At 44.9% G+C, this 288358-nt stretch overlaps 1 long non-coding RNA gene across 1 annotated transcript; it reads left to right on the forward strand.

Moving 5' to 3' along the window:
* Nucleotides 1-49232: 49232 nt before the first annotated feature.
* Nucleotides 49233-179532, forward strand: LOC144767178 (uncharacterized). Its single transcript, XR_013598091.1, has 3 exons — nucleotides 49233-49516; nucleotides 118973-119113; nucleotides 179074-179532. It is a non-coding gene; the product is annotated as an uncharacterized LOC144767178 (long non-coding RNA).
* Nucleotides 179533-288358: the final 108826 nt, after the last annotated feature.

Consider the following 288358-nt stretch of genomic DNA (forward strand, 5'->3'; position numbering starts at 1 on the left):
TCTCTCCCTGCTTCCCTCTCTCTTTCTCTCTCTCCTACTGTGACTTCTCTCCCCCTCCTTCTCTCTGTCTCTTACTATGCCTTCTCTCACTCTTTCCATCTCTATCCCTCTGCTTCCCTCTCTCTCTCTCTCACTGTGCCTTCCCCCCCTCCCTTCCTCCCTGCTTCTCTCTCTCTCTCTCACTTACTGTGCCTTCTCTCCTGCTTCCCGCTGTCTCTCTCTTACTGTGCCTTCTCTCCCTCTTTCGCTCTCTCCCTGCTTTCCTCTCTTGCTCTTACAGTGCCTTCTCTCCCTCTCTCCTTGTGTCTATCCCTGCTTCCCTCTCTCTCTCTAACTGTACCTTCTCTACCTTGCTCCTTCTCTCTCCCCCTTCCCTCTCCCTCTCTTGCTGAGCCTCCACTCCCTCTCACTCTCTTCCTGCTTCCCTCTCTCTCTTGCTGTGCCTCGTCTCCCTCTCTCTCTCTCTCTCTTCCTGCTTCCCTCTCTCTCTCTCTCTTGCTGTGACCTCTCTCTCTCTCTCTCTCTCTCTCTCTCTCTCTCAGTAGGGATGTACAGCCTCCACCATGGGCATGTGATGGGATGTCATCTCCTGCCCCCTCTTGTTTACCTTTGATTGCCCCGTCTTTAATGTAGCATGCAAGGATTTTATACGCCTGTATTTCATCAGTGTAACTCTTTTGTTGCCATGGCAATCAGCCTCAATTTTCTTTCGTTCTGGTAATTGTGTTTTTATAGTCTCTTTCACTCCCAGAGATAAGTTACCATGGCTCTCGAGTCTGCACTTGTAACAGCTCCATTCTATAGATACATGGACGATCCTTTCCCTGCAGACAGAACCTTGGCGTCGGCCATTAGTGGGCAATTGTGTGGGATTTGGCGATGTTTTCCCAAAGGCCCCTCAGCTTGAAATTAATTCACTCTCACTTTCGCTCTCTCTGTCTTCCTCTTTCATCCCACCATCCCTTAGACAGTGGCAACAGCTGTAATAATGCATTTAAATTGTTCTTTGGCGAAGGTCGAGTCCATTCCACTTTCTCATTATTTCATGGGGCCTAATTACTTCATGCACCCATCATTCCTTCCCTTAGTAACCCAGCATTGCTCTAGCCTACGACTAGTACTGAGAATTAAGGGACACCATCGTTGTGGAACTGTCACTCGCACTGAAAGAACATAAGATAACAAAAGATCACATTACATAACAACATAACATGTCAAATATAACATGACTTCATATAAAGTGCCCTTGTAAAGGGCACATTCATCCGTGGGCATCTTAGAATGAAATAACAGATCTTTAATGCTGCCCAAATCACTGATACTCCAGAAATATACATATATATATATATAATATCATGTGAACAAGGCTCCTCGGAGCCGAAACGTTATGGCGACAGGAAAAGCACCAATAAAATGATTTGCATTGCTATTTCATGGTCCGTGCCCGTACCTTTATGCTGAGGACGATGAGCGAGGCACATTAAAGACGGAGTTATCCATATATATGTATATATATATATATTCACTGAAAAAAACACAGGTTTCAAGGACATTATAGTTAGGAATTAGCATTTTAAAACCTTAGAAATTCACTGAAAAATCCACAGGTTTCAGAGACATTATAGTTAGGAATTAGCATTTAAAAAACCTTAGATATTCACTGAAAAAATAATAGGTTTCAGGGACGTTATAGTTAGGCTCACATTTCACTTGTACAAAAGCTAAGAAATTCAGCAGTTATAGTTATCTGGAATAACTATAACTCGTGTCCCAACAATGCACTGCTGATGACGTCACATATTACATCACTCATGGCATGGTCAGTGACATCACTGATGACATCAATGATGACATCATCCAGTGATTGAGGGTTTCTCAAAAGTTTAAGAATGCTATATATACATAATCTGTCCTTGAAGGACATACTGGTCAACAGTCATTTACAAACCAGCAAGAAACTTGGTTGGAACTAAGTGGAACTTTCTACAAATGCAATAAGTGCAACGCCTGTAGTCACAGCGAAAATGTCAGATAGGTCACACTACAAAGATCTAAGAAACAATGGAAGATCCCCAGACCTAATAACTGTGGGACTGAGCTCATAGTGTATGCCATTATGTGTCCTTGTGGGAAGTGGTATATTGGATCAATATCCTTCCCAATAAAGAAGCAAAATCTCGAGCACTGGAGAGCCATGACCAATCGAGACTTTAGCTACCGCACAGCAAAATACTTCAACGAAGCCCATAGCAGTGACTGGACAAAGGGCAAATATTTTGGTCTAGACACTATCCCAAAACACCCAAGAGGAGTTAATCGAATTCAAGCCTTACGCAGACTCGAATCACGATTTATCTTGCAGGCAGGCAGCATGTTCCCCAGAGAAATGAACAATGATGAGGTACTCCATGCACACTTGTAATCCCTGATGTCCTTTCCGTACCCGACTCCATTATTTCCACCAAGTGGGACTAGATAGCTTTTAAATGTATCAATCGTTTATTTTCATTGTTTATTGCTGTACCCCGCTCGATGTATGATCAAAATTATTCGCCCCATTTTGATCTACAAATATACTTTAGAGTATGATAAGTTTTCTTTGCCACCATACATAAATGTTGTATTATACTAGTCCTTGAAATATGAGTTGATGTATAGAGTTCTAGGGAACCTGTAATATTTACTCTATGTTGTTTTTGTTTCTCCTGACAGAGCAATCACGCATAACAGAAGGAGAGTAGCCACAGTGAAACTGTCAAGAGCACCAGAGACTGTAGGACGTTCTCCCAAACTGTCATCTCTCCATTTGCACTGCAATGAGTAGAAGTAGATTGCACTCTCGACCACTATATTTACTGTGTTTGACAGTATCACTGAAGTATGGCACTGAATTAAATTTGTTCCGATATGACATCAGGAGCTAGTCACGTGTGACTAATATGCACCATGTATTGATCAAGAGATGCACCACGGGGACTATACAGGGATACTCAAGCAGTGGATCTGTTCCATCTGATCCCCTCCCTGCACATACAAGCATTAATATAAAACCATGTATGGTATTAGTAGTAAATAATAGCCCGACATGCAGTTATCTAGTTAACATATGTACTGAAGTTAATATAAGGGTACTAGACCCAAATTGACTGATAAACCCCCAAGCGATCACAACTCGAGGTGAGGAGATCGCCGCAGTGCACTGTAATACTACGTTTGGGCTATGATTTAGTTTTGAATGATTAAAATGGATTAATAATAACTAAACAATGTATTATGAGGTGGCGTGTTCAGCAAATGTAAATGTCACATTTTGTTTGTTTTAAAACTTGTACAATATTATTGAAGTCTTTTGTTTATATCCTTGCAGCATGCTGCGTCGTGCTTGTCACTATCCCTTTAGGTGTATTTGGAACTTGCACATGGTCATGTGACCAACACCCCGAGAGAGGTCGAAACAGGTCTGTTTGCCAAATAAACCAGCTGATGATCACCTCACACCAGAGTTGCTCGTTTATTCCTGCTTGCACGATATATATATTTATATATATATATTTATACATACATATATATATATATATATATTCACTGAAAAAACCATAGGTTTCACACAAGTTATAGTTACCAGGAAATTTTACTCGCATAAAACCATTGATATTCCCACGTTATAGTTAGTTGGACTCACTATAACTTGCGCGCCTGCAATGCACTGCTGATGACGTCACATATTACATCACTCATGAGATGGTCAGTGACATCACCCCTTTTGGTCATTTCCCCCTTAGTTTTTGCCACCTCTTGTTTCTCGATCCTACCGAGACACAAGATGGCGGCCGCTCCGGACTGTTTGGAATGTTGACACCCGAGAGCCAATCAGCTTTCCGCTCGCGTACTCGCGTAGCGCGCCCGGTGCGCTCCCCGATGCGCGTACCGGGGCGCGCTTATAGATATATATATTTTTTTGAACCTAAAATACTCAAAATCCTCTGGAGCACATATCTTGAGACATAGCAAAGGCACATCGGGCTACCAGTGCCTACAATTTTGCCAAGTTTGGTGGGAATCCATTCAGCCGTTCGGGCTAAAAGTGAGTCCAACCGCCCTATGGAAATTAACATGGAGAAAACACGTTTTGGGACCCCCCTTTTATCTCGGCCCCCGCTTGACGAATCCCCCCCACACTTTCAGGGAAGGAGCAGAGCAGAGTGGGCCATCTAATTTGAGAAATTCGCGAAAATTCGTCCACCAGCACCAAAGTTATTCCCAATAGAATGTTGCGGATTTCCTAAGGAAACTAGGTCCTAACTATAACTACCTACTGGCGACCGCAAGTAGGTAATATATATATATATATATATATATATATATATATATATATATTGCACTTGCCGCCCGTACTCTGGATTGTAACAAGAAAACACGGACATGGACCACAAGTTCAAATTTCTTCAGGTGCTCATTTGGATGCCGCTATATGTATATATCTCTATCTGACTCAAGAAAAATCAGTATGCTGAATCTGGAGATCAGTTTACATAATAACAATTTTACTACAGTGAGGCTGTCATTTCTTCCAGTTGGGTAGGCTTCCACCCATCTTGAGAAGACACACAATATCACCAAGATATATTTCAGCCAATTATAGACAGGCATCTGTATCCAATTGAATGGGCCGCCTGATCTCCCCAGGTGTGTTTGTGCAATATGTCTGCTTCACTGCATTTTGCTCTTGACAAGTTATGCACCTATGGCAAACCTCTTTTGTCAGCATACTGAATCTGTAATTATACCAACTCTGTTGGAAAAGCCTAACCATGGCGTTTCTTCCTAAATGTGTTTATCTATTGGTAATATTGTGTCATTGGAAACAACAACCTGTCCAATCTGCTGGCATCCAGATGTCATTTGCATTTTCCCACATCCTGCTTTTACCCAACGGCTCTGTTCTGCTTCTGGCACATTTTTCTGCACCCTCTTCAGCTCATCCCGTATATCAGTGATTTGCATCAACACGGCAAAATAACTCTCCTCCTCAGACTCACATCCAAAAACTCCATTAAATGAAAAGTCTAACAGAGCACAAGAGCTGGATACTGAGTCAGTGTATTAGTTGCCCATGGCAGCGTATCAGCTTCCTCCTTGATGTGCTAAGCACTTCACCGCAACAATTTCTCCTGGCAACTGTAGTGCATCCACTAGGTTCTTGGCATGCATTCCATTCCTGATAGGGGTTCCTGAGGATGTAAGAAAGCCTCTCTGTGATCACAACTATCCGAAATCATGGACTACACCAAACCCATAGTGGCTGCCAGTAAATATTGTGACTCTTATTTAGGCAGTTAAACTGAAGGCTCCAGTAAGAGCAATTTATTTAGCAACTTGGTCAGAGAATACTTTTTGGAGCTATGAAGTTCAAGCATAACATGTATGGCGCACACAGCATATGCTGCTCTGAGTGTGCCATCATTACTTCTCAAGCATGAGACGTCTACAAATAACACATGATCAAGGTTTATCCTTCATGTCAGGGCAGGATTTGGTGCACCAACCCGTGACATACAGTTGTGTTCATGTTCATCACAATTTTCATCATTTGCAAGCAAGAAATTTCAACACTGTACAATATTTTATTTTATTTTAGGACAACATTTTCGGAAGACAAAATCTTTGCTCATTTTTCATCAGTCTATTATGGGTCAAGCACTGAGTCTTTGTTCTGGCTAACAGCAACCCCACAGAGTATGGAACAAGGACAGTTAATGGCTATCCCATCACTATGTTCTCGCTCTTTCCAGACTAGTACTTACCGCAGCCACGGCTTTTAGGCAACCAGAAAGTCCTGCCACTACATGGTCAAGAGTGGTAGAAAAGTAGGCAACAGGTTTTTAACATCCGCCAGCCATGTGTTTGTATCAAAGTCGAGAGCACCCACCCATCTCTATCACTGCAAAATAGTGTGACCTCTTTTCTATAATCTGCCATTCCAAGTGCCTAGGTGTGACACAGTTTAGCTTTCAGCTCCAGGAATGCTTTTGAAAATTCATTGTCCTATGGAATCAGATCAGGCACATCTCTGTGTGTTAGTCTCAGTACAGGCTTTGCCACCAAGGAAAGATTTGGTACCCACTGTCTACAGCAGCCAACCATTCCCAACACATTCTGATTGCTTACCTAGTTTGTGGTGGATTTATCTACAACATAGCTTCCACTCTTTCTGGTGACACTTTTCTAGCTTCCTTCACAGTGATATGTCCCACATATTGAACTTCTATTTGACAGTACTGCAGTTTCCATGGAAACACTTGTGTCTGTTCAATGGTGTAATTTTTACATGCATTCTGCATTTCTGATAGCACAAGCAAATCATCTATATATTGAATAAGGATAACTTGATATGGCACTACCAGGGTCTCTAGATTTTTTTCAAAATCTGGTTAAAGATAGATGGACTCTCTGTATACCCCTGTGTGACACAATAACAAGCTATTGTTTTCTGCTGGAAGACAAAATAAAATAAAAAATGATTCTCTTCATGCAACGGCACTGAAAAGAAAGCCTGACATAGAAAGTTCACAGTAAAACATTCATGGAATCTGAAACAGTATGGTTGCTGGCTTTGGTCCACAGGACAACAGGGTACATTTGTCTCCAGTAAATCCTGAACCATCCTATATTTTCCATTGGGTTTCTTTAAACCCATAATTGGAGAGTTACATGGACTTTCAATTAATTCTCTCAGGATCCCTTTTTGTAGCATGTCATCTATCACTTGTTGTATTCCTGCAATAGTCTCTGGGCTCAGATGGTACAGTGGTGTTCTAGGGTAAACAGCATTTGGTTTCACCATCATTCGGACTAGTTCAACACCTTTAATTAGTCTGATGTCTTTTCCTGTATAATCCCAAACTGCGGCATTCATCGTTTTTCTCAGATCTTCAGGTACTTCATCAGCAGTTAACAAAGGAAATAGTCCTGCCTCTATTTGTTGTCTGTTCAATTTGAAATCTACATCATGTGTTTGGAATACTATACCATCCGGTGTACGATACATGGTGCAATTTACCTTGCACAATAAATCTCTCCCTAACAAGATGACAGGATTTAAATTACAAACAACAATTTGACGCTTATCTTCAAAAGATCCTAGTTTTTACTGGAACTTTTTCAGAAACTGGGTTTTAATTTTTTTGTTGTTACTCCTATAACTCGAGCTATTTTCCCCGAGAGATGTAAGTCTGTGATTTCCACTGTTCTAACAGTGGACCGGGTAGCAACAGTATCAATGAGAAATGATAAAAGGTGGTCATAAACCTCTGCATCCACATGTGAGCCACTCTGGTCTACCTCTAAGCGTGTGCCAAGTACACAATCTTCTCCCCATCTCAGGCACCTTCATTATGAATTCTCTGAATCTAAACCATTAGTTTTAAACAATGGGACTTGTTGCAAGGTATTCTGATTTGGGTTCTGGAATTGTGGCATTGCATTTTGAAATGGATTCATATTCATTTGTGTCATCTGGTTCAGATTAAATCAAGATTCCACATCTGTGCAGGTGCAATTGACATCATCAGAACCTGTCCCTGTGTTGTCATTTGCATTCCCTGACAGGGCACATTTTGCATTTGTATACCTTGTTGCATTTGCATATTTACTTATGAATTTTCAGAATTATATTGACATTGCCCTTTCCAACGCCTGATTTTATGACAGATGTTACAAGCAGTAATCTTTTTCACAGCTGCAACATCTGATCCAGATCCTGTAACCACAGGAAGGCATCTACCTCTTCCCTGTGACACAGGCATTCCTCCTTGACTTTCCTGGAAACCTGTTTGCAGCTTCACAACATCCTGCATATTTCCTCAGTTCCCTTTAAAAGAAGGTTTTTGAAAACCTTTCCGAGCCATCTTCGTCTGAGCCAACATAAACTTTTATTTTTATCCTTTTCTGCTTCATGTCCAACTCATTGCTACAATATTTAGCATATCATAGGATTTTGTTAAGTGATTTATGCCAGCAAATCACGCTTTGGGTTATGTGCAAAGTGATTTCTGGTTTGAGTCCTAATACAAGCCAGGACACAGAAATCCCTATATCCATTTCCTCGTTATACTCAATCCACTATGCTGCTGGAATACCTGCAACAATGTCTCATAATATTCATGCACAGTCTCTTTTGGCACTTGGGTAGTTCTTTCAATTTTGAGCCAATCTCTATATTTTGGAGGCATAACAACTTCTTACTTCGCCATCACTATAGGAGACAGTGATTTTGTCTCTGCCACTCTTGCTGGTTCCTCTCTAGGCCACTGCACCACAGTGCACTGCACCCAAAAATCTGCAGGCACTACAATATTGAAAAACGTATTCAAATCCATTTGTGCACACCAATGCATTGGCTTGTCTCTCAATTTTAGAAAATTATTCATAAATGCTGCCAAATCACGACTCCAAGGAAAATGGACACGTGTACCTCCTGCTATGTCTCTGAGTGGATAAGGTGTGGCTTCTCCCTCACTCCCTTCATCTTGGTTTCCTGTAATGCTGCTTCCCTCTTTTTCTTTTCATGTTTCTTGGCTCATTGGACTATTCATTTTTCAAACTCACCCCACCTGCGAATGCACATAACCAATTCTACAAAGGGCAATCATAGTCCTGTAATCCTCATGTTCTCAAAGGCTGGGTCATCTAATTGAACCCTATAGCTTCTGTGTAGCTGTGTAGATGCATATTTTTTGTAAGGTCTTTCTCATATTTCTTTTGCAGCTCTCCTCTTAATTTCCTTGCACAGGTAGATTAATTATTTCCTTTCATACTGTTCTAGGTATTTGAACTCTAGGCAACCACTTATTATTTATTCCAATTCAATTTGAGTTGTGAGATTACTTATAGGCTTTTCTTTTTCAATCTCTGATTTCTCAGATGCTCTCCACATTCTCTGCCTTACTAGATCTTGCTGTTTCCTCAAATCAAGCTGGTATATGTCATTCCTCAGCCATAACTATTTCTTCCAATGATATTGGAGTTGAAAGTACTATCTTTCCGCATGTATAAGGGCTTGCATACTTAATGGTGGCTTCCAGGCAACTATCTGTGAGTTCTGGGAAGTTGGGACAGATCCTGAAGTGGATTCTTTCAGGCAATTATTTGAGTCTCAGGTCTAGTTTCTACAAGCGGAGGAGCACTGGCTACTACCCAACTTACACAAGGAATACTAATAACAGGTACTGGTGCTACACTAGGCACCAAAGTTGTAGAACTCACAGTTGCAACAGCAACTTGTGATCAAGCTTCTAGTGGAGGGGCAATTTGCAATATCTGCAGGGGTTGTTCAATTTGGGATGCACTCGGCTGTATTGGAGCAGTCGGCACTTTAGAAATAATATTAGAGTCTGAACCACTTGGCTCTGCTGAGTCATGTGTGGTGGCACTCTCTCCCTCAACATCTAGCTAGTATTTCATCCCCTGAATCAGTATCTGACTTAACCCCTACCTTTGTACTGGAATCTTTGTCCTCTCCCCTCTTAGCAGTCTCTGAAGTAAGGACTGGATATTATCAAGTGCCTTCTATGATATCTTTCCTCCATCTATCCTGTTGTTTATCCCATTGGGCATTTGTGCAACTCTTCGCTGCCCTGCCAGTCCTCCTGTGGTATTTTTCCCTCTCCTTTTCCTGAGTCACTCTCTCCCATGCATTAAATGCTTCATACTGAAGGAGTCTAGATGGTGGCTTCATCTCATGCAATTTTCCCATCAAATGATCAAGAATTCTGGTGTTAAATATCCCATATCTAGGAAAACTCAAAGCATCCTCATTGTCAGTAATCCTTCTCCATTGGCAAAGCCAAGCACATGTATTTTTAACCCATGTTCGGTGGTCATAATGTATGCAGGCGTACCCTCAGGAGGTGCCTCTTTATTTTTGTGTAGTGGAAGAGTAACGTCCTCTCTCACCTAACTTTTAAACTCTTTAAAACATTTCATGATGACGATTTAAATCTGAAACAATAACATTTTTCAAATGTTATGATTTTCTTTCTGCATAGGTAACATATCTGGTAACCCAATTAAATTTGGGCCATTTTTTCCACAGTCTTTTGATAACAAATCCAGATTCAAGATTCCCTTTTAATGATCCAATCCCAGCACACACTGCTACGAAACCAACCAATCGTAGCATGAAAGCACACCAACTGACCAATCCCAGTGTGAAATACTTTGACGCACAGCCTCACTCCTCGCAGTGCTCACACTCCATTAGAATTTGCCTCCGTACCTACACAAGTCTTTTTCTCAACTCTTCAAGCTTTGTTTGCTTTTACTAAAGAAATAAAGTTTTGCATACGCACAACACTCTCTTCAGCATTTGTCAGTGAAATCTCGACTACTGTGAAATCACTCTAATCACTGCAGCTTCCCCCGTTTGTGCAATTAGGTTCAATTAACACTGATCAATTTAATCAATCACAACAATTTAATAATCCTATGTTACCAGTGCAGATGATGGTACCTCACCCACCACACCTCAAAACATCTGAAAACAATTTCAGTTGTTATTTTACCCCAGGAGCTTTCGACTACAAATACCTTTTTCTATCACTTGTCAGACTATTGTTCCTCACGCACTCATTCTAATCAACATTCATCCGAACCAGAGAAAAATACTCAATAATTGCTACAACACATTTGCCCAATTAAAACTCGCACTATCAAACCGCAACTGCCTTCGAGTATCGCTATGCTGTATGTTCGAGTTTTGGACATTAGATTCAGGAGTCGGGAATTTTATAATTATAGACCGGGTAGTATTTTATAGCTCCTTTCAGGGTGAAAAACCTATCATCTGGTACCAGATTTGCTAGTGCGGAAATTGCTCAAACATTTCTACTACAGTTGTCACCATAAAACTTACTTGGAGAACCTAGAAGTTCGGCGCTTTTCTTGGCCAATGAATCTTTGCCACCATTTTCGAATGGAGCATTACACATCAAATACATCAATAATTACATTTAATGTTCAGTCAATAAAGAGATTTGGTGAAGTTTTAAAAGTTTATTCTCTCATTTTAGTAGATTAGTCTGTATTTTTGTTCTTTTATTCAAATTAGTGGAAAATCGTTTACAGAACAAAATAAGAAATACAATTTGGTTGCAACAAGTAACGAGAAATAATAACAGAGTGTTCCATTCAGAGTACCATCCCCATTCTAAAGTAAAGGACCTATTCTATGCTAATAAGAAGACATAAATAGTTCTTTATAGGAAAGAGCAAGTAGATTTCAGACCAAAATTCAGATAACTATGAGGAAGAACGAACTCCCCACAGAGGGTAGTTCAGGAGGCTCAGCCAAGTTCTTCAGATGATTGCAGTAGCAACAGTCTAAAATGGTGATAAGGAAAGAATCACAACAGCAGCTATGACCAGCATAAACCAGAAATATCTCCTGAATAAGCACTAGGAAAACAAGACATCACTGTAAGCAGTAGCTTATGGCAAGTCAGGCTAGCACAGTAAAGTGCCAAGGGGCATAGCAGGGTAGGGATGCATGGAATGAGTCGAGAAATGCTAATACCTCTCTACGTAGGAGCACATACTATATAGAAAGCAGCAAAAACAGGTGAATGTCCTCATCATCATCATACAGTGGAGAGAGGTCTTCCGATGGTTTGTCGTCTTCGTCCTTTAGTTCCCATGGCAAAAGTCCATGCCAACATGGTCAGTTAGAAATGGCTACAACATATTCCAAAAGATATATCTACGAAGGTACTCATGAGAACATTTTGCAAGCCTACTCTGTTAGCTGTCTGGTGTCCCATTGTATAACAATGAGTTACTCTATTGAATGAAGCATTAAAATGTTGGTATGTCCTGGTTAGATGGATCATCAACTGTAGGCTACAGCAAACATTTTGTTTTTGTTAATACACCTGTTCATTATGCATATGTGGTAATAAACAATCTAAGTACAGTGAAGTCATATGGTGTGAGGAAAGAAGGAATACATTTTTTCAAGACAGCACATTTCACAAAAGTCAAACCCTAGGGTTCGATTATAATGTTAAATCATAATAGTGAGGATTAGTAAGTGGAGAATGATATAAATAAAAGCTTTCTGCTAAATTTAAACTGCATTTTTCATGTTTGCACGTTAAAAATGTAAAAAATGCATTTTCAGGTTAAATATTTAACGTATTTCTATATCATCATCATGTGGTGACATTTTTGTAAATATTTTCAGCTTTTGTAGTGTAATGTAATCTAGTGCTGGTGTGCATCTCACCACATAACAATGATTAGTCATGCAAATTACACTAGCTCCCAGAAGTGGGACGAGGTTCTGCGGGCAGCTGACTGTGTCATTTCACGAAGCTGCCAGCTTTGCAATGCACTGCTACCATGCAGGGCTCAGGGCGGGAAGGGGTACTGATTCATCCGTGATGGCCTCTGGGTCCAGCTACGTTTGTTTATTTAATAGCTTCACAAATGCGGCCTCCAGGTGTTGGGTCGATCCAGCATCTCAAAACAGAGACAAGACTCCAGCCTACTGCACAGGACAATTTCGAACTCGGAGTCATGGGGATCACATTCATTTGCCTCTCTTTGAAAGCCTCCCAGACCCCAAGATGTTTTTCTGCAGGAAGAATGTTTTAGACTTATTTATCAGCACCCGTCAGCCCCCTCTGGTCATATAAATAAAACACGTATGTGCACCAGCCTGGACCCGGAGGTTAGATTAAAAAGGAGCGCTGTGCTAACCTTAAAGTAAGAAAGACTCTCTAGCACACAAGACTGTGAGAAGTGACTGAGCTAGCAGGTGGTCTATCTCTCTGAGCAAATGTAAGTAGCAGAGTGGCAGCTGCACTGTCAACCTGAGGCCAATGCCATGCCTGGCAGACCTCATAGCCTCCGATAATTTAAGCACCACCCTGAGGCCCCGTGCCTGTCCTGACTCCGCCTAGCTTGGTATTAAGTGGACCTGTCCTGTTTCCCTCACTTCTTTCATGATAACCAGTGACACCGTGGGTGCAGCCACTGTAGCGCGGTGTTATTTAAATATTTAATGTATTCATGAAAAACTAGGGAAGAAAAGAAAAGCATTGTAAGAAATTGGGTTGTTAGTTGACTAAGCCTTGGTCAACCAGCAACCACAATCCTTGTCAGAATAAGGCACGAGCAAACTCCAAATTCAACTGTGCTCACCCTCTTGGTAGCTTGGCACAGAGCAGTCAGGTTTAACTTAGATGCATGTATAAAGTATTTGTTCAAATCTTCAAACAGTAAATCAGTGAAAGTACATCACAAAATGAGTCCACAACATAGATTAGGAACATAGAGTTACTTATAATAAATAAAACAAGACCAAAACAACAGAAATTCCAATGAATATAACCAGAGATATTGCATTTTTAAGTTTATAGTGAAAAATAGAGGCAAAAAGGACAGATCGCCAATTGGGGAAGGTCACAAGTTCAGGTCGACCATGTTGGAGCAGGGACTGGTTACAGGGGATCCACTTAGGCTTGCTGAACAGAGTACCTTAAATCATGGTTGCGGAGCATTGAGTGGACCTGGTTCTGAGATGCACTACACAGTCGAATTGATGCGTCGAAATCGAGATGGGCGAGGCTGTGGTGAGTGGTCCTGTTGCATCGCCGTCAAGGGTCAGGTCAATTGGGCATGTGATGCAAAGTCCGATGTCGAAAATGTGGAGAGCAGCCGGTGATGCGTTGTTTCCGAGAATTTGCGAGAGTGTGATGCAGATTTGTTGTCGAGGCTGCCAACAATGAGAGATACAACGATCTGGGCTGGATATACACTGTGCCGCTGAGGTGATGCATTGGTTCTGAGACTGCGATGGGTAATGTGGGTCTTTGCAACAGGATCAATCCAAGCAGTATTGGCGATGTGTTGGTTCTGCTCAGAGATGCGCTGCTCAGCGGAGGAGATGTGTTGGTTCTGCTCGAGATACGTCACTCAGCAGAAAAGGTGCATCAGTTCTGCTGGCAAGCAACTTATTCCCACTTCCAAGGATTCAAGGGGTGGGCTGGGGCTACTTGGCAGGGGAGACTCACAGATGGCAGAGTGTGGGGCAGGAGAATGGAAGCCTGTTATGCCCCTGAGGCCTCAGATCCAGGGGCAAGCCAACTAGCTCTTGGAGTCTTTCCCACCTAGACAAGAGGGTAGCAGGCAGTAGGCCAGCACATCAAAGCAGGAGTCAAGTAGAGTACAGCGCAGCAGAGTGGCAGTCCTTCAGCAGCATAGGAGTCCTTCTTCCTGGCAGAGTATCCACAGGTCCAGAAGTGTACTGAAGAATTGATGTCTGAGGTCCTTCTTTTATACACAGTTGTGCCTTTGAAGTGGGGCGCAGCTTCTAGAGGCATGCCTTTGAAGTGCACAGATGCCCTGCCCTGGCTCCAGACTTACTACATGGGGTATGCAGTCTGTTACACCTGGCATCTGTTGGCATGGTCTCCCCTGATCATTTTGGCTTCCCACCTCCTGTTTTCATTTTGTTTTGCTGCAATAGGAACTCAAGCTCTTTGACACAGCCACTCTGTGCCAAAGCGCCGTGCTTGTCATATACATTATGAAGATTTATGCATGCATGAATTTCTGATTTGAGTTAGCTGTAAGACCTTTGTCTAGGGGTAAGACGTATACCTAAGGGATGTAACTCAAATGCTCCTCCATGGGCCTGCATCACCGGTTGTGCCACCCACAGAGGTAGCATTTCAAATGCACTACAGGTTTATCCTGGCGGGGCCTGTGTGTGAAGGTTACTGTTACCTGGCATGGCACTTAAAAAGCTACTTGTCAAGCTTCTGCATGTCTCTTGCTACATCAGAGTACTCCCTGGGGGCAGAGTACAGTGTCTGGAAGAGGCAGGGCATGGGTGCGAGTGTACTACGTGCACTGGTGGTGTGTTATGTACAGTGGTTGGTTGTAAGGTCACATCTTACTGTTTGAGCCAATCGAACAAGGTACACAATAGGGGTGGTCGCTCTCGCTGCTACTGTTTGTGCTGGCCATCGAGCCACTGGCTGAGTCTTTGAGCAAAACACAAGACAAGTGGGGAATCCCCTGGGTGATGGCATGCATGGCTTCTCTTTATATGCAGACTAGCAGCCCGTCCCGCCGTTGTCCGGGTATGAAATAGAATGTGTGTAATGTGTGCATTTGGCAAGGGCAATTTATTTTAAAATCTCGCGGTAGACAACATTTTTTGTTTCATTAGAATAGAACGGAGAAGGCCCAGCTGCAGCCCTGGTTGATGTTAGCAGGCGCGTGTAATTGGTACAGTGATCCGCCGCCTGAGCCCGGCCACAGCCCTGGTTGATGTTAGCAGGCGCGTGTAATGTCGTTGAATGAGAGAGTTATCAGCCGCGGGTAAATCCGTTTAATGAGAGAGTTGAGTGACAGCGAGTAGGACAGGCTGCAGTAATTGTCCCCGCAGACACGCTCATTTGCTTGTTCCCCCGCTTGAGGCCCAGATGCAGGCCTGTTTGATGTTAGCAGGTGCGTGTTACCCCGCTTGAGGCCCAGCTGCAGCCCTGGTTGATGTTATCAGGTGCATGTAATTAGTGTAATGATCCGCCGCCTGAGCCCGGCTAGAGCCCTGGTTGATGGTAGCAGGCGCGTGTAATTTCGTTGAATGAGAGAGTTCAGTAACAGCGTGCAGGAGAGGCTGCAGTAACGTTACTTACCAGGCCTCCAGGTGAACGCGTTTGTCATCACGCCCCCAGCACACAGCCACAGCAGACGATCTTATGATTAATGTACGACCCACATGGCATGAAGGGCGGAACGTAGCACACGCCCCCAGCATTTCTCACGCCCCCAGTGTGCCCCTTGATGCGGCACAATTGCGTTCAAATGGTGCTTCACATGGCGCAATTGCGTTCACACGCCCCCAGCGTTTCTCACGCCCCCAGCGTGTCAGCCCCCAGCGTGCCCCTTGATGCTGCGCCGGCAACATAATTGGCGCTTGTATGTACGACTCACATGGCATGAAGGGCGGACACACGCCCCCAGTGTTTGTCACACCCCCAGCGTTTGTCACACCCCCAGCACACGCCCACAGCCCACGATGTGATGGCCGTACCACACGCCCCCAGCGTTAGTCACGCCCCCAGCCGACGCCCACAGCACAACGCAGACACGCCCACAAGGGACTACTTATCTGGCACGGTTCTTTTACCTTTTAAATGTATAGAGGAGTTGGCCTAACGGCTAAGGCGCTCGACCTCGGACCTGCGGATCTGGGTTCAAGTCTTGGTAACGACGCCAAACATCCTGTGATTCTGGGCAAATCACTTAATCTCCCCGTGCCTAACAAAAATGAATGTGTGTCCTCATGTAACGTAACTGGTGCTATGTAAAGCGCTCTGATACCTGATTCAGTTCGGGTCAAGTTCGCGCTATATAAAACTCTGCTAAAAAAATAAAATAATAATAATAATATGGTGGCTGTCTGCATAGCCTATGTCCTTCTGCTGCAACTGCCCTTTCCAACACTGTATTGGGTGTTGTGATTGGTGCTGTGGTTACTGATATTACCCGCCTCAAATGTTTGGGCTCTCTCTTTATAATATTAGTATGGATGACATGCTTATATACCTCAGAGATGTTAGTTCATCTTATGCATCGATAGAAAGAATACTGCTTGAATTTGCTAACGTTTCAGAGCTTCGCGTAAACAGGGACAAATCATGCCTGTAACCCTTCTCGGAGTCCATTTTGGACCTCCACCTGTACCACTGCGGCAAGCCAGTACACTGGCAATAATCGACATTCCTATACTTATCTACAGAGAGCCTGTGGACCTACTTGAGGGTAACCTGCTGCGAGCCATCGCTGCGATAAGGGCGCAGATTACATTCTGGGGCACTCTGCCTCTGATGGTCATGGGGCGGATTGCATTACTCAAGATGTTAGATCTCCTGTGACTTCTGTACCACTTTGTAAATGTGCCCCTGTGCCTTAAACTAACACTGTTCAAAAGCTTAGAGCTGGATGTGAGGAAGTTCATCTGGGGCGGGTCGCGCAGCAAGGTGGCACCACTAATAAAGATGTACCCTTCGGCGACCGGCAGAGGTCTTTCACTGCCCAATATAGAACAATACTATGTTGCAGAGTAGCTTCAGTGGGAGGTGAGATGGCTTGACGTGCACCACCTCGAGGATTCAGTGACTCATGACCCTAGACTTACCCACCCTTAGATGGTGGTGTTGTTCCATCCTAACAGAAAGGGCAGATCGTCTGCCCAGTTACTGGTGGAAGTGGCCCACTACTGCTTCCATCACAGTCTCTGAGTGACGCCCTATGTGACCCTGTATGCTCTGGCTCTCCCCATTCTTGGCACAACCTGAAGACACCGAGCTGTCACCAGCATGGAAATACTCCAGTAGTAGGAGGCGGGTATTCTAACGTTTGGGGACATATGTAGCGACGGACAGCTCCCACTGCTCGACACACTTGCTGAAGATTCAGGCCTACCCCGGGGTCAGTTCTTATTACATGCGGCGGTGGCACCCACGCTGCAAGCCACATGGGGTAATGTCTGGCAGGAGCCTGCCATGCATCTGACTATGTAATATCTGCATGAACTGGGCATGGGTCGTCATCTAGTCTGATGGTTTGCGGAATCATTAAGGGTGCACACAGGGCCGCAACTGGAATCCTTTCTCACCCACTGGAATACAGATCTGCTGCATCCCAGCACTTAACATGAATGGAAGGATATCCTCAAGAGCCGTACCTATAAGCCCCGCAATGATAGGTTCCGGCTCATCCAGTACTATATAGTACATAGGGCTTACTTAACCCCAGCCAAAATAAATAAATACTTTAATCACACATGCCAGCTGCCCGAGATGTGGTGAGACAAGAGGGGGCTTAATACATATGCTATGGTCCTGCACATCCATACAATCATATTGGGGGGCGGTCACCAGAAGTCTAGTACAGTGCACAGAGTGCACGCTTAACTGGTTGTGGGAGGTGTGCATCTTTGGATTATACAAGAGGTCTAGTAAACATAAAGTGACATCCCATTACATAGACTTAGGGCTTATAGTAGCCAAGCGCCTACTCACGGGGCAATGGAAATTCCCAGAACCCCAAATGACGCGATAGGTATTCGGAAGCAACCACTGATGACGGAATGGGACACAATTCTTGCGGACTTTCGTGCAATATGGCAGAATCACCCTGAAGAATCAGATAGAGCACCTGAGTAAGCGGCGAGCTAGTATATGATGGACTGGACGAAGTGCGCGAGGCGAGTTGGTACATACGTCACAGGCTCAGTGCTATGCACTGCGTGGCGGGAGCTGTGCCACCCTTGGCTAAGATTTACCCAGGCCGAACAGTACAACATATGACAAACACCTGTTGCGTAGTGAGGACTTCGGCAGAGGCATGCACCTACGGTTGGTGACACACAAGTTATTAGATAAGCAGCATGGTAATATGTTATGCGAAGTCCAGAACGAGGCACTACCATTATTATTTCAGCTCTAGCGAGGAGGGGTAAATGTGTGATTCACTCTGTTAAATCAATGTTAGGATGTAAACAGTTTAAAGTTTTAATGGGAACATACTGAGATGTACGGTCGCTCAGGTTAACTATTGATGGTAAAAATTGTATTGTGGTGTAACTATTGAACTGATGCACACCATAAAGTGAAAAACTAATAAACACATTTAAACAAAAAAAACACTACACAACCTACTACACTTAAATGTGAGTGGCTTGTCTCTGGAGCAGAACTATTTCCTTCCGGTGTTAGTGATCGGCTGCTTTCCAGTGGTGCATCAGGAATAGTATGATATGTAATGGTTGACAGGGTAGACATGTAATTGAAATGTGTAAGGACATACACTTAATGTCTGCATTAACAATGAGTAACATGTCATTGTACACAATTCTATATTATTGACTGATGTGAAACAGCTATAGTCTATTACTACTGTTGACTCATAATGAGAACTGATCTTGGATACATCAATTATCCCCACTATCTAAATTCACCCTAAATGGTTGCGATGTTTTGTTTTAAATGTTGGCCTTAATATGCAATTTGATTTAGGAAAAAATGGAAACTCAATGGACCAGAATGCATTGCAAGTGTCACAACAAAACCCCCGTGGAGTAAAACTGTAAAAAAAAAAATCACTAAACAAAAGCTAAAAATGGCATGATTTACATGTACTTAAAGTGTTTCTAATACACATGGACCTTAGACAAAAATCCCGCAAGCACCACATAGACATCAAAACTTCGCGTCTGCTCTTGTAGTGTGGTCAGGTGTGTCAATGTTACTGACACCCATTACAGCTTCTGACTGCAAAGTTGTTTTAATTAGCTAACAAAGTGGTGTTGCTGCAGGTTCTGTGCTTGGTCCACCTCTAGTACTTGCTGCATCTTGTGTTCTCTGTATGTATCAAGAACAAGGGTCACCCTACTCTCAAGGACGAGGGTATTTACTATGTATCAGGGAACAGTGGGTCCTGTGGGCTATGTGTAGAATATTTGATAATTAAAATGTTCAATAGCATATGTTCGCGGGGATATAATGTCTGAGAAAAAATCAATCATTCAATCAATTAGAAATTTGTAGAGCCCACTACTCACCCGCGAGGGTCTCAATGTGCTAAAGGGAGGAGGGAGCTGCTACTGCTCGAACAGCCGGGTCTTGAGAAGTCTCCTGAAGTTCAGCAGGTCCAGGGTCTGGCGCAGGTAGATAGGGAGGGTGTTCCATGTCTTAGCGGCGAGGTGGGAGAAGGATCTGCTGCCGGTGGTCATTCGGTGGATGCGTGGAACGGTGACGAGGGCGAGGTCAGCGGTGCGAAGCTGGCAGTTGGGGGTGTAGAAGGTGAGTCGTTTGTTGAGGTATGCTGGTCCGGCGTCATGGAGTGCTTTGTGAGTGTGGGTGAGAAGCTTGAAGGTGATCCTCTTGTTGACAGGGAGCCAGTGCAGGTCCAACAGGTGAGCAGTGCTGTGGCTGTGGCGGCGGATGTCGAGGATGAGGCGTGTGGAGGCATTCTGTATGTGTTGAAGTCTTTACTGGAGTTTAGCTGTGATTTCCGCTTAGAGGGCGTTGCCGTAGTCCAGCCTGCTTGTGACGAGGGCCTGTGCGACCGTCCTTCTGGTTCCGGTGGGGATCCATCAGTAGATCTTGCGAAGCATGGGGAGGGTGTTGAAGCAGGAGGAGGTGACGGCGTTGACTTGCTGGGTCATTGACAGTGCTGAGTCCAGGATGAACCCGAGGTTGCATGCGTGGTTGGTGGGTGTCGGCGCAGCTCCCAGCGAGGCTGGCCACCAGGAGTCGTCACAGGCGGAGGGGGTGGAGGCAAGGATGAGGGCCTCCATCTTGTCCGAGTTCAGTTTCAGGGGACTGTTCTTCATCCATTCGGCGACGGCCTTCATTCCTTCGTGGAAGCTGGTTTTGGTGGTGGCAGGGTCCTTGGTGAGGGAGAGGATCAGCTGGGTGTTGTCGGCATATGAGACGATGTTGAGGTGTGTGATCGGACGATGTTGGCGAGTGGTGTCATGTAGATGTGGAAGAGGGTAGGGCTGAAGGATGATCCTTGGGGTATGCCGCAGGTGATCTTGGTGGCTTCTGATCCGAATGGGGGAGGCGGACTTTTTGGGTTCTATTGGTGAGGAAGGAGGGGGAACATTCTTTACAACGCAACTTTTACTCCGCACTACCATTAGGACGCAGCTATTACAACGCAAGTTGTTACAATGACTTGCGCTGGAGGGCGCTGTAGGATAGGGAATAGTTTAATTTTCCATCCAACACCTTCCCTACTATCCACGGGGACTGGAGTTGGAATAGAAAATTAAACTATTCCACTATCCAGCGCCCCCCAACGCAAGTCGTTGTAACGACTTGCATTGTAAAAACTGCGTTGTAATGGCATGCGGAGTAAAAGCATGCGTTGTGATGTCATACATACGAAGGAGGAGATCCAGTCCAGGGCTTTGTTGTGGACTCCTGCGTTGTGGAGGCGTGTGCATAGAGTGTGGTGGCAGACGGTGTCAATGGCTGCCGAGAGGTCTAGGAGGATGAGAGATGCGGTTTTGCAGTTGTCCAGCAAAGTCCTGATGGAGTTGGTGGTAGCGATGAGGGCTGTTTCGGTGCTATGGTTGCTGCGGAATCTGGATTGGTATCAGTCCAGGGTGTTGGTCTCTTTGAGGAAGCGGGTCAGCTGTCTGTTGACGATCTTCTAAATGACTTTCGACGGGAACGGGGGCAGGGAGATGGGCCGGAAGTTCTTGAGGTCCTTTGGGTCTGCCTTGCGTGTCTTGAGTAGGGAGTTTATCTTGGCGTGTTTCCAGCTCTCTGGGAAGGTGGCAGTCTCGAAGGAACTATTAAAGTTCTTCCGGAGTTGGGGTGTGAGGATGGAGCTCGCTTTGTTAAAGATGTGGTGAGGGCAGGGGTCTGACGGTGGGCTGGAGTGGATGGTGTTCATGGTTTTGATGGTGTCTTCGTCGTTGACATGGTTTCAGGAGAGCAGGAGGCCGGCGTGGCTGCAAGGTGGTGGGTCTGCAGTGTCAGCGGCTGTCGGGGGTCTGAGTGTTAATGCTGTCGTGGATGTCTATGATCTTGTGGTGGAAGAAGTTGGCTAGAGAGTCGCAGAGTTCTTGTGATGGCGGGATGTCGTTAGAGCTGGAGCTGGGGTTGGTGAGTTCCTTCAAGATGTTGAAGAGCTCTTTGCTGTTGTGTGCGTTGTTGTCAATATGTTCCTTGAAAGAGGTCCTTTTGGCGGTTCGAATGAGTTGGTGATGCTGCGGCTAGCATTCTTGAGGGGTGCATGGTTGTCTGGTGTCTGTTCGTGGAGCCACTTCTTCTTGAGTCTTCAGCAGGTCTGCTTGGATGCCTGGAGGTTGGTGGTGAACCAGATGGCCCTTCTGTCAGTGCATCTGTTTGAGGGATTCTTGATCGGGCGAGGGTGTTGGCGCAGTCGTCGATCGACTGCCTGAGGTTACGGGCGGCTGTGTCAGTGTCAGTGTGGTTGGTTGGTGGGTTTCAGGTGAGAGTGGTGCTTAGCTGGTTTTCGGTGACCTTCTTGCATCTGCGGTGGGCCATTCATTGCGGGTGGTTGTGTGTGGTGTTTTTCTTGAAGGAGAAGTGGATGCAGCGGTGGTCGGTCCAGTGGAGTTCGGTGGTGTGGTTGAAGGAGACATGGTTGTTGGCGGAAAAGATAGTGTTAAGCATTTGTGTGGTGGGGTGTGTGGGTGTCGTGATGAGCTGTTGAGTCCAAGGTTGTCGATGTTGTCGAGCAGGGTGGTGGAGTTGCTGTCGTTGGCGTTCTCGATGTGGAAGTTAAGGTCTCCGAGAAGGATATAGTCTGTGGCGGCCAGGGCATGCGAGCTGACGATGTCGTTGATGGAGTCGCTGAACTGTGGCTGGGGCCCAGAGGGTCTGTAGATGGAGGGTTCCTCAGAGGGTGGTGTTGGGATTGATGTGGATCTGGAAGTGCAGGTGTTTCGCAGAGCTGAGCGTGTCTTTGGTGCTGGTCGATATTCTGAGGGTGTTCTTGTGGACGAATGCGATTCCTCCTCCCGGTTAAATGGTGTGGTCCCTGCAGGTAATCTTGTATCCATCCGGGATGGCTATGGCAACATCGGTACCGATTAAGTGATCATCCAGGTCTCCGTCAGGAAGGCGACGTCCGGGGAGGATGAGTCGAGCAGGTCCCAGATTTCGAATGAGTGCCTGTGGACGGCGGGGGTGTTGAGTAGTATGCATCTGAGATGGTTGAGGCCTGCCCTGTTGAAAGGGGCAGGTCGTGCTAGTGTACGCTGGCTGGTGAAGCTGCAGTTTGGGCAGGTGAAGGGTCTGTGGATGTGCTTCCGGTGGCCTGGAAGCAGGTAGATAAACAGCTGGTGGTGAGTGCATGGAGAATGTTGGCATCCTAGCGATGACAGGTTTTGTGGCGCTCGCTGGGGACTGGAGGTCTGGCAATGGGCGCAGTTCTGGCGCGGATGGGCACAGACTTTGGCACGCCAGTGGCACCGCCGCTAAGCGGCCGCCATAAGAAGGGGACGTGGGAGGGAGGAGAAGCTGGGAGGCTGGAGCAATTGGGCTAGCGAGGGGGGCGGGGCTGCAGGTGATGCAGCGGCGGGAGAGGAGAAGGTTGAAACACTAGGAAGGGCTACAGGTGAAAAACGGGCGGAAAACTAAATACAAAATGGGGTGCAGTAGCAGAAAAACAGACTACAACAGTGTCATACAACAGCAGTAACAGAATACAACAGTGTAATACAACAGCACAGGCAGAATACAATAAAATAGTAGTCAAGTCAAGCAGACAAAAAGGAACAGAGCAAGCAGACAGATACTTACGGCTCACCCCTGGGCCACCAGGGATGAGGCGCAGGCGGGGGAGCATGCGGGTGGAGGAGGGCCTCGAACTCGCAGCAGCAGCGAGATCAGGGAGCAGGGACACAGGCACAACAGATGGAGCTGTGCGGCGTGGGGAGTGACCTGTCTGGATCACAATCATACACACCATAAATTTCCAGAGGTGCGTTTTACTAATCCTTTACTCTTTGCATCATAAAATCAGGACGACAGTGTGCTTGGTGTCCCAAGTGAACTAATATCTAAACAAGGGACAGTTGGTGACATATACAAAAGGTTTCAGTTTGTACAAAACAACAACAGGTATGCATACTTAATGAGGTAACAGTCCTCTTACGCAATAATAAAGGCTGAAAGAGTGGTTCAGTTGTAATACAGGTCAACATCGTTTCAACCACAAAGCAAGTAAGGGGTCTCTTCAGGACTAAACAATAAGGAACACCTGGAATGAGAACAATGGACTGTCTGTGTGGATAGTGCACACCCAAAAAAAAAAAGATTTTGTGAGGCTTAAGACAAGTGTGATGAAAAAAGGGGTTACTCAAAGAGGGGTCCAGCCGGGCACCCAAAGTGAGGGGGACGAGAGGACAAACAGTCCTATCATGTATAGGTGCGATGTCCCATTCAGTGGTTGGTACACAAGGGTTGAGTCAATTATCCATCTAGTGGGGAGATATTAATCCAAGTGAAAGGTATTTCAACCGGCTGATGAAGCTAGACGGCAGGATACTGATCTATAGATCAATGATTCAGCCAAAGGAGTATCCATAAATGGGTAGAAGCCAAAATCCACACAATGCGGCTGTGAAGTCAGCCGGTCGGAGCAGCGAGACAATGCGCCCTTCTCCTTTGAAGCAATCAATGGCGAATGTGAATTGCACCTTGAAATGCATCTTGTGTTCTTGGCACAAACTTTTCCTTAGTGCACGCCCGTAGGTGTTACCATTGTTTTATTACTACTTCCACACTCCTGTTTGTCACACCAATCGCATGTATCCTCTGCTTGATGCGTACCCATGTTTGTATTTTAGTTGATTCTGGAAGAGTAGCAGATGATTCCTCAAATAATTTATCATTTTCTAGAATCCATTCATCTATTATTATTTCGAATTCCTTGTAGCTAATTTTTTTTCTCGGCTTCCTACTGCTTTTTTCCTGTGTGGCATGATGCTGTCCTCCAGTCTGCAATATAGATTATGTGTCATTAGTGCAAAACAGTGCCATTCGCAATTAGTGAATCACAGTTTTGAAACAGTGAACTATAAGGAATTACTGAGGCAAAGGCCAAACTTTGTGATCATTTAACACCAATTCAATACTATTTGGTATTAGGAAATCATAAAATCATTTATTTGAATATCATGCCGGTAGGTTTAGTCTCACCTGAGCTAAAAACATCCTACATTTGACCTCTCCTCAAAAAGAAAAACATCGACCCATCAGACTCAGCAAGCTACAGGCCCATATCAAATGGACCAGCCTTACGAAAACTTTTTTTAGAGAGCAGTGTTTATTGAAATCTCTAACTTTACCAAACATTATGGCTTATTGTCAGACCAACAGTCCATTTTCAGACCAGGCGGAGGCACAGAGTCAACCATCATATCCATCTGGGATGATCAAAAACTCACAGTGGATAAAAATGAGTAGCTGCCTTGTTAATCTGGCTTTATCAGCTGCATTTGACACTGACCACCACCACACTCTACTGCAAAGACTCCATGATCTCAGAATTTGTGAAAATGTTTTATAATGGATTGCTGCTTACCTCAAGACAGACAAAGTGTAGTCTAAATAACCCTTTTCATATTACCTCCTCATACACAATACTGTGGCATTCCTCAGGGATTCATCATATCCCCTTTATTATTCATCATCTACCTAACCCCCTTACCAAACCTGATTAAATCATGCAATCTCACCTGTTACAACTATTCATATAACACCCAGATCTTTTTGAAAATGGATAGCCTCGAAGACTCTACAATTCACAAGTCGATGACTACCTGTGTGCTAAAGCTCAATACCAACAAGATGGAGATTATGACTTTGGACAATGGCAAAAGTACCAGCCTACCTCTGTATGTCCTAAGGAACTTCAAGAACCTTCAACAACATCAAGAGAAGTTTGAAATCTAGAAGTAAATGGATCAGACCTATTTTTAATACTTCATGTTAACAAAGTCACAAAATGTGCCTTCTACACAATGAAAACATTACGTTGCATATTACCGTACCTTGCATGGCAACAGAAATTGCAAGCCATCCCCACACTCGTAATCTACAAGCTCCAAGCGTGACCTATGCAAGCAGTCTATACCTTGGCACATCTTCATACATCATGCACCAATTACTCCAGTCCTGAAATCGCTGCACTTGCTACCTAAAGCTAGAATGGCATTGTTCAAGGCACTCTTCATTATCCACAGGGCCTCACAAGGAAATGATTGAAAGAGGAAAATATGGATATTTTCTAGATAACTTGCACCACATCCTGGCAACAGAACCCAGAAAACAGTCACACCGTCAAGTGTAATCCTGAAGCGAGAATCTTCAGCTGAGAAACCTATGAATTACAAACAACTCAACCAGCAACTGCTTTCAATATGCAGATAAGTTAAGAAGAGCTGACACAAGGTTCACCATGCTATTACATAGTTATGTATGTGCATATATAACAGTTATGCCCCACATTAACACTAAAACAAATATGCTGTTGTCAGCAACAAATTATACCTTCTACCTCAAATTTGTTTGTGACATATCTATTATAAGTGTTGTCCATCACCATTACTGTACAACCAAAAACAGCCATCACAAAATCAACATGCAAGGAATAACTGAAGAGATCTATCACACATTACTGGACAGTTTGGAATACTTTAATATAGACCACTACTGCAGGTCGTAAATATCTATACTATCTGACCGCAACTTTACATCTCACAAAAAAGCACTGAGCTATGGGATGGTAATACAAATGCCCATTCCAACAGATCTCTTCACTTCTCTCTCCCTCCAACCATGCCAGCTCAGAACCACAACCATACACAAATCTTCAGACTGGACAACACAGCACAGTAACCAATTGACCAGACTATATCATATGAAATAATGTAAAGGGACCTGCAGAGCTATTCAAAGCTACCAGCATACTAAACCCATAACGCTGTACCTCTATCTCTCATACTTCATGTTCCAACACATTGCTAAGTGCTGCATCCCATAGTATGACAACCGCACCTCAGTGGCCATCACGCACAACATGCAAACACTTCCCACATAGGATCAAAACAACGACAACATCCTTCCAACCACAAACCCTACATGGTGTAGTGTAATACTCATGTAGGCAAGCACTTCAGCGCCTCACATAGGGGTAGTAAGCACTATATAAGTGCTGCAATACAATAGCTACGATACCAAAGCGTTTCATTTTAAAGGCCATGGGAACTGAGGTGATTGGCAGCAGCACTAAAAGGATGTTGAAAGCATGGTGTTTGAACTTCGTAATAAATGATAACATGTTATCTTGCCTTTCTATCTTTCTAACAAACTTGAAGGCTAATCTCTGGGTATCACATCTGCCTGGTAGCAATCCATGTGCCTGCTTTGTATTTTCTAGTTAAGCAGATGCACAACAGACAAACAGATATCATATTTTTGTTGTCAGCACGTAATTCCTTTTTGTTTTTCTTAAACTCCTAAAAGGGGAGTTTGTTTCTGAAAAGCCATAAATCAATTACCCAGATGAGCAGGGAGTTTTCTCAATGTATGTCCACAAAATTGTTAGATTTCTTTTAACTGCCTGGATCGGCCATGTCTTACATGGAGGACTTAAGCAGGAACATCAGGGCCTGTGTCCCTGCCATGAATTGTGGAAGGTGACGGCCATGCAAGGCAGTGAATATTTGGCTGGCAAAACACTGGTTCACATGTGTAAACTGGAAGAGCCTGCTCAAGTTCTTTCATCAGAAACCTGGAGGTTATGTCACCTCGAAATGAGATGGGATTCTGTGAGGTTGGTTCGACAGAATACCCACTATTTCATCGTGGAGCGCTGCTTAACTCTTAATCACACGTTTGGCATAGCATTAAAGTTGTACACTTTCACTGAGTGAAACTTTGCTGCTTGAACCAAGGAAGACAAAAAAATCACAACCGAAACGTAGTTAACTGAGGTTCAGACGGGGCCTTATGGAAGCTCAGCCAAAGCTCGCATCATGGCTCAAGGGTCTATGGGTCAGATGTGCATTGCATTTTTCCAGTTGCAAACGGCCCGATTTTCTGAATCGAGCCATTTGCGATTGGAAAAATGCTTTTTCAAATATACAAAATGCAATTCGGTAATTTGTTACTGAATCGCATTTTGCATTTGCGAATTGGTATTTGGGAGGGGTGTGTTTAGGGTGTCTCTTCCAAATACCAAATCAGTATTGTACGTATTATTGTTTTTCAACCAAATTAAGGTCACAAAGCATTAATACTTTACCACAAGTTTAAAATTAGTAGTAACCCATGCGCAAACTGGAAGGGATCCCCAAGGGACCCCTTCCTTTTGAGAAACTAAATGGACCACTACCGACTCTTAAAAAATGAAATTTCAAGGTTCAATTTAGAATTTTTAAACTCATACCATTTTCTTTGAAGGTAAATGGGCTGTGCTTTTTGTTAACAAAAAAAAAAGATTGCTTTATTAAAAAGCAATCACAAACATGGTGGTCTGCTGACCTCAGCATGTCAGTCATTCCTAATGGGTCACAAACTGCGACCTACCTCATAAATATTCACAAGGTAGGTCCATGTGCGACCCACAAGAAATCCCTAAATGAAACTCAATGAGTTTCCTACATTAGGAATACTGATTTGGTTTTCCTAATGTTTGCATGTCGGGTCCTGTATGTTTAAAAATAGTTAAAGGTCATCAGGGCAGGACTGTCTGCTGAGCAGAGTGTGCTCTATCAGGGGACCCCAAAAAATGCAGGGGGCCATGGCCTGACATCCACTTTGCCAAGGCCTTAAAATGTCTCTGATTACCAACACATAAAAAATAAAGGGAGGTGTCATGAAAGTGGCTCTGATTGAAACATAGCACATTCATTTCTTTTATCCAGCCCGAAATGTGACTGACTCAACTGATGGTTTTCTGAGGCAACCGTCTGCCTAGAATTTTCCTTGTTCCTGTGTAGCTCAGTATGCCAAACACATTTACTTGTGTTTCGTGGACATGTGTTCCTCGCATCGAAAGTCAGGGCTAAATTAAATGAACAAGTTACTGTTACCGAATTACAATCGGCAAGCCTCAGTCCTGATCAGATCTTGAGGTTTCGAAAAAAGAAATTCTCAGCACAGCTCGGGAATGTTAGCAACATGTGTACGAGCTGAAAATATCTCACACTGTGGGCGGCCAACAATAATTATCTGCTCATTATTTCAAGAACTCATAATCAATGTGTGTAAGTAAAAGCACAATGGGTGTCATAAACACATTCGCGTTACTGAGATTAAGCAACGGTAATGAGAGAGGTTGCGAGATACTTGCAGCAAGCTTGGTTGTTAATGTCACAAACCACAACACCAGAGGGCTCCGAGTGGCACTTATGGCCCTCAGTCCTGCTTTCAAAGTCACTCGAATGAGTTAGGACTCAGGGACATCTAAAGGAATTAAGGGCTAGATGTACAAAACATTTGTGCAATAGGAAACGGCCCAATTCACAAAATGCGAACCCAAAAACATATTTTGTGATCTAGGGCCAGGTATACAAAGCTTTTTCTTTGCTTGCAATGGCCTGATCCACACAATCGGTCCATTTGCGACCAGAACAAAAGCATTTTCTGATATACTAGACCCTGTTTGTGATTCAGGGCCAGATGTATCAAGAAACCCTTTTGCGATTCTCAAATAGCGATTTTTAAGGAATCACTATTTGAGAATTGCAAAATGGTATGTATGTAAAAATTCACTATTTTTTTTGCGATTTCTTAAAATTCCTTAATTGCGATTAGCAAATTGCTAATCGCAATTAAGGAATAATTTCCCATTCATTTCTATGGGCCAGGAGGCCTGTTAGATCTGGGGGTCTCTAGTTGGCAGAGGTAGGTACCACTGTCCAAATAGGGACCCTTGCTTCTAGTCAGGGCAAGGAGATAACCCTCTGAGATAACCCCTGCTCACCCTCTAGGTAGCTTGGCACGAGCAGTCTAGGCTAACCAGAGGCAATGCGTAAAGTATTTGTACCAACACTCACAGTAACACAGTGAAAACACCACAAACTGACTCCACAACAGTTTAGAAAAATAAAGGTATTTTTAATCTAAACTACACAAGACCAAAACGACAAAAAATCCGACATACACAGTTCAAGAATATGGTTTCAAAAAGAGTTCTTAAGGTTGCGTTAAAATTCTTCAAGTTGCGGTAAAATAAACCACAGATGCGTGAAAAGTTCACAGTTGCGTCACGTTTACTCACAGTACCTTTAGTTGCAACAAAGTTCCAAAAGCAGAAGCTGGTGCGGTGGAAAACAAGCGATGCGTTGCTCCTGAGAGCCTGGGGAGGCGATGCGACAGCCCCGCTGCAGCAGCGGGCGTGTTGCGACGAATCCGGTCTGTATGGGGAGGAAGGCCACTTGTATGGATTCCGGTGCGTAGGTTCCGTAGGAAGTCTGATCTCGCAAAGGCACGATGCGACGATCTCGTAGGTGCTGCGACGATCTCCGGGGCGACGATGCGCGGTCCAGCGGCGATCCTTTCTCTCGCAGCTCCTCGATGCGATGATTCTGCGATGACACTCGCAGCGACGTGATGCGGTCCGCAAGCGAGCGGTGCGGCGTTCTCACCCAGCGACGACAGGCTCTGCGACGATACTCGCAGCGATGTTCCATTCTCCCGCACCGGTCTGGTGCGTCCCGCAAACGAAGGATGCGACGTCTCTGGCAGCGGCGTCAGGCGCTGCGACGATCTTGACCTCCGTAGCGGCGGGAAACTTCTCGCACTGTCGGGGATGCGCTCCGCAAGCGAGCGATGCAACACTTTTCAGTTTCAAAAGTCACTCAAGCTTAGTTTCAAGCTTCCCAGCACAGGTCCAACCTCCAGAGGCCCCACAACTGGATCAAACACTCTAGGAGGGACAGAACTCTCTCAGCAGAGTTCAGGGAAGCTGGGGGTGAAGTCCTTTTGTTCCTGGGACTTCAAAACAGGGAGCCAGCTATTCTCAGGCCCTTGGAGATTCCTTCAAGACAGGGGACACAGCACACAGCAAAGTCCTTCCCCTCTCCTTGGCAGCAAAGCAACAGCAGGTCAGTCCAGCAGAGCAACAGCAGGACAATCTTCCTTCTTCAGAGTCAGCTTTCTCCTTGGCAGAGGTTCCTTCTTGATTTCCAGGATGATCTAATTTTCTGTTGTCAGGGGTCCTGTACTTATACCCCTAAAGTCTTTGTTCTCTTGGTGCATATGGGCCCTGAGCCCGGTCTGAACCAGTTCTGGGTGTTTCCTGAGTACTTTGTTTTGCTGGAGGCTTCTTTCCTTTCAGAGTGAGGGGCAGGGTCCTCAGCCGCCCAGCAGGGGGGTGGAGCCAGCATTGTGGAAGGCAGGCACAGCCCTATTCAGCCCAGGTGCTAACTCCTCCCACCACTCCAGTTGCAAATGCAGTCATTCAGCCTAGTGCTGACTCATCCAGCCTCCAGGGGAATTCCCCAGCCCCTGTCACTCACAAACCAGACAGTCAATACACAAACAGGCCCAGGCACACAGAAGGGTCAGACAAGAGAACAGCAACTTTCTAAAAGTGCTGTTCTCAAACACAGGATTTAAAAACAACCTTTCCTAAAAGATGTGTTATTAAATTCTGAGTTCAGGGATACTAGATACTTATGTCCTATCTTGTTCATATGGGAAGAAATGCTGTTAACCACTGTAGCCAGCATCCCCCATGTTAATCTATGGAGCAAGATAGCCTTACAATAGTGAAAAACGAAAATGGCTGTAATTCACTACCAGAACATGTTACCTGCACCAGTACATGCTCTACCTTTCCCATACACTGCACCCTGCCCAGGGGTTACCTTGGGCCTTCCATAGGGGTGGCTGATGTGCACGAAAAGGGAAAGTTTAGGCCTGGTCAGTGTGGACACTGACCAGGAGGACATGGCAGTTCTAAACTGCCCATAGGCACTGCAGTGGCAGGCCTGAGACACCATTTTAGAGCTACTCCTGTGGGTGGCACAATCAGTGCTGCAGGCCCACTAGTAGCATTTGTCATCACCAGCCCTGGCACACTCAGTGCACTTTACTAGGGACTTCATGGGGATACAAATATGCCAAACATGTATATTCAATCAGAATAACACTTTACATAGGGAGCACTTACACTCTGGCACTGATCAGCAGTGGCAGAGTGTCCAAAGCATCTAAACCAGCAAAAACGAAATCCAGCACAGCATCAAAAATACAGGAGGTAGAGGCAAAAAGATAGGGGAAACCACGCCAAAGATGCCAGGTCTACCACGTGTCCCCTCCAGCTGAAAGTGGGGAGAACTACCCACCCTCTTGGGAGTTCTCTTCACTAAGGCGGAAAAACCTGGACAGACCATCAGCATTGGCGTGTTCTGTGCCAGGGCGGTGTTCCACCGTAAAGTCCATTCCCCGTAGGCAGATGGACCACCTCAACAGCTTTGGATTCTCACCCCTCATCTACATTAACCATCTGAGGGGCCTGTGGTCGGTCTGAACACGGAAGTGAGTCCCAAACAGGTTGGGCCTCAACTTTTTCAGAGCCCAGACCACAGCAAATGCTTCTCTCTCAATCGCACTCCACCTCTGTTCCCTGGGGAGTAGTCTCCTGCTAATGAAGGCTACCGGCTGGTCTCCTCCCTCCTCAGTGATTTGTGAGAGTACTGCTCCCACACCATGCTCTGAAGCGTCTGTCTGTACTATGAACTCACTGGAAAAGTCAGGTGCCTTGAGCACCGGTGCTGTGCACATAGCAGTTTTCAGGGTTTCAAAAGCAGTTTGGCAGGCGTCAGTCCAGTCAACTCTTTTGGGCAATTTCTTGGAAGTGAGTTCTGTCAAAGGGGCGACAATGGTGCCATATCCTTTGACAAAACGTCTGTAATACCCGGTGAGTCCTAAAAAGGCTCTCACCTCCGTCTGGGTCTTGGGGGGCTCCCAAGCCAGAATGGTATCAATCTTTGCCTGTAGGGGCGCCACCTGGCCGCTCCCCACTTGGTGTCCCAAATACACCACAGATCCCTGCCCTATCTGGCACTTGCTGGCCTTGATAGTGAGGCCTGCCCTTTGCAGAGCCTTTAACACTTCGCAGAGGTGTTGCAGGTGTTCCTCCCACATGGAGCTGAACACCGCAATGTCATCCAGGTATGCGGCGCTAAATTCCTCCAGCCCGGTCAGTACCTGGTTAACCAGTCTCTGGAATGTGGCAGGGGCATTCTGCAACCCAAAGGGCAGGACACGGAACTGGAAGTGCCCCTCTGGCGTTGAAAATGCTGACCTCTCTTTGGCCCTATCAGTTAAGGCAATCTGCCAGTACCCAGAAGTCAAATCAAATGTACTGAGGTACTGGGCAGCTCCCACCCCGATCCACAAGCTCATCAGCTCTGGGGATGGGGTGTGCGTCAGTCTTCGTGACCGCATTGAGCCCACGGTAGTCCACGCAAAACTGGAGTTCTGGAGGGCCACCGGGGGTAGCAGCTTTCTTGGGCACCAAGACCACTGGGCTAGCCCAGGGGCTGCTGGAGGGCTCAATCACCCCTAGCACCAACATCTTGGAAACTTCTTCCTTGATGCTGGCCCTGACCTTGTCAGCTACCCTGTAAAACCTCTGTTTTACAGGCAGACTGTCTCCAGTGTCCACATCATGGACGCACCAGTTGGTGACTCCTGGGGTCAGGGAGAACAGGGAGGAGAACTGACCCAACACTTGGCGACAGTCACTCTGCTGTTCTGGGGTCAGGGTGGGCGAGAGGACCACACCATCCACTGACCCATCTTGCTCCTTAACTGCCAGGAGGTCAGGGAGAGGATCACTATCCTCTTCCATTCCTGCATCTGTAGCCATGAGCATGGTTACTTCAGACCTCTCAAAGTGTGGTTTGAGGCGGTTCACATGCAAGACTCTCAGGGGCTGCCTGGGAGTCCTCAGGTTAACCAGGTAGGTTACCTCACTCTTCCTTTCCACCACCTCATATGGCCCAGTCCACTTGTCTTGGAGCGCACAAGGCTCCACTGGCGCCATCACCCACACTCTCTGCCCAGGTTGAAATTCGACCAGAGTGGTATTCTGGTCATACCATCTTTTCATTTCTTCCTGGCTTGCTTCCAGGTTCGCCTGAGCAAGCTTCCTGAAGCGTTGTGTCTGATTGCGGATGGCCAGCACATAGCTGAACACATCCTGGGGGGTTTTCCCACGGGACTTTTCCCAACCCTCCTTCACCAGTGAGAGAGGTCCTCTAACAGGGTGGCCATACAGGAGTTCAAAGGGACTGAACCCTAAGGACTTCTGAGGCACCTCCCTGTAGGCAAACAACAGGCATGGTAACAAGACGTCCCACTTGCGTCTCATGGGCTCCGCTAGGCCCATAATCATACCTTTCAGGGTCCGGTTGAACCTTTCAACCAACCCATTTCCTTGAGGGTGGTAAGGAGTAGTGAACTTATAAGTTACTCCACACTCCTCCCACAGAGACTTCATGTACTTAGAGATGAAGTTGGTACCCCGGTCGGAGACCACCTCTCTGGGGAACCCCACACGGGAAAAGATCCCCATCAATGCACGGCCCACCATGGGTGCTGTGATTGTCCTGAGAGGGACTGCTTCCGGGTACCGGGTGGCATGGTCCACCAAGACCAGGATGAACCTGTTGCCTAAGGGGCCCTACAATGTCTATGCCCACCCGCTCGAAAGGGGTGCTCACTACTGGGAAGGGTTGAAGGGGTGCCTTCAACTTTGTTCCAGTCTTGCCACTGGCTTGACAGGTTTGGCAAGATCTGCAGAAGGAACCAACGTGCTTTCTCATCTGGGGCCAGTGGAAGTGGGTGACAAGCCTGTTTAGGGTCTTGTCTTGCCCCAGATGTCCTGCAAGAGGCACGTCATGAGCCAGACCCATTAGGAAGTTTCTGAAGCGCTCGGGTACCACCAGCACACGGGCTGCACCGGGCTCATCAAACTTAGGCTTGCTATATAACAAGTCATCTTCCCAGTAGATGAAGTGATCTCTGGCTGCTCCACCTGCTGCCTGATCTACAGCCTGTTGCCGCAGACCAATGAGGGAAGGGCATTCTTTCTGCGCTTGGCAGAATTCCTCCCTGGAGGGACCACCTTCTTGCTGCCAATGGGTCAGCTCAGGTAGGTCTCCCAGTTCGGCTACCTGTTCCCCTGTAGGTTCCAGGGCGTCCCCCTCAGGTTCTGCTTCCTCCTGGACCGTGGGAACGGCTGGGGCTGGTTTCCCGCGCCCTCTGCCTCTTCCTCTCCTGGCAGGTCTCTGGGCCACTGTTTCAAGCTCCAGTTCTGCTGACTCACCCTTACTGGCTGCCATAGCACGCATGGTCACGCAGATCCACCCAGGCAGACCCAACATCTCCAAGTGAGTTCTGTGTTCTACATCCTTCCATGGAGAACTCTCCAGGTCGTTGCCTAACAGACAGTCTACAGGCAAGGCATCACTGAGAACTACCTCCAAAAGACCAGAGACTCCCCCCCATTCAAAGGGAACACGCGCCAGCTTGCAGAAGCGCACTGAGCTGTCAGCTGCCACTACAGGGCGGAGTACACCAGGGATGATTTGCTCTTCAGACACCCACTGACACCTCACAGATGTCACGCTGGCTCCTGTGTCTCTCAGAGCCTCAATCTCCCTCCCATTGATGGTCACCTTCTGCCCATATTTCTTAGTGTTAGAGGGCAGCAAGGTTTCCTGGACCATCTCTTGGTCTCCTAGAGAGACAAGGGTCATGACGGCTAGCTCCCCCCAATCACTAGAAACCAAATCCCCTCCCAAAGCTACACTAGCTAAAGCTGGGGCGGGGGCACCAGTGGGTGCTTGCTTCTTCTTGGGACATTTTGTAGCAATGTGGCCCACCTCATTGCAGTGATAGCAGGTAGGTGGACCCCTGTTGTCTTTAGCGTCCCGCCTGCCCTTAGAGGGCCATGGCTGTTTAGGTTTGGGGGGTTGGGATTCCTTTCCCTGGGAACTATTTTGGGGCCCTTCTGAGAACTCCTTTTGGTTACCCTTGTCCCCCTCACTCTTCTGCTGGGGACCCTGTCCACCTTTGGCTGTGGTACCCACAATTCCTCTGTGGACCCTGGTACTGGTCCAGCGGTCCGCCTCCTTAGCAAGCTCAATGGGGTCTGTCAGCTTGCTGTCTAAAAGATGCTTATTTTACACAAAACAAGGGAACCCAAAGGTATAGCACTAGGGACCTTGGGCAGTAACGTATTACAAAAAACAGGGGTCCCTAGTAGTTCAGGGATCTTTCGCAAAAATGATAGACATACGCTCAATAGTATGTATGACCTTTGTCCAGCCGGACAGGAATTTTAATTAAAGTGATAAGCAAGAATAAAGAGGATTTCTTACACAGTGGGTGCAGCCAGCAACCCACAGGGGACAAGACAAAACAAGGGGATGGGGTTAGAACAAACAAGGCGGTCTGTATACTAGTAGTTCAGTGAACAGACAAAAATACATTTTAGAAGCATCATTGTATACAATTTATACTTTTCATTTTACATATGACGCTAAAATGTCGACGACGTTTCGATGCCTATTGTGAAATGAGTGGCATCATCTTCAGGACAGAGAATAAAAAAGCTTGTCTTGAAAATCTTTAGGCAATTTTTGGCCAGATTTAGGTCCAAACATTGTTTATTTCCAGGGGGCGGTGCCCAATATCAAGGGACATATGGTGGGGTACTCAATTATCTGAGCATTTTCCAAACCAGGGCAAGAAAGCCTCTTCATAGGAGACCGGACCAATCGTGTCTCATTCCTGGTTGGGTTGCTCGATGGCAATTCTGGGCTCGGATGGGCGATCCCCGCCCATCTGAGCCCAGAATTGCCATCGAGCAACCCAACCAGGAATGAGACACGATTGGTCCGGTCTCCTATGAAGAGGCTTTCTTGCCCTGGTTTGGAAAATGCTCAGATAATTGAGTACCCCACCATATGTCCCTTGATATTGGGCACCGCCCCCTGGAAATAAACGATGTTTGGACCTAAATCTGGCCAAAAATTGCCTAAAGATTTTCAAGACAAGCTTTTTTATTCTCTGTCCTGAAGATGATGCCACTCATTTCACAATAGGCATCGAAACGTCGTCGACATTTTAGCGTCATATGTAAAATGAAAAGTATAAATTGTATACAATGATGCTTCTAAAATGTATTTTTGTCTGTTAACTGAACTACTAGTATACAGACCGCCTTGTTCGTTCTAACCCCATCCCCTTGTTTTGTCTTGTCCCCTGTGGGTTGCTGGCTGCACCCACTGTGTAAAAAATCCTCTTTATTCTTGCTTATCACTTTAATTAAAATTCCTGTCCGGCTGGACAAAGGTCATACATACTATTGAGCGTATGTCTATCATTTTTGCGAAAGATCCCTGAACTACTAGGGACCCCTGTTTTTTGTAATAAGTCTAAAAGATGCTGGCGCAGCTCTGGAACACAAAGACTACTCAAGTGCTCCCAACTGAATAAATGCAACAACCCCTTAACATCAGTTACTTTACTGCCCTTCATCCACACTTCCAGTGCACGCGAGTACAAATTCACACACTCCATCCAAGTCTCAGACTCTCTCTTCTTGGAGTTTCTAAACTGCAGTCTGTACTGCTCTGGGGTAAGGCCATACCTGAGACATAAGGCCTCCTTCATATTGGGGAAGGTCATGGCACCTGCTAATTCTAAGGGCTCTAGAGCACTCCTCCCAGAAGCCTCAAAATGTTTCCACAGGCCTGCCCCCCAATGCTGATCAGGCACACCATTCAACTTCAATGCAATTTCATACGAAGTGAACCAGGCATAAATATCCTCACCCCTATGGTAATTCTGTACCAGGTCCTTGAGAATATACACTTTACCCCATGCACTGGCTGCGCGCTACCACCATTAGAACTGGCATCCACCTCCTTGGCTTTAAGATCCAGTTCTCTCATGCTCACCTCATGAGCCAAAAGCAATTTCTTCTCTTCTAAGGCACGGGCATTTTTGCTCTCCTCCGCCGCCTTTTCTACTTCCAATTGCTTCATTTTCATTTTCATGACTTCCAACTCATACTCTCTAACTCTCTGATTTTCTTGTAACTCTTCTGGGGAGAGGCCCCTGCTGGAATGGTTGCTGCCAGCTCCTGCACCTACTTTGCCCACTGGCAAATCTGTGACTTGAAAACTGTTTTCTACATCCACATCATCCTCTCCCTCTTGTGCCTCCCAATGGGCCTTCAAGATTTTCTGCAGCTCCTCCTTTCTGTAGGCGCTTTTTATGGGGCACTCAAACTCAAGGCAGAATTTCCTAAGTTGCTCAACTTTGTATGAATACAAATCTCCAATGGCAAACTCCATCTCTACTTCTGCCTCCTTACTGGGTGCCTTCCCATGCAAAGACATGCTGTATTGAAGAGTTACTCAAAAATAGAATCAAAAAATCAAAAACCAGGAGTATGCGGTGGCGTAGTGGTCTGCACTCACTAGTGATGTACACCAATTACTGTGGGTCAAGTACAAATACAAGTTCAAATCCCACCGCCTGACCACCAATGTTAGATCTGGGGGTCTCTAGTTGGCAGAGGTAGGTACCACTGTCCAAATAGGGACCCTTGCTTCTAGTCAGGGCAAGGAGATAACCCTCTGAGATAACCCCTGCTCACCCTCTAGGTAGCTTGGCACGAGCAGTCTAGGCTAACCAGAGGCAATGCGTAAAGTATTTGTACCAACACTCACAGTAACACAGTGAAAACACCACAAACTGACTCCACAACAGTTTAGAAAAATAAAGGTATTTTTAATCTAAACTACACAAGACCAAAACGACAAAAAATCCGACATACACAGTTCAAGAATATGATTTCAAAAAGAGTTCTTAAGGTTGCGTTAAAATTCTTCAAGTTGCGGTAAAATAAACCACAGATGCGTGAAAAGTTCACAGGTGCGTCACGTTTACTCACAGTACCTTTAGTTGCAACAAAGTTCCAAAAGCAGAAGCTGGTGCGGTGGAAAACAAGCGATGCGTTGCTCCTGAGACCCTGGGGAGGCGATGCGACAGCCCCGCTGCAGCAGCGGGCGTGTTGCGACGAATCCGGTCTGTATGGGGAGGAAGGCCACTTGTATGGATTCCGGTGCGTAGGTTCCGTAGGAAGTCTGTTCTCGCAAAGGCACGATGCGACGATCTCGTAGGTGCTGCGACGATCTCCGGGGCGACGATGCGCGGTCCAGCGGCGATCCTTTCTCTCGCAGCTCCTCGATGCGATGATTCTGCGACGACACTCGCAGCGACGTGATGCGGTCCGCAAGCAAGCGGTGTGGCGTTCTCACTCAGCGACGACAGGCTCTGCGACGATACTCGCAGCGATGTTCGATTCTCCCGCACCGGTCTGGTGCGTCCCGCAAACGAAGGATGCAACGTCTCTGGCAGTGGCGTCAGGCGCTGCGACGATCTCGACCTCCGTAGCGGCGGGCAACTTCTCGCACTGTCGGGGATGCGCTCTGCAAGCGAGCGATGCGACACTTTTCAGTTTCAAAAGTCACTCAAGCTTAGTTTCAAGCTTCCCAGCACAGGTCCAACCTCCAGAGGCCCCACAACTGGATCAAGCACTCTAGGAGGGACAGAACTCTCTCAGCAGAGTTCAGGGAAGCTGGGGGTGAAGTCCTTTTGTCCCTGGGACTTCAAAACAGGGAGCCAGCTCTTCTCAGGCCCTTGGAGATTCCTTCAAGACAGGGGACACAGCACACAGCAAAGTCCTTCCCCTCTCCTTGGCAGCAAAGCAACAGCAGGTCAGTCCAGCAGAGCAACAGCAGGACAATCTTCCTTCTTCAGAGTCAGCTTTCTCCTTGGCAGAGGTTCCTTCTTGATTTCCAGGATGATCTAATTTTCTGTTGTCAGGGGTCCTGTACTTATACCCCTAAAGTCTTTGTTCTCTTGGTGCTTGTGGGCCCTGAGCCCGGTCTGAACCAGTTCTGGGTGTTTCCTGAGTACTTTGTTTTGCTGGAGGCTTCAAAGATGCCAGGTCTAACAAGGCCCATAGGAATGAATGTGAAATTATTCTCAATTTGCGATTCACAATTTGCTAATCTCAAATTGAGAATAATTTCAAGCGTGCAAGGGTGTCTTAAGGACACCCTGCTGCACCCCTGAAATTGACATGTGTGCGCATATGGTGTACATACATGCCCTAAGGGCATGTATGAGCGTCACATGCCACCTTTACAAATTGGAAAAAGTGCATTTGTAAAAGAATTCGCAAAACTTTCTTCTTTCTTACATACCATTTAAGGAATCGCTTTTTGAGATTCCTTAAATGGTAGCGCAAAATTAAGGAATCGCAAATTTTGCTATTCCTTAATTTTGCGATGCGATTTTTTTAATACATCGCATTTCCCGTTTTTTTGTCGCAAACGCTGCTATTTTGCGATTCGCAGCGTTTGCGACAAAAAAACCGCTTGATACATCTGCCCCTTAGTGATCTATTACCGAATCGCAAAGAGTGTTTGTGATTCGGTGTTAGGAAGGGGCATGTTTAGGGCAGGCATCCTTCCCTAATACCGAATGTCAGTGGTATGCAAGAATGTTTTGTGAATGAAACGCAATAACAAAACATTTGCATTTTACCAGCAACTTAAAGTTGGTGGTAAAATGCAAATGTTGTGCGACTGCAAATGGGAAGCGGTCCCCAAGGGACCCCTCTCGCTTTGTGTATGGTAGTACAAAAAACATTTCAGAGCAGACGGTGGTCCCATGGACCACTGCCTGCCCTTAAAAAATGTACAGAAAATTTTTCATTTTTCTTTTTTAAATGCACCCATTTTGCTTTAAGGTAAATGTTTTCCTGTATTTAAAAGCAATAACGGACATGGTGGTCTGCTGACCCCAGCAGGCCACCATCCCAGTGATTTAGTGATTCCCAATGGGTCTTAAATTGAGACCTGCCTCATTAATATTCATAAGGTTGGTTGATTTGTGACCCACTAGGAATCACTAAATGAAACTCATGTAGTTTCATACATTAGGAATAGAAATAACCTATTTACAATATACAGAAAATCGCAGTTAGATAATCTCTACTTTCAATATTGATATATGTGGCCCATAGAAAGTCCAACTTGTGATTCAGTAACCTGTTACGAATGGCAATTTAGGTTTGCAATTCCATATTTGGAGAGGCGTCCTTTCCAAATACCAATGTGCAATGGTGTGTACAAATGTTTTGCAACTGAAATACGGTCGTGAAAACATTCGCACTTTACCACCAACTCAAATTTGATGGTAAACCAAGTCACAATTGGGAAGGGGGACCCAGGAGAATGGTTTAATAAATATTTTTTAGGATTAGGCAGTGGTCCCACAGATCACTGCCTACTCTTAAAAAATATTATTGCTTTATTTAAAAGCAATAACAGACATGGTGGTCTGCTGACTCCAATGGGCCGCCAACCCTGTGATGGTAGCGAATCATAGAGGGTCACAAATTGTGATCTACCTCATTAGTATTCAGATGTAAGTCTATTTGCGACCCACTACAAAATGCTAATGAAACTCTAAAGAGTTTCATGCATTACGAATAGCGATTTCCTTATTGAGATTTGCAAAAATAGTACAATTAGGAAATCAATATTCCTAACTATCGTACATGTGGCCTATATTTTTTCAATATCGTTTTCCTTTATTGTGCTTTTAATGTGGGTAATGTGTAGGAGTTTAGTACAGACATTTTACAGAACAGTTTTGTGTTTTTGTTTTTCAACATCGTGCATCTTCCATAAAAAAAGTTTCTTTTAGATCGAAACTGGACCTCACATATGAAAAATGGTAGAGGGTCACAGAGACTATTTGCAATAATATTAGTGAGCTGCTGCTATATTACACTACAGAAAATATATTACAATCCCTGAATATTAGATGGAAATACATTTAGAATATGTACCAGTGCACTGTCAATGACCTGGCCAAAGAGAGCATGAAATAGGTGTAATTGGATCATACATTCAAAGCTGTTTCAACAGAGACCCCCTAAAACAAGTTTGACCCAGGGCCCCCAAAACCCTTAAGATGTCCCTGTTGGTTATTCTGCACAGTGTGTCCCCCATATGCTGCTTCTGAGAGCCTCAGAATGAAAAGAACATAATCAAATAGAAAAAGTTATGACGTGGAAGGTAGTAAGCAAAGATAAAACAACTAGTGGCAAAGCCAATAGGTCTCACCGTTTAAGCCTACTGGCTTTGCCAACGCTGTTTGCCAATGCTGTTCAGCATTTGCAAAAAGAAAAGAATAACAGGTGCAATGACACTGCCACTGTAAATAACAGATTGTCTCATTCTATAGTCACATGTGTGACCACATAAGCGCACACCTAAAAAATGACCTTGGCATCATTCTCATTTTTTACATTGACCGATCTAAGTAGGAAGACGGTCCTTACATCCCAATGTATCAAGGTTTTTTCAGATTGCAAAGGGGTTGATTCATAGAATCAGCCCATTTAAGGCAGCAAAAAAATCATTTTGATATGTATCAAACCCAAACTCCGATTCGGTGGCACGTTACTGAATCGCAATTTTGGTTTGCAACCAAATAACTATTCAGGTTTTTGAAGGGGTGTCTCTTCAAATACCGAATTGAAATGGTATTTATTAAAGTTTTGCGGCCGAATTCCGATTGCAAAACATTAATAATTTACCAACTACCAAAGTGTAGTGGCAATGATTTCTCAAATGTGCAGAGGTCTCATCAGGACCACTTTCCATTTGGGAATGTAAAATAAAGTTTTCTTATATGAAGAAATTCACAGGTGTTTTTGTTTTCATGTGCTTGTTTTTCACTGTTTTCAAATTTCAATCTAAATAGAATTTAATTGACAATAAAAATGCATTTAGCTGGCTTTTCTATTGTGAATTATTGTGAAGATATGAATTTTATAAGAAATACCACCTTATAGTGGTTAAAAGGCCATACTGCCATTCGGGGACATCTGGTCGCGCTTTACAGAGACAAAGTCAGGCCAACTGTGATGGAGCCCTGGCCGGCTGCACTAAGTGGGAGGCCCTGGTCAAAACTTTTCCTTCACACTTAAAAACTTGCCTGGAGCTTTTTCTTCCTACCCCTGACCCGGCTGCTCACCAGGCCAAATTCCGAGAAGGTATGCCAGCTTGAGTTTCCACGATGCCCGGTCAAATCCTGGAAGTTGGAGTTCCAAAGCTTTTCAGCTGGAAGATTTAGCAGTCCAGGGCGGGTCGTGGTTGAATAGGGCCGGCTTGGCTTTCCTGGTCCAGCCAGTCAGCTTCTGGAAATGTTTCCCGAAAGTTCTTTAAACCTCAGGAGGTGCTTCCTGAAGTTCTTCTTGTGTGTTCAAAGTGTCCAAAACACAAATGTAAGCGTCCAGAATCTGCTGAATGGTACTTGGAAGGTTGGTACCACAATTCCCACAATGCACCTGGCCAAATCCTTAAATGTCCACTGGATGCACTCCAGGCTGGGGACTCTTGGTGGAGATGGTGCAGGGGAGATCTGTTAACCTGTAGCTTGCAAGGAGTCCACACTTTAATAATTTTGAATCAAGGCACATCCATAGGACAGTAGTTTCAGATAGTATGGCAGATGGAGGCAGTCACTCAGAATGCAAGGCTTGGTATTTTAGCAGAACAGTCCTTCTCCGTCTCTTAGTTTCAAGTAGCAGATCTGAGAGGCTCTGCGCCTCTTGTATATTTATTTAGTCTTCTCTGGGGTCTAGCAGGGTAGCACTCCTGTCCAATGCAGTGCAAGACAATACCATAGAGCATGACAACTTCCTCGAAAGTGTGGCATAATCTTGTCGCAGAAAGCACAATTACTCCAAAATTCATGATGGCTGAAATCTCAGCAGAGGAGCAAGAACTAGCTAAACTAACCTCCAGTGTTGCTCACTCCATAGCTCTCCTCCTCCTAACATCTGCAGATTCTTTCCTTAAGCCTGCTATCTGGCTGGGCCAGACTGGATGGGGGTATGTAGGCCTGGCATTCCCTGCCTGTCCTGTTCCTACTTTGAAGCCTCATGCTTTGCGACCCCTCACCTCTGCTCTGGCACTCCTGTGTAGCCCTTCGTCAAAGCGGCCTGGCTAATCCTGTTAACTCTGACCAATCAGGGAAGACTGCAGGAAGGCTGAACTTTGGCTTACAGACAAGAACGTCTTATAACTTCTTTCCTGTACAATTTAGGATAAGTTCAGCAATGGCAAGTCTTTAAATGATATTTATTCAATTCCTTGCAATATCTATGTGTCCATAAACTATTGCAATGATATCCTATGTGGCTAGGTTTCTACAATGGGGAAAATGAAATGTGCAATTTCTCAATCACCAGGGCATACAAAACTTCTTTTATAAAGGCCCTGCTTATAGTCACATGACCTCCACCTAGGGGAGACCTTGGAGGTCTTTAATATGTAAAAGTAGTGTGGATCCTCATCCCACAGCCCTCATAGAACCAGAGTCGATTTTGGGAGGGACTTTACTACAATGTGGGAAGTGAAATGTGCACTTTCTTTATCCCAGGCCATTTAAAACATCTTCTATAAGGACCCTGCTTACAATTACATGACCCCCCACTCATAGGACACCTAGGAGACACCCTTGGGGTAACTACTATGTAAGAATAATGTAGATTACCACTTTATAAGTGCCCCTGCCACCAAAGTCGAATTTGGGCAAAATGTATATTAAAAGCAGTGCTGCAAATGCCACGAAGGCTGCTGGCCTCTAAACTGCCATGCCCGATTATATACAGGGGACCTAAATGTAGTTTCAATCCCCTGCCCTATTATCTACTAGGGACGTATAGGGTAGGCCATGCCAATCATAGGTGTACCCTAACACATAGTGTACCCTAATGCATTTGTTTGTTTGTGTGTGTGCGGTGAACTCAGCTCGGGGAGTTTGCAGAGTTTTCCCCACTCCACGTTATGTGGAGCTCGCGGAGTTCTGAAAAGCTGCGCTCTGCGGAGCGGAGTTTCTTTCCTCACTCGTAATCATCAACATCAAGTTGGTGAGCAAGAGCAAGGAAAATCCACCTCCCATTGAGATTTTTTCTCCTCTCTGATTTCCCTCACTTGCGCTCGTCAACTTGACATTGACAAGTGCAAGTGAGGGAAATCAGAGATTTCTCAATGCGGGTGGTCGGATTTCCTAAAGGGAGTGTCAGTGTATGCTCGCGACTGCTCGCATTGAGAAACCGTCCGTTCGCGTTGCGAAAGCTGCCGCTCAAGTAGAAAATCTACTCGAGAGGCAGAAATGAAGCAGCACCCGCTTGCACTGTGCATGGTGCCATTCGCAATAATTTCACATTTTTCTAACAAACTCCACCGCTTATGGAGCTCTACGTAGCCTGGCAGAGGTTTTTTTTGTACTTCGCGGAGTTACGCGTAGCACAATTTCTTGAACTCCGCCCAGGCTTAGTTTTAACATAGCACTGGTTCTGGGCCTGACTAGCAGAGCCCAGGAGACCGTCAGCTACCACCAGTTCCTGTCAGCAATAAATGGGGGTGCACAGGATGACTTTGCAACATCTGGCCCTTCCCTCATCCACACCGTCACATCGAGGGCCAAGAGGAAATCTCTGCTGATGAGGTGAGGATTCAAAGTGGTAAGGATAAGTGCTGCTGAGCCCAACAGCTAGCAGAGCCTCAGCACGAGGCACCTGAGCTCTGCAACATCTTTGCCATGCCCCTTGTATTTATGTTATTTACCAATTACTTCTTTTTTCTCTATTTGACAATTGTTGTAGGTTTGAATTTCATTGATCAAAGTTTTACTTAGGAACTTTTTTAGGTATTATTCTTTTATGAAAGATGGTAATTAATATATGCATTTGTTTATATGCTCATTTAGAGTATATCTTAGTGCATTGTTCATTTTATGTGTTAGTACATTATTTCATGTGTATTTATTTTATGTTTATTAGTTAAAATGATGTTTAAGTTGTTGATATATTCATTATTAACATTTTTGTGGATTTGCATTTACTTTAACGTTTTCTCAATATCCAGACACTATATTGTTTTTATCTCAATATTGGTGTGGTTCCAATATTTTTGTTACAACTATTTTTGAAGTCGATATTTTTATATATTTCATAGGGTTTTTTGAAAAGTTGATGTATTGGTAATCTGCATTTTTACAATGTTTTTTAGCATTGCAATACTTTTGTAGTCGATATTGTGACATACATTTGAGTAGCAGGACTAATATTGTATAATGCACCAAATGGTAAAAAAAAATCCAGTATCTTCAGACTACTTAGAAATGGGGTTAACCTTTGGTCAACAGAACGAGGCATCTTCGGCATTCACTGCCAATTACCAGCAGAGATTCCAACAGGTTTGTGGAATTTTCCTCATCCTTTTTGTTGAAACTCAGAGACATTTTTGCCTGGTTAAACCTCACCCTAATAATAAATTATGATAGTACCTCTTAATACCTCAACTGTTGTCAAGTAACACAACATCAACTCATTAACCTTCTTACCAAGATTTTTCTCATTGCTTACTCGAGCAACATATTGGGAGTGAATAACTCCGGCCGTGCCCAGCGAGATGCATGGGCCCTTACTTCAAGGAGATATGGTCTCTCTATAAGTACTTTCATGCTCCATCCAGGCTTTGAGGAGTCTTTTCGAATAGACTGTCTACAATCCGTAGTTCAGTCCTGAGGAAGACCCGCTGTGATGTTTATTTATCATATATATTTCAAGAGGATTGAGGACATGGAGTGGGATTACGACCATTGGTTCATCACCCTTGATATAAATAGTCTCTATACCATCATAGACCAACAGCAAGGGTTAGTGGCATGTGCACACTATCTAGATACTAGACCCCTGAGATTTCAGGAACATAGCAAGATGATTCTGGAGATGATAAAGTACTGTCTCAAAAACAACATCTTCATGTTCAATGGTACTCTTTATCGTCAAACCACCGGAATCGCGGTGGGATCTTGCTTTGCTACCAGCTTTGCCAACCTGTTCATGGGAAGCTGGGAAGAGGACATTTTCTCTGACCCCGAGTACCAGAATGACCTCACTCATGTTACGATGTGGCTACGCTACATCGACTACCTGTTTATCATCTGGGTGGGTCACCAACACGAGGCCTTGTCATTCATTGACAAACTCAATGTCAATGACAGGAACATCAAACTGAGCGGCAACATAAGCGACAAAGACACAGAATACTTAGATGTCAGGTTAGAGATCAAGCACCTTCGAGTTCACACATCTCTTTACAGGAAATGCACAGCAGGTAATAGTGTGCTCCATGCCCTCAGCAGCCATCCTGAGGCTCTCAAATGGAGCATCCCCTATGAGGAGCTGCTGAGTGTGAAGAGAAATTGCAACACTGATGAGGGATACCAACTTGAGAGCGAATGGATGGTTGAACGCTTCAGGGAGAGGGGGTATCCGAATTGGGTGCTCAAAAAAGCCAAGGAGAGGGCTGACCCCATGGATAGATCTCTGACCATTGCTGACACACCTGATCCTGACACAAGTGGTGAAGGGGAAAACACTAGAATGATCATGACCTTCAGTTCAGAGTCGAGAGGCATCAAATGCATCTTAACTCAAAACTGGAACATACTCAAAACTCCAGACAGACCCAACATAATTTACAGGAGAGGCAAAAGTGTGAGGGACCAGCTAGTACACAGTGATATCACCATCTATCCTGACAGAAACATACATTGCCTGCATGGTTTCTTCCCTTGCGGGCACTGTAAAGCCTGTAAAAACAGCAAATTCCGTAATCACGTAGAATATAATGGGGTGCGGAAAGAAATAACACAATTCCTCATATGCAGCTCCACTTTTGTCATTTATGCGATTGAATGCAGCTGTAATCTCTGGTACATCGGATCTAAAACACTGATGGCCAAGAAAGAGCATTACAGAGCTCTCGTTCACAGTGACCAGAAATTCCCCGTAGCTTGACATTTTCAAGATAGACACTTTTCCATAACAACCAATCTATGCTTTCACATCTTAGAAAAGGTGAAAATGGGCCCCATGGGGGTAACAGGGTCCTTACCTGAGACAGAGGGAGTGCAAACATATCATCAACTTCCAAACCAAGACCCCTGGGGGACTCAACCAGGATGAAGAATTATCTATACACCTGAAGGAGTAATGTTTCCTCACGTTGGACGACAGGTCTTCCACATTTTGCGAAGAACTGTCCCTTTCCCTGCTCTACTCTTGGTTTGGTGTCTGCTTTTGCACTCCATGGTATAACGAACATGAATAGACGTCGGGCTTTGAACGTATGCTCCCTTGTACTGTTGACATGGTACTGAAATGCTGTTTTCTGTTCCTCTCTGATTTTCTCCCTCACAACAGTTGAACAGCTATATTGACTTTATCTGTTTACATACATATAAAACTGTGTTTTGACGAGGTGGAAACTGGTATCCACACTCTTTTTAATTTTTTATTCTGGGTTCTTTCTATTGTTGTCTCACACAGGAGGAAGGAAGGAGCCCACTCACCTGTAATCACCTGCATGGGCCGCCTACCCTTTCTACCCTCCCGGTTCCATTTGGGCACTTCAGCACTTGAGAGAGACTGTACCCTGTACGTGTGCGTTGGATCGGTTGGGAACAGAGCTCTGTCTCCATCACTGAGCACAGTAGGACCTTTGTAATGAATAGAGTGTTTGAACTGTTTGCAATTTTTCTACAGTAGTCGTGGGGCACTAGCCCAATATTTAGTCAAGCACTGGTTTCTGTTCAGGGCACCTGTCCATTTGGCTCTCAGTATTACCGGAAATATTCCTATCTGGGGTAAGACGGTCCTTGACAGCATTGCACTTTTGTTACACACTGCAAGGCACTAATCTATTCGGTAACCTGCACGTAAGCCGCCTATTGGCTACTTGTTTTACAATAGGATGTCACTGTCCACTTGGACTAGAATCCCCCGGCTATGCAGTATCATTCATATAATTAAACTTTCATTCTTACCAGTCTTGTTTTATGGCATAAACCTAGACATTGACAAAAGGTTGTTCCGAAAAAATGAAATTGTGTTCGGACAAGGACATGCGTAATACCAGCATGTGCCGGGATCTGGCACGCGTTTTGTTTTGTTACATGCTGATAGACAGGCCCATGCTCTCCCTCTATAGAGATTCGTCACATATGCATTCTAATATGTGGTTAATTTGTTTGTACTGTCACAAACACTATGCACTTTACATGTATTGGACAGGCTTGCCACTATAACATGTCTGCCATGAAATTTGATTTGTTTATGTCTGGAACTTTGACATTGATAAAGTTTTGTTCTGACATTGACATGCGCAATACCAGCTTGTGCCGGGACCAGGCACACGTATATTTTTGTTACATGCTGAGAGACGGGCCCATGCTCAATTGAGGTGTGTCACATATACACATGTGGGTTTATTGATTTATCGCATACAATATGTATTTTACATGTATCGGACTAGCTTGCCACTACAACATGTCTGCTATTAACTATACATTGGTCCTTTTTCATTCTCTGCACTGCAGACTATTACAGTCTCTCTGATTTGGTATAAGTTGCACGTGATCAAGGTTCTTCGGAATCGAAACGCGTTGTGAAATAAATGGTGGATTGGCAAACTTGACGGAGTTGTGTTTTACTGAGAGCGCACTGAAACACGCTAAACTTTGGGAATTAAAATAGCCGGTGTGCTCCGCCTGGGTGTGCGCCAATCTCCTGCGGTCCCAGACCGTCCCGAAGGAGAGCTTCTGGTGCAATATATATATATACTTGAGTCCTTCAGAAAGTATCACAAAGAAGGTGGGGCACTCAAAGATTTTCCAAGTGGATTTATTGCTCATGGGTTAACCAACAAAACAAAGGTCTCACAGGATGCGTTTCAGCTTCACGCCTTCATCAACAGGTAAGTAACCGTTTTGAAAGATATTTGTAGCATATACATGTTGCAGGGCAAATGCTAGTAGACATGGAAAAGTTTAAGGAGAGGATGTAGCCTTACATCTAGAGCGGTCAACCTTGAAGCTGAGGAACCGGGTTCAAGTCTCGGCAAGGAAGCTAAGCATCCTGTGATTCTGGGCAAATCACATAATCTCCCCGTGCCTAACAAAAAATTAATGTGTCCTCATTTAATGAAACTGGTGCTCATGTAAAGCGCTCTGATACCCGAACTCTCGGGTCTAGTTTGCGCTATATGAAATTCCTTAATAATGAAAGTTTGCATAGCACTCTCTTTCATAATCAACGATCATATTGAAATTACAAAGACGTCCCCAGTGGGCCAGGGCAGAAGTAGTCAATTGATCACAATATTGTCATGGAATTGTGCTCATTCCAACATAAAAACAGTACTTTACACTCCAGCCGGAATGGTCATAGACATGGCAGGGTTACAATCAGTGCTTAATTTGAGCAGATGCTTTCAGGTGCTCAGCACCGGCACTTCTTTCACAGGGCCGGGGCTACAATTTCTAACCCTGCAGGTGGTGGTCTCAATATTAATTGTTCAAATTCAAAATAAAAAGAATAACATACATTGCATGGTGACTGGCTGGTAAATGTTCATAGGCAGGCCGGCATACGCCTATCCAGGCAGGTTTGATTGCGTATCACCACGTTAGTGATGATGTCATCACACTGATCACAAATCCAAGAAGTCATAGACAAACTATGGCTTGCATTCTATTCCCCTAGAATGCTGCACCCTGCCACTGCCTGAGCCTAAACCTCCCATTGGATAATTGTAGCTGGGGGCTGGCTCATAATGGAGTTGAAGCAAGGAAGATGCAGGAGCGCATTTGGAACTTGGGAGTGAGGGCTCTTGAGGAAGAATAAATGAAAGTAAGTGTGGACTTTCCACTTGTTGCATAGCCAGAGTAGCATATCCGGCAGCCCTGCATTGCTGCTATCCTCAATGTGCTTGATGCGGCCATGACCCAACACAACTTTCGTGTGCCATGTCGTTACCTGTAGAATCTGTGCGCTGCACCCAAACATGGTAAATGCTGAGCGTGAGTGAGTCCAGTAGGCACCACAGCCATCCTTACCATCATCTGCAGCATTACTGCTTGGGACAATGCCTGTGCTGTAGCAGGCAGGGTCACAGTAAGCTGAGCAGTGGATGCCGATGCCGTCACCATCCCTGGACCTTCTAATTACAGACAGCACTAGCAGTGACATGGCCTGCTGGGCTCAAGCAGTCGCCTGTTCCACAATAAACCCAGTCATACCACACTGAATAATATACGCAAAAAAGCATTTTCATTTGGTGTTCATTTTGTTTTTGCACTCGGTGTAGGTAAGAAAGTAAACACGTCATCTTCGGCTCCTTTAGGAATGACAACAGGAAAACGCAGAGTTCAAAATAGCAGGGACATGTACAGGGGTCACAGGCAGCAGCAGTGTTAGAAATGAGAGACAGCAAGAGTAAAGAGGAGAAGAAACAACAAGAGAAGAGAGAGATAAAATGGAGCAAAGTAGGAGAAAAGGAGGAGAGCAAATCAGATACAAAGAGAAAGCAGCCATGATGTGAAGAAGAGAGCATTAGGAAGAGAGAAGATAGAATGAAAGGATGTGGAGGAAAGGATGTGGAGGACAGGACAGAGGAAAAAAAGCTGACAAATTATAAAATGGTGACACAGCTAATCACTGCGAGAGAGTGATAGTAAAGAGCCAAGATCGAGGGGAGAGAGAGCAGAGCGTGTATAAAAGTGAAGAGAAAAAAGGACAGGGCTAAAATGAATAGAGGGCGTATCAGAAGTACAGAGTGTGACAAAGATGATAGAAAACAAATAGAGAGGTGAGAGCATAGACTCTTAGAGCAAAGACTTGGGGGACAGACAACAGATCAAGGTTAGAAGATAGAGACTGAGGCAGTGTGAGTGTTGAAAGTGAGGCTCACCGGAGAAAGAAGTGAGCGGTGGCCTCCTTGGCAAAATTTTCAGCACCTGCACTTTTTTTTTTACAAATTAAGCAGTGATTACAATTCAATTCATTGCTACTCTTGCCCATTATGTATCATAGTAAATCAAACCCCAGTGGGCAGTGAAACTAACCTCTACCGACACAATAGAGTTGTGAGATTCATCTCCTGTCTCAACTGAAATAGAGGCAAAAAGCACAAAACTTTATATATATATATTTAATTTATGTATGTTCTGATCATTATTCCTTATCATGCACATATTCACTTTATGTAACTTATCACACCAAAGTCACTTTCCTTCTGTTTTTTGTTCTACTATTTGTGTATGTTGCAGCCATATATGAACGCAACTATTATAAATAATACATACATTTTTTTGAAATATTATTTTTTGGTATGTTTTGATCTGTGCTTCGACTATTTTGTTTGATATACGTCAACACAGCAAGGCAGGGTCATTGACTGGACCCTTTAATATGTCTTGGGATGTTTCTTACAGCCTATGTACGGGGCCCACACTCTTAATCGAAACACAGGGATGGCCCAAACCAACATAGGTGGTATGCTGTTTCATAAAAAAAAGATCACGTGGTTCAAGAGCTTGCCTCAAAGGGCAGAGCCAGCACTCTGAAGGCATTTTTACTGGGCATCCTTAGTCTGCCACTGGATTAGCAGGATGATTGTAAGGGAGGGTTCTTGTACTGGTTGTCTTCCATCCCAGGATGCCGGGCAAGGGCCATAGATAGAGCATATCAGCAGGGCCTCCGGCATGTCTTTGTGACTGCTGTTGCCAGGGATCGGGAACAGAAGTTCCACCTTCCAGGAAGCCCCAGCAGTAGGTCATTTTCAAAGCAAGATGGCTTTAAGGTACTAACTCGAACTGGCCAGATGATGTGTAATACCTGCGGGAGCTCCAACAAGCACCACATTAACTTTCAAGTTCTGAGTGCCTAACGGATGTGACAGGTCTATTTACCACTATATCACCTGTGTTCATCTGAAGGCCCTGGCTTGGGCTACAGTAGGTTATGGATTGCAAAGTTTAGACAGACAGGCACCTAACAAATTATTACTTGGACGACATATTTAGCAGGCGACTTATGGCACTTTTGGAAAATGAATTGGCCAAGGCATTTATGAACACTGTGATAGACAGAATGATGCAGAAAGGAGGGTAATACAATGTCCTTTTGAGGTCACTTGTTACAAGAACACTACCCTTTCCAAATGGCACATTAACCCAGCTTGCAATACACATTATCTTGGGGAGGGCCCGTGCCACCTAATGCTGATTGATGTTACCTGGGAGATTGAAATAGACCGCTCCCTGGGGCTTTCACAAAGGATGTATGTCCATATATAGAAATCACTGTAATCAACCATTCAGCCACCTTATGGGGGTCGATTGAGGATGCCTCCTCTCTCCAATTTGAAGCTTATGGTTCTGCACTTGGGATGGTGTTTTCTGGACTCTACGATTATGAACGTAAGATAAAATAAAGAGGGGGACGTTACAGTGCAGAGAAAACTAAAACAAAGATATGTGGTGGAACATCTGTGACATACCACTGCCCACTTTCACCCCTGTTAACTACCCTCACAGTTTGAGGTATTTAGGAGCCCATTCACAAAGACATTTCGGAGTACTTAGAAATGTACTATTGTAGTACTCAATTACTTAACTGCATTTGTGAATTGCCCACTAAAAGTTTAACTCTTTGTTAGTAAAAGTAAAATAGTGCACAAGCGTATCTATTATTACTAACTGCAAAAGAACATGTTCTGAGTATTCTTAGAGTATTCCCACAAACACAAACGTTTGTTGAATATGAATCCATCATTAGAATGTTCTTGATATCCTTTATCGTTGATTTGATCCTTTCCTTTATGGCATTTATGTGCAGCTTATGAGATATGGATATTTTATTCTGCTTTGTAAATAATGCAAATGTATGTCTTTTATCGGCTTTGAAAAAGTTCAGAGGGCGAAACAAGTGTGGGCTGTGATGAAAAAATTCATGTTTCTATCGTAATCAATAAAAAAGGGCAAAGGAGAAAATGAAACAAGAAGAAAATGAATTTACTAGGTGTTTGTTGGAGATTGTCTTCCTGTAACTTAGAGATGTGAAGTCATGGAGACGAAAGTTTCATATAGGTAGGCTCTGTGGTTGAAGAAGGAGTGGGTTCTGGATGTGGTGTGTTCGGATGCCCTTGGCAAGAAGAATGGTGTGATAACACTTATATCTACAAATTCTGGGTTATCGGTGATCTCTACTGAACATGATTCTGAGGGTCGTTGGTTCTTATCTAGATTGTCTGATGGGGTTACTGATCTTTATGTTCTGAATATTTATGCTCCAAATAATGACGATCCTTCTTTTTGGCAAATGATCATTAAATTACTTGCCCATATACCTCATAATGGCAATTTAATAGTTGGTGGTGATTTTAATTTACTTATAGATCCCGTGCTAGATAGGAACTCAGCTTTTTCCTTCTGTCCTCCTAGAGCTCACAAACAATGATTAAATATGAGCTCTTCTGCTAATCTTCAAGATATCTGGCGTCTTCATAATCCTACGGGTAGTGATTTTTCTTTCTTTTCCTCTCCTCATTCTAGTTTTTCTCGTATTGATTATCTCTTGGTTCATTCGTCTCTAGTGCAATCTTCATCTTCTCCGTCAGAACCTTCGCAACTCCTGAGGCGGAAAGCCGGGAGATAGCCACTAAATTGTTTTAAAATTGTTGTGTCACTTGAGATTTCCTACTGATTTTAAGAGTACTACTTACTTGGCCTCACTGGACTCTGTCCAAAAGAACTTCGCACAGCTGCCCTCGCGCTGTCAGCGAACGCCCAAACAAACACAGCGCCATTGCCGGCGTGCCGATAGACCACGCCCCCTTGGAGGCCACGCCCCCTCCCTCAATACAGGTATTTAACCGCTGATTACAAGCGCCGCCTGTCAGAACCTTCGCAACTCCTGAGGCGGAAAGCCGGGAGATAGCCACTAAATTGTTTTTAAATTGTTGTGTCACTTGAGATTTCCTACTGATTTTAAGAGTACTACTTACTTGGCCTCACTGGACTCTGTCCAAAAGAACTTCGCACAGCTGCCCTCGTGCTGTCAGCGAACGCCCAAACAAACACAGCGCCATTGCCGGTGTGCCGATAGGCCACGCCCCCTTGGACGCCACGCCCCCTCCCTCAATACAGGTATTTAACCGCTGATTACAAGCGCCGCCTGTCAGAACCTTCGCAACTCCTGAGGCGGAAAGCCGGGAGATAGCCACTAAATTGTTTTAAAATTGTTGTGTCACTTGAGATTTCCTACTGATTTTAAGAGTACTACTTACTTGGCCTCACTGGACTCTGTCCAAAAGAACTTCGCACAGCTGCCCTCGCGCTGTCAGCGAACGCCCAAACAAACACAGCGCCATTGCCGGCGTGCCGATGGGCCACGCCCCCTTGGAGGCCACGCCCCCTCCCTCAATACAGGTATTTAACCGCTGATTACAAGCGCCGCCTGTCAGAACCTTCGCAACTCCTGAGGCGGAAAGCCGGGAGATAGCCACTAAATTGTTTTAAAATTGTTGTGTCACTTGAGATTTCCTACTGATTTTAAGAGTACTACTTACTTGGCCTCACTGGACTCTGTCCAAAAGAACTTCGCACAGCTGCCCTCGCGCTGTCAGCGAACGCCCAAACAAACACAGCGCCATTGCCGGCGTGCCGATGGGCCACGCCCCCTTGGAGGCCACGCCCCCTCCCTCAATACAGGTATTTAACCGCTGATTACAAGCGCCACCTGTCAGAACCTTCGCAACTCCTGAGGCGGAAAGCCGGGAGATAGCCACTAAATTGTTTTAAAATTGTTGTGTCACTTGAGATTTCCTACTGATTTTAAGAGTACTACTTACTTGGCCTCTCTGTACTCTGTCCAAAAGAACTTCGCACAGGTGCCCTCGCACTGTCAGCGAACGCCCAAACAAACACAGCGCCATTGCCGGCGTGCCGATAGGCCACGCCCCCTTGGAGGCCACGCCCCCTCCCTCAATACAGGTATTTAACCGCTGATTACAAGCGCCGCCTGTCAGAACCTTCGCAACTCCTGAGGCGGAAAGCCGGGAGATAGCCACTAAATTGTTTTAAAATTGTTGTGTCACTTGAGATTTCCTACTGATTTTAAGAGTACTACTTACTTGGCCTCACTGGACTCTGTCCAAAAGAACTTTGCACAGCTGCCCTCGCGCTGTCAGCGAACGCCCAAACAAACACAGCGCCATTGCCGGCGTGCCGATAGGCCATGCCCCCTTGGAGGCCACGCCCCCTCCTAACTTTTTTCTCTCATAAGAGTATGTGTCTACACCGTACGCGCAGCGGACAGGCGCAGCGGGCGCGCCTAAGGCACGCCCGTCTTCGCCCGTCATCGCCAAGTCATCGCCTCTCGCCACCCCCCCTGCCCAAAATACGTGGATGACACACTATTATGACAAAAATCATCTTCTTGCTCTCAACTCGAACCAACGATGTGACAAGTTGGAGGGATGCATTGGACAGACTGCTCTCCAATGTAACTCCTGTAGCCTATTCATACCTGCGCCGAGACTACTCTGTCACAGAACCGCCAGAAAGAACCTTTCATCACTTTTAATCGCTCAGCTTAACGTCAGGTCCCTGGTTAAACACCATGCGGAGATACATACTTTACTAACAGACGAGAACCCGGACATATTATTCTTATGTGAAACCTGGCTCACGGACGATCTAACCAGCATCCCCAACCTAACTCTACCAGATGAGTTCTCTATGACCTCCATCAATAGAGGATCGAGGGGTGGCGGCATCGCCGTCATTTATAGAACACCTTACACCTGTACTTTCGTAAAGGAAGACATTACGGGCTGTGAAGGCGCACGGTTTAAAATCACCACAAACCCTCATTTCTCCCTCTCAGGCCTCTTTATCTATAGACCTCCAGGCCCCTCCTCGAAATTCATTGAGGAACTCCTAGAAATAGCCCATGCCCTGGTCACTAGCTCCGTTAACTTCACGATCTTGGGGGATTTAAACCTCCACTTTGACGCCCTTTCAGATCTGACCATTAGCAGTCTTTTAGCAGACCTAACAGCCTTGCAGCTGACCCCTATCATACAATCCTCTACACACTCGGCTGGTCACTTACTCAACCCGGTCTTCACGAATATTCTGGAAGCCAAAGCCGATCCTCCTACTCCTATGGGATGGACGGACCACTTCCTTGTTTCTTTCGTGATTCCGGCAGCTACTCAACCTAACAAGACATCGTCCACCGCCCGCCTTAAACGGCCCTGGCACAAGCTCCAAAACATAAACCTGCCGGCCAGTTTAGGAGAACCTAATTTTGAAAGCACGAATGATATTAACACGTTATATGCCTCCTTTCAGGAATGGATCACCAAAGGTCTCGATACCATTATTCCAGCGAAATGGACGAGAGGAAGGAACACCCCCTCGAACCCATGGTATGACAACAACCTAAAAATTCTTAGAAAAGAATGTAAAAGAATGGAGCGCAATTGGAGGAAGGAGTATAGGGACAATGACAAAGCGCCCTACTTGACCACACTCAAGCGATACCATAATGCTATACGCACTGCCCGTGCGTCCTTCTACGCCAAAGAAATTGATTCCAGCCCCAACCCCACAAAAACTATTTTCAAATTGGTCCAAAAATTACAAAACTGCGGCAATCCTGCCACAGGCATTTCCTCCACTCGGGAGTGTGAGGACCTCGCCATTTTCTTTACAGAAAAGGTGAGAAAGATCTATAACACCTTCCCACAGAACTCCTCTGTTCTTGCCAATCCTCTCCAGGTCCCTCGCAAAGGCCTCGGGCTCACTTATCTGCCGCCCATCTCCCACGAGGAGCTAGCTAAACTCTGCAGAAAGGTGAAATCCGGCGCCCCCTCTGATCCCATGAGACCAGCCCAGTTTCTGGACTACCTGGACTTTTTTCTTCCCTCTCTAGCAATGCTCCTTAATCTTTCCTTCTCATCTGCCATAGTACCCACTTGTTGGAAACAGGCCTGGATTACCCCCATCATTAAAAAGCCCACTCTGGACCCCACAAAGCCGGAGAATTACAGGCCCGTCTCTCTGCTCCCCTGGGTGTCCAAACTGGCAGAAGCCCATGCGACCACCGTACTCACTGCCCATATGGCCGAAAATAACATCTTGGACCCTTCCCAACACGGGTTCAGGCCTGGACACAGTACGGAGTCCGCCCTCCTTCCACTACCGAACATCTTAGGATGATCATGGACGCCGGTCAGAGTGCTGCGCTGATACTACTGGATCTCAGCGCGGCGTTTGACACGGTGTCCCATGATATCCTGTTGAGCCGATTGGAGGGCATCGGGATCAGGGACAGGGCACTAGAATGGTTCCGATCATTCCTCACGAGCAGATCCTTTCGTGTGTCTGCCCCCCCTTTCATCTCCCACTCTCATGAGATTAACCAAGGAGTACCACAGGGCTCTGCCCTCAGTCCGTCCCTTTTTAATTTATACATGCAGCCCCTGGCGGCAGTGGCCAAAGAATGGGACCTTACGCTGGTGTCGTATGCCGACGACACACAGCTAGTTATCACCCTCACTGAAATGCCCTCTACCGCGGCCACAAAATTTAGGGATGGGCTGGCCGCCGTTGCCACCTGGATGACTGAAAATTGCCTACAGCTGAATGCAGGAAAAACCGAGGTACTACTCCTGGGTAAGAACCCCAACCACTGGAGTGACCACTGGTGGCCCCCTCTGTTAGGACCTACCCCCCCTCCCAAAGCCCTAGTCAAAAACTTAGGAGTATGGCTGGATTCCGCACTTCACTACCAAACCCACACCAAAAAGGTAGCAGCTACATGCATTGGGTTACTGAGAAGCCTGCACCCCATTCTAGGCTTCTTTGATCCCAAAACACGGCAGCTCGTTGTCCAAGCCACCATCCTGTCCCGTCTGGACTATGCGAGCGTTCTACTATTAGGCGCTAACAAAGCCGAAACAACTAGGCTCCAGTGAATACAGAACTCTGCGGCCAGGGCAATTGTAGGCCTCCCCAGAAGGTGCTCCGTTAGAGGCACCATCCAGAGACTACACTGGCTTCCGGTGGAAGCTCGCATTCAATTTAAGGCCCTCACTACTGCTTTCAAAATCTTGAATGAGGAGGGCCCTGTACTCCTCCAATCGCTGCTTACTCCTTACACCCCCCAGCGCAATTTGCGCTCCATAGGTCAACATTTAGCAGTGGTCCCGAATACTAAGTTCAGCCGCATCGGAGGTCGCTCCTTCAGACTCCGGGCGGCAAAACTATGGCACTCCCTACCCCTCCACATCCGCTGTATCGACAACCTACTCACTTTCCGCAAAGTTATCAAAACCCTCCTTTTCTCATGTTGGTAGGTCCCTTCTCCCTTCCCTCACCCCAGTAGGTTGTGCTATGGTTCTTAGCGCCGGGACGCCCCGTTGCTGGGGCAGCTGTCGCGCTCAACAAACCCATAACATAACATAACATTCATCCTATTCTTGTCTCAGATCACGCGGCGGTTTCTTTTTCTCTCTTAAATCTTGCTCCTAAGAAAAAGCCTTCCTCTTGGAGGCTAAATACGGAAATTCTGTATGACGATTCTCAAGTTCAAGCCCTACAAAACGAAATTGAACATTTCTTTTCTGATAATGAAGGCTCAGTTAGTTCTCCAGTGGTTTTATGGGATGCATTTAAATGTACGCTTCGAGGACACATCAATAAAGTAATGGCGAAAAGAAACGCTCACATCAAGAAGGAACTTGCTGAGTTATCAGATAGTATTAAACAGCATGAGCTTCTTTATCGGTGTTCTAGAGATACACATTTGCTGCAATCCATTAAAACTTTGAAATATTCATATAATACTATCATTACTAAGAGGGCTCATATTGGGGTGCAGGCCCAAAAATCCAAATGGTTACTCTTAAAAAATTGTGCTGGTAGGATTCTAGCAGCTACGTTAAAATTTCAAGAATCTAGTTTCAAGTCCTCTCAAATTTCTTCTATTACTGATAGATCTGGTTTTAAAAAATTTCAAACTAAGGAGATTCTTGAGGTTTTTCGTTATTTTTTTTGTACTTTATATACCCCTGTAGGAGAGTAGGGTCTGCTATCCTATGGTCACCCCAAATTTTTGCTTTTTGCTTCACTGGTTTTCGACTACTGAGGCTGTGGGCCTGCTGATCAGACCCCCAGCCTGCTGTTCTCTCACTAAATTAATGACACATGTGCTATAGGCACATACCAATTGGAAATGGACTCCTTGTCAGCCCCTGTAGAATGCACTATAGGTGCACAGGGCATAGGAGCCACTAAGGCCTACCAGGGGCTGCAGCATATCTTTTGCCACCCCTGGCTGGTTCTTAAATTGACACAACTGGCTGATCACTCAGCTGGGGTAAGGTGGTGTACACACCCCTTGCTTAGATATAGTATACCTATGTCTAAACCTATATCTGGACACATGTAAACCTGTGAGCCACTCCTATAGTCAGGCCTCACCAATCCTGGAGGCTGGGTGCATGGTTTTATGTGAGATGGAGCTCTAGCATGAGCTAAGCCTGTCTGCAGCCATCGGGAACAAATCCCTAAGCTGTTTCAGGATAATGCCATACCATATACTATTAAGTGCCTTATAATCCTCGCGGTTATTTAGCAACTTTGGTTTGGCTTTATCAAAACATGTCGTGTAAGGTGTCATACGCTTTGGAATACCATCCCCTCGCCAGTTCTGGCGACGGGGATGGCATTCCACCCCTCTAGAGGGGTAAGACATGTTCCTTTACTAAATGCGGTTAATTTCTCCAAAGACCTTAAGATCCACAAAATGGATGCCTCTGCCACAGACAAATGTCTGGACCCCTGCAGTTGACCGAAACTCGACCAAATGGGTCCTGGACAAAGGGTTTCCTGTCACAGGAGGGTGTCACCGCCCTCCAGACAGGAGATAGTGTATTGTAGCAGGGAGGTTTGAAAGAAACCAGACACTGCCTGGGGCGCACAAGGCTGCCCCTTGCATAATCCGGCCAAACCGGTTCTGGGGCACTCCAGCCCTCGTGCCAGGGCGGCCTGGATCAAAGGAAGGGGGTGTATCCACCCACTTCCTGGGTCCCACCCATAGGAGGGGACCTAGCAGGTAATCACGCCCCCCAGATTGGTATAAGAGTGGGAGCAGTGCCAATGCACATCAGATTTCCTGGAAGAAACATTAGAAACGAAACTCTGGACCCTTGGACCTCCATCTCAACGTGGAAGCCCGAAGAATCTCCCTTGTGGTCAAGGAGTGACCACCCTGCAGCAGCAGGCACCATCCAGCCCTCGACATCTACTTAGTTGCAGTTCCCGCCGGAACTCGAGCGACTGAGATCGACGAGATCAAGCTTGCCTGCCTTCCAACAGCCTGATCCACAGTCCCTGCAGAGCTGAGACCCGTGGAGGCGACCGGAAGCGTGGGGCACGCCATCTTGAATTGACCACGAGACGCTGACCGTGCAGCCCACGAGTGACCCTCGAAGCTGTGCACCGGGGTTTGAGAAGCCCCCACCCTGAGCTGCTCCTGAGCCGAAGTTCAGCCCTCCACACTCGACGAGTGCTGCGTGGGGCCCTTTGGCTCTATTTGGCTCAACGCGTTGGCCCGGTCACTTGCCAGCTGGCTAGTGGTCCCTGTGCCGACGAACTACCTAAGAAGACTCATGAATCTGGTTGCTCCAGATCCACATCAGCTCCCCTGAAAAGGAGCCCCGACTCTGACCTTCCTGGTCCGAGTGAGAAGCAATCTTCCGATCCCGCGTGGATTGCTCTTACCAAGGCTTGTTGGCTCCAAACTTGAAGCCGACTGCACCGACGGTGAGAGCCTGCGTGGGACAGATCGTGACCTGCTCCTGGACGTCGCAGATGCCCCAGAGCCCACGTGACAGCGGAGAGAAGCTCCTCGACGACCACCTGATTGCGCCCGACATTGCCTGGTTCCGTCCTGGTTCCACCCTGGTCACGGCTGAGTGACCCAGACTCTGTCCCCTCTGCTTTCAGGTACTCTACAACTTGAGTCCACCCTTGGACTCCACCGGACACTTCATCTTTAACCCGCCTGCAGCCCTTTCAGCTTCAAGCACCAAGAGCCTGCGTGTCAAAACCCGACGCCACTTCGACCCTGTGCACCCACTTCCTGTGGGTGAGGTAACTTTGCTCCGCCGGTGTTCCCACACTGGTGCACACCTCTAGGGTCTGTGTGTTAAGTTTTGCTCCTCTAGGTTCAGCGGAAGTGTCCTTAAACTTTAACTCTATGACTTTTACGCACCATTGGTTAACATTGGTGCATGCGTGCGCTTTCCGCACATCTCCCGAATCCCGAGGGCCATTCCCGACTTCAGCATTGCTTGTCCTGACTGCTCCCAGCGATTCCCTAGGCCCTAGGCCTAACCACTGTTCGAGTGGCCTCTCTTATACCACTTGTTTAGTATATGGTTTGAGTGGCCACCCGCCCTCATCCATAATTGTGCAACTTGTATGTTTAAACAGTGCTTTTGATTTAACGCTTGTGCCCCTTTATTCATAAAGAATACTGGGGATTGTTTTTAGTAATAAACACATATATTTTTATAATATATACTTGTGTGGTGTCCTTTCATTTGGTATTACAGGATTGTATGTGGTAAAACAGCTCGCTTAACACGACCTCTTAAGTTAAGCCTTTAGGCTGCTTAGTCCATGCTACCCCTAGGATAGCTTGTCTAATAAGGTTGACTTACAACCAGACACCATAAGGGATTGTTTGGTCAGGTAGTAGGTGGTTCCAGAATTGGAAACATCCCCTACCAGGCCAACTTCTCACGTTGGTGAGCAGCGGTGCGGATTTGAGCTTGCTGTTGTTTTACCATTGCAATCTTTATATCAAATTGAAAGATCACATCAAGTACCTCTAGGTACATATAAAATCAAAAGCTTAGCATATTAAGTTCTACTGAACTTAGTAGTTGTAGGTTGAAGGGATTAGCACACCCTGACTACAACTAACTAGCAAGGTACAGTAGGAAAACACTTAGTGTAGGTAAGTGCACCACTTACACCTCACTAGTAACCATGTCTGACACAGGAAAAGCCTCAGGGTCTGCTCCTGTGACAGTTGACCCTACCCAGGCAACTTTTGGATATGACAAACTAACCCGCAGAGACTTGATTGCCTTGTGCAAAGCAAGAGGGTTAAAAAGGGGCAGAAGCCCCACCTGCCTAATCCTGGTAGAAATCCTAGAACAGGATGACTTAGAGAAGGCTAAAGCAGCTTCCCTAGACACAGGAAATGGAGGGAACCCCCCTGTAGTTGATCCCCCTGAAGAGGAGGATGATGATGACTTGGATGAGGACTCAGATGTTGAGGACTTAGAAGTACAGGATCAGGGTAGCCAGGTTCCAGTTGGTAGGCTTAGCCAGGCCAACTTGGACCTACTGGGGAATGGAGAGGGCCAGCACCTCCCCAGAACCCAACATGTTATTCTCCCAGGCAACAGAAGAGTGAGATCTCCCTCAGGGGACTCTCATGTTTCTAGTGCCTCCAGAGAATCACAGAGAGGCATGAATGCTTCTCAAAAGTTAGAGCATAGGGCCAGAATGAGGGCTGTCAAACTCCAGATAGAGAGGGAGGAGGTAGCCTTGGCTCAAGCTAGACTTGCCTTGGCAAGAGAGCAGAAATTAAGTGGCTTAGATGTCACTGGTGGCAGCAATTTTCCAAGAGAAAAAGACAGGGCCTATGATAATAGAAACCTGACCAAAATTGTGCCCCCCTTTAAAGAAGGGGATGACATCCACAAATGGATGACTGCTCTTGAGAGAGCCTGCATGGTACAGCAGGTTCCTGAGAATCAGTGGGCTGCAATTTTGTGGTACTCCTTTTCTGAGAAAGGGAGAGACAGGCTCCTCACAGTTAGACCTGAGGATGCCAAAAACTACTCTGTTTTGAAGAGTGCTCTTATTGAAGGGTATGGCCTAACCACTGAGCAATACAGGTTGTTGTTCAGAGACACCCAAAAAGCACAGACTCAAGACTGGACTGATTTTGTGGAGTGTGCCACTAAGGCTTTGGAGGGTTGGTTGCAGGGAAGTAAAGTTTCAGACTATACAGGATTGTACAATCTTATGATGAGAGAACAGATCCTTAATAACTGTACAAACCAGCTGTTGCATCAATACCTTATTGACTCTGATCTGACCTCTCCCCAAGAATTGGGAAAGAAGGCAGACAAATGGGTCAGAACAAGGATTAAGCAGAAACCCCAGAACCAAGGTGGTGACCAGAAGAAAACAGACCAGAAGGGTGGTAACCAGAATCAGAAAGATAAAGAAAAAGACCAGAAGTCTTCAGGCCCCCAAACTAATAGTAAGGAGGGTGGTTCCCAAAATGGTAAGAAGAAGAAGAAGAACAAAGGTCCAAAGACACCTTGGTGTAATACCTGCAAATCAGTTTCACACTGGGGCAGTGAGTGCACCAAGACAAATCCAGTTCCCACCACTACAGCTCCTAAAGCAACTGCAACCCCAAGTACAGTAAGCAGTGGTGGAACACAGTCCAAGGGTGTAGCTGGGTTGACCCTGGGTATTGAAGTAGGATCTGGCCTAGTCAGAGTCCCTACACAGGCAGTTCTCCTGTATGATGTGGACATTGAGTTGCCCACTGCAGTAAGCCCCACTAACCTGGGCAAATACAGGCAGACTCCCTTAATTAATGAGAAACTGGCTCAAGCATACAGGGACACATGTGCCAGTGTCACCATGGTGACACCTGACTTTGTGGACCCTGGACAGATTGTACTAGGTGAGAGCTACCTAGTGACCAACGCCAGCAACTCCACTACCTCCCATAGTGTGGCAGTTGTGAACTTCTCCTGGGGAGGGGTTGATGGCCTAAAGAAGGTTGTGGTGAGTGCAGACCTACCAGTAGACTGTCTGTTAGGCAATGACCTTGAAAGCTCAGCATGGTCAGAAGTGGAGTACAGGACTCATGCAGAGATGCTAGGGATTTCAGAGCATGTCCTTGCCATGACAAGGGCTCAGGCTAAGAAGTGCCTTCCTGAACCAGTGGTGGATCTTGAGACAATAGACCAGCCACAACCCAAGAGAAGGAGCAAGAGAGGAAAGGCCCAGCCTTCCACCTTGCCCCAGGTTGAGGATCAAGTTTCAGAGGAAACTGATTCTGCAGTCCAAGAGGAGACTGTCTCAGAGGAGCTTGAACCTGACCAGGTTGAGTTTCTGGGGACAGGGGGACCCTCAAGGGCAGACCTGAGGCAGGCTCAATTAGATTGCCCTTCCCTTGAACCCCTCAGACAGCAGGCTGCTGCTGAGGCTGCTGGGGATGCCAAAGGTACCCATACTGTGTATTGGGATGAGGGACTCCTTTACTCAGAGGCTAGAGACCCCAAGCCTGGCATGACCAGGAGGTTGGTCATACCTCTGCAGTTTAGGGGGTTCCTTCTTACCTTGGCCCATGATATTCCCCTTGCAGGACACTTAGGCCAGAACAAGACGTGGGACAGGCTTGTTCCACACTTTCACTGGCCTCACATGTCAGAGGATGTCAAGGAGTTTTGTCGCTCCTGTGTCACTTGCCAAGCCAGTGGTAAGTCAGGTGGCACAACAAAGGCCCCCCTAATACCACTACCTGTGGTGGGGGTCCCCTTTGAGAGAGTTGGAATTGATATTGTGGGTCCAATGGACCCCCAAACAGCATCTGGGAACAGATTCATACTGGTGGTAGTGGATCATGCCACCAGGTATCCAGAGGCTATTCCCCTAAGGACCACCACAGCACCTGTGGTGGCAAAGGCCCTCATTGCAGTTTTCTCAAGAGTGGGCTTTCCTAAGGAGGTACTATCAGATAGAGGGACGAATTTTATGTCCAGCTATCTGAAAGCAATGTGGAAGGAATGTGGAGTAAACTATAAGTTTACCACCCCATATCATCCACAATGCAATGGGCTTGTGGAGAGATTTAACAAGACCCTTAAAGGCATGATAAAAGGATTACCAGAGAAGCTCAGGCGGAAATGGGACATTCTTTTACCCTGCCTGCTCTTTGCTTACAGAGAGGTCCCACAGAAGGGGGTTGGCTACAGCCCTTTTGAACTTTTGTTTGGCCACCCTGTGAGAGGTCCATTGTGTTTGGTGAAGGAAGGATGGGAGTTACCTCTCAAAAAGCCCAAACTAGACATAGTGGACTATGTACTTGGTCTCCGCTCCAGGATGGCTGAGTACATGGAAAGAGCATCCAAAAACCTGGAGGCCAGCCAAGAATTACAGAAAGCTTGGCATGACCAAAAGGCTGTGCTGGTAGAGTTCCAACCAGGACAGAAGGTATGGGTACTGGAGCCAGTGGCTCCAGCAGCACTCCAAGACAAATGGAGTGGACCCTATCCTATTATTGAGAAGAAGGGGGAAGTCACCTACTTGGTAGACTTTGGAACACCCAGGAGCCCTCACAGGGTAATCCATGTGAATCGCTTGAAAGCATTTGTGGACAGGGAGGACATGAGCTTGCTCATGGCCACAGATGGGGAACAGGAGGAAGAGAGTGACCCTCTCCCAGACCTGCTTTCTCAGAACCCTGATGATGGTTCAGTTGATGGAGTAGCCTTGGCAGGCAGCCTCACTGACCAGCAACAGAGGGACTGCAGACAAGTTTTGCAGGCTCACAGGCAAATGTTTTCACTCACACCCAGCCAGACTGACTGGTGTACCCATGTTGTGGACACTGGTGACAGTCTGCCTGTCAAGAATAAGATCTACAGGCAACCTGATCATGTCAGGGATTGCATCAAGGCTGAGGTGCAAAAGATGTTGGAGCTTGGAGTGATTGAGCCATCAGAGAGCCCATGGGCCAGCCCAGTAGTCCTGGTGCCAAAACCTCATACCCAAGATGGAAAGAGAGAAATGAGGTTTTGCGTGGATTACAGGGGTCTCAATGCTGTCACTAGGACAGATGCTCACCCCATTCCAAGAGCAGATGAGCTCATTGACAGATTGGCTTCTGCCAAGTTTCTGAGCACATTTGATCTGACAGCTGGCTACTGGCAAATCAGACTAGCTGAGGAGTCAAAAGCCAAAACAGCATTCTCTACCCCTAGTGGACATTATCAGTTTGTGGTAATGCCCTTTGGTTTGAAGAATGCACCTGCCACTTTCCAAAGGTTGGTGAACCAAGTCCTTACTGGGTTGGATGACTTTTGTGCAGCTTATCTAGATGATATTGCTGTCTTTAGCTCCACCTGGGAGGATCACCTGATCCACCTGAAGAAAGTTTTGGAGGCCCTGCAAAAGGCAGGCCTAACTATCAAGGCCACAAAGTGCCAGATAGGGCAGAGTAAGGTTGTATACCTGGGCCACCTAGTAGGTGGAGGCCAGGTTCAGCCACTGGAAAGCAAAATCCAGGCCATACAGGACTGGGCTCCTCCAGTTACCCAGACACAAGTCAGAGCCTTCTTGGGCCTGACTGGGTATTACAGAAAGTTTGTAAAAAACTATGGGTCTATAGTGACACCATTAAATGACTTGACATCCAAGAAGATGCCAAAAAAGGTTCAGTGGACAGTTAGCTGTCAGAAGGCATTTGAAGACCTGAAGAAGGCCATGTGCTCTGCACCTATCCTAAAGAGTCCTGACTACTCCAAACAGTTCATTGTTCAGACAGATGCTTCTGAGTTGGGGGTGGGAGCTGTGCTCTCACAACTTAATCAAGATGGTCAAGACCAGCCTATTGCTTTCATTAGCAGGAGGCTGACTCCCAGAGAGAAACGTTGGTCAGCCATTGAGAGGGAGGCCTTTGCTGTGGTTTGGGCATTAAAGAAGTTGAGGTCCTACTTGTTTGGAACTCACTTCCTGGTGCAGACAGACCATAAGCCCCTCTTATGGCTTAATCAGATGAAGGGTGAAAATCCCAAACTGCTCAGGTGGTCCATTTCCCTACAGGGAATGGACTTTACAGTGGAGCACCGCCCAGGGACTGACCATGGTAATGCAGATGGTCTCTCCAGGTACTTCCACTTAGAACATGAAGACTTATCTGGTCAAGGTTAGTTTAATGTCCCTGCGTTTGGGGGGGGGGTTGTGTAGGAGAGTAGGGTCTGCTATCCTATGGTCACCCCAAATTTTTGCTTTTTGCTTCACTGGTTTTCGACTACTGAGGCTGTGGGCCTGCTGATCAGACCCCCAGCCTGCTGTTCTCTCACTAAATTAATGACACATGTGCTATAGGCACATACCAATTGGAAATGGACTCCTTGTCAGCCCCTGTAGAATGCACTATAGGTGCACAGGGCATAGGAGCCACTAAGGCCTACCAGGGGCTGCAGCATATCTTTTGCCACCCCTGGCTGGTTCTTAAATTGACACAACTGGCTGATCACTCAGCTGGGGTAAGGTGGTGTACACACCCCTTGCTTAGATATAGTATACCTATGTCTAAACCTATATCTGGACACATGTAAACCTGTGAGCCACTCCTATAGTCAGGCCTCACCAATCCTGGAGGCTGGGTGCATGGTTTTATGTGAGATGGAGCTCTAGCATGAGCTGAGCCTGTCTGCAGCCGTCGGGAACAAATCCCTAAGCTGTTTCAGGATAATGCCATACCATATACTATTAAGTGCCTTATAATCCTCGCGGTTATTTAGCAACTTTGGTTTGGCTTTATCAAAACATGTCGTGTAAGGTGTCATACGCTTTGGAATACCATCCCCTCGCCAGTTCTGGCGACGGGGATGGCATTCCACCCCTCTAGAGGGGTAAGACATGTTCCTTTACTAAATGCGGTTAATTTCTCCAAAGACCTTAAGATCCACAAAATGGATGCCTCTGCCACAGACAAATGTCTGGACCCCTGCAGTTGACCGAAACTCGACCAAATGGGTCCTGGACAAAGGGTTTCCTGTCACAGGAGGGTGTCACCGCCCTCCAGACAGGAGATAGTGTATTGTAGCAGGGAGGTTTGAAAGAAACCAGACACTGCCTGGGGCGCACAAGGCTGCCCCTTACATAATCCGGCCAAACCGGTTCTGGGGCACTCCAGCCCTCGTGCCAGGGCGGCCTGGATCAAAGGAAGGGGGTGTATCCACCCACTTCCTGGGTCCCACCCATAGGAGGGGACCTAGCAGGTAATCACGCCCCCCAGATTGGAATAAGAGTGGGAGCAGTGCCAATGCACATCAGATTTCCTGGAAGAAACATTAGAAATGAAACTCTGGACCCTTGGACCTCCATCTCAACGTGGAAGCCCGAAGAATCTCCCTTGTGGTCAAGGAGTGACCACCCTGCAGCAGCAGGCACCATCCAGCCCTCGACGTCTACTTAGTTGCAGTTCCTGCCGGAACTCGAGCGACTGAGATCGACGAGATTAAGCTTGCCTGCCTTCCAACAGCCCGATCCACAGTCCCTGCAGAGCTGAGACCCGTGGAGGCGACCGGAAGCGTGGGGCACGCCATCTTGAATTGACCACGAGACGCTGACCGTGCAGCCCACGAGTGACCCTCGAAGCTGTGCACCAGGGTTTGAGAAGCCCCCACCCTGAGCTGCTCCTGAGCCGAAGTTCAGCCCTCCACACTCGACGAGTGCTGCGTGGGGCCCTTTGGCTCTATTTGGCTCAACGCGTTGGCCCGGTCACTTGCCAGCTGGCTAGTGGTCCCTGTGCCGATGAACTACCTAAGAAGACTCGTGAATCTGGTTGCTCCAGATCCACATCAGCTCCCCTGAAAAGGAGCCCCGACTCTGACCTTCCTGGTCCGAGTGAGAAGCAATCTTCCGATCCCGCGTGGATTGCTCTTACCAAGGCTTGTTGGCTCCAAACTTGAAGCCGACTGCACCGACGGTGAGAGCCTGCGTGGGACAGATCGTGACCTGCTCCTGGACATCGCAGATGCCCCAGAGCCCACGTGACAGCGGAGAGAAGCTCCTCGACGACCACCTGATTGCGCCCGACATTGCCTGGTTCCGTCCTGGTTCCACCCTGGTCACTGCTGAGTGACCCAGACTCTGTCCCCTCTGCTTTCAGGTACTCTACAACTTGAGTCCACCCTTGGACTCCACCGGACACTTCATCTTTAACCCGCCTGCAGCCCTTTCAGCTTCAAGCACCAAGAGCCTGCGTGTCAAAACCCGATGCCACTTCGACCCTGTGCACCCACTTCCTGTGGGTGAGGTAACTTTGCTCCACCGGTGTTCCCACACTGGTGCACACCTCTAGGGTCTGTGTGTTAAGTTTTGTTCCTCTAGGTTCAGCGGAAGTGTCCTTAAACTTTAACTCTATGACTTTTACGCACCATTGGTTAACATTGGTGCATGCGTGCGCTTTCCGCACATCTCCCGAATCCCGAGGGCCATTCCCGACTTCAGCATTGCTTGTCCTGACTGCTCCCAGCGATTCCCTAGGCCCTAGGCCTAACCACTGTTCGAGTGGCCTCTCTTATACCACTTGTTTAGTATATGGTTTGAGTGGCCACCCGCCCTCATCCATAATTGTGCAACTTGTATGTTTAAACAGTGCTTTTGATTTAACGCTTGTGCCCCTTTATTCATAAAGAATACTGGGGATTGTTTTTAGTAATAAACACATATATTTTTATAATATATACTTGTGTGGTGTCCTTTCATTTGGTATTACAGGATTGTATGTGGTAAAACAGCTCGCTTAACACGACCTCTTAAGTTAAGCCTTTAGGCTGCTTAGTCCATGCTACCCCTAGGATAGCTTGTCTAATAAGGTTAACTTACAACCAGACACCATAAGGGATTGTTTGGTCAGGTAGTAGGTGGTTCCAGAATTGGAAACATCCCCTACCAGGCCAACTTCTCACAACCCCCACTAATGAGTCGTCCTTTGAGGATTGTCAGGAATTTTTAAAAACCATTCCTCTTCAGTCTGTGTCAATGAATGATGGGGAGAAATTGGGTGGCCCAATTACATCTGATGAAATTATACATGCAATCAAGTCCACTCGGTCTGGTAAGGCCCCTGGTCCAGATGGATTTCCGATTATGTTTTATAAAACTTTTCTCCCTTCGATGGTTCCTCGCCTTAAGGCTGTTTTTGACGTGTTTATCCAAGAGAGTGCGGTTTCGGGTACGGCGGCGGATGCTACTATTGTGGTAATCCCAAAGGAGGGAAAAGATATTTCAGATCCTAAACATTTTCGGCCTATTTCCCTCCTTAACATGGAGGCTAAAATCTTTGCCAAGATTCTTGCTAAGCGGTTAGAGTCTTATATTCCTTCTCTGGTTCATCCATTTCAGACGGGTTTTGTCAAGGGTAGACTTGCTAGAGATAATTTCCGTACCTTTTGCCATATTTTGGGTACTGCCAAGCGGTCTACGCTTCCAGATGCTGCTTTAGCCCTAGATGCCGAGAAGGCTTTTGATAAGGTCTCTTGGCCTTTTCTACATGCTGTTCTTTGTGCACATAATCTTGGGGTCTCTTTTGTCAACATGGTTCTGTCTCTATAAGCCCAACTTAGAGCGAATATTAGAGTCAACGGGGCTACTTCTGAGTTCTTTAGTCTTTGCCAAGGTACTCGTCAGGGTTGTCCCTTGTCCCCGCTTTTGTTTTTATTAGCTATTGATCCTCTCCTTAGACTCATTGATCTTCACCCAGCTATTAAAGAGTTTACTTTTGGTTCGCATTGCATAAAGACAGCGGCTTATGCAGATGATGTTCTTATTTTTTCAGATGATATTGTATCGGCTATTCTCGCGCTTACAGATACTATCGCTCTTTTTTCTAAGGTTTCTGGATATACTCTTAACAGAGATAAGACGGAGATGTTTCCCCTCAATGCTTATTGTTTCCCAGCACATATGGTACAGCTGGTTTTAAGTGGCAATCTAAACGGCTCAAATATCTAGGTATCTGGTTCTGTGGTACTCTCTATGATACGGTGGCTTACAATGAGGCGCAAACTTTACTTAAAATTCACCATTTTTGGGATACTTGGTCCCCTAAACATATTTCCTGGTGGGGCCGGATCCAAACCTTAAAAATGATGATTACTCCTATCATTAACTTTGTTTCTTCCATGCTCCCGGTGAAGTTGTCTTCTTCCTTTTTTCGTGAGATTGATTCCATTACTTCTAAGTTTCTCTGGAATGATAAGAGAGCTAGAATTACATATATGTCCTTACAGAAGCCTTATGACATGGGTGGCTGTAATCTCCCAGATTGGGAGAAATACCAAGTGGCTTTTTTAGCTTCTCAGGGAGCTTTGTGGTTTTCTTCGCTCCCTGGTCACACACCTTCCTGGATGTTCATCGAGCAGGATCTTTCTTTTCCTTTACCAGCCTCTTTCTTTTCCTTTACCAGCCTCTTCCTTTTTAACCACGTCCACGTTATCTATTTCGTTTTCTCGTACCATTATATTAGATACTATTGCAGCAGTTAGATCTGTTGACAGAAAAGTGACTACCCCAATTCATAAATCGAGGTGGTCTTCATTGTGGCGTAATCCTAGAATAAAGTTTATTATTTTTCCCACGTTGATAACTTACTGGGCCTCCAGAGGGGTTACGTTGGTTTGTCATCTGTATGACTCCAATAATGATCTGTCACCCTTCTCCTACTTGGCTCAACAGTTTTCACTCTCTAACTTGGATTTTTATACCTTTTTAAAAATTAAAGTTGCTCTTGCCAGGGTGCGTCTGGTGCCCAATTCTTCCCCTATTACGATATTTTTTTTGTGGCTTAGTTCTGGCCATACTGCTTCAAGAATTTATAAATTCTTGTCTCCGGCTTCCTCCGCCTTATATACTATTACACAGCAAAAATGGTTTCATCACTTTGATAAGGGATTTACTGAGCATATCTCTCCAGAAACATGGCAGTTAATTCATAAACTTTCTCTTCGTGATAAAATTGCTCCTTCCTTGTTTCAATCTAAATTCTTCTCTATCAATCTTCTTCATTGGACTCCTGTGTGTTTGCATTCTCTGAATTTAAAGGATGATGATCTTTGTTGGAGTTGTGGCCTGGTTGCTGGGGATTATCCACATATGTTCTTTCATTGTTCACTTTTCCAACCCTTCTGGGATCTCATACATGTTAATCTTCCAAACTCATCTCCAGCTTTCCTTTCCCATGATTATGTTGGGGCCATTAGCTTCCCGAGAGCCTGTGCCATTGGATGCCTTAGATGTGCAATTGTTGTGTCTTTTATTGACGATTGCTATTAAGGTGATTCTTATGGAATGGAAGTCTTTTTCTTCCGTATCATATCATACATGGTGGGCATGGGTCTCTTTTTTAAGAAGTGCACACACTTCTGTTGATGCGGCTCATCTTACCCTTGCTATCTCTAGTAATGTCTGGAGAGCTTTGGACACGTATATGGAGTTGGCCTCAAAGGGGTTGGTTGACCAGTATCCCTTTGTGTCGTCTAACTGATTGGTGTTTGTTCGTGTTGTGTTTTTGTAGCACTAAAGTGGATTCTTCCTTTCCTCTTCCTCCCGTCCACCTCTTTCCCCTCTCCCCTTGCACTTCTTTCATTCTTCTCTCTTTCTCTTTCTTACTATCCTCACTTCCGCTCTCTTCTTCTTTCCTAGTTTCCTTCTACTTTCTCTATATTTTTTTTCTTTTCTGATGATGATACCTTTGATGGTTTTTGTGGTTCATAGACCTAACCCCCCTGGCACGTTCTTCATAATTTATCTATATATTATTTGAGAAAATTGGTCAATCATTGAACCAAATATTACACTGTATTTCGGGATTTTTCTTTTTCCTCATCGAATGTATCACTCTGTATTGTATTTAACTATTTTTATGCTTCTCAAAATGTAATAAACTTATTGAACAAAAAAAAATAGAGATGTGAAGTCATCTTGCAGTTTTGAGCTCTTTCATCCTTTGATCCTGTCTTGTACCAGTTCGAAGGCTGTCAGTCACTAGAGTCTGTGCACTGGATTCATGTGGCCCACGTGTATTTGAATTGCCTGTTAATGTTCGTGTTACAGGGCACTTATAAGTGCACGGCTACTCCCTGGAGTGACCCGGTGCTCAGACAAAGAGAACCAGTGACAGAACAGTAGAGGCACCCACCTGACAGCTGATTTACTGTGAGAAATGCCTGTAGGAGGAAGCATGACACATGTGCCGCTGGTCTGGAGCGTGTGCCTTGCTGTTCTGCCACCAGTACCACCATAATCTGTGTGCGTTTGGTCAGGTGTGCGCTGCTCTGTGTGTGCACACCTTCTGGGCTTCCTGCACCCTCCAGCTAAGGCAGAAAGTACTGCAACTGTAAATGTACCCGGTGCTGCCCCTTGAGATGTTGCCAGCGGGCATGGTTTGTTTCACGTGCCCTGGTCCTGCTCGCCCTTGCGTCAGGAGCTTGAGCTAGGACGTGAGCTTGCTTTGCATGCAGATTTCCCTTCAATCTGGACTGGAGCGTGATCAAGAACTTGTCCACATGTGTCTAGCAGCACACGTGTAGTAGCAACAGATGATACTTGTGAGTGGGCACAGGAAGGATGCTCCATGGTCTTCACTTGTTTTAGATGCGGGACTAGGCTTGAGAAGAGTGCGCCGTAGAGTGACACAGAAGATTGTAAGGGGTCTCGGTGTTGGTGTGTGCATGTGCAAAATTCAGAAGAGGGTCAGTGTTGTGTTTCATCACACGTGCACTTCTACGCTAGCACCATGAAATCCAGTGGGCTAATTTCACAGTAGAACTCTGGATCAGTATTTACATATGCACGACCACTGGGTCCACATGAACACATGTTGGTGGAGCACTGATTGCTAGTGGAGAATGTGACACTGGAGGTCTGTGATATTCCAGCACTCTTTTTACAAGTGTGTGCTTCAGGGGACCTTACTGCCAGAACATGTGGTCACGCAAATGCAGAATGTTACTCATCTCAAGCCTTCTATGCCTGCACAAAGTTTACTTGGGGGTCCATAAGGACATAGGACTGTTCGTGTTAAGGACACTTCCAGTAGGTGATTCAAATGTTGTTCAAGTGTTTTTGCTTACCATAGTAGTACGTTAAGCATGAGGTTTTGACTGGAGCCTTATTTCAAGATGTTGTTGTGCTGTCACTTTATCTTCCATGGCTGTGGTATGGGTGCAGCTTTTCCTGATGCTGGGGGAACTCTAGTAATGTGGTCTTAAAGTATGTGGTCACGAAGAGGGGAGAGCAAACTTAAAACTTAAATCAGAAACATTTTCAAATTTGTTACATTTCTCACACCACGAAGATTTCCATATTCGGCCATGGGATTAAATTCTAGCAAAAAAAAGGGTTGTGGCAACATTTTCTCACAAAACTTTTTTTGCAAGAAAATGTATCTGCTAAAAGTCTTTTATTGGAGTGTTTCCACCAAACCCGTTTTTAAGAGATTGTTTCCTACAACTGATTTTACAACTTTCAATCATTGTGAACTTTACAGAGTTTTGCAACAAACCAAAAAAAAGATTATCCAGAAAATTGTTAAGGAAGTTTTGGGGCCGGATGTACGACCTACCAATTTGCAAGTCGCAAATTGCATCGCATTTGTGATTCGCAAATTGGGATGCACAACAGTGTCTGAGACACTGTTTGCGATTCCCAATGGGGTCTCAAATGCATGCTGCATGTATATTAATGAGGCTGTCGTAATTTGTGACCCCATTGGTAATGACTGGCACTCCCAGGGATGGTGGCCTGATGGGGTCATAGACCTCGATGTCTGGGACTGCTTTTATATAAAGCAATTTTTTTTTAAATGCAGCCCGTTTTCCTTTTTCTGTTCAATATTTTTATTAAGAATTTAAAAAGATAAAAACAGTCAGGTACATTTCATAATGATACCAATATGAAGAATAAGGAAAAAGCCACAAGTTCATCAGAATATGACAATAAAAGCCAATAAATTGTCCCAACTCATATCACGTAGAGCAAAAATGACCATCAAGCAAGAGAGTGGCATTATTGAATCATAGGAGCCTATGAGTGGCATCATTATTAAGAAAACAGGAAGCTAAAAGAGAAAAAGAGAAGGAAAGATGACAGAAGACAGAAAAGAAGAAAGAAGGAAGAAGAAAGAAGGGAAGAGGAAAAAGGGAAAAGGAAAAGGAAGGATCTCACTGGAGGGCGCAACAAAGCAAAAGACTACAGACACCAATCAGGCAGACGTCACAAAGGGATATTGATTGACCAACCCCTGGGAAGCCAAATCCATATAAGTATCTAGAGCTCTCCAAACATTAAAAGAAATAGTGGGGGTAAGATGAGCCCTATCCACAGAAGTGTGTGCACTTCTCAAGGAGGAAACCCATGCCCACCACGTGTGGTAAGAAACGGAAGCAAAAGACTTACACTCCATAAGAATCACCTTGACAGCCACCGTCAATAAAAGATCTAACATTTGCATATCCAAGGTATCTAACGGCAGAGGTACCTGGGAAGCCCAGGGTCCCAATAAGATCATAGGAAAAGAAAGAGGAAATTTGATTTGAAAGATTAACATGAGATGTTTATGAATAAGATCCCAAAAGGGCTGGAGAAGTGAACAATGAAAAAACATGTGTGGATAATCACCGACCTCCAATCCACAACTCCAACATAAATCATCATCCTGTAAATGAAGAGAACAAAGCCGCTTAGGAGTCCAATGAAGAAGGTTAATGGAAAAAAATTTGGATTGAAATAGAGAGGGCGCAATTTTATTGCGCATAGAGAACATACCTATCAATTGCCAGGTGTCCGACGACACGTGATCCGTTATGTCCGTACCAAAGTGACGGGCCCATTTTTGCTGCGCAATAGTGCATGAGTCTGAAGATGTTGAGGACAAAAATGTATATATGCGTGAAGCAATGTGACCAGATTTGAGCCACATAGATAATAAAGAAACCAAAGGGGAATCAGGAACAAGACGCACTTTGGCAAGAGCGACTTTAATTTTCAAAAAAGTATAAAAATCCAGATTAGAGAGTGAAAATTGCCGCGCTAAAGAAGAAAAGGGTAACGGGTCATTGTCGGAATTATAAAGATGTCGTACCAGTGTGATACCTTTGGCAGACCAAGATTGAATAAGTGAATGGTCAATAATAACTTTTATGCAGGGATTACGCCACAAAGATGACCACCTAGATTTATGAATCGGAGTTGCCAATCTCCGATCAACCAATTTAACAGCTGCAATGGTGTCCAATATAATAGCACAAGAAAAGAGAATAGATAATGAAGACGTGGTTAAAAATGAAGAGACCGGAAGAGGAGAGGAGAGGGCCTGTTCGATGCACATCCAAGAAGGGGTATGGCTCGGGAGTGAAGAGAACCACAACGCTCCCTGAGAGGCTAAAAAAGCAATCTGATATTTTCCCCAATCTGGAAAATTACAGCCACCCATATCGTAGGACTTCCTCAATGCTTTATATGCAATACGAGCTCTCTTGTCATTCCAAAGAAATGAGGAAGTAATGGAAACAATCTCACGAAAAAAAGAAGAAGAGAGATTTAGCGAGAGCATTGACGAAATAAAGTTGACAATAGGAGTGACCATCATTTTTAATATTTGAAGTCGGCCCCACCAAGAAATGTGCTTAGGAGACCAAGTCTCTAAAAGGCGACGGACCTTAATTAAGGTCTGAGTCTCATTATAGGCCACAGTATCCGATAAAGTACAACAAAACCAGATCCCTAAATATTTGAGCTGTTTAGATTGCCATTTGAAACCAGCCAAGCCCATATGGGCTGGAAAACAATAAGCATTGAGGGGAAACATCTCCGTCTTATCTCTGTTTAGAGTATAACCAGAGACCTTATAAAAAAGGGCAATTGTGTCTGTGATCGCAGGAATAGCTGAAACAATATCATCAGAGAAGATAAGGACATCATCTGCGTATGCCGCTGATTTTAGGCAGTGGGAACCAAACGTAAAGCCTTTAATATCCGGATGAAGATCAATTTATCGCAGAAGCGGATCTATAGCAAGTAAGAACAAAAGCGGGGACAGGGGGCACCCCTGACAAGTACCTTGACGAAGATTAAAGAACTCCGAGGTAGCTCCATTCACTCGAATATTCGCTCGAGGGTGGGCATAAAGAGACATCACCATAGTAATAAAGGAGTCACCAAGATTGTGAGCACGAAGAACAGCTTGTAAAAAAGGCCAAGAGACCTTGTCAAAAGCCTTCTCGGCGTCGAGGGCTAAAGCTGCAGCAGGAAGCGTGGATCGTTTAGCTGCTCCCAAAATATGGCAAAAGGTACGAATGTTGTCCCGAGCAAGCCGACCTTTAACAAACCCAGTCTGTGAAGGATGAACCAGAGAAGGAATATAGGACTCCAAACGTTTAGCCAGAATTTTGGCATAAATTTTCGCTTCCATATTAAGGAGGGAAATAGGATGAAAATGTTTAGGGTCCGTGACGTCCTTCCCTTCCTTAGGAATAACTACAATCGTAGCATCCGCCGCAGAACCGGAAACCACACCACGTTGAATGAATGCATCAAAAAGGGTCTTGAGGCGAGGCACCATGAAAGGGAGGAAAGTTTTATAAAAAAGAATGGGAAAGCCATCAGGCCCCGGAGTTTTGCCAGCACGAGTAGCCTTGATAGCAAGAGTAATTTCCTCAGTTGTAATTGAGGCGCTTAACTGCTCCCTAACATCCTCAGAAACAGAGTGAATAGGAATAGTGCTTAAAAAGTCCTGACAAGCCTCCAAGGACGAAGGATTAGTAGGAGTATATATGTTATCATAAAAATCACGAAAGACCGCAAGGATCTCCTTGGTCTGAAATTTTTGAACACCGGATCCATCAGAGATAGAAGAAATTTGAGACGACTTACACCCTGAGTCCTGGAACTTCAATGTGGCTGCTAATACTTTACCAGCACGTTTTTTAACAACAATCGCTTAGACTTTTGTGCCTGAACACCAATATGAGCCTGCTTAGTGACAAGAGAATTATATGAATATTTGAGATTTTTAATAGATTGTAAAAGTTGTGAATCTTTCGTTTGACGAAAAAGGAGTTCACTACGTTTAATATTGTCCGCTAAATCAGAAAGCTCCTTCTTAATGGCAGCAATCCTACGCGCCATAACTTTAATGATGTAAACGCGAAGAGTACATTAAAAGGCATCCCACAAAACCACAGGAGAATCAACGGACCCTTCATTATCAGAAAAAAAAAATTTCAATTTCGGTTTGCAAGGCACTGATCGCAGCATCATCATAAAGAATCTCCATATTTAATTTCCACGAAGGGGAAGATTTCTTAGGGGCGAGCCCCGAGAGGGAGAGGGAAACCGCCGCATGGTCTGGGACAAGAATAGGATGAATGAACGGTGAAGACAAAGATTGTAACAAAAACGCATGAACCAAGAGGTTCTCAATACGAGAAAAACTAGAATGAGGAGAGGAAAAGAAAGAAAAATCACTGCCAGTAGGGTTATGAAGACGCCAGACATCATGAAGATTAGCGGAAGAACACATGTGTAATAAATGTTTGTGGGCTCTAGGAGGACGAAAAGAAAAAGCAGAGTTCCAATCCAACAGAGGATCCAGCGGTAAATTAAAAACACCACCAACTATTAAATTACCATTATGGGGCGTTCGGGAGAGTAATTTAGTGATATTTTGCCAGAAAAGAGGGTCATCAGTATTTGGAGCATAAATATTCAAAGCATAAAGATCATGAAGACCATCAGACAGTCGAGATAAAATCCAACGACCTTCAGAGTCATGGTCAGAAGAAAGGATCGATAGGCCAGAAGTTTTAGAAATAAGGGTGATCACACCATTACGTTTACCAAGAGCATCAGAGCATGCAACATCCATAACCCAGCCATTCCGCAACCATAAAGCCTCTTTATGAGATAATTTTGTCTCTTGCAAAAAGACGAGATCCGAAGACAAAGATTTGCAATAATCTAAAATTTTAGCCCTCTTAACCGGATGATTCAAACCCCTAACATTAAGGGAAACTACATTTAAGTCAGGCATAAATGGACAGAAAAAAGACACCACAAAAGGGAGACAGATGTACGGAAAAATAAAATACTACCATCGGACACACAATAGAGAAACGCCACCAGGAGATCCAAGAGCAAAAGAGAAAAGAAAGAGAAGAGAAGGAAAGAGAAGAAAAGAGAAGAAGAGAAAAGAAAGGAAAAAGAGAGAAGAAGAGACCCGCCAGGGTAGGTCTATGGGAGACCCGACTCATATCAGGGGGAACATGGAGAGGGAAACAAAAGACCGTCAGGAAAAAGCTCAGGGGAAAAAGCAATAGATCCCAACTGAAGAGAAGGAAACAGCAAGCAATGAGCGGAAAACCAGAAAGTGAACCCAAAAGCAAACTTGAAAGCGGAAAATGAAATGTATATAAAAGAGGTCCGGAAAAACATATCCGAACAATGAGGGAAAACAAATGACAGAAAAATACAATATGAAACTGAGTCATAGGCAATAATACTGAGTTGAATAAAAGCTAAATAAAAATAACAGGATCTTAGTTATATGGCAACAAGTAATCGGTCAATAAGCTATAAATGCAATACAAAAGGCTAAAAAAACAAAATAGAAAAAGCAAAAGATGATGTAAAAACAAGAGACCATCCAACTATAATAAAAACACAGTAATACATGATATATAGATAAAGGTCAAAAAGACAAGAACTATATGCTCTATAAAATCAATCAGCTAAAAGGAAAGGCAATATTAAATGTGACTAGGAACAAAGTTACAAGGTGAAAAGCACATAGCGAAAGTATAGACAGGATATCAACACGTGCTAAAGGGAAATACTAGCACGGGAGGCAAAAAACAAATACAAGAAAGGCAAATATACAAAAAAGACCATATGAGTGAACCTAAAGAGGATAACTGACACAACAGCTCGAACAGCTTAACAAAAACAAACATCATACCTACGTAAGAAAAGAGAAGAGCATAAAATGTCCAGATGCATAATCAAAAGATAAGAAAAGGAAAGAAAAATAAAAGGACAACCTAAAACAAAGATCAGCAAATATGAGATACATAAAGACGGTGTCTAAAATCGACCGTCACAAGAGAACAATCAGGAAAGACAAAATGACCACAAATAAATACCGTTAGACAGTAGATAAATATCAACAAGAAGACAAGCTAAAGCTGACACGAGACAGACATAATAATAGGAAACCGAGTATCAACCAGTGATCATCATATAAAAACAGATAACAGGCGATGGGAAACGCATGAGCGAAGAGCCAAAAACGCCCATATCAGTGGGAACAAGCAAAAAAAATCAAAAAGGCCACAAACAAATAGCAGAAAAAGTGGATAAATACCAATACCAAGTGAAAGTAAAACAGACAAATGACCAACAACTCATGTGAAAAACGAATATCAACAAATAATCGACATATGGAACGAAAAAACAAAGGCATATGTGAAACGACAAGACTAATGACACCACGAGAAACAAGAAAGATAAAAAATACAACTCCTAGAAAAACCAGGAGGTGAAGAAGAATTCATCTGAGACGAAGAAAGAATAAGAAGAGTACTAATCAACATAACGCTGACAAAGTAAGAACAAATCAACCAGAGAACGAATAGCAACCAACGATCAACATAAACTTCGAAGGAGCAAAGACAGATGTGGAACAGTAAGACGCACTAAACCGCGTGGAACAACAAAGAGAAAAACTCAAGTCCCAGAAGAACCAGGAGTGGGAGCAGAATCCATCTGTGATTCCATTTGATTATCCAAAAAAGAGGAAAGATCAGCAGGTTCATCAAAAATGCGATGGCGACCTTGGCTAGTTATACGAAACTTAGAAGGACCAGCAAAGGAAAAAGGAATATGCATGTCCAGCAAACGTTTTCGCAGGTTTAGAAATCCTTTTCTCCGAATTACAGTGTCTCTAGCAAAATCCTTGGAGATAGTAATCTGGTGGCCTTCCCAGGATATCGATTTAACTTTCCTCATGTGAGCCAAAATCTGTTCTGAATATTGATGACGCAGCGGTTTGAGGATTACTGCTCTCGCATAAGTGGAGTTTTTAGGTTTAAACACAGGAACTCGATGAGCTCTCTCAATTTCAAAGTCTCTCTGAAAGGAAATTTGTAGAGTAGAAGGTATCCATTTGGTGAGGAAATCAATCATGGAAGAAGCAGACTGTTCTGCATCCTCAGGAAGACCAAAAATACGCAGATTAGACCTCCGATTGCGATCTTCCTGCTCTGTAAGGTCTCTGCGCAACGCCGCCATCGAGCGTTCCATCTAAAGAAGGGACCTCGACTGTTGGTGCGTAGTATCCTCTACCACACTAATACGAGATTCAGTATCTGTAACCCTAACAGATAAAGCCTTAAAGTCACTCCTAATAGCAGCCACCTCAACTTGTAGTAAGTCTGTGTTAGTTTTAGTCGACTGCGCAATATCATGGACAGTATTTAAGCGCACCAAAATAGCATCTAAAGTAGAATTAGCATCTTTCTGAGAGGATTCAGGAGAGGGGGACTGTTGTTTAGAGCGTTTTAAAGTCCCTTTAGAATCCTTTGCAGTAGGGGAAGGCCCCATGTTGTCCGCCATAAGAATAGACTACAATAGCCAGTACAAAAAGAATTTGACGTAGCGTAAATGAGCACAGATTAAGAGTTATACAAAAAAGCCAGAGCTCACCAACTGCCACTGACCAGAAGTACTGTACCTCTCTATGCGCAGATTAAGACCTGGACAACAGCGCACAAAATGGCGGACAAGAGCAGTTGAGGTGAAAAATAAGAAGCCAGAAAGACCCAAAAACGCGAAAAATAAATGCTGCCAAAAGACAAGCAACCTAGCAGTCAGGTTACATAGCATTAACCCCTCAGGTAAGGCAGGCAAGCAAATAGCGCGAGACGCATGAGGTGAAAATAGGCAGTCAAAGAAGCCCAGAAGTCAGTAAGCAAAGTGTGCGCCTGTAATGCATAGAGACAACTGCCCAGGGTCTTCAATGCCAAAAAGTAGTAAATATCACCTCAAATCCGCTGTTCAGCATGTTGCGCCTGAAGACATGGGTCCGTTGTAGAAGAAACGAGCGACGCCACATCAAAAACAAAATGGCGGCCGCTCCCTGAAGTGTCGGTGGAAAGGATAGCAATCACCAAAAAGAACAGTTCTGGCCGGCATTCGTTGCTAAAATCCACATGCTTGCACTCACTGCTCCTTCCGACATCCCATGCTGTAAGCAGAAGAAGAGACACTAGGAAACGGGATCCGAAAATCGTCCCAACAGTCCTCGTCTCTCTGGAGCTCAAGCGCGACCCGCCATCACGTAGCGGTGATGGAGCGAGATAGAAAACAAAATTTTGTTTAAACTCGCGAAGTCACATTTCCATAACATGAATAATAATATTAATGATTTGTGATATGTCGTGCTAATACAACTTAGATTAAACTTTACACATGGGGGGACTAACATGTGTGCTCATAAACGTGCATAATTGTTGCATCTTTTTGTTCGTGCAAAATAATAAAATAATTTATTGTTTTCGTTTTTGTCATTACTAACTGCTGCAAACTTAAGAGAAGCATGTGCTTGTTTTGCTTTCCCTTGTCTGTGTGATGTCATTTCTACTATTCTAGGTGCATATGAGTCTCATGGAATAACGGAGACTGGTAGATATAAACGCTGCTTTATTTGTTTGCAATGGCTAGGTAACATTTTGATTAATTGGGTGGGTTAATTAATTAGTAAATCTTGGGGTGGATACAGAATCTACATTATTTCTTACATTAATACTTTTCTTGTGTTTGTTTTATACTAGAAAGCTTAAGTTGCCTGCTTTTGGGCCTAGTCATTTGAGTCGCAGAAAAGAGCTGACTTGTAATTCTGCAAAAGTCACGAGACGCCCATTCTGAATTATTCGTCAAAAGCTGCGTTCACAAAGCAAAAACTAATGTGCTGTCATCATTCTGTCGGACATGGCCAAGGTCGAAAAAGAACATTTTGTCAGTCCTTAACTTGGCATCCGCGGAAGTCAATTGAAAGTCAATGGACGCTGCGAGAATGACTTTATACAATTGTTGCAATACAAGGAAGCTCCTGGTTGCACTCGGAAGGGACAATGGTCTCTAAGAAATATGACTTAATGGAGATTTTTGAAAAGTGGGTGACATGTCGCTTGTCACTCTCAGCCAATGGGACGTCGAAGATTTCTGAAAACTTTCCTTTGCGTAGTTTAGTTAGCATAGAAAGGTATAAAAAGTCATGCCCCTAGGGATGGGCTGGCTGCTGCTTTCTGACTTTCCGATGAGGGTGATGTGCTGTCGGACTTTGCGTCGAGCACGTAAGAATCCTCAAAGAACTTTACTTTAATTTCTATCTATTTAGCTCAGTTAGGGAATTAGGTTTTAGAAATGCTAAACTTTAAATATTCACTTTGATTTTGATTCACTTGCTTAAATTGTATTTTTCTCATATTTCTTTACAATCATGCTTGCTTTATTGCTAATAAATTTCATTTATAAAACTATCAACTTATATACCATAATTTAGTAAATAAAATCTTACTTTTGACAATCAAGCTGGTCTTGCTTATTCAGAAGTGTAGGTTACTATTAGCTAGATCACGTCGCCAATGGTGGTCATTTAAATGGTTAAGTTTTATTTTAATAACAACTTTCCTTTCGCAGATGTATAAAATGTATATAGTTTGTAGATAATATGTATATAGATTTAATCTGACCACCTGATTCAGTAGGCCCAAAATATGTCAGGTTTATAAATGGGTCCATATTTAGTATAGAATTTTGTTTATAGGTTATGAAGTTGGGTAGCGTTGTTTATGATATATTTTCTATAGGCCGCTGGATCAATTCTCTGGTAGCAGAAATTGATGGTTGCTAAGAGTAACCAAGGTAATATGGTGGTTGCTAAGGGTTACTAAAGTATTATGGTATGGAAATAGGATCGATGTTTTAACACATGTTGAGTTCGTTTTTCGTGCTATCTGTAAGCTATACCGGTATAGATTGTGTGGCGAGAAATTAGTCACGCAAGCCATCTGTTCTGTTTGTAGTGATATCGCCGAGTATCACAAGAGGTATCGCCGTGTACCATAGTGTTGTCGCCGAGCAGCACAGTTTTAGGGCTAGGTCTGAATCTTGTATAGTGAGGGTTTTCTAAGAAATTAGAGCAGCATGAGAATAGGGACAAAGCGCCTTCCATAAAACTCACTGTGATGAGAGTATTAGTTATATCCGAGCTTGAGTGAAGGGTAAATTAGCGTCGGTACATGACTATCTATAAACAGGTTAGAGTCCTGTACGGGTACATGTTTCATATCTATAAACAGGTGAGAGCCCTGTACGGATAACGTCGTTATTTTGCTAACGGTGCATGATTTCTATAAACAGGTGAGAGTCCTGTACGGATTTCATGTGTGTTTGAAATTAGGGAAATTTCAGTGTGAAAGTGCGAGTTTGAATTGTATTTTATGTTCAAGTGGAACTCTTAGAACTTTCACTTCGCGGTGGGTTCAGAGCAAAGCGAGTTCATAATTATACGTGTTAGAAGGGTGGGGTAAGGTTACTCTACTGACAATTGAATATTATCCTTAGTGTGAATAGCGCCGTCTATTCCGAAGTGTGGATACTTGAATGTATGTAAACTATCCTAAATAGTGAAACGAACAGATGTTGTCTTTATAGTCATTGTTAAGAATTAATTTACACTGAAAAGTGTTCTTAAAATGGCGCTGTGAAAAGATTTTGTGAAGGAGGGGTAAGCGCCAGGAGTGAGAAACGAGAAACCGCAGCTGCTGTGTACGTCACAGAGCCGCGCTGGGATTGGGTGACCTACGTCACAAGCTATATTCTGATTGGCTCTTGAGTCTCTGACGGCTTGTGAGCTGATTGGTCCTTCGGAAAAACTCCAAATTTATTGGTTGAGCAGAAAAGTGACGTAGCTCAACTGTCATTGGCTTGTTGGTGTGTTTCGCGCACGGATTGGTTGTTTTACGGAACATCCCGGAAATATTTTACGAACGATTTTGTGAATTAGATTTAACTCTTAAAAATGAGTTATCATTTTAAACATGTTGAGAAAAAGCCAACATTATTTCAGAAGTTCAAGAATTTATTTTCACCTGACAAGAAAATCGAAACGCGAGGTGGTAAACTACTTCATAAGTATAAAACACCTGCAGCGTATATGGAAGGTGAATATGGATATCATACTGTCTTATGGTTCGATAGTTGGAAACGATATACTAAGAACGACGGTGTTTTAACTTGGCCTGATGATGGTTCATTTAATGTAAAAGTCTTAAGAAATTTACGAGAGAAAATGAATGCTCTTGTTCCGAAACCGAGACCAACTCAATTTGAAGCTTTAGTTGAGTGGGAAGACGAGATGTATCAGTTACAAAGAGAAGCTAGTGGAATTAAAAGACCTTCTAAAAATCCACCTTGGAGAAGAGAAACTCATGAAGATAGATTGCGAATGTGGAGACAGGGAAACATGAGTGAAGGATTGTATTTAATTCATGAAATGGTAATGGGTACTCCTACAGGGAAATCTATGGAAAGTGAATCTGAGGATGCAGTTATGGAAGAAATATATACAACTGCTAGAAAGAATCAGCCTTTGAGACCTCCTAGATCATGGTCTACTCCGGTGGTTTCTACTGAAACTTCACCGAGTGCACCTCCAATTAATGAAGCTCCTAAACTTTATCCAAATAATTGTGAAATCATTGAAACTCCTAGAAGACCAGAATTCGAGAATGCTCGAAATGAAGGTAGACATTTTACAATGGCTCCAAGAGCAAGAGAACCTCCAAAAGATTATTCAAGAGAGGCAAGAAATGTCGAAGATGTTGATTATAATGAATATATAAGATCAAAAGAAGAATTAATAAAAAGAATGACAAAAGGTATGGAAGCTGTGACAGTTCCAGTAACAATTGGTCCTGTTCAGCCCGTATTTGATCAAAAGGAAACAAACAAAACTGGATTAACTATTCCTTTAAATACAGAAATTCAAAAGGCTGCTGAAAAATTTTATTCAGACTTATCTGAAATAAACTCTTCTAAATCGAGAATGCCTGATTTAACCTTTAATGAGGATTTATCTCCAAAAACACCAATGGGTGCTATATCAGATATAGGGAGTCCTGAAGTCAGGGTAACCACACCAAAACTTGATGTGGCCAAATTAAAAGCGAATATCGAAGAATTAATAATTGGAACAATTGGTCCAGATAGTTTAAATTACTATCGAGATGATGAACTACTGTTCATTTGCAAAAGCATTCAGTGGAAAACGAAAAACAAATATGATCAATTAGAGGATCTAGCAGCAGAACTTGAAATCGATGTGAGTAAACAAAAGAATTTTGCGAAACATTACAGATTAGACTTTTCAGAAAGTGACATCGAGAGTTTAAACTCAATGGGAAGAATAGTTCATATTAAAGATTTGATTGTCTATATCAAAAAGCTAGGAGAACTGAACAAATGGAGAGTAAAATGGACGAAAAAGAAGGAAGATGAAAGATTGGAAAAATTGTCAAAACAATTTCCAATGAGAGAAATTGCAGGTGGAGGATATGTTCATGTCCCTTGGTCGAGACAGGACATTCTGTTATTTACAAATGACTTTCCAAAATTGAGGGAAAAACCAGTTGAGTGGTACAGACAAGTCGATAGATTTATCAAAGTATCAAAAGTTCTGTGGATTGATTTAGATGGATTTTTTGACATTGTCGTTCCATCTGATCTTTGGACAGAATGTAAAATATCGATTAGTTGGCCAAAAACAGAACCTGAGCGAATCAAAGAAACAGGTGCTCCAAATCCACTTGTAATGGATTTTTATGAAAAAGTAATTGTTTGGATGAAAAACAAAATTCCACCCAAAGAAGTCGATTGGGTTAAAATAGAAAGGACAGAACAGGAAACAAAAGAATCAGTTCATTCTTTTTATGAAAGACTACTGTTAATCTTTAAACAATACAGTGGTTATGAAAAATTAGATGAAAAAGACATGAGCCATTTTGTTTATAGATTTGTTTATGGACTAAAACCTGAAATTGGAGAAATGATCAGAAATAGTATTGTCGGATGGCAATCACTATCTGTAGATGATATTCTAAGAAAAGCTAAGTATTGCAGTGATGAAATAGAAGTAAAACAGAAGAAGCTGAAGGAGAAAGCCATGTGGGCTCAGGTAAAGGTGGCTGAGCAACAGATTGCCAGCATGGGAAATAAGAACACTAATTTTGTTCAAACTGGGAATACAAACCAGATACAAGGAAAGTTTAAAAGTAATAATTTCCCAAAGAAATTTAGCCCAAAGATTGAGGAGTTGAAACAAAGATTACCTTGTTTTAATTGTGGCGAAATTGGACATTGGAGAGACGAGTGTCCTCATCCTCCTAAAAACTTAAAGAATCCCTTATTGAATCCACAGATGCAGAATGGTGTTGACCTGCAGCGACAGCTACAGATGCAACAGGGGTTAAACGAATTTAATATTCAGCGACAGTTACAGCAACAGCAACAACAACAGGTGAATAATCGTCAAGACCAATTGCCACAACCACCTTTTCCAAATTGTGGGGGAATTCAAAAATATAATCCAAACGTGGGATTTCAGGGAAGTGAACAGGTAATAAAACCACAAAAACAGCAAAAGCAGCAAAGGGTTCAAATGCAAAATGCTTCACAACAATTTTTATTAGCAGAAAGTCAAGACAGCGATTCTGATGATTATTGTTGACGGTGCCCGAGAGAGGAGGAAGAGTGTGTTGTTGGAGCCACTCTTGAGGTTGACCAGTCTGGTCCTTTTGTAAACGGGAAAGTTAATGATGTAGACATCACTTTTCTAGTGGACACTGGTGCTACCCGTTCTACTGTTAGATCAGTGGAAATTGAAAACCTACCTCTCTCTGGGGATACCATCCAAGTTGTCGGAGTAAGTAATCAACAAATTAAAACTGACTTAACTGATCCAGTACCAGTTGAAATTGGAAACTACAGAGATAAACACAGATTCGTGGTTTGTAATAGTAGTCCAGTAAATCTATTGGGTAGAGACATCCTATGTAAAATGAATTGTAGAATATATTGTTCTCCTGATGGAGTTGAGTTACAAACAATGGAGGAAGATGGTTTATACAGAATGACAATGATGATGATGGAAGCAGAAGAAACGAAATTGTTTCCTGCATTTGAAGAAAAAGATTTACCTGAAGAACTCAAAGAAACAGTGAAATCTGAAATATGGGATTTTACTGGAAATGAGATGGGTCTGATGAAAAACGTAGATCCAGTAAAAATTACATTGAAACAGGGAATAGAATTTCCAAACACTCCACAATATAAAATGAAAACAGAAACAATTGAAGGTATTACACCTATAATTGAAAAATTAATCAAGCAAGGTGTATTAAAAGAAATGGAGAGTAGCTCTTGTAATTCACCAATTATGGGAGTTAAAAAGTCTAACGGAACATTTAGAATCGTACAAGATTTGAGAAAGGTTAATCAAATTGTCGTTCCATGTTGTCCTGTGGTTCCAAATCCAGCAGTAATTCTATTTCAGATTCCACATGATGCTGAATGGTATACAGTCATTGACCTTTGCAATGCATTCTTTACCGTTCCCTTACATCCAGACAGTTATGAAATCTTTGCTTTCAGATTCCAAGGTAAGACCCTCGGATGGTCAAGAATCCCTCAGGGCTATACAGAAAGTCCTTCAATCTTTAATGAACTGTTAAAAAGATCATTAGAAGACCTAGACTTACCTGGTAGGTCTACGCTAGTGCAGTATATTGATGATTTGTTAATAGCTGCAAAGACAAGAGAAAATTGTGTAACAGACACAATAATTCTGTTAAATCGCCTTGCAGAAGAAGGACATAAAGTGTCCCCAGCAAAACTACAGTTTTGCAAACAAGAAGTAAAATATCTTGGTCACAGAATTGCAAAGGGAAAAAGACAAGTAACAATAGAAAGAATAAAAATGATTCAAGCAATGTTACCACCAAGAACACAAAGACAAGTCAGAATGTTCTTGGGAATGGTTGGTTATTGTCGACAATGGATAAGTGGATTTTCAGTAATTGCAAAACCACTACAAAGACTGACAAAGTCAGATGTAAAAGATCCAATTATTCTCAATGATGCTGAGATGGACTCTTTTGAGAATCTGAAAAAGAGTTTATGCCAAGCTCCTGCTTTAGGTATGCCAAATTATGAGAAAGATTTCGAACTGTATTGTAGTGAGAGAGAAGGATGTGCATTATCTGTGTTAATTCAGAGACACGGAAATTTAAAGAAACCTATTGCATACTTCTCTGCAGTTCTTGATCCAATTGCTAAAGCATTACCAGGTTGTTTGAAAGCAGTTGCAGCTACAAGTATCAGCCTCGAACAAAGTGAGGGGATCATTATGGGATTTCCAGTGAAAGTTTTTGTGCCTCATTCAGTTGAAATATTACTGACAAGAGGTAAGACTCAACATCTAACAAGTAGCAGATTGACAAAGTATGAGAAAATCATACTAGGAGCAGATAATGTTTCGATTTCAAGATGTTTAAATCTGAATCCTTCTACATTACTGCCTGATTCTGAAATTGTTGATGACATTGAAACAGAACATGAATGTTTAGATGTCATGGAATTCTGCACTAAACCAAGAAAAGACATCAAAGACAGACCTTTGTCTGAATCGGATTTTGTCTACTTTGTAGATGGGTCATGCTTAAGATCCGAAGGAGGTGTCTTAAAAGCTTCATATTCAGTTTGTACAGTCGTAGATATTGAAGAAGCATCATGTCTTGAAGGAGTTCGTTCAGCACAAGTGGCTGAATTAATTGCTTTAATTCGTGCATGTGAAATATCAAAGGATATAAGAGTTACCATCATTACTGATAGTCAGTATGGGTACGGAGTTGTGCATGATTATGGACAACTCTGGTCACAGAGAGGATACATGACATCAGCAGGATCACCAATTAAAAATGCAGTTTTCATTAGGAGATTAATTGAAGCAATACAATTGCCAAAAGAAATCGCCATTGTTAAGTGTGCAGCGCACACTAGAGGAACTGATTATATTTCCAAGGGAAATGCCTTCGCAGATGAAACAGCTAAATACTGCGCAAGGAAAAATTATTCATACAATCGGGAGAGGAGTAAAGAAACTGATTCAAATTCATTAATGCTAACAACTGTTGTAGAAACATGGCATGAGATTAGAGATTTACAAAATGAAGCAGAAGATGAAGAAAAAGACTTATGGTTAAGATCAGATTGTAGACCACGTGAAGAAGATGGAGTGTGGGTTTACAAAGATGGCAGAGTAGTCTTACCAAATTGTTTGATTGCTGACATGGCCAGATTATATCATGGTCCAGCACATCTCGGAAGAGATTCTATGGTTAGACTTTTCAGAGAAACATGGTTCAATACCAAGTTTAGAACTATTGCTGAATCTTTTTGTCAAAGGTGTTTGTCATGCCAACAAATGAATCCAAACAGAAAATCAGTGGTGGGGACAGGAATAATTGGTCGAGAAGGTGGTCCCTTTACCAGGCTACAAATGGATTTCATTGAAATGCCCTTACACAATTGTTTGAAATATGTACTTGTAATTGTGTGCTTATTTTCAAGATGGGTAGAGGCTTTCCCTACACGACATTGTGATTCAATTACAGTAGCAAAACTAATGCTCAGAGAAATCATCCCAAGGTACGGTTTTCCAGTCACTATTGAGAGTGATGGAGGAAGCCATTTTGATAACAAACTGATGAAGTTAATTTGCGAAGCTTTGAGCATTGAGCAGAAAATACACTGTGCATACAGACCAGAGGCATCAGGAGTAGTTGAACAAATAAATGGAACAATTAAAAACAGAATTGGAAAAATGTGTCTTGAAACAGGTATAAAGTGGACTGATGCTCTTCCACTTGTTTTAATGTCATTAAGAAGTACACCAGATAAAAAGACAGGTTTGAGTCCTCATGAAATTTTAATGGGGAGAGTTATGAGGCAAGCTTTTGTACCTGTAGGTAAACTGTTGAGCATAAATGACATTGCTATTTTGGATTACTGTAAAAGGTTATCTGATATGGTAACTTCTGTGTCTAATCAGGTGGGAACTGAAGCTCAATCAGATGAAAAGGTTTTGACACATGATCTGAGACCTGGCGATTGGGTCAGAACGAAAGTACATCGGAGAAGGAATTGTCTAGCTCCTAGATGGCAGAAACCTAGGCAGATAATTTTAATCACTACTAATGCTGTAAAGTGCAGAGGATTGAAACGTTGGATTCATCCTAGTCATACTATTCCAGTACCAACTCCTGAGAGTTCTGATGTTGAAAGTGATACCACAGATGATTCTGATTCTGAAGCAGAAGGCGGAACAGAAGGTGAAATAATTCCAGATTCTGAAGATCGACAAGAAAGTCGACATCTGGAAACTGTGCCAGTGAATGAAAATTTGACAAGAAAAGATTTGGAAATAATTGAAATAGATTCTGAAGGTGAAGAGAATCTGTTAAAAGGAAAGATAACTGAGGATTCGGTTGTCTCCATTGAAGACAAAGAAGCAAAACAAAAAGAAGTTTCAGACCAGGAGAGTATCGAAAGGCAGAGAACAAACTCTGAAGTAAGGAACAAAAATCCGAAATCTGGGAAGTTGGGGGTAATTGAGGAAGAGGAGGAGAACGAATTACCAAGTACCAGTGATGGAAGACAAAGTGAAGTTCCTGAAGGAGTGAAATTGCCGAATAGAGAAGTTCCTGAGTCAATTGAAATTTCAGACTACGAAACTGAAGAAAGTGACGTGGAAGGTGAAAGTGAAAACAGAAAGAAAAGGACTTGGAAGTCAGAATCAAATAATTCTGAACCAAAGAAGAAGTACGTGAGAAAAGCAGACTACTGGCCAGGTGGAAGATTGAGAGTCAGATTGATCAAAAAGCCAAAAGAACAAGTTGAAGAAATCAGTAGTCAAAAGAGTCCTGGAAAAGAAGTTGGAGTTGGAAGAAAAATTGAAGTGATATCGAGAAAAGGAAAGAGAATAATAAGACCAAACCAAAAATACAAGTCTCCTGAGTGGACTTACTTAGTAATTCCACCTGTTATTGACATATATGATAGTAGTGAAGAAGAAAACGAAATCCAAGAAATTAGTGACAATGATTGAAGTACAGAAATATTAAATTGGCAAAAGGCTGAAGAAAATTTGTTAGTTGACACAAGGTCGAAGAAAAACTGTTTAGTTGAAGAAAAATTATGTATGACACAAGGTCGAAGAAAAACTGTTTAGTTGAAGAAAAATTATGTATGACATAAGGTCGAAGAAATCTTGTTTAGGGTTTTAAAAAAAAAAAAAAAAAATATTTTAAAAGGGGGGTGTAAATATAAATTTAGAATTTTAAAATTTATTTTTATTTTTTTAGGCTAAAATTAACCAAGAATGCCTTATGTTAAGGAGAGCACATCAAAGTGTTCTGTTTTTAAAAGATGCTGTAAGATGACTCTGGTGTGTCTGCTCATTTTAATTCTGCTCTGGTTAGTTCTAGCTGTGATTATCCCTTTGGAAATGAATAGAGAATTACACAAAGTTAACATAACAAGCAAAGCTCTGGTTAGCCAAACTAAACATAGTGCGTCTGCAAAAGTTATTGATCATCAGCCTAACATTCATCAAGATAAATCAATTGGTGATTTCTCAAGTAATACATTCACAAAGCTATTGAGTGAATATGTTAAGGTAATGGATGCAAAAGACTGCTACGTCTGCGTTAAGTTACCTGCTTCTGTTTCTGAGGGAGTAACATATAATATGCTTCCTCTCACTTATGCTGTAACATGTAGTGTATTAACTAGTTTATTTTATCAAACTGGACGTTTAGAATATTACTATTCAAATTATGATGAAATTTTTGCAAATATTAAGATTGATAATGCTTTAAATAAGCATAAGAAAGCAAAACAAATGAGAGAATTTTTCCTTGTTACTAACGAACTCACTTACGAGTATGCTTACGAGAATAATCTAACATGTAAATTAAGTGCTGAAGGAAAGAAATTTTTGAACATGGTTGAGGAGAGAAGAGCAATTTATAAGAGGAATGAATTAGTCAAGCAGACTAAGTCAGGCTTCTGGCAGAAAGAGGATGAGAAATTAAATGGCAAAATGCTTGAAAATATTGCAATTCACATAGACAAACCAGTTAGTGGAAAACTTTGCATTAGAAGAGATAATACACTTTTTGATAATTATTTTGTAGGTGCAAGTAACTGTGAAGATACTTATCAGATTTTGGGAGGTTGGGGATTTAAAGGTGGAAAAGATCCTATCTTTCCTGGGATTTATTTTGTTTGTGGTGACAAAGCCTACTACAACCTTCCAGACCACTGGTATGGAACTTGTTATGTGGGAATTGTTTTTCCTAAAGTGTTTCATGTTGACAGAGATTCAGAAGGATTGTTTAAAATTCATAATTATGTAAATAGAGTTAAAAGAGAAACTTTTACTGAAGTTCTGGGAGATATTTTTCAAGCTGTAATACCTTTTGTTGGTATAACCCTAAATGCAGGGAGAATCAGAAAATTGTCCACTATAGTTGATAGATTATCAACTGACACAGCTGATGGATTTCAATTAGTGAATGTTGAAGTTATTGCAATTAGATCCATGGTAATTCAAGATCGCCTTGCTTTAGACATACTCCTAGCAAAAGAGGGAGGAGTCTGTGGCATTTTACATGTACAACATTGTTGTATATATATACCTGATGAAAGTAAGAATATTGAAATGTATATTAAGAATATTACACAAATGCATTCAGAGATAATTCCTTTAGAAGAAGATGATTTTACAGGGAAACTTTCAAAAAGGTTTCAAGCAATTAAAAACTGGTTTCATAATATTGGAAGTTCAATTCTTGGCAAGATTCTGGCACCTTTGATTATAATAGTATTCATTTTTTATTTTGACCAAAATAGGTTGTTTGTTACATAAAAGAAAGAAACAGTTGAAAGAAAAGAAAAGAATCTATAAACTCAGAAAAGAAGAAGAAAGAGAAATCGAATTACAGGAGTTACATAGAGAGCGTTATGCTAATTCCAAAGATTATGCAGAAACAGACTTTTAGGTTTACTGATACAAATGAATTTGAATCGATTTCTTAAAATATAAATTATCAAAATTTTGAGTGCTGGTGTGGTGATTTGTTAATCACCAGATGAGGGAGTTGATGGAGCGAGATAGAAAACAAAATTTTGTTTAAACTCGCGAAGTCACATTTCCATAACATGAATAATAATATTAATGATTTGTGATATGTCGTGCTAATACAACTTAGATTAAACTTTACACATGGGGGGACTAACATGTGTGCTCATAAACGTGCATAATTGTTGCATCTTTTTGTTCGTGCAAAATAATAAAATAATTTATTGTTTTCGTTTTTGTCATTACTAACTGCTGCAAACTTAAGAGAAGCATGTGCTTGTTTTGCTTTCCCTTGTCTGTGTGATGTCATTTCTACTATTCTAGGTGCATATGAGTCTCATGGAATAACGGAGACTGGTAGATATAAACGCTGCTTTATTTGTTTGCAATGGCTAGGTAACATTTTGATTAATTGGGTGGGTTAATTAATTAGTAAATCTTGGGGTGGATACAGAATCTACATTATTTCTTACATTAATACTTTTCTTGTGTTTGTTTTATACTAGAAAGCTTAAGTTGCCTGCTTTTGGGCCTAGTCATTTGAGTCGCAGAAAAGAGCTGACTTGTAATTCTGCAAAAGTCACGAGACGCCCATTCTGAATTATTCGTCAAAAGCTGCGTTCACAAAGCAAAAACTAATGTGCTGTCATCATTCTGTCGGACATGGCCAAGGTCGAAAAAGAACATTTTGTCAGTCCTTAACTTGGCATCCGCGGAAGTCAATTGAAAGTCAATGGACGCTGCGAGAATGACTTTATACAATTGTTGCAATACAAGGAAGCTCCTGGTTGCACTCGGAAGGGACAATGGTCTCTAAGAAATATGACTTAATGGAGATTTTTGAAAAGTGGGTGACATGTCGCTTGTCACTCTCAGCCAATGGGACGTCGAAGATTTCTGAAAACTTTCCTTTGCGTAGTTTAGTTAGCATAGAAAGGTATAAAAAGTCATGCCCCTAGGGATGGGCTGGCTGCTGCTTTCTGACTTTCCGATGAGGGTGATGTGCTGTCGGACTTTGCGTGGAGCACGTAAGAATCCTCAAAGAACTTTACTTTAATTTCTATCTATTTAGCTCAGTTAGGGAATTAGGTTTTAGAAATGCTAAACTTTAAATATTCACTTTGATTTTGATTCACTTGCTTAAATTGTATTTTTCTCATATTTCTTTACAATCATGCTTGCTTTATTGCTAATAAATTTCATTTATAAAACTATCAACTTATATACCATAATTTAGTAAATAAAATCTTACTTTTGACAATCAAGCTGGTCTTGCTTATTCAGAAGTGTAGGTTACTATTAGCTAGATCACGTCGCCAATGGTGGTCATTTAAATGGTTAAGTTTTATTTTAATAACAACTTTCCTTTCGCAGATGTATAAAATGTATATAGTTTGTAGATAATATGTATATAGATTTAATCTGACCACCTGATTCAGTAGGCCCAAAATATGTCAGGTTTATAAATGGGTCCATATTTAGTATAGAATTTTGTTTATAGGTTATGAAGTTGGGTAGCGTTGTTTATGATATATTTTCTATAGGCCGCTGGATCAGCGGCACGCAAGCCACGCCCCCTGCAGCCTGTTTTCCTTAAAGGAAAATGGGCTGCATTTAAAAAATAAAAACGTATCTTTTCATTTCCATATTTTAAAGGCAGGCAGAGGCCCTGGGACCACTGCCTGCCCTTAAAAAATGTTTGGGCTTGCCTTGCTAAAGGAGATGGGGTCCCTTGGGGACCCCTTACCGTTTCCGAGTGCTTTATTACCCTTCTGAGAAGGGTGGTTAACTGAAAGTGTTTTGCGACCGCAATTGCGAATGTAAAGCATTCTTACATAGCTTTTGGGGTCGCTATAAGGAAGGGAACACCCCTTCCTAACAGCTAATCGCTAAACCCTATTTTGTGAGTCGCAAATTGTTTGCGAGTCACAAAATACCGTTGGTACATGGTCCACACGGCAAAAAACTGTAGTACACCATACCCTTAGCAGCTTGGAAAAGTATGCACATCATAGTAAAATATAGAATTTATTGTTTAATGTTCTCTTTAGTTCATCATCGTGATTTGTGGAGTACATGCATGATTTTGTCGTGAAATGTTATATTGCTTTCATTGTCCTGCTTCGGCTGTGTGTGCTACATGATATTTTTTTAATCTAAAGGTTGCTATGTGGCTTTAGAGAACGATAATAGTGTGAGGGGCAGTCTTGTCATTGCTGCATAAGTCCTCCATTATAAGGCAGCGGTGTGTTGTGTATTTGATTTTGCTGCTTTGAAACCTGTATGGGTGAAAACTATGAGCTTTGTGTAGTTTTTTAGGTTTCGGCTACCGTCGCACTGCGTAAGCAGTGGGCGGAGCCGAAATCTTTTGTCTGTAGTATGGGGGCTGAACACGCCCCTCTTCTCCATTGGCTGGCCTCGTAAATGCTGGCCAGCCATTGGAGGAGAGGAGCGTCACTGAGTTCAGGGCCCGCCTTGACGCGATTCGGGGGCGTTTCCGTGTCTTTTTTTAAGTCACGCCCTCTCCTCTTCCCATTGGCTGGAATTTTACCTTCCAGCCAATGGGAAGGGGAGAGGGTGAAAAACACGCCCCCGAATCCCTACAGGGTGCGCTGTGCTTTCCGAGCAGCGTCTACCGAGGAAAGCCTCTGCCCCCCTGTTTGTGCCGTTGTTTCTTGCCTCTGACTCCCTGTTTGTGCACCCCTTCCCTCCACCCCGCAGCTCTCCTTTGTCCCGCTCTAGCCCCCCTCTACCCATGTATTCTTTGCCGTGCTGCATGCTCGTGATGTATACTAACGGACACACTGACGGCCCAAATTTGCTCCTGCTGGGTGTCGGAGCCTCATGGTGTGCGGGGGAATCCTCTTGTGCCGTGATCTGTCCAGCCTGCACCACGAAATCGGCCGCGGCAGCTGGAGAATCATACGGCCGTGAAGAAACAAAATGGCGGCTCGGCGTTAGATCCTGGCGTATCTCCCGACTCCCGGCACTGTGATTAATTGGCCGAACCTGGCTGCACACCGCTGGGACTGGATTGGCCGATTATCCTGTTGACGCCGGAGGAGAACGGGCGTCTTGACCGGACCTTGGCGCATCCCCGCCTGAATAACCTTCTGCCGGATGCCGCCGCTGAAGTGGGGGGGACGAGTGGACCGACGGCTGCCCTGACTATTACCACTGTGGTGGTGGTGCGGTGAGTGGCGTGTAACCCTGCTGGGCTTTCTGGCCGTGCTGGACGCGGCGCTGCCGGGAGACTGCTTCCTTCCCCGCCCCCTCCGTTATCCTGGCTGCATTCCCCCGTCTTGCCCCCTGCCCCGATAGTGGTGCGGGCTGGCCGGGGTGACAGAGAAGCGCTGCAGTGACAATCCTAGGCTGGCGACCTGATTAATATCCCGGAGTTTCCCTCAGCTGCTGGCTCCGTGTAAGGGGTGAGGGGACTGATTTCAGGATCCTGCACATGGTGGGCCCGAATTTCTCATTGCCGGCTGGCGGGAGGTGGTCGGGTGGAGTGCCCTGCGGCCCGGGATGACTGCCACTTTGGCTGGAGGGGAGACGGAAGATCCAGCACTAGCTTTGCCCAGGGCTCCCACCAGGCAGTACAACAACTGGGATCAACAGTATTAACCTCCCCGACCGTCCACCACCCGTGGGACACCCCTCCTCATCCGCTGGGCGCCTACCGCACTGCTACATATCTACCCGGGCTGTTCTCTCTGCCCCTGCTGAATGGGCACCTTCTCACAGCAGACGGACCACGGCGGTATTTTCGACTAGACAGGGCGCCGCAGTGGTGATGTCCCCCTGCGCTGGGCGGTCTGGTGGCACTGCCTCCTGAGTGTTCTTGCCCCCCAGCGACTTGCTCCCAGCCTAGGGCCCCCATCCTCTTGTGTGTTGCGGCCTGAGGGACTTGAGGCGGCCCTCCGTGGAAAAGAACTACTCATCGCTAAGCTGCACCCGTGCTCCAGTGCCTCACTTGGAGCAATGGTCCTGTTATGGAAATAGCATCTCTTAAAGGCAGAGTAGCTCTAGCTTCTTTCCGTCTCTCAGCTGCTTTCCCACCTCTTGCCTACACGGAGGACTAAAGCAAGTCTGAGTGCAACATAGCTGGATAAATAAAATAAAGACAGTTTTTTAGGTCGGAGCCCACCAGACCGTGTGCTGGCTTCTTGTGGACATGCTGAAAACGGACCTAGAAGTGCACTTTTCCCATTGCTAAACACTGCCTTTTTGTTTTGTCATTTACTTTTTGTTCGCTGGCGCAATGTATTAGCTGGGCCAGCCTGTAATTGTCCCTCCCTTGGACCCTTCTGATTGGCTGCTTCTATGCGTGCGCCAGTGTCTGCTTTTCAGGTTTTCTTTTTTTCTTTTTGCGAAGCACTCCATGAGAGTGCATGTGTGTCCACCTGTTGTCTGTCATGTACTTTTCTCCCCACTGCTTTCCTCGGTTTCCAGTGTGCTTTTATTTTTCAACTCCGCTTCTCCCCCACCTGCCCTCCATGCTATTTCCCCTACCTGTCCTTCTGTTCTGATTATTTTACTCCTCCTGTCCTTCTTTCACGTCTCACTGCCAAAATATATATTTATTTTTTAAAGCCTATTAGCTTTGCCAATGCTTGTTATTGCTTGCTCCCGTCCCTCTCCCTTTCCATTTTGCTATTGTTGCTGCTTTTCCCTACTCCTCCCGCCTCCCTGTTCGTTATTGTTGCTTGCCTTGAAACTTCGACCCCTCCCCTGTTGTTGTGGCTTACCTGTCCATCTTCCTCACAGACACCCTGGCTCTGTGCATGTGTGTGTGTGGCTCTGCAGGTATGGATGTGTGTGGGACTCTGTGGGTCTGTGTGTTTGTGTGTGACATTTGCGAGAGATTAAGCTACTGGCATTGTAAATGACAGTGCCATTTATTTATCTGTTTTGAAAATCAACACATAAAAAAAAATGTTGTCATTTACAATGCCAATAGGTCTGACTTTTTCAAAGGCGAAACCGTTGCATTGTAAATGCTTGTTAATCATTGTCTGCATCGTTTATGGGTGGGGTATTTGTGAGCTGGGTCTGTTTGTAAATTTTTAATGTGAATGTAATGTATGCCATTCGATATTTATGTAGAGTGTTGCTCCTTTGCCGTGCATCTTTTTTTGATGTGCTGTCCGTGAACTGTAGAACAAAAATCTTTTGTCGCCTCTCACCACCCTGCTTTTAACGCTCTGGGCTTCTTGTACGTTATCTGTGCAGTGGTCGTGACTTGCTTAGCAGTCTCAGATGACACGTATTCTGTTTGATGACAAAGACCTTTTTATTTCCAATTTGCCACAACTGTCACTCTCTTAGTATAGCTGTCTGTGAGAAGCTCTCCTGAACAGTTGCACAGAGTACACAAATCGAAAGTGGGAGTAAAGAACCTGTTTTACAACCCACTTTTAATAAGCATAGCATATGTTTTTAGATTGCGTGTCTTTCCTAGCAGTTTACCGCAGGGTATATATATTCCTAGTTTACAAATTGTATTTAAACTTAAAGTCTGTAGCTTTTGAGAGGAACACACTATCAATATCAAATGTGTTGTATAAGGTAATATTGACGGTGAATACCAAAGTTTAAGTTACATTCTCATAACCTGTTGCCTCTGCCCTTACATCAGTCTTGGAATATTATATGTAACGTGCCTAAGCTCAGTTGAAGTGAATGTCAAAAGGCATACATATTTTCCCCATAGGATCCCCCCATTCACACCTTTTATAGCCGGGACTCCCAAAAGCTGCTTCAAAGGACAAGTCACATAAAACCCAGGGTGGGCGAGGGAATTCCCCTGGGGGCTGGCAACCATGTCTGTAATATTCTTGGGTCGCACCTTTTCGATTTCTAGAAGGCATCCAACCATATTGAAGGGATACTGAGGAAAGTCTGGAATAACTATTTGCTGAGAGTAGATTTCCGTTTCAGTGTACTGGACTTAATTGGAATGGACTGGGGGTGACCTAGGCTAGATGGGAAACATCCTTTACAACGCAACTTTTACCACGCAGTGCCTTTACAACGCAACTTTTGCAACGCAAACCATTACAACGCATTGCGCTGGGGGGCGCTCTAGGATAGGGAATAGATTTAATTTACTATCCAACACCTTCCCTAGTGTCCACGGGGACTGGAGTTGGAATAGTAAATTAAACTATTCACTATCCAGCACCCCAAAGCACTATGCGTTGTAATGGTATGCGATGTAAAAACCGCGTTGTAAAAGCATGCGATGTAAAAGCATGCGTTGTAATGTCATACATCCAGGCTAGATTGTTGTTACAAAACATGTCTACAGCAAAGGGGGCGCAACACTTTCCATCAAATTAAGGTGTGGAAAGTCTGGAAATTTTCATAGGACTGCCATGAATATCATTGCCATTTTGTGACTGATTGGCGCTTTACAACCCACCCATAAAGGGAACTTGTTTTGACAGGAGTAGAATAGTAAACCACCTTGTTTGTTTTCTGCATGGACAAATTCCTGTCAGTCTACCAGAGTACTGAATAATGCTGGGTCCAGCTCGTTTTTTACTTCTATCCTCTAACCCTCTTCCCATTCTTGAGAGCAGTTTTAGTGACTGATATCACACATCTGAGGAAGATGGTGTTAAGCTAAACACTGATTACTCCTATTTATCAAGACTGTTAGAAATGGGGTTTCTGGTTGTCTAAGGTATACACCCAAGGCAGGCAGAACCCACCACTCTAGTCAGGGTACGTTAGATATGCAACTGAGATAACCTGTGCTCACCCTCCGGTAGCGTGGCGCAGAGCAGGCAGGCTTATCACAAATGTGTAAAGTATTTGAGGAACACACACACACACTAACACAATGCATACACCACATAAAGCCTCCACACAGGTTTATAAAAATAGGTATTGCATTATCAAAAAATGAGACCAAAGCAATATAAATTGGAGTAATACTTCTCAAGTTTTTACACTCAATGCACAAGGGATTCACAGTGCAAAATATGCAGATGCTACTATTCTGTTCTTTACGGAAGTGCAAATGTAGGTTTCAAATAGTTCTTGATCCCAAACGGGGATCGCTCGGTGCGCACGGGCACCTGTCGTGCCCAAGGCGCACTCGTCAAGTAGTCTGCATGGGTCCAACAGTACCAGTGTGTGCACAAAAGCAAATGCCCTGCAAGTGTGCATGCGGGTATATGGTTCGCTTGCTTGAAGTCGGAATCCCATTACCTTTCAAGAGTCGCTAAGATTCGTATTGCTTTGGTTGATGTTGATGCCCACCGTCGGAGCGCCTTACAGTGTGGTCGATGATGATACTCTGACTGCTGTGCAGCACATCAAAGGTTTCTCTATGAGCTGCGCCGTTAGGGGTAACAGATGCTGGAAGCCTTACCACGGTGATGCACTTGATCTTTCAGTCATGCTGGATCAGAGCGGAATTGTTGAAGCTTGATTCCAGTGATGCGCTGGGAGTGCATGATTAATAGAGCGGGGTCCCTTGTATAGCGGAGTCCCGCAGCAGGAATTATAAGTCTTTGATGCCCCTGAGACGTTGGTTAGCATGGGGCAAGCCAACAAGCCCTTGGAAAGCACTTTGGATGGTAGCACAGACAAAAAGGTAGAAAACAGCATGCCAGCACAGCAAGGCAGGTAGCAAAGTGGCAGTCCCTCCTGCAGCTCTGCAACCAAGCAGTAGGCCATCACAGCAGAGCAGTTAGCGGAGCGGAAGTCCATCCTAGCAGCATAGCAGTCCTTCTGGCAATATGCAGATGTAGAGCCAGCAATCTCTGGATAGAGGTCCAAAAATGTCTGATTAGATGGGTCAGAGACCCATTACTTTTACCCAAAAGTGCCTTTGATGAGGGGGTGACTTCAAAAGATCTCTCTTAAGGCACAGATCCCCTTTCAGCCCAGTCCTGTCTGCCAGCCTAGTTATGGGTGGTAAATCATCCCTTTAAGTTTAAGACAGGACACTAACTACTCAAGTGAAGTGTTACCTCCTCTCTTCCCTTCTGACCAGGATGACCCATCAGTATGCAGATGAATGCAGACGCAGTTTCCTGTGTTATGGCTGTCTAGCGGGAATGTAGCTGTTACGCAGCTCGGCCCAGACGGTTATTGGAGACAGGTTGTCAGGGACACAGAGCCTTAAGTGCACTGAAAAGTCCACTTTCTAAAAGTGGTATTTCTAAAATATTCAAGTTAAATCCAACATCACCAGTAAGTATGATTTATCAATACCATCCCAAACATATGAAACATCAAAAAGCTACTCCTCTCTGATAAGGAATTACAGCTTTAAAAGATTATTAAGGAATTGCCAATGCTACCCGGTGAGAAGGGGAAGCCCCACAGTAGTGAAAAACAAAATAGGCTGTTTGTCAGTACCAAGACATGCAAAACATAAAGGTGTGTGGCCTACGTTTTATGTATATAGCACCCTGCCCTCAGGGCTACCTAAGGCCTACATTAGGGGTGACGTACATGTATTAAAAGAGGAGTTTAAGGCTTGGCAAGTAGGTTTTAAATGGCAAGTCAAAGTAGCAGTAACCTATGCACACAGGTCCTGCAGTGGCAGGCCTGAAACAGGTTTGAAGGCCTACTTCTGTGGGTGGCACAATCAGTGCTGAAAGCCCACCAGTAGCATTTAACTTACAGGCCCTGAGTACATGGGGTACCATTTTACAATGGGCGTACAATTAAATTAAATAGGTCAATCAGGTATTCACCAATCACAAGCATGTTTAGCAAAGAAGCATATGCACTTTAGCACTGGTTAGCAGGGGAGCAATGAGGAGAAGCACAATGGGGCATGCAGGTAGGGTGGGAAGAAACACTCCGGCTTCAGACAAAAGAAAAAGATGTGCTGGAAAAGCATACAGTGGAAGCAGCGCTAATCGAAGAGATTTTAAAGAGGCACGTCTCCATGGGAGTGACAAACAGAAAATTGGCAAGTTGGGACACGAATATGAAGCAGACAAATGAGAGTGAAAAAACCCACAGCAAATGGTAAGAAATTGGGCCCTAAGGCCCTCTATGTTCTTGGAAAAACCAAAGGTGGTGATGGACAGAGCGTTGACAATACAAACACTCACCCCCAGTCAACTGATCTGGGTTTAATCCATCACCGTTCTTTAGCTCACTCCGCCACCCCAGTTCAGACATGGCCATATGCAAATCAGTCTGACCCTGTGCCTCATGGGAACAGTCCAGCCCGAACTGCCAAGCCATGTCTTCCCTGGACCGGAATCAAGCTTCCCAGGACCGGTTTCTGGCATTACAGCCGTCTTCAGCAGGGCTTGCTTGACTCCAGTGGCAAAGTGAACAAGGGACTCACGTCTGAGCATACCCTGCCAACTTAGGGCCTCATTACGATCTGTCTGCGACCCCTGAGTAGGAGGGAAATTCCGCATGGCCTGCGGAGTTCCCTCCTGTGAAATTAGGATGTGACCGCCACCCTGGCGGGTGCAGCTTCAAGCTGCACCCGCCGCAATGGTAAAAATGCATACATTGCATTTGTATGCAGAAAGCGGCTGACACCGTGCGGTGCCTGCCAATTACTGCATACAAATACAGGGGGGTACCATAAGTACCGCCCATGTGCACCCCCCACCCCCCTCACCCAGGGGGCTCGCAACAGGCACCCGCAGTGAAGTTCCACATACTTTTCCACGGCGGAAAACCCGCCGCGGAAAAACATTTTTTTGGACACATCCTAATATGGCTGGCGGTGTCTGAGAGACACCGCCACCATATTAGAGCTTTTCCGCCACGGTTGTAAGCCGACCGCAGTGGAAAAGCGGCGGACTTAAACCAGGATCCACCAGCCATCCTAATGTGGCGGTGGGTCTTTGGTGGGTCCGAAGCGGTTTTCCCGCATCCTCCGGGCCGGCGGTGGCTTCTGCCGGCCCGGAGGATGCGGGAAAACCACGATCGTAATGAGGCCCTTAGGACGAACAAAGAAAAACCAAAGGTGGTGATGGACGGAGCGTTGACAATACAAACACTCACCCCCAGTCAACTGATCTGGGTTTAATCCATCACCGTTCTTTAGCTCACTCCGCCACCCCAGTTCAGACATGGCCATATGCAAATCAGTCTGACCCTGTGCCTCATGGGAACAGTCCAGCCCGAACTGCCAAGCCATGTCTTCCCTGGACCGGAATCAAGCTTCCCAGGACCGGTTTCAGGCATTACAGCCGTCTTCAGCCGGGCTTGCTTGACTCCAGTGGCAAAGTGAGCAAGGGACTCACGTCTGAGCATACCCTGCCAACTTAGGGCGAACAAAGAAACACCAAAGGTGGTGATGGACGGAACGTTGACAATACAAACACTCACCCCCAGTCAACTGATCTGTGTTTAATCCATCACCGTTCTATAGCTCACTCCACCACCCCAGTTCAGACATGGCCATATGCAAATCAGTCTGACCCTGTGCCTCGTGGGAACAGTCCAGCCCGAACTGCCAAGCCATGTCTTCCCTGGACCAGAATCGAGCTTCCCAGGACCGGTTTCTGGCATTATAGCCATCTTCAGCCGGGCTTGCTTGACTCCAGTGGCAAAGTGAGCAAGGGACTCACGTCTGAGCATACCCTGACAACTTAGGGCGAACAAAGAAAAACCAAAGGTGGTGATGGACGGAGCGTTGACAATACAAACACTCACCCCCAGTCAACTGATCTGGGTTTAATCCATCACCGTTCTTTAGCTCACTCCGCCACCCCAGTTTAGACATGGCCATATGCAAATCAGTCTGACCCTGTGCCTCATGGGAACAGTCCAGCCCGAACTGCCAAGCCATGTCTTCCCTGGACCGGAATCAAGCTTCCCAGGACCGGTTTCTGGCATTACAGCCGTCTTCAGCCGGGCTTGCTTGACTCCAGTGGCAAAGTGAGCAAGGGACTCACGTCTGAGCATACCTTGCCAACTTAGGGCGAACAAAGAAAAACCAAAGGTGGTGATGGACGGAGCGTTGACAATACAAACCTTCACCCCCAGTCAACTGATCTGGGTTTAATCCATCACTGTTCTTTAGCTCACTCCTCCACCCCAGTTCAGACATGGCCATATGCAAATCAGACCGACCCTGTGCCTCATGGGAACAGTCCAGCCCTAACTGCGAAGCCATGTCTTCCCAGGACCGGAATCAAGCTTCCCAGGACCGGTTTCTGGCATTAGAGTCGTCTTCAGCCGGGCTTGCTTGACTCCGGTGGCAAAGTGAGCAAGGGACTCACGTCTGGGCATACCCTGCCATCTTAGGGCCAACAAAGAAAAAACAAAGGTGGTGATGGACGGAGCGTTGACAATACAAACACTCACCCTCAGTCAACTGATCTGGGTTTAATCCATCACCGTTCTTTAGCTCAATCCGTCACCCCAGTTCAGACATGGCCATTTGCAAATCAGTCTGACCCTGTGCCTCATGGGAACAGTCCAGCCCGAACTGCCAAGCCATGTCTTTCCTGGACCGGAATCAAGCTTCCCAGGACTGGTTTCTGGCATTACAGCCGTCTTCAGCCGGGCTTGCTTGACTCCTGATCAGTCGACTGGGGGTGAGTGTTTGTATTGTCAACGCTCCGTCCATCACCACCTTTGGTTTTTCCTCTATGTTCTTGGTCAGACTCAATATGCATGTGCTGTCTAGTAAGATAGACTTAAAAATGAAACCTATCGTTTCAAGGCTTCTTTTCTGGCCAAGCCCCACGTGGCAAAAAACACATAATGAAGAAGCCTGCATGAACCGGATTGATGACGCTGCATATGACGCAGTCTATTTTTCACATTCCACGTTCTTCTTCCTTCTGTAAGTCACTTCTTTAACATGTATTTTTCTTTTTGTTCTGTATCAATAGAAAGTAAAAGCTTTTTAATTTGTTAAGGCTCCAAGCAGAAGCCTCTGCCGGCAGCTACTCAAAGAGACTAACTGCTTGACATTCTGTACAAATGCCTGTCTGACCTTCTGTGAATGAAAAATGAGTGCAGACTTTAAAGGTCACTGTGCGAATTTTCCACAGAATCCACCGGAAATAAGAACTGTTTCTCAAAGCCTTAGCAGCAGGACCACGGCAGAGGCGTGCAGAGGGAGATGCCATGGCTCTAGAAGATGTCGGCTCCAAATCTTCAGGTCACAAGAATAACACATGGAGCACGTCAGGAGCGTTGGGCAATTGTGGAATGTCTGCATTCGCCACAGCATGAGGACTAGCCAAGGCTAGTACGCAACTCTGCGAAGCCTGGCTGGTAGTAGGAATAAGTGGACTGAAATAGTAGGAGGCGCTGGACGGTATGGTTGAGGTGCTTTGGCTAAGCTGAATGATGCTGGTTATGAGGCACACTATTTAGTGAAGTTGTTCACTGAGTTTGACTCTTTTTAAAGCATTCTATGATAATGTCATGGATTTGACTCTCTACTCTGCATTATTTCATGCTAATGCCGTGAATCTAGTTATGATAAGTGCAGAGACTTGGTTTTCTTGCGCACAATTCACTTGGTGATAACACCACGATGTAAAATACAGTTTTCTCAAATTATAACAATTTTTATTCCTGCTTTGAAAGCATTTCAAACTCAAAACATTGTCAAAAAATCATCACGCATATACATAACATTTCATTTGTATTCAATACTCAAATTTTTGTATATGGAGCATTCCGGCAAAACTTCGCCGACCACCGAGTAGTGGAATTTTTCTGAGTGCTGCTTGCCGATGTTAAGTTGGTGAGTGAAAATTTGTGTCTCCTTGTGAAATTTGAGAGTGTTCGAACGCCTCCTGGTGAAATTTCTCAATGTGGGCGGTTGCGGCAAATCACTACTGTTCACGTTGAGAAAGCGGATGCTCGTGGAGAGAAAGCTGGTGCTCCAGTACAAAATCTATTCAAGCAGCATCAAAGAAGCAACGTCCTATGGCTCGCAGCGTGGTGCTGTTCGTGCTGATATTACTCTGTGAACAAACTCTTGGTGCTAAAAATCACCTCAAGCAGCACGGCATGCCAAAATTCTGCCAATCACAGAACAGATAGAAAAGCCTAACCTTGAGTAGGGACATTGATGAAGCCTCCAGTTATAAGCATAGCAGATATATGATAGACACCTTTTCTAGCTTACGGCACCCTTACTTGGATTTTAATTTGTGGATTCAGAATAAAACCGTGTTTCTGAGATTCAGTTTTTAAAAATCTTTCTTCTGAGGCTTTTTATGGTTCATGGAAACTAAAAGGCTGCACTGACAGGTCATGTAGGCAATACAAGTTAGCCAAAGAGTCCATTGAACATATATTGTGCCTATACCCAGCCCAACAAGATATGTGGAACATATATTTAAAGCCAATGTTTAATGCTGAGGGCATAAGAATAATACCAGAGGGTGTATTATTGTGCTTTAGAGGTGGTTCTGTAAATGTTGGTTTCAACCTTGTAGAGTTTGTGAGGCAGGCTGTTAAGCTCTGGTAGAAAAATACTTAATTTTATGGTTTTTTTTTAACACATCGATTTTTAATGGTGCTTTTTAATCAGGTTTTTGTTTCCACACTATGCTTTGCAGGTGGTCACACATTGTATCAGCTTTCAGTGTGAAATATCTTTGAGCTTGGAATCACATATGATCATACGGTGTCACATTCCTGGGAAGACTTTCACGGCATGTTGGCTGTGCCCTATTGCACATGTACATAAAGATGTATTATCTAAGTAGCATCCATGATTGTACATTGAGTTTATTTTTAAAGCTAGGACAGTGAGAGCTCTCGGTGTAAATCAGACACATATTAATTTGATAGAACAATTTTAAAATGGCAATCTCTACCCTTGAGTAGGAGCACATTCCAAGGGGTATGAATACTTCAAGTGCAAAGAAAAGTAAATGGAACAATAACTTTTTTATATAGCACTTAATATCGCACATTTACCAGTACTAACATTTGTAAATATGGTTCATTGATAGCCAACTAAAACTTCTGGCCTGCTGACCACTGCAATTTAAATTTAAATATATTTTATTCCCTACACAAATAATCAAAAAGAGAGTGAGGAAAAAAGGAGCCGCAGTTCTTTTCCTCTGTGTTAACTTTCAAAACCAAAGAGAACAGGCTCATGAATGTACTAGTTATGCATCAAAAAGAGTTTGTGCAAGAAACCAATAGGTTTTTAAGAAGAACCCTCACCCACCAACCTAGTTGGTGGCATTCTTCATCTTCGGGTTCCCACACAGGATGCAGACTGCATCCCGGGTGTACAGCAACGCCTGATTACAGCAGAGCTGGTATTTTTATTTTTGTGCCAAGTGACAGTGGTGAGTTAAGACTATCTACAGGGTCCCCTTCCTCAACATGAATATTTTATTATTGGGGCCCTGTGATAGGATTAAAAGAAAAAAGGTGAATATTGTAGAGATTGAACTGAACTCTTATATCCTGTAGGTGGTATAGATGTTTCAGTCAAAAGTGTATATTTATTTTGGCTTTCGTCAGGACCAAACAAGGGTGAAAAGACTAGACAACTATCTCAGTCTAAAGTGAGTGAGTGCACACACTCTAAAGTGTGCACTGTGCGAGGGACAAAAATTATTTTCTCCTTCTTAAACAAGCTAACTTATGATTTTCTGCTAGCTTGTTTATCTGAAAAGGAAAAACCAGATAAAATAATCATAGACATTTACACAAAACAGTTTTGATGCGATACTGACAAATCGTGCACATATATATATATGCACCATCTGTAAAAGCATGCACTATTCAAGTTTTCTTGTGCATGCAATTTTATGCCCCATGGTTGGGTTAGTGCCTTTGAATATTAGGCACCTATTATTTAGGTTTCTCAAGTCTGTGTCAAAAATAGTGCTAATCAAGTAAAAAACTAATTATATTTATGAGGATAAATTCATGATTGTGTATTTAGCGGAGAAAAGTTGGCAAGGATAAAAGGAAAAATTTAGTAAAATAAAGCAGTATCTTACTTATGTCGTTTTTAGATTTTGACAACATGGATCCCGAGAGGTAGAAACCACCGCAATGGAGCGCACACCGCTAGCCCCTCCTCCGGATCGCCCCTCGGGACTCTGGCACTTGTAGTTCAATAGTGGATCACCCAGGTGGGTGCAAGTCGGTACTTGTTGGACTGATGAATCTCTAGACCCGATACATGTCCCGGGTTTTTGGGTATCGCCCGAGACATGGCTCGGGTTTCGGGATAACTTCCCTCATCAGTAGAGAAATGGTTAGGGGTGGAGGAGAAGGCCGCCAAACAACCGTCAATGGCCTCGATGCCCGAACCGGCACGCAGGGCAGCATCCAGGAGCCCGTCGGCTCAAAGCTCAAGGGAGCCAATTAGTAGAAACCACCGCAATGGAGCGCACACCGCTAGCCCCTCCTCCGGATCGCCCCTCGGGACTCTGGCACTTGTGGTTCAATAGTGGATCACCCAGGTGGGTGCAAGTCGGTACTTGTTGGACTGATGAATCTCTAGACCCGATACATGTCCCGGGTTTTTGGGTATCGCCCGAGACATGGCTCGGGTTTCGGGATAACTTCCCTCATCAGTAGAGAAATGGTTAAGGGTGGAGGAGAAGGCCGCCAAACAACCGTCAATGGCCTCGATGCCCAAACCGGCACGCAGGGCAGCATCCAGGAGCCCGTCGGCTCAAAGCTCAAGGGAGCCAATTAGTAGAAACCACCGCAATGGAGCGCACACCGCTAGCCCCTCCTCCGGATCGCCCCTCGGGACTCTGGCACTTGTAGTTCAATAGTGGATCACCCAGGTGGGTGCAAGTCGGTACTTGTTGGACTGATGAATCTCTAGACCCGATACATGTCCCGGGTTTTTGGGTATCGCCCGAGACATGGCTCGGGTTTCGGGATAACTTCCCTCATCAGTAGAGAAATGGTTAGGGGTGGAGGAGAAGGCCGCCAAACAACCGTCAATGGCCTCGATGCCCGAACCGGCATGCAGGGCAGCATCCAGGAGCCCGTCGGCTCAAAGCTCAAGGGAGCCAATTAGTAGAAACCACCGCAATGGAGCACACACCGCTACCCCCTCCTCCGGATCGCCCCTCGGGACTCTGGCACTTGTAGTTCAATAGTGGATCACCCAGGTGGGTGCAAGTCGGTACTTTTTGGACTGATGAATCTCTAGACCCGATACATGTCCCGGGTTTTTGGGTATCGCCCGAGACATGGCTCGGGTTTCGGGATAACTTCCCTCATCAGTAGAGAAATGGTTAGGGGTGGAGGAGAAGGCCGCCAAACAACTGTCAATGGCCTCGATGCCCGAACCGGCACGCAGGGCAGCATCCAGGAGCCCGTCGGCTCAAAGCTCAAGGGAGCCAATTAGTAGAAACCACCGCAATGGAGCGCACACCGCTAGCCCCTCCTCCGGATCGCCCCTCGGGACTCTGGCACTTGTAGTTCAATAGTGGATCACCCAGGTGGGTGCAAGTCGGTACTTGTTGGACTGATGAATCTCTAGACCCGATACATGTCCCGGGTTTTTGGGTATCGCCCGAGACATGGCTCGGGTTTCGGGATAACTTCCCTCATCAGTAGAGAAATGGTTAGGGGTGGAGGAGAAGGCCGCCAAACAACCGTCAATGGCCTCGATGCCCGAACCGGCACGCAGGGCAGCATCCAGGAGCCCGTCGGCTCAAAGCTCAAGGGAGCCAATTAGTAGAAACCACCGCAATGGAGCGGACACCGCTAGCCCCTCCTCCGGATCGCCCCTCGGGACTCTGGCACTTGTAGTTCAATAGTGGATCACCCAGGTGGGTGCAAGTCGGTACTTGTTGGACTGATGAATCTCTAGACCCGATACATGTCCCGGGTTTTTGGGTATCGCCCGAGACATGGCTCGGGTTTCGGGATAACTTCCCTCATCAGTAGAGAAATGGTTAGGGGTGGAGGAGAAGGCCGCCAAACAACCGTCAATGGCCTCGATGCCCGAACCGGCACGCAGGGCAGCATCCAGGAGCCCGTCGGCTCAAAGCTCAAGGGAGCCAATTAGTAGAAACCACTGCAATGGAGCGCACACCGCTAGCCCCTCCTCCGGATCGCCCCTCGGGACTCTGGCACTTGTAGTTCAATAGTGGATCACCCAGGTGGGTGCAAGTCGGTACTTGTTGCACTGATGAATCTCTAGACCCGATACATGTCCCGGGTTTTTGGGTATCGCCCGAGACATGGCTCGGGTTTCAGGATAACTTCCCTCATCAGTAGAGAAATGGTTAGGGGTGGAGGAGAAGGCCGCCAAACAACCGTCAATGGCCTCGATGCCCGAACCGGCACGCAGGGCAGCATCCAGGAGCCCGTCGGCTCAAAGCTCAAGGGAGCCAATTAGTAGAAACCACCGCAATGGAGCGCACACCGCTAGCCCCTCCTCCGGATCGGCCCTCTGGCACTTGTAGTTCAATAGTGGATCACCCAGGTGGGTGCAAGTCGGTACTTGTTGGACTGATGAATCTCTAGTACCGACTTGCACCCACCTGGGTGATCCACTATTGAACTACAAGTGCCAGAGTCCCGAGGGGCGATCCGGAGGAGGGGCTAGCGGTGTGCGCTCCATTGCGGTGGTTTCTACTAAGTGGCTCCCTTGAGCTTTGAGCCGACGATACCCAAAAACCCGGGACATGTATCGGGTCTAGAGATTCATCAGTCCAACAAGTACCGACTTGCACCCACCTGGGTGATCCACTATTGAACTACAAGTGCCAGAGTCCCGAGGGGCGATCCGGAGGAGGGGCTAGCGGTGTGCACTCCATTGCAGTGGTTTCTACTAATTGGCTCCCTTGAGCTTTGAGCCGACGGGCTCCTGGATGCTGCCCTGCGTGCCGGTTCGGGCATCGAGGCCATTGACGGTTGTTTGGCGGCCTTCTCCTCCACCCCTAACCAATTCTCTACTGATGAGGGAAGTTATCCCGAAACCCGAGCCATGTCTCGGGCGATACCCAAAAACCCGGGACATGTATCGGGTCTAGAGATTCATCAGTCCAACAAGTACCGACTTGCACCCACCTGGGTGATCCACTATTGAACTACAAGTGCCAGAGTCCCGAGGGGCGATCCGGAGGAGGGGCTAGCGGTGTGCGCTCCATTGCGGTGGTTTCTATGGATCCGGAGAGGGTCAGTGCCTGTAGTCGCACTCTACAAAGGGAAAATAAGCCCATTGGAGTTAATTTGTCTTTTACTGACCTGCGTTGAGAAAAACAGGCAAACTAATTTACTTCGTCAAGGTCCACTGCCCGCTTGTGTTACCTATTTTGTCCGTCACACAGGACCCCAAAGATGCTGGTATTCCGGCATCTCCTGTTAATGTAGTAGATCTCTCTCTGATCCATCAGATGGCACACAGGACTGATGTCACATGCTTACCCTAGTGTGCATGTCGTGGTGCGTGTCTTTTAAGTCTCAGTTAGGTTTTTGCCCTGATGCTAAGAATTAGAAATAGAAAAGTGACGTATCCGGTGCGTGTGTTACGTCATAGTCTGGCTTTGCCCTGATGATAAAATTCAGAAATAGAATGGGGGAGTATCCGCCCAGAGCAAGTGACAGAATTTTGAAAAAGAAAAAACAATTAAGAGCAATTCTTTTTTTGTTTGTTGTTAAAAACAGTTTGCTATGGACGATTTTGCCTTCATTATGGGAGTTGTGTTTTTTCAGTTCCTTTGAGTCCTTGAACAATTTGAGGACTTAATTTTTGCGTCTGCCCTGTTAGAAATAGTATGGCCATGAGATGTTTTGTGTAAGGAAAAGGTAACCCACTACTCCTTGAATGTATATTGTTGGACCCGGTCCTTTGGGCAGGTTCACCCCGTGACTTTTTGCTTTTTCCTAGCCTGTTTTTTGAACCTGGGTTGGTGATTTTAGGCCTCTGCGCACTTTTTCACTGTGGTACAGTGTAAAGTGCGTGTGCTTTCTGTGTATGGATGGTGAGCGCCCTGCCCTCCCATAGGAATGAATGGGAAATATGTATGCCCATGGTAGATTCCTGATGCGTGGGGAGTGCAGGGGCGAGTTTGATATGTATGAACTCGTGAGAATGAATGCTGCAGAATGGTGTATGCGGCATGGCTGTATCTAGTCCAGAAGCGCCACTTTTAGAAGTTGGCATAATTGTGTAGTGAGTCTGCTAGCACGTGATTGGCTGATGGGCCTGGCCCAGGCATGCCTGGGCCTGTTGGTAGATGGACTGTCTGGAGGAGGGGGGTCTGAGTCAAGCCGTAGATGAAAGGCCCCCATCTGCTGTTAGGGAGGAGTGGAAAGAGCTCTGGTGGTGCTGTGCCGTGCCTGGCAGCCCACCCCTGATGGCTCTCCCTCCGGATGGCCCCCTGTCACCTCTGACCTGAGGCTGACAGGAGAGGGAAACCAGATACACCCAGAGCTTAGGGCTCGCTTACACAACGACTTCAAAGGGCTTCAAAGCTTTTTCTGTGTATAAGAAGGGGCTCTGCCCCTTCCAAAATGTTCTTGTTTTCTGACTTGAATCTGCCAGGGGCATGCTGATGCTTGGGCTCAGGGAATCCCTGAGTCCTGCCCAGCCCCTGGACTCCTGATGGACTTTCCTGGATTCCTGGGGGACCCCTCTGCCGTGCCTGGGCTGATGGGGAGACTTGGCTTTGCCCCCCTGGGAAGCTCTGGGGCTTTGGCAGCATGAAGGAGCTGCATTTTTCTGTGGATAGCGCTGGAACCGTATTTCTAGCGCCTGGAGGCGCTGAGCTTCCCCCTGAGCGCTCTGCCTGTTTGCTAGCGCTATGGAGCGCTTGATTTCCCCCTAGCGCGTAGGAGCGCTTTACCCTTGGCCATAGCGCTTAGGAGCGCTTTATTGTGTTCTAGCGCTGGGGGGCGCTTGGTGGGCTTTGGCCGGTGCCCCCCCGGCATTTGCCTCCCTGTCACCGCCCGGGCTTGGAAGCGCCGGCGGAACCGAAGGCGCCGCGCTCTCATTGGCTGAGAGAGCCGAGCCCCCTCACCAACGCCGCAACGGGATAGGCCCGTGCGGCGCAGCGTCATGGCCCCTGTCGGGCCGTGATTGGAGGAGGAGAGGAGACTCGTCATCGGGGCCGCTACGGGATTGGCTGGTCGAGGCGGCCCCGGGAAGAAAGGAGAAGGCGCGGGAGATGGCGGCCGTTCGCGGGGCTCCTCTCGGCTGAGGGAGCCCCGAGGAGAAGAGGCGGCCGGTTGACAGGGCTCCCGTGTGCCGAGGGAGCCCTGCAGAGAGGGAGACCGGACTTGCTAGGAGGCGGCGAGAGTGAGCCGCCGCCCAGCAGAGAAGCCGCCGTTCGGAGGAGCCCGCCCAAGAAAGCCCGGTGAGTCGGAAGGGCTGGGGAGGGCTCCGTGCAGCTGCTGTTGGTGCCGGAGAGCGGCACCTGGGCGGGAGTGGAGGTAGGGCGGCCCCAGCTGACAGTGGGCCGCCCCCAGGTCGACGGAGCCTGAGGCTCCAAAGCTCCTGTTCATTTTGAGAGCGCCGGGAGGCGCAGGGGGCATGTCGTAATCCTGAGTCCCCCGAGTGGGACTCCAACAGAGTGGGTGACGCCCCTACGAGCCCTGAGAGGCTCCAACGCAAGCCATATTTGTTTAAGGAGTCTAGATGGCTCCTGGGACACCTCGGGGCATATTGTCGATGCCCGTCCCCTCCTGGGCTTGTGTAGTTCTGGTGCCAGTGAGAGCACCATGGTTGTTTAAGAGCCCCAGAAGGCTCCAACGTTGGGCATGTGATGCCCAGAGCCTGTGTGGCTCCAACGTCTGTGTAGTGTTGCCCAGAGCCTGTGTGGCTCCTACAGTTTGGCGCAGTTTGCGCCTGAGGGCCAGTGAGGGCCCTGGCGCAGTTTTGATGATTCTCCAGCTGTCCAGCAATTAGTGGGCAGCTGCACCGTTTAGGCGCAAGTTGGAGAGAGAGTCCCTGTGTGGGACAGCGAGGGCACAGTGGTGCCAGGCCAGTCACAGCTGCGCAGCACTTAGTGCCAGCTGCAACGTTTAGGCCCTTGTGAGTGTTCCCAGGGGCCCAGCAAGTAGTGGGCCCCTGCATCGTTTAGGCCCCTGACATTGAGACTCAGGGCGTTCTAGCCCCAACCAGGCCAGTTGGCCTAGGGACTGCCACAGGTGGTGGCTTATGTAGTTTTTGCGCAATTGTATGGTTCTTGCACCTCTGAATGTGATTTCTTGCATCATGTCTTATTCCTGCACCTCTGAATGTTTTTAGACATCATGTGACTATTGCGCTGCTGTATTATTCTGGTACCTCTGAATGTAATTTTATTGCATCATGTGCTTTATTCTTAACACCGCTGAATGTGTAGGTTTATACATTATGTGTTTCTCTTTATTACTCCTCTGAATTTATCTTTATGCATCATGGGTACTGTGTTCTTTCTTAGACCCCTAGACGCTGTGTGCAACTTAGGTGGTTTTCCTTTACTACTCCTCTGAATGTGTTTCATACATCATGGGTAATGTGTTCTTTCTTAGACCCCTAGACGCTGTGTGCAACTTAGGTGGTTTTCCTTTACTACTCCTCTGAATGTGTTTCATACATCATGGGTAATGTGTTCTTTCTTAGACCCCTAAATGCTGTGTGATACTTAGGTGGTTGTTCTCTTTAGTACAGGTGGTCCTAGTGAGGTCCTGGTCCCCTGCGTGACAGTCTCCCAAGGAGTTTAGGGTTGCGTAGGTGGTACTTACCTGTCCCCAGTAGTTACTGGACGTGATCTATGACTGTTACTTTGTGTTACAGTGAAGTTTATATACTTTTATTCTAATATCTGACAAGTATTTCTATATCTGCAAAGTGTTGATTCAGACAGTGGCCCATGTGGCCCTGTCTTGTAAATAATCCCTTGTGAATATTGCCGTGCCAGTTGGCACAATGTACATGTGTGATTTCTATCTGATATGTTTTGACAAGACAAAAGTTATTTTAATATAACCTTGTGTGGAGTCTCTTTTGTGGTGTGCCTAGTATGTTGTTGCTGTCGTGCGCTGACGCAAATGCTTTACACATCGCCTCCGAGTTTAGCCTAGACTGCCCGCGCCATGCTACCTAGGGGGCGAGCAGGGGTTATCTTGGCGTGTGACTTCCTTGCCCTGACTGGAATGGTGGTTTCTGCCTGGCTTTGGCATCAGCCTTAGCCTACCAGAAATAGCCGGTTTCCAACATATATGATATCAATGTTTGGAGCAGATGCTTTAGTTATGAGCCTCTATTGTTGGTCCCTTTTGAGGTACTGTTAATGGCACTCCATGGGATATTATCATTTAATCCATTTTTATGGGTGGATAAACGATAAATCCAATATTGCTCTTTTTCCAGAAGGGGACTTTGAGTGGTATCTTGGGTGCAGTCTATCTGTTCATTGATCACCCTTTTCATGTCATTTGTAATATGCCTGATTTGTAAGAAATAATCAGTCATTTTAGTGGTGTTCCGTTTGCATTGTATATTACTACAGTGTTTGCCAATCCTCACTTTCATTTTTCTGCTGGTCATGCCAATATATTGCAGATCGTAGGGGCATGTTATCATATATATAACATTAGTTCTAGTTCCAGTGTTTTAGTAATGGTAATTAAATGGCACACACTTCATTTTCCACAGGGATAATGACCTGTTATGTTGGGTAGACCCCATGCATTAAGTATGGTCTTATTTAGGTGAGTAGTGAAAGTTTTTGGGCGTGTTGAGATCAGATGATTTTTCAGGCTACTTGATTTTTTGAAAGAAAAAAGTGTTTTTTCCCACTTGAGCTTTCAGTTTGCATGATACTCAAATGTTTATTGAATGTTTTGTCATTTTGTTAGAGATTGTGTTATAAGTTGTAACACAAGTGAGTGATATCGTTGCACAAGTTTTTTGATTTTCTTCAAGCAGGGAATCTCTGTTCTGATTTTGTGCTCATTTCTGGGAATGCCTGATGATTCTCTCTGGGTAGTCTTGATTGCTGAACTTTTTGGACAAGGCATTTTTTATTGATCATAGTAATCATCAATGTGGCTGTAGTTTCTTCTGATTCGGAGGGATTGACCACAAGGTAAGTTTTCCTTCAGTGTCCTACGATGAAAACTATCAGTTTTTAGTAGAGTGTTTCTTGCAGTTGGCTTGTATTATGTTTTTGTTTTCAGGTATCCTCCTTAAGGTTTGATAGTAATATGCAAAAATGTGATAATATTACTACTGACAGAGTGTGTAAATGTTAGATTATTGTTGCGCTTTTTAAGCCACATGAGTAATGGGTTAAGAGTGTAGTCCTTTCCTTCCCAGACCATCAGGATATCATCAAAATACCTTCTCCAGAATGTTATACAGTTTTTGTCAGGGGTGTCAGTGTCGAGGATATGGGCTTTTTCAAATTCATATACATACAGTCCTGCCACAATTTGGGCAAATTTTACTGCCCATTGATGTCCCTTTCACTTGAAGGTAAAGTTCCCCTTCAAACTCAAAGAAATTTTCTTTCAGAGCCAGTTTTGCACAATGAATCACAAATTCCTTCAGAGTGTGAAAGTCCCATTTCTTTCCCTCAAGGGCATTCTCAATAACCCTTATAGTGTCATCTTGAGGGATACTGGTATAAAGACTTTCTATGTCCAGGCTCACTAGGACATTCTTCTGTGGAATAAACCTTATGTCTTTCAACAGGTTGAGTATATGTTTGGTGTCTTTTAGGTAGGTGGTAGCCTTTTGTACTAATGGGTTGAGGAAGAAATCACAAAACCGGGAAAGTGGTTCAAGGAGGGAACCTATTCCTGTCACAACACGGAGACCCAGTGGTGGGGTCCTTTTTTAATGGATTTTAGGTAGTTTGTAGTAGTACGGGATTTTGGCATTTTTTGTGCACAAATATTCTGCTTCATGTTATTTAATAGAGCCCTATGTTTCCACCTCTTCCACTAGAAGACTGATTTTTTTTTCCTCCCATGTGGGGTTATCTTGGATCCTTTTGTAGTTTTTTTCATCATTTAGCGGTTGTTTACATTCTGCTCTGTAATCAATTTTATTTTATATGACCAATCCGCTCCCTTTATCTGCTTGTTTTATAGTGGTCGTATCATATGATTGTAATGATATTAAGGCAGTCCATTCTTCTGTGTTTAGATTGTAGAAGGTTTAATTCCTTTCAGTTTTTTCAATCTCATTGAAGACTGCTTATACAAAAGCAATCAGATTGACTGGCACTGTTGTAGGAGGTGGGCAGAATGTTGATATTAATCTAAGCCCGGTGTCCCCTTTGTCTTTCAGATCCTCACTGGGACCATGGGTCTCAAAAAAGTCTTTAATTTGAGTTTCCTAAAAAACTCTGACAACTCATAATGGAGTCGGACCTTGTCAAGGCGTACTGTGGGGACAAACCCCAGTCCTTCATTAAGGACCTTCTTTTCAGTAGGTATAAGAGGTGTGTGAAGATAAATTGAAAACTAGTACTTGTGTATGATGGGACTGGTTTATATTTAGGTCTGTTGCATGCTCAAGACTGGTTGGGCATCTTTCGTTTTGCTCCTCATGTTTGCTCCTATTGGACCCACCTCCTCCTCCCAGTGTACATGTTGTCAACCTCTTCTTTTGTCGCTTCCCCTTCCCTTTGTTGCCCAAGTCTGAAAGCGACATAAGTAAGATACTGCTTTATTATATTATAATTTTTCCTTAATCCTTGCCAACCTTTCTCCGCTAAATACACGATCATTAATTCATACTCATAAATATAATTGGTGTTTTACTTAATTAGCGCTATTCATGACACAGACATGGGAAACCTAAATATGAGGTGCCTAATACTCGAAGGTACTAACCCAACCATGGGGCATAAAATTGCATGCATTAGAACACTTAAATAGTGCATGCTACAACAGATAGTGCATATATGGGTGCACAGTTTGCCAATATCGCATCAAAACTGTTTTGTGTAAATGTCTATGATTATTTTATCTGTTTTTTCCTTTTTAGATAAACAAGTTAGCAGAAAATTGTAAGTTAGCTTTTTTAAGAGGGAGAAAATAATGTTTGTCTCTCACACTGTGTACACCTTAGAGTGTGTGCACTTAGTCACTTTAGACTGAGCTAATTCCCTAGTCTTTTCACCCTTGTTTGGTCCTGACGAAAGCCAGCATAAATATACACTTTTGGCTAAAACATGTAGACCACCTATAGGATATAGGAGTTCAGTTCAATCTCTACAATATCCACCTTTGTTCTTTTAATCCTATCACAGGGCCCCAATATTAAAATATTACCGTTGAGGAAGGGGACCCTGTAGATTGTCTTAACTCACCACTATCACTTGGCACAAAAATAAAAATACCAGCTCCGCTGTAATCAGGCATCCCAGCACACCCGGGATGCACTCGGCATCCTGGTTGGTTACTCGATGACAAAACATGTCACCAACTAGATTGGTGGGTGAGGGTTCTTCTAAAAAACCTATTGGTTTCTTGCACAAACTCTTTTTGATGCATAACTATTACCTTCATGTGCCCGTTCTCTTCGATTGTGATAATGTAGACAATATACTTTGAGTGCAGATGGATATAACTTTTAGCATCCTCTTTGGTCAGGGTAATTTTGACCCGGGTTTGGCAGAAATAGTTGCAAAACAATTTTTCACCCAATTTAACAGTAATGTTTACATTAGGACCACATTGAATGGTGGTTCACTGATACAACATCGATGTAAAATATATCAATGTTAGAAATATCAAGTAAAAAATATAGACAACAAAAATATCGACTCCTATACTTAAACAGGTATGTACAATAATATTGAGTAAAAAAATCGATGTAAAAAATATAGATGTATAAAATATCGAAATGTATATAAATATACAATAAAATAATATATATTAAATATAATTTTAATAAAATAAAATAAATCTAATGTACATTTTATTAAAATATAACAAATACACTTAACAAAAAAATAAACACACAAACATACTAATTTATGCATATATGTTTACTTTAAAACAATTAATTTTAATTTATGTTAACATTTTAAAATAATATAAAAAATAAAAACATATATTAATGATTTAAAATATTATACAAATAAAAATCTATAATAAATTAAAACATTAAACTATTAAAAAATATTTAAACTTACATGTTACGATGCAATAAGTGCAACACTAGCGGAAGTGTTGGATATCAAAGGGGTAAAAATAACTATTCCCACTCCAGTGACTAAAACAGTAGGGCAGAGGTCTTCAAACTGTGGGGCCCGACCCCCAGGGGGGTCCTGGAGTCCTAGGAAGGGGGTCGCAGATTCCCCAGCTTCACTTGTCCCTGTAAAAAGACAGCCGTCTGCTGTCCCGCTAATTGAGATCGTTATCAGCTGTTTGCCTGAATGAAAGGAAAATGCGCTTGTGATCTGCAAGTGTAAAGGATGCTCAGGAGCAGTTCTGGCTCTTTGTGAATGCAAAGATGTGTGTTTCTTTTAGTTGAAGTGCAAAGAGTTAACTACTGGGCTGGGAAGTTCTTTCTTTTAATTTTAACTGCATTTACACCGGCCTTTGTGCCCCTAAAGAGTTGTTGAAGGGACTGTTAGGTAAAAAAGAAAACTGCATTACATATGGTCTGGTATTATTAAAACCTACATTTTGAAAGCACCATTTTATTGTAAAACTATTCACACATTTTGCAGCATTGTATCTTACCCTGTGTGTAATGCAAGTATAAAAAATTGACTTGCATATTCACAGTGCTTTCTGTCACAGGCTGTGACTTTGTAGCACTAAAAATACACATCACTATTCTCCACTGCACCAATGAAGATTTAATTCTGTGGGTCTCTGGTTACACACAGACCTCTGCAGTGCATTAACTAATAGATGTTTCAGAATGTACTACAGTGCATTTCCCACTGAGCAATAACTTATTTTATTTATTTTTCATTTACACTGCCCATTATTTTATATGTAGATACCTAAAGGTGAAATGCCTAAAAACGTAAGAATATTTTAGACTTATTTATGAGAGGCTTGCATCGCCAGAGCATCACTTTTTTTGATGCTCTGGTGGCGCAACCATCTCAACCATGCCTATGAGACAGTGCAAAGTCACCCTGCATGGCTTTGCATTGCCTCATATGGAGTAATCATTAAGACGTAGCAGCACAAGTCACTGCATTGCTTTACTCTGCGTCAAGGAGGTATTCCATGGGCTTTGTGTGGGGTTCCCACGCAAATCCCATGGATTTTGATGCTGCCCCATATTTACAAAATCATGCAAACCTGGGGCAGCTCCAAAACTGACGCCTCTCCAGTGGAGGCGTAACAAGGAAAAATGGCTCCTCGTTTTTACCTCTATCCATGTGTGCTGCATTCTGCAGCTCTCATAGAAATAGGAAAACGCCCCTCAGGATTGTTTTGGTGAAGGAAGGTGCCTCTTCCCATACAAAAACAATTCTGCCTATGTTAGTGCTAGACAGCAATTTGTTAAGGGAAAATGAACTGGAATGCACCGTATTTCATAATTACAGTTTATTCCTGCCCTTTCACATTGGCATTGGGCAGCACCGCAAGAAGCCTTGCAGTGCTGTCCTTCGCAAATTCCTAAAAATAAGGCTTTTTGTTTCCAGATACACCTTTGGCTACACCCCTATGCTCAATGACCTTTGGTTTGGATCTGCTCATATAATGTTATAAGGGATGTATGATGTTAGCACGCACATTTTTACCACGCATACCATTACCACGCATTTTTTACAACGCGATACCCTTACAACGCATAGTGCTTTGGGTGCTGGATAGTGAATAGTTTAATTTACTATTCCAACACCAGTCCCCGTTGACACTAGGGAAGGTTATTGGATAGTAAATTAACCTATTCACTAGCCATTCCCTATGTCAGATTGCCCCAAAGCGCTATGCATTGTAATGGTATGCATTGTAACAGATGCGTGGTAATGGTAGTGCATTGTAAAAAATGCGTGCTAAAGGTTGTATACCTGTTATAAGTAAACTCCTATTCTATCCTATGGGACAGATAGCCGTTCCATAGTGAAAAATGAAACACACTGTTATTCACTACCAGAACATGTCACACTCACCAGTACATGTCTTACCTATAACATTCACAGCACCCTTACCACAGGGGTACCTTGGGTCTACCTTAGGGGTAACTTCCATGTAAGAAAAGTAAAGATTAGGGCTTGGCAAGTGTAAGAAAAGTAAAGATTAGGGCTTGGCAAGTGGGTGCACTTGCCAGGTCGACATGGCTGTTACAAACTTCACGCAGACACTACAGTGGCAGGTCTGATAACCCTTTTAAGGGCTGCTTGGGTGAGTGGCACAATCAGTACTGCAGGACCACCAGCACCATTTGATTTACAGGTTCTGGTACCCTCAGTGCACTTTACTAGGGACTTATCAGTAAGTCAAACATGCCAATCATGGAAACACTAATCCATAATACAATTTATAATAGGAGCACTTGCGCTTTAATACTGAACAGCAATGAGGAAGTGCGCATTGACACTGAACCAGCAAAACTAGGTCAGATAGGAAAAAAACCAGGAGAGACATGCCAAAAAGATGGCAGGTATAACAGGGGCATTTATAGTTATCGATATATGTTGATGACGAGAAGAACCAGTTTCTAGAAAATGTTGTCAAAAGGGGGTCCTTACGCCTAAAAAAGGTTTGACAAGGGGGTCTTGGCATCAACAAGTTTGAAGACCACTGCAGTAGGGTAAGTGTTGGATAGCAGAGAAATTAAATGTACTATTCCAACTCCAGTGAGTTCATCAGTAGGGAAAGTGTTGGATAGCAGAGGGACAAAAATTACTATTCCCACTGCAAAGAGTGCAACAGTAAAGAAAGAGTTGGATAGTAAAGGGATAAAAAATACTATTCAAACTCCACTGACTGCAACAGTAGGATAAGTGTTAGATAGCGGAGGGGTAAAAAATATTTTTCCCACTCCAATGCGTGCAACAGTAGGGAAAGTGTGGGGTAGCAAAGGGGTTAAAAATACTATTCCCACTCCAAAGAGTGGAATATTAGGGAAAGTGTTGGAAAGCAGAGGGGTAAAAATTACCATTCCAACTCCAGTGAGTGCAACAGTAGGGAAAGTATTGGATAGCGGAGAGGTAAAATTACTATTCCAACTCCAGTGAGTGCAATAGTAGGGAAAGTGTTGGATAGCGGAGAGTCAAAAATTACTATTCATACTCAAACAGTTATAACAACAACCATTTTTTTAATTACATCATAAAAATAAATATACAATATTTAAAAAAATCAAAAATCAAATATATTAAATATAAAAGAAAACATATCATAATATTAATTACATATAACAAAAACCTACAAATATGATATAAAATAAAATAATAAATACATTTAAAATAAACACTTTTTTAAACTAACAAACAAAAAAGTGTATTTTATACATAAATGTAGTAATTTTATTTCCCACCCCATAACACCACACCAAAAACAAAACACTTCAACATTTTAAATTACATTTACTTCCACAATTAACATAGTTCATAATCGATTAAAAAATATTATTAATAAAAAAACTAATAAACATTAATTGACTACACACACTTTAACACTATAATATCAACAACCCACAACAAAATTAATAAATAATAAAACAACAATTACAACTTATTTTTACATTACAAACTATTACTATTAACAACTAATAATAAAGTAATGAAAATGTATTTAATACCCACCCTTTGCCCCTTTAAAAGTAAAAACAACACACACCAAAATAAACAATTACCTAAAATAAATATCAAATAATTAACATGAATGAATAACTATATCAGCCGCGGCCGGTAGTGGGAGTACCGGCCGGGCAGTGACGCGGGGAGGGAGAGGGGCAGGGTGGGGATAGTAATGTATGGATTACAGACTTTAACAGGTAAGTAAACATATAAATAAATAAACCGAATTTTGTTGCGCGCACTACATCGCATTTGGTGATGCAGTAAACGCAACGAAATTCGTTTTATTTATTTATTTGTTTACTTACCTGTTAAAGTCCATAATCCGTACATTTCTACCCCCCACCCTGCCTCTCCCCTCCCCACGTCACCGCCCGGCCGGTATTCCCTCTACCGGCCGCGGCTGCACTATGTATTAATTAATTAAACACAAATTCCTTCCCATCCTTGACTCCTATAAACGCCACAATACACACCTAAAACTAATTACACAATTACCATAACAACATTTTAATTCATTTAATTAATATCAATTAACAAAAAGTTAATAATAAAAAATAAATAAACTAATTAATACCCTTAATCCCTATAAACCCCAAAACACACACCTAAAAATAATTACACAAATACCATAATTAAATACCAATTAATTATTCAAAATTAATTAACAACCAATTATTAATTCTTCAATTACAAATAAATTACTTCCCATCCTCTACACCTATAAACACCAAAACACACCTAAAATTGATTATACAAATATCACAACTAAGTTACAATTAATAAAAATTAATTAACAACCAATTATTAATTCATAAATTTAAATTAAATTACTACCCACCCTTTACACCTATAAATACCACAACAAACACCTAAAATTACATTAATTACACAATTACCATAATTAATTTCAAATGTTTTAATTAAAATTAATCAACAACTAATTATGAATTCATTATTATTACATTACACATTTAAAACTATAAAATCTCAATTAAATAAATAAAAAAATATCAGTTAATTAAATAGCCCTTCTTTTTAACATTTATGTGACTCCCTTGGTTCAGATGACAGAGGATCATGGAGCCAAAATGATTGCATACGCGATGACACTCAAATCCCTCGGAAAATTTTTACTGCTCCTCCCTAGGGCTGCCAAGGAAACGGTTACTCGGGCCTTGATACTTTCGCGTATCAACTTTGCCAACGCCTTATACGTCGGTCTACCGGGCTACTTGCTTAACAGACTACAGGTAGTCCAGAATGCTGTGGCCAGGCTTTTATTCAATATCGCAATAATAAGCAGTGTAAGACAGCATCTGCGCAAACTCCACTGGTTGCCGGTAGCCGAACAGGGTAAGTTAAAAGCCCTGGTCCTGGCACATCATGCCCTGCATGCCTCTGTTCCAATCTATTTAAGGAAACGCTTTATGTTCTACAGTCCAGCTAGACAGCTTCGCTCAGCCTCTCAGCTCCTAACCCATAAACCTCGCTTTTATCTGCAAAGAATGGGTGGCAGCTCCCTTGCTTTCAGGGCTGCTTTGGCCGGGAATTCGCTTCCATTTGCTCTTCACGGAATCCAGGACCCCACTCTTTTCAAAAAATGACTGAAAACATTCCTTTTCATCTAACCAGCCCCTTTCACCTCTCAAGGTCTGCGCCAGGACACTCCTCAGAGTATCCGTGCACGCTACAAGCTTCAATAACATAACATAACAATATGATTAAATTTCTGGGCCTGATTACAAGTGGGTTAGGAAATCTTCCCGACTGAATCGGTTTGGAAATGGTTTCTGACCCACTCGGATCAAGAGAGTCCGGCCGACCGAGTACAATGCATTTGGATGCTTCCAGATACGATTTGGTTGGACTCCCATTGACTTCAACGGGAGCCTATGTTCCTAACCGCATCGTGATCAGGCCCTTGGTTGGGAAGACACTTTCCTGATCCGATTCAGAAGGAGCAAATTCCATTAGGAGACCTTCTTAACAGCATTGTAATCGGGCCTTAGGAAGGAATGCTTTCCTAACCGTATCATAATCGGGCCCTATATTTTTGCAAACAATATTAAACACTAAATATGCTTTAAATCGATCCTACTTACCTTAAGTCAATATTCTTGACCACAATATTCTTGCTGTTGATATTTCTGAGCCACAATATTTATTACTCGATATTTGTGCAACTCAATATTTTTTACTCAATATGCTGTCTGCCCACCCAAATGGCGCTTGCTCCTGTTTTGTCCTCTATGAAGGGAGGAGACAACGCAGATAGGGTACACATGTAGTTACAATGGTGTACCAAAGAGAAAGAAGCTTAGAGTGCAGAATGTTGCACACTAGAGAACAGTACACGATAAGGAGAGGTGAATACTGAGGGAGAATGTTGCAGACAGTAAAGGTTATTCATTGAAAGGGTAACATGGAGCACTATGAGGAAGTGGGGATTAGAGAAGGAACAAAGGAAAAGACAGAAGTGCAGTTCTTATATGAGAATGAGGCACAGGAAAGTGGTGCAGACTGGTTAGAATGGATCAAAGATGTGAAAGCTGAGCCACAAATTTTATCTTCTGCCACTTTTCAAAGTATTCTTGGGGAGGGTGAAACCCCAACACCACTAGGAAGGGTGAGGCTTGCCTAGCACACCACAAATTATTGTATGTTTTATTAGGGACCTATGGATTTTAAAATTCACCAGTCTCCCTGCCTCTTACTTTTTTTGGGTGGATTATACCCCTCTTACATCATTGTCTTTTTTATGCAATGCCCTTTACCTTATCTCCTCATCTCTCTACCAGCTTGTCTGCATTGATTCTTCCCATTACATCTATCTATCCTCATCCCCATCTCCCTTTCCGCCAGCCCAGGGCTTTCAGTGGGCTGAAAAAATAGGTGGGTCTCTAAAAGGGGCGTGACTGTGTAATTAAGGGGGTAACTTAAACACATAATCTAAATTTCTGTGATTCCCATAGTGTTCCATCTGACTGGTGCTTTAGTTCCTCTCTGTGCTTTCTGTGATTTAATCCAGAAATATAAGACAACAACTGACATACACCTAAATATAACCAGGTGTATGGTTTTGTCAATGGTTGTTAGCTGTTTAAGCTAAACGAGTAACAACAATAAATTATTTTATTTGCACGTCACTGTTTTGACCAATGAGTAGCTCCTACACACACATTTGCACTACAATACAGAATCATTGCTCTTTGTGCTCTGCAGAGAGCCAATGTATTGAATGATCATGTAACTGAACACTATTTTGACCCACAAACAGGCACAGTGTGAAAGTTGTAATGCCTACAGCCTCAACTCCAAAGTGCTCAACTGCAGCCTGTAATAACACCTTGACTTGACTCAGTACAAAGTGTGCATCATCCAAAAGTAATATGCTGTGAAATGAAATATAGAAACACACATCCTGGAAACAGCTAGCACTCCTGGGGAATGTAAGATTAAGTAAAGCATGTGAAGCAGGAACTAAATCACTGCCATGGATTAACCTAACATCAGGGTCTCTGGAATTATGTGGCAGGAGAGGGCTAAAGTATGTGGTAGTCTGAATAAATTATGCGGCATAATGCAGCAGATATTGAAATAGTATAACTTCTTTTTTTGTCATTTTTAAACTTGGTAACACTGTCTAGCCATTGGTTGCACCCCATTAGTACCAATTTAACACCCAAATTTAGCTTGGCAAACAGAAAGTTGACTATTCCAGCTTTTCAAAAGGCCTTCCAACACGTGACTACACATGTTGCTGCATTTTTTGTAACTTTGGAACCGTTTGAGCTAGAAACAAAAATGTTTTTTTGTTCAAATCTGTAGATTATGCGGCAAATGATAGGTTATGTGGCAAATGCGGCAAATGTATAATTATACAAAAATTGCAGCCACCGCACAATAGCATAATTCCAGTGGCCCTGCCTAACATGCAGCGTCAGACTAGGCTAGAAAATAGGCCCGGTACCAAAGTTAAAGGGGCTCCAAGTGCATTGATATGAGTTTGCTGCAGGAAATGTTTGCTTTAATATCATGAAAATCAACAGCAAAACCGGCTCACTTGACCATGAAGCAGGTCAACAAATAGCCAAAAAAAAACGGCCTTCATACTGACCTGACAGCAGGGCTTGAAGTTGGATGAAAAAACTGGGGGTCTTTCAAAGGGGTTTGACCGATGTAATTAAGGGCGTGGCTTAAAACCTGTAAGCTATAAATCTGTGCATAGCATAGCGTGCTCCTCGACTGGTATTTTGCTGCTTCCAGATATATATTACACCTACAACAAGCCAGGACTATTGGCTTTGTCAGTTGTTATTAGTTTCATAAGATGAATAGGCATCAACTACAGCATGGCGATGTTTATGCTGGGAAAATCTGCATTTTATGAATTTTGAATTTTGAATAAAGGAGAACAACCAAAACAACGTTATTTGAAGAGGATCTCTTTTTGACTATATTGGATTATTACTTACCCTTATATTGCTTTAATCTTGTGTTTAAATTTCATCAGTGACAATAGTTCAATGTTTTATTCATGCAATACATATTAAGAATGAAATAACTCAAATAAATGTTGGTGTGCTGTAATTAGAACCTCACTTTTTGCAACAGTATTTCCGGTTGCACATATTGTGCACCGATAACAGCACCTCTAGGTAGTAGGTGCCTAGAGCTTCTTGAGCACCCATTGTATACAATTATTGATTGCCATTTTGTTCACTTATAACGCGTAATTTTCTTAATTATATTAGAATTAAGATTTTCAATCGAATGTTGCGGACTTTTTCCATTTTGGACACTACTACCTCCGTATGTTAACATCAACTACAGCATCATTGTATGTAATATTGAAAATGCTTCAGTTGTGACATGATGAGACTGTGAAAGAACTATAACGAGTCTCGCTGAAGTTACATTAAAGGCAGTGAAGGGTTATACTGTTGCAGAGTAAAGATTTTTGTTTTCAATCTGAGGGTGAGGGCAAAAATGGAGAGCCCAATAGGGACATGGCTCAGCTACCTGATTTTTAGGACTCCTGGTTCTGTGCACCGGCAGGTCCCGGGCCACTTAAAGCCATGCCTGACAGATTAGACTGTCGGGCACAGCCTGTCTGCCCCAAAGGCCAGTCTGACCCTTCTAAGGTGTTATACATTCATTGTGCAGACACTGGATCAATGCTTTTGCAGGAAATGTTAATGACATGAATATAAGGTCCGAAATGGGCTCTTTTCAATGTCCGTCTAAAACTTAAGTGACCCAGCACACTTTAAACCCTGCTCCGTCCACTTTTACATGCTGCTTCTGCTCCTCTGCATGCACCTCTTGTCTCACTGCTGTACTCACACCTATCTGCTCCCCCCTCACTTTATTGTATTTGTCTTACTTACCCCTTTTAATCACCTCTCTGCTCCATTCCCCTCTTCCCAAGTGAGCAGTTTCCATTGTGATGAGCTTGCTTTGCGCCCTGCAGGATGTTCTGCTTTTCATTCAAAGGGGCAGGGTGCACTTCACATGCAAGGGCACTTTCACTACCTGTCTAATTGCTGTCATCAACATGCAGATGCAGCCATTAAGCCCACAGAGAGGGGCCATCAGGGGAGATTGATAAAAACACGAAAAAATATAGGGGCATATTATCAAGGACGGGCGATACATTATTGCCGCTTTTATCGGCAGGAAACTGCAGATAAAGCGGCGATAATGGGCTTGATAATATGCTCTATGAATTCCTATCGAAGCCCATGTTAGATGTGAAGACATCTAACATGGGCTTCGATAGGAATTCATACAGCATATTATCAAGCCCATTATCGGCGCTTTATCGGCAGTTTCCTGCCGATAAAAGCGGCGATAATGTATCGCCCGTCCTTGATAATATGCCCCATAAACTCTTAGGGGGCTCCCTGCGCATCGAAACTCTGGTGTCTTTAAAGGTGCGAGTCCTTATTGTTACGTCATATCTGGCTGCCTAATTTGTTAAAATACAAAAGACAACTAATTATGAGTGTGCATTTAGCAGTTAAACAAATGTTGTACTATGCAATTTTACTACTCATTTATTCACAATACACAAAGTAAATATGGATAAATACCGATAAAATGGTGAAAAAATAAATATGGTTACATACAGAAACTTTAAAAAATATTTATATACGTATATATATATATATATATATATATATATACACCATAAAACTGGGAGCCTAGCTATAATGCAATATTCATAATAAAGTATTGTGAAATAGTCAAGCTATCTTTCAGAACTCCAGTAATGTATGACTGTTCATTTCATGGTTGTGTGCTTGGCACACTATGGAGCGGTTCTTCTCTGATATAATTCCACTGAACAAAATGTGCCGTGATTTTGCTTTCCTGTTTGAAAGGACGCCTGCAGCTGCCACATGTACTGAGCCTGCCTCCACTCCTGCCTGGCTGTTCAGCCCTCACCACATCACAGCTGCCCCCGCGAGCTTCGTGTGCCGTCGCGGTCTCGGGTCTGCAGCTTTCACGGTTGCTGGAGGCGGTAATGCCGCCATCAGCCTGCATAATCTACAGTTTACACTTCGGAGGAGGCCCGAGCCCCCCGGGACGCGGGCCCAGCGATCTGTGACCTGACAAGCAGCAGCGATCCGCAAAGAATCCACCTGAGATCAGGTGCGAAGCTCCCTCAGCAACACGACCTCGGAGTTGAGAAATTCTAAAAGCACTCCACAGAGATAAGCAAACAATCTCATACAGTTCTACCACGTGCTCTGCACAGGGGCACTTCAGCAGGAAGGGCCTTTGGCATGACATCTCTCTTTTGTCTGCACATCATATATAGAAGCGGGCACAGCAAACAGGTCCTGTTTTGTCCAAGAGTCCTCCCTATATCTCCTCAGGCACCGAGACGCAACTGTGCTGCGCGTACCTCACATATAAGCTCACGTGTTTCCCAGTAAGCTGCTTAAGATCACGGTAAAACATACTATTATTTTTGGCAATTTGGTTATCAAGTTTTGTTTTATTTTATAGAAAATGCGGCGGAAAACATATTGGCACGGACTCTTAGTTATAATATAAAAACCCACTCATGCCCTCATGTGCCCCACCAATGTAATCTCCTGCATTACTTAAAAAAAAAATGTCATTGATGTTCGGGTGTTATTAGGAGAATGCCAGTAAAGCTACGAGTCAATTTTTCATGATCATGATATTTGATGTGACTTGCATATGTATCACACTCTCGATTCATGGGCGGCCCTCCACTAAGGCGGAGGAGCGCCGCCCCACTGCTTTTTAGTAGCGTAAGGAAAAATAAAATGATAATTACTCAATGTTATTATCATTTTATTTTTTCGTGTTGTGGCAGCTGTATGGGCGGGTGCGACTGCTCTGCTGACAGAGCCAAGGAAGAGTGTTTGCACTCCTTAAGTGCATATGAATGTTCGACCGCCCGTCTTGGGCCGGCCAAACATTCATGCACACTTAGCATGTTCTCCACCTAAGGTGCATTACAGCCTGGGTAGAGAACATGCCCAGGCACCCATTCTCTGGCTGAGCGCCGAACCACGGCGCTCAGACCAATCACAACGCTGCATTGCAGCATTGTGATTGGCTCATTGGAGACTGGATGCTTCCTGTTCTTGACCAAGGGGGCGAGGAGAGATGTGACGAGGAGGTAAGTGAAATTTTATTTTTATTTACCCCCTTCCATCCCCTCTCCCTGCCCGCCACCCCCATCCATGCCAGCTGCCACTGCTTAGGGCGAGTGAAAGGTGCAGCGAGCAGAGGTCTGGCCCAGGGTCGGAGTGGCCTGTAGGTAGAGCCACTGGAATTAGGGTTGACTAAATTAAGCAGCAAGAAAAGGCAAATTATGCGGCACAATGCAATTTATTTTGTGAGTGTAATACCTCATTACTTTGTCATTTTTACATGTTAACGGTATCTGGGCAAATAGTGCTCTGATGAGTACTAGTTTGACACCCAAATACAGCAATAAGCAATAGCAAGGTGACCAGTCAACCTTTAACAAGGGCTTTCCACTGCTCACCAACACGCCATCATGTTTTTATTAACTTGTCATCCATTTCGGCTAGAAACATCTTTTTGTTAAAATCGGCTGATTCCACAGCAAATATTGGTTTATGTGGCAATTGCAGCAAATCTATGAATATGCAGAAGATGCTGCTGCTGCAAATTCACATATTTTCAGTAGCTCTGCCTAAAGGGCAATCTGACAGTGCTCGAATGGATGGTCTGATAGGTCAGTGTGTGGGTCATTTTTTGGGCTGTTTTTGGGCCTGTTTCACAGCCGGACTGGGAATAGCCACCAGCCCTGGCAATGTCTCGACCCACCCCAGCAACGGAGGTAGGGTGGGGTGCTAGTGAGAAGCACTGCTCTCGCTTTGGTTACAATGGGCCAATATTGCAGGACTGATGCAAAACTAGACCCCAGTAACAAAACCGGCCCCCATGGGTCCAAACCGGCCCCCACTCTTCCAGCACACCAGGAAAATGCCCGGTGCCCGCTATGGCCAGTCTGGCACTGCCTGCTTTATGGTCTGCTGGGCTGGTTTTTGCTGTTGATTTCCCTGATGTTGTCATAAATGTCACCTGCAGGCAATCACAAATGCATGCAGTCTCCCCATACTTAAAAATAAACCTATACATCAAGTGTCTACATTTCTAAAACTGCCTCAATTTACACACATAGTCTTCTTTTTTTAGCTATCTGATTCACTAAAGGAGGCCACTTTTATTTTGGTGCCCAAGCCTATTTTCTATATCAGTCCAACCCTGCTCTGGGGTCCCACATCATCTCCTTGTGTTTGCTTTGTTCGACCTAAGTTGGCACAGTATTCCCAGACATTGGTCCCTTGCTCACTTTGCCACTGGATTCAAGATAGCCTGGCTGATGAGTGGTGTTACCCTGAAACCAGTCCCAGGATGCTTGTTACCAGTCCAGGGAAGACCTGGCTTGGCAGTTCTGGCTGGAGTGTTCCCGTATGGAACAGGGTCAAGACTAATTTGCATATGGCTGGGTCTGTACTGGGGTGGAGAATTGAGCTAAAGAACGATGATGGATTCAACACAGAACTGTGACTGGGGGGTGAGTATCTGAAATGTTTCAACGCTCCATCCATCCTTGTGTTTGCTTTGTTTGCCCTCAGTTGGCAGGGTATGCCCAAACGTGGGTCCCTTGCTCCCTTTGGCCCTGGATTCAAGCTAGCCTGGTTGATGAGGGGTGTTACCCCGAAACTGGTCCCAGGATGCTTGTTTCTGGTACAAGGAAGACCTAGTTTGGCAGTTCAGGCTGTACTGTTCCCATGAGTAACAGGATCAAGGCTGATTTGCATATGGCTGGGTCTGAACTGGGGTGGCGAAGTGAGCTAAAGAATGATGATGGATTCAACTCAGATCTTTGACTGGGAGTGAGTGTCTGAAAAGTTTCAGCAATCCGTCCATCATCTCCTTGTGTTTGCTTTGCCCCACCTGTTGGATCTGGCCCTTTTAATAGGTTTATCCCCTGACTTTTTGCATTTTGCCTCCAATTATTTTTACCCTGTTTTTGTTGGCTTTAGAACTCTGGGCATTTAACCACGCTTATAAGTGCTAAACTGCATAAACTCTCTGTGTATATTTTATTTCTGATTGGTTCTCTATCAATTGCATATTCAATTTACTAATAAGGCCCTAGTAAAATGCACGAAATGAGTAGCCTTGTAAACTTGTCTTAGACCTGCCACTGAGTGTTATTGCCAGTAACATTGCATATCTATCTGGCAAGTGCACCCACTTTCAAGGCCCTCAGCTTTCCTTATACGACATGTCAGTCACCCCTAAGGTAGGCACAAGGTACCCCCTCCCCCGGGCAGTATGCAGTGTATGTGAAAGGTAGGATATGTTCAGGTATGTTTTAGTGTCGATACTAACACAGATGGACTTCCGCCATGCATGTTCGGCTGGGTTTTGGGGGCCACAGTCCCATAGAGTGTCGGTGCTGCCCGGTCCGCCCGGATCGGTTGGACCCTCCACACTGCTCACTATGCCGATTGATAACTGGACATCTGTTGGTACTATTGATAGAAAAGGCCAGGGGTGAGATTGTCTAGGACATAGTGGAACTCATTGTCATTGCCATTGTTGGCTGACGGTGCTTAGGGGGACACTCAGAGGGGACGTTAGTGCTTGCGCTGTTGATGCGCTGTTGATGATTATTGTGTACTGAGGCGGTTCTGATCCTGCTTTTAGGATGTCTACTGTGCGCGGTGGGTGAGGGGGGGGTCGGGTAGCTAGATCGATGGCCCTTCTCCGCATTTTTTCTTCTTTTTCCTTTTTCTCTTCTTCTATATTTTGGGTCTCTCACTTAGGGCGATAGGCACGCTGCTGGGGGGGGGGGGTAGGCCGTAGCCTTCTGCAGGGGTGCAGGGTGGGGGGTAGGGGGGTGGGGTTTGTTGATTTGTTCCTTCTTTGTCTCTATGGCCCTTTGTCCTTTTTTCTTTTTGGTGTCGCTGTCTTTCATGTTTCCTACAGTCTGTCTCGTTTTGAGGGGTGGGGTGCGGTTCACCACGAAATGTATGTGTTTTTTACATTTATCCTGACTCGTGTGCCTTCCCCCATTTCTTCAACTGTATTCGCACTCTTTGCGGATTCCCGCTTCAAGCTTGCTATTGTAGAAACGTGTATGACCATATGGCGTTGACTCTGGATTTTCTTTCTTCCTTGTAAAATGAACCTGCTCGAATCCTGAATCATACGTAGTGCGCTTGAATACAAGTTATATCCTGGACACTTGTCATGCCCCGATATTCGGGCTGCTGTATCTTTTTATGCTGCTTCGCTGAACTTACGACTTGACTAGCGGCCGGCCGGGATGGTTGTAGGCCCGTGCTTGTATTTCCTTGCAATAACAATAAAGGTTTAAAAAAAAAAAAAAGGTATGTTTTACTTCTCTTGATAGTGAAATACTGCCAATTTAGTTTTTCACTATTGCAAGTACTAACTCTCCCATAGGCTCTCATTGGAGCTGCCTTGTAACATTATACAAGTGTAACTTTCAATTGGAAACAGCGAATGATTTGGAGTTTGAGCTCTCTTAGCTCATGATCTAAAAACACATCTTTGAGTGAAGGTGCCACCTTTAGAAAGTCTCTGGAGGAGTGTAATGTACTAGTATTGGTTTGAAAGTGTAGAGTTTTGAATCTAGCAGTTATGCTGGTTATGGTCTGAGAGCTATATTTCTTTCATTGCCTATTTCTGCGTGTTCTGATTTTGGTGTAATACATGAATGTTTCTCTCTTCGACTGTGAGGGCTATTTTTCTTTTATTACCCATTTCTGTATGTCCTGATTTTGGTGTAATGCATGAAACCTTTGTATCTCACTTCGACTGTGTAAATGTAAATGCTTCGCATCTCCCTTTTTATACTGTAACTGCTCTGCATTAAACATTACCCACTCCTGTATGACTTTCACAGGGCTCATTGCATGAGATGGTTGTAGCCCACTTATGATGAAAATGCTTTCTATGTAAATGTACATGCTGTATATTAGACACAATTAAATATTGTGATGTTATGTGTATATATTATATTGAATTTATATTGATTGAATTCACTTATATATACAACTGTATATGGTGTGACATTGATACCATCCATGGGTGGATATATACAGCATCGATTTTCCAAGAAAAAGGTTTCTTCTTCTTCATTTTCCTTATTCCTTTTTCCGGAATTACATGCAAGATGGCTATCCCTTTGGCGATTTATATACATTATGCCGTAGCATGAATATGCATCCATGTTGCATTCAATATGCAATTGAATCTTTGGTATGTAAAGTCATATTTTACTAATGAACCATGCACCCCATTATGTATAATTGCATACTTTAAGATGGCCACCATTGTTTCCAGAGTAGGGTAAGTTCTTTCTTATTGGGAAATATTCTCTAATGATATGCTCTTGCGCCGATTTCTTGATCTGACAACAGAAAGAGATTCTAATAGACACCAGCAGTTCCATCCTTTGGGTTCATTTAGTTTAGCAATATCACTGACTAATTTAAAGATGGCCGACACTGGCTTAGGGTGGTGTAAGTCCTTCTTTACTTCTGTATAAGCTGTACAGGAAGTGATCTCGAACCGAGTTTTTTCTTACCGAGAAATATTCTCTTATAATATGTTCTTGAGACGTTTTTTGATCTGTCAACAGAAAGTGACTTGTTTGTTTGGGAGCCCATTGACACACGTAGTTCTAACCTTTGAGTAATCAATCTTGGGCATAGTTTTCATAGTAGCGCTACGCGTAGCTACGCGAAGTGCACTTTGCACTACACACGCTACGCGTAGCTACGCGAACTGCGTAGTGCGGTAGGGAAAATGCTGCCCGCACTGATTGCACAGTGCCGGATGCTTGTCCGCACTGTGCAATAATTGCAAACGGCATCTTGCACAGTGCAAGTGGTCGTTTTCTGCCACTCGAGTAGATTTATACTCGAGCGGCAGTTTTCTCAACACGCGACCACTAGCAATGAGAAACCTGACCTCCCCGCGTTGAGAATCTTGCCGGGAGGTTTATTTTTCATGCTTGCGATCGGCAACTTGATATTTCTGATCATTCCAAGTACAGTATGGCATGATGGTACTGCAAATTTCTGCTCTAAATTGCATGGGCGCATACACAATACATATAGTAATCATTAGTGTTGGTTTAATGGCCAGTTTTTAAGAGTCATACAAGATCGATAGCTTGATTCCCCCTACTTTAGGAAAACAATTGATTGACATCCAACTGAGGCACTTACCTTGTGTCAGCTATTGCTGTCTTATTTTTATCTGACATGGTTAGCCTTTAATGTGCTTATCTCTAATTAATTTCTCATTCCTTTGGTTACAGCATCATCTTTTGTATACCTTTTGAGGATCTAAATTTATGACGTTTTTTACAATTTTATTTGAGAGGTTTAGCAAATTAAGCGCTTATCCTCTATCCATGTTTCATTCTTCTGATTACAGCTGTATTGTTTGCACATTGAATATTGTTCAGCTTAAACTCAGGAATTTGACTTGACTTTTTCAATTTAGTTAAAAGCTTGAAGGCTGGACTAAGCTAGTGACCCATATGTTGGTGCCAATTTATTAAAGGCGACTGACAGGTAACATCCTGAGATTTTGGATAACTTGCTGATTTTTCTAATTAATAAATTAAAAAAAGAAAGAATAAAAAAAATCCCCATCTTTTTTTAGTTTACTCATGAATAAACGCCTGTACTTATGTGATCTACTATCAGTGATGTTTAAGCATTCTGCCAATTCATTTGGCTGTAAGTATAAGATGCTTAGTATTGGAATGGAATTTTGTATTGTATCACCTACACCTACAGGGTGCTATACTTATTTATCTAATTTCTTTCATCCTTTTCAGTCTTAAAATTATTTGAAGGAATAGGTTGTTCCATTATTTTACCTAATCTTGGAGCCTTTGAATTTATGCATAAGCCCCTGTGACTATAATTCAGCATTTCCTCTTGATGTGAGTACGGCATGTGACACTCTTGCCTTCTCTGTCCCTTTGCATAGGTGGATAGGGCCACTAATAGATGTTCATTCCTTTCTTGGTTTCATAGCTTCTTTCTACAGAGTCATTTTCCGGGCGGACTCCATACAATCGTTGCATCTTCGGTTATGTCTACTTTAACAATAGGTGAATTGACTATTACATCTCCTTGTTTTGGAGTTATGAGACATTTTGGCACATTAATCTATTCTTTTCACACATATAGGTTCTGAAGATGGTTTAAGGGTCTTTTCTCCCCTTCCTCTTGGTGGTGGTAGTCATTTCCAGGCGCATTATCTTTTGTTTCTTCTCTATTTTATTTAAATAGAGAGGGATTTTGTCTCTCATTTCTTCCTGTAATATAACCCTTGAATGTCTGATACCCAGGTTTATATATTTTTGTTTTTAGATGTTTTATTGAAACTGGTACGGACGCTCATATAATTACAGTTTGTCCTGATAATGACCATTTAGTTTCACTATAGTCGAAATGCAGTCGACGAACATATGTGGCCGAAATTAAAAAGGACTTATTGTTTGCTTTGTGTAGTTTCAGTTTTGTCCTAAACTTCTGATTTTTCGAAACCTTTTTTCCTCAGCCACTTGTCTGTTTACACATTGCACTGTTTATAGGTCTTTGCTTGTGTATTGTGTTTAGCACCTTTTGTCTTATAAGCTTTAAGATTGTTGATAAATCTTTTTCTATGAATTGTATATATTTAAATATGGGGTTTCTCTTTTTTTCTCCTTTTTCTCTTTCTTTTTCCTTTTCTGTGTCTTCATTAATATAATTTTCCATATTATAATGTTTTCTTTAGGTTTTTTGATGTTTTGTTTAAAATGTAATGCACCTATTGTGTTAACTTGAACCCTCGTCAGGCTGCCCATATATCTGATAACAACATTTAGAAAGTGGGCATTTTCTTGTTTAACCATCTTGTGCCTCTGCCTGTGGAATCAACTTATTTTTTAAATTGACAGGGGCCTGTTTGTGCATTCACTCCAGAGAGTCACACAAAGGGGGTTGGGGTGTGCCCTGCATATCCTGATGGCCCATCACCAGGCTGATGGGCCTTCCTGGGCTAGAGTATTGGGAGGAGCTGTCACCTGCACCTGAATAAGGCTGTGCCTGGCCTTTCACAATGCTGTCTCCAGCCCTTTGGAATGTGTCTAGAGCCAAGACCAGGCAGGACAAGAATTTTGCACTACAAAGACAATCTTTTGAAGAATGCCCACTTTTAAAGACCTAAAGGGGTCATGGGTATTGGGCCTAAAACCCCAGACTTTTCTAACACTTCTGGGTCAAGAGGAACCCCTGCCAATGGAAAGAGCTGTGAGGAGTAGTAATGTCCATTTGCAGTGTGCTGGCCTGCAGTTGCTGATTCTGCTTTGGAGAGTAAAAGGACTGGACCTTTGTAGTGTATCCTACTTGTGAAGTTTCTCCAAGGGCTTGTGTGTGCTTGCCTCCTGTTAAGAAGTCTCAGGGTGAGCAAAGACTTCACCTGCAGCATCCCTGAACTCCACTGCTGGGAGTTCCGACATGCCAAGTGGTGCCAATTCCAGTTCTAGGCCCTTGGAGGTTGTTCCTGCTGCAAAGGTCAACTTGAAACCATCAAAACTGATGCATCTCCCTTCCAGTGCCTGTTTTTCTGATGCAGCAGTATTATGCGGGAGAAATTTCCACACACTGGCGCCGTGCGGCTGAATTTAATCGACACAGTGTCTGTCAGTGGCCAAGAAATAGCCGCAGCTCATGTTCAGGGCACCGTGTCTCAGAAGTCCCAGGCCATCACACTGACTCCGATGCTGGCCCTGCTGTGCGGATTAAAGAATTGACCAATCATGGGACGACGGCTGAAGAAATTGATGCAGAGACTGTTTGCCCCTGCCACATCGACTTTTAGTGCATCTGGATTTCCACGCGTTGCACCTGTGCACCAAGTTTTTCGGATGCATCATCCACAGGCCAGAACCATCTTGGATTTCACTGCTTCACTTCCCCCTACAGTCCAGGTTTGATGCAACACTTCATCTGCGTGCAGCAGAACTGACGCATCACCTCCCCGTGGACTCAGGAACCGACGCATTGCTGTGTTTTCCGACTCTTCCCTCCTCTGCTGTTTCGGCTTGAAGATTTTGACACATATTATTTACTTTGTGTAAAATAACTGCATCCATAGAGTTCTATTGACAGAATTGCTTGAAACATTTTAAAAGTCATATTTTGTTAAATAAAGATTCTTTATTTTTCCAAACTGGTGTGGTGTCCCTTTGTAGTGTTTTCACTGGGTTACTGTGTGTGTTATGTACAAATGCTTTACACATTGCCTCTGAGATAAGCCTGACTGCTCATGCCAAACTACCCGGGGGGTGAGCAGGTGTGTAATCCCGGTGTGTAATCCCAATATCCTTACTGAAAGTAAGGGTCCCTACTTGGACAGGGTGTATATCACTGCCATCTAGAGACCACCATTTCTAACACTGCCCCCATCTGTCAGGGGCCCAATTGATCCTTCTTATCACCCCCATACCGGTAATTTTCCAGAAAACTGCAATTCCAGCCCTTCTGGATACAATCCACATCCACCTCCTCATATCTGGGACATATCTGGGATATGTATTATGCAATAACATTCTGTGGGGTTAGGTAGATTCTATGAAGGAAATTAAAATGCACTATTTTAAATTGCTTGTTGATAGACACATTTAGGTGGCACTCAACACCCTGTCTCAATCTCCTTCATCGATGGAGCTGTGTCTTTCTCCCACCTCTTTCTCATACCCCCTGCCCCCAAGGTTAGGCTATCCATCTTGCCACCTACTTTAATTGGGTCGTCAAGTAGTACAGTTCATAGTCTGGGAGCCCTGATTCCCCTTCTGTTGTCAGTAGTCAGAGTTTAGTGCTATTCTATGTGTCCCCAACCTCCACAATGGCTTATGGGTACAGAAGACTTCCAACTTTGATAGGGCTAACTTTCCTGCAACAGACACTGACAGTGTTTTCCAGAATGTAATTCCCTCTATCATTGCTGCCAGTGAGAGCCTTATGTTCTAATCAAGGATGCCCAAATGAATAATTATGTTCCCAAATAGACGTTGATGGTAGTCTCCCATCTCAATCATTGGCAGGACTCTGGCAGTGTTTCCTTTTTTAAGTGAAGGTGGAGCAGGAATACACTGGGCATAGTCTAGTTCACCCTGAGACCAGATAGCTTACCAACTCTCCCAGTGCCGAAGTTGCTTGATCAGCTTTATTGTATGTATCATTTAAGAAGAGTGGCATATCATCAACATACAGCAATAGGTGATGGGTTATGCTGCCTATTGTTATGCCCTTGGTATCCTTTCCTTACCGCAGCATGCCAGTTAAAGATTCCACCAGTATCTCAAAAAGGAGGAGGCATCCCTGTTGGCAGCCGCGGTGCGTCCATTGGGGCGTAGGGGCGTAGCCCCACCAGCCACCATGGACACGCATTGCGGCGTATATCTTCTAATTATAAAAACCGCCGGCGAGAATTGCGCAGGGGGGGTGGCCTGCTGCAGCTTGAGTGACAGTCCACACTCAGGCTGCAGCAGACTCGACCGTAGTGCGCAGTGACAGTCCCGCTGGGGAACTTACAGTGCGCATGCTTGGGAAAGTGGGCAACTTTCTCAAGCATGCGCACTGTAAGTTCCCCAGCGGGACCCAGGGGTGCTTGTTTGCTGCCACAGCCCGGGTTTCCAAAGGGCAACAGGGCGAGCAGCAAATGTGACCCCCTAGCCAATCCTGGCGCTGCATGCAGCGCCAGGATTGGCTGGTCCATCGCGCAGCATCCATCATTGGATGCCGCGCGTGGGGATGGGATATCCTGGGCTGATCCTGTCAAGGAAGGAAGATAATCGCGTGAAGGGCCTCTTCAAAAATATTTGTTTACGTGCGACTTTGTATGTATTACTATGCCAGTGAGGCTGAATCTATTAAATATGCAAGTGCTAGAGAAGAGAACGGCTGTTACCGGCAAGCCACTTATTCTGCACCGGAGCACAGTGGAATGCCAGGCAGCGGGTCCGAGTGCCACTCAATAAGCGTGAAATAAATAACTACCTGCGCGCGGGCCCGCTCCGTTCCATGTTATCGCCTCATAGATGTAAGCGCCAGCTCTTCCGGCTCCCAAAATAGAAGCCACTGTTTCAACCCTGAGTCGGAAAAAAAACAGAACACACACAGGTAATAATTAAAAAGAAATGTCTACCGACTCGGCCGGCTCTCCGGATGGGGTAAGATGGCTGCTCCTGCCCCCAAGGGGCCCGCCAGTCCGGAGCAATACGTGCAGGGCCGCTGGAATCCTCTGCTCAGGTTACGGGCAAGGAGGATAAATATAGCGCCTGCTCTGACCTCACTGGGCCATCGCGCGCAGCAGCATTCCGACAGTAGTGGGGTTTTGGAGCGTAGACCAAGCAGTCCTCCAAATCACGGCTTCCAAGGCAAACAAATGAATCCCAGCGATAACAGAAAGACTGTGCAAAGGAAACTTCATGCAGAAATCCACAGCTCGCCTAATGACAAAATGAACACAGAGATCAGGTAAAGATACGGTGCAGTAATGGATACTGGCGTCATTATAATAGATGTGTTATATCGATTGTTTCGGCGACTGCTGTAGTGTGTTTTTATGGGAGAGTGTCATGCAAAAACCTAATTTAAAACCATGAAATCGAAACCGGGTCCGAGGACTTTATTAGTATATTGCCTGGTTTAATCAAACCAAAATGCATTTCCCCTTCCTAAATAATTTCAGGGATATTTGGGCGAATTGTGTAATGCTCAGTTACTTATCAATAATCTTCACTACCCTTAGTCCACTCGCCGCAGTCATTAGACCCCACCCTCCCTCCTATTAGCCCTTTAACGTCTATAACATATACATTATATTCACGGCTGGGGCTTGAGGGTCAAATAGGGGGGGGGTCAGAGGGCAACAATCATGCCCCTTGATGTGTGGTGTTATCTTTCAACCACAGTTGTGCTTAGCTTAAAGATCACTGGCCCCTGCTACTTCAGCCACAATGTGCAGCACTGCTTCTGCAAAGCAACAACAGGCAGAGTAAAGTTCCTTACCAGGAGTGACCCGGCATAACATTTACAAATTTAGGCTGCTGTGATTTGGGGGTTCACCATATGATTTGGCTCCACTGACCCTGCTGCTCTCCTGCTGCGGAACACAAGTATAAGATCTTGTGATGAAGCTTTGTGGGAAGTCTGATGCAGGTGTTAATCTGCACAGTCACTCACCATTTCAATCATCCACTCACCTCATTCATCCACCCAGTTACTGATTCATCAACCCATGTATCAACCCTTCCATTTATCCACTCAGGCATCTACTAAGCCACCCATCAGCCCATTCACCCATCCTTCGATCCACTAATCCACCTATCTGCTTATTCGCCTATCGAATCACTCACTCATGCACCCACTCATCCATCTACGCATAAACCCATTCACAAAACCAATATAATCACCCATCCACTGAAATGCATCTACTCGCTATTTCACCCATCAACCCCCCCCCCGATCCGCCTCTCCCCCGCCGATGTGGAGTGTGTGCTAATGTCACACTGGAATAGGATGGGCGCAGACAGCCTGATAAGTGAATCAATACCAGCACGTATGAGTTTCACTTTGAGGTGCTCCGCATAAAAGAGCAAAGGGTCACTCAGTGCCACTGAATGGTTGTTATAACGTTAGCAGATTGGAGACTAGAGGTGTCCAGAAATGTTTTGTGGTAACAGTTATGTGATGAAGTGGATTGGTAAGGAATACGGCAATACTGTGTGAATGGATTACACCTAATATTTTTTGTAGCTTTAAAAAAAAGATCTAAAGCTTGTGGAGAGGTGGCAGGGGTGGTGTCATTAGTGAGAAGTATGAGCTGCACTACACCAGGAGTGCTAGGGAGTGCACTGCAGAGTGACTAGGGACTGCTACGGCGTGCAAGGGAGTGCAGAGTGCAAAGGAGTGCAGAGTGCTAGGGAGTGCGAGGGAGTGCAGAGTGACTAGGGAGTGCGGAGTGACTAGGGAGTGCAGAGTGACTAGGGAGTGCTAGGGAGTGCAGAGTGCTAGGGAGTGCAAAGTGCTAGGGAGTGCAGAGTGACTAGGGAGGGCTAGGGAGTGCTAGGGAGTGTAGAGTGCTAGGGAGTGCAGAGTGACTAGGGAGTGCTATGGAGTGCTAGGGACTGCAGAGTGACTGCAGAGATTAAGCTAATGACAATGCCATTTATTTATCTGTTTTCAAAACCAACACATAAATACAAATTTTGTCATTTACAATGCCAATAGCTCTAACTTTTCCAAAGGCGAAACTATTGCATTGTAAATGCTTGTTTCAAGCTGCTTACAATGCCTTGCTTGTTGAGAATGTTACATCAAAAAGTCTAGCATATTTTGTAATTCAAAGTTGACAATGTGGCAGTGGTTCAATGACATTTGTTGCTGCAGCATGGACGGCAGGGTGGAAGAAAGGGCAAGGCATGTAGGGTTCCAAGGGGTTGAGATGAATAAGCAAGTTGCCGCTTATGTGTTGTGCTCATTCACCCTATTTATCCAAGACTCTTTATAAGACACTTTCATGTAAAGTGAGGTTTATTTAGGCATTAATGGTAATGTAACAAAACTGGTGCTCATGTAAAGCGCTCTGATACTCGATGTCTCGGGTCTATTTCGCTATATAAAACAAAAAATAGAAAAAATCAGTTGTTGACCTATATATGGAGGTGCGTTGGCAGTCTGGCAGAGCTAGCCTATGTTTGTGGTCCCAGTAGTGAACAGGGCAGCAGGCGGCAGCGCAGAAGGTTAATGTGCCTGCTGCAAAGAACATGTACCTGATGCAGATCACAACATGCATATGATGTAAATAGGTCAGTGAGTCACTGCTTTTGTCAGAGAGAACCTTTTGTTACTTGCAGTTTGTAAGTTTTCAAATTTGCTTGAAAATGCATGATTTTTCTTCTCTTTTTTCAAAACCCCCTTATGGGTTTCAGGCTCGCTCGCTCGCTATGGTGCAGTATGCAACTCAGTTTACGCCTCACCACATTTGGCCCCTGAACAGTCACCTGTCTCCGAAAAAGTACCACCTTAAATACCACGGCAGGGCAAAGGGCTGATAATTGACTTGAAAAAATACATGATTCTTGCACAAAAAACACATTATTTCAGTTCAGTAAATATGCTGTGGTATTGAAATGTACTGTCAATGGTCGGTGTTGTAATTAATCTTGTGTGGATATCTAGAGAAATGTCTTGGGATACTGGATGCACTTCAAAAGGTCCAGGGATACCATGGGGGTATCAAGGATTGTCTAACAGTCACAATGCGACTAATTGAGGGATAAGTTCTGGGGTGGATTTTGCAGTAAAGTGAGACGGTTTCTAAGTGATGTTTGTGTGTGTTTTAGTTTTGGCTAGTATTTTTCTTTACCTGTTAGCATTTTCTGTGTTTTTCCCTGCCACCCACCTAGGCCCAGTTTATAAATAGATGTCCAAGGTCTCCAATGCCGTAACAGAAGCACTACATACCTTTTGGTAAATTGTCAACTAGGGTTCTCACTAAATTTTGCATTTCAGATCACCTGTTCCACTTTGAGAACAGTTAGGAGAACAAAAACAGGAACATTCTCCTTGCATTTGATTTTAGAAGGTGTAGACAAATACAGAGGGCTACCTTGGGCTTGGGCAAAAGTACTCGCAGAAAGTGGATATTTTTCCACATTTAAGATCCCGGGCTAAGCTTCTAAATGCTATCAAAATCACACAGAGGTCTGGTAGCCTGAAAATGAGGGTAGTGGTAAGTGCATGTTTTTGGTATTGATACATTGGACAGGGCAACATTTCTCATTTCATGTGACTAACAAACACAAATATGTTAATACTTTATTATTTCCATTATTTACTGTAAACGTGGTAAAGGTAAGGCGTGGTTCCCAATGCTTTGTGAAGGCTGTTTCCCAACTGCTGTGCAACTTCTTCTACTCTTAGAGCTGAGATTTCCATGAAAGTCTTATTGTCTGAATTCAGCACCTGAGCATAATAGGACGGAATTTATGAAGCTCTGTGGTTATACTGAATAAGCAGCTACCTATGTTATGCCATCTATTAATGTAATAACTGCACTTTCACAATTGCTTTATTAACCTTTCTGCTTTCTCAAATTTGCTTGAAAATGCACGATTTTTCTTCTTTTTTTCAAAATTTTCTTGGGGGGGTTGTCCCCCCAAACCACCCGTTTGGGGTTCGGGCTCGCTCGCTACGCTCGCTCGCTATGGTGCAGTATGCAAATCACTTTGCGCCCCACCACTTTCAAATGTCACCCACCGACCCTGCCTGTTGGGTCCGTTTACCTATTTTGCAGGTTAAAGTGATAACCTGCCCCATGTGGACTCTTGGCATTGGGTATGTTGCATAATAGATGGGTCCATTTACCCCTCCCCTCAGATCAAAGATAAATGTGCAATTCAGATGTTAGATACTTTTTTGATGTCTATTGACATCACTACTGCTCACAGTCTACAGGAAGCACCCTGTCCAGCAATATTTGCGGACTTCTAGCAGTTGGAACTATCTTGTTCCCCCCATGAGCTTGAGGACTACTCACATCATGGTTCTCATATTGGGGACTTCAGTAATCTTCCTCTCACTTGCCCCATAGGTTAGGCTTTCTATTTTGCCTCCCACTTCAATTGGGTAGTAAAGTAGTACAGCTTGTAGTCTAGGGCCCCTGATTCACCTTCTGTTGTCAGTAGTTGGAGTTTAGTCAGTGCTATTTTAAGTGGCCCCAAGTTCCACACAAGCTCTTGGAGTGCTGCTTGCTTTCCCCTTAGGTCAAAGATAAACCAGCAGTTCAGATGTTAAATTCTTTATTGATGGCTAAGGACATCGCTACTAACCAATTGGGCAGGTTCTGCTAGTCTCTTAGAATTTGGATCAATTGCCTAATATTTAAATAAGCAACACATCCCAATATTAATCCCCTTGGTTCAGGTGGACTATAAGTGACATTAACGGGTTGAGTCTATTAGCCAAAATATTGCTATGGCCCTTGTAATCAAAGTTGAGCATCGAAAGAGACAATTAAGAGGCCATTTCATCACATCTCTCCCAGGCTTCCTTGGTAGTGCAGGCAAGAAGTGCTCACAGAATGCTGTGTTGTACATTTCAGTGAGGGAGGGATCTAGAAGATCAATGTGTGTGGTGCAAAATTCAACAGGTAATTCATTGTTTCAAACGTTTTTCCTCTGCTCATGCCCTTCAACGACTGATTTTACTCCCCCCCTGAGAATTTGCTTGACAGCTCTTAGGGTACATGAGATGGAAGCACTTCCAGCTCTGCTGTCTCTTGGTATTCATGCAGTTTTTTGTTATATATATATGTGTATATATATATATATATATTCACTGAAAAAACCATAGGTTATAGACCATATATAGTTAGGAATTAGCATTTAAAAAACCTTATTTTACTCACACAAAACCATTGAAATTCCATATATAGTTAGTTGCACTAACTATATATCGCGCACCCGCAATCCACTGCTGATCATGTCACATATTACATCATTTATGACATGGTCAGTGACATCACTGATGACATCACTGATGACATCTCAAATGACATCACTGATGACATCACTGATGACAACATCCAGTGACTGTATGTTTCTGTAAAGTTAAAATATGTCTTACATATTGAAGAATGAGTGGATGTATAAGTGTCTGGATGAAGGATTTAGTAGGTGCGTGACTGACTGTATGAGTGAGTGATTAAATATGTCTCACTGAATGCATGGGTTAGTGACTAAACTGTCTTAATTTGTGCATCATTATGTCTGTTGTGATGTAAACTGCTGCATGTGTTGATCATTAGCTATACGAGAGGCTATATGTGTTATTAATTGGTTGCCCAAGTATTTCTATGGGAGATTGAGTTTGTGTGGGGGTGGCTGGAAGGTGTGTGACTCTGTGCATAGATGTGTGAGCAGTTTATTCACTAGGTGTATGAGTTCAAGAGTGCATGTGGAAACAGCTACATGGGCAGTTGACTGTGTGCATGAGTGTATTGATGAGTGAATGGATATCTCAATGCTACATGTCATACTAAATACATATGTAAAACACAGTACATGTGAGAGTTGGCATATATAAATAACTGTGCATGAGAGCCACTGAATGAGTGAGTGGTTGTATCGATCATTGTGAACTTGTATCAGGGATTGTATAAGAGAGTAAATATGTGTTAGTATATGTTTCAATAAGTAAGGTGTGTTTAACTGTATAGTTGAAGAAATGGAGGTGAGATTGTTTCTTTGCATGACTGACTGGGTGTGTGAGTAACTCCATGGATGAGTGGCAGTGTGTGAGTGTCTGTATACACTGAGAGTATCTAAGGTTATATTAGAGTCTGAAGAGGTTTATCGTATTGGCACAAGAATGATGTCAAATGAGATGTCATCAGTGATGTCATCAGTGATGTCATTTGAGATGTCATCAGTGATGTCATCAGTGATGTCACTGACCATGTCATGAATGATGTAATATGTGACATGATCAGCAGTGGATTGCGGGTGCGCGATATATAGTTAGTGCATGGAATTTCAATGGTTTTGTGTGAGTAAAATAAGGTTTTTTAAATGCTAATTCCTAACTATATATGGTCTATAACCTATGGTTTTTTCAGTGAATTTTCAAGGTTTTGTAAATGCTAATTCCTAACTATATATGGTCTATAACCTATGGTTTTTTCAGTGAATTTCAATGGTTTTTTAATAGCAAATATCATAAGCTGTCGAATGTCAAGTACGTGGTAAGTGAAAACATTTTCGTGTTTATGCACACTGATCTGCTTTGAATGGTGCCCCCCCCCCCTCATTTCTATTAGGAGTACTCTCTCTTTGCAGATAGTGAAAGGTAGTTAACGCAGGCCTTTGCCCCCGTTGTAATCCGTCATGCCTGTTTCTCTCTCCATTTGATTGATTGTTATCCAAGTATTTACTGTTTTAGAATTAGTTCTCTTTGGTTCATTCTCCATTTACAAACAAACACAGAGTCGCAATACTCTGTTTAGTCTTTGCAGATAACGAAAAATCGTGTAAAAAAAAAGAAAAGGAATCGAGCAAAATCAGTAGGCCACTAATGGGATCTCTTTTTGACCTCGCTAAAATAGAAACATTAGGAACAACCCCTCATGACAAATACAAAACTAGTGAGATGAACTGAACTCCACACAATGATGGCTGCAAAACAGCTCGGCTCCGCCACCCACACCGCCCAAAATAACGATAAAGAATGGCTGCCATGATTGGTTGCGGAATGACCACGACGGAGCTACGAAATGGTGCTGCTCTCATGCTAACCCCATCTTCAGTCTGAAACATCCAGAAACACTGTAGACTACCAATTCGATCAGTTCCGGTAGCGCCCCAATGTAACCCGGTAGAGAAGAACTAGCCCTCCCCTCTTTGACTGATGGTTCTTGTTGCCTGTCCCTTCTGTTGTCATTTAACAGAACTATTTAGCCTGCTGAAAGGGGTTGTGTTCCGACCGCTGGTTGGTGGAGACATTTTGACTATATTCTGTACCTGCGTTGTCGCGTAATGCGTCATATGACGCGCCGCGTTAGCGCATCCGGAAGTCATCCGGGGCGCGCAGCGCGTAACGTAAGCATAACAAGTCATGTGACTTGTTAATAAAACTTTTCATTGGTTCATTTTACTTTTCTTATTGTAATGATGAAAGGCTTGGTCATATGACCTAAAAATTACGCTTTTCATTACTTCCGAACATTATTTTTTCTTAAATATATGTTATAATGTTCCAGGCTAATGTACTTTCCCGGAAATTTTACAACTGTCCTGCAAGTAAAATATATTCTTTTTTCGAGAAAAAGAGCGTTTCTTCGTCCCATGACGGAGCCGTTGAGCAAAAGAGGGTCGACCTGCTGTCTTAGTCGCCGATACGCCTGAATATGAGATTCTTATCGATCACTTTATGTTGCAGGAATAGAAAACACAACAGCCCTTGACCATTTATCTTTACTGCGTTCCTTCGTATTATACCTTTTACCCTTCATGTAATTGGTCTGCTTTATTTCACTTACCTTTTAATGATTCTAAAACAGTCACTATTATTAAAAACTTTACCAATGTATATACTACTACCATGTTTTCTTTTAAAAACCTTTATTGTGAAAATTTCATTATACAAATACGAGCCTATAACCACGTGGGCCTGCCACAGAGCAAACTGTAATCGTATATGATGAATAGACATTTACACTGTAGAGGAACGTAACGGGCGGGCCATTAGGTTGCAAGAACTAAGGTGTCTAACAGTTACGGAATCGGTGGACGTACATTTTATAATTAAAATACGACAGGGCCAGTTACAATAAAATTATCTAGATATACATTTGCGGGCAAGTACCATGGGTGACGTTAATTCGAACTTTCAACAGTACAGTAATCAATAACACATCAGAACTTAATATCAATAGGGATGTCGAAATATTCAATCAATTCTCGTCCCCGCCCGCCATGTGCTTCAAAACTGCATACGTATCTCGTGATTTCAAGGTTCTGCAACCAGTACACAACAAGGAGTTACGAGTCCCATTTATTCCGGCACCATTTTGGGCGAGGACGGGCAGGTCCAGGATATAGTCAAAATGTCTCTACCAACCATCGACTATGATGATGTTCATATGCTGTATTTATTAGAGTAACACTCATCTGTCCACATGAAATTAATTTGTAACAATCTAAACATGTCATTTTAATCTTTCCAAAGTTCTTCTAAATATTTGGGACCGTTTCCCTTGCCTCTGAAGCTCTCAGTGCCACTTCTTTGATGAATGTACTAGCAGGTCAGGGGTTCTCCTCCAAATCTCTCTTTTATGCAGCACTATAATTAATTGGTGCCACCTCTCCATATGACGATGCATGGTATAGTTACCACAACTATATTTTTTTTCGGTTCCTCTGGAGAGTTCATCGTGGCAGATGAAGCGTGTAACGTACCGGGCATTTACCTTTTTTTGCATGTACAGGAAAGGAAAAAAAAATCGAGCGTCCGAGTTCTAAGGTGTCCCAGGGCCATTTTAGTGGACCAGGCCCAAATCCAAAGAACAGGCCGCCATTTTGAGAGTCCTCTTGCAGCCGCCTGTCGCTGTAGCATCAAGAGCAGCGAAACTCAGCTGAATGGCAACTGAAACGGTAAAGGGGCGCCCCACTACAGCAGACGAGCCTCCACCTAGGAAGGCCCATTCACGCCGGCTCCCCCCCCTTCGGGCACCCCACGCCGTTATTCGGAGCAGTATTGTAGGATGGCAACACCAGTGCGGCAACTTGCTAGACTTCACCTCGGTGGTAACCGAATCTCAACGCCTTGTGGTGTCTTCTATTCAAAAAACATTGTTATGCTGCCTTCGACCTATTCGCCGCAAGTGCGCACACAACTCAACTGCATAGCTTGCTAGACACCACCTCGGTGCCATCCGGATCTTGGAATGTCAGCACCTTTTGGTGTCTTCTCTTCAGAAAATATTGTTGCGCTGCCTTTGGCCCCATTCGCACATCAGTCCGCTACTGACGCCATCTCACAGGCTAATGGGGCGCCCCACGCCGACTTTCAGCATTGTAGAATGACCACACCAGTACAGCAACTTGCTAGACATCACCTCGGTGCCATCCGGATCTCGGCGCCCCACTGCAGATGAAGTGCCTCTCAACTATGAAACCACCACGGTGACATCCGGATCTTGGCGCGTTGTGCTGCCTTCGGCCTATTCGCACATCGGTCCGCTACTGACGCCATCTCACAGGCTAATGGGGCGACCCACGCCGAGTTTCAGCATTGTAGGATGACCACACCAGTACAGCAACTTGCTAGACATCACCTCGGTGCCATCCGAATCTTGGCATCTCAACGCCTAGTGGTATCTTCCATACAAAAAATATTGTTACGCTGCCTTTGGCCCCATTCGCACATCAGTCCGCAACTTAGACATCACCTCGGTGCCATCCGGATCTTGGCATCTCAGCGCCTTGTGGTGTCAGTCAGAAAATATTGTTGCGCTGCCTTTGGCCCCATTCGCACATCGGTCCGCTACTGACGCCATCTCACAGGCCAACGGGGCGCCCCACGCCGACTTTCAACATTGTAGGATGGCCACAGAAGTGCGACAACTTACTAGACACCACCTCGGTGCCATCCGGATCTTGGCGCGTTGTGCTGCCTTCGGCCTATTCGCACATCGGTCCGCTACTGACGCAAACTCACAGGCCAACGGGGCGCCCCACGCCGACTTTCAGCATTGTAGGATGGCCACACCAGTGCACCTTACTAGACACCACCTCGGTGCCATCCGGATCTTGGCGCGTTGTGCTGCCTTCGGCCTATTCGCACATCGGTCCGCTACTGACGCCATCTCACAGGCCAACGGGGCGCCCCACGCCGACTTTCAGCATTGTTGGATGGCCACACCAGTGCGGCAACTTACTAGACACCACCTCGGTGCCATCCGGATCTTGGCGCGTTGTGCTGCCTTCGGCCTATTCGCACATCGGTCCGCTACTGACGCAAACTCACAGGCCAACGGGGCGCCCCACGCCGACTTTCAGCATTGTAGGATGGCCACACCAGTGCTGCAACTTGCTGGACACCACCTCGGTGCCATCCGGATCTTGGCGCGTTGTATTGCCTTCGGCCTATTCGCACATCGGTCCGCTACTGACGCCGCCTCACGTGCCAACGTATTTTCTCCGCATTTTATACCCTATGCCGCATAACAGGTCATGTGACTTGTTTATAAAACTTTTCATTGGTTCATTTTACTTTTGGTTTCCTAATGATGGAAGGCTTGATCATATGACCTAAAAACAACACTTTTCATTGGATGAAAACTTTTTTTTTCCCAAACGATGAAAGCCCCACCTTGTTTCTGGATGTTTCAGACTAAACTGGCGTCAGCATGAGAGCACCACCATCTCGTAGCTCCGTCGTGGTCATTCCGCGAGCAATCATGGCAGCCGCTCCCCACCAGAAGCCTGCAGGAGTCGGGGCCCCCAAAACTTTTGATGAATTCTCAAGGCGGAGGGGACGCTTTCGAGAATGGGGTCCAAGACCTAGCAGACAAGCGTCCGATTTCCAAGGTGTCCCAGGGCCATTTCAGTGGACCAGGCCCAAAAAGGAAAGAGCCTGCCGCCATTTTGAGAGTCCTGTGACAGCCGCCTATCGCTGCACCGCAAGAGTGGGCGCAACTCAGCTGAATTGCGGCTTTTGACACAGTGGACCAAAAACGGACGGAATGGCAACTGAAACGGTAAAGGGGCGCCCCACTACAACAGATGACACTCCACCTGGAGAGGCCCGTTCACGCCGCCTCCCCCGGGGCGCCCCACGCCGTTATTCGGAGCAGCATTGTAGGATACCAAAACCAGTGCGGCAACTTACTGGACATCACCTTGGTGCCATCGTTCTGCTGCCTTGGAACTATTCGCACACCAGTTTGCTACTGATGACCCACCCCCCGCGACGCCCCACGCCGTTATTTGCTGGGTGGCAACTTACTAGACATCACTTTCGTGTCATCTAGATTTTGGCGCGTTCTGCTGCCTTGGAACTATTCGCACAACAGTTTGCTACTGATGACCCACCCCCCGCGACGCCCCACGCCGGAAATCTGGACGTTGTGCTGCGTTGGGACTATTCGCACAGCCGACCGCTACTTCGTTGTTTTTCCCTAAAAATGTTTATATGTTATTACTATTTTTGTTTTCTTGTATATATTTATAAATTATTAAAGTTTTATAATCTTACTACTTTGTCGGAGTGCTATATATTTTTAATGTGACACACAATTGTAAAAACTTTGATGTACAAAGAGTCATCCCTGGAATCTTCCGCTTCACGCTCAGTCCCCTCCCCAATCACAATACAGGATGGTTTTCAGATAATAGCAACGCTTCTGCTGTGACGGATCTCATCGAGTGTGGGCCTTGATCTACTATGACTCCTTTGAAGAGGGGTGATTCTTTACAGCTGTGGCCATAAACTACATCTGCAGGGCTAGCTGATAGCCTAGGACCAGCCTGGACAATCGGACACAGAGGAAAAGGAGTGTCAGAGGGTGCGGTAGTGAATAGGGCGAAAGGGAGGTGTCGGGCGGGCACAGGGTGTGATTCTCAGGGAAGAGCAGCGCAGATGGGGGGAGGTTTATTACCCATGCATAAGACAGAGAGCGGGGGTGACCACTGCCTGGGTGAGATGCTTGCGAGGGTGGGGAGCCATGCTAAGGATCGACAGCGTGCACAGAGTGGGTCTGGTCAAGGCATCTAAAATGGCTGCCGTGCACGACAAAAGTGTGGCATTTGAAAAAAGACAAGATGGCGCAGACAATGTTTTTCAACACTTCCTGATTTCCTTCGAATCGAACGTTAACAGACGTTGGGGCATATTACCAAAGTTAAGCGATATTTATCCCTAACGATGCATTGCAAAGATTTTTTTACCGTCAGAAATTATCGCAGATAAACCTTGCTATTATCAAGGTTTATCGCAAATACGATAAAAAACGACCGCAATGCATTAATATCGCTGAAAACTCAGCGATATTCATGCATTACCGAGCTAATGCTCTTAGCCATGTTATCCACCTCCCATTGGATAACATGGCTAAGAACTGCTCAGGGCAGCTGTTACTTTTTGGAGATATTCGCGCTTATCTCGAATATTTCCAAAAGTTGATAATAGGAGATAGCGATGTTAGCGACTGTTTCCAGTCGCTAACATCTTGGCATGCCCACTTTGCATGTCATTAGTGATAAATATCACTCACATGCAAAGTGGGGCCCAAGATGGTCGCTATCTCCTACTAGCCGTCGCTAACTGGTGTTAGCAACAGCTAGGTAATACAGATATAATTTTATCTCCGCGAAGCGGAGCGCTGTTACAGATATATATCTTGTTTTTGAACGTTAATTTCTCAAAATGCACTGAAGCACATATATTGAGACCTAGCAAAGGCACATCGGGCTACCAGTCCCTAATATTTTACCAAGTTTCGTGCAAATCCATTCAGCCGTTCGATTATTATTTATTTTTTTTGCCCCGCGGGGCCCTTTTAAAACCTCCACATCAAACCTAGGGGGTCAGCGAGGATCTACTATGCCCCCTTATGGTCATTTGCCCCTTCGCTTTGGCCTCCTCTTGTCTCTCGATCCTACCGAGAGACAAGATGGCGGCCGCTACGTACTGTTTCGAATGTTTACAGACACCGGAGAGCCAATCAGCTTCGCTTCGCAAAGCTCCGTAACGCGAAAAGTACGCGAAGCGGTGCGCTGTTACAGATATATATCTTTTTTTGAACGTTAATTTCTCAAAATCCACTGAAGCACATATATTGAGACCTAGCAAAGGCACATCGGGCTACCAGTCCCTACAATTTTGCCAAGTTTCGTGCAAATCCATTCAGCCGTTCGATTATTATTATTATTTTTTTTTTTTGCCCCGCGGGGCCCTTTTAAAACCTCCACATCAAACCTAGGGGGTCAGCGAGGATCTACTATTCCCCCTTATGGTCATTTGCCCCTTCGCTTTGGCCTCCTCTTGTCTCTCGATCCTACCGAGAGACAAGATGGCGGCCGCTACGGACTGTTTGGAATGTTGACAGACGCCGGAGAACCAATCAGCTTCGCTTCACAAAGCTCCGTTGCGCGAAAAGTACGCGTCCTGGAGCGCTGCCCGGTCCGCTGTTACAGATATATATCTTTTTTTAAACGTTAATTTCTCAAAATCCACTGTAGCACATATATAGAGACCTACAAAAGGCACATCGGGCTACCAGTCCCTACAATTTTGCCAAGTTTCGTGCAAATCCATTCAGCCGTTCGGGCTAAAAGTGAGGCCAACCGCCCTATGGAAAACTCAATGTTAAAAACACGTTTTGGGACCCCCCTTTTTTCTCGACCCCCCCTGGACGAACCCCCCCCCAATTTTCAGGGGCTGCTCAGAAACAAAATGTGCCATTTTCCTGAAAATTTCAGCCAATTCCGTCCACAAACGCCAAAGTTATTAGACATAGAATTTTCAAAAAACCCATAGAGAAAAAATCCTAACTATATATACCTACTGGCGACCGCCAGTAGGTAATATATATATATATATCTTTTCTTTGGCGGCTCAAATTTTGTCAGGGCTTAGACGCTTCTTTTTGCGGTGCAAACTCCACGGCAGAGCCATGCCGTAACATATTCTTCCACCCTTCTCTCGCAAGAAGAAAACGGAGTCGCACTCACGGGCACTTTCGAAGTGTTCTATTTATTTTAAAGATTTCAGAATTCTTTCGCACAATAATATTCAATAATGAGGTGGAGTCTTGCCTTGATAGCTACCTACATGGGGTGCATCAGTGTCACCTCCCAGTCTATGTCTTCAAGTGGCCCGGCACCTTTGTCCCATCTCGCCCGCAAACCCCCTAGCCTGTCCAGGATATTATTGTTAATTGTTTTGTGGTGCAAGTGACTGCCTTATTTACTAATTCTTCATGTAGAAGCCTACCCTCTAGTGGAGCGTATTCCTTCAGGTGTTCGCATTGGATTTTCTCTGCTTGCTATGCATGACGTATTTGTGCACATTTAATGAATTGGAATTTATGTAGGTTGTATTCTTGGCTAAGCTTTGCCCATGGTTTAAGTCCCCCATTTCTATTATGTCCCCTATTGTAGAGCTCCCCAGGAGATCCCAGGATTCGAATCGTTTTAGTTTTCTTAACTCTTTAAACCAACGCCCTTCCCAGAGCAGAGTGGTCTTTGTGACCCGGTCGTCCATCCCATAATTTTGGTCGCTCTCGTCCACGCAGCCAGAGTGACCTGCGACGCGGGCAGTAAGTGGGAACCCCCTTTCCCCATAGAGATAATGTAGATGTGTATGTGGTGCCATTACATCCCTTTTCAGGAGGTATGTTGGGTGGTCCCTGGCCTTATGTATCCATTTGTTTATGGGTACCAGATGGGATGCCCAGTAATAGACCTCCACATCTGGAAGTGCAATCCCTCCATAATAGGGATTTCGCTGCAGAGTTTTGAGCACCAATCTGGGGTGACCCCCTTGCCACAATAAAGATCTAAGTCTGCTGTCTATCTCTGTGAAGGTTCCCCAGGGTAGTGGATGGTATGTATTTTGGAGGATATACAGCAGTTGAGGTAAAGTAATCACCCTAAAAATGGCCTCTCGGCCAAGCAGGGAGAGAGGGTGGTCCCTCCACCGCTCCGCGTCTAATTTAAAATTGCGCAAAACCTTTCCGAGGTTTTTCTCTCTACATGTCTTGCGATGTAGGGTCACAAACATCAATCAATCAATCAATCAATCATATCATTTATATAGCGCACTACTCACCCGGAGGGTCTCAAGCCGCTGGGGGGGGGTGCGCTACTGCTCGAAGAGCCAGGTCTTGAGCTGCTTCCTGAAGGCGAGGTGGTCCTGGGTCAGGCGGAGGTGGGTCGGAAGGGAGTTCCAAGTCTTGGCAGCCAGGTAGGAAAAGGACCTTCCTCCTGTGGTGGCTCTTCGGATGCGGGGGACGGCGGCGAGGGCGTGGCTGGTCGATCGAAGCTGGCGTTTGGGTGCGTAGAAGTTGAGGCGGCTGTTGAGGTATCCTGGTCCTTGGTTGTGTAGGGCTTTGTGTGCGTGGGTGAGGAGCCAGAAGGTGATTCTCTTGTTGACCGGGAGCCAGTGCAGGTCTCTCAGGTGTCCGGAGATGTGGCTGCGGCGGGGGATGTCCAGGATGAGTCGTGCTGAGGTGTTCTGGATCCGCTGGAGTCTCTTCTGGAGTTTGGCGGTGGTTCCAGCGTAGAGGGAGTTGCCGTAGTCCAGACGGCTGGTGACGAGGGCCTGGGTGACCGTCTTCCTGGTCTCGGTGGGGATCCATCGGAAGATCTTTCGTAGCATGCGCAGGATGTTGAAGCATGACGAGGATACGGCGTTGACTTGTCTGGTCATGGAGAGGGAGGAGTCCAGGATGAAGCCCAGGTTGCGTGCGTGGTCTGTTGGTTTGGGTGTGCTGCCCAGGGCAGGGGGCCACCAGGAGTCGTCCCAGGCGGAGGGTGAGGATCCCAGGATGAGGACTTCCGTCTTATCCGAGTTCAGTTTCAGGCGGCGGAGCGACATCCATTTGGCTACGTCTGTCATCCCTTCGTGTAGGTTGGCTCTGGCGGTGGCGGGGTCGTTAGTGAGGGAGAGGATCAGCTGGGTGTCGTCGGCGTAGGAGATGATGTTCAGGTTGTGTTGGCGTGCGATGGCTGCGAGGGGGCTCATGTAGACGTTGAAGAGTGTTGGGCTGAGCGAGGAGCCTTGAGGAACGCCGCAGATGACTTCGGTGGCTTCCGATCTGAACGGGGGGAGGCGGACTCTCTGTGTCCTTCCGGCGAGGAAGGAGGTGATCCACTCCAGTGCCTTTTCCTGGATTCCGACGTAGCTGAGGCGCTGTACTAGGGTACGGTGGCAGACAGTGTCGAAGGCCGCGGAGAGGTCCAGGAGGATGAGGGCCGCTGTTTCTCCGTTGTCGAGCAGGGCTCGGATGTCATCGGTGGCTGCGATCAGGGCGGTCTCGGTGCTGTGGTTGGCCCGGAAGCCCGACTGCGAGAGGTCGATGGAACCGTTCGTCTCAAGGAAGGCGGCCAGTTGCTTGTTGACGGTCTTCTCGATGACTTTGGCTGGAAACGGGAGCAGCGAGATGGGGCGGTAGTTCTTGAGGTCGGTTGGGTCTGCTGATGGTTTCTTGAGTAGAGCGCTGAGTTCGGCGTGCTTCCAGCTCTCCTGGAAGGTGGCGATGTCGAAGGACGTGTTGATGATGTCCCGCAGGTGGGGTGTGATGACAGCGTCGCCTTGTTGAAGACGTGGTGAGGGCAGGGGTCTGTCGGAGATCCGGAGTGGATGGAGTTCATCGTGCGGATGGTGTCTTCGGTGCTGATCGGGGTCCAGGCGCGGAGGGTGGTGGTGGGGGGCGGTGGTTCGGTCGTGGCGTGCATCGGTTGAGTGCTGAAGCTGTTGTGTATGTCCGCAATCTTGTTGTGGAAGTAGGAGGCAAGGGAGTTGCAGAGGTCTTGCGAAGGGGTGATGTCGTTGTTTCCGGCGTTGGGGTTGGAGAGCTCTTTCACGATGTTGAACAGTTCCTTGCTGTTGTGTGCGTTGCTGTCCAGTCGTTCCTTGAAAGCGGTTTTCTTGGTGGCGCGAATCAGCTGGTGGTGTTTTCGGGTGGCGAGCTTGAGGGCAGTCATGTTGTCCGGTGTTGGGTCTCTGCGCCAGGTTTTCTCGAGTGCTCTGCAGTTCTTCTTGGAGCTCTTGAGGTCGTCGTTAAACCATGGGGCTTTCTTGCTGCCGGGTCTGCTCGGCGGGGTCTTCAGCGGGGCGAGGTCGTCTGCGCAGTCGCTGATCCATTTCGTGAGGTTGGTGGCTGCTTGGCTGGGGTTTGTTGTGCTGGTGGGAGGGTTCTTGTTCAGGGCAGTAGCGAGCTAGTCTGCAGTGATCTTGTTCCAGCTTCTGCGGGCAGCCTGTTGATGGTGATGGTGGAGCGTGGTCCTCCTGAAGCTGAAGTGGACGCAGCTGTGGTCCGTCCAGTGGAGCCCTGTGGCGTGGCTGAAGGCGATGTCTTTGCTGGAAGAGAAGATCGGGTCGAGAGTGTGTCCGGCGTAGTGGGTGGGGGTGTCTACCAGTTGCTTGAGTCCGAGGTTGGCGAGGTTGTCCAGCAGGGTGGTGGTGTTGCGGTCGTTGTTGTTCTCCAGGTGGAAGTTGAGGTCCCCGAGGAGGATGTAGTCAGCGGAGAGGAGGGCGTGTGGGCTGATGAAGTCGGCGATGTCCTCGCTGAATTGTGTGCGTGGTCCCGGGGGTCTGTAGATGAGGGTGCCTCTGAGGGTGGTCTTGGGGTTGACGTGGATCTGGAAGTGCAGGTGTTCGGCGGGTGCGAGGGTGTCGTCGGTGTTGGTCGTGATTAACCCTGGGCGGGCGGCTACGTTCCGTGCACGGAGTGTGCGTAGTGCCGGCTTCTACGCATTTTGCGTAGCAGGCGTAGAATCCGGCACTATGCACGCTCCGCAGACGGAGCGTAGCTGGCCGCCACCCGCCTCCCTCCCGCCCTCCCTAAATACTTTAAATTACAAGTGTAAAAGAATTAAAAGGCACTTACCTTGCCCGCCGCTGCCCGCCGCGTCCCCGGGGCTCGCTATCTTCATGGCTTCCGTCTTGTGTATCTAATGCGCATGCGCGAGCGGCCGCGCATGCGCATTTCTCACGAGAAATGCGCATGCGCGGTCGCCCGCGCATGCGCATTAGATACACAAGACGGAAGCCATGAAGATAGCGAGCCCCGGGGAAGCGGCGGGCAGCGGCGGGCAAGGTAAGTGCCTTTTAATTCTTTTACACTTTTAATTTAAAGTATTTAGGGAGGGCGGGAGGGAGGCCTGCGGTGCGTAGTGGGGCTACGCGGAGTGCGGAGGTGGGCGTAGTTTCTCGCCCACTTCACGTAGCTCCACGAAGCCCCACTACGCCCACTACGCCCAGGGTTAGTCGTGATGCGGATGGTGTTCCTGTGGATGATGGCGATGCCTCCTCCTGTCTGGTTGACGCGGTCCCTCCGGATGATCTTGTAGCCGTCTGGGATGGCGATGGCGATGTCTGGTGCTGAGGAGGTGTTCATCCAGGTTTCCGTGAGGAAGGCGACGTCTGGGCCTGTGGTGTCGAGCAGGTTCCAGAGCTCGACGGCGTGTCTGTGGACGGAGCGGGTGTTGAGCAGGATGCACTTCAGGTGGGTGCTGCTGGAGGTCGGCTTGGTGGGTGCTGGTGTGGCGTGGGTCCCCATGTATTGGAACCCCTCCTGTGCGACTTTCAGTTCATCGGGTAAAGGCCAGTCTATTTGGGTGATAGTAGGGCAATATAGCATAGATTTGTTCCAATTTATTTTATACCCGGAGTAACTGCCGTAGTCTACTATGGTGTCAAACAAGGCCAACATCGTAGTGATGGGATTAGTGATATACAATAAGATATCATTGGCGTAAAGGGAAATCTTTTCTTCTCCGCCGTCTCTGGGCGCCCTTTGGAATCCTCGGATAGCCGGGCGTTCTCGAACTTTGCATGAAAGGGAAACAAGGGTTAGTGTGAAGAGAAGCGGTGAGAGAGGGCAGATTTGCCGTGTCCCCCTCTCAATAGTGAATGGGGCCAAACACGTTCTGTTAGTTCGCACTGTGGCCATGGGCTGGTTACAGAGGAGTGCCACCCAGCTGCAAAATGTAGGCCCTATCCCGAATTTAGCCAGAGCGCAGTCTAGGCCAGTTTACTGCATCAAACACTTTTTCCGCATCGAGTGACAGACTATATGGGGATTTGCCCAGTCCATCACCTTCAATAGCCAGTTATGAGTCCTTCTGAGGCCGGCCCAGCATGAATCGCGACTGGTCGTCGTGAATCAAGATCGTATTAACCCTCAGGGGGCGAGTTGCCAGGATGGTGGCAAAGACTTTTGCTTACTTGTTTAATAGCGAGATGAGCCTGTATGAGCCACATTGGTTGCGAGGTTTGCCCTCTTTTGTTATAACCACTATGGTTGCCAGTTCTTTATATTGGAAGCAGTCAGACTACGGGCTAATTCTGGGTCTTTTCTTTGGGATATTTGCTTGTCAAGATCTATTATCTTTTGTTCCATGCCTTTGTCTTCTTGGCACCTACTACCTTCTTTTTTTCCCTAAGCGATGTGGCTTTGTGCTATATCACAGATCACAGCCTTGTATGGCTCCGATACTGTCGCCCTGGAAGAAACCACATTTTTATTTTCCTGAAAATAGATTACTGTGTCTGTCCGGATACCCTTTGCCACCTTACTTTTCTTCAGGTGCCATAGATTAAGTATCCATCTGTGGTCACTGCCTCGACCCCGCAGGCCATCCCAACCAAGAGTGGAGAGTGATCCGACCGACCCGTTGCCGCGTATTCTGTGTGGCTTACATCGTGCAATTCCCCCCAGGGACAAATATGTAGTACAGGCTAGAGTGTGTGTTGTGTGCTCCTGAGTGGTGAGAGAATTGTGTGGGTGTTTCTCCTGCGATGCATCTACTAGTCCCATTGTTTTGGAGAACCGCCGCAAAGGGGTGGTTTGTGTGGACTTGTCCCCTCCCCCAGTATGGTCCATCACCGGGTCCATCATGTCGTTAAAGTCCCCCCTACTATATGTAGAGCGGAGGGCGTTTCGAACAAGACCTCCTCAACCCTCTGCATGGTAGAAGCTTGAAGTCTGGGTGGTGCATAAACACATAACAAGGTTACCTTTGTCCTTCCCCATTGTCCCGTCACCCCCACATATCAACCCATGGGGTCTTGCCAGAGGCGTGTGGCCTGAAAGGGAATGGTTTTCCTGATCATGATGGCCACCCCTCTCGTCCCAGAGGTGAATCCAGCATGTGCCAATAATGTATAGGCCCCGGCCTATTAATCCACATTGTGTGCCTTTGAGGTGAGTCTCCTGAAGCATTACAATATCTGGGTGGAGTCTTCTAATGAATTGTGTCACCAGTCCCCGTTTGATTTTATCCCCCAACCCATTGACGTTCCATGTCAGTATCGCTAGGTCTAGAAGATGTGGCATTTTGTGTCTAGTGGTTGTGCATGTCTGGTGACCAGATCAGTGGGGGAGGATCAATTCTCCTCCACGTCCAGTGTTTTGTGAGAGTTTCTTGTTACAATGACCCATGCGATCAGTGAACGATAATATAAACAAATGAACACAAATTGTGTTTTCTCCCATTTATCCCCACCCCACCTCCCTCCACCCCCTCAGCATTCTGTCCCCACACCAAAGGAAGGGATTTTCAGCCGGAAAAAGCATGTCGGTCTGTCTCCCCCCCAACTGTATATCTGAAATCTCCAACTCTTACAACTTTTAGCTCAGTCTACGAGAATAGACTAGTTTTTGAAGCTCTTAATGCCTTTTAGGGGCTCTGTGCTGCACATTATTACCTTCCCGCCGATGTTCATGTGCCAGTTCCCAACTCCCTCGGGTCAGGGTCTAGGGACCTACTTCTCTCCATTGGCCCCTCGTTGTCCCTGCTTTTCTCGAACGCCTGGATTGATGCCGCTAGTGGGTGCATTGATTCTGGCCCTGAAGACGTCCCAATGTCTTCCGAGTCCGAGTGTGGGTCTGAGGACCTGGTCCTTGAGGCGGCCTCACCTCCAGACTGGAATCGCTTGCCTTCTTCTTGGTCTTGGTGTCTCTTGTCGAGCATGGCTTCCTCAGGGAGTAGGGATTTCCCCTGTTAAGTCAGCTTGACCGGCTGTTGGCCGTGTGCCTCCGTCTGCGTGGGTTCACCTGACATTCCTCCATGTTCTGATTCGTGGGTTTGGTTGATTGTGATCCTCCTAGGGGGCCGGAGTGTTGGCCTTTTCTTGACCCAGGTCCAAACCTCATCTGGGGTTTGAAAGAAGTAGGATTTCCACTAATGAATGACTTTTAATTTGGCCGGAAATAGAAGCATATATTGAATCTTGACTGAATCAAATGTTCAGCGTAGCTTCTGTACTTCTCGTCTGTAATCCGGAAAAGTCATTATTTTTGAGTTTTCGTAGCGGACAGCTCCTTTGCAATGCATTTCATGAACAACCATATCTCTGTCCGTAAAGTTCAATAGTTTTGCAAAGATCAGCCTTGGCGCAGCTCCCGGGGGAGGTTTTGTGCTCAGAGCGTGGTGTGTGTGTGCTCCATGACGAAGCATGGGGAGAAATGTTCTGCAAGGATGAGGTCTTTCAACCATGTTGTCTGGAACGCCGATATGTTGTTCTCCTCAGACCTCTCCAATCTTGCCTTCCAGGACTTCTCTGGAGTTCTGTAATGCCTGGAGGAGCAGTGCTGTATCAGATGGAGGTTGCGCTGTTTTAGTCGATTCTGCTTGCGCCAGGAGTACTTTGGTGTATCTGTCCATCTTCTCCTGTCGTGGAGGTTTTGGCTCTTTATCTTTTTCCATCATGCTGTCTACTACCCCTCTGGACAACAGTGCTTTACTCCAAGCTGTCTAATCTCTTTGGACCAGGCTGGGGAGGGGAGGCCTCTCCCCACCACAGTCAGCAGGTATGTCAAGGAAGAGGTGGCCTCTGCTCTGAGTCTTGCTGAATAGGCGGCGCTACCTTATTGTGTAGGGCCCATGCTCTGATATCAGAGTCAAGGCTTAGAGTGTATTCTTTGCCCCTGGCATACCATGCAATCCTCCTAGTGCCCTGGATTCTGCAATAATCTTTCAAGGCACTGCGGTGTCCTACTTGTCTCTTCCAGTACCCAGGACCTCTCTGGGCCATATCAAAGCCGCCTCAGAAACTCTTTGATTCCCAGGGCTATGCTTCCTCCATTCCTGTGTCTGTTCTGCTCACGGAAGGATTTGTCTCTCTTGTTTTCTTCTTTGAGCTCTTCAATCTCTATTTTCACCGGGGTGTGATATTTGGGCTCTGCACTGGTTCTACAGGGATTCCTCCATGTCCCCAGGCCGCCTGCACATGGGTATTTCTTTCAGGCCTCTAGCCCAGTCCTCGGCGGGTCCCAGCGAGAGGGTCACAGCACCACCTCTTCAGAGAGCTTGCATCTTCTCACTCTAGACTTCGCACAACGGCTGTCTCCGGGGGCACCACAACTCTCCCTGCGCCTCCCAGGGACTCGGCACCCCCCGCTAACTGTATTTCGGCCCACAGCTGCGGGCAATGGTCAGTGGATCAGGCCAGGTTTCTCAGTGGCCGATGGCTGTCAGCATCGGCATCTGTGCTCATCTCCCAGGTCGACTCATCAGCAGCTCGCTGATCTACGGGGAACGATACCACTCCACCTCGTCTCCCAGTCGTTTCTCCAGATGGCGAGTGGTGCACGCAACTCTGGGTCTGTGCCGGGTCTGTCAGTCACTTTTAAGGCGAATCTGGAGATCCTCACACTCGGCGTGCCAGCATTTTGACTCGCTGGCAGCTGGCCGTTCCTTTGATCTGTGCCACTCGGTGTCCGTCCCCAGGAAATTGTCGGTGTTCCATGGGGTGTTGGTGGGGTTCAGCCTACTAGGGAAACTACCTGTGGCCTTTGGTGTCAGGGGTTACTGCAGGATTTTGTCCGGATTCAATGCTCTGGCAGGAGCTCTTTTTCTGTGCATCTTACTCGGTTATGAGTTAGGCCACGCCCGTTATCATGTAGTTTTTAGTGCTCCTCCTCTCACTTCTCACTCGTGGGTAATGAGACAGAATATTGAGGGTAAAAAATTCGACCTACCTTATCGAACTAAAAATATCGTATTGAGTGCAAGAATACCGTTGTCAAGAATATCGATTTGAAAGTAAGTAATATCAATTAAAAAAAAATTAGAAGTTATTAAACTTATCTGCAAACATATAGTTGTTTAAAATATCGATTTTATTATTAGTGTAATGTATTTTAGTATATTTTAAATGTATGTGGTGTATTTTTTGTATAAGTATTGTTTATGTTTTTAGTATGTGTCAAGTTTTTAAGCAATTATTAATTTTATTTTAATTAACTTTTGTGCTTTTTTAGTTTCGTAGCGGGTTGTGGGTTTATAGGTGAATAGGGTGGGAAGTAATTTAATTATAATAAATGAACTAATATTGTTAATTTATTAATATTTATTTCATTGAGATAATATAATGTTAATTGGGTATTAAAGGATTTTTTGTAAATTCTAGGAGCGAGCTGTGGGTTTTATATGGGTAAAGGGTGGGAAGTAATTTATGTTTTATTAATTACTAATTAAATCTTAATTAACATTAATTTATTTATTTATTTATTGATACAGACATTTATTGAGCGCGCGGCTACCCCCAACGGGGGTGTCCCGGCACTGAGGAAACAAAAGAAACCAAGGTTAGCAGCTGGAGAATAGGAATGTCTTAAGTTTGCTCCTGAAAAGTGATTCTGAAACAGTCAGGCGGAGATTAACTGGTAGGGCATTCCAGAGTCTGGAGGCCACCATCGCCAAAGCTCTGCCACCCTTTCTGGCTAGATGGAATCTAGGGGGGAGCAGGAGACGGAGGTGGTTAGATGGTTACTATAATTACTTCACAAGTAATTATAGTAATTGTGTAGATAATTTGAGGTGCTGGTTGTGGGGTTTATAGGGGTAAAGGGTGGGGAGTAATCTATTTTTAATTAATTAATAATTAGTTATTTCCGTAATTAATTAATTGACAATTATTGCTGGTAAGTGTGTCATGAATGTAAGGTGCTGGTTTTGGTGTTTCTAGGGGTAAAGGATGGGTATAATTTATCTTTACTTAATTAATAATTAGTTGATTATTCATCCTAATTAATTAATTAATATTTAAGTAGGGTAATTGCTTGTTTTTTGTGTGTGTGATTTACTTTTATAGGGGTAAAGGGTGGGGAGTAAATAAATTTTACTCACTATATAATTAGTTATTAAATATTATTCATTTTTTAATTGAAAATAAGTTTTGATTGTGTAATTTATTTTTTTACAGTTTAATTTTAGCTGTAGGTTATAGGGGTAAAGTGTGGAAATTAATTACTTTCTATACATTTTCATTTGCTTTTTAATTATTAATATTTCTTTAATTGGTAACTAATTATTTTAATTATGAAAGTGCACATTTCTTTTAATTTAGATGTGGGTTGTAAATTGTGTGGTGTTATAGAATAGGAAATTAGAAAAAAATATGTAATAATTAATGCTTTTTCTAAATATTTTCTAATTAAAAATATTTATTTCTAGACCGCATCTCACTATGGGCCAGATGTAGGTAAATTTTATTTTACCACCTCTTAAATACCGCAGCATACCGACTCGGTATTTAAGAAGTGGTAAAATAAAAGTACCGAGATGTAGGTAAATACAGATGTGCATTTACCGAATCGGAAACAATCGGTATTTACCGATGCGGTAAATACCGACCGGTAAATGCCCATGCATTCCTATGGGCTTTGAAGCCCATAGGAATGATTGGGCATTCACCGGTCGGTATTTACCGCATCGGTAAATACCGATTGACACAAGGGTGCAGGGGGTGTCACTTTGACACCCTCTGGCACCCCCAAAAGAGGCTCGGGTGCCATGTGGCAGGCATACCTGCCCTAAGGGCAGGTCTGCCTGTCATATGGCATAGGTGTGCATGCACACATGTGCAAGCACACCAGAATCGGTATTTTACCATCAAATAGTATTTGATGGTAAAATACCGATTTTTTAATGCTTGTGGGACTCAGAAGAGTCCCACCTACATATCAATTTTCCCTATTCCGTAAAAATACCGACTCGGTATTTTACATATTCGGTAAATTTACCTATCGGTAAATTTACCGAGTCTGTAAAATACAGGGCCCTACATCTCAAATTGCATTTACCGGTCGGTAACGGCCAAATTCGGCCGTTACCGACCGGTAAATGCCTACCTACATCTGGCCCTATATGTGGACGATGTGCTCTTATACCTGTCTTCCCCCAGACGCTCTATTTTAGTACTTTTGAACATTTGCGAAATGTTTGGTCGGGCATCTGGGTATACCATCAATTGGTCCAAATTATTTTTGTTTGTCCTTAAAGGCCTGCCCCCACTGCTCCTGGCGGACTGCTCACTTACGATCTCGGAAGACTCCTTTAAGTACCTGGGTATATGGGTGACACCTAGATCTGGTGACTTTCTCCTTAAAAATTTAGAGCCCCCCCTTGAACGGTTTTGGCGTGATGTGAAACACTGGCACAACCTGCCTCTGACCCTCCTGGGCAAGGCAGCCCTTTTTAAAATGATGACGCTTCCTCAGCTACTATATGTATTGAAAAATGCTCCGTTTCCCGTCCCCTTAAAGTATTTCAAAAATATAGAAGCGATAGTCTCGGGCCTGCTCTGGGGAAATAAGCCGGCGTGCATTTCATGGGGTAAGTTGATACGAGGCTGGTACGACGCCGGTATTGCCCTCCCGGACATTCAGTTATATTATTAGGCAGCCCAATTAAAAATAATAAACCAATGGTTATACATGCCCCAGACAAAACCGAAATTCCAGGCGGACAGGTATGAGCTGGGAGAGGCAGGAATTCTTTCAGCGCTATATGATAAGAGTGGCTCTTCCTCCCTCCTGGGACTGATGGGGCACACAGTAAGCATTTGGTACGCGGCACAGGCCCGTCTTAAATGCAAAGACACTATCACTCAAATGACTCCACTTTGGTTGGCACGGCGTCTGGGTAGACTTTGCAATAGCAAGGGATTCAGGGCATGGGACCTGATAGGTATCTCCACGGTGGGAGACCTATGGAAGAGAGGAGCTATAGTACCATTTGACCAGCTTCAGACCCAAAACGAATTAACACCCAACGAAAACTTTAGATATATACAGATTAGTCATGCCCTAGGATTGGTTATCTCGCCTGGCACCGATGTACCTGAGTCCACCTCATTAGAGGACAGACTGCTTACTGAGCACACACCCAAAAAGCCGACCTCCTTCACATATCGCAAACTAGTTAATAACATACCGGACCCAACGCTGACACTAAAGCACAGATGGTCCACTGAAATCGACGTGGCGGACTGGCAGACAGCGCTGTCATCCCCGCGGGAGGTGCCATACCCTCTAGGCTCCGCCTGGTACAGCTAAAGATACTTCATCACGTATACTTTATTAGGGTCACCCTGCACACCATAGGGAGGTCCACGCAGCGCTTTTGTCATAGAGGTTTCGGGGAGGTGGGAACATTCTTTCACACTATATGGCAATGCCCCCAGATTACAGCATATTGGGCTAAAATCATGAGAACAGTGTCACAGGTGGTAGAGGTGTCTGTAGCCCTGGAACCGAAATGCTGCCTACTAAGCCTATTGGAGCCGAATGATCTTACCCACCCTGCTTAAAGATTGGTGCATGGATATGGATGCGGCTATGATGGCAGAGAGAGTGGTGTACTTGCACCGTGGGTGCCCCCGGAAATGGGACAAAATTTGGGGTGCCTGGAACAAATACAGAGGTTATTTATGTGATCCACCAATGCTAAATGGGGAGAGTGAATCTGACTAAGGGGTGCAGGGGAAGTAGGGGCTCCAGAGATGTGCCAACAGAGATGAGATTATTTCTTCTCGCTTTACTGATGATTATACTGTCACTGCCGTCTATTATGCTCTGTAATACCCAATGTATGTGCCATTTGACTGTTATGTGCCCTGCTAAAGTTTTCAATAAAAACATTTTTTTTTAAAATGAGATCTTCTCATCAAGGCCAGTTCTGGGCTTCCATGAAGGGAAGATCCTGACACTTGCTCATTAGATAAGTTTGTGCTGAGAATAAGAAGTTTCGGTAATGTGATGAAGCTTCTTTGATTTGTAGTGAGTGGAAATGTTTATACAATAGGCTGATTTTCAATTAATTTCAGCTCTTAGCTCCAACTGACCGTTTTCTAGTGAAAGTCCTGGTCAGTTAAAATGTCAACTGTCTTTGATCTTGGCTGCCTTCTATTTTACATTAAATGCTTGGTGGACTTTGAAAATAAATAAATAAATATTCATTTCCTTGAAAATAATTTTTTATTTCATTTAATATAATATTTGTAGGTATTTGTCATTTCTATTTAGTATTAGAATGTTATTTTTTTTACTTTTTAATAATAAATATATTTGTATTTATATTTTTATCCTATTTATACACATATGTATTTAATATATTTTTAGAATATTATTCTGTTGTTAATATTTTGTTTATTTTTAATTTTTAATTGACTGGAGTGGGAATATTATTTGTTACCCCTCCGCAATCCAACACTTTCCCTACTGTTACACTTATTGGAGTGGGAATAGTAATTTTTACCCCTCTGCTATCCAACACTTTCCCTATTGTTGCACTCACTGGAGTGGGAATAGTACTTTTAACCCTCCCCTATCCAACATTTTCCCTACTGTTGCACTGATTGGAGTGGGAATAGTCATTTTTATCCCTCCGCTATCTAACACTTTCCCTGCTGTTACACTGACTGGAGTGGGAAGATTAAAATTTTACCCCTTGGTAATCCAACACTTTCCCTACTGTTGCACTCACTGGGGTGGGAATAGTAATTCCTACCCCTCCGCTATCTAACACTTTCCTTACTAGTGGGAAATATAAGTTTAAAGATTTTTAAATAGTTTACTGTTTTCATTTATAATATGATTCTATGTTATTGGTATATATATATATATATATATATATATATATATATATATATATATATATATATATATATATATATATATATATATATATATATTCTTCCACAAATTATTATAAACGATCACCAAGAGGTTGTTTTGACCACCAGTTGTTTAATTTTCAGTTGATAACGCGTTTCGCCTGTCACAGCAGGCTTGCTCACACAGGTGTAAGCAAGCCTGCTGTGACAGGCGAATCGTGTTATCAACTAAAAATGAAACAACTGGTGATGAAAACTACCTCTTGGTAATCGTTTATAATAATTTGTGGAAGAATATTTGCAACCGGCGTGCCTCGCCGGTAATCAAAGTTCTATCACACCACCAGTCTCTTCTTCGAAAAAAGAAAGAGTGTGACCAGCTCCGGGGGGTACAAACAGTTAGCTTTATTGATAATAAAAGCGCTGGCAAGCAAAGGGTCCCTGAAACGTTAGGCAGACGTGTTTCAGACTTAGTTTGTCCTTCCTCAGTGCCCATTTCAGATGTGTTCAGATCAGTGCTCTGATGTTTAAAAGCTATGGCCACTCCCTTTCACGTGACCACTTGCCCCTCCCTCGCCTCACAGGTGTAAGGCGCCTCACGCTGCTCCTGCAGCCCAACAGCATGCTGGGCGCTGAAGTCCACTGATTGAGCTCCTACAGTGAAGAGGTATATATATATATATATATATATATATATATATATATATATATAGTGAAGAGGTATATATATATATATATATATATATACCTCTTCACTATATAATTTGTGGATATATATATATATATATATATATATATATATATATACAGTGAAGAGGTATATATATATATATATATATATATATATATATATATATATATATATATATATATATATATACACCTCTTCACTGTAGGAGCTCAATCAGTGGACTTCAGCGCCCAGCATGCTGTTGGGCTGCAGGAGCAGCGTGAGGCGCCTTACACCTGTGAGGCGAGGGAGGGGCAAGTGGTCACGTGAAAGGGAGTGGCCATAGCTTTTAAACATCAGAGCACTGATCTGAACACATCTGAAATGGGCACTGAGGAAGGACAAACTAAGTCTGAAACACGTCTGCCTAACGTTTCAGGGACCCTTTGCTTGCCAGCGCTTTTATTATCAATAAAGCTAACTGTTTGTACCCCCCGGAGCTGGTCACACTCTTTCTTTTTTCGAAGAAGAGACTGGTGGTGTGATAGAACTTTGATTACCGGCGAGGCACGCCGGTTGCAAATATTCTTCCACAAATTATTATAAACGATTACCAAGAGGTAGTTTTCATCACCAGTTGTTTCATTTTTAGTTGATAACACGATTCGCCTGTCACAGCAGGCTTGCTTACACCTGTGTGAGCAAGCCTGCTGTGACAGGCGAAACGCGTTATCAACTGAAAATTAAACAACTGGTGGTCAAAACAACCTCTTGGTGATCGTTTATAATAATTTGTGGAAGAATATATATATATATATATATATATATATATATATATATATATATATATATATATATATATCTCCATATATATCTCCTACTGGCGGTCGCCAGTAGGTAGTTATAGTTAAAACCTAGTTTCCATAGGAAATCCGGAACATTCTATCTGGAATAACTTTGGCGCCGGTGGACGAATCTTCGAGAATTTCTCAAAGAAAATGGCCTGCTCCGCTCCACTCCTTCCTGAAAGTTTTGGGGGTGATTCGTGAAGCGGGCCGAAAAAGAGGGGTCCCAAAACGTGTTTTCACCATGCAATTTTCCATGGGACCTTTAGCCAGGGCTACAGCCTGAACGGCTGAACGAAATTACACCAAATTTGGCAAAAAGGTAGAGTTAGTTCGCAGATAACCCTTTTTGTTGAATGGTGTAAATCCTTTCAGTAGTTCCTGAGAAAATCAAAAGTAAAATCATAGATATATATCCGAAGTTGTACCGTACGCGTACCGTCAAAGGACAGTACGCATACCATTACGAGCACGAGCTGCATAGTCATTGGCTGTCAACTGTCTGTCAACACTCCAAATCAGGAAGTGTTGGCAGCCATCTTGTGCTTCGGTAGAACCGATGTCCCAATAGGTTAGAATAAACAGTCAATTAAATATGCATGCACATTGCATTGCTCGCAAGGAAAAAGGAGAACACTCTTTGGTTAAAGACAAGATAGTCAATCATCTTATTTTATGATGCATGTTCATGGTCAGTAGTATACAGTTATGAGCAGCACTGCATAAACTCAATTTGGTGACAACCATATAAAACTTGGTGCTCTACAAAAGTGACTGTAGTGGAGGTGGCGACGCAAGTGAGAGAGTGAACAGCATGGACGGCGCACTGTGAACAAGGTGCAAGTTATCTACAGTGGGTGGCTCAGATCATGTGACAAAGTGATATCACAGATAAGAGATTTCTTTTCATTGTTTGAACCACATTAGAAAAGCACGCCTATTAATAAGCTGTAAAGTTGACTTTACAGCTTATTAATAGGCGTACTTTTCTAATGTGGTTCAAACAATGCGCCGTCCATGCTGTTCACTCTCTCACTTGCGTCGCCACCTCCACTACGGTCACTTTTGTAGAGCACCAAATTGTATATGGTTGTCACCAAATTGAGTTTATGCAGTGCTGCTCATAACTGTATACTACTGACCATGAACTTGCATCATAAAATAAGATGATTGACTATCTTGTCTTTAACCAAAGAGTGTTCTCCTTTTTCCTTGCGAGCAATGCGATGTGCATGCATATTTAATTGACTGTTTATTCTAACCTATTGGGACATTGTTTTTTTGATTGCATCTTCCTTACCCAGTCCTGATCAGGTATATGGGTCACACTCCTGTAATTTTTACTCGGTAGAACCGAGGCTCAAGAAAGCAGAGAAACATACGTGGAAAACGCAAAAAGGGGGCTGGGTAGAAACACCCTGACCCCTAGGGCTGCTCAGGGGGACCCCAAAAGCCCAAAAAATTATTATTTTTTTTTTTTAAATCACGGGGTCCGCGTACGTACGTACTATCCCGAGGGCATATTTTTAAAAAAGTGTGGGGGGGCCCAATCCCCCCCACACTGCCCCGGGGATCGCCACCCCCAGGGCAAAGTCATTATCCTAGTGGGGGGGCTCACGGCCCCCCTGCAGCCCCGGGGACCGCCACCCCCCGGGGCAAAGACATTAATGATGGGGGGCCTCTAAGGCCCCCCGAGCCCTGGGGACCGCCACCCCCGGGGCTTTATTTCCAAGTATGAGGGGGGCTCACGGCCCCCCTGCAGCCCCGGGGACCGCCACCCCCCGGGGCAAAGACATTAATGATGGGGGGCCTCTAAGGCCCCCCGAGCACTGGGGACCGCCACCCCCGGGGCTTTATTTCCAAGTATGTGAGGGGCTCACAGCCCCCCGCAGCCCCGGGGACTGCCACCCCCTGGGGCTTCTTTTTTAAGTATGTGGGGGGCTCACGGACCGCCCAGCCCCGGGGACCACCAGCCCCCTGGGCTTCTTAGATGTTGGGAGGGGGCCACGTGGCCCCCCTCCTGGAGCCCTCGATGGCCCTGGGGACCGCCACCCCCCCAGGGCCAGCTCCTGCAGTGCCTACCCCTGGGACACTGCTGTTTGCTGTGGCAGGGTGGGAGCCTCGCGACTCCCACCCTACCACAGCAAACTGCTTTGATTTTTGAAAGAGAGTTGCTTTTCTGTATGGGGAGCAGCATGTTAGCTGCTGCCCATGCAGAAAAGCAATGCCTGCTCCTGAAGGATGCGGGGAGCCGCCACGGACCGTGGGGAGCTTGGGGACCCCCCACGGCCCCCAACAAGGAAGGCTAGATCCCGGGGATGAGGTCCCCGGGGCCGTAAGTGGCCTGGGAGGGGGGCCACGTGGCCCCCCTCCCCAGAAAAAAATAAAAATAAATAAAAGGCCCGCCCCGGGGGATGGGGTCCCCGGGGCCTTAAGGGGGCAAAGGAGGGGGGCTATGCAGCCCCCCTCCAAAAAATAAAAATAAAATAAAGTTGGCCATGCCCCCGGGGATGGGGTCCCCGGGGCCGGAATTGGACACGGGAGGGGGGTCAAGCGGCCCCCTTTCCGATTTTTAAAAACAAATTGGGGGCAGGCCCTGGGGAATGGGGTCCCCAGGGCCCAAAAAAAAGAAAAAGAAGGGTGGCTACACAGCCCCCCTTCTTAAAAGTAAAAAAAAGAAAAAAAAACTGGATCGGGAGGAGGCCACGCCCCCTCCCTGCACCTCTCTGCAAACGCGCATTTGCAGAGGGGGAAGTAATTCCCCTCGCATACTGAGGGTCCCTAGGGGCCAACTAGCCCACCAGGAGCCTCCAGTATGGGCCAGGCGGCTCCCTTGCAGAGACGTGTAAAGAGGCCACGCCCTTTTTTACACCTCCCTGCAACGGAGCCCCCTTGCGCATACTGTACGTTGCTGGTGGGCTAGTTGCCCCCATGGACCCCCAGTATGCAAGGGGAATTAGTTCCCCTTCTGAAAAAGCACCAGGGGGCTGCGTTGCAGAGAGGGACATGGCCTTATTACACCTCTCTGCAACGCAGCCCCCTGGCGCATACTGGAGGTTCCTGGTGAGCTAGTTGGCCCCCAGGGACTCCCAGTATGCAAGGGAAATTAGTTCCCCCTCTGAAAAAGCACCAGGGGGCTGTGTTGAAGAGAGGTGTAAAAAGGGGTGTGGCCTCTTTACACGTCTCTGCAATGCAGCTCCCTGGCGCATACTGGAGGTTCCTGGTGGGCTAGTTGGCCCCCAGGGACTCCCAGTATGCAAGGGGAGTTAGTTCCCCTTTTGAAAAAGCGCCAGGGGGCTGCGTTGCAGAGAGGTGTAAAAAGGGGCGTGGCCTCATGACACCTCTCTGCAACGCAGCCCCCTGGTGCATACTGGAGGTTCCTGGTGGGCTAGTTGGCCCCCAGGGACTCCCAGTATGCAAGGGAAATTAGTTCCCCCTCTGAAAAAGTGCCAGGGGGCTGCGTTGCAGAGAGGTGTAAAAAGGGGTGTGGCCTCTTTAAACGTCTCTGCAACGCAGCCCCCTGGCGCATACTGGAGGTTCCTAGTGGGCTAGTTGGCCTCCATGGACCCCCAGTATACAAGGGGACCTAATCCCCCAACTTAGAACATGGTAAGGGGCGTGTTTGCACAGTGGTGAAGGTAGGGGGCGGGGCTAGGGGTGATATGTGTGCAAACATGTTCTGTGGCGCGTTTTAAGTTGGGGAATTAATTTTTCTTCAATCCAGAGGTCCCCTAGGGGCCAACTAGTCAAACAGGTACCTCCAGTAAGCACCACGGAGCTGCGTTGCAGAGTGTTGTAAAAAGGGGGCGTGCCCTCTGAACACCTGTCTGCAACGCAGCTCCCTGGCGCATACTGGAGGTACCTGGTGGGCTAGTTGGCTCACGGGGGACCTCAGGAATGAAGAGGAATTAATTCCCCAACCTAAAACGCGATACAGGGTGTGTTTGCACACATGTTACCTCAGGCCCCGCCACCTTCCTTCACTATTGAGCAAAATATTCCTGTAAAATCAGCCGAACTACGAATTGCAATTTACTCACCTGTTAACAGAAGAGACGTCAGTACTGCATCTTTGAGAGCACTACTGATCCTGAAAAGTAATTCTAACCATAGTTACAGTAACTTGAATTTCTTTCCATAGGCTAACATTGACAGGTTTCACTTGGAAATTTTTATAAGTGTGGAGTTTTGGAACTTAAAAAATTCCTCTAAAATCAGCCGAACTACGAATTCTGATTTACTCACCTGTTATCAGGAGAGACCTTAGTGCTGCATCTCTTAGCCCACTATTGATCCTGAAAAGTAATTCTGATCGTAGTTACAGTAACTTGAATTTCCTTTCAGAGGCTAACATTGACATGTTTTACTTGGAAATTTTTCTAAGTGCGGAGTTTTGGAACTTTAAAAAATTCCTCAAAAATCAGCCGTACTACGAATTCCGATTTACTCACCTGTTTTCAGGAGAGGCCTCAGTGCTGCATCTTTCAGCTCACTAATGTTCCTGAAAAGTAAATTTAACTGTACTTACCAGTAACTTGAATTTTCTTCCATAGGATATCATTGCCTGCCATATAAAATATATATAAATTAAAAAAATATAAAAAAGAAAAGAAAAATATTACAATTTCAATATTTTTAAAAACATTTATTTTTCAATTCATATAAAAATATGTAATGTAATTTAAAAAATAAAATATCTAAAAATAAATAATTTAAAATAATGTAGTAAATCAGTATTAAAAAAATATAACAATTAATACATTTAAAAATTATCATTTACAAAACCTTTGAAATTCACTGAAAAAAACATAGGTTTCACTCACACACCCATACACACACTCATCCACCCATACAGTCCTGTACACATGCTGTCTTCAAAACACATACAAACAGTGAGTCACCCATTCATGCATCTATGCGGTAAGTAATACCCCCACCAAACCATACAGACACTCTTACTGATACTCTAAAAACCAACTAATAACCCATATCGACACTCATGTAGCTAGTCACCAACCCATGCAGCCACTTATACACAAAGTGAGACACTGATACAGATATTTACTGATTTAAACATTACTCGCTAATACATGTATTCACTAAGATACACTTAATAAGTCAGTTATACAATCATTTTTACAAAAAAAACATCCATTTAGACACTTATTTATACATTTATTCTTCTATCGACCTTTCTTGTTTCTTAGTTAGATTGCTGACAAATTTACTCTTATTGTTTGAGAGTTTTTTAAACTCTTTCAAAACTCCTCTTTTTGAAAGAGTTTAAAAAACTCTCAAACAATAAGAGTAAATTTGTCAGCAATCTAACTAAGAAACAAGAAACTGCACTAAAAGAGTTACAAAAGAACAAATCTATTGTAATTAAAAAAGCCGATAAAGGTGGAAATGTTGTAGTGTGGCCTCTTACAATGTATTTGGATGAAGGTAAAAAACAATTAAGTGATACAGAAAGTTACACTCATCGTGACAGATCTAGCTATGAAAAATGTAATGATGCTTATAGAAAAAAGGGTTGATAAATGGAAAAGAGATAATTTGATTTCTAAAGAGGAACACAAATTCCTGTATTGTAAATATCCCAAACTGGCATCACTTTATCTGTTACCTAAGGTACATAAAAACACAGAAGTACCCCCAGGACGCCCTATAGTGTCATCAATGGGCAGTTTGTTTGAGAATACCTCGAAATCCATAGACCATTTCCTCAGACCATATGTTGAAAAATTGCCTTCTTATGGGAAGGACACACAACACTTTATAAGATTAATCAATGAGATACATTGGGAGCAGGACATGTTACTGTTGACCCTTGATGTCAACAGTCTATACACGTGCATACCGCACGAGTTAGGTTTGGAAGCCTGTAGGTACTACCTAAAAGACAGACCGATATGTTTTCTTTTGCACACTGAAATGTTATTGAATATGATTTCTTTGTGCTTGAAAAATAACTTTTTCATCTTTGATCACACGATATACTGTCAGGCCCGGGGGACCGCGATGGGGACCTGCTTCGCCCCCAGTTACGCAGGTCTATACCTGGGCTGGTGGGAGGAACAGGTGGCCAAAAACATCAGTGACTTTACCCAGCATGTGGTCCACTGGGCAAGATATATCGATGACATCTTTTGCATCTGGAGGGGTGACTGTACTGAAGCGACAGCATTTGTGGATAGTTTGAATAACAATAACTTGAATCTCACTTTCACATGCACCATGTATACAAAGTGTATAGAATTTTTGGATGTAATTGTTAAAACTAAAGAAAATCCTTTGGAAAGCGAACTTTTTCGCAAAACTACTGCAGGGCACAGCATTTTATGTGCTACCAGCTGCCACCCCCTAAATTGATTAATAGCATACCCTATGGCGAACTATTAAGGGCCAGACACAACTGTGGTTCGGATGCTAGTTTTGCAGAGGAAGTCAGTATCATGCAGACCAGATTTAAAGAACGAGGCTATTCAGAGAAAGTCATCAAAAAAGCCCATGAGAAAGATAAGAAAATTAAAAGGAGTGACCTCCTTGTTGAGAAAGAGATAGTGGAAGAGACAGATTTATCACCACCTACAGTAACCAGGCAAAGGAGGTTAAGAAGTGTCTGAATACATTTTGGCATGTTTTAGGTACCGATGAGACAGTGGAAAAACATATTCAAAGCTACCCAAGCGTCACTTTCAGACTCTGTCCAGCCCTTAAAGACATGCTATGCAAGAGCAGTTTACCTACAGAGCTAAAAAGCAAATCCACTATTCAGGGATTCTTTAGATGTTCCTCCTGCAAGGCCTGTAGGAACAGTCCAAACTGCAAACAGATTAGATTATCACCCAACAAGAAACCATTTACCATTACTAAACATCTTAATTGTAAATCGGATTTCTGTGTATATGCATTGATCTGTCCCTGCCAATTGGTTTACATTGGAAGTACCATGAACCCCGTTAAGCTACGCATCTTGGAACACATGCGGGCAATTACAAACGAGGATAAACAGTACCCAATTGCTCGCCATTTTAAAGAACATCATAAAAAGATGCTAATCTTTTGAGATATTGTGCTCTGGAAAGAATTCTTGCTTCTGAACGAGGTGGGAACAGACTCCAAGATTTGCGTAGACTAGAGTCTCGAATGATAATCAAATACGAGACTATGCAGCCAGGAGGGATCAATAAAGATGAGGAATTATCAGTCCATCTCGGCTGAGATGGACAATTTTGTCTTCCCCAAATGCATGGTTGTCTGGATTTAATGATTTTCAAATAATGAATGTCGCAGTGTTGCCCCTAACAGTATGTTGTTGTAACTTGTTTTTATATTTGGATATGATGCCTTTTATTGATATGCACATTTAATTTATTTTATAGGAGACGGAGTCTATGCCCTGTTATGAAGAAATCCTGCATTAAGCCTTTGTAGTATGAATGAAATCGCGTAATCATTGCCCACTTGGGCAGAATTGTCGCATCTGTTTTTCTAAACTGAAAGCCCACTTGGGCGGAATTGCAATAGACACTAATTGACTGCTGGTTATAGACCACTATGAGATGAATCAATGTGATGCAATTTAATTTAATTTGCACAATTCAAATTTGTATTCCAGCGTCGAAATGCACTTTAAAACAGTTGAATTATGCAATTCGATTACAATATGAATGAATTTAACCTATTACAAAATGACGATTCTGTTGGCTGAATTTTAAGGGCAACCACGTAGTCCTTTGTTTATGTTTAGTTTTGATTTGTGCACTATATCATGTGATGATCACAAACAACTGCTGACCCGTGACCAAGGGACCTGAGTGTTCCGAAACGCGTCGGGATTGTTTGCCACAGCTTTGTGAATAAAGCTTTGCTTCAAGAAAACTGGGGCTCGGCGTTTTTCCTTGAGATCTAAAGGATTGTTTGGTGCTGGATAAATATATATATATACACAAAGTTTAGCCACTAGGACTAAAATAAGAACGCACTCACTTGTGTGTTTTCCAAAAGCTTACAGCGGCTTTATTTTCTTGCCAGTCCCAATGCGTTTTACCTCTTCCAAAGGCTTGTTCACGTGAACAGAGTGAGTGTGTTCTTATTTCAGTCCTAGTGACTAAACTTTGTGTATATATATCAGCTGGATCCTGCCGAATAGACACGCACCGTGCTACATTGGGGAGCGCCAACGTCGAAATTGATCTAATTGGGCTTTAAATATATAAATAAATATATATATATTGATGAAGGCAACACACAACGCCGAAATGCATTCACCCTGAAAGATTGGTATACCTGCTGATTAAAGCTGTCTCCGCTGTTTCCCCTAAGTGGCCTCCTCTTCTTGGTTCTCGAGGAGGTTTTGTGTATACAAATAGCGCGACTGCCAGATTCGCGCATGAAGAGGCCCCCGCACTTCAAAGTTGGCCCCGGGATACTGCCATCCGCCCTGGAGGCATTCTCTCGACCCAGGATTCTGGGATGCTCGGGCCCACCTCCTGACCTGGACATAGGAAAAAGCAGTGCTGGGTGATTGTCACGCCACATCGGGCAAGCTGGATTTCCGATCTTGCCCCTGCCAATTGTTACTACAGGACAAGGAGGTTGGTGTGGTTTTGGGGAGCAGAGGAGGCCTTTAATTTGCCCTTAGTGACAGTATACTGCCTTATTGGTTTTTCAACTACCCCTGAGGTCCGACCAAGCCAATGCAATGTATGCTGGGACTTGTAGTGATGTGGCATTGGGCGTCCTACGTGTATTAACTCGGACTTTGTGAACATTCAAATCCGGGGGGCGGAGCTTACTGACACTTAGCAGGAGGGGCACTAGGTATTTAAAACCTCTGATTGACCCATTTCCTGCTTGAACCATCTGGCGCGAATGAAGGCAACACACAACGCCGAAATGCATTCGCCCTGAGTAGATGGGTTTACCTGCTGATTAAAGCTGTCTTCGCTGTTTCCCCTGAGTGGCCTCTTCTTCTTGGTTCTCGAGGAGGTTTTGTGTATATATATATATATTTATAAATATATATATATATATATATATATATATATATCTTCACTCATATATTCAGGACACTAACGATCTATTGAGGAGACTGGAAAATACCCCATGGCATGAAAACTACCAACTGGTATCAATGGATGTCGTATCTTTGTATACGAATATACATAATGACATTGGGATGAAAGCATGCAACTACTTTTTGCAAGACAGAAACATCAAATATAAAAACCACAACCAAATGTTACAGGATATGATTGAACTGTGCTTGTCACAAAATATCTTCCTATTCGGAGAGGAGCTATATCGGCAAAGCAATGGAACCGCAATGAGTTTTTCCTTCAGCCCAAATTATGCATGCCTCACAATGGGCTACTGGGAAAAGGAAATTGCTTGGGCATCAGAGAATGACCAATTTACTGGTAAAATCATCTGCTGGATAAGGTTCATAGATGACCTTTTGATCATTTGGGATGGAACCCCAGAGGAATTTGAAGACTACTATAAAATCATCAATGGCAGCATGACAGGGATGAATTTCACATATGAAATTAACAACAAAGAAGTAACGTTCCTCGACACACGTATTTACATCAAGGACAACCACATCCAAACCACCCTGCACAGAAAATCCACGGCAACTAATGCAACACTGGAAGCAACAAGTTTCCACCAAGCACCACTGATCTCAAGTATTCCATACGGAGAGTTTCTCCGCATCAGAAGGATATGCAGTGAAGAAACTGAATGGCAAAAACACAGCATCATAACAAAAAGGAGGTTCAAAAACCGCAAATATAACCAGGGCAATGTTGAGAAATGTTGGAAAAGGGCAAATGAGAAACCCAGAACGGAGTGCCTAAAACGTTCAATTGAGGACAAGGACAAAATTGAACAGGAACCAATCAGGCTCATTACAGACTATTCCGAAAACAGTAGGGAGCTGGTACATATCCTGAGAAAAAACTGGAAGATTCTACATCTAGATGAAACAGTGGGGAAACTAGTTGGAAAACATCCGACCGTAACCTACAGGAGAGCGCCAAACTTGAAGGATCAATTGATCCACAGTCATTGCAAAATGAAATAAGAAAAGAAGAAGGACTGGCTCAAAACCACGGTTTCGTAAAATGCTATGGATGTAAAATGTGCCAAATTGCAAAACAAACAAAGGAAGTAGCAATGCCTAACAACAAAAAATGGGATATACGCCAACTAATCACCTGTAAAACAGAGTACACAGTCTACGGGATAGAGTGTCCCTGCCCTCTAATGTATGTGATTCAGAAAAGGGGGCTGGGAAGCTTGTTTCCTTCCCAGTGTAAGAATTGGCTTTTGTAGTCTGGTCTGCCCTGTTCCCATGATGCACTGGGCCAGGGACAGACTAATTTGCATACAGCCAGGTTCTGAAACTGGGATGGTGCAATGAGCTAAAAAACGGTGTTGGATCTAGCCCTGATCTCTTGACTGGGTGAGAGTACTCTGCTTAATTCAGAGACTCTGTCCATCACCACCCCTTGTTGTAAATAATTTTGTCCACCCTAAGCGTGGAAGGGTATACTCAGATGTGAGTCCCTTGCTCATTGCACAATCAGGATTCAAGCAAGCCGGGCCGAAGACGCCTGAAATGGCAGAAACCGGTCCCCGGAAGCTTGTTTCCTTCCCAGTGTAAGAATTGGCTTTTGTAGTCTGGTCTGCCCTGTTCCCATGATGCACTGGGCCAGGGACAGACTAATTTGCATACAGCCAGGTTCTGAAACTGGGATGGTGCAATGAGCTAAAAAACGGTGTTGGATCTAGCCCTGATCTCTTGACTGGGTGAGAGTACTCTGCTTAATTCAGAGACTCTGTCCATCACCACCCCTTGTTGTAAATAATTTTGTCCACCCTAAGCGTGGAAGGGTATACTCAGATGTGAGTCCCTTGCTCATTGCACCATCAGGATTCAAGCAAGCCGGGCCGAAGACGCCTGAAATGGCAGAAACCGGTCCCCGGAAGCTTGTTTCCTTCCCAGTGTAAGAATTGGCTTTTGTAGTCTGGTCTGCCCTGTTCCCATGATGCACTGGGCCAGGGACAGACTAATTTGCATACAGCCAGGTTCTGAAACTGGGATGGTGCAATGAGCTAAAAAACGGTGTTGGATCTAGCCCTGATCTCTTGACTGGGTGAGAGTACTCTGCTTAATTCAGAGACTCTGTCCATCACCACCCCTTGTTGTAAATAATCTCTAATGTATGTGGGCAGCACAAAAGGTGAATTAAAAAAACGCATAATGGAACATGCAAGAGCAACAACACATAAGGACAGAGCAAACGCGGTGGCTAAACACATGGAGCAACAACACAATGGAGATTGGCTGAAACTAAAATTCTTTGGCCTAGAAACAATACCAAAGAATATTCGAGGAGGAGACCGAGAAAAAGCTCTAAGGCAAAAGGAGTAGCGCCACATCCTAAATTTCAGAACCTTAAGTCCGTATGGCCTCAACCAATCGGAGGAGTTATACATTCATCTCTGAAAAACAACGGAATATATGAGAAGGGTAGAAACTGAAAAGCAGTAAATCAAAAATCAAAAATCATGAGAAAATTCGGCAAAGTAAAGAACACCACCAAATGAACATAATAAAGATGACAAATCCCACTAGAGGGATTAGAAATGAAATGAAGGAATTTGATGGTTAAAGACACCAACAAAGAGTAAAAAATCACACAATAAAAACAAAAATGTCACTTGTCCTTAAGACATGAACAGGGTTCAATACTGAAAATAAGGGGTTATTATTTTCTGTGTTAAATGAACGGTACAAATCTACCCAGAGACTCTTTTTATATAAAAAAACACAATATCCACAATGCCTAGCATTGAGAAACAGGAAGTGATGTAACATCAAACCCTTGATTGCTTCAAATGTTTTGAAAAAAATATGAGAAGTTGATCGTGAGCAAGATGCTTGTAGCATCGAAACGCGTAGATCGTTTTGCTTTCATGCTAAAAAGATTATAATAAATCAAACTGTGGAATTCAGAGGGAGCCCATTTTTTCGTGTGACAGCGAAGAAGCGTGAAATATATATGTGTATATATATATATATATATATATATATATATATGCTCCAAGATGGCTCCTGATTGCAAGACCCCTGGCGCTCCAAAGATTCGGTGCAAAAACTCCTCGGCTGAGCCCAGCCTTAATTATCTTTCTCACCCCCTCACTGCGAGGGATTAAGTTTGCACTCACAAAGGTTCCACAGTTTTCCAATTTTTTAGTTTATTTTCTCGATTTTCAGCTCATCAGTCAAAAACAGGTTGTAAAATAGATTATAAATTCAATTAAAATGAGAAGTTTATTCATTGTTTTAAAGTACATATATATATAAATTGTTATGTATGTGTTTAACTATTTAATATTTATTATTTTATGTTATATATAGAAAAATCAATATTTTGTACAACTATATTTTTTACATCAATATTTTTAAGGGTACGCTAAACCAGGGATAATTTTAATGCAGTACTTGATAATATGCCCCCTGGTCTGGTAAGCCTGGTAGTCAATGTATCACAATTGCTCCATAAGTTGAGCTGATTTACCATTTGTTGCACCAGGTCTTCATGTAAGGTGGGGTCTTCCGGTCACCTTTTTCCTGGTTTTCTCATACTGTCTTCTTGCTTGTCTATGCCTTGGGAAAATGCTGGTCTCACTCCCACCACTGTTTTAATAGTCTCTACATATCACTAATTTCCTTACTTCCAAATTTGAGTTGGATGAAGGTGCTGTGCCCCTATTGTTTTAAAAATAATTTGATATCTCATTTTGCACAGAGTTAAATACCAGCTTACTAATGATGTTTCCTTCAGTTGCCATGTAGAGATCACCATCTTTGGGATTACCCCATTGTATGGTGATCCGTAGGGAATTCTGAGCAGAGTGCATTTTGTTGGAAATTTGGGTTTTGAGAGGGGCAAAAGCCCATCTTAAGCAACAACCACGATCCTTGCCAGGTGAACCAAAAAAGTTACTAATTTAACCTGTGATTGACCCGACTGGCGCAAAAGCAAAATGCAGTCAGGCCTAATTTAGAGGTAATGTGTTAAGCACTTAAACAGCACACAAACAGTAATAAAGTGAATACACAACACAAGCGATATTCCACAATAAATAATAAAAATAGAGTACAATTTAGTAAATAAAATAAGACTCATCGGAGGTATGCAATTTTAAAGGTGTAAGTAAAAATAGGACCAAGAAGCAGAAAGAGAAAAAAACTGTGGGTATCTGATCTAGATACGTGGTGACAAAGTGACAGGTGTAGGAAGAGTGCGAAGGAGTGCGAGCTGGATACAGGGACCAGGTTAGTCCCTCCGACAAAGTTACGTTCTCCAAGTCCGGCATACAAAGCTCAAAACTTCAGGATTTGTCAAAAAGAGGTCAACTGATGCCAGCCAAGGGATTAGGACCCAAGGAGGCACATCTTGGGTACCAGGGTTTCAATGCAGCAGAGGCCAGCAGTGCTCAGGCAGGTCCAGTTGCAGGCCCAGACAGTTCCAGTTTCTGGTGCAGGCATGGCCAGTTACAGCATCTCAGCTAGTCAGTTGCAGGGATGCCTCCGAAGCTTGGTATTTCCCAATAGCCCAGAACAGCAGGTCAACCAACTGACAGTTGGAGTCACTCTGGTAGTCCTAGGTTCAAGGAGATGGCCCTCTGTCCTTCAAGCAGCAATGCAGGCCTCAAGCAGCAGGGTAGTCCACTGAAGAACAAGGCAGACCTCCAAAATCAGGGCACTCCTCTGGAAGCAACAGGGTGATCCTCTGAGAAACAAGGTAGGCCTCAAGCAGTTGGGCAGTCCATGAGAAACAAGGCATGCCTCAAGCAGCATGGCAGTCCACTGAATACAATGAGGTCCTACTGTAGTCTTCCGCAGGTCTAGGAGTATACTGAAGAATGGGTCTAAGGGTCCTATTTTTATACCTGGTGCCAGCTCTGAAATGGAATGTTTAGAACTCCCTCCGCAGATGGTTTCTGTAATTTCCATTCTCCTTGCTCAGACACCAAAGGGTCTAGGGTCATAAAAGGCTAGTGTGAACCGGGACAGAACCTTTGAAATAAAAGTAAGGCAGGGAACACCTCCTCCCTCAAATCCTGACAGGATGGTCCATCCTGTCAACACCTAGCACCCCCCCCTTTATACTGCTGTCTGGGAGGAATACACAAAGACCAATGGACATGCTAATAACAGTCATGTGACCACGTGTACAGACTGCTGGCACCAAATGATTAGGATAAGAAAATGCTAACTTTCTAAACATAGCATTTTCAGAATTGTGACTTAAAATGCAACTTTACAATTAAACAAATAAAGAGGATTTGAAATTAGACATATTTAGTGACCTTTCTACATGTTCACAAATAAAAGTTATTGCTTGCCAAATGTAATAAGGTACCCAATGTTATCCTATGGTAGAGGTGGCCTTACAGTAGTTGAAAAGGAGCTAAGGTGTTTTATACTCCCAGGACATGTAAAACTTAAAATGACATGTTCAACTTTTTAAATATGATGCACTGTGCCCTATGGGCAGTTTAGGGGCTACTTTAGGGGTGACATGTATTATAAAAGGAGTTTTTGCCCTGGTAAGAGGTTTATTTTGCCAGGCCAAATTTGTAGTTTAAAATTGCACACAGTCTGCAATGGCACTCCTGAGATTTGTTTTAAAAGGCTACTTAAGTGTAAAGATCCAGGCCCCAGGCCATCCACTCCCAGGTGAGGGCCTTAGGCAGGCCTCACTTCCAGCCTTCGGTCATGCAAGCCGTTTCCTAACTGCTCTTGAGGGGTCTCTGACATGTAAGGTTTCTCAGAGTGGAGGACAAAACCCCCAGGCGATAGGCACCCTACTCCCAATCTCCCTCCCACCAATCCAGGGATGACATCCTGAGACTGGCTTGTCAGCCCAGGGTCTTTATCCTGTGGCTTAACTAGTAAATGGCAAGCCAGGACTTCCAGGGGAGAACTTTTCTGCCCATGTTCCTCCATCTGAGACTTTGTACCCTCTGTTTTGGAGTGTGCATCATAAAACTGACCTTTCAGGGTGCCCTGGTTGTCCACCGCTCCCCGCTTTTCTAACACCAATGACTTCTCATTTCCCAGAATGCATTCAGTGGACATCTGTGGAGGGCTAACTATAACCCTTCTTTAGGTCACCTCCCTACCCTATTCAGGGATAAAAGAATCATGTGGTTGAAAAATTCCTGCCACTGTGCCTGAGTTACCCCTATACACCTGTCTGGTGTACTGCTCTAGGGAAACCAGCCTTTCCACTACCATAGTCTGGCTGACATTAGTGTCTCTCAGCGCAGTGACAGGGATGTCATTTATGAGTTTACCTTCTGAGTCCACCTCCTAACTAAAAGAGGCTAGGCTTGTTCTTTGACCTGCCTCTAGGCACTGCTTACCTAAAAGACCATATTGGCCACCCTCTTCGATATCCCATCAGTGTGTAGGTTCTTAGGACAGAGTCCCCCTGCTTGTGTCCTGACTCAGTACCATCAAAGCACCTGGGCTGGAAAAGAGGCGTCCTGGGCCACCACCCACAACAACTTTCTCCCTGCATCTCAGAAGGTGCATGGGATCCCTTTCCCGCCACCTTATTTTGGAACTTGTCTGTATCATCTCGGACCTTCCCCTTACTCTGCCGGGGGGAACCTAAACTACCCTTCCTGGGGTCACTGCTGAGTACCTTCTTAGGCACTCTGGTACTAATTGAGGGATCCACCTCCATTGCAAGCTCCGTAGGGGAAGTTAGCTTATTGTCAATAAGGTGTCGGTGCAACTAAGTAGAATCACTAATCTTGCTTCCCATCACCCAACCATGCGGTGCCTTAATTGAGTGGTTGGCTGTTTGCCAGTTTCTGGCTGTCCCTGAACCTGATGTGAAACTTCTCAGGGTTCAGGCCAAACTTTGTAGGTAAAATTCTTTTCATGGGAGTGCACCTCATTTGATCCCCACCTCTAATGTAAGAATGGTTTTCCCCCCACTGGAGAATATATTTCCACAAGGCGCCAACATCTCAGAAGACAGACCTTAGGAAAGACACACTTCTCCCTGGCTTGGCAGGTGGCTGTATTTTTGCCACCAAGTTGTCCTCCTCCTCCTTAGGCTACTGCAGCTTAAGCACTGGGACCAGTCCCTCCTCCACCTCCACCACTTCCTCTAAGTCCACTTCCTCCTCCTCCATGTTGTGATCCTCTGGCTGTTCTGGGGTTGACTGCTTCCTTTTGACCTCCTCATAGGCACGGAGGGCTACCTGGAGTTCCACCTTTGTGGCCTTCCTTCCCACATTCAGCCCCCTCTCTTTACAAAGTCTCTGCAGCTCAGCCTTTCTAAAGTCACCCACCTTTATCAGCTCCATTTCCATTGTGGCAAAAAGGAGGTGAGGTAAACTTAAATTTGAAAAAGAGAAAAATAGCCAAGTTCAAAACTTAAGGGAAATTTAAAAATAGGTCCGATCTGGTATCAAATTATTTCTATGGAATTTTAGTGTTGCGCTAATCACTGCATGGTACTGCACACACAAAAGTACTGGGTCCCACTACTGAGCACCAGTGTAGGAAATGTGGTTACTGGTTAAGGGGGTGAAACCTTACTCAAGCACCAACTCCAATCTCTGTCAGGGTGAAACAAAAGCAACCCCCAAATTAACCTGTGCTTAACTCTCTGGTAACTTGGTGCATAAGCAGTCAGACTTGTTTTATAGCCAATGTGTAAAATATATATGCAGCACTTCTAACAGTAATAATGTGAAAGGGCCAGTTGTAGCAGAACAGCTGCAGAGAGGCTTCCAGAGCTTGTGATGTCTCTGTAGCACAGATCAGGAGGTAAGACTACTGACCCTTGGAGTCACTCTGGTAGTCCTGGGTTCAACGAGATTGTCCACTCTCCTTCATGCAGCAAGGACAGCCTGAAGTAGTAGGGCAGCCCACTGAAGAACAAGGCAGACCTCAAGCAGCAGGGCAGTCCTTAGGTAGCAGCAGGGCAGTCCTCTGAAAAACAAGATAGGCCTTAAAGAGGCGGGCAGTCCTCTGAGAAACAAGGCAGGCCACAAGCTGTAGGGCACTCCTCTGGAGTACAAAGTAGTCCTTTTGTAGGCTTCCACAGGTTCAGGAGTGTACTGAAGAGTGAGTTATTCCTGGTTCCAGCTTTGAAGTGGAAGAAACTTCTGGAGTTTTTCCACCACAGATCTTTATGGAATATTGTTTTTCACCTGCCCAGGTTCCAAGGGGCTTGGTCCCCAAAAGTATGAAGTTCTTTGTAAGTGTGCTGGATCAGCTCCTTTGAATGTAAGTGGTCCAGGAAATGCTCCACCCCACACATTGTGGTAATCCTCCTTCCAACACCTAGCTGCCTTTGTGTCTCTGTCTAGGAGGAGTACACAAAGGCAAATGTCAACACTGATCACAGTCATGTGACTTAGGGTACAGGCTACATGAACTAAATGGCTAGGAGAGGAAAATATCAACTTTCTAAAAGTTAAATTTTCAGATTTATGACCAAATAGGATACCTCTACCTGTTCCCAAACAAAAGTATCACTAATTTACATGTCATAAGGCAAATGCTATCCTATAGGAGAGGTAGGTATCACAGTAGTAAAACATATGTTTTCACTACTAGGACATGTAAAAGTTAAAAGTACATGCCCAACTTTATACATACAATGCACCCAGCCCTATGGGCTATTTCGTGCCCACCTTAGAGGTGAGCTATATGTATTATCAAGGGATTTTTCGGCCTTGCATGAGGTTTATTTTAATTAAGTCGAATTGGCAGGTTAACAGTGCACACAGGCTGCTATGGCAATTGTGAGACAATGTTTAAAAGGCTGCTTGAGTGGGTATCACAATAAGTGCTGCAGGCCTACTATTAGTATTTAATTTACAGGCCCTGCTTCCATGTTGTACAACTTAATAGGGACATTTACACAAATTAAAATTTGATAATTGGGTGCAAGCCAATTTTACCATGTTTAGAGGAGTGAACATAAGCACTTTAGCACTGATTAGCAGTGATAAAGTGCATAGAGACATAATGGCAATACAAACGAAATTCAGAAAAAAGAAGTGGTGAAAAGAAAAAATTGTGGATCACTCTACAGAGAGTGCCAAGTCCAACAATCTTGCATAATTCTCCACCTGGATCACGCTGCATGTAAGGCGTTCAGCAAATTATTTTGTTCATTCTGATTTCCCAAATAATGGTAAAAGGAGTGCAAGGGATATTCCCTGCTCCTGGTTTGTAGTGCCCATTGGATATATCAATCCTAAATAGGCCAGCCAGTCTCCTAGTGCACGCCCATCTTTATTATTGTCAAGTTGGGGAGTTATGTGATCTGTCTAGTTCTATGTCTGTGACAATTCTAAAGCCACCCTCTAACATCATGGTATAATGGGTCCGGTTCACTAAAAGCTGTGATATCCCATTCAGGTATGTTGCTTGATCAAAATTAGGCATGTTAAATGTTCATCAGCAGCACATCCCGCTCATTCAGTCTACTCATAACTGTGATGCATCACTCTTTCTTGTCGTAATTGAGTACTGTACCTGAATAATTTTTGATTATAATTATAAAGTGAGTGCAGGTTCATAAACCAATGGAACCTTGGTCCTGAATCCCAGACTGCATTATAGAGGAGGGCATTGTACTGGGTCCTAGGGTAAATTCATGCACCCAAAAGAGTTTGTTACCATGCAGAGGATTATAAATATTCTGCAGTGCAGTTGCATTGGCAGCTGGGCTAAACAGTAATTGGAATGGTGTAAAGAGTAAGACATACCAGCCACTCTGTCATTTGTGGAAACCTGCTGGAACGCCAGAACGGTGAGTGTATTTAGTGACTGTAGGAACCCTTTAGAGAGCCTATCAGCTCAAGCTCAAGAAGTGGATACAGAGTTCCCTGGTGCAGAGCCGGGGTAGGCAGGCATGATCATTCCACATGAACCTGCACTGTCTGAAATCATAAAACCTTGATTCTTTTTCCTTGATGCGATGTCATATCTCTGTAGTTCTAGATATTTATCTTCAAACCGTCTTAACCACTTACACTACCGCTTGGCGGGATTTGCAAAGAAATGACTGTCAAATAGGTTCGCTTGAAACTTCTCCAGTGAACACTTTTTTGGGAAGCCCTCACATTCAATAGGTGACCAATGTTTTCTCCTGGGCACCAATCTTTGACGATTAATGTTATTGGTTGCTCCTCATTTTTTTTATTTAGTTCAGCTTACACTGTCTACGTACATCATCAAGTGCAACTGTTTGGACGCAGAAGATGTCAATAAAGGACCTGTATACTTAACCCCTTCGCAGCTGGCGGGATTCCCCTGCTGTGCTGGTGGGCGGGGGGCACGTACAGCGCCCCCATGCTCATGACGAGGTCAGCTCGTCATGAGCCACGGCACTCCGGTGCTCATGACGAGCTGAGCTCGTCATGACCGCGCCCATTCCAATGGAACGTTCAGCACAGCAGGGGAATCGGTCCAGCGTGCGAGCGTTCCACGGAACGGGCGAGGTCATGATGAGCTCATCTCGTCATGAGCACCGGAGCGCCGTCGCTCATGACGAGCTGAGCTCGTCATGAGCATCCAAGAGGTTAAACCCATTTAAAAACGTAAATGCCTTCTGGTTGTCATGGGGTCCTATTGAGCACCCTGTGTTGCTTTTTTGCACAATGATTCTTAAGAAAAACCTCATCAGAGTATGGGTTGTGTTATGTGCTACATCTCCAAGAACTAGGTCTTTGTTTGAAGAGGTTGTATCTTCTCAACACCTGCTCAATGGTCCAGGAACCTCCTCTGTCTGCCAGTCTCTCAAACTAATAGTGGAGTTGGCTGTTTTTGTTAGATTAGGCCAATTGATACTTACACAATGCTCTGCATAAGTTAGCATTCGCTGCATCATTTTCTTCCTTGACTCCATTTTACATGGTGACCAAAACTAACTTTTGCTATTTCTGAGAAATGCCCTTTGCTGAGTTTCGTTTTGCAATAAAGAACTGTTAGTGCCAGGGCATAGCTTTCCTACCTGTCTGGTAGTTTGATCACAGCTCAGGGTGCAATGTCCTTGGATTGTGATGAGTTGTGTAGATATGAGAGCAGAAACCTTTTTTTGTATTTTAGTGTCCAGCTGCATCTGCTTGAAAACTTCCACTGTGGGTGTGTTCTTAACTGACCTGAAATGTACAAGATGTATCTCTATGCTCGCTGGTCTTCAGTTCCCTCTGTACCTCTCTCAAGAGATTGTGCAGACGGGGCTCCCCTCTGAGTGTATAAAAAATAAGCAGTTATTGGTGTATGTTCTTCACTGTCTCTCCGACTCTTCATTTGGTACGGAAGGCTGTGAGTTGGTCTGCGGTGACCCGAGTGGCCCTAAGCGTGTCACTTCCTTAATTTTAAGGAAGGATGTGCACGTTCTTAAAGTGACTAGTTAATTTTACCAGGTGATTCTGAATACAACAGTCACACCTACGCATGTCATTCTGAATTATTTCATGCTAGCCAAGATCTACTCAACTAAATTGGCAATAAAGGCAGGAACATGTGTGAGACCAAAGGGAATTACTTGCAAATGTTTCGTTCTTGATTAAGAAAGTGACTTCCCCTTCACCATCCATTAGGGAATACTTCCAGAAGTCACCATCTATATGAATTAAGACAATTAGTGTCCTCTACTTTGAGGAAAATATCCCTCCTGGTTACAGAATTAATACTTGGTATTCAGAGGTGGCATGAGATCAATGATATCAGCTTTCAAATACGAACCACCGTCCTGCAACAATAAATTGGTAAAGAGGTAACTCACCATTATGTCTAACATTTTGAATATATGACATTTTCACTTCATGTAATATGCTGTAATTCTTGTACTTTACAGACATGTCACCCTCAGTGTCAATGTAACGCACATACCAACATTCAGCTGTGGTATCAGCGAGAGATAACTAGTTAATTAGACCGTGCACCTCTCTGCTGTTTAGATGCTAATTTTCCAGAGAGGTTCATGCCTTTAACTCACTCTTCTCTTCAGGACTTCATGGAGTGATTTATCCACCTACAGAGCAAGGGTTTTCAGAGTACCCAGCAAAATGACACTTCACAGTTTTAATGTCCTCACCCTGTGCCACAAGGCCATTTGAGAGGCAATTTGTTGTGATCTGACACCAATTTGTTGCAGCGCAGTAGGAAGCTGCAGTAGCTCTGAGTTCACTTTCCTTGTTTCAGCGTCCAAAAGGTGTAGGACCATCCATTCAGAAGGGCCGTAGTGGGTTGCAGCCTGTTGACAACACCTGCGGAGTTGCCTTGGGCAATTTCAATTAATGAAGTAGTTTAGTTTCTTCTTTATATGTTTTTCATCAACTTGTAAAGACCAGATGTTGAAAGGTCCATTGACAGCACTACGTCTACTTCCTAAAAGAGATTTAGAGCACAACATCAGCATGTTCAAACCATATCATAGTTGTGCATTAAATAACCACCAGAAGCACTTACATATCCAGTAGTTTAAACTGACTGGATTGGCAATATGAAACATAGAAGATTCACCGTGTAGGAAACAAGGGGCATAATAAGGCTTAACATATTCACCCCTCGCAGATTGTTATGTTGCTCATGCCTTTTAGTGCCTTGTTTAATCTTTATATAAGTTTAACAGGTTTGCAATTAAATAGGTTGAAAACCCCAATCTTTTCCAATGTGGTGTTTTTGCTGGCCATCATGTGGCTGTTACCATTTTCAGATACAATATTCTTGGGGATTCTCACCCTTGTGAATATTCCAACCAGAACTCTTGCTATCACAGGAGCTGTAAAGTTCATTTTGGCTCAGCCTAATAGTACTGAGTTGGGGCCATATGTATCATCATACCGTTTAGCGATTCCTAAATAGCGATTTTTTAAGGAATCGCTATTTAGAAAGCGCAAAACGGTATGTATGTAGGAAATCGCTTCTTATTAGCGATTCCTTAACATTCCTAAATTGCGATTAGCAAATTGCTAATCGCAATTTTCCCATTCATTTCTATGGGCCAGGAGGCCCATAGGAATGAAGGGGATATTTGCGATTAGCAATTTGCTAATCGCAAATTGCAAATATTTTCAAGGGTGCAGGGGTGTCACAAGAACACCCTGCTGCACCCCTGAAAATGACATGTGTGGGCATATGGCGCACATACATGCCCCAAGGGCATGTATGAGCGTCATATGGCACCTTTGGAATTTAAATAAATTGCTTTTCCTAAAAGAATTCGCAACTTACCACCAACTTGAAGTTGGTGGTAATCTGCGAATCCTTATGGGCATTTTTGCATAAATATTTCTTTGATACATTGCGATTAAGGAATCGCAGAATTTGCGATTCCTTAAGTGCAATCGCAAAATAAGGAATGGCAAAATTTGCAATTCCTTATTTTGCTGAAAAAATGTTTCATACATACCATTTTGCTAATTAGCATTCGCAAAGGCCGAAATTCTGCGAATTTCGGCCTTTGCGAATGCTAATTTGCTTGATACATATGGCCCTTGATCCCTGGCCCACAATCATCTGTTTAAACTGGTTCCCGAATGAAATGTAATTGACAGAAGCATTTTTTCCCCTCCTGAGGCGGAAGCCGGGAGGTCTCTCCTGCCGATCTCTGGGCATCTTTTATTAGTACCAGCGCATTTTTTACTTTACTAGCTCTCGGCTCGACTTAAGAAGCCGGAGACTTCCTGCTGCCCCCTTGCATCCCGTGTTCCTCCTCCCCACTCCCTCCGCCCGTGGACTGCTCTCGGCTGAGTGTTGATGCAGAGGGTCGGTCTCCCGGGTTTGGCGGCCATATTGGGTGGGGGCCGGGCGGGTGACGCGCTCTAGCAGCGCTTATAAGGAGCCTGCAAGTCGGCGCAACAGGTAATTGACAGAAGCATTTTTCCCCTCCCGAGGCGGAAGCCGGTTGGTCTCTCCTGCCGATCTCTGGGCATCTTTTATTCGAAACAGCGCATTTTTAACTTTACTTGCTCTCGGCTCGACTTAAGAAGCCGGAGACTTCCTGCTGCCCCCTTGCATCCCGTGTTCCTCCTCCCCACTCCCTCCGCCCGTGGACCGCTCTCAGCTGAGTGTTGACGCCAAAGGTCGGTCTCCCGGGTTTGGCGGCCATATTGGGTGTGGGCCTGGCGGGTGACGCGCTCTAGCAGCGCTTATAAGGAGCCTGCTAGTTGGCGCAAGAGGTAATTGACAGAAGCATTTTTTCCCCTCCTGAGGCGGAAGCCGGGAGGTCTCTCCTGCCGATCTCTGGGCATCTTTTATTCGAAACAGCGCATTTTTAACTTTACTTGCTCTCGGCTCGACTTATGAAGCCGGAGACTTCCTGCTGCCCCCTTGCATCCCGTGTTCCTCCTCCCCACTCCCTCCACCCGTGGACCGCTCTCGGCTGAGTGTTGACGCCGAGGGTCGGTCTCCCGGGTTTGGCGGCCATATTGGGTGTGGGCCGGGCGGGTGACGCGCTCTAGCAGCGCTTATAAGGAGCCTGCTAGTCGGCGCAAGAGGTAATTGACAGAAGCATTTTTTCCCCTCCTGAGGTGGAAGCCGGTTGGTCTCTCCTGCCGATCTCTGGGCATCTTTTATTCGAAACAGCGCATTTTTTACTTTACTTGCTCTCGGCTCGACTTAAGAAGCCGGAGACTTCCTGCTGCCCCCTTGCATCCCGTGTTCCTCCTCCCCACTCCCTCCGCCCGTGGACTGCTCTCGGCTGAGTGTTGACGCCGAGGGTCGGTCTCCCGGGTTTGGCAACCATATTGGGTGTGGGGCCGGGCGGGTGACGCGCTCTAGCAGCGCTTATAAGGAGCCTGCTAGTCGGCGCAAGAGGTAATTGACAGAAGCATTTTTTCCCCTCCTGAGGCGGAAGCCGGGAGGTCTCTCCTGCCGATCTCTGGGCATCTTTTATTCGAAACAGCGCATTTTTAACTTTACTTGCTCTCGGCTCGACTTAAGAAGCCGGAGACTTCCTGCTGCCCCCTTGCATCCCGTGTTCCTCCTCCCCACTCCCTCCGCCCATGGACCGCTCTCGGCTGAGTGTTGACGCCGAGGGTCGGTCTCCCGGGTTTGGCGGCCATATTGGGTGTGGGCCGGGCGGGTGACGCGCTCTAGCAGCACCTATAAGGAAAGGATCATGACTCCGCGCAGCGGACGTGTACAGCGGACGCGCCGGACCTGCGCCGGAGTCGTGCCAGAGTCCTGCCCGTCTGCGCCCGTCCGCGCACGACCGGGCCCAGGGACCAGTTCCTCTGGTGGGCGATTGACCTACTCTGTGAGTGAGCTACTCCTACTAGACCTAGGTGGGCAGACCTTAAACCCCATGACGTTGACCACACTAAAGGAGATTAACATCATACGACCCCCTAGCTGTAAGCCCATCATCCACTCGCCCCCTCTGAAGCTCGCTAGCCTGAATACAAGGTCCCTTCAGAAATACCTCCTTGAAATATTTACTCTTCTTCAGGATGAGGCCATAGATGTGCTAACCCTTACTGAAACGTGGCTAGGCGACAATTCCTCCCCCAATATTATAGCTGCCCTCCCAAACGGATATGACATTGTCTAGCATAATCGTCCGGATAATGCTCGGGGGGGTGGGTGGCAATTATGTTTAAAAAATATCTAACTGTGGTCGAATTATTAGCTGAAACAGTAGATTCAGCAGATATACTTGGAGTAAAGATCACCTTGAACAATACAAGTCTTATTATCCTAACTGTCTATCGCCCACCACAATGCACTCCAGTGTTTAATGAACTATTTTCCCCCATCATTTCAGATATCTGTACTCGATATAAAAAAGTCTTGGTGACAGGAGACATTAATGTCCACTGGGACAGTGCATGCAGAGACTTGTTAACCCGCCAGTTGGGGTCCTCTATGACCTCGTTAGGCTTAGAACAGCTCGTGGAAGCTCCAACGCACATCAAGGGTCATACCCTCGATTTAATCTGGACCTCTGTTCCAGAGGTGATCCTTACTAATATCCTACCCTGTATTTGGTCCGACCATTACCTACTCCTGTGTAATATTCCTTTAGATAGTGTCCTAGCCAAACCACCTGTTAAAACAAAAAAGGTGCGTCAATGGAAAAAAGTTGATTCAAAAGCCTTAACTGACGTCCTTCCTAAATATATACAATCAATGGTCCCTCATGGTGATTTAGACCAGGACTACATTACTATAGCGGCAAATCTTAGACAGGTTATTGACCAGATAGCACCTGAAAGGGTACAGAAAATAAAGGGTACTGAAAAAGGGGCTCCTTGGGTTACCCCATCTCTAAGGGATCACAAAAGAAAGCTTCGCCATCTTGAAAGATTCTGGAGGAAAACAAAAGACTGTATAGACCGAGAACAGTACAAAATCTCCTTGAATCTATATAAAAAACGTATTGTGTCAGCAAAAGGGAAATATTACGAAACCCGTCTAAACAATGCAGTTAATGTACAGAAAGAAACTTTTAGAATTGTAAAAGAATTGAGTAAGAAAGATGAAAAGGCGGAAATAACGATAGACTGTAACACCTCCCAACGTTACTTCACTGACAAAGTGGCAACTATCCTGTCTGATATTAAGATGGACAGTTCTAATGGTCCCCTTGCACCACAGGTCTCCCAAGCCCCCCCGAAATACACCATCTCTAGGTTTCCAGGTATGGACTCTACAATCCTTGGTCAGCTCATAAATAGAACCAAATCAGGCTCCCCCGCAGACCCATGCCCTCCCGGAATTTTCAGTCTGGCGCTTCCTGTTCTAGAGGATCACATCATCTCCCTCTTAAACAACTCGTTAGACACCGGCCTTTTACCAGCTAGTTTTAAAGAGGCACGTGTCAAGCCCCTGATAAAAAAGCCAGGGGCAGACCCGGCTATCTTGAAAAACTATAGGCCAATATTCCAGCTGCCTTTTTTGTCCAAGATCCTGGAACAACATGTGCTAAAGTCCCTGTCTTCGTTCCTGGAGTCACACCACCTACTCCAGGAGCATCAAGCGGGGTTCCCCTCACATCACAGCACCGAGTTAGTAATTCTCTCGGTGCTGGATGAGCTTAGAGGCATGGCTGACAGTAAGAAACCAAGCGCTCTGATACTCTTAGATCTTTCAGCGGCGTTTGATACTGTCAGTCATGCCCTGCTTTTGGACAGACTGGCCGCTTTTGGGATAAAGGATCTAGCATTCCAATGGCTAAAATCCTTCCTGTTGGGGAGGACCCAGAGGATTCAATTAGGGGATTGTATATCTGAAGTGGGTGTTCTTGAGTGCGGAGTCCCGCAGGGCTCTGCATTGTCACCACTCTTATTCAATCTTTATCTACAACCACTGATAGACTCCCTGGCTAGCATGGGCTGCTATGCCGATGATACTCAGTTGTTACTGAGTATTGACAACACGGCATCTGCACAGACCCAGGCTCAGAATATACTCAGATATACGGTTAGCTGGATGACGGCAAATTTGCTGAAAATAAACCCCGAAAAGACGGAGGTTCTAGTGGTTTCAACTGCGGCCTCGCCCTGGAGTGATTTGTTTTGGCCCCAAGAGCTTGGCCCCACCCCGAAACCATGCCCCAATGTAAAAAGCCTTGGTATTAAGATCGACCATGAGCTGACAATGGTTAGCCAGATATCCTCTGTTGTTGGGATGTGCACTAATCTGATCAGGCAGCTATGCAAGTTAGTTCCCCTACTTTCCCTAAACATGCTCTGGACCATCGTCTCGGCGACAATAATCTCAAGGATTGACTATGGGAATGCGCTCTACCTAGGCCTGCCAAAAACCTTAATTAAACGCCTGCAGGTTATTTTGAATGATGCAGCGCGGCTAATCTTTAGATTACCTAGGCAGACCCATGCCTCCCCATTATTGTGCAACCTACATTGGCTCCCCATAAAGCAAAGGGTGGATTTCAAAAGTCTATGCATCGCCCATAAGGCAGTCTATGGGCAAGCGCCTGCCTATATAAAAGAACGGCTTGAGGTCTATAACCCTAAACGAGCGCTGAGGTCTTCCAACTCTCAATTACTGTCTTGCCCACGCTTCAAAATGGCAACAAAGGGAGGGAGATCTTTCTCTGTCCAAATCCCACAGATGTGGAACAAACTACCGGAGCCCCTCCGCAAAGAAACAAATCTTCTCCACTTTAGGAGGTCACTGAAAACACTGCTGTTTAGGGAAGCTTTCTGTTCCATCTGAAGTAATGTTCCTATATCTGTACTTTCTTTACTCACTCAGCTGTTGCTACTGCTTCTGTCATGAGCGCCTAGATACCTGACGGTGATTTGGCACTATATAAACCCCAGATAACAATAACAATAACAATAAGAATGTGCAAAATCTTCTATTTGAAACTTTAGTTTTTTAATATATATTGTAAGCTGTGCAAGTTTTAAAGCTAAAACATGTAAAAAGACACAGCTCCAATGATAGGTCGTGGCAGCGAACAATGTTCCAGTTGATGCAAAGACCCCCTTAGGGAAATGCAGGACGGGGCTCTACACCACCTTGCAGCCCCTCTAGGGGCTGTATTTATGGAAAGGGATTAAGGCCCTGGTTGGCGCCTCCAGCGCATCTTTAAGAAGATGTGCTGGGTCCACAACGGGTCATTGCACTCTACCTCGACCAATGTGCTGCCCCTGGTCCAGCTGGAATCCGGCGCCTGCCTTTGGGGCACCACATTAGTGAAAGAGAAACAAGCTGTTTGAAGCTGCCAGTCTATTTTTAGGTCTCACCTAGGCAGCGCTTGCCCTGTCTCTTCGAGGCATGCTGTATTCAGGACAAGGTATAAAGCCCTGCCCACTTTGTGCTCATCTTTTTAATTGGCTTCTGTCCCTGTCCTTTGTGAATGGTGGCTTTTCATTGGTCAATAGGCTTAGCAGTCCCTCCTTAGTACCACCTTTTCTCTTCTAGTAACCTCCCATGCGGACACCCCCTGTTACATGTCTTGTTACTCTGTAGGTTTTAATTACAGCCTCTGAGCAGTATTTTCATAAATAGCTTTGTCACGGGACACGCTCTCCCTGAATGCTTTTTATTTTCCATTTATTCACAGTGGCACACCTTGGCAAGAATAATGGAGACTGCGGTTTTCTTTTGTTATTTGCTGGCTGAACTGAAGTGTGTCTCTGAATTGTCTTCAAGTATCTCCAACTCTTCATAGCAGATTCAACACAGGTCTTCAATAGTTTCCAAGGTTTATTTGAAGAGAACAGGAATAATAAGTCGTACATGAAGTGAGGGCTGAGGATTGCGGATCCAACTGACAGAGCAGTGTTCCACACCACACGAACGCTGCTCCGTGCCTTTATTTTTATGTTTTTTTTAAATTGGCACCCGGGCTTAGCTTTCAACATCTTAAGCTAAAGTGCATGTGCCGCGATTGCTCTGAAAGTAAACAAATAGTAAAAACTATGTGCATTTTCCTTCTGTTTGTTTACTTTTGAAGCAATCGCGGCACCCGCCCTTTAGCTTAAGATGTTGAAAGCTAAAGCGCGGGTGCCACGATTGTAACAAGAGTAAATTAATAGGAAAAATAATTGCAAGCCCCTTTTTTTAGTTTATTTACTTTTGTTACTATCACTACACCCGCGCTTCAGCTTTCAACATCTTAAGCTAAAGCGAGGGTGCTGCAATTTATATTTCTTCACTTTTGAAGCTATCACAGCACCTGCGTTTTGACTTATGATATTGAAAGCTAAAGCGCAGGTGCCGCAAAGGTATCACATTTGTGAGAGTTTGAGCTGTTGGCATTGCAATTGGCAATCACTTTTATTTATGAGTTTACAAAACCTGCAAGCGGTGTTTACACACTGCTTGCAGGTTTTTTAAACACATAAATAAAAGGCCTTATCATTTACAATGCCAATAGCTAAAACTCTCACAAATGTGTGACCTATTGCCTTGCAAATGCTTGTTCTCATAGCAGGTGACAGATGGCCTGACTTTAAAAGGGGAACAGAGATTGTCTTGCAGGCGTGTGTTGTGACTGACAGCACCAGGGGGATCCATGGGACATGCTTTCCCACCTCAGTGTACCTCCTGATGGTCTCTTTGTCTCTGTGCCTGCTTCCATAATACAGTGTGGGAGCAGAGGCTCAGGCTATCTTCAGGCTGCCCATGACTTTGGCTCGCTGGGGACTTTATTTCTGGGGAGGACAGTAGCAGCAGGGCAAGGTGGCAGAGCTTCAGCAGTGCTTTGCACTAGTCTCAGCCATAAGCATGTGGGTAGCACACCAGTTCTACACTCTGTATACAGGTCTGCAACAGATGGTATCCACAAGTCCAAGTTCAGTATTATTTCCATGAGATGCTGAGCACCAACACTTCTTTTCATAAAGATTAGTAAGTAGCGAAAAACTAATGTCCAATCACACTTAATCTTACAATTTGAAAGTAACAGCCAATCAGGACGGAGTTCAGGTTTCCTCCAGAACCAGGAGTATACATGTAGGGTTACCAGATGAACCCTCCCAGGTACCTCTAGTGGGAAGCTATTTGGAATCCTTGCAGACTACTAAAACAAAGGGAGAGCATAAAACCTTAGCAGTGGTGGGGCTATCCTCTGTGAGATGCACTCATCCTCTAACTTGCAAATGCCATTCATACTAAAAACAGGTTTATCAGTCATAATTGTGAACCATAACTCATGAACAGTAAACACTAATATTTGCAAAGGGGTTTTGTGAGAAAGTAAATTGTTGGCTTGGGGGGGTGATAGTCCACCGAAAGTAATATTGTCACTATGCCTGTTATGTCCAGTAGGGATCGGTCATTTAAACCTAGAATGTGCAAAAATAGTGATTTCCTAATAGCAAATCCTAAAGAGTAGGAATTGCAGGGGAACAGCGTTTACAACGCAACTTTTACAACGCAGAACCTTTACCACGCAACTTTTACAACGCAAGTCGTTACAACGACTTGCGCGGGGGGGCGCTCTAGGATAGGGAATAGTTAAAATACTATCCAAAACCTTCCCTACTATCCACGGGGACTGGAGTTGGAATAGTAAATTAAACTATTCACTATCCAGCACTCCCCAACGCAAGTCGTTGTAACGACTTGCGTTTGAAAGTTGCGTGGTAAAGGCATGCGTTGTAAAAGCATGCGTGGTAATGACATACATCCGGAATTGCACTTACGAAATTGGAAATTTGGAAATGCAAATTCAAGGGTGCCTATAGGCCTAAGGCCCCCACTTTGATGCACCCTAAAAAAAGTTGTGCACATGTAAAGCACCCACATGCCCACTGGACATGTGTGCGCTTTACGGCACTTTAAAAAAGCATTTTAGGGTGTTTTTTTTTTATTTCACATATTTACCATTGACTTGGAGTTGATGGTAATAGCATTTCCAAAATTCTCATTTCTCATTTAGGAAATGCTTTGTACATGTGCTTAGGAATCTCAAACAGGAAAGTCCTATTCGTGATTTCCTATTTAAGGGCATGCAAAATACGATTTCTACTATGACTGAAATTGTGATTCGGTCCAGTAAGAGATGCCAAATCCTTTTGTACATCTGGCCCATTGTCTCTGAAATGGTAGTCAAAGATCCTTAGCAGGGCGTGACAGAGCCGGAGTCGGTACCCCTTCAGGGGACATGGAGCAAACACGGGACTGGTGGCTAGCTACCCCCCTCTCACCTGCTTGTGTCCCTTCTCACCAGGAGTCCCCTCATCTCCGCCAGGATGAATGGTGCGAACAAGAAAACGAGCCCCTTTGGTCCAGCGGCACCGTAATCAAAGACGGCTCCTTTAATGAAGGGTATGAACACGACGAGACTCCTCCCCATGACGTCAGCACGCTGCTAGCAACAAATGCGGGTGGAATCAGGAAGTCGGCGGACGGCGTTTCCCCGGAGGACGAGAGCAGCGTTAGAGAGCAGAGAAGAGGAGAGGAGCGAAACTTTGCAAAGGAGGACGAGACGGTAGAAGATCTCCGCGGTGATACCAGCAAGCCCGGAGGCCAACGGCACCACGAGGCGCCCCACCACGCTCCCGTGGGAGGAGCTTGGCTTCAACAGGTACGGGGCAGAGTGGCGGGTTGGGTGAGGCGATACAGCCTGCCTGCTACCGAACACCAGTGTAAATAAGTGTAAAAACTCTGTGTACAGTTTACCAAAGAACCCGTCCCTTTCACGAGCACACTGAGCACTTATCGAATTTGTATATAGCACTCCTTCACTGGGTTTCCTTTACCCCCGGTCCCTACCCTAGAAGCTCCAGGTCACCCTTCTAATACCCCCACTTGTCTCTTTCTCTCCTGGTTGCCGGACGGAGTGGAGAACCTGTTGTCATCTTTGGCCCCGGAGAACGAGCCATTCATCACCCGTGGTCTCTATCCCGGTATCAAGACGGACCCCGCAGCCTTCGCCAGGGAAAGACTGACAAGCCGGAAACGGAGTCCTATCTAAAAATAAAGCCTTCTTTGAGATCCCTACTCAAGGCCTCTGACTCCCTTCCTTCTACCCCTTCCACCCCATTACAAGTGGTGTCAGAGTGGGATTTGTTCCACCACAGCCCATCTGTTCCAGTGAGATGGATGCCCTGATCCAGCACATCATTAAGGGCCAGGAGAAGCTAGGATGGGCCCTAGAGAGGCAACTTTCCTCCGCTCAAGCGGACCGTGAACTATTCCAAAACACCATCACTGCCCAGATAGAAAGCCTCCAGAAAAATGTGCCGCCTCCACCTATGACGGTGCCCATAGAGGGCCGGATACATGTCCCTAATCCCTCAGGGATCTCGCTACAGAAGTACGTGGAGAGGACCCCAATGCGTTCTTGTTAAATTTCGAGCGCGCGGCCAGAGCACTGGGATGGCCCGAAGAAAATTGTCCATTCTTTCTGGCCCCTTTGCTCTCAGGAGAGGCACAGTTCGCCTACCAGGTGGACAACCCTGGTGGTAACGCCCCCTATCGTATAATCAAAGAGGTCATACTCGACCATCTCGGTCTGGACCCGGAAGCATATAGGGTACGTTTTCGCAAAGAAAGAGGAACCGCGAGCGAGAATCCTAAGACCTTATTCTTCTGCCTGTAGAAGGCCGTAGACAAGTGGCTAAAACGCGAGACCTGCACTAAAGAGGAAGTGATGGCAAAGATATACCTAGAACAATTCATGGAAGCACCACCGTATGCCTCCCAACAATGGCTTAAACAACACTCGGGACTTATGGTTGAACAGGCCATAGAAATGGCAGCCAATTATGATCGGGCCCAGCCACGTGCCACTGGGTGGGCACATGAGAAAGCCAGCAAGAGCATACCCCCACCAAAAATAGAAAAGAAATCAAAGCCACTGTTCGAACAGGCCAGACCCAGGCCGACGAGGTTTGACTCCCCCATGATACATGGCCCACAGTGTTTTGAGTGTGGCGAGTTGGGCCACATTGCCCGTCTGTGCCCTAGGAAAAAGCCAACCGAGGAGCCGATGGAGGTGGGATACCTGCCCAAAACCGTTCTGTACTCCGCTAAAATGGGAATGTCATTTTATGTGAGTATGAGGATGAATGGCTATGTAGTGCGTGCCCTCCTGGACTCGGGCTGTAGGCAGTCGGTGGTCCAGGAACGTTTTGTCCTCCCGGACCAATATGTATCAGAGACGACTGTGCACATCCGTTGTGTACACGGGGATATTAAACCGTACCCTCTGGCACTGGTGACAATAACCCATAAAGACAAGGGTCCTTACACAGTTAAAGTAGGCGTAGTAGACTCCCACCTGGAGGATGTGATCTTGGGGGTAGACAACCCCGATTTCCTCTCGTTGTTTAGGAACACCCTTGATTACCCGTCCCAAGGAAAGAAGGGCCCTAGACCAGCATTGCTGTCTCCCGAACCCTGGGTCATAGACCGCAGTTTCCGATTTACCCAAGCCGATGATAGAACCCTCTACAACGCCTGGGAGAGCGCTCATGTCTCTCAAAACAACCAAACCCAGACATACCCTCGGTTCAGTATAAAGAACGACCTGTTGTACCGGGAACCGGCGGAAAAGAGCAACGCCCAGTTGTTGGTACCACTGTCCTTCAGGGAGCAGGTATTGTTTTTCGCCCATACTCACCTCACTGCTGGACATTCAGGAAAAGAGAAAACTACGGACAGCATTCTGCGCTATTTCTACTGGCCAGGTATTTACAAGGATATCCAGCTATATTGTGCCAAGTGTGAGGTCTGCCAGAGGAAGAATATCCACCGACCCACAGCGGCCGCATTGCAAACCCTCCCGATCATGGGCGTCCCGTTAAACAGGTGGGTATGGACCTGATTGGACCACTCCCAAAATCGTCAAAGGGGCATCTGTACGCGCTCGTCTTAGTTGACTACGCGACCCGCTTCATAGAAGCCTTCCCTTTAAGGACTCCCACCACCTCCAACATAGCCGAAAAATTCGTGGAGCTGTTCGCAAGGGTAGGCTTCCCAAAAGAAGTCCTCACGGACCAGGGCACACCGTTTACATCCCGTCTCATGAAGGAGGTCTGCAAGACGCTGGACATCAGACATATCAATTTCAAAAGCTTTATTCGACAGCATTGTCATAAAAGCATTGACACCCTAACCTATACATCAAAAAATGCTATTCTAAAATACAATCACATTTTAAAACACACATTAAATTCAGAATGCTGACGAATCAGAACTAAAAGGAATACATTTAGTACTAAAAACTCCAGTTCACTAAACATGATTAATTAAATGGTTAATCTACATAAAATTATGTTACATTTCTTCTTACTCCACTTTGTTACATGTTATGTTATGTTACATACATTTGTAACGCGCACAGCTGCCCCAGCTAAGGGGCGTCCTGGCGCGTGTCAGGTAATATGCAACACCTACAAGGAAACACAACAGATAAAAGAAACAGATGGTAAGTTTAATAAAACAGAAAGGTCTTTAGAGCTTTACGAAAAGCTAGAAGGTCATCTAATAACCGCAACTCTACCGGAAGGGAGTTCCAGAGCTGAGCCGCTCTGACCCGAAAGGACCGGCCACCGACCCGACACAACCTGTATCGAGAGACCACAGTAAGTGCGTGGCCCAAAGATCTCAGGGGCCGGGTGGGCACATACCAAGACAAAAGGTCCGCAAGAATTTGGGGACCCTCTCCCCTCAAAATCTTGAACGCCAGACACAGCACTTTAAACTGGATTCTGGCTCTAACAGGCAGCCAATGCAGAGATCTCAGTGTGCTGGAAACGGGGCTTGTACGGGGTAGGCCAACTATGGCTCTCGCCGCGGCGTTCTGAACCCGCTGGAGGCGGGTAACCTCAGCCAGATTGGAGCCTACCAAAAGAGAGCTTGCATAGTCCAGGCGAGATAACACGGTAGCCTGGACTATCAGCTGCCTGGTACGGTGGTCAAAGAACTTCAGAATGGGGCGCAGCGACCGTAAGATGCCAAAGCAACAGGCCGCGGTTTTCTTAGAATGGACCTCAAAGGAAAGCGCAGGGTCCATCCATACTCCCAAGTCCTTTAATTCAGTGACCGGAAGAGGGGCCGGCCCCAGCTCCACAGGCCACCACCTGTCCCCCCATAGATCCGTCCTCCTACCGACGATCATGATCTCCGTCTTCTTAGCGTTGAGCTGGAGACAGTTGTTCTTCATCCAGCTTGCCACCGCCCTGAGTCCACTCTGAAACCTGGGGGCATCCCGGTCCGGGTCCCCGCTGATGGAAACCGCTAGCTGAGTATCGTCAGCATATGAGACCATAGTCATGTCCCATTGCTTGACGACCTCAGCCAGCGGTCTCACGTAGAGATTGAACAACGTGGGACTCAGCGAGGAGCCTTGCGGCACCCCCTGTCTCAGAGGATGGAATTGGGACTGGAACGGTGGCACGGCAACGCTAAAGACACGATCGTCAAGGAAGGAGCGGAACCACTGGAGTGCAGGACCACCCAGGCCACACTCCTCCAGGCGATGCAACAGGATGGGATGAGAGACAGTATCAAACGCGGCGCTCAGGTCTAATAAAACGAGCGCCGCAGTCTGCCCCGCATCCATCACCGTGCGGAGATGTTCAGCCATGGAGAGAAGGGCGGTCTCCGTGCTGTGACCAGCACGGAACCCGTTCTGGGTGGGGTCCAAGATGTTAGCATGGACAAGGTGAGCCGAGAGAGCTTTGTTAACATGAGCCTCTAACACTTTGGTCGGCCAAGGAAGCAGGGAAATGGGCCGATAGTTTTCAGGTTTGTCTGGGTCCAAAGAAGGTTTCTTTAAGATGGGAGAAACCACCGGCCGCTTCCAGCTGGCGGGTACCGTGCCGGACTCCAGCGAGATGTTAATCAAGGAGTGTATCACGGCCCGACCCACAAATGACTGGTCTCTGAAGAGAGTGGAACTAAGCGGATCGGCGGGGGACCCGGACTTGACCTGCTGCGCCAGAAGGTCAAACCCTGCAGATGTCAACAGGGGCAGCTCATGCAAAACGATATCTCCATAGATATTAGTCGGAGGCTCAGCTGGAGGCCCTATACAAGGGAACGTCTTATAGATGTTTTCGACCTTTTCCCGAAAAAACAGAGCCAGGGCCTCACAGTGAGTAGTGGAGCCGGTCGTCGGGGCGCCCGTTCGTTTTGCTAAAAGATCCTTCATCAGTTTGAAGATGGTTTTGGAGGGGTTAGAGCTGCTGCAAACTTCGGCGGTATAAAAAGCTGCCCGAGCTTGACAAACAGCCCGATGGTAAATTTTGACGGAAGCGAGATACATAGCTTTTTTCCCGATATCGTACGCCTTCCGCCAAGCCCTCTCTGCACGCCTGCAACTACCCTTGAGTGTACGTAAGGCGCCATCGTACCACGGACTTGCCTCCCTCGAGCTGGTTTAGCAAGCGTTAATTGGAACAAGGGCGTCCAGCGCCTTGGAAATCCAGGCGCAGAACCCATCGTATCCTGTATCAACCGTAGCAAAAGTTTCTAAGGGCTCCGCAGCGAGGACACGGTGAAGATCTTCCAGTCGTAGTTTGCTCCAATGCCGCCTCGCGACCAGCTTTGCAGGGGGGGTGATGATCTTACCCGGCAAGGGGGTACAGATGTCAACCAAAGAATGGTCTGTCCAGCCAAGGGGTGAAACGGCGATAACAGAAGCATCTACCAAATTGGTGAAAAAAGGATCTAGAGTATGGCCACCGGTGTGAGTGGGCTGTCGAACCAGTTGCGCAAGCTGAAGGGCCTCCAAATCCGCAAGAATGCCAGAGACTGAAGAGATGTTAGGTTTATCGAAATGTAAGTTAAGGTCGCCCAAGATGGAGAAATTGGGACAACCTACCGCCAAGGAGCTAACCACATCGGGGAAGGCAGCTCTAAACGCCACTTCGCTCCCAGGGGGACGATAAACCACCATCCCCGAGAGTGAAAAATGTGGGGTGACAAGAATCTTGAACACCGCACTCTCACACCCCGCAATGGACAGACCCGACCAGCTGCAAGTAAAGCTAGATCGAATAGCAAGAGCAATGCCCCCTCCCCTCGTAGATAGATTCAAGGTAAAGACAGTAAAGTCAGGGGGGAATGCCAGGTTGATAATAGCCGCATCATCATCCTTCAGCCATGTCTCTGTGATGGCCACGATGTCCGGGGCCTCATCCTGTAACAGGTCAAACACGGCCTGATAATGCAACATCAGAGACCTGGCGTTAAGACTGAAGATGCGGAGGGCATGGCCAGGGCGATAGCTCTGAGAAGCAGCAGCCGGGTTAGGATAACGGATTGAGGTGGGAGAATCCAAAGTCCACCTGCCGCAAGCGCACTGATAAGGGCCAGTTAAAGGGTGTATAGGGGGTAGACGACAACTTACGGTCAGAAGCCCAATATCCCGCAGGGTATCACTGGAGTACACCAACATGGCAAATCAGGAGGGTCAACTCTCCCAACCAGCAGAGTCTAGCCTGAGCCGGACGGGCGCAGATGGGCAGGACTCTGGCACGACTCCGGCCACGCGAGGACACGCCCGCTGCGCGATCCCGCTGCGCTAGGAAGGAGCTTCAAATAGGCGTCCCTCGCCGGCACCTGCGCACTGAGCGCACGTAGGGAGTGGCTCCTCCTGAGCCAGCCAACCCGCTCCAAGATGGCGGCGCCACAACTTCCCCCCACAGAGACCCCGGACCCGCCCAAGCGGCGGTGCTCAACAATTAGAGTGCAGGTAGGAGGGCAGTTAAAAACAAGATAGAACAAACCAGAAATAACAAAAATACAAAACGGGGCGATTTAAAAACAATGCGCAGCGAAGCGCTTCCAGCCTCAGAGGTAAGAGCAAGTATAAAATAGAGCGCGTAGCGCTTCCAGCAGCACTGCGCTACCTGACAAGGGAGCCTCGAAGGGGAACTCGCCTCAAATAGGCGTCCCTCGCCGGCACCTGCGCACTAAGCGCACGTAGGGAGTGGCTCCTCCTGAGCCAGCCAACCCGCTCCAAGATGGCGGCGCCACAACTTCCCCCCACAGAGACCCCGGACCCGCCCAAGCGGCGGTGCTCAACAATTAGAGTGCAGGTAGGAGGGCAGTTAAAAACAAGATAGAACAAACCAGAAATAACAAAAATACAAAACGGGGCGATTTAAAAACAATGCGCAGCGAAGCGCTTCCAGCCTCAGAGGTAAGAGCAGGTATAAAATAGAGCGCGTAGCGCTTCCAGCAGCACTGCGCTACCTGACTTGCTAAAGTGCGAGTGCGAATGATCCATGCCCATCCCAGATATTTTGCTACCGCAATTGCTAAAGGAGGGGAACTATTTGATCCCTAAATTCTAAGTGCTTCCAGGCACCTACGTGTCCCTAAATTTTGACACGCTGGTTTTAACCACCTCCGTCTTGGAGAAGCGTAAAGAGGGCAGACAAACAGAAAGTGCGAGATGTCCTCAACCAAATCTTTACAATGGATGCATACATTAACATTACTAGGTGACCACTTGTGTGTGAAAGCGTTAATGGGCAGACTATCAGCTCTAAATTGGAAGTACAATTTCCTATCCAGAGGTTTTGTAATTAAATCCCAGTATTGTTCAAAGAATGGAGCAAATTTGATTTCCAAATACCGGGATGTTAACATGGAATGTGGGTTAGAGGTCAACACAGATTGCAAAGTCATATCCCAATACATTTTTTTCACAATCTCCTTTGATGAGAAGGCAGTTGGGTCAGTGTTGGTCCATAAATGGTCTAGATTGAGTTTTGTTAATAAGTTCCGGATCTCGTTGAGCCATGTTATTGCATGGAATCGGTCCATCTTGATGATGTTCATGAGGGCGGAGGCATAATGACCTAGCTCCGGCGTTGACATTATTCGCCTCCAGAACAGTAATGGGCGCAATCGAGCCAGGTCCTCAATCTTTTTCCTCCCCAGGTCATACAACAAGGGGATTATTGGTGTTCTCTGTGGAACGCCGACCAGTCGTCTCAAGAACTTGTTCTCGGCAGTGGACAAAGTGCTCAAGTTAGTAAAACCCCACAGCTCTGAGCCATACAGACAGGCATTTAGCACCATCATACTATAAATCTCTAGCACAGGATGGATAGGTTTGGTTAGTGAAGATTTATGTTTAAGTGCTAGAGCCCCTGCTAGTTGATGGAACTTTAAAACTGCAGAATCAATATGGGACTTCCATTTCATATTGCCCTGTAAGGAGATACCAAGATATGTAAAAGCATCCACCTGTTCCAAGGCGGCCCCATTGAAAGTTATTGTGCCCCTATATGGCTTGGCTGGATTCATGCACATAAACTTAGACTTTGAGGTGTTTAATTCCAAGCCCCAAATCTGACAGAAATCCCCGAAAGCATTAATTGCCTTCTGAAGGCCACTAGGTGTTCGTGATACCAGCAACGTGTCATCAGCAAACATTAATACTGGCACACGAACCCCGTCAAGTATTGGGGCATCCGTAGGGGATTTCTTCAGATAGTCCACTATGCCATTGATATATAATGAGAATAGGGTGGGTGCCAGGACGCATCCCTGTCTAACCCCACGCTCTACAGGGAAAGAATCAGTTACCTCACCCTGGGCCCCCCACCTAATCCTAGCATAATTATTTTCATGCATGCGGACTAGCAATGACAATAATTCGGGGCTGATTCCCATTTCCGCGAGGACACTCCACAATTTTTGTCGCAGGACTAAGTCAAATGCTGACTTCAAGTCAACAAATGCGGCATACAATGGACCGTTGATCAAGGTCACGTTTCTCCAATACAGAGTTAGAAAATAGAAGACCTGGTCGATAGAGCTTGTTAGGGGGCGGAAGCCGGCTTGGTAGGGGGAGAGAACATCCTTCTCATCTATCCAAGCTTGAAGTTTATTTTGTATCAGTCGGCCCATCAGTTTTTGTGCAGAATCAATTAGACTGATGGGTCTGTAATTGTTTGGGAGTGACTTATCACCTTTTTTAAAGACTGGGATGATCTCCGCACCCTTCCATGAGTTGGGAATGGAAGCTCCATGGGCGATGGAATTTGCTAACCAGACAAAGTATTGGCACCATGACGCCCGGTCGCTTAAAAATACATCGGCGGAGGAGGAGCTTCGCGCATAACCAAGATGGTCGCGTGAGCACAGGGCTCCCCGGACCCTCGCCACCTCCACCGTCTATCCCGACTTCTATCCTGATTTGGATGACGGGTTGTTACTGGCACAGCCCTGCTGATCAAGTATCCGTTTACAGAATTTGATTTGGACTTTGGGAGCCGAAGATACGGATCTCTGACGTTTTCAGGCCTGCTCCATGGCATTGCCCCGGGCTCTGTTTCTTTGCCAGCCGGACAGTAATTGAACACAACGGACCGCCCGAGTCTTCTTGGCCTACTACGGTTCACTGCCTGGCGAGAGGTGCTTATCTCACCCTTCTCATTGATGCTGGAGACTTGGTTGTAGCCATTTTTACCCGGTACCAGGCTTCCCTCCGGGGCTCCAGATCTAAAATGGCCACCAAGCCTGAGGGTGAAAAACGCAAGACCAAGCCGGGTGTCCGAGGGAGTTCCGTGCAAACAAACGTCATGGATAGATATACCCTCGCTAAGGGCTCGCCGGGAGGACCGACTAAATCCCCAACTACTGCTACAGATGACTCCTCGACTGGTGAGGACCTGTCGCTGCGGGACGTCATGGGCGCCATTTCTGCAATGAAGACCACGTTGGGGCACCAATATGAGGCCCTGTCTCACAAGTTAGACACGGTCGCTATAGATGTTAATCTGATCAGGGCAGATCTTGCGAAGACCAATGAGAGGGTTAAGTCCCTTGATCTTAAGACATCTAGCCTCACGACCGATGTCTCCGACTTGCAGGCCGAGGTCGGTAACCTACGATCCGCCCAGGATTATTTTTCGAGACGCCTGGAGGATTTCGAGAGCCATGCCCGGCGGAATAACATCCGTCTGATTGGTGTCCCGGAAACATCCGGGGGCTCTTCGGTGGACCTACTGGTGGAGGATCTTGTATTGAATCATCTCGCACCCAAGGGCCTTAGCAAGTTCTTTGCTGTGGAACGTGCGCACAGGATCCCTGGAGGCACGCCGAAACCGGGTGCCACTCCGCGTCCCATCTGTCAGGAGATTGACCAGCTTCCACGGGAGCGAAGAAGAATCCCTCCACCTCCAGGACACAGAAGCAAGAATGTGGATTATAACACACTCCTGTCTACAGTCCCCTAAAAGTATGAGGGAATTTACCCAAGGAGTGTCCACCACTCTCCTCATACGAGGGGTCAAAGAATAACAGAAGGCGTCTCAGGGGATCGTCCAGGCTAGGAGACAAAAGCAAGGCATAAACAGTAACAATCCCACCTTATGTCTAATTATAAAGAAGAAAACATTGACATGTGTGAATAATCCAGAATCTTACCCCAACTGTAGGTCGGGCATGCTTCAACGATGAGTTCAGAATTCAGGGGAAAGCAGGAGGCCTCGGAAACAGGCCAGGATAAGCAGAACTCACGAAGGACTCAACACACCTCAGACACAAACGAAAGTGAAGAAAGGGAGTGAGGTGCACCGACCGGCTGCAAGGGGGCAAATGCAGCGGAGCAGTACAACCACTTCTCAGATCCAAAAAAAAGGGGTAAAGGGGGTGAGGTGCACCGACCGGCTGCAAAGGGGCATGTACAGCGGAGCAGTACAACCACACCTCAAAGACAAACAAAATGAATGTAGGGAGTGAGGAGCACCGACCGGCTGCAAGGGGGGCACTGCAGCGGAGCAGTACTCACTCAGGAGGTGAGACACCCGGCCCAAATGGAGCACCATGGCGGAGCGCTCACACTCAAAGGGTTCACCACAATGAAGGAAGGCAAGGATTAGATTAAGCCACATAAACGGGAGGGGAACTGGAGGAAACGAGTAGAAGACGCCCGCAAAATGCGTGAGCTTTGGCAGGGGTGGCGGAAACACTCACTCGAAAACACAGAGAAATGCCGAAGACCGGCAGCCACTCACACAGGGCGCTCACAGGCTGGAATCCAACTGGGCACAGAGGCAGCAACAGGAATAAAGGGGAAGGAAACCTCTACAATCGACCGGAGGGTCCAAAAAACGCCAGCAACACACGAGCAGGAACCAGGAAGTGGAGAGGGGGCGTGGTCACGGGGAAGTAAGCCAAGCAACCACCAATGTCTGCCGCTCCTCCTTAAGCTAGTTAGGGAGCGCCTACAAATGTTCCAGCTCACCAGGCAAAGGGTAGGGGAAAAATGTTCAGACCCAGATTACTCACACCAGTCAAGGCTCCTAAATCCTAACAGTACCCCTCCTCAAAGGCCTATTCCCAGGACCAGGTTTTGAGGGATGTAGTCTGTCAAACTGTCGGATCAATCTGACTGCATGTATGTTTTCAGCGTGTTCCCAGTATCTTTCTTCTGGGGGATATCCCACCCAATCTATGAAGTACTGAAGTTTACCTCTGAAATTCCTGGAATTCAGAATTCTGCGTACTTCATATTCTTCTTCACCATCTATTTGGACCGGAGGGGGAGGGATTTCAGGGACACTGGAGGGTATGAATTTTTTGATCAATGAACTGTGAAACACTGGATGTATTTTCATGCACGGGGGTAGTTGTAGCTTCAAGGTGACGGGGGTTATGATTTTCTCGATAGAGAAAGGACCTATGAATCTAGGTTGGAATTTTTTTGACCCTTCCATTCTAAGGTTTCTAGTGGACAGCCAAACTTTCTCTCCTATCGTGTACATAGGCTCTGTTCTCCGGTGTTTATCCGCTTGTTTTTTCATTGCTTCTTTAGCCTTCCCTAGCTCTGTCTTTGCTGTTTCCCATATGTCTTGGATGTGGGCATGGTGTTCCTCTAATGCTGGCACAGAAATGTCATCTGGGGGTAACACAATGGGAATCATTCTAGGATGTTGTGCATGTACAAAGAAAAAGGGAGAGACCTTAGTGGCTGAGTGGCTAGAATTGTTATATGCGAATTCGGCCAAGGGAAGAGCTTGGACCCATGTAGAAGGTATAGATGTTAACAGACAACGGAGGAATTGTTCCAAGGTTTGATTAGTCCTTTCTGTTTGCCCATCAGTCTGAGGGTGGTAAGCGGTGGAAAGCCTGTGATCTACACCCAAAATAGCACACATTCCTCTCCAAAATTTTGAGACAAACTGGGGACCCCTGTCTGAGATTATGACTGTGGGTAACCCATGTAATTTCACCACATTGCCAAGAAGACAGATGCCAGTTCTTTAGAGGAAGGTACTTTCTTTAGCGGAATGAAATGGCCCATTTTGGACAACAGATCCACAACTACATACACTGTGTTATAACCCTGACAGGGGGGCAAATCCGTCATAAAATCCATACTGATAGTATGCCAGGGCGCGGGGGGTATGGCTATATGCTTTAGGAGCCCTGTGGGTGCACAATGTGAAGCCTTTTGGCGAGCACATATCGCACAAGCTTGTACATAGTCTAGCACATCTTTAGACATAGAGTCCCACCAAAACGATCTATGACATAATTCATTAGTCTTACGACTGCCTGGATGACCCGCTAATGTGCTACTATGACACGATTCGATGATCTTTTGTCTCAGGGCAGAGACAGGGACAAATAGTTTGTTTTCATGGTAATACAACCCTTCTTTTATGGTGTGGAGTGGATTGTGCAACCACTCTTCTGGTGACAGGGCCAAGAGTAGTCCCTTGATCTCCTCAAGAAGATTGTGGTCCTTTTCCCCCACCCCAAGGATCTTGTTCTCAGGGATTATAGGAAGTGGTTGTTCTTCAGTTGGGCTTTTTTCCTGACCCAGACGTGACAAGGCATCAGCTTTTCCCTGTTGTGTACCAGGACGATAGGTGATCAGAAAGTCATATTCGCTAAAGAACAACAACCACTCATTTGTCTCGGCGTAAGAGCTCTACCAGACTTAAAGAACTGAAGGTTTTTGTGGTCGGAATAAATAGTAATCACATGGGGAGACCCTAACAAATGATGTATCCACTCTTGGAAGGACAACTTGATGGCCAGAAGTTCTCTTTCCCCAATGGTGTAATTTCTTTCTGCAGGTAGTAATGTCTTTGAGTAATATGCAATAGGATGCATTTGACCGGTCTCAATATCACTTTGGGAAAGTATACCCCCTACAGCATATTGAGAGGCATCCGCCTCTACATAAAAGGGTTGAGTGTTGTCAGCGTGCCGTAGAATAGGGGCTGAGGTGAACTTGTTCTTTAGATCACAAAAAGCTTGTTCTGCCTCGGACGTCCATAAAAAAGGTACCCCTTTTTTTAGAAGTTTTGTGATGGGGGAAATGGTGTCTGAAAAACTGTCAATGAAGCACCAATAAAAATTGGCAAATCCTAGAAAGGATTGTATTTCCTTGACAGATGTAGGACTTTTCCATTCAACCAAAGCCTCCACTTTTTTGGGATCCATCTGAAGGCCACTAGGATTAATGGTGAAGCCCAAGAAGTCCACTTCTGAAGTGTGAAACACACTTTTATCCAATTTGGCGAATAACTGATTGTCCTGTAACTTGTGTAGAATCTTCTGAACATGCACCACATGGTCGCGTTCATTTTGAGAGAAAATAAGAATATCATCAATATAGACGATTACGAATATATCGATGTATTCTCTCAAGATATCGTTAATAAAGTATTGAAACGCCGCCGGTGCGTTACACAAACCGAACGGCATGCAATACTCATAGAGTCCAAATTTAGTGCGAAAGGCAGTCTTCCATTCGTCTCCCTGCTTTACACAGATCAAATGGTATGCACCCCTGAGGTCTATTTTCGTAAAGATTTTTGCTCCTTTAATCTGGTCGAGGAGGACAGGAATTAGTGGAAGAGGGTATTTGTTCTTTATCGTTATTTTATTCAAGGCTCTATAATCCAGGCAAGCTCTGAGCCCTCCTTCCTTTTTATCGATAAAAAACAAAGGAGAAGACACAGGTGAAGTAGAGTGTCTGATAAATCCTTTGGCCAGCATCTCATCTAAGTAATTTTTTAGGTAGTCAGTTTCTGAGGGAGTCAGTGCATATATACGACTGCAGGGTAAATCTGCGCCGGGTATTAAGTCAATCCTGCAATCATAACTCCTATGCGGAGGTAATTTGGTAGCTTCTTGTTCGCTAAAGACATTGGCAAACTCTGAATATTGATCCGGTAATCGCAAGTCTACCCCCGATTGAACTGCACAATATAACGGAAGATCTTGTTCTCTGGCTTCCTGGTAACAGTGAGTCTTACAGAATGGGGAACTCAATGTGACAGTTCTTTTCACTCAGTCTATAGAGGGATTGTGTATCTGTAACCATGGTACTCCCAAAATGACACCGAAATTGGTAGCGTTAATCAAATCAAACACAAGGCTCTCGGAGTGACCGTTATTAAAACGGTAACCAAAGGCGGGGTTTGATAACTTATCATTCCTGACGATAACTCAGACCCATCCACAGCCCAGATGGATTCAGGCTGCGGTTTAGCGACAAAAGACAGGCCCAATTGTTTAGCGAGTTGAATGTCAAAGAAATTCCCCGTAGCTCCGGAGTCTAACAGAACAGACATGGTGTATTGCCTTTTGCTCATGTAAACGAGAGTGATGGGTAGAGTAAAGTGTTTTACCACTAGCAACTGGTTGGATGAGATCTGGTGAGGTGTATAGCTTGAGGAATCGACCTCTCCGTTCCTCAAGCGTTCAAGTTTTCCGAACTGGAAAGGCTGCTGACTGATTGTCTGGAGGTTTTAGGGCGTACAGGACAGTCTCTAGCAAAATGCCCCCCTTTACCGCAATACAGGCACAGATTCAATCTCCTTCTCTTCTCTTTTTCTTCTGTGGATAGTGGTCCACGGATTCCCCCTATTTGCATGGGTTCTGGGGCATCTTTAGGTAGAGGTTTCTCGGTCCTAGAAAACATAATTCTGGGGACAACAGTACGATTCCGTTCTCCTTTTCTCTCATGCAGTCGATGATCTAACTTCACTACTAGGTCGATAAAGGAGGCACAATCTTCAGGGGGATTCACTATCTGAGAGAGTAGGTCTTTTACTTCATCACATAACCCACGGTAAAACAAGGAGGTTCGCTTGTCTTCGGGCCAATGTGTTTCTGCCACCAATCGGTTGAAATTGGTTATGTAAGACAGGAGGTCTTTCGACCCCTGTTTAAGATTGAGTAACTGTATCACTAGCTTGCATATATGAATGTTTAGCAAAAACACTCCTCATCTTTTCCTTAAACTGATCTAGATCATATAACAAGGGATCGTTATTTTGCACCAGAGGTACTGCCCATTCTGCTGCATTCCCTGCAAGATAAGAGATTATAAACACAACCTTTGCCGAATCATCAGGAAATGAGGCCGCTTTGCATAGAAATTGGAGTTGACATTGATTCATAAAAACATTGAATTTGGTGCTGTCTCCTGTGAATCGCTCGGGCATTGCTAAAGGAACAGGGTTAGGGGTATTCACCGTGACTTGAACAGGGGAAGTCGTGGGAGCACCATGAGCTCTTGTGTCTTTTTCTGAGGGAACTAGTGTAAATCTGGCAGGTTGTATATAGCTTTTGCGTGATTTAGGGATCGTACCTGTTTCCCTATCGCCTGTTCTCAACTGATGTACTTCTGCCAGTAATCTCTGGTTTTCTGTTCCTAATCTGTCTACCTCTGTCTGAAGGGCCATTAATGCAGCAGTTAGTTCTTCCATGGTAGGGGTATGGGGTTCAGGGCCAGTAACATCCATAGAAAGGTCGGGATTCATCTTTGCTCAGGGGGAAGGATAATTTGTGGGCTTGGCTTTCTGTCAGGAGATTGACCAGCTTCCACGGGAGCGAAGAAGAATCCCTCCACCTCCAGGACACAGAAGCAAGAATGTGGATTATAACACACTCCTGTCTACTGTCCCCTAAAAGTATGAGGGAATTTACCCAAGGAGTGTCCACCACTCTCCTCATACGAGGGGTCAAAGAATAACAGAAGGCGTCTCAGGGGATCGTCCAGGCTAGGAGACAAAAGCAAGGCATAAACAGTAACAATCCCACCTTATGTCTAATTATAAAGAAGAAAACATTGACATGTGTGAATAATCCAGAATCTTACCCCAACTGTAGGTCGGGCATGCTTCAACGATGAGTTCAGAATTCAGGGGAAAGCAGGAGGCCTCGGAAACAGGCCAGGATAAGCAGAACTCACGAAGGACTCAACACACCTCAGACACAAACGAAAGTGAAGAAAGGGAGTGAGGTGCACCGACCGGCTGCAAGGGGGCAAATGCAGCGGAGCAGTACAACCACTTCTCAGATCCAAAAAAAAGGGGTAAAGGGAGTGAGGTGCACCGACCGGCTGCAAAGGGGCAAGTACAGCGGAGCAGTACAACCACACCTCAAAGACAAACAAAATGAATGTAGGGAGTGAGGAGCACCGACCGGCTGCAAGGGGGGCACTGCAGCGGAGCAGTACTCACTCAGGAGGTGAGACACACGGCCAGGATTAGATTAAGCCACATAAACGGGAGGGGAACTGGAGGAAACGAGCAGAAGACGCCCGCAAAATGCGTGAGCTTTGGCAGGGGCGGCGGAAACACTCACTCGAAAACACAGAGAAATGCCGAAGACCGGCAGCCACTCACACAGGGCGCTCACAGGCTGGAATCCAACTGGGCACAGAGGCAGCAACAGGAATAAAGGGGAAGGAAACCTCTACAATCGACTGGAGGGTCCAAAAAACGCCAGCAACACACGAGCAGGAACCAGGAAGTGGAGAGGGGGCGTGGTCACGGGGAAGTAAGCCAAGCAACCACCAATGTCTGCCGCTCCTCCTTAAGCTAGTTAGGGAGCGTCTACAAATGTTCCAGCTCACCAGGCAAGGGGTAGGGGAAAAATGTTCAGACCCAGATTACTCACACCAGTCAAGGCTCCTAAATCCTAACACCATCATCGCTAGGATTTTCAACTTTCGGGACAGGGATGCGATTCTACAGGCGTCACGCCAGTCTGGCCCGACTGCTTTTGAGAATACTAGAGTCAGTTTTTACCCGGACTTCATCCAGCAGGTCCAGAAACAGAGACTTGGTTTCCAAGGGGTAAAAAAGAGGCTGGGAGACAGAGAAATTAAGTATGCTATGCTCTTTCCGGCCAGACTGCGTGTGGTCTACAACGAACGGACATTTTTCTTCGACCATCCTGGGGCCGTATGTGACTGGCTGGACTCGCTGCCTATGGGGCAGGATCACTCTGAGAACTTTGGACCTTCCGGAGGTGCGGAGGACGGCCCGGCGGAACAGGAATAGGGATCGTTGCCGCCCCCTTGTCCATCGAATTGACTTTTAACTTTGGTTTGATGCCATGATATTATTGCTGCTGACACCTGGTCACTTTTGGGGGTGGGTGGGGGGTGGGTGCCTCTTCCTCCTCCGGGGTTCTTTTCGTAGATTAGTTGGGTACTAGGGCGACAGGCACACTGCAAGTTGGGGTGGCTTTTTAGTCTCACGCAGGGGTGCGGGGAGGGGGGTGTGATGTATGGGGTTTTTTGGGGGGATGGGGGGTTGGAGTTCATGTTTCATAGTTCTTTACAAGGCACAGTAATGAAGAGCTTCTGTTGTACGTTGTTGCACTGGGTGTGGAGTGGGGGCGGGTTTCACTATTGGGATGGGGGTAGGGGACTTCGACTGTTGTGTTGGAACGTTAACGGGTTGGGGGATAGGATTAAACGGGGTGTGGTGTTGCAGCTGTTGCGACGTCTATCCCCTGATGTGGCTCTGCTCCAGGAGACGCACTTGCTTGGCAATACGTGCCACGCGTTGAATAGGCGTGGTTATCGTCTCCTGGCGCACCCGGGTTTCACTTCTGGATCCAGGGGGGTGGGCATACTGGTCCGTAACTCCCTCCTTCTCGCTATTGACGAGATCGTCCTTGATGATAGGGGACGGTACGCCGCCATTGTTGGGCGCTGGGAGGGGAAGGTCATAACCCTGGTCTCGGTCTACATACCGCCTGGCCTCCAGACTACTACTTATGCTGATCTGGGAAGGGTGCTCCTGGGAGTCCCGGAGGGTCTGCTTGTGGTGGGCGAGGACTTTAATTCCGTAGTTTCGGGGATGTGTGATCGTTATCCTCCCCGGGAACTTTCCAAAGCTCAGTCTTGGTTGGGCGAATTCCTTGATACTCTGGGGCTCACCGATTGTTGGCGCTTGCTTCACCCGGGGAACTCACAGTATACCTTTCACTCTGGAGCGCACGGCAGTCTCTCGAGACTGGACTATGTGCTGATGCCCTCTTCCCAGGCCTCCGCTATACGGGAGGTAAGACATCTCGCTAGGGGTATATCGGATCACTCCCCGGTGTGGTTGGTTGTGGATGCGCAGCTGGGGACGGAGGGTCGTGTGGCCCCGATTAACTCCTGGTACCTCCGTGATCCCAAGGTTAGAGTTGAATTGATTAAGACACTTGACCACTACTTTGCTGAAAACGTGGGCTCCGTCTCCTCCTCGGTTTCGTTGTGGGAAGCATATAAAACTGTTATCCGAGGCCAGGCCCTCTCTCTGATTAGTAACATTAAGAGGAGTAACCGAGCAGAAATTGTCCGTATTGAGGGTGAAATTACTGCCCTGGAGGGGGAACTGGAGTCCGAGGTTACCCCGGACGGGCTACACCTGTTGGGTCTCAAGCAATTTGAATATAGAGCGTTGGTCACAGATGCTGCGAAAGTAATGAGCAGGGAACAACAGGGACGCCTGTATGATGTTGGTGATAAAGCTGGGAAGTTGCTTGCCTGGCTGGATAAGAGGGAGAGTGCGAGTCGGGTGGTCCCTGTGATTGTGGATGTGAATGAAGTGCTTCTTACCGATCCTGTTGCAATGGTTGAATGTTTCGCTGATTATTTCCGGGGCGTATATTCCCCTGTGTCTGATAGATCTGAGCAGGACTCCCACTTGCTTTTGCGTGACATTGCGCTGCCCTGTTTGTCTGCTCCTGAGAGGGAACTCCTCGATGCGCTGCCCACGGTGGAGGAGGTTTCGATCGCCATTCGTTCGGTTCGCTCCGGGAAAGCCGCAGGTCCCAATGGGCTTCCTATTGAGCTCTACAAACTCCGTCCGGACACGATAGCCCCGTATTTACGATCGATGTTCCTGGAATCGCTAGAGATGGGTACCCTCCCTCCTGACCAGGGACTAGCCTCCATAGTAGTGATTCCTAAAGAAGGCAAGCCCCGCGACCGCTGCGCCTCCTATAGGCCGATATCGCTGATTAACGCTGAACTGAAGATCCTGGCCAAATTGCTTGCCAATCGCTTGGTCACTGTTATAGGCGACCTAGTTCATCCGGACCAATCCAGCTTTATACCACACCGCAATACTGCGCTTAACCTCCGGCGATTACATGGCGTCCTCGCGCGGGCCGAAACGTTGCGGGAACCGGCCGTCTTGGCGTCCTTGGACGCCACTATGGCATTTGATACGTTAGAGTGGCCATACCTGTGGGCGGTCCTTGCTAAATTTGGTTTTGGTCCGGTTTTCATTAACTGGGTGAAGCTGCTTTACACTGACCCCTTGGCTCAAGTGGTCATGAATGGTCGAGTCTCTGCTTCCTTTGCGCTGGGAAGAGGTACGCGCCAGGGCTGTCCTTTGTCTCCTCTTTAGTTTGCCCTCGCCTTGGAGCCGCTTGCGGCTTGGCTGAGGTGGGAGCCGTCCTTGAAGGGCATTAGATGGACTCCGGAGTTTGAGGACCGCGTATCCTTATATGCGGATGATATCCTGCTATACCTTACGTCGCCGCGAAAATCACTAATCGTCCTTTTTGACGTGTTGACCTCCTTCCGTAAGAATTCTGGCCTTGTCATTATTTGGTCGAAGTCTTGTGTTTATGTTCTTTCAGGAGACGCTCCTCTTTTGCCCCGTGGCTGTCCTATTGCAGTAGTGCGGGAGGGATTTAAATACCTGGGAATCTTTGTTACCCTAGACCCGGGGCTTCGCTATGAACGTAATTTGTTGCCCCCTCTCCGGCGCCTCCGAGCTGATGTCCTTGCTTGGGGTAGGCTCCCTCTCTCTCCCCTGGGAAGGGCGGCGCTGTTTAAGATGATGTCGCTACCCCGGTTCCTTTATGCGTTGCAAAACACACTTGACGCTGTACCTGCTAGTTATTTCCGAGAGATTAAAAGTTTGCAGAGACAACTGTTGTGTGGGGGCCGCTCTCGTATTGCTATCGCTAAGATGACGCTCCCATGGTACAACGGTGGCGTCGCGTTCCCTGATATCCGCCGATACTACTGGGCGTCCCAGTTAGGGGCTATTAATCACTGTACCTACGGGCCCTCGCCGAATCCGGCCTTTGAGATGGATAGGTGGCTGCTGCCCGGTGGGAGCTACGATAGAGCTCTCTATGCAAAATCTCCTGGTGGGAGTCTCACGGGCCCTACCGGGACGGCAGTCCAGGTTTGGCATCGTGCTACGGTGGCTTTGGGCTGGGCGGACAGGTTGACTCGTGCGACCCCGTTCTACGCATCGGACAAACTTGGCTCCCTTTGGCGGTCGAAGGGGTTTGATAAGTGAGACGTCATCCGTATCAGCAAGGTGAATGACGTGTGGATCAAGGGCAGGGTCAAGACGTTTGATGAGCTGAAAACTGAATATGAGTTGAATGATAGAGAGTTCTTCCGGTATGCGCAAATTTGACACGCGGTACTGTCTGTCTTTCCCTTGGGCACGGATATACCGGAGGCATCCCCGCTTGAGGATAGGATATTGGATGGGTACGTCCCTGACAGCACGATCTCGCTTATATATAAAAAGTTGATCAACTCTAGGACTGACCTATTGTGTCACCTTCGTGAGGCATGGACTAGTGATGGGCTGGAACTTGATGACGAAGATTGGCAGGCTGCGATCTCTTCCCCTAAGGAAGTGGCGATCCGGCGCGCCTCCGGTTTTTCCAGCTTAAAATTCTCCATAGGATATATGTGACCGGCCCCCGTCTTGTACGCATGGGATTTTCTGAGGATGGACTGTGCAGGCGTGGCTGTGGTTTGTGGGAACGTTTCTCCATATCATTTGGGAGTGTCCTGTAGTGATGCGATATTGGTCGCTTGTGCATGAAGTTATGAATGAGGTCACGGGTGTGCGGTCGATGCCCGAGGCGAGGAGATATTTGCTGAACGTTTGGGAGCCGAATGATTATAGTGTGGCGCAGCTTCGATGGGTGACCTTGGGAAATATGATTGCCAAAAGGGACATCGCACAACTATGGGGTGCCCAGAGACCGCCGACAGTTCTGCTATGGAAACAGAATTTGGATTGGTGCATGTTCAGGGAAAAAACAGTATATGTTTCTCGAGGTACGCCCCGCAAATGGGGGAAGATATGGTCTCAATGGAATGTCTATCGTGGTGAGATATGTACTCCTCCCCTCCCGTATTTGGATACGGAACTAATGTCTCCCCAGCCCAGCGCTTCCTCCACGACGAATTAGACATCTTGATTGCTTCTTGTCCCTCTGCCCCCCCCCCACTCATATGATGTGATTCTAAACTCGCTTTGTAGTGCACCTCCCGCCCCCCGTATGATGCAACACTATATTGTAAGGTAATGCCTTGTTTGTGTTTTTGTTCTTGTTTCTGTATTTTGTCATTTTCTCTTTATTAAAACGTTTTTTTTTTTTAAAAGAAAAAAATATATAAATACATCGGCCGGTATTCAATCCATTCCTGGTGCTCTCCCTCTAGTCACCCCATCCAACGCTATGTTTACATCACCCAGGCTGAACACTTCGCCTTTAAAGAAGACCATAGGGGGAGGTAGATATTCGCCTGAGTCCAGATTACATGCATATTGTGGCTTAAAGAAGTCAGTCCATAGGTTCTTTGCAACGTTGTTTTGTGGATGCTCTGGTACTCCCCCCTATCCCATTTTACGATTGACCAGAACTCTTTTTGTTTCTTAGCTGCACATGCTGATTTGAGGTCAAGCCAATGGTTTTCGTCCCAAAGCTTTTTTGCTTGGGTTTGTACTTTTCTGTAGGCATCCCTGGCCTTCCTCACTCCTACTCTGTTTTGACTCCTCAGCTCAAGACTAAGTTTCTGGCGTGCTCTTCTGCATGCTTGATCATTTTCATGATGTTAATCTCAGAAACAACCAACGTCTTTAGTTCTTTTAACATCTCTGGCTTCTCTATCAATCTGCCCCACCTTACATGGCGTTGGTTGTTTGTAGAGATAATATCCAAAGTAATTGCGCCCCTTTCCGGGCTTGGAGCTGGCATCCCCTGGTTAAATTGTATGATCAGGCATAGTGGATTGTGGTCACTCTCTAATCTAGATGTGATGCTCATGTCTACCAGCCTGTGCCAATCCCTCACATCTACTAGAATATAGTCTATTCGACTTTTTGCCCTTCCATTATCAAATGTATGAACACCCCGTCGGTCAGACGGTGTGCGCCCATTAGCTGCTCTTAGGCCCCTTGCTAAGCACAAGCTCTTAATTTGAATTGCTACCTCAGTCCATCTCTTGACCAATGGTATATCCAACTGTGGGATTCCCCATTTATTATCCTCTTCTAAGGACAATTCACCGTCCTCCGAGCCCAAAGGTTCGAAGTTCGTATTCATGTCTCCACCCACCAGGATAGAAAGATGAGATGGAAGGAGCTCAAGGTCATTATCAAGTGCTGTTATTACCTCAGAGGTTTTTTCCCCTGCCACTCCCCTAGCGTATATGTTATAAATGGCCACCTCATGGCCATTGGCCCAGGTGATCTTAATTGATAGTATATCACTATTATTGAGGGATCTTTCCTGGATATTACAATGCAGAGATTGACGCACCCAGATAATCAATCCCCCTGATGGCCGCCCTTTGGGGTTCTTTTTTGCTGGGACATAAAAATTTAGGAATCCATGCCGAAAGACCGGGTTCACTGCCCAGGTTTCTTGAAACATGATTATATCGTGATGCTCTATGAACTCGCACCATTCTGGGGAGATCATTTTATTAGAAATTCCAGCAAGGTTCCATGATAGGAGTTTTAGACTTCTGTTATCTAAAATAGCTATATCCTGGCACGACACTACATTTTGCCTACTGGGTACTAGCCCGAAATTAAATGATGAACTGCGTGTCCTGTAACTACTGGGATTATTAGAAGTAAGTTCGGGGATGCCCTTGACACTACTTGACTTTGTGCTTGTGAGGCCGGGTAAATTGTAATTTACAACAGCTTCTGTCCCATTATGTCAGTCGCACTCATTAAGATCTGATAGTGCTGAGTATCTATTTTCAAGGGACACACCCCAACTGTTTTTTGGACCCAACGTGGTTTCCTTTTTCCCCACAGTATTCCATTTAGTTCTTAGGATGGTAGGATTCGAGATGTTACCTCGTCTGGCATAGAAGAAGTCTAATGTTAAAGGGATGATCTCAGCGGTTCGGCGTTGGGGAGGATATATGTTCGACAGAATATTAGGCAGAACTTCCGGATCTGTAAAGTGCAACACCACGCAGTCCCCCCTAAATTTTTTATGGCCACCCCCAATCCATTCCACTCTCCTTGCCTTCACTATCTCTTCTGCCAACTGATGCTTACCCCCGGGTGAGAATGCCATGTTATGAGATAACCAATGCAGGGCCTTGCTTATTAGGGAGGATGTATTTTCTATTTGCCTAGATTTCAATGGGGGACATTAGCCAAGACCAGCACCAAGGGGGAAGCCTCCACAATTAGCTCTACTGTGCCCTTCTCTGTCCTGGGATCTCCAATCTTTTCCTTTGGGCCTAATCCTGAGGGTACCCCATTGTCTAAATCCTGACCTCCTCCCCCCAGATGGCTAGTCATAGTTGGGAGGGGACCTCCTCCCCCCAGGTGGCTAGTCATAGTTTGGAGGGGAGCTACGTTCTCAGTTGGCCCCAGGCAGGGAACTGTTGGAGTCGTTTTGGTCTCTACTATAGATATTACTTGATTAGGGATATTTACCACCTCTTCTAATGTCTTCTGTAAGAGCCCCCCTAATCTGTGAACCTCCTCTGTAAGATGGTCAATTTTTGCCAGGAGAGGTTTTGTAATGGTCTTAATCTTAGTATCTAGGATATTTACTAGTTTCTTAAACTGATCTTCATCCAGGAGCATTTTCCTCCCCCTTTCATCTTCTACATCCCTTTTAGGAGGTAGGATATCTAGCCTTTTTTTACTTGAGCGTAAACCACCCCGCTTAGGTTGGTTCTTGTCCCCCCTCTAGTGCCTCTAGGTGCTGGACCCGGCACCGGGGGCTCATCCTCTAAAAGCACTAGCTCTTCTTCATGTGTACTCTCTGTGTCTGACTCTACTAAGGCCACTACTAACTGTGTTAATGAATTGTTATCGTGCTGATCCTGCAAGAACACCTCATTATCTGGCTCGGGTACAGTCATGTTTTCTACCATAGACAATGGAGGGGATAGGCTCAAGCCCAATGAAGATCTTCTATCATTGGTAATTTTAGCAACCACCTGTACTAGATAGTTGTCGAGAGTGTTTACTGCTAGGGGGGTTTTAGACTTCGACATGCTACACAAACGCAGTAAGTATCCTTTTCCCTCAAAGATACACACTAGATAATGAACCACAACGAAAGTAGAACAATGTGTTGTGCTGGTGATAAATAGCAGTACTCAAAGGGTTCCACAATGAAAACTAATAGAAGGCAACTCACAGCTCGTATTTTAGGCAGCGTTCTTGGCCCAGTCCAGTCTCTGCCAGTCTCGGACTGTCGCAGACTGTCCCGCCCTTGTCCCGGGCTTCTCCCGCGCTGCTCCCGCGCGCTCCCGCGTACAGCAGTTCCTAATAACTAAATGAGGTGGTCAGGGGGCGTGGCAAACAGGGAGAGCGTCCAGGTGCAGGTAATGATCACACAGGGACTCCTGGGAAATGGAGTCCCTGTCCTGGCGCTCGCAGCCCTGCTGCTCTACTCCGTGGTGATTTCCCCTGCGAAGTGGACGATGCGGGACCCGCGCAGCGGGTACCGCGAGGTGCAAAGGTTCTGAGGATACAGGAAGGCAGCAGCCAAATGAGACTCTCCACAGCGCCCTTCTGCTCGAAAGGTAGGGCTTCTCACAGCAATGCAGGAGGCAGCAAGCACTTTTCACTCGGCGGTCAGGGGGCGTGGCAAACAGGGAGAGCGTCCAGGTGCAGGTAATGATCACACAGGGACTCCTGGGAAATGGAGTCCCTGTCCTGGCGCTCGCAGCCCTGCTGCTCTACTCCGTGGTGATTTTCCCTGCGAAGTGGACGATGCGGGACCTGCACAGCGGGTACCGCGAGGTGCAAAGGTTCTGAGGATACAGGAAGGCAGCAGCCAAATGAGACTCTCCACAGCGTCCTTCTGCTCGAAAGGTAGGGCTTCAGACATATCAAAACATCAGTTTATCATCCGCAAACGAACGGACTTGTGGAGAGATATAACCAGTCACTCAAAGCCACCTTGAAAAAAATGCTAAGCACCAAAGGGTCCGACTGGGACCGTCTTTTACCACTGGCTCTTTACGTCCTTACGGTCCAGAAGCAGAGCAGCCTGGGCTTTTGAACTTTTGTATGGACGTCACCCCAGGTCACTGCTGGAGATAACGAAGGACGTGTGGGAGGCTGAAGAAGAACAGGAGCAGAAATCCCTCCTTGAGTATACCTTCCAGTTGAGGTCCAAACTTGGCAAACTCCGGGATCTCGCCTGTACCAATCTAGAGCAGAACCAAGGCCGTCAGAAAAAGAACTACGACCGAGGCAAGAAACTGAGGAAGATGAACGTCGGTAAATGGGCACTGGTCCTCTTATCCTCCATAAGCAACAAAAACAAGAGCGAATGGTTGGGTCCATACAAATAATCGAAACTGTAGGGGACACCACATATCATCTGCAGCTAACTCCCTCCAACACCCAGACTTATCACATCAACCTCTTAAAAAAATGGATTGGCCCCGTCCCCAGAGGCGCGAACCTTATGATCCCGACTACAAAGACGGCAACCACACTGGATCGCTTTGTGGTGAACGAGCCTCTCTCCGAACGACAAAAGGTGGACCTGAACAGAACCCTGATCCCCTTTTCGGATATCTTCTCAGATCTCCCAGGGAAGACTAATCTAGTTGAACACCACATCGAGACGGAGCCTGGGAAAATGGTAAGACAACGCCCCTACCGGATCCCCGCAGCTAGACGAGAAGCAGTAAGGAAAGAAGTGGAGGAAATGCTGGAACGCAGTGTTAAATGCCTGTCGAAGAGCAACTGGGCCTCCCCAATCATGATGGTACCAAAACCTGATGGCTCCAAAAGGTTCTGTATGGACTTCAGAGCTCTAAACAACATCTCGATGTTGGATGCATACCCAATCCCCAGGGTGGATGAACTGATCGAGAAGCTGGGAGATGCAGTTTACATCAGCACTCTGGACCTCACGAAAGGCTATTGGCAGGTGCCCCTCCGTGAAGAAGACCGGAAGAAAAACGCTTTCATTACGGACGAAGGTTTCGGTCTACACGGGGCACCTTCCACCTTCCAGTGCCTCATGAGTGCCATCCTGACGAAATATCCGTCATTTAGCTCAGCGTACCTGGACGACATAGTGATATACAGCAATACGTGGGAGGAACACTTACGTCATCTGCATATTATTCTTACAGCTCTGAAGCAAGCCGGCCTGCATGTCAACGCAAAGAAGTCTAGAGCCGCCTTCAACAGAGTCAAGTACTTAGGGTATGTTCTGGGCGATGGTACAATTGCTCCCCAAAACGAGAACGTAAAGGCCATAGAAAAGACGGCTTTTCCATCCAACAAGAGGGACATGAGAGCTTTCCTAGGGTTGATTGGTTATTATCGGAGATTCATCCCCATGTTTGCCGAGGTAGCTGCCCCCTCACTGATCTGCTGCGTAAGGATGTGAAACCCCGAGAGCTCCTGAACCCCTCATAAGAAGCCTTGAGTGCATTCAAATTGTTAAAGCACATTATGACCACAGCCCCAGTTTTAGTATCCCCTGACTTTTCCAAAACTTTTCTATTAGCCACAGATGCCTCCAATGTAGGGATTGGGGCTGTCTTGTCACAAGTAGGTGAGGACGGGTTGGAACACCCAGTGCTATATGCCAGCAGGAAGTTGTTTCTAAGTGAATGTAAATACTCCACGGTGGAACGAAAGTGTCTCGCAATTAAGTGGGCTGTAGAGAAGATACAATATTATCTAGAAGGAAGGCCATTCATCCTACATACTGACCACGCTCCCTTAAGGTGGATGTACAGGAACCAAGGCAACAACCCCTGGGTGCTCCGTTGGTTCTTGTCCCCACAGCCTTATTCCTTCACGGTGCAGCATAGAAAGGGGTCGGAAAATGGAAAAGCCGATTTCCTGTCCAGGATCTTCCCTCTCCCCGATCGGGAGAAACCAGGGGGGGAGGTGTGTGACGGAGCCGGAGTCGGTACCCCTTCAGGGGACATGGAGCAAACACAGGACTGGTGGCTAGCTACCCCCCTCTCACCTGCTTGTGTTCCTTCTCACCAGGAGTCCCCTCATCTCCGCCAGGATGAATGGTGCGAATAAGAAAACGAGCCCCTTTGGTCCAGCGGCACCGTAATCAAAGACGGCTCCTTTAATGAAGGGTATGAACATGACGAGACTCCTCCCCATGACGTCAGCACGCTGCTAGCAACACATGCGGGCGGAATTAGGAAGTCAGCGGACGGCGTTTCCCCGGAGGACAAGAGCAGCTTTAGAGAGCAGAGAAGAGGAGAGGAGCGAAACTTTGCGAAGGAGGACGAGACGGTAGAAGATCTCCGCGGTGATACCAGCAAGCCCGGAGGCCAACGGCACCACGAGGCACCCCGCCACGCTCCCGCGGGAGGAGCGTGGCTTCAACAGGTACGGGGAAGAGTGGCGGGTTGGGTGGGGCGATACAGCCTGCCTGCTACCGAACACCAGTGTAAATAAGTGTAAAAACTCTGTGTACAGTTTGCCAAAGAACCCGTCCCTTTCACGAGCACACTGAGCACTTATCGAGTTTGTATATAGCACTCCTTCACTGGGTTTCCTTCACCCCCGGTCCCTACCCTAGAAGCTCCTGGTCATCCTTCTAATACCCCCACTTGTCTCTTTCTCTCCTGGTTGCCGGACGGAGTGGAGAACCTGTTGTCATCTGTGGCCCCGGAGAACGAGCCATTCATCACCCGCGGTCTCTATCCCGGTATCAAGACGGACCCCCCAGCCTTCGCCAGGGAAAGACTGACGAGCCAGAAACGGAAGTCCTATATAAAAATAAAGCCTTCTTTGAGATCCCTACTCAAGGCCTCTGACTCCCTTCCTTCTACCCCTTCCACCCCATTACACAGGGCAAGGTAGCAGGCTGTGGCAGAGAAGGGCTTCATGGGCCCTTTGAAGGCACTGGACAAGGTCACGATGAAGCAGTTGACTTTTGGATGGATAGCTCTGAGACAGAATAATTTAAAATTTATGCCTAAGGAAGGTCCCTTACTGGCCAAATACTTTTGGTGAATTTGCTTGATGAAGATTTCTACATTTGGACTCAGTCACTTTTTTGGGGCTTGGATTCCTCCAGCGGGGCAAGGCTGCAAGCTATAGCTGGAAGGGGCTCCACTAGGTGAGACACCCTTTCCCCACAACTCCTGGGTGGCCTGGACACCTCAAAGAAGTATGAACCAGCTGCCACAAGGTTTGACTCAATCCGAGGGTGTTAGGAGGGCCTTCTCCTGAGAACTACAAGGGGGTATACCATTATGGTCTTCCCTCTCAAGTAAACCCTGAAGGCACCAACTTGCAGTCTAAAGGTCCCTAGAGATTAGAGACCCAGGAATCGGTCACTGAAAATAGCAAAAAAAACACAGAAACAACTTCAGATGATGAAGGGTACCCGCACTGTCAAGGGCAATAGTTCTGGGATTTCCTACAGCGCTGTTGAGGTTGTCAATCTTGTTTTAGTGTATGATAACTTTACCTCACCAACGTACCAACACATTTATTGACAGTGCATTGCCCATTCTGGATTGGTAAAGAATGATAAAGTATGGCCAAAACATTCCAAGATATCCATATGTACACACACATGTAGATGCATGGTTGCCTACCTTGGAATATTTGTTATTATACTTTAACCAAAAATATTCCAAGATGGCCACCATGTGTGTGCATGCATGCTTATACATGTATGGCCATCTTGCAATACTTTTTGTCAAAGTTAATCCTTGTGGGCTCACTCAGTCGTTTATCCTGCTGAGGCTGATGAAATGAGCACTGTTGAATTGGATAGTAATATTTAGCTGTTATTCAGCTCTAAGATACCCCAGAAGGTGAACTTGTAATTTAAATATCCATGTTATGTTAAAAGTTGCCACAATGGGTAAGGGAGATTTATCGCTGTCTTTTTTTTTTTGAGATAGCACTATCAAAGCTAGCAGGTCTGGCTTTATTGTGCTAATACTTGTACATGGGATGCTTTTGTGAACAAGCTTATTAAAGCCAGACTTGTTGCTCTTGCTTGTGGTATTTTATAAACGGTAGAATGTCATTACAAAGCCATACTACCCTGCTTTGTACTGGCATTTTAACATAATGTGTATTTGTAAAGTGTTTGTTCATGCTGCTGAATAACATTGTTTTGTTAACCAACTCAATGGTTACTTTTTTGATCAACCTCAGAAGGATGAAAGGCTGAATAAACCTGCTGGTATTCAAACCTTTGACTATGAGGTTAAACGTATGTTCCTGGAGGGTTCCTGGAGGGTATATATTGGTCTCTTGACCCACCAGACCCAAGTTTCAATGTGTTTCACTGTGCTGCCTTAGTAGCATGAAGTATTGTAACTAAATGGACTCAGTAACCTACTAAATGCAAGCAAAAATTTAAAAGTGAAACACAAAAGCCATATTTCATCTTACTACAGTGATTTCCTATGCAAACCCATCAAGTACTAAACTAAGTGTAATGCTCAGATATTTTAGTGTGCTTTGCCAAACATTTGAGCTATGTCAGAAGTCAACTGGAAGGGAATCTAGAAGAATAGTCTGTTAAGTTTACAGTTGAATGTCAATTCATGGATTTACATTCTGAAGATGTGTGAAGTCTTTGAATCTTCCAGAGGGTCTTTAGACATCACGGATTGTCTCTTGTGCTTTTCCCTCTTTAATATTACCTTGTTACTTTGTCTTGAATGTAAATACTGATTGAAAAGGTAGAGCAACAAACGACTTGGTTTAATAGTGATGTTGCAAGCATTTAGCTTACAAACAAGTATGAGGTCTTGGAGCAGTGGCATGTCATTTTGTAACAATGGTGCATGCTGTGAGATGGTGACATTGTCCTCAATAAAGTTACGATTGCATCTTGTAAATGTGTAAAGTATCGCTAGCATTAATTGACAAATCTTGTAAATAAAATAAGCAAACGTACGCAAGCAGAAAAGGGGACAGCAACATCTATAAGGAAAGAACATGCAATTTCCTAGTAAAAAGTGGAAACTAGTTAAAAAAATAGAACAAGTTATTCGCAAATAATGCAAGCTTTTAAATAAAATGTCTTAATTATGAAAAATTCATGTTAGTTTTTGCGTGGACAATTCAAATAGGAGAGACACATCATTTTTGTCTTGAAAAAGATGGTCTTAAATTCAAACTAACCATCGAAACGCGTCGACGCAAGAAAGCACATAATCAAGGGACAGAGCTATCTCCATAGACAAAATAAGCAAAACGTGTCCTGGATTAGCCTCTCTCATTTCGTATTCCCAGATATGTATTACCATGACGAATAAGATTGTCTGTTTTTTGTTTCTCTCCTCTGTCTTTTTCCTATCCTTATAACTGATTGTTTTAAAGTTTTTTTATTGTAATATGTCTTTGTGGGACATTTGAATGTATTAAGTATGTACTGTTTTTTAAAGTAATTTTTGTACAAAAAACTCTTTATTAATTATTTGAAAATAAAAGCACCAACAGGTTTTACAAAAAACAATTTTTAGTTTGTTATTCATTTACTTCTACTATATGGGCCACAGCATAGTCACCAATTTAACCTTTTCCAATTTCTGGGGCATTCTTTTTTTCACCAAGGGATTTCCTTTCTTATACTACAAACAAAGGGTAGAACCATAGCACTAGGAGAAGCATTAGGGGCCTATTAGTATGGCGGGTGGTGGCACCGCGTAGCATGCGGTGGCAGAAAATGCCTTTTACCACATGCCAGCAGCGGTTCTCACGTCTGCCATATTATTATGGCCAAACATAGCCCATTTCCTGTCCGCCGCGGTGCGACGTGAACCACCATCAAAGTGCGCCCACCACCGCAGCGATGTGAGCCAATGGAGACTCATCACCGTGCGGAATGACGTCTGCTCCGCTCCTCAAATTAGGATGCCCCAAACAACCAGTCTCACCGTAGCAGAGAAACCGCCCAACCAGAGATGGCGGAATCTCGACAGCGGAGCACGAAACCAGAGACCCGGTCTTATCCACCCGGTCATGACCACAATGGACCCAGCCCTACATGTCTTTCCGGTGCTGTACCTGATACATCACCAGCAACACACGGACCGTCGAGGACGCCGCGGCAGGTACGCAATAACACAACCCCGCACACAACCACAACATACAACTCATGGGCTGATACAGGGTCCCTATCCACATCAGTCACCCTGATGGGGACAGGAACACATCCACAAGTGTACCCACACATGTCCTCCGCATCCAGGTCACGCATTTTCCGCGATCTTGCAGTAATGTCCCAGTCTAGTCACCACAGCGGTGAAGACAAGGGAATACATGCACACAATGCAGAAGGCAGGGCCAGCGCCAGGCATGGGCAGGGCACAAAGACCACATAGCCACACCTCCGCCCTCCACACACTAGTCCCCCCAATGAAGGGACATGCCATGTGCCCCTCCTGGGCACCCCCATGCACCACAACAAGCCAGGTGAATCTACACCCTGCACCACACACCAAACAACTAGGAAGACATCCAAAGCAGGAGTGACTGCAGAGGAACACACAGCACAGAAGCACAGGGCCAGGGCAACCCACATACCACAACAACACCACACCCATGGCAAGAAAACTGAGTACAAGCACAGAATGAACACACACACATACAAGGAAGAAACATCCTACTGGACACATAGCCTGCCAAGTCACACAGACATACCCCACACTGACACACAGACACATACACAGACCACATGCCACCAGCAATGGAGCACAACAAATCGGAAAGCCAAAGTGAGGTGCAAACAAATGGAAGGCCAAGGAGATAACCACCAAGCATGTGTACATCACATGCAAGACAAGGAACATAGAACAACACCCTCAGCCCATCAAAGCACCCATGGCTGACATTGTGAGTGAAATCAAACCACAGTCATCTAAGTGCAACAACCCAGGGAGACAGCAATGCAACCCATGTATAGGCACAAGGATGAAAGGAAGGCTTGAAGTCAAACTGTGAATGGACACACATGTGTATACAACTACTTCACGGGAGTATGCCAGCAGCACAACACACAGGGCCCATTGTCACATTCCATGACTGTCAAACACAAGTAGGAATCTACATACATATCCCCTCACACCTGCAGCACACAATGCCAATGTCAAACACACAGAAGGGTGTCAATAATGTCCAGTCAATACACGGACAAACAATCACACTCCTTGGGCGCAGACACAAACATCAAACACACAGGGATGCCAGAACCAATGTCTGCTCAAAAACAAAGGACAAACACATAACAGAAACACACACAGAACCACAACAGGAACAGACTTGCCCAGTGCAGCAAAACTTTGGAAAGGCAATGGGAGAACAGACTAAACAGGAGTGCACAACCTCATCAGTCCGGAACAATGCACAGACAATATACCACAAGTGCACCATCACAGAAAAACACAGCTACATCAAACAAACAACAGATGCACAGGCAAAAAATCACATAACAAACACAGCAGGACATCAGGAGATGCACACCAGGCAATGACAAGGCAACACACACCCACAGCACTGCATGCACAACAGGCAGTGTGTGCACACCAAACATACCAGTCCACACAGATATGAGGGACACAACATGAACCCACACAACACTAATCAGCACAGCACAAAGACAACATCACACTCAAGAAGTGAATCAGTACCACAGCAAACACACATACACCCAACACAATACCCACAGATGCACAAGTCCGGGACAGAAAAGTGGAAACAACTTGACCAGAGGACTGGGCAGCACAAACAATATAAGTGCATATGAGCAACCATGACTGCTAAACAGCACACGAACATCACATATAACCAATTGGGGAAATATCCAGAGTGGCTCATTGCTCCTAGGCAAAGAACTGCACCACAAAGCAGTGTCACAAATGATGTGATGAGGAGGCACATACACACGCAAACCAAGGGGACAGCTGACATCAAAGTGAAGTGTTGTGCACTTCGGTAGTGGACAGGGCAGGAGTGTACCATACACAAATGGAGGGAGTGCAGACTCACAATGGGTAGGCACCTGAAGCACAGATAGGGGATGGTATGACACCACACACAACATCCAAACAGAAGCGGGTTCTCACTCCTGACCCAGAGCACAGCTTGTAAGAATGTTTCAATCACTTATGAGTGTATCCATGATCAGCATCAATAATCCATGTACTGCCAAAAATTGTAAGTCCATTATTGTATTTCTTGATTCTTTGTTGTGAATAAACACGCAAGATGAATATGTTTTTATACAGCTTCTAATGCCTCGGGTATGCTCATCCAGGCTTTTGCCCGGGCACGTGGCAAAAACATAAAGCATTCATAGTTGTAGTCATAGTTCACAAATCACCCAATGCATTTCGGGCTATCATTAAGCCCTTCTTCAGGGGTTTACTACAAATAGAAAAAAACATTAATCAGAATAAAATCATCTGAACATCATTCCATCACATATACATTTGCCATACTAACAGATCGATACTCTATGTTTTCCCCGTGCTTTTCCCTCTACACAAGCGAAACTGTACTCCTCCCGCTATTATACCTAAAAAACGTTATTAACAGTTATCACTGGTGTTACTAATGTTTAAGCCATCTTTAAATCCCTCCCTTGAGGCCTCCCAGGACAGTTTTTAAGTCATGTCATAAAATGCTAAAACAGTAACCCGTACCTTTCACATCTCCATTGCGTCTATTCGCGCTGAAAACCATTTTCTCAATTCAAGACTGAAAAACTAACAACGGACTTCCTGTACCAATTTTAAACCAACATGACGTTACCCCGCCTCCAGTAGTTTACCTTTCGCTCCTGCCCTGCAGTTGTTACCGACCTCTAATGCCTACATATCCCATAAACCATCTAATCAGATAGCTAGCAGCCCTCAACTTTGTAAAAAAAACTTCCTTTACTATCGTTCTTGGATAGTAGCAATAAACGTTTCAATTGTGTACCCCGCCCTCCCTTACGATGTCAAAATATAGCGCGATTCCTATTACAACAAATAGCAAGTATCCTTAGCCTGTACATACATAAATGCTTAGTGGTTGGTGGTAAGAATAGCGTTCAAAAATGGAAAAATACAATGCAATAGTTTGTGTCCATGAAATCAAATGCTGTCTCACGCTTTCTTCAACAAACTCGAATGTTCATCTCACGTGTATTGCGTTACGTGTTTATACCAATTAATCCAATGTTTTCCACTTTGCGGGTGCATCAAGCTTGTCGGGTAGACAAAAAATTAAGCATTATCAAGGGAGGTTGCTGTGCACACCTGTTAATGCACATCATTTGTTTTCTTCAACTATAAAGTTTGTTTGCGTGCATCTTGGGTGCCGTGATCTACCCGAAGTCACGGTGCAAAGTTAAACATCCAAACAGAAGCGGGTTCTCACTCCTGACCCAGAGCACAGCTTGTAAGAATGTTTCAATCACTTATGAGTTTATCCATGATCAGCATCAATAATCCATGTACTGCCAAAAATTGAAAGTCCATTATTTTATTTCTTGATTCTTTGTTGTGAATAAACACGCAAGATGAATATGTTTTTATACAGCTTCTAATGCCTCAGGTATGCTCATCCAAGCCTTTGCCCGGGCACGTTGCAAAAACATAAAGCATTCATAGTTGTAGTCATAGTTCACAAATCACCCAATGCATTTCGGGCTATCATTAAGCCCTTCTTCAGGGGTTTACTACAAATAGAAAAAAACATTAATCAGAATAAAACCGTCTGAACATCATTCCATCACATACACAGTTGCCATACTAACAGATCGATACTCTATGTTTTCCCCGTGCTTTTCCCTCTACACAGCGGAACTGTACTCCTCCCGCTATTATACCTAAAAAACGTTATTAACAGTTATCACTGGTGTTACTAATGTTTAAGCCACCTTTAAATCCCCTCCCTTGGATGTTTAACTTTGCACCGTGACTTCGGGTAAATCACTGCACCCAAGATGCACGCAAATAAACTTTATAGTTGAAGAAAACAAATGATGCGGATTAACAGGTGTGCACAGCAACCTCCCTTGATAATACCACACACAACATGCCATACTGGAGGCAATAAAGCACCATGTGACAGCAATGCATGAGAAAACACAACCACAATGGCAGTGTGTATCAGCAGGTCTGCACAGTCAACACAAACAGTATCAAGACACATGGATGATCAACAAAACACAACACTGACTTGCCAGTCACACACTCTGCATACTCACAATTGACAAAAACAACAAGTAGGAGTCAGCCAGAACTGCAAGGACACACCAAAACACTGCACAGTGCACAAAATACAACTCACACATGTGCATACAACCACATCCACAGGGCTGAATAATCCAAACAACAGACACTCAACTCCTGGGTGAAACATGTGTGTAGTTGACAATGGAGGGGCACACACACACATCAACACTCCCGACAAAGTCATCCCCTTCATACAGCACACTTCTTGACCACCCAAGTGCACACATTGAAAGTAACCCATGTGACTAGGATGACTGGCCATCACAAGTTGACCATACACCTACACTGCTGGGCACACATAAAGTAAGAACACACATACATGATGACCCTGGCCAGCCTGCCTGTAATCCTGTGGATAGAATCCCACTCTGTGCTGGCACTGCCCCCAACCTGACATGTGTACAATATAGCCAACATGAACATATTACGAAAATGATAACTGCATTCCATATACAAATGACATCATTGCACCCACAAGTATCAGAGTCAGGTAGAACTGAAGTCCCTGTCACCCCTGTAAAAATATAGAATAAGTGCGACAAGACATTGGCAATGTTGAAGTGGCACACAGAGCATTTGGCACAGTAAATCATATGCACACTGAAAAAAACTTTATTCAGTAAGGACACGGACAAAACAGACAAGAGGAGTAACTGTCTTTATTCGCATTTTGCACAGATAGGCCCCAAGAATAGAGAAGAACAAGGCACAAACTGCAGAGTATGTCCATGAGAAGCTGCACATGCAAGGGGAAAACAGCATGGCCAGTGGCCAGTCCAAGGTGCAGGGTATGTACATGAGAATCTGCACAGGGAATAGTTGAACACAGCAATGAGCAACAAGGCCAGAGGCCAAAACGAAGTGCAGAGCATGCCCATGAGAAGCTGCACAGGCAAGGGGAAAATAGCAAGACCAGTGGCCAGTCCAAAGTGCAGAGTATGTCCATGAGAAGCTGCACAGGGAATAGTTAAACACAGCAAAGAGCAACAAGGCCAGTTATTATTATTATTATTATTATTATTATATTTAAGCTTATAAAGCGCGCAGCTACCCGGAGGTTTCCCGGCGCTAGAGACCAAAGGTGAGGGGAAGACAGATAGATAGCTCAAGTGACATTATTGGTTGAATAGCCAGGTCTTAGCTTCTTTATGAAATTTAAGATAACAAGGTTCCGTGCGAAGAGACAAAGGAAGAGAGTTCCAGAGGTATGGAGCCAGGACGGAGAAGGAGCGACCGCCCATCCTGGCTCTCTTGACTCTGGGAACTTGGAACCTATGCTGATTGGAGGATCGAAGGGTGCGGGCAGGGCTGTATCGATGCACTAGGGTATTCAGGTATGGTGGGGCCTGGCCTGTGTTTATCCTGTGCATATAGCAGAGGGCCTTAAATTTTGTGCGGTTTTCAATACGTAACCAGTGCAATTTACGAAGTGAGTTGGATGTGGGAGATGTGTTAGGTAGTTTACAGAGCAGCCGAACCGCCATATTTTGGACTGTCTGTAATTTACGGGTTACCTCTTTGCACGCCCCCAGGAGAAGAATATTGCCGTAGTCCAGTCTAGAGGTGATTAAGGCCTGGACTACGGTTTTCTGGGTCTCCTGAGGGAGCATCCCGATGATTTTACGAAGCCACTTGATGATGGTAATACAGGTGGAGAAAGTTTTTACCACATGATGTTTCATGGAAAGTTGATCATCGAAAATGATGCCCAGATTACGAGCTATTTTGGATGGTACGGGGGGCTTACCCATTTGTGCGGGCCAATGTTGGGGGCCCCACAGGGTAGTATTCTTGCCAAATAAGAGAAGCTCTGTTTTCCCCCCATTCAGCTTAAGTTTGTTTTCGTGCATCCACTTAGCGATGTTATTAAGACCGATACAGAGGGAAGAAGGGGTGGAATGGGAACCGGTTGAGAGAGTAGATGATCTGTGTATCATCAGCGTATGAGTAGATGGTTAATCCTGCCTGTTCTGCAATGTAGGCCAGAGAGCTGACGTACAGATTGAAAAGTAGGGGGCTTAGGATGGAGCCCTGGGGAGCACCATGCTCTGATTTATAGATTTGAGAGACAGAAGAGGGGGAAAAGACTTGGAAAGTGCGGTCTGAAAGAAAGCTGATGAGCCAGTTGAGGGCTGAGCCGGTGATGCCAGATGATCTGAGGGTATTTATGAGGATGGGGTGGGAGACAGTATCAAAAGCAGCACTCAAGTCCAGTAGAATGAGTGCTACGGTCTCCCCCTCATCCACTCGGCAACGAATAGTTTCTGAGACCCCCAGCAGGGTGGATTCTGTTGAGAAACCGGATCTGAAACCAGACTGAGATGGACGGAGGATCTTATTGGATTCAACATGCTGAGTGAGTTGTGTGATAATATGCTTTTCTAATATTTTTGAAAAAACAGGGAGGAGAGAAATGGGACGGATATTGGAAAGGTTGTTGGTGTCAGCATTGGCCTTTTTTAATAGTGGCTTGACCATAGCATGTTTCCACGCGGAGGGGACCTTGGCTTCTCTGAGGGAGGAATTAAGTAGATCCAGAATAATATTAAGAGAGGGGGTGTCCAAAGTTTTTAATATTTGAGGGGGAAGTGGATCCAGTGGAGAACCATATTTAATATTGTTGATGATGTTGGTGAGTGAGGATCTGTTGAGAAGGTTCCAAGTACTAATTAGCTGGGCAGGTGGAGTATGGATTTCCTCTAAGTGTTCGGCTTCAGGAAGGATCATAGACACCGATCTCTTGGTGGAACTACTCAGCTGCAGAGGAGTGATGAGCTTGTCCACAGAAGCTTCTGGGACAGATAGGGTGGCTGAATTAGGTAGTTTTGGGGAAGGGGAAAGGGGGATCGGCTTGTCAAAATCAACATAAATGGAGTCAATTTTGGAAATAAAGAATTCAGCTAGGGAATTGCACTGTGGGGCGTCTAGGCAGGGCGCTTTGGGCTGGCATGCTGCTCCCGATAATTCTTGTACTGCCTTGAAAAGAGCCTTGGGGCGATTTTGTGCCTCGAGTATTGAGATATTAACGTAGTCTCTTTTTGCAGTTCTGCAGAGTATATGGTAATTATTTAGGGCAGTCTTGTATCGTTGTTTAGAGCCTATGTCATAGTGTGTGCGCCACTTGCGCTCAAGATTTTTGCATAGTTGCCAAAACGAAGTGCAGAGCATGTCCATGAGAAGCTGCACAGGCAAGGGGCACACAGCAGTGAACGACAAGGCCAGTGGGCAGGACAAAGTGCAGAGTGAGTCCAATGAGAAGCTGCCCAGGCAAGGGGCACACAGCAGTGAACGACATGGCCAGTGGGCAGGACAAAGTGCACAGTGAGTACATGAGAAGCTGCACTGGCAATGTGTGCGACTATACCCTTCCATGGTCAGCAACACAGTCATGGGGGTAACAATGGGCAGTACAGGCCCCGCTGTGTGAGAGACAGGTGTGTGAGGGTGACTACCACTCAGACTTGGCTGTCAGTCGGACTGGAAGCTGGCTGTGTGTCAGGGACAGTTAGAGCACTTGACCAGGGAGAGAGAGGCCCTGCTCAGGTAGAGCTATCAGTGGCTTGGGAAACTGGAGGGCTGCTTGGACCAGGTGGTGTAGTGGCACGTGGAGGTGGAGCCATGCTGACGTCAGACAGTGTGGCTGGGAGATTGTGGAGGGGGACCTTTCCACTTCTTGGGGATTATAAATGGCTTCCCTGACTTGGGATCAATGTGAAGTGGTGTGGACACAACAGGCACACACACCACCAAAGCTACATCAGGTGGAGCCACTGGCACTCCCTCTGTGGATGTGCTGGATCCAGCAGTACACTTCGCCTTGCCTTGCCTTTGCCCCTTCATTCCTTGATTACCAGGTGTTACCCCTGCAGTGCCCTCCTTCCCCTGCTTCACTGGGCTTGGAATGGGAGTCGAGGTGGTGGGTGAATCTGCCTTGGAGCCCTACTTATGTGTACCCTTGGCATGCACAACCTTCTCAGTGGGCACAGAAACTGTCTACTTGTCTTTGCGAGACACTTTAGGGACAGGAGAGTCCTTGGTAGGGGATGCCTCTGAGGCATGGGAGCCTGAGGTCTGCTTCTTTGCTTTTTGGCCCCTGGCGTTGCCTGACAGGATTTTGTCTTTGTGCTCTGGGGTAGCTTTAGTCTTCTGTGGGGATGGTGTCTGCGCCCTGGACCGCTCGGGCTGCTGCTGCAATGTGCTTTGTGTGCTGTATCGTGACCTTGAGGTCTGTGGAACGTGATTGTCAGACGTGGCCACTGCCAGGGGGGTGGACAAAGGGACTGGAGCTGGACTCTGAGTTTCTACCAGTTGAAGGGCTGCTGTCACTGCGGAGGACAAAGACTGGACAGTCCGGCGCAGCCCACCCACGTCTAAATGTAAGCCCTCCATGAAAGCAACCACCTGTGCCATTTTTTTGTTGTGGTCTATGAATGCATTGAGGAGAGTTGTCTGGCCCTCACACAGCTGGCTCAAAATGTCCACAGACTGATGGCAGCAGGTGGGACAGGGGCAGCAGTGCCTGGGGTGAAAAAAACACTCTTCCCCTCTTTCTGGTGCAAACACGGGCAGTACCAGAGGAAGTGGTTGGGAGGGTGGGCACTGTTTGCTGTGTGGTGGAAGATGAGGTAGAGACCCCGTTCCCTGTGCCAGCCAACATGGATGCGTCACTGCTGGCATCAGATGACATTGAGCTTTGCGTCTCTGGCTGTGATTCCCCCAGCAGACTCCTGTCCCTCTCCGAGGGGCTGGTCATTTCTGTGTCACTGTGCTCCTGTGCAGCTATTGTGCTTGATTCCCCACCACTGGTGTCCATCCCCTGTCCCTCCATAACCACAGGAGATGCTGCATGAGAGAGAGAGAAGTAGGGTCAGTTCAGAGACAGCAACAGAACAAACATATGTAAGCCAAGCATCACTGAAGATGACTAAATCTACATGTTGCACACCACCCTGTGCAATAACATTGTGCAAATACGCTTCTTCTGACTCAAGCAGTGCGTGTAAACAAGAAAATCAGGCATAAGTGAGCCAGGTGATGACCACACAGCACTACATCCTGCTGGTGGCTCCGTTCAACCAGACACACAAATAGCTCAGAGCACACCTAGAGCCTTGATGGGGGCACACGACATGTTGCCACTGACAGATCTGGATGGAGCAGGAGGGGACAACACAGATACAGACTACAACATGACATTCCACAATGGCCATGAGCCCATGCTATCCATCATGTTGTACTTTGGGGCACAACTATTGTTGCACATTGGTGTCAGATGTCTAGGCCTCCCAAATCTGAGGTCAGGCAATTCACGCATTGATGGAAGCACACTCAGATTGGGCACACTGATGTTTCCTTCCATGGGATTTCCCCGACTACCCCAATGCAGACAATACCTGAAGACCATGACTCAGAATTCTATGGAAATGCACAGTACTCAAATTACCTTAGTAATTACAGGTAGGGCAAATTCATGACTGCTGCACCCAGCACAGAGGCCACTTACAAGCCACTGCATTACACTACCAACATCACATAGGCCAGCGCTGGCACAGGCTGTGTACACATGCAGCCACTCACAGCCAAAGTCACACTTCCCAGAATATTCATCCCTAGCTTTCTGCTGATGCTCCTTCAAACGTGCATCCAGCTCAGGCTGTGTCACAGTAAAGATGCGACCCATTAGAGGTGTCATGCTGCGCTGTGCCAACTGCCCAGTGCGAGGGAGCAGCCCCAAGGTCATCTCCACCACATTCTTTGCCAGCCGGCTGATGTCGTCCCACCTCTTGTGGCAGTGGGTGGGCCGTCGTTTTGAGACACCCAGAGCCCGCACCTTAAACGCAATGGCCCTCCACACTGCCTTAATCTGGTGTACCTTGAGCTGCAGGCATGGGAGACAAGAGAGGAAAACATCAGTGACACAGTGTTATGTACCTACATCTCTAAGTAGAGTAGCATGATACTAACTCATCCCAAATTCACAGATATGTCTAACAGAGACAACACTGCATCTCACAGTTGTATATGTATGCAGCTGTGAGGGGGGACACAGTACCTGCACAGCTCACACACATGCAGAATGCCAGCACTGAAAGCCATGTGTAGTCTGCCCACATCTCCGGTCCATTTTTAGGTTGAGCAAGACATACATCACATATCACCATGCGATTGGGGGGAGACTCACTGTGTCCAACACTGCGCAGCCCTCAATGTCCTTGCCAGGTGAATAGCTCACTGTGTCTTGGATGTCACACTGATGGACATGATCTCACAAATCCAAAATCATACTCACAAGCCCAGTTGTGTGCAATCTACCGGGCTGAGACGGCTCATTGCTGGAGTGCAATGAGAAAAACACTTGTAAAACTCTGTAAGTTAAGTGATGTGTCCTTGTCATTTTGGGCGGTGACTGTGCAGGCCAGGTGGGCTCACACTGAGATGGACAACAGGGGCACACACAGCCATTCAGCCAAGCAATCACTGTCCTGACTTCTGCATTAACAACTTGTGCCTGGATAAGCCATCACTGGCAGGATGAGAAGGCAGACATGGGCATAGCACCAATTACACTTAAATAGGCTGTGTCCTACCTCCACACAAAGGGTTGCACACCCACTGTAAATATTTAAGAGCCTGGGCAGAGGAGGCAGGAAACCTGTGTATTTCAAAAGAAAACTTCTAGAAGCCTCTCCCACTTTAAAGGAGGCATCTAGTATAAATATTGGGCCTCAGACACCACCTCTTCAGTGCACTTCGGGACCTGTGGAGACTCTGCCAGGAAGAAGGACTACCACTCTGGTAGACTGATGCCCTGCTAGACTACTGCCTTGCTGGATTGCCACCTTGCTGGATTGCTGCCCTCCGTCAGAGAGCAGTCAGGGGGATTGGTCCTGCACCTGAACCCAGGACTTCCAGAGTAACTCCAAGGGCTAATCTATTGGCCTCCTGTTCAGAGCAACAAAGACATAACAGGCCCCCAACGACCTGAACCAGCAGCCATATCCAGCTGGAACACGCCCCTGACCACCAAGTGGTGCCCCTCAGGTCCTGGATCCTTGGTGTGGCTAAGAGAGTCTGAAATGAAAAGTTTGGGCTCTTCACATTCTCAAATGGGTCAGTTACCGCTGAAACATTGTCACGCCTTATATCTAGATGCCAATAAAGCTAGCATCAAGCGCCTGCAGAGGGTCCACAACGCAGCAGCACGTATGTTAGTGGCTCTCCCAAGATCTCATTCAGTGGCCCGGGTGCTTTTGAAACTGCCAATCGAAACCCACATTCAGTTTAAGGTGCTATGAATTGCGCACAAAATTCTGCGGCTCCAAGCCCCCGTGGGGTTATTAGGTCTACTGAAGCCATACTTGCCTAGACGCGCTCTGCGCTCGGCTAATCAAGGGTCTGTTCTGTGTCCCTCGAGTTAAGAAAGCGAGAGCAGGGGGTCGTTTATTTGGCCTCTTGGCGGCCAAACTGTGGAATTCCCTTTCAGCAAGCATCCGAGCCACAACCAACCTTCTGACGTTTCGAAAATCTTTGAAGACTTGGCTGTTCCCTACTATTTGATATCTGTCGCTCGCTGTGTCTCCCTGTTTCTTGTCGGGTTTCTGGTTGCGCTGGGACGCCTTGTCGCTGAGGCAGCCATGCGCATTACAAATCCTGAAATAAATAAATAAATAAATAAACCCTTACAGCCTGACAGGAATATGTCTCATTACAAAGAATGCGTTTTTACGCATTCTATTACAATGTGGTCATCACAACGACCAAGTTGTTTCAATGAGAACCATTACATAGCAAGTCGTTACAACGACTTGCTGAAGGGGGCACGCTGGACTTAGGAATAGTATTATTTACTATTCATACTCCAGTTTGTGCAACAGAAGGGAAGGTGTTGGATTGTAAATCCAACACCAGTGCGCCCCCTACAGCAAGTCTTTGAAACGACTTGCGATGTAATGGTTCACGTTGTAACAAGGCAGTCGATGTAACGACCACGTTGTCTTGGAATGCATTGTAGCGCATTCGATGTAAAGGCTGTTTCCCATCAGCCATTGCAAAGTCCCATCAGCCTGACCTTTCACACTACAACATCAACTGGTCGCGGGGAGTGCCATCAAAAAGCACCAGCCAGCCATCGCTGTCCACCTGAACTTGTGATTTTCTCCTGGTCTCGCATGACCAGATAGCTGTGAGTAAAGCTTGGGACTTTTTGCCACTATTTTCACTTAACTCTTTAAAACTGCATATCTCAGGTTCTACTGATTGGAATTTTGTTGTTTTCATTTTGTTTTATTTTTCAAAGTTTGGTCTATTTTTCTAAATTTGTGTGGGATGTGTTGTGTAGTTCCTACTAGTCCGTACGACCTGTGCGTTGTTTGGACAACAGACACTAAGGGCTTGAGTTCAAGACTGGTTCCACACACCCCTGCAGTGTAAGCCCCTCTAACTAACAGGGAACGAATGGTTTCTGACAACCACTGAACATGACAACGCTGATCTCTCAGGGATCGTGGAAACAGTACAGAACCCTTCTCTTCATCACTCGTGCTCACTTATTCTCAGAGAAATATACAGTGAATACACAATGGGACGTTTTCTATAATATTTATTGAACCCACGTTATTCTTGCATAAAATACGTGTGCTGAAATGATAGGAGACAGAAGCAGATAAACATGATTACAAGCACCAGAAGCATTAATAGAAGGTAGAGTTCAACCATGGTGCTAAAATAATGTATACATGTTCTGTTATGTTAAAATTGTAGAGCGCCTGTATATCCGAGGTGTCTTGGCGCTAGTCAGAATGATGAGCAAATGCAAGAGAAGAAACTACTGGTTAAAGAGACAGGTTGTAAGAGACTTTCTGAACTTTCGAAGGGAGGGAACTGATCTAATGTGAAAAGGAAGGAGATTCCACTGTTTGCTGGCTCCTGCCAAAAAACTGCTTCCACCCCATTTAGGTTTTGTGTATCTGAAGGTGTTTATTTTGAAAGTTCCCATAGATCTAAGACTTCTATTAATAACATACCAAGAAATTGCTTTCCTCAGAAAAACTGGGCCCGAATCATGAAGTGCATTGTAGGTAAGGCCAAGGGATTTAAATGTGATCCTGTTTTTAACAGTCAGCCAGTGAAGATCTCCTATGGCAAGAGAGACAGACTGATGTTTGGGAAGGCCTAGTAGTATCCTAGCACTGAATTCTGCAGCACTTGAAGTTTGATAATGTATTGAGACTGCAGGCTGATATATAAATCATTGCTGTAATCCATTTTAGAAAGTATTTACGTGGAAATTACTGTCCTACTGGAATTAATGGGAAGAAAGTTAAGTATTTTCTGTAGGAATCTAAGGGTGTTGTAGGAGGATGATATGACTACATTAGTTTGCTTACCAAGATTCAACTTATCTTCCAGGATTACCCCAAGACTCATGGCATTAGTCGTGGGCGAGGGGAGCATGCCCATTTCTGCCGGCCAGTTGGCTGCGAACCAGAAGTTAGGATTGTTTCCTAACAAAATCACCTCTGTCTTTTCTGAGTTTAGCTTAAGACAGTGCTTGCTCATCCATATGCTGATTTGTCTCATGCAGTTCTGAATTCGATGGCTGGTGTCATTAGAATTATTAGAGGTGGACATCAAAATCTGTTTGTCATCTGTTTATGATGTGAGCGAGACGCCGAAGAATTGAATAAGAGGGGCAGGTTCTGTTACATTTAAATTAAAAAGGGTTTGGCTGAGTGATGATCCCTGTGAAACCTCACAGGGCAGAGAGAAGGAATTGGACAAGAAAATCTCTAATTTGGCCATGTTCTCTCTATCAGTAAGGAAGGATTTATGTAATTTAAAGGGAAAATATTTTATGCCCACGGCTTCCAAAGGGTGGACCAAGGTGGAATGTTCCACCGTGTCGAACGCCACCAACAGATCCAACAGGATCAGAGTGGCTGTTCCCCCTTCATCCAGAACAATCTGGAGTTCATCGGAGGCCTCAGGTAGGGCTGTCTCGGTATTGTGCTCTAATCTAAACCCACATTGAGGTGGGTCCAGTCGGTTATTCTCTTTGATAAAATTATTCAATTGGCTGATCATGACCTCTTCTTTTTTTTTGGAGGGAAAGGGGAGTCTAGAGATGGGTCGGTAGTTAGAAGTGTTCAAGACTAGCTTTTATTAGGATTGGAAGAATGGACACCCTTTTTCAGATGGTAGGAAAGATTCCTATAGTAAACATGGAATTTAGGTTAGGCTGTCAGTTTCATGGCTGTAGGCTTCGAAATGGACTTGAGCACTGAAGGCGGGCAGGGAACAGCCGGGGATCCAGATTTGGTAGTCTGGATAAGATCCTGACTGAGGAAAAGGTATTTAAAGAAGCCAATTGGATATTACAATCACACGAGCCATCACTTCTGCTATTAGTGACTAGAGGATTAGCATCGCTGGAGTTGTTAAATAGGTAAAAAATTTGATTGACTTTACTTCTAAAGTGCTGAGCAATAGTATCACAGAAGGATTGACTGAACCAGCCTCCTTTAATCTCTGGTAGTTTAATTAATTTGCTTTTTACCTGACAGAGTTCCTTGGCAGAGTTTTTGAAAGGTCCAACTTGCGAGGTAAAAAATGCAGTTTTTTCTTTAACCAAGAGAGATTTATATATATATATATATTTAGGGCTACCTTGTACCCTTCTTTTGCATGAGAATTGTACTGAGACCTCCAATTCCATTCTTGTCGGATACAACTTTGTTTTCCTAGCTGAAGGGCTTCAGAAAACCAAGGAGCGGAGGATTTGTTTTTTCTTTATTGGCATTCTTAATAGGGATGGTAAGAGAGAGCACAGCACTGGGCCAGTCTGAGTAGTCTTGGGTAGCTAGGTCACGGTTTTCCACAGGTGGAGGAAAGGATTCTGTCAGTTGAAGCTGAAGTTGTTTGTAGTCCAGGTTAGTCCAAGCCTTGTAGTGGGTTGTATTGCGCCTATTATTAGGAGCTGGGGTTGCTTCCAAGCCTCTAAGCTAAAATATAAGATGGCCTAGTGGTCCGACCAGGATAGAGGAAGAAGATTGAGGTTGCTCATGGCTTTATTGTTAGAAAAAATGGCGTCCAATGTGTGGCCAGTACTATGGGTGACATTTTGTATTAGCTGAGGAGAGTCAAAGGCCTTCATGGTTTCAAGTGGAGTTAAGGGGCCAGATGTAGGTATCCAAATACCGGTCGGTAACGGCCGAATATACCGATTTTCGGCCGTTACTGACCGGTATTTGGATACTGAGATGTAGGGCATTTCAAAATACAGATTGGATAATTTTACCGATTCGGTAAATATACCGAATCAGTAAATTTACTGATTTGGTAAATTTACCGAATCTGTATTTTGAAATGTAGGTAGCACTGTAAACAGTGCTACAGGGCTTTAAGGATTTGTTATTTACCACCAACTATTAATTGGTGGTAAACAACGAATTCCTATGTAAATGCAAATATGTGCATTTACACCTGTGCCATGTGGCACACATACATGCCCTAATCAGGGTTGCAACAGGGTGTCAAAGTGCCACCCTGCCACCCTTGACTTTTTCGGTATTTACCGAATCGGTAATTACCGATTCGGTAATTGGCATTCATTCCTATTGGCCTCCAGGCCCATAGGAATGAATGGCAAATACCAAATCGGTAATTACCGATTCGGTAATTACAGAATCTTACCGATTCTGTAAAAAATACCGAATTATTACCTACATCTAATCTACCGATTCTAAAATACCGAATCGGTAAAATTCTGTATTTTAGAATCGGTAAAAACGATTTACCTACATCTAGCCCCAAGGTGTCTTATCTTCCAGAGATTCCAAATGGAAATGTAACTCTCCAAGGACTGTAAAATCCATGCTACAGATGTCATCCTCGAGGAGGGAACTAATAGAGTTTAGAAAGCGGTTTCTGGGGCCCGTAGGGCAGTAGATAAGAGATCCTCTGAAAGATTGCTTTATTGTTAGTTTGAGACTAAAAGATAGAGCTTTGCAGTCTTCATTCAGTATAGTCGAGAATTTGGCCCTGAACTTGTTATGTTATGTTATGTTATTTGGATTTTTTGAGCGCACAGCTGCCCCAGCTAAGGGGCGTCCCGGCGCTATATCTCGAACAGATAACACAACCAATAACACAGGAAGAAAAAATGGTTAATAAGACAAGGGAAACAGGAAAGTTTTAACAGCTCTTCTGAAAGCAAGGAGGTCCTCTAGAGAACGGATATGGGCCGGAAGTGCATTCCATAGTTTGGAGGCCAGAACCTTGAACGATCGGCCACCCAATCTACATTTTTGAAAGCGGGGAACACAAGCCAAAGTTTGGCCGGCAGATCGAAGGTTGCGCGAAGGAGTGTATAGAGACAGAAGATGGTGGAGGATAATGGGGGTGTCAAACTTAAGAATCTTAAATGCAAAGCAGAGGGCCTTGAACTCTATACGTCTGGTCACTGGCAGCCAGTGCAAGTTGGAGATTGTGCTGCGAGCTGAGCAGAAACGAGGAAGGCCCACCAGAGCCCGAGCTGCCGCGTTCTGCACTCGTTGAAGTCGCAGAACTTCTGCCTGATTGGCGCCCAAGAATAATGAGCTCGCATAGTCGAGCCTTGATAGTATACTGGCTTGGAGCACCATCTGGCGGGTAGGGGCATCAAAAAATTTAAGGATAGGCCTTAAACCACGCAAAATGCCGAAGCACATGGATGCCACCTTTTTGGTGTGAACCGAGAAGGTTAGTTTAGAGTCCAACCAGACGCCAAGATTTTTGAGTTCGGAGACAGGTTTTGGGGGAGGTCCCAGCTCCTTAGGCCACCAGCTGGCACCCCACAGATCAGGGTGTTTTCCCAACACCATCACCTCTGTTTTGAGGGCGTTGAGTTGTGAACAGTTGGCCGTAAGCCAACTAGCAACAGCCCTCAAACCATCCGCGAAGTTTGATGCCAGTTGGTCAGAGTCCCCGTTAAGAGCCACCGCCAGCTGGGTATCGTCGGCATAAGATACCATGGTGAGACCCCAACTCTTCGCAACCTCCGCCAAAGGTTGGACATAGAGGTTAAAAAGAGTGGGGCTCAATGCCGAACCTTGCGGGACACCTTGAGTGACAGCGTGGGACTTGGATCTAAGTGGTGGCACCACAACCTGAAAAGATCATTCCGAGAGGAACGATTGAAACCAATCCAGCGCCTTGCCTGAGATGCCTGCCTCTTTAAGCCTTCGGATAAGAATGGTGTGGGATACAGTGTCGATGGCGGCACTAAGGTCCAGGAGGACCAGTGCCGCCGTTTGACCTGCATCTAGTACAGAGCGGAGATGCTCAACCATAAATAGGAGTGCCATCTCTGTACTATGTCCAGATCTTAAACCATTTTGTGTCGGATCCAAAAGATGGGCAGATGCCAGATGGTTAGTTAAGATGTTGTTAACATGGGCCTCTGTGATCTTTGCCACCCAAGGAAGAAGGGAGATAGGTCGATAACTCTCCGGCTTCAGTGGATCCAACCCAGGCTTCTTTACAATAGGCATGACACAGGCAGCCTTCCAACTAGGTGGAACTAGACCGATGGTGAGAGACTGGTCCACCAGATGTCGAATAGGAGGGAGGCAGAAGGACGCCGAGTCCAGAAACTGGGCAGGCCTCAAAGGGTCATCCGGAGAGCCAGTCTTGACCTTGGCCGCTAGGAGATTAAACTCCTGCTCCGATGGTATAGAGAGAGAGGCCAGACACTGTGGAGTACGCAGTGTCAAGATCGTACTATCAGGGTCAACTTTGGGAAAAGAGCGATAGATGGTGTTTACTTTTTCCACAAAGAAGCTGGCTAGCGACTCACAGTGGGCAAGAGAACAGATCTCCGTAGTAGGAAGTCTGTTCACTGTGAGCTCCTTCAAGATTTTGAAAACCAGTTTGGACGGATTAGAGCTCGCCTGGAACTCCCGTGCATAGTAATCAGCACGGGCCTGGCAGACAGCTCTATGGTATGACTTTATCTTGGCCAGATAACATACTTTCAGGTCTTGATCGTAATTCTTCCTCCACGCTCTTTCGGCTTGTCGGCAAGATGCTTTGATACACCTGAGCGCCTCAGAGTACCAGGGATTAGGCTGGGCATGTCGAGTCCTACTCCAACCGGCTGGGATTAATGCGTCAAGGGCCTTAGTAATCCAAGCGCAAAAGATGGTATAGCCGGTTGCCACGTCATCCGTGTGAGCCAATGGTGTACTAATCAGGAGACGATGGAAGTCCTCTAATTTGAGCTTTTTCCAGGGCCGCCTGAAAGATGTTTTGCAAGGCTTCCCAGTAGATTGTATCACCATTGTGACAGAAAGCTCGATGAGGTGATGGTCACTCCATCCCATGGGTCTAGGGGGTGCAGTCTAGATCAGTTGCAAGTTAGTAAAGACTGGATCGAGGATGTGACCTCCCTCATGGGTCGGATGACGGACCAGTTGGAGTAGCTGAGCTGCTTCATCCAGCAGACCTCTAACCGCTGGTATCTCCATGGCATCAAAGTGTATGTTAAGATCGCCGATGATGGTTATATTGGAGGAGGACAACGAGAGAGAGCTTACCAACTCAGGAAGAGCTTTCCTGAAGGTACTATCACTCCCCGGAGGGCGATAGATCAAAAGACCGGACAATGTTTGCTGCTGGCTGAGACCGATGGAAAAATAGGCACATTCAGCACCGGCCAAGTTCATTGGCTTCCAGGTGCAGGTGAGGCAGGTTTTAAAAGCCACAGCTATACCTCCACCTCTCCCCTTGCGATTCAATGTATGGATTGCATAACCCGGAGGGAGGGCCAGATTAATAATGGCCGTGTCCTCATCACCCAGCCAAGTCTCTGTCATGAAGAAAACATCGGGACTTTCCAAGGAGATAAGTTCATAAATATCTCGATGGTGCTTCGACAGGGATCTGACGTTAAGATGCCACAATTTGACCACACTGGAGGGGGAAGGTTCCTTCCTACAGTGTGATAATACTTGGCTAGGAACAGGGAGTTCCCACCATCCACATGAACAAGTGTGGGGACCGCAAAGAGGATGCCGAGCCGAATGCAGGCACGGGGGTAGACATTGTCTAATCAGATGAAGGGCCTGGCTAGAATATTGTCGGAGCATAATTACAGTGCGATAGAGTCCCGCCACGTCCTGCGTCTCCCTTGCGCGGACGAGCGCACAGCGCAGGCGTCACCACTGCGCGTCCCGCTGCGCGGGAGGGGACGACTTTAAATAGGCACTCCCCCGGAAAAAAACGAGCGTAAGAACGCTCCAAGATGGCGCCCGCCGGTCTTGCCGGAGCCCAAAGCAAGATGGCGCTGGAAAACGAAGCCCCGAACCTCCCAAGGAACCCAGGACCCAGGACCCACCAAACGGTGGTGCAGATTCCTTTAAATGCGGTGAGTGGAGGGGGGAAATAAAGTCCAGCCCGGTCCGTTAAAACCAAGGGAAAACACAAAAGAAATAAACACAAATGAAAAACTGGGAAATTTAAAATTAGCAAAGCGCCAGCAGCAGCGCGCTATTAGCAATGCAATACCTGTATGAGAATGCAGGCATCAAAGGGTCCGCCTTAAATAGGCACTCCCCCGGAAGAAAATGAGCGTAAGAACGCTCCAAGATGGCGCCCGCCGGTCTTGCCGGAGCCCAAAGCAAGATGGCGCTGGAAAACGAAGCCCCGAACCTCCCAAGGAACCCAGGACCCAGGACCCACCAAACGGTGGTGCAGATTCCTTTAAATGCGGTGAGTGGAGGGGGGAAATAAAGTCCAGCCCGGTCCGTTAAAACCAAGGGAAAACACAAAAGAAATAAACACAAATGTAAAACTGGGAAATTTAAAATTAGCAAAGCGCCAGCAGCAGCGCGCTATTAGCAATGCAATACCTGTATCTCGATATAATTCCCAGCCCCCTCCTCTTTTATGCGGGCAGTCCTGTCTTTGAAGTTATAGAGGCATATATACAAGGCGGTAATCTGGAATACTCCTAGGATGCAAACCCTACTCTAGAGTGTACCTGGAGTGTATGTAAGTGTAAAACTTAAAATCCACCCATGGGACAATCCAATCCCATTATCGGATAGGAAAGAGTGAAGGACCTAGCTTGGTCACGAGCTGGACACCCCTCATGAGATGTTAGACGCTGCATGGCGATCGTTAAGCATACACAGAGCCTCTGTGTCAGCGTAAGAGCCTCCTCTGCTAATCTATCGGGATGCTCATTTTTTTTTATAGAAAGCAGCCTTGCAATGTACCCATAGATTAGTGATGTTGTGGATATATAGATAGCCCTGTCACCCCTTGGATAAAAATAGTGCTGACATTTGTATGCAGTAAGGTATGAGACCTTGAACATGATGTTCAGGGTGTTGTGATAATGTAGAGTGAAGCTAGATGTAAAACGAGTTAAGTTTCAGAGAAACTAATCCAACATTGTTGTACATGCAAATGTATGCAAAACGTCACAGCTTGGAGAATGTTGCTTGTGAGGACAATGTTAGAAATAATCTGCTTCTCTGCATTCCCCTAACTCAGGAACATAACACCCACTCCTCACCCTAAGGGTTGATAAGACAAATCTATATAAAAGCCAGCAGACAGTCTTAAAAGCATTAAAAACGACACTTTAAAAGCATCCTAAATATATAAAAGCAATAAAATATGTAAAAGTTTTATAAGTCATACATATTATTTGAGATCCCAAGCACTCAGAACGCCAACGTGCCTAGAAAAAGAAAAGCTGGTTTGGTATGTTTTGTTGAAAAAGACACCAAAATGTTCCCACATGGAAAAGGGCCAATTGTTTATGTGTTTTGAGTGGTACATTCAACATAATTGTTGCAGACATCCTCGGACGTTCCCAGAGGTGCACCTCGTAGCAGGCTTATGGAGCAAAGGTGATTCCATCCAGTTCCCACAGCAGCAGCTAAGGGAGGCGTTGTGTCCCACAAGCTCTCATCGGAGCCGTTGTTCACATCACTAGGAGCTGAAGCATCCCAGGGAGGCTCTAAGAATGCATTCATCATCAATGGAATACACTGATGACAGCCATACACAAGGGCCTTTAAGGGGTCCATCAGTACATCAATGTCCAGTGGCGCAACCAATTCTGATTCGAAGTCATATATCCAGCACAGCAGGCAGTGGAAAACAGGTTGAATGCAGTCAAGTCAGACCGGCTTGCACGACAAGAACCCGTGCTCATTCTGTTCTTGAAGCAAAGGTGTGCCTAAGCAGTGTACCACGTGCTCACAGCAAAGCAGTACTAGTAACGTTCTCTCCATTCTGTGTTGAACTGGGATGTCCATTGTGGAGCAGAATAAAAAAAAAACAGGATCCCTGCCATAAGTAGCAGGACAAGCGGGAGCCCTCCAAATACGCTTCCCAACACGGTGTGTAGAAAGGATGGTATAACTCCGAAAATCGTCTGAAAAGTGCTAATCTAACTGGAGCCGATACATTAAAAAAAATTCACTATTCCCTTTGTATCAGACATGTTAAAGATACGATGGACAATCTCCCCAAAATGCAGTGGGAAGTTAGTATGGAGTGGTGTCTGTATCTCAAACGAGGACCTTGCAACCTGGAGATCAAACGTCTCTTTGGGTGAAGTTAAGGCCATATCTTTTTGTAAAAGCATGGCTTTCAGTTTGCTCAGGGAATTAAATTTAATGTCGCAAACATCTATTGAAGGCCATAGCACTGCGTCCCTAACTGTGCTGGCAGGTGGAAACAGTACTTGAGTACAGTAAGTGACTACTGAATTAACCGTCACCAGATAAGCGATGCCCTTTTATCAATATGCAACAACCTTGATCCTTCAGCATTAAATAACTCCCATTCAAGAGTAGTATGAACACCGGATGAATCACATTAGCTTGGGAACCCTTTAGATACCAAGACCAATTCACCATTGAAGCATTGCATGCCCAATGGAGAGAAATGTCCTTGCAAACCAATGAGCCACTTCAGGTATCGTCACATTCGGAGACACTAAGAAAACCGTCTGTGTCCCCATTCCTGCATCTAAACTTGAACGGTAATTCACTATACTCGTGTACATATCCTTCCCCTAGCAGTTTATATCTACCTACCTGTTGGTATTGAAGACAATAATGGAATTGAAAGGTCGTGACCGGTAGGGTGATGTAACCATGGATTATCTAGTCAGTGGATGGTTTCTCAGCCACAGTAAAAGGTAATTGGTCTAATATTTCAATGTGCAACATGGTATATTTCGCATCTCTATGTGCCATCGTCATCTATACTTCAGTGAGATGGTATGCTGACAACAGATTTGTACTGTTGATATAACATCATGGCACGTTGGCCAGAACGTAACATTTGCATTATCCAGCTCAATATAACTATTGACTGTAATTGTGACTATCCATGTTGTTATATAGACATGTCTCGCTGTATAATGTCAATCGCAGAAGACACTATGTTGCCAAGTGAATATTTTCTAAATGATAAAGTGGTCATACCAGTGTCAACCACAGCCAAAGCCTTTTCTAAATTAACCCTTTCAATCTCGTGCAATCTCTCAGCAGCTTCCTGTTGAGAAATGTTCCAAAACTCATTGTTTTTTTCCATATAAAAAATGCTTTTGACATGGGTTCTAGGGACCTAACAAAAAGTCCCTGAGATTCATGTCATCAGAAAGAAGGGACAAGTGTTGTATCAACTGCAAGAGTGTTGAGGTCTTTAGCCATTTGAGACGTAACATTCCAACACTGTATGACTTCACCACCCGAGTGTTTTGTTTGTAAATATCGTTGATCAGGTCTATCAACCCTGAACACATTGGTTTTAACCAGGAATCTAGACTGGCATCCGTTTGTGTCCACAGGCCAAACCAAACAACCCTTCCAATTGGGCTCTGATGAATTGAAAGAACCATTACGTATCATAGTGTCTAATGTATCCTCACTAAAGTGTGTAAATTGCTGCCAGTTCTTGAAATGTGAGAATGCGGGAATGCATGGTGTGTTCAAATCTTCTGATTTTGCTATACCCAGACATGAAGTTTGATGCACTGTCTTGTTCAGAAAATTATGGGGCATGCTCTAAATATTGCCTCCGTTCCCCGACCCTGCCAATCTTCTCTCCTCCAGATAGACTTTGTGTCTATTGTGTCTTTCAAAATGCTTGAATCCCTGTATAGACTGTTGGGAAATAAAAAAAAGCAGAGTATATCAGCTTTGTGTGCGTTGGCATATTTTTCTTTGTAGGTGTTGTTACAAACCTATATTAATACAAGATTGGGTTTGATGTTTCAAAACCTGAAAAATTGCCAAACTTCTATTCAAAAGTTTTGGGCAGTGTTCCCATTGTGTGTAATTATTAACAGTGCGTAGGATGCTGGCTTTATATAAAAAATGGTGACCATAATGTTGGTAACAGAACAAGTCTCCAAAATTACTAGTGCTATCATACAATTCATCATTAGAAAATGCTGCTGATTGCTCTAAATCGGAAAACAAATTATGTACAGTTTGAATGTCCCAACCAGCAGAGAAAGTACTAGACTTGATGATGTAATTTAAAGAAATCTTAAACAAATATGGCATTTTTAAAAGTTCAGTAGGAATATATAAATCATACGATACCCTGTCCCATATAATTCCTTCAGGAACTGGAACCTCTGTTATGTTCACCAGGGACAAATTTCTTAGTTCACAATGTGATGAGTGATGTGGCTAAAGGATCAAGTTCACAAGTGGTACTGAAGAGCGTTCTTCGAGAAAGTGTCATTTCAGGAGTAGGAAAAAAACTGTTACCATACCAATCCAAAGTACCAGGAAAAGTAATGCAATTGTTATCCATAGATGCATTCTGGGAACAACGAAGTAAGTCGTTTTCAGCTGAAGATAGAAAGCAAAAACTCGAAGCTTGAAGTGAGAGGCAGTGCCGGCAGCTCAGGTTCAATTGGATCTGATGAGAAGTCATCATAATGCACGAAGTAGCCGGTCGTCATCTGGTCTATTCTTGGCAGCTCAGCAGGTTTTCTGAAACTGAAGGACAACTCAATCGGTGGCATCTTGACATAGACGTCATCATGATTGCGGTAGAGTGCAGGAGGAAGTGCCAACACCCACTCATGCACGCATGAATTTATAACTGATTCTGGTACAAGATCAGAGAAAGCACGTAAAATTACTTCTTCTTCTGGGCAATCCATTGCAAACTCAGGTGGCCAATTCTTTTCAACAAAAAGACTGTTGTAACCATAGATCAGGTTCTACCAAAAGAGACCTTTTACCTTCCTGAGTTTGCCCCCCTCCATTTGGAGCATTATTTTGTATAAACAATGTGGGCTACTTACCCTAGTATCAGGTGTTTCAACCGTGAAATGGACACTCAGTGCTACTACCCCCAGAAAGTCCATCCGGTTCTGGCGAGCTATGGTGACTTCTGCTGCGCTGTCCAGCATCGTCTCTGCCCATTACCCGTTCAGAAGCAGAGTCCGCAGTAGCTTAGGCATGTCTAATTTGAATCCCGGCTTCCTTGTTCTTTTTAAAATGAAGTTTTGAAGTCTTTTGTTTGTCTTCTTGTTCAATGATGTAGTCCGAAGTGCGATATGTCTCCCTTTTTGGCTTGACTCGCACTTCCGATCTGTAGTCTGACCGTCCAGCTCTCGCTTTTCAGATATTTCCTGAAAGGAACTAGATGTACGTGTGTCATTATCCTCTAACCTGTCAGGTTTTCTAATATTGTCACTGTTTTGCAGATTATATTTTCGTTCGGTGTGTTCCTGTTGTGGAGACCCACCTGGTGACTGTGTTTTGTTTTGTTTATTCTTTTGTTTATTATATCACTTCTTCTTTGAGGAATCAGGTGCTTGCTTTGAGTTATCCTTTTCAGAATTGCTCTTAATTATTTGTTTCTCAGGTTTGGCTCCCACATTATTTCTGCCTACAGAGGCATATTTTTCTTCAATAATCTTAGGCAATTAATGCTCCTGTTGTGCAGGAGTGAATTCCCTCAGGCATTGGTGTATAGCCCCTGCTGCTGCCTCCCCTTTTATGTAGCTCAACATTATTGTCGATACTTGAGCAAAGTTGCCCACCAGTTTCATTCCTAGGTCTAAGGCATGTTCTGCCCGGTTCTCATTCTGAATTTGTTTCAGTGATTCTGGTATGACTGCTATCGAAGGGGTACCATGTGTTCTGGTATATACAACAGCGAAGACTATACCCCAAGGGTCATAGTCATCTATCAAGGGAGCCAGCCCCATTGGTAATCAAATTGTCAATATTCTGTGTTTTTCCTGTGGGCCAGTATGGGGACAAACTGTTTCAAGCTGTGCAGTTTTTTGTGCTATCCAGAACGGGAATTACTCCCGACTGGTGTAAATCTTTCTCTTAACAGCATTCAGTGTTTGCGGGACGATTCCTGTGGTAGCTATGTGTGGTTGTGTAGTAAGCATGGGCGCAAAATCCGTTCCGCTCGCGGATTTTGCGGATTTTCGGTAAATTCGCAATCCGCGAACTTACCGAAAATTCGTAAATCCGTGCGAAGCGGATTTTTTTGCTTTGTCGCACTTGCCAACTAGAATACTATACAATTTCGCGGGAGTAAACACTCGCGAAAACATAGATGCGGCGGGCAGCGACAATCTCGCAATTGCGAGATTGCAAAATTTGCAATTTCGCACAAGAAATCCACCAGCAGGCAGCATAAACCTTGAAAATTATGATTTTTATTAGAATAACTCCTCAGGTTGACATTTGCCTGCACTTTTTTTTTGCAAGGAGTCCATTTTTGGGGGGGGGGGGAGGAAGGAAGTGCCCCACAGTCTCCAACTTCCTGTTCCTGTCCAGCAGGCTCCTCTCAGTGCTTTCTTCATGTGCTGGTCACTTTGATTTGGATCTTGACCTGGAAGCACTCAGCAGGTGCAAAAGTTCAAACTCATCATTAGTAACCATTCCCTGTAGTGCTTCCTGAGGGGCCCCTCCAGAGTTCAGTTGCCTACTTGCAACTATTCTATGACCCTGCTCTGACCCTCACAGTAGGCTCAGAGAATAGCTACAAGTATACAACAAAGGTCCTGTTAAAAAAATTACACTGCAGCAGAAAGCAATTACAGATAAGGAAGCAGGTGCCAGGGATCTTGACCTGGAAGGATTACTTTTTGTGGATGCTGCTGGATATTTGGATTTTTGCAAACCTGAAAGCACTCAGCAGGTGCAAAAGTTCAATCTTATCATTAGTAACCATTCCCTGTAGTGCTTCCTGAGGGGCCCCTCCAGAGTTCAGTTGCCTACTTGCAACTATTCTATGACCCTGCTCTGACCCTCACAGCAGGCTCAGAGAAAGCAATTACAGATAAGGAAGCAGGTTCCAGCCAGGAAGTTCAAATTCAGTAACACATTAATCAGCCCCTAATTCATTTATGTCAGTTGAGGCAGGGCAGGTGTGCTTTTCCACCCATAATCTACAGTGATGAACTAGAGGGTGGCATGGGTGAGCCAGAGGGTGGCATGGGTGAGCCAGAGGGTGGCAGTGGTGAAACAGAGGGTGGCAGTGGTGAAACAGAGGGTGCTGTGATGAACCAGATGTAGAAACAACATGTTTGCGACCGTTGCTACCCGAAAAGTAAGTTCGCGTTTGCGAACTGGTACAAAATCCTCGCGAACTGGCAGAAATCATTGCGAACACAAAAAAAAAATCTGCAAATTCGCGAGAGTTCGCGGATTTTGCGGATTGCGAATCTGTAAATACGCAATTTCGCGGATTGCCAATTCGCAAAATCCGCCCATGCTTATTGTGTAGCCTGAGGGCCACCGCAGGTTGTACTCTCAATGTTTTCATTACATATTGTGTTACATTTCGGTAAACTTTTTAGTAAATCTCTGTACAGTTTGCTCATTCCTGCTGGTGTTAAGGCAGCAATGTCTGGATGTGTTCTGAATGATATTAAGACCGGCCAGGTCGCTCCTTCTCTGCTGAGTGGACTGAATCTTACATGTTCTTTGGTGTGGGGTAGGTCGCCTTTAAACCAATTAATGTGCTCCCGGTAATTTAATGGTACTTCTGAGTCTACATATGGAAAATACTCTTCAGATGGTTCATCTTCAATGTATTCATGAAATAACAGTGTGTTAGGATCTGCAGGTGGGAATTTAACCCATGAATAGAATATCTCTGTTCTGAATCCTTCGTGTGCTTCAACCACAAAGGTCACTTCTCCTCCCATCGCCGGGAGGCCATGTTGTAACAATTTCATGATAACTGCTTGTCTGCAATTCTCTGAAATATTTATTATATCTACCTGTTCTCCAATGTTTTTGACTTTTTCAGTCATTGGTAGAGAGGTTCTATTTTTATCACATTTTATAGAGATAGGGTTTGCATTATGTGGGAAATTCTAATCCTTCAAGCTTGATTTGACCTGCAGCCAATACATCGGACATACCTACCCAGCTGAGGCGGATTTGTTTCCCTTCCGACTACGGACGTCTCCGGCAAGAATGTAAGTAGGGGTCTCTGAGAAAGAATGACTCAGATTTGAGCATTAAATAAGTGCCTAACCAACATTGGCAGTGCCATGTAATGTAGTTCCTACTAGTCCATAGCATAAACTTAGGGCTTGGAGTCAAAACTGCTTTCACACACCCCAGCAGGATGTGTTGGCCTTTAGACCAGCTAGTCACAGTGCCACTGTAAGCCCTCCTAACCGAAGAGGGAGCAAATGGTTTCTGGCAACCACTGAACAAATGTATGACGTTACAATGCATAAAACGTATGCCTTTACAACACAAGTTTGACATCGCAACATACTTTACAGCGCATTCCATTACATCACATGACACTACATCGCATTTTTAGAAACTACCTTTACAACACATTCCAGTACATCGCATAATACCTTTACAACACATACCATTACAACGCATACCATTACATTGCATTTCAGGTAAGTATTGGATAGTATAGGGGTAAAAATTACTATTCTAACTCCAGGGGGTGCAATGCTAGGGTAAGTGTTGGATAGTGTAAGGGTAAAAATTACTATTCTAACTCCAGGGGGCGCAACAGTAGGGTAAGTGTTGGATAGTGTAGGGGTTAAAAATTACTTTTCTCACTCCAGGGGATGCAACAGTAGGGTAAGTGTTGGATAGTGTAGGGGTACTATGCGTTGTAATGGTATGCATTGTAATGTAATGTGTTATAATGCCTGCGTTGTAGTGACATGCGGTGTAGTATCATTCATTGTAATGGTATGCGTTGTAATGCCCACATTGTAGTGGCATGCGTTGTAAAGAATGTTGCGATGCAATGACATTGTGACAAGTGTAGTGCGATGTAATGACTGAGTTGTAAAGGTTGCTTCCCCCACTGAACATGACAACCCTGATCATTCAGGGATTGTGCAAACAGTAAAGAACCTTTTGCTCAGTCACTCGTACTCACTTATTCTCAGAGAAATATACAGAGAATACACAATGGGACGTTTTCAATATTAGTGGGCTGCAATGATTAGGAGACAGAAGCAGATAAACCTGATTACAAGCACCAGAAGCATAAATAGTAGGTAGAGTTCTATCATGGTGCTAAAATAATGTATATAGGCAGGCATATAAACAAGGCGGTGCAAACCCTACTCTAGAGTGCTCCTAGAGTGTATGTAGGTGTGAATCCAAGATTCCGCCCAATTACCCAATTACCTGATGGGAAAGAGTGAAGGGCCCTTTCTTGGTCACAAGCTGGAGACCCCTCACGAGATGTCAGGCCGCTGCATGGTGATCACTCAGCATTCACAGACCCTCGGTGTCAGCGAAAGTACCTCCTCTGCTAATCTATTGAGAAGATCATCTTTTAGAATAGAAATCAGCCTTGCGATGTACCCATAGATTAATGATGTTGTGAATATTTAGATAGCCTGTCATATAGCTCCTGTATATCCTTATATCGTGTTAAGTTAGCATAGGTACATTTGAGGTTTAAACGCCATTTTTCTTTCTTGCAACTTCTGCACACGACACTTAATTGTTGACTTAGCTTTCAACCTAGTAGTTTGCCGTGGTGTATGTGAGAATAATATGTTATTGCTCTGATATCAGCTTTGCTTAATAAACTATGTCTGCACGAAGAGTGCTGAAGTTTCAGGAACAACACGATATGGAATTGTTATGAGGTCTGATCTCCACGCCTTCATAGTCATAACACAAGTGCAGCCTTTGCCAACTCTGGCTTCAGGCGGGATTGATATTGCTTTGCACGAAACAGATATAACACACTTGATGCGGTGCACATGCAGAGAGAGCTGGTGTATGCTGATGTGATTCCTTCATGCTAGGACACTAAGGTATGGGCCCGCCCTAAAACAACCCAAAGAGACCTTCTTAGCTAATAATATAATATATGTGTTAGGGAGGGTGAGAGATAAGTGTTGTTAACTCTTATCCAGTACATCATGTTAACATGCTGTCACCATTCGCTTTTTATGTCTTAGTAACTATGCTGGTAATTTTGCTACTGATAATATGTATACTTGTATTATCTAAGATACTGCGCCTGAGAAGACGGCATTAGTAAATAAACATTTCAAATGCACATGTGTCTTCTTTACTTCATGTTCTGGTTTGTAATGATAATATAACGAAAGAGTGTTCATGAGTCCCACGTACCCTGAGGTACTGTAAGTTCATGTTCTGGTTTGTCTAAACATTGGGAGTTTGATATGTCCAATGAGACACTGTAGCTAGCTCGGTAAGGGGTGAGTTGGTTGCTAAGGTAAGTTTTGGGACACCCTCATTTGCCGAGGTTCCACTCCTCTGTGCACAGTTCTGTGTGAGAACAGAAACCCTGCAACATGGCGCCCAACGGTTTCGGTGGTCTTATATCATGACACTCGAGTAGTATATCGTTCATACCTTAACCCCTTCACCTCCGTTTCCGGAAGTGGGGTGTCGGTGAAACCTGCCTATTTTTTGAAATAGGTCTTATTCAAGCTTGATTCATTCTTAAACGGTTTCTTTGAATTACTACCCAGTTGTGCTACAAAGTATTCTTGGTGTTTTCTTGTTTCCAGTATTGACATGGCGGTGGCCATTGCGCAACATAGTCGCGTAGCGGTGCGCAACCATCTTCAGACGTACCAGGTCCCGGTAGATGGGATGGCTGTGATTTTCGTGGTATGTGCAGATCCGGCGTTCCCTTACGAGTTGTTTTACTCTTGGGTTACGTTTCCGGCTGTGGACGCTAATTCTGGTTTGTTCCACTCCTACACCGCCTCGGATGTCCCGGCTGAGTATACACCGTACAGGGCATTGGAAATACCTATTGATCATTGGCAGCATCGAGTTTGGTTTGATGGCGCCCTCCCCCACTCTTTGTCCGCAGCGAGGTTAGGTCCACTCTCAATTCCAGGTACGAATTGGCCTGCGTTGGGTGGATTTACCCCGCACCCGAATCACGGCGCTTGTACCCTGCAGGAAATTCGTAGGCTGCATGTTGTTTCCATTTCCGTGATTCGTGCATTAGTGCAATACATCGGTCGCCACCTGCCTGGTGGTCCCCAGGGGGGTGCGGCCGTTCCCATGGATCGAGGCGGAATGCGTCTCAATCCAGTGATGGTTAATTCGGTTTTTGGTGCTCGTCCAGTTGACAACGATGACTTCCCGTTCTGGCTAGCAGAGAAGTTTGATCAACTGGAGGCGGTTTTTCCGAATTCTACTCCTGCTGATAAGCATAGAATGTTAACGATTACTCTACCGAAGGATTTAACTCCTGAACTTGTTGACTGTGAAAGCTGGGGAAAAACATTTGCGGCAGTTTATACAAGGTGCTTCGGCACCCCGTCTATGACTGCCCTGCCTGATATCATTAGGCGTGTTCAGAATGATCACGGTCCAGAGGCAGCGGTTGAATTGGGTATGCGCCTGTGTGGTTCTTTTGAGATTGTATGTGATCTCATTCTCTCCAATGTTAAAGGAGATGCAGTTAACTTTCAGGTGTCGAATGCTTTGGCTGCTCTGCCCGATGCCGACAAACCCCGCCATTTTGCAAAGATTGTAGTGGCCGCTTATAAGACAATTGGCCGCACAAGTAGAGGTCTGAAATATTTTCCAGTAAAGGAGAAAAAACAACCACAGGGACAATCTGCAGTGACAGATGTCCAGCCCAAGTCCAAAAAACAAAATTGGCCTAAAAAACAGACACAGGGGAAGCAGATTAAACAGACTCAGGATTCTTTTCCTGCAGTGCAAGCACCTGCGCCAACAGAAAAAGTTTATGATTTGCGCGATCGCGCGATGATTAAATCACCTGATCGATTTCAGGGTTCTGATCAACGCTCTCCTCGTTCCTTTCAGGAAACATCGGCCCCGAAGACCAGTGGAGGAGGGGGTGGACGTGGACGTGGTGGCCAACAAGGACGTGGTCAGTCCCGCCAGACAGACGGCGCAGTGAAGCAGGAGGATTCTACGCCTAAGCGACCGCAGTTTGCGAAAAAGAAAGTCGCAGCCTTAACAGCGCATAGATATGCCACAGATAGTGAGAACGCGGCTTCGGAATCTGACGTGGGCTCTGACCTTGCTGGACAGCGCGGCGGAGATTACCATTGTCAGAGAGGCGCTCCGTCCACTACTGAGGGTGACAGCGACTGAAGTGTTCGTTGTAATTGAAACAGCCGATACGAGACTAGCTCCCCCTGAAAGACTTTTTGAAATTGTCCTGTTAATTGAAGGTGACATACAGCGTACTGTCAGAGGGGTATTTTGGGAGAACCTTTCGTCTACGTACGACATTTTGCTTTCTGAGGCTGACTGGCCCCCACCTTTTGTGCTCGCAGCGCCGCGAGGGGAGGAGGTGATCCTTCCCAGTTTCGCGCACACTGTCTCAACTGAGCATGCGCAGCATTTTGCAGAAGAGTGGGCTCGGGCTCTTGCGCCGGCTCTCTACCGCAACCAATGTGGTTGGGACAAATTGTCCCCTTGCCACGAAATTCCTTTGCGGTCTGAGCCGCAGCCTCAGCCTCAATATCCCATACGGCGTGAAGCTAAAGCTGCCGTCGCAGAAATCCTTGAACAATTGGAATATCAGGGAGTTATTGAAACGTGTGTGTCACCGATGAATAATCCCCTTTTTACTGTGACCAAACCTGACGGATCATATCGTTTGGTATTGGATTACCGGCATTTGAACTCGCATTGCCGTAACTGTGCAGTACAGAATACTCACGGCTCTGCGCTAGTGGATAGTCTAGTGCGTAAGCGTTTCAAGACAACGCTTGACATATCCAATGGTTTTTATGCACACAGACTGGATGGCTTCAGCTCCCAATGGACCAAGTTTTACGTCCGCTGGTGTGCAAAAAAGCTTCAGGCGACTTCCAATGGGCTACAAAAATAGTCCTGGCGTCTTCACCTCAAGGATAGTCACTCTATTGGAGAGTATCGATCCAGATGCATGTTCTTATGTGGATGACATATATCTCACAGACGACGAAATTTGGATGCATCTGTGTCGGGTGAATTCGATAATTTGTAACTTTGCAGATATGGGTTACAAGTTTAATTTTGCAAAATCGCACATTGCAGAACACACAGTGTTGTTCCTCGGCTATGAGCTGAACAATGAAGGTCGAGGATTGGCTCCTCACTTCCTGGAGAAATGCGCCCAGTTGCGCGCTCCTACAACGCTGAAGAAATTACAGTCTTTACTGGGCTTCTTGAATTTCGGCAGAACTTATGTCCCGGAATATGCCCAGCGTATCAAGCCTTTGTATGCTTTGATACAACCCACTTTTTCAAAATCATGCTGGCTGCCTGAGCATTCGGCCATTTTGCAATCTTTGCAGGCCGATCTGCTCGCTTCTAAATACTTACTGACTCGTGATAACCAAACCAACCTGGTGATAAGAATAATTCCTGGGGCGGTGGGTTTCACGTACCTGACTTTTAATGAAGGTGACACAGTACCTATTGCTTACAAGTCACACTTGTACACTTCGGCTGAATTGCGGTTTCCCACTGTGGAGAAAGTTTTAACTGCTGTACAGATGGCGATTCTTAAAGAACGAGCACTGTCGCAGGGGAAACGCATGTTAGTGGTAACACCCTGTCCTCATTTGGAGGCAGTCACAAAAGCCAGTGTACCAAATTCAAAAGCTTTGCACCCTCGGTGGATTCAGTGGGCTGCGTCATTGACATCCACAGATGTCACGTTTATTTTTGACGCCTCCTTACGGTCGCAGGAGTACTTGCAGTACGAATTCATTCATCCTGCTCCTCTAGCTATGCGACCTTTGGAGGACTTCCATTGCATCATTTACACTGATGGGTCGGCGCAGGTTGCGCATGGCTCTAAACATGCCTACGTTTCCGCATGCGCCATTGTGGTCGGTGCTATGTTGGATGATGAGTTCATTTCCAGGGAAGTGCACACGTTGCCCCTGGGTGACTGCACCGCACAATTAGCAGAGCTTCGTGCACTCTTACTAGCGTTGGAGTACGCGGATCCAAGTGTCACTACTCTAATTGTAAGTGATTCTTACTACTGTGTCCAGTCTTACAATGAAAACTTGTTCTTTTGGATTCAAAATGAATTTCATGATTCCAAGGGTGGCACAATAAAACACAAAATGATCTGGGTTCGAGTGGCAGAGCTTAAGGCTATGTTGCCTCTCGTTTATGTGATCCATACTCTCGGTCATCAGCGCGTACGAGTTCACGCTGTTGGCAACTCGCTTGCTGATGAAGCAGCGAAATCAGCAGTATCTACATACTTAGTTGCAGCGGTTACTAGGTCAAAAACCAAGATTGATTGCGACATCTTGGCAGCGATTGCTGCCTCAGAGAAGGGAAGTAAACATCCTGCGGGATTCCCTTCGAAGTACAAATACCACTTAAGTCCCGAAAAGGTTCCTTTTGTGACAATTCCTGATGTTGGGGAACGGCTGATTCCCAACTCGGATCGCAGAGCAGACTTGATTACAGCGGCACATGAAGGTGTGGCGTCTGCGCATGCGGGCGTCTCGGCAACTGTAACTCAATTACAACAACGTTTCTGGTGGCGGGGACTGTACAAACAGACGCGTGATTATGTCCTTCTTTGTGACATATGCCAGCAGATTAAACCTTCGACTGCTACGCGTCCGCCACAGACTCAGTTGTACATTTCTAATAAACCGCTAGGTTGTGTTTATTTAGATCACTGCGGTCCTTTTTCATCTGATACTGCGTATAAGTACATCTTAGTAGCAGTTGACTCATGCACACGCTTTGTGTGGGTTTGGCCACATCGCAGCGCTGATTCACGGACTGTCATTAGAGATTTGCGTGTCTTTATAGGGATTTTTGCCTGTGGTACCTTCCATTCGGATCAGGGTCCGGCTTTCGCCTCTAAGGCGTATAAGGATGCCATGACTTCGATGGGGGTCCAAGTCAAGTTTTCGTCTCCCTACAGACCTGAGGGTAACAGTGTAGTTGAGCGAATGAACCGTGATTTAAAGCAATCTTTGACAGCCCGCGTTATAGGCACTGGCAGAAACTGGCTGGCTCACCTCTATGGCGTGCAGCGTGCTCTTAATAATCTCCCTAGAAGGTCTCTGGGTGGGCGGACCCCATACGAAATGCTATTTGGCATCAAGATGTACATCCCTGACCTTGACGGTCTAGACTATGTGGTTCGCGCCACTTCCTTTGACGCAGATGAACATTGCGATGTTTTACAGAATCTACAAAAGACCAGAGACAGTCTTGCAAGGGAACATTTGCCCTCCACGTCGGATGATGCGTTGCAGATCCCGGTAGTTGGCTGGCTACCCCAAGTTGGAGAACTGGTTCGGGAGAAGATCGATAACAAGAAAGAATTTGGTCCTTCCTATCGAGCTCCGGTTCCCGTCGTTGGAGTGAAGGGCACAAGAACAGTCATTTTACCACCACTTCCTGGTCGTAAGGAAAACAGGTTTATTTCAATTGACAATGTCAAGATACACAGAGTGGCCGATTCTTTTTAGCATGACACCGGCTGTTTCCTGTCCTTCCGTTGTGAGAAATTCAGTTATGCCCACTGCTTCTAATAATGAACCTGAAGTGGCCATCGAATTACCTGCTCTTTCCAGTCCTTTATTAAATAATTTACCTGGAACTAACATTGATGAGACAGACTATGCCTACCCCACTGATTTGTCCATACCTGACCTGCAAGCACGTTTAGCCACAGAATCCAGATTTTCTTTTGACTCTGTTTCTCTTGCCTCAAAGGAACCCTCTCGTGTTGCAGTTTATGCAAGCCTGTTTAAAAAACATTTTTTGATACCCCCTTGGACTTACATTTGGCTGGTCCTTGTTTCGATTTACCTTTTTATGTCAATTGGTTTTGTGTTTTATTTTTTTCGAATCATAAATGGACATTATGTTGAGGAAAGAACATGCATTACTCATTTAAATGGAACTTTGGCCCCACTTTCCTCTTCACATTCTACACTCAGATTAAAAAGAGACTTGACTTTGGTTAATATCACGGAAGTCGTTAATATTCCTAATGTACTTAGAGTGAATATGGGGGATGTGGTGAAACAAAACATTCGTTCTGATGACTGGGATGTTAATGCTGTGGAAAGTTTATTTTCTGATTTAAAATACTATGCTGCCTTTGATGCTGAGGATTTATATTTAGAATCTGCTAATTATGGTGAATTGTTCTGTTACCAACATTATGGCAATCACTTTTTACACAAAACCTCATCCAGAAGGGATGCTGTTAATTTTACTCAATGGGAACATTGCCCAGCACCTAAACAAGGGAGTTCAGAAACGTTTCTTAAAAAGTATACTTATTTCACTGACTTTAACCAGTCCAATCCCGAGTCCTTTTATTTTAAATTTCACAAACATCCACTGTCCAAGGTTAGACTTACCGATACAAAATTGTTGTATTCGAAGGCCTTCCTAGATCAATTAGTTACTGGAGGCTATGAGCTATGGAAGGAAACAATAGACCTTAAATCGGTTTGGGGTTCAAGGGCCTGGCAGGTACAAGGCATTGAGGCTTTGCACCGTGCATGTCTCATCCCGAATCATATGTTGTTTTTAAATGAAACAATTTCCCAGACCACATGCTTTGGATTGGCTACATCTAAAAGGTTAAACACTCCGTCTTTCCCGGAGTTGGAGGAATATGATGGTTGGAGTAATTTTACTCAATTATCAATTAGAGAATTACAGACTCTGCTTCTCAATTCCTCCTTTAACATTTCCAGTATGAATCCTAAGGGTTGGCTACTTTGGCACCGTAGTGCAGAGTCTTGTCAAAGTAGATTTTTGAATTTAACTGACGGTTTTAAGACTGTTAGATCTGATCCCCGGTTTGACTTGGGTCACACTGTCACCTCTTATTCTGTAGGCAAGTTGTGTCAAAATTGGCTGAAGCATTCAACTTTACCTGCGGTTAAGAATCACCTTTCCAAACTGAATGCAGAAGTGGATTTGAATGATTTCATTAAAGGCCCGGCTAGTGGCAGGTCGAAAAGGTGGTTATATGGGGTTTACAATGAAATTTGGAAGCTATCACAGATTGAGGCTGCTACACGCCTTAGGGCTATTGATCAGGCTAATCTTGAGAAAGTGCTTGCAGTTGTTGACAATAGCATTAATGTGCTTTCCTCAAGAATTTACACATTGGATAATATTGTGTCGTCAGTTGTCGATATTGTGCATGATGAAATATCTGTGTTATACCATGGTCAGAATCAATTACGATCAATCATGCAGTTTGCGTGCACCCTTCAAACTCTGAAAATGGGTAAAGTCCCCTGGGGTTACATGAACGTTTCTTCTTTATTTGCACCTTTTAATTTGACTGAGAAACAACGCTTGCTTTCAATGCGTGATGCTTCCTTTTCTATGTTACATATTGAGAGGTTAGAATCTTTACCTTTTTCCGTGGCAGAAGCCTCTGCTGCAACGTGGCTTATCCACGGTTTAATAACACTGCCTTTTGCTTTATATAAATTTTCAAATTGTATGAAATATGTGCCAATAGGTCGTTATGAACCTTTGGGTAGCGGTTTCCTTCATGAAGTCTGGTCACTCCCATACACGTACAGATGTTTTAAGGATGACCAGGAGGTTTATCTGAATGGGGAGGAGTGTACTGAGACGCCAGATCATTCATTAATGTGTCGACACATACAGTTACACGGTTCATGCAACAAGGACAGGCCGAATATGGCTTGCGTTTTACAAGGCACGCCTGTTCCTGCTATCATCCCCACGTTTAAATTATTAGAGAATGGAAGTTATTTAATGCTCAATAATGAAGACTGTTGTGGGTTAATTAGAGGTATCCCTTTCATAGTTACAGTAAGTGAGCGGGTTATTTGCTGCAGAAATGTGCTTTACCCTCCCACACATGAACATAGTGATTCTTCCATCTGGCCAAGAATACCAACCTTGGGAGCAGAATTCAGCGGCATGGCAAGAATAAGAGCTCTTTTGTCCCAGAAAGAGGTGGCCTTGAGCTCGGCCCGTGAAACTTTCGTGCTTCACGTTGCTAACACCCGTACAGAAGTTCAGGCTCTATTGAATACTGATTTGCCTTTGCATTTCGGAGCAATGGTTCGTTCTATCTTTAACGCATCCTCCACAATGGGCCTATCACATTTTTTTAAAGTTGTTAGCAGTGGTCTCGTGACTTCCTTTGAGAAAATTTTTGGAGTCATCCCTGCTTTCTTCCATTCAATCTTTTCATCCTTGTTTGGAGGGTTCCCGTTTTTACTTGCAGTAGCGGCTGGCGCTCTGGTGGTTTTCTGTCTTTTTAAATATGGATGCCCATCCTGTGCAAGACCACGCGCAACTGCTGCTGACGCGGTTTCGCAACCGCATGCTTGATTATTATGGCACACTGCCGTTGGCGACTTTGGGCACGGCTTTTGGATTATCTTTTCGATTCTCCTATTTCACCTGTGTCCAGCCTGTTTTTCACTGCCTGACCTGTGATTTCCAGTGGGCCATTGATTTGTGTCTCTGCGGACCGGTTTCTCCTGACATCGATTTTAATCAACTGATGAGTCCTATCATTGCTCACGAGTTGGTTTGTTCTGACGAGAGGATTATGGCCTTAGCAGTGGCGCATGGACTAATTGGTCCCTGGGATGTGTTGTCGGCAGCACGGAATTTCTTGGAACTGAGTTTTCTTGAAAACCCACCGAGCTGTCCTCTGATGGTTATAGAGGATCCGGTGCTGGAAGAACACGTATGTTCCTTTCATCTTTTAAATTGGATGGCTGAACTGTTTTCGGATGAGGACAGTGACTTCCTATTGGAGGCTGTTGCTACTTACTTTTCATATACAGTTCTGTCATAGACACTGCTTCATATTGACTTGCTGATTTATAGCATGTCGTTGATTTATTTGTCATGAATTTTTAATTTTCTCTTGCCTATTGGCTTGAGCCACATTATATTTTTGGGCTATTTTTTAGCATTACCTTTTTATTCTTTAATTTCAATTCATGCTCGTTTACTGTTGAGTTCTGCTCTCATGAGATGGCACTTCTGTTATCATATTTTGTCCGTTCTCGGATCATGGGGGGGTGTCATATAGCTCCTGTATATCCTTATATCGTGTTAAGTTAGCATAGGTACATTTGAGGTTTAAACGCCATTTTTCTTTCTTGCAACTTCTGCACACGACACTTAATTGTTGACTTAGCTTTCAACCTAGTAGTTTGCCGTGGTGTATGTGAGAATAATATGTTATTGCTCTGATATCAGCTTTGCTTAATAAACTATGTCTGCACGAAGAGTGCTGAAGTTTCAGGAACAACACGATATGGAATTGTTATGAGGTCTGATCTCCACGCCTTCATAGTCATAACACAAGTGCAGCCTTTGCCAACTCTGGCTTCAGGCGGGATTGATATTGCTTTGCACGAAACAGATATAACACACTTGATGCGGTGCACATGCAGAGAGAGCTGGTGTATGCTGATGTGATTCCTTCATGCTAGGACACTAAGGTATGGGCCCGCCCTAAAACAACCCAAAGAGACCTTCTTAGCTAATAATATAATATATGTGTTAGGGAGGGTGAGAGATAAGTGTTGTTAACTCTTATCCAGTACATCATGTTAACATGCTGTCACCATTCGCTTTTTATGTCTTAGTAACTATGCTGGTAATTTTGCTACTGATAATATGTATACTTGTATTATCTAAGATACTGCGCCTGAGAAGACGGCATTAGTAAATAAACATTTCAAATGCACATGTGTCTTCTTTACTCCATGTTCTGGTTTGTAATGATAATATAACGAAAGAGTGTTCATGAGTCCCACGTACACTGAGGTACTGTAAATTCATGTTCTGGTTTGTCTAAACATTGGGAGTTTGATATGTCCAATGAGACACTGTAGCTAGCTCGGTAAGGGGTGAGTTGGTTGCTAAGGTAAGTTTTGGGACACCCTAATTTGCCGAGGTTCCACTCCTCTGTGCACAGTTCTGGGTGAGAACAGAAACCCTGCAACAAGCCCTGTCGCCCCATGGATGAATATAGTGCTGGCATTTGTAAGCATTAAGGAACAAGACCTTGTGCATGATGTTCAGGGTGTTGTGATAATGTTGTGCAGAGCTAGATGTAAAACAAGTTTAGTTTCAGACAAGCCTCACTGTTTTGTGCCGAGCTACCAAAGGGGTGAGCACAGGTTAATTTGGGGTGTGCATGTGACTTCACCCTGACCAGAAATGTGGTTGCTGCTTGAGAAAGGCTTTACTCCCCTCAACCAGTAACCCAGTTTCTTACACTCTGTCTAAACGTTCATATTATTGCTCTGCCCAACCTTTCCCTTTGAAAAGGTGTTAAATCAGGAAGATTTAGGTACATCCTCTGCCTTACTGCTGACTTGTCATATCTGACAGGAGCTGTCAATTCATCAATAAGTTCTTCCTGCTAGTCTGAGTGAACATTGTTTTTCATTCCTTTACTTTTCTTGGTCGTCCAGAAATGGCCAGCCAACAGTTTTGTACTGTTTTTCATTATTTCAGGCCTCAAGATGGGGCATGGTCGTCTGTTCCCATGCAGAAGCCGGTTTGGGTGGAGCTCTTTTTACTCGGAAATCGGCTGGCCCAAGCAGACCCTTAAGGTCAAAAGTGGGAAACTTTACTTTCAATGCAGGTTTGGTCTGCATGTTGTCAGGCATCCCTGTAGGTATTGGACATAGAATCCACACTCGAACTTTCTCTATCTCCTATTCTGCTACTGTCTGTGTCTCGCATTAGGAAATGAGAACAAGGTATTCATTGTCCAGCTTGCATTTCACAACTAAGCAAATGGAGACAGCATGCCAGCATGCTACAGTCCCCTGTTTTCAAACTCTATAATGCTGTCGTGAGTTAGTAGTCACAAATCATACTTCATACGTTTAGGCAACATGCCCTCCATGGTATTGCGATCCCAGGGCCTGCTAGTGCAGCAACTTGCATTACATGTACTGATACCTCCTGAGGCGTTCCACAGATACCTCTGTGTTTAGTGAGATACATTCCGAGATCTCAGGTTCAGATTTGAATCCTCCCATGGAAGGTGTGACACCAGAATAGTCTTGTCAGAATGTTGTCTCAGTCTAATATTGTATCTCAAATATTATTTACAAAAATATCATCCTATTGGAGTTAATAATAGAAGGTCTGCACACAATCAGATAATAGTTTTGTGAACAATAGTTAGTACAAAATATTAATGTCAGACAATATATTTGTAGATGATATTCTGATATACAATCCCATGTAAAATATGGAAACATCTGTCAACTCTGCCTCTGCTGGGTCACAGTTTAATTAGAATCCATTTTTGTCAAATGGTAATTTTCACTTGCAGCCAGAATTGGGAGTGGAGGACAACCCAGGATTCCATGATTGGGATACCTCACTGTTTTTAGCAGACACCTTGGGGCCATTTCACTCATCTTTATGGTGACATATTTGTCAGATGTATGCAATATGCAGGTGGCTAGCACCTTTGTACCCACTAAGACCCATGTTCTCATCTTGGTGATTTAGGTATGGAAATACCAAAGGCCCAATCTTTCAGATTTGGCTAGTTTCCCATATAAAAATCTGATGATTACAATTGTTCTCCCTGGAATGGGGAATTGCACACACATCCTTTTGTTTTGATTCTGGTCTCCCAGATCTGAGAAGATAACAGCAGACATTTTCAGCCTGCTCTGTGTAGATAGAAAATGTCAAGAAAAGGCTGGTGAACCGTGGGGAGAGGTGGGGTTGGAAAGTTGGGGAGTCAAGACAGGTTTGAGTCTGTTTGAGGGAGCACTGTCTTCTTCCCCTATACTGCTGCAGGGTTTGGGCGGGGCCCGGCTGTGCAGCTGCTCACAGTTTCTGACACCACCGCTTGTTAAAGGGCCCGGTGTCTCTGTGCTTGAAATGATGAGGCTTGGAGTTTGTAGACCCAATAACTCCAGGCCTGGAAACCCTTAGGATTGCGAGTGGCAACATTTTATCCACAGTATTCGCCTCTGGTGAAATTCTGCCACTTGTAATGAGGGCCTCAATGGTGCTGCCTTTTAGAATCATATGCTAACCTGATCTTTCCTGGTGGGCTTAGGTTTGTAGGTGATGTCTCTTAGGCTCTTGGAATGTTTTTTGTACACATTTTGCTAAACTTTCAAAAAACAGATTAATTCTTGTTGGTGTTAAAGGACACACGGTTTTTGGAAAGAAACTCAACCTACTCCATTCTTAACATTGTATTAGGGGCAAAGAAAAATGTAACCCCAGTAGCTACTGTTTATAAAGATGGACTCAAGAAAACTGCAATGTCTGAAGAAAAAGCTGTTTTGCTTCTGCATCACCTCAGTAAATTGCAAGACAGTTTGGTGGACAGTTTTAGATAAGGAAGAAGACAGACGGGCCTTCGCCGGAATCCAGTAGGCCCTTCAGTGCTGATGAAACCACCTCTACTTTCACATCGTGTGGGAAGCCCTGCTTTTGCAATATATTGGCGTTGTGGTGACCATCTTGGTGCAGATGTATTAAGGCCCTGCCTTGCTATGATATGCTGTTTTCCTATGGCATGCATAGAGAGGAGAGTGCCCATACCTGTGTTCTACATTTTATCTAGCTGATGGTGCATCGCTGAAGGGCGGTAACTTACCATCGGATCTCCCAGAAAATCCCAGAAGCATTAAGAACTGGTTTTCTGTGTGTTATCCTTGTGGTATGTTCTAAAGAGGAGAGCATCATTTTTGACCAGTATATCCTTTGTATACAGGTACTAAATCTTAAACTAGTTCATTATATTTTGTTTGGAATACTGTCAAGAAGACACAGACAGCTGGATTTAGAGGCGAAGAAGTATTTAGTTTAGAAAGTTTGCATTTGCTGCGCTGAGCTGTTGAGCTCAGTTTCCTATGATCTGTGAATTATGAAGTCTTTTATTCCAAATAACGGAATATATCTGTTCAGTATCCTCCAAAATTTTCCAGATTAGAGTGGAAATAACATGCTCTAGTCAATGGGATGAAAACATGAAACAAACAAGTTACACATATGCCCCTCAGATAGTACTAAAACAGGCATCTAAAGAGACCAGTGAGGTTACAACCAGATTGGTTCACAATTTTGATGAAAAGTGCCATTATTGGGCTAACATCCAAGGTGACTGCTGTAAAGGGAGCTCGCTGCTGTGATTTGTGACAGGTGTGTTGACTGCATATTCCCAGCATTCGTAAAAGCAACCAGTAAAGGGGCAACTTTATGAGGAAATCAATGTGACGACAAAAAGAGTAAATGCAGATTGAGGTGACCTGGAAAAGCAAACTGAAGGCGAGGCAGAGAGGGCCGGAAGAAAAATGGAATATATGCATCCGCTCTAACAGATGAGGCATAACCACTGTGGGGACAAAAAAGTAAACAGAAGAATTGAGGCAGAGAGTGAGGAGAATTACATGATGCAAAATGTGACAGAGGGCGAGATGGGAGGGAAAGAGCTGGGCATGGCCACCAAACATAGAACGGTCTGTAGGACAGTCTCCAGTAGAAGCTGATTGGCGCAGTTAAAACATACACCATATACAACACCAGGCAGGTGTTAAGCCTACGACAAAGTGAAATAACTAAAAGCGCCTGAAATACAACATGGAAGCAGGTGGTGGGCGGTGGTATGAAGCCTACCACATAAACAAGGGACCAGGAAGAGCCTCAGAGAACCGTACCAGACTACAAAAGCGTAATCGAACCAGTCCAATATTGAAGGGTTCAAATATTTCAACTGAAAGACCAACACCATTTAAAATAAGCACTGCAAGTTCACATTTAGCTCAGCAGCTAGAAGCATGATCGTTGATAATTGATTGCAGTCACGATTAGAGACGGAAAGTAGATCACCTAAAATAAGAAAGGCTGGCAGTGACATCATTGACTGAAAATATGAGGGGCATATGAATATTCTAGGCCATAGTTGACAGGCCTGAGTAGTAAGAAGGCACCATGGAATCACCTCACCTACATTGAAGTGATAAGATAGCAAGAGGGCCACAGAACGAATCAAGGTGAAGCTTGGCAGCACCCTACAGTGCTCATACCCAAGGAGGAATCATGCATGCCCCTTCGAGCTGAAACTGGGGGAGACAGACGCATTTTTCCAGATCAGAGATAAGTGGCAATGCAAAACGAAAAGTCAGCAAATCAAACAAAGCATTGACAAAGTACAACATAAAGATGTGCTAGGTGCAGTTCAAATTGAATCTGGAGAGATCTTTCCCAAAAAGCTGTGCTCCTCGGTGTATACATTAGCAAGGATATTAGCAAGTGGAAAGCGGACATACAATCACAAAGGCACAGGCTGGAAAAAGCTCAGAGTCAATCATAGGCAACAGCACTGTCTGATTAAGGTCTGCACAAGAGAATAGCACACTTAGAATCACACATGAAAATGCTCTGGCACAAATGGAAAAATGTGGAGAACAGATCCCAAAAAGGCAACATCAGGGTCTTATCTTGAATAGGAAGCAGAAGGGGCAGAAATATCACTTGCCTGGTGGAGATATTTCGAGTTATCTTGTAAACAGGGTCTGATGTCCCTATTGGCACCATAAGGTCTAACATGGCTGAACGAAGACTGAAAGAGGCCACATGGCATCCAGAGACATAGGGGTCAAAATGGCAGACTACAGAATTAAAGAAAGACTCCTTCATGAAGAATGTAAACTCACTGAATTCTCATGCAGAGATAGCCTGATATCATCCTTGCATCATGATTTATCAGCTGGAGTGTAGCAAACCTTGACCAATATAGGGCCGATAGAGATAATACAGAAAACAGATCCACTTCAAATTGTGATATTTCGTTTTAATGGCAGGATAAAGAAGACACAAGTACTACAAAAGATGAATGGGAGTTGCTGCACTTAGAAGATAAAGCAGCTCAATTAATGGCTCAAACCATGCACTAAAGGTGCCAGCAGCATGACCAATGGAAAGAAGGAGCTGGGGACTAAGGAGTGACACCGTGGAAAGTCAACAATGAGGAGAGGAGGCCAACACCAGGTCCACAGAAGCTAAACTGTTACAGGAAGATGTTATCACTCACTCGTTGGATGGTATGGTGAGAACTGTTGCCATTTCACAGAGACTGATGAAAGGTGAAAGAAATTCAGAAAGAGGTTTACTGCTGGAGTAGGAGTGTAAGTAAGATGCGGGAGACCGTATCCTAATCAAGACCATATCCTAATCAAGACCATAGAAGTAGAAAGTCTCAGGGAATCTAACTTTCCAAATACAGGGAGAGGAGGTGGCATTGCAGCTTCCAACAGACAAAAGGATACCATTACATGAAGGTTATGTTGGGGCCGGGTTTGTCCATTCAAAAGGGAAGGGAATGACAGTGGGGCTTCAGCACAGAGGGGCTGATAAAAAAACGTAGGGGAGCTAGCTTCAACCAGCAGGTACCTACAGAAGCACATCCAAACCTATATCACTTATTTTAGGGACCTAAACTCTCCGAATAAGAATAGGAGGCTAAGGGGAAATGTTCAGAATCAAGACCCAGACAAACTCTTTTTACAAGAAACACATCTACTGAAAGACCAACACCAAATGAGACACACAAAATACCCACTGTAATTTGGGCCTCAGCACCCTCATAAATAGCAGAGGTAGCCAAACTAATTCGAAAAGAGATTAGAGAGGACAAGCCAAGTGCAATGCGGTGCTGTAGCCAAATTATCACTATGATAGTACATATATCCCAAACATTAGTCAGGATTATTTTCAGGATGAATAAAGTTGTGTAGGATTTGGTAGACTTTAGTGCAGGAGAGGTGATACTACGGGGATTCATGACTATGGTGTGGAGCTTGGAATAGGATAGAAGAGTAATGGATCAAGGGGCAAGGGGAAAGATGTCTAAGGGACAGAAAGCAAAACTTAAGGAGTAAGACCTAGAAGACACATTGCACATACTACACCCAGAGAAAATGTACTACTTTTTTTACTCCCATGTGCACACATCATACTGCTGGATAAACTACTTTTATGTATGATACAAGGGCTTGACAGATCACTGGAGGATGAAACAATATCAGAAACATCAATGTCAGATCATGTTCCATAAATATCACAAGAACTGGGAGAGAGCAACACACATGGGAGAGTTAGAGAACACACATAACTGCCCAGGCATCCAGCACACAGGGCAGACATGACCAGAGTGGTAGAGAACTACCTTAAAGAGACCAGGGTGGAGGACATCACTCTCAATAAGATGAGATGCTCCCAATGTGACAGTGAGAGGGGTGGCATACTGGTTATCTGCGTAGGCTGCAACAGACAGGAGACTAGTCAAAGGAGATAAAGTTGCTTAAAATAAGCAGGGGACTTCGAAGATAAACCAGAGGGAGTTGGCACTCTTGAGGGACAACTATCAGTCTATAGAATGAACAAAGCAGTAAGGGTACTACTTAACCTAGGGGAAACAGTATTCAACAAAGGTGATAAAATAGACACCATGCTGGTTAGTTGACTGAAACTTAGGAGGGAAGGGCTCACATAGAGTATATCAAATCGTCTACCGTGACATTGTCAACAAGGAAAAAGACAAAAAGACTCTTTTAGAAATTGTTTTCAATCCTTATACGCCAAGGTCAAGCAAAGATAGTGGAAATCAACGCATTTATCAGAGTCTGCACAGTTTTGACATTATCCCTTTATATATATTACACTGGAAACAGATCATGAAGCAACAAATAAGCTAAGCACTGAATCATCCACATTCTCTGAAAATTCTGGAGGTAAACATTGTTTACAGCGCATGTGAGACAACGCATGCCATTACAACGTGGTCTTTACAGTGACCGCATTGTTACATCGCATACCTTTACAATGCAAGTCGGAACTACGACTTGCTGTAGGGGGCAGAAGGTGTCGGATTTAAAATCCAACAACTTCCCTACTGTTGGACACACTGAAGTTAGAATAGTAAATTATACTATTCCAACATTGAGCACCCTGCTTACAGCAGGTCGTTGTTCCGACTTGCATTTTAAAGGTATGCGATGTAACAAAGCTGTTGTTGTAACAACCAAGTTGTAACAAGATGCGTTGTAAACACATGCAAACTAATGTGTCATATTCGTTCTGGACCTAGATGGTATTCCAGTAGGCCTTTACAAAATGTTCTTTTCACAACTAACAACAGTTACCACAAATTAACACATTCCTTGGAAAAGAAAGGGTAATCCAATAATTGCAGGAAGCATACGTTACACTGCCCAAACCAGGGAAGAATGGGCATCCTACTGGTCCATTGTGTTGTTAACCACAGATGCTGAGGTCTTCACCAAGACACCGACTATAAAGCTGAACAAGTTGATGCCTTATTTAGTTGAAAAGCATTGTGAACTTTATTAAAAAAAAGAAAGGGAATAGATAATCTCAGAAGGGTGCCCCCTTGGTGAAAAGGATGATCAGGGAAAAGATCCCAACCGTCCTGGTATTACTTGATGCTGAAAACTATTTCATCCGGTAAGTTGGGATTTTCTTCTTGCCATGCTGTGAAAAAGAGGCATGAGATCTAAGATGTTGTGATGGATTCTGGCAAACTACAGGGCACCAAGAGCAAGAATTTAGGTAGATGCTGAAAAGTTGGAAAGTCTCCGTTTGAAGAGGGTTTAAGACAAAAGTGTCCAATGTCACATCTGCAGGTCACACTGCCAGTGAAACCACTAGCCATTGTTTACTCTATTTGCAGATGACATCTTACTGTTGATGACCCAACCATCAATTGGACGTCGTGCATTGCTAGTGAGCTTTTCTTGAATCCGATACTTCCAAATAAACACACACACATCTGGGGCCATATTATAGATGTGGCGCAGTTTCCGGGATTGGACGTGGCGCACCTTTCAAACTGTGTGCCCAGAGCAATCCAGGAAAATGTGCAGCATTATGGTGAATATGCTGCCCTCAGGCTGCTTTAAAGCTGCTCCATGTTTTCACAGTGCAATTCACAATCCACCTGCACTTTGATAGGGGATTATTGATCAGTCAAAGCAACTGCCTGCATGGGGATGTCTATGGGTCTATGGGATCCTCTTACCCCCACCAGAGGGCTGCAATCAGGGGGCCTCCTGAAAACCTCTTTGCCTCGGGCCCACGCCAGTAATACGGTGCAGGCACCTGAAGCAAATGGATTCCCTCATTTGCATGGGGCCACGCCCCCAAGCAAATGAGGGAACGCCCTCTTGAGGAGCGCTTGTGCTGTCTTAGCACCAGTGCTATCGGTATTACAGAAGGGTATGCACAAGCGACTGTGGCCCCTACTGTAATACCAAAGTGCCCCAGGGGCCCAAATGCCTGTTACGCCCCAGGGCTCCTCCATTACATGACCCCTGATAATCTGATATCCGTAAATATATCCTTCCCGCAAAAACTGGTGCAAATCATCTGAAACAATACTCACAGTACGCAGCCATAAAAAATATATATCTGGGACTGTACCTCATGACTAGATTAGAGGGGTGGTATGAAACTAACTGGCTCTGGTTGAGGAGCCAAATATTGAAATAACAGCAGTATTGATGCAAAATAAATATCTCCTGGCTAGATAGAATCAATGTACTTGAGACAAACATTCTGCCCCAGCCATTATATTTATTCCAGTTGCTGCCAGTACGAATCCCAAAATATTAACTGCTAGACTAATAGTGCAAAATAATAAATTTTGTTTAGGTAGGGGGAAAGGTGAGTTTTTCCCCAAAAATGTAATGGTTTTGAGGGAAGGGGGGATTGGCATGCCTATATGTCTATATTAAAAGACTATAATCAGCCTACCTCCAGGTAATAGCGGACTGCACAGGTATATAGACTGAGAAATAATGAATACTATTTGTTGGGGCCAAGGTAGGCGGAGCACTATGAGATGTGTTTGGTTGGAAAAGAGACAAAAAGAACAATTTACTAAGGGTTAACCAGTCAGATTTGAATTGTGCTCGCCCATATGCTTTATAATGGGAAGTAAATTGATGCAGTGCTTTGTATAGCTTAGCACCAAGTGAACACCAACTTAAAGCCTCTGTAAATAACCCTCCTAGAACCAAAATGCATATATTGAACATTAGAGATCTAGGTAGTGTAGTAATGTTAGGTTAACTGGCAACATTTTCATCTTACATTACACCCATACATCCCAACCAGTACTTGTACGCGGCCATGGCTGGAGACCAATTCAAGCATGGAAAAGGGAACAATATCGGACACTGTCAGACCTATTCTATCAAGGGAAGCTTAAATCTTTTGAAGAAAGAAATATTTTCAGGTTATAGATTTAAACAGATTATAATATCTACAACTTCATCACTTTCTCTTACAAACAAATAAAGTGGATGCTAGTAGCCGGTGCACAAAATTTGAAGCCTTTATCAGGCAATGATAGACTAGCAGGCCTAGCTTCCTATATCTATAAGATCTCACATTCTAGCTAACCAATTGTCCATGGAGCGACCAGGAAAGCATGCAAAAGCCATTGTCAGAAGAGGGGAGGAATGGTTGTCATTGTGGAAGAACATCCCAGGTACGAGTCCGATATGCAGAACCTAGTTAGAAGGCAATGCACCAGTGGTATCTCACCCTGCAGCACCATCTCTGCACATAATATTCATGCAAGTACAAATTGTGTTTTGTAGATGCTCCGAGGGTTGAGCTCATTTACACATGTATGGTCGGGATGCTTCCAGATACAAACATATTGGAAAGGATTGCAGAGTCACATTGGGCTACCCAGTACCAAATGGGTGACCAAGCTAGGTCTTGTTGAGACTAAACAGAGATTGGTTTTGTTTGTCTTGATGGCCTAACCTAGGCGAGATAGGGATTAATACTACAAATGTTGAGTCCAGCCAAACTGTTAATTACTTTTTTTTTTTTGTTTAGGAAATTTTTATTTATTATTTGAAAGATAATACAAAAGACATGTCGTAAATATTTGGTAAAAAAGTACATAAGCATAAGTATTACATGACATGCGTAATCACAGAGAAATGCATAAGTAAGAGGGAAAAAGAGAAAGAGGATAGGTAAAGGTAAAGGTAAGGGAAAAGAAAAGGGAAAGAGAAAAGGAAAGAAAGAAGGAAAAGAAGAAAAGAAAGAGAAGATAGAAATATACTACGTGGGACTAGTAGCAAGAAATTAAGTGGGAGATTTGGAAGAAAGATAAGTGGTGAAAGGAAGCCAAAGTAGATCAGATTTAATTTTCAGGGGGACAGAGGTGGAAGATGCAATAGAAATTCTGTGTTCATCACAAATAAAACTCCACCAGGTATGCATAGACAGCTTAGAATTATCTTTCCAACACAGTAGAATAACTTTAAATGCAAGAGAAATAAACAGGTCCAATAACTTAGCAGAAGAAGATACAATAGTGATATCATCGGATAAAGAACCTAAAAAAACATTCAATAAGGATAATGGGGCGGAGCAAGAAAACATTGGCATGCAGATATTCCATACTTCATTCCAAAATGACAAAACATATGAACATTCGTATAATTGATGCTTAAGTGTCCCAGGTTCCTTGGAGCATGACCAACATAAGGGTGAGGAAGTTTGGGAAAACTTATGGATACTAACCGGGGTAAGAACAACTCTATGATAAATAAAGAGTAAAGATTGAGTAATACGTGCAGCAATAGATACTCTAAAAAGTTTGGACCATATACGATCCCACAATACAACAGGCAGGGAGACACCAATGTCAGTCTCCCAAGCAGTCTCTACATTTGATTTACAACGTTCTGAAACATTAGATAACAAAATTGAATAAACAAGAGCAACTTTTGATTGTTGAGTAGAAAATAAGGAATACAATGGAGTGATAGGGATGAAAGAAGGAAAAGAATCAGGTAGGGAGAGGGAAGTCAAATGTGATTGAATGGCAGACGTTATAATGGTATATTCAGTAAGAAACGATAAAGGCAAATGGAATATATTCTGCATTACTGAAAAGGAAAGGAGAGATGGACCATCAAAAAACTGATGTACAAAGCAAATATCCTTCTCTTTCCAGTGTTTAAAGTAAAATGATTTGCCTTTATATCTAAGGAATGTGTTGTACCACACAATAGAGGATAAAAAACATTGAAGAGGAGATAAAGTAGAAGAGAAAACAGTATGTAATAATAATTGGGAGTACTTTAAAATGGGATATTTGGACAAAAAAGAACAATTTGACATGAAAACAGTATGTTGGAATGAGAAGTCTTTCAAAAGGGAACGTTCCAGGAGAACCCACTTAGGTACAGGGTTATCTGTGAAGTCATAAGCCAAGGAAAAGGACTGTTTAATCAAAAAGGCAGAGTGGTATGTTTTAAAATCAGGAAATCGAACGCCACCATCAGATTTAGGTCGAATTAACTTGTGTAATGCAATGCGAGGGTGTTTGTTGTTCCACAAAAATGTAGTACAAATAGTATTAATAAGTGAAAAATAGGATTTGGGAATTTTAAAAGGGAGCAAGGAAACAGTATAAAGAACATGTGGAGAAATCATCATTTTGATGGTATCTAGTCTGCCCCACCAGGAAAGGAATAAGGGGGACCAAATTTGAAAAAGGGATTGAATTTTCTCAATGAGTGAGGCAAAAGTTAATTTAAGGGTGTCCGTTAAGGAGGAGGAAAACCATATACCGAGGTATTTGATTTTGGAAGGACACCATGTAAAATCCGTATTGTTAAACATATACTGGAAACAGATCGAATTGAGGGGCAGAACTTCCGTTTTAGATAAATTGAGTTTGTATCCTGATATAGAGGAATACAAACGCACCTCACTCAAAAAGTGTGGGAGGAAAGATTCAGGATCAGACATGTATATAAGGACATCATCTGCATAAGCAGACAGTTTAGTTTCAGTAGAAGAGAGTTTAAGGCCAGTAATATTAGGATTAGAGCGAATGCGTTCTAAGAAAGGTTCAAGACAGAGAATAAATAATAAGGGGGAAAGGGGACAACCTTGTCCCGTGCCTCTAGACGATGAAAAAAACCTAGAAAATTGGTTGTTGACAAAAATACTGGCACGGGGAGAAGAGTAGAGGAGTTTAACCAAGGATATGAAAGAGGGACCAAAACCAAACCATTTGAGGGTATGAAACATGAATTGCCAGTTTATACGGTCAAAAGCTTTTTCAGCATCTAAGGACAGAGCCGCCAACGGTACTTTAATGTTCTTACTGCTTGAAATGACATTGGAAAACAGGCGGGCATTGTCAGCAGCAAGTCTACCTTTCACAAACCCCACCTAGTCAGTATTAATTAATCGGGGAATAATAGAATCAAGGCGAGAAGCAAGGATTTTAGCAAAAATGTTACTGTCGTAATTAATTAAAGATATGGGGCGATAATTTTTACAATGTGAGTGATCTTTGTCTGGTTTGAGAATAATGACGATTAGAGCGTCCAAAAAGGACCCAGAAGCCTTGGCATCTAAAATGAATGAATTAAATAATTGAAGGAGTTTCGGTGCAAAAAAGGAGTGAAAAGAAGAGTAAAATTCGACCGGTAAACCATCTGGACCAGGGGCCTTAGACTTTTTGAGGGAATTAATGGCAGTAGTAATTTCCTGAAGAGTTATTTCCCGTTCCAAGTGAGCAAAGTCCACCGGAAGAGAAGGAGGAGGGGGGAGGCCTTCAAAAAATGATGTTAAGTGCACTTCAGAGGGATGGGTGTCTTCAGTATATAAGGCTTGGTAGTAATTATGAAATACTTCAGCAATGTCTTCATCAGATTTAACCAATTGATTTGTGGAATCATTAAAGATGGGGCCAACAGTTTTACATTCAGATTTGATTTTTAAATATTTTGCCAACATTTTCCCTGCTTTATTTTGGCCACCATGGAATTTGGATTTGATTTAAAGAAGGGTGTTACAGGCTTCATGAGTGATAATTTTGTTTAGGTCTGTTTTGGCAGAAATTAATTCCTGAAGGGCGGAGGAGGATTTGGAGGAAAAATAGGAATGCTCAAGGCGCTTAATCACCTGATGCTGGTCTTCGTACTTTTGTCTATTAAGTTTCTTCTTTTTAGAAACGTAGGATATAGTGAATGCACAAAAAGCAGCCTTAAAGGCATCCCAAGTGTTGGGAATTGAGGTGTCAGAGGGGTTATTAAAAGAGAAAAACTCAGTAAAAAACTCCACACTCTCTTTCATAAAACTGGCATCAGACAAAAGAAAGGAATTAAATTTCCAACGACTAAATTTGGAAGAAATAAGGGAAAGATCTAGGGTAGTATATACAGGAGCATGGTCAGAAATGAATATAGAACCAATGACAGATTTCTGAATGGAGGGCAAAAGAGACTTACTAATCATAATGTAATCAATTCTCGAGCGTGTATGATGTACATTGGAAAAAAAAGTATATTCTAGCAAATCCGGATTACACATTTTCCAAGAATCATATAAAGGACGAGAGGCAATAGCAGATTGAAAACTCTTATGAGATTTATCAGGTTGAAATTTACTAGAGGATAACCTGTCTGAAAAAGGGTCTAACCACTGGTTAAAATCACCTGCTATGACAAAGTCAGGACAATCTATGGACGAAATCAGGACTTTGATGTCTTTCCAAAATTTTGGATCAGGGCGTACTGGACCATATATGTTGAGTAATACCAACGTCTTATTTTGTATAACAACCTTAGCCATTGCCCTACGTCCTTCATCATCATTTTGAGAAGAAATAATCTGAACATTTAAAGACTTGTGAAACAAAATAGCAACCCTTCCCTTTTTATTAACAGCAGGGGAGAACACAACTTGACCCACCCGCTGCCTCTTCAGCTTAGCAGATTCGACATCCGTACAATGCATTTCCTGAAGAAAAACAACCTGTGAATTGAATTTAGATAAATGAGACAATACCTTTTGACGCTTGACAGGATGACCAAGACCACGCACGTTCCAAGAAACAAAGTTACACATGCTGGTGGGTAGGGAGAATGGGCGACAAATGGAGCAGACACATGGCAAGGAGATAACTACAAACGGGAAGACAAAAAATACATAAGTGATTGATAAAGAGAACTCCCAGAACATTCACAATACCGATACCAAACAAACCAATAAATACAAGAAATAACAACATGAAGAACAAAAAAAGAAGTGGAGACCGCTTAGGAATAGACTGGAATTGAAAAAGGGAGAAAAAGAAGAGAAGCGAAGAGGAAGGAGGAAAAAAGAAGAGGAAGGAAAAGGAAAAAGAGACAAGTAAAAAAAGAAAAAGAGTGAACAGATCAAGGCACAAAGGCCTGATCAGAGAAAAAGAGAATGACCAAAACAAATTATAAAAGCGAAAAAAGTGCGTAAAAATGTTGGAAGAGTAGAATACTCAATTCCAAAAAATTCTACTCTTCCAACATTTTTACGCACTTTTTTCACTTTTATAATTTTCACTTTCACGTCCCCAGGTTAGAGTGGGTGATTAGAGAGCCCATACCGCCGGGGTTTAGTCCTGAAGAATGCCTCGGTAATATACCATCCTTATGGCTGAAACATGTTGACTAAAAGAATTTGAGTATATCCTGTATTTTACCAATCCTGAACCTTGGCAAGTAAATACAGACACATAATACTCTTTGCTTTGTGCCTCAGGGATCATTCATTAAAATTTGTTTTTGATACCCTTTTTTTAGGCACTTTTAATATTTCACTGTAAACAAGAGCACGCCCTCCACACACAAACCAGCTCCGCAGTCTTTCTGGCGTCGTAGCACACCGAAGAGGCATTCGGCCTCTTTCGGTGGGGCCCGATGATGAAGCATGACACTGACCAGGTCAGTGTGTGAGGGCTTTCTTTACCACCCAAATCGGATGTGGTAATCCTGTTTTGACTCCTAATCGGATGTGATAATTCCTGTTTTGACTCCTTGAATTGTGGTCTGTAGAGATTTCACTTAGATTGACCAAGTGTTTGATCTGAC

The sequence above is a fragment of the Lissotriton helveticus genome, chromosome 7 (genome assembly GCF_964261635.1).
Source record: "Lissotriton helveticus chromosome 7, aLisHel1.1, whole genome shotgun sequence".
Lineage (NCBI taxonomy): Eukaryota > Metazoa > Chordata > Amphibia > Caudata > Salamandridae > Lissotriton > Lissotriton helveticus.